The 288,358-nt window shown below is 42.5% G+C and overlaps 3 protein-coding genes across 6 annotated transcripts in view; 1 reads left to right on the plus strand and 2 right to left on the minus strand.

Annotated features, from left to right (window-relative positions):
- Window positions 1-243: 243 nt before the first annotated feature.
- PHF2 (PHD finger protein 2) lies at window positions 244-83,177 on the minus strand. Its single transcript, XM_045839783.1, has 22 exons — window positions 82,517-83,177; window positions 40,084-40,169; window positions 34,368-34,482; window positions 29,094-29,254; window positions 26,454-26,595; window positions 23,328-23,514; window positions 22,109-22,271; window positions 21,049-21,136; window positions 20,567-20,673; window positions 18,959-19,050; window positions 17,516-17,605; window positions 16,304-16,672; window positions 15,298-15,417; window positions 14,666-14,784; window positions 12,797-12,975; window positions 12,594-12,664; window positions 11,633-11,796; window positions 6,344-6,618; window positions 4,709-4,804; window positions 4,158-4,267; window positions 2,969-3,368; window positions 244-2,177 (listed from the first exon to the last, which is right to left on the minus strand). Exons 1-22 carry the CDS (start codon window positions 82,612-82,614, stop codon window positions 2,089-2,091), a joined length of 3,321 nt encoding a protein of 1,106 aa, XP_045695739.1. The 5' UTR covers window positions 82,615-83,177; the 3' UTR covers window positions 244-2,088.
- A 13,469-nt stretch (window positions 83,178-96,646) lies between these two features.
- FAM120A (family with sequence similarity 120A) lies at window positions 96,647-227,235 on the minus strand. 2 transcript variants are annotated; one of them, XM_045839781.1, is made up of 18 exons: window positions 226,551-227,233; window positions 208,558-208,804; window positions 204,693-204,775; window positions 167,416-167,544; window positions 166,578-166,674; window positions 149,825-149,922; window positions 149,302-149,582; window positions 140,075-140,162; window positions 138,200-138,427; window positions 134,566-134,740; window positions 123,335-123,584; window positions 117,006-117,120; window positions 111,493-111,702; window positions 109,567-109,750; window positions 108,893-109,030; window positions 106,647-106,788; window positions 105,909-106,005; window positions 96,647-98,525 (listed from the first exon to the last, which is right to left on the minus strand). In XM_045839781.1, the coding sequence occupies exons 1-18, from the start codon at window positions 227,022-227,024 to the stop codon at window positions 98,217-98,219; spliced, it is 3,345 nt and encodes a 1,114-aa protein (XP_045695737.1). In that variant the 5' UTR covers window positions 227,025-227,233; the 3' UTR covers window positions 96,647-98,216. The 2 variants fall into 2 exon arrangements, with proteins under 2 accessions (XP_045695737.1, XP_045695738.1); XM_045839782.1 differs by lacking the exon at window positions 108,893-109,030 and having other exon boundaries at window positions 226,551-227,235.
- Window positions 227,236-283,670: 56,435 nt separating this feature from the next.
- Window positions 283,671-288,358, plus strand: part of ZNF658 (zinc finger protein 658) — a 24,273-nt gene continuing 19,585 nt past the window's right edge. Inside the window, exons 1-2 of one of the 3 annotated variants that reach the window (XM_045839813.1) lie at window positions 283,671-283,790; window positions 287,828-287,854. In XM_045839813.1, the coding sequence (XP_045695769.1) occupies window positions 287,840-287,854 (15 nt within the window). In that variant the 5' untranslated portion in view covers window positions 283,671-283,790; window positions 287,828-287,839. The other 2 variants (XM_045839815.1, XM_045839814.1) reach the window with 2 other exon arrangements.

The raw sequence follows: 288,358 nt of genomic DNA on the forward strand, positions 1-288,358 counted from the left end.
CAGGCTGGCTTGGGGTGCAGGGCAGTGTATGTGCCCTATAGGCAACCCGAGGAATTTCAACACTGGCAGGCTGAGCATGCGCAGGGGGCCTGGCCTGACTGCCCACCCTCATATCCAGCCCTTGGGGTAAAGAAGACCCAACCTCCAGACCATAGTGCCCTCCAACCCCACTAAGGACAGCCACCACCCTCACTAGCAGGACAGACGGCAGTGAATGAGGCAGAAATGACACAGACATGGTTCTGTACAAAACCTGAAATATTTTTACTCTTTTAAAACTTTGATTTAAGTTGCCTTAGACCTCATGGACTCAATACAAGAGTAATATGAATTGGGAAATAAAACACTTTAATAGTCACGATAAACTTTGTTAGAAATGTACATGTTGCCAAAATAATAAAATTTAAAAGTAAGAGAGAGAACAGTTTGATGGCTGGGTTAGATTATATAAGTGTTCAACAATGACAGGCAAGGAAACCTTCAAAATGCCGGGTTGGACTAGTCGGGCCCATGAGCGACACCTTGCCCATCTCCAGGCCCGGCAGCTGTGTCCCCCGACAGGCTGGGCTGGGGCCGAGGCCTGCATGAAGCTGCCTCTCCGTGTGGACGGAACACCCAGGGATGGGCATATAAACAAAGCTCATAAGAAATGTACAAATATAAAAAGCTACAAACATTAATAAATTACAGCATCACAAAACACAGAACACTTCACAAGGTGCTAGTAAAATAACTGTACCCCACCCCCTTCATCAACAAGAAGGAAAGAAAGAGCTGGTATTCAAGTTGAAGATTCATCTTCAAACAAGTCTGAAATAGATCTTTTGTGTACTGTTTGCTTCTGTAAAGACAGATATAAGGCTGCACAGACATCACTTGTTTTTCAGGCAATACTTTAGTCCCTAAAAGAAAAAAAAATAACCATAACAATAAAAAAAAGAAGAAGAAAAAGGAAAAGCATCGGAAACCCAACTGTTCATCAGACTCTGCAAAAAACTCGTATAAATGTTAATGAAGGACTCTATAGAAAGAAATTCCTAAAGATACTTTTACTCTTATAAAAAAGAAGTTATTTAAAAAGCTATTTACACGCTACATTCTATGAAAAATATGCTTCAGGAAATACATCTAAAATTAAAATACAGGATTGCCTGAGAAACAAATCCAGCCCCTCCATGTCGATGGGTGGACACACAGTCCAGGAACCACCCATGCACTCGACACCAAGTGACAGGTGACAAGACAGAAGTGCCAGGCCCCCCTCATCCTCAGGCCTCCTGGCCACCATCCGCCCCGCCAGGCCCGGGACAGAGTGCCTTTGCAGACAAGTGCTTTTGGGAGTGTAGCTGGTAGGGCTCGACAGGGCCCACCCATGTGGCTTTGCCTGGGCCCCCTGGGCCCCACATCATAGCTGGGGAACTCACGGCAGCTCCCCTACCCACTAACACACTGACCCTGCTGCCAGACCCAGTCGCTCCTAAAATGCCCTGGGCATTCAAGGGTTGACACCCACCATCTGGCCTGCCACCCACTGGCCAGGGAGCCTGGAGGCCCCTCTCCTGGCCAGGCTGAACGCTCTCTGGACATGTCTGATAATCACTTGGGAAGAGCTGGGGATGTGGCACATAAACACCCTGCTTTCTCCTCCTCTTCCTCTCTAGTGTTCTTTGCCTTCTTTTAAGCCTCCGGAGGCTACCAGCCTGTGGCCAGCTCAGACACGGCCTGGTGAGTGGTTGGCTCACTCCTTCCTCAAAGGACTCATGCTCCCAGCAGAGCTGCAGAGGCCCTGTAATCGCAACCATGCTCAGGGTGCCCAGAGGCTGCCCTGAAACTGGAATGGTCCTTAAACTGTCAGGACCAAGTTTCAGGAACTGGTCACTCTAAGCAACTTGAGAAAGGACATCTGTTTGTATTGACGAGCTCCACCTGCTGAAGCAATAGACTCGTGCTCATGTGTTGGGAGTAGTGGCTGGGAGGAGGCCAGGCCCTCCCCAGGGTGAGGCAGCATGGCCACCCTCCTGGGGACTGATGTTGTAGCGGGGCTCCGGGGGTCCTGAGCGGAGCAGAAGGATCCTGGCTTTCCAAACTTTAAAGGAGCAGTTTTCCATTCCGATGAATTTTCAAAATTTTCCCAAGCCTCTGCTTGGCGGTGGCCATGCCCTTTTTTGTACGTTTTCCTGGGGGTAGAAGAGGGGACACAAAAAAGGCAGACAGATGTGTGAGAGGGCAAGAGGAGCAGCGTGGGGGGTGGGGAGTCTGCAAACCCTCCTTGACTCCCCCGTCCTATCTGTAAAACGGGCCTATGACACTAGAACCTAGGCACTCTGTACCCCTCTGAAACCACAAATTGTCAACAAAGCTCCCAGCTCAGTGGTTACATGGAGAAGGGGACAGTGATGAAGGGAAGGGGCTGAGGCAAGTATGGGGACAGGCCAGGACAATGGGATTATGGTGAAGTGAGGACACTTGCCCCACCTTCTGGCAGCAGGGCCACCTGTAGCCACACTAGCTGTGTCCACGACTGGCTGGGTCTCATAGCCAGGGTGAAGGACTCTGCTGGGGGCATAAGTCCTTTGAGGAAGGAGTGAGCCAACCACTCACTGGGCCATGGGGCCAGGGGGCTGACAGTAGAGATGCCAACTCACACAGAGGGTCCTGGGTCAGTCACCCTGGGCCCCTCCCAGAGAACCCTTGGCAAACCACTGACCACACCTTGACTCCAAGTTAGGCCCCAAAGCCGAAGCCCTCAGGATCTGAAGAGCTGGACATAACTCCGAGGCCACCAGATTCCCCTGGTGTGCGACCCTGGCTCTCAACCTTGAAAGATACAATTTCTTCCACACACTGAAAGGTGTGACTGAGAATGTGGCCATGGACACAAATGGCTACAGTGGGACAAAGAAAACCTGTGGTCACCTACGGGGACAGTCTGCAAGTCTAGGCTGCTTAGGGCTAACAGGTACAGTACCTTTGGCAGCAGTGTTGTTGGGGGACGATGCAGAGGGCCGCCTCTGTGTGAGGAAGACCCCAGGGGCCATGGGCTGTGAGGTGCGACCTGCCTGGGCCCCAGTGAAGGCACCTGCCACGGTGTACTCATGGTCAGCCAGGCTGCTGCTGTGTGCCTCGGGCGGAATCTCGGGCGAGCTGCCCTCCTGTGAGGCCTGGCTGCTGGCGGTGCTGGTGGAGGCCGTGCTGGTGGAGGCAGGGGTGGTGGAGGATGGGGTGGTGGAGGCCGAGGTGGTGCTGGCCGAGGTGGCGGAGGCCGAGGTGGTGCTGGCTGAGGTGGTGCTGGCAGAGGCAGAGGTGGAAGTGGTGTTGGGAGCCAGCTTCCTCTTGGAGTTCTTCTTCTTCCTGCTCTTCTGCTCCTCCTTTGAACAAACCATGTGGCAAGTTAGCCAGCAGGGCCAGTCTGGCCTCAGATGCTGGGCTGTCAGAGCAGAGAGCAGCCCTCACAAACTTGGATCGAGGGCAAGGAGGTCCCTATGCACAAGACCTCTCCAGTGGAGCTGAGCTGCAGTGCTATGGGAGCAGAAAGGGCTGGGCCAGTGCCTGAGGCCCTCAGAGCAGTGCTGGGGCCCAAGAAAGGACCACCATGCTTCCCTGTGTGCGGTGGAGTGTCTTGGACATAGGACCAAGTAGGATGTGGCAGTAGTGCTCATCCCCCCACCCCCATCACCCCACTCTGAGCTGCCTTGAGACTTAGTCCTAGACTATTCACTTTGGTCCTGTTAACTTCCTCAGGTGCCCAGAAGGGGTAGGGCCTGGTCTAGTTGGCACCTGAGAGTCTAAGACCCACACTTCTGAGGGAGCTGGGAACAGGGGGAGCTGAAGTGGCAAATGAGATGGACAGAGGATGGAACACCCATCTCCAGCTCTGTAAGGACAAGAGGAAAATGCCAGATCGCTAAAGACTGGGAAGGGCCCCCTGAGGAGCTGTTGGCCAGGGCTCCCCCTGCACCTAGGACAACTGGCCTCACCAAGAAAACACCAGTCTGTGTCAGGGGCCCACACCACCAGTTCCCCACTTCCCCACCCCCACTCTTAGGGACTTATGGGCCTGGAGAAACAGGAGCCAGCAATATTCCAATTTTCCTTAGCCTGTGCCAGCCCCTAGCCTGGGTGGTTTTTGCACAGGATTGGACTCCCCCACTCCTCACCTGCTGGGATAGCTTGGCTGCAGCAGCTGCCAGCCCAGTCTCGATGGAGGCCACTCTGGTCCCTTCTCGAACAGGCCTGTCCTGCCTCGGCACCGATGGGCCAACCCTCGCTTTGGGAAAGAAGGTTAGCCTGCCTCAATTGGCTGCTTGCCACTGTGGGCACCCCTGAGCTCCCCCGGACCCACCCCATTCTGTCCTTCAGTCCCCAGGATACGTCAAAACATTGGAGGGTCAGTGAGAGGCCCAACAGGGTAGGGAATCCCACCTAGCAAGACAGGAGAGGGCAGGAAGGGATCACATGAAAAGTGGACAAGGCCTCCCCCCACTGGCTGCCATAATAAGGGCCAGGTGAAAAGGTGGTCCTCCTAGGACTGCTCACCAAGGAGAAACTGGGAAGAGGGTACCACAGCAGCCCACTCACAGGAGCACCTGGGCTCTAGGTCCCAGGAGGGAAGCAGGCAGATGACATCCCCTCTGAGCCATGTATATAACCAACGTGCCCATGGTTGCCCTTTCAGGTATGAACGGAGCCTGTCCCATCCCAGAATTACCTGTTGGGCTGTAGGGAGCATCATCTGAGGCTTTCCTCTTCTTGGACCGGGACTTGAAAACTGGGCTGTCCTCATCAGACTCCAGAGAGGGGTACACTAGAGAGGCAAGGGGAGCAAGGACTGAGCTGCTGGAACAGCTGAGTGGGGTGGGCACTGCAGGCAGCTAGCAGACCTGGTAACCAATGTCCTTGAGGCCAGCCTCAGGTTGCAGAGTGCCAGGCATAGGGTGCTCCAGAAATTGTCTAGCCCAGGTCCTCTTTCTGTTCAGAGAGGGGCACCTGAACAGCCTCACCCACCCCAGCCTGACTACATTACCCACTGGATGCCCAGTTCTTCTCAGAACATCTCACTCTCTGCTGCTATCAGAAAACATTCATGGAGCTGGATGGCTCTGAACACCCCAGCCCTGCCTCAAGGAGTCTCTGGAGGATGGAGCCTCACATGGTCACTTCAAATGAATTGCAGGTGCCACCCCCACCTCCTACACTACAGGCTGGGAACTTCAACCACCAGAACTGTGGCACCTGAACCCCCAAGGACCTACTCTATGCCCAGAAAATGGAATTCACTCCACTATCCATGAAGTCAGAGCAGGCCCCACAGTGAGGCATGAATGTGTCCACCAGGTGAGACAGGACCAGCCTCACTGCCAGAGGGCTATCTGGGCACAGAGGTACGAACACATGGCCCTTAGACTAGCAGGATGGTGCTGAAAGCAGCCCCTACAGCATGGGGGCAGCACAACCCTGGGTTGTGGTGGGCCTGTGAGAGCAGGTTGTACCCCCATGGGGACTGATGTATCTCCAGGCAGCAACTCGCTTCCAACTCCCCTCCCATGAGGCTGACAGCAGCTCCTCCAGAGCCTGGAGCCTGGAGGGGCTGTGCTGGGGATTAAGGGGCCATAGACCCTGGGAGGAGACCTATGACCCAACCACCAACTCACTGCCCACCTCAGACACAGGCTAGAGCCATCCTGGACCTATTGCTCCATCTACACATAGACAGGGTAGATGCAGCCTCAGTGCATCTCCTAGTATAAAATGGGGGACAGTCGGCAGGTCCTCAAAAGACAAAATAAGCTATAACCTTCGACCCATCAATGTCCTTCCCATGTATCACCTGGGGACACTGCAGATACAAGCTACACAAACCCCTTGCACACCAACATTCAAAGCAGCACTGTTCACAATCACCAAAAGGTGGAAGCCCCCAAAGTGTCCATGGATGGATGAAGGGATAAGCAACATAGTGTGTCCATACTGTATAATATTATTCAGCCACAAAATGAAGTGCTGACACATGCTACAATGTGGAGGATCCCTGGGGAGTATGCTAATAAAAGAAGCCAGACATGAAGGCCCAAGCATTGTTAGATACTGTGAATAAGACATATCCAGGATATCTGGAAGACAGTAAACCAGTGGTTACCAGGGGTTGGGAGCTGGGGGCAATGGGCTTCTTCTAGGCATGGTAACCTGTCCTCAAATTGGCTGCAGTGATGGTGACACACTCTCTAAATATACTAAACACCACTGAGCAGCCCACTTTTAAAGGGCAATGTTTATGGTCTGTGGATTATCTCCGATAAGAAAGGGCCAGCTCCACTGTCAAAGCTCTCCCTTCAGTGGTGCTCACCATAGTCTGAGTCCTTGAAGCAGGCATCCAGGTGGTCCTGTTCCTCCTCATAATCATCCAGGTCCATGCTGTTCTTGGCCGCCCTCTTCAGCAGCCTCTTGCCTGCGCTCTTGCTGCCGGCCCCATTCTTCCGGGTGCTGTGGGCCGACACTGAGCTGCCCTTGGCCTGGCCAGCGGCCCACGTGGTCTGCAGGCAGGAGTCGGAGGCCTGCAGGTTGGCCATGGATAGCATTCCCTGAATGGCTTCCTGCGTGCTGGGGGAGGCTGGGGGCTGGCTGGAGGCACAGAGAGACAGGCACTCAGACCTGGCCCATGGCCCACAGCCCACACATCCTCTCGTCCAGTGATCAGCAGAGGATGTGGGAGGATGGATGGTGGTGGCTGATGACTTCCCCATGGAAATGGCCATCCTACCCTCTGCCCCTACCCTCAGAGAGAGGCCTAGAGAAGAAACACATGGAAGGGAAGTGAAAGGAAGGGAGGAGGGGCAGAGGGAGGTTGTTGGCAGACAGAGGCCCCAAGCCCTCCTCCACTCTAATTGGTTCTATAAACCTGCGTCCCCCCTACTGCTCCCCCACTATGGACCCCTGCCCAAAACCACAGGCCAGGTGCTCCTCCCCCAGCACCCTCAAGGGCATCCTTCAAACCAGCACACTGACATGGGGGTACCACAGCACTCTTGCTCCCATGGCCCATGTTTTTTCAGGGGACTCACGCTCTCTTCATGACTGGCTGGCACCTGCAGCTACTGTAGATCTACACCCAAATCTACACTTGATCCTATACATACATCCAACCTATACCCACATCCGTACCTGTAACTGTATGTACACCTGGACCTATGCCCACACCTGCATTTACACTGTCAGCCCACACCTACATCCCCATCAGTACCTCTATCTACATACACCCTGCACCTACATCTACCCCCTATCTGCACCTGCATCTGCACCGCCACCTGGCCTGTACCTACATCTCACCTCACAGCCAGAGTTTAGTCCCTTTAAGCCCCAAGATGCCCAGGCTGAAATGAGGTGACTTCTCAATGCCACCCTCCCCTCACTGACCTCACCCTGCTGCCCTCCAGCTCTTGGCAGTGCTGCTCCTCAGAACTGGCTTGAGTTTTCCTATGTCCTTGTCCCCTGCTCCATGCTTTACCCCCTGCTGTCTTCCCTGGCTGCACTGGCTCCCCTCCCTCCTGAAGGACCTCTGGCTTCTGAAACACCTAGTACAGCCAGCACCACTGCCTGACACCCCGTTATGTGCTGTCCTTATTCTGGAAGGGGCAGATGGGCAGCACCTTCCCACAGAGCCAGGTCCAGAGAAATCTGAACAGTGGGTCCCTCTAGTCTGAGTCCTGAATTTCTCCAGTAGCTTTCCTCCCCTCCTTGTTGCTATGAACCCTCCCATGGGGTTCTGCCCAGCCTCCTCAAATTGGGGATGGGGACCTTCTCTGCTCCATGCCCTCCTCTTGCCCCACAGCCTATCCATGCCCCAGCCCACATCTCTCACAGCCAGTACCCCTAGGGCACAGGTGGCAAACAGAAGGCCCGAGGACCAAATCTGGCCCTCCACCTTGTTTTATCCGGTCCAGTATCTTGTTTCTAACTGGCAGCAGCCCCGAGCTCCTTGCCCCTAGTTAAGGAGTAGTTATATTTATACAGTCCTAAAATTACATTTGGCCCTTTGAAGGCAACCACGAGGCTGATGGTGGCCCCCAGTGAAATGAATTTGACAATCCTGTCCTAAGGATTCTGTGTATCAGAATCCCTGGGTAGCTTATAAATGCCAATACCCAGGCCCTATTCGGAGATTCTGCACTGGCCTGGGCCCTGGGTACCCCTGCAGCCAGCACAAAGGGATCTTCCCTGCTCATCCCCCAAATTCCCACAAGGCATAGTGTGCCCAGCCAGGCAGCTCCCAAGGGGCCTGGCCCAGTGGGGCATCTCCCTTCAGGGCCATTTCTAGCCACCACCCAGGACAGGACAGCTTACCCAGCCATACCTCTCACTGCATCAGAGCCCAGTGGGGGCAGGTGACTCCCTCTGCTCCCTGGGGCTCTGGGAGGCAGGGCTAGGAGGTTGGCATGGGGTTGGGAGAACCACAGCCTGGCTTTTCCTTCCTCCTGTCACAGCCCTGGGAGTCCCAGGAAGAGGTAGCAGGACTCCCATTCTCTGTGTCTGATGTAGAGACCCCCTCTTGCCCATTCCATGTGCTCCCCAACCAGAGTACAAACCTGCCTCAAGGGTGCCATGACCTCAATGTAGCACTGGAAAGTGCTTGTCCACATGACTTCACTGAGGGCTCTGCATCATCCTCTCTTACACTGCCCCCTTCCCGCTTGCACCTCCACTTCCAAGAAGTATTTGAAGCACATTTAGTAAGAGCATTAAAACAAGAAGGGGTCAGGAGTTCCTGCTCAGAAATGCCCCACCCAAGCCACAGTAGATTAAAGTGTTTGGGGGTTCACTGGAACCAAATGGGACTGCATTCCTAAGCCACAAACAATGGGAAAATCAAGTATAGTCAGAAGACCCTGGTTCTTTCAGAACCCCCAGACAGACCCTCTATCTGCCCCAGTGCCCATGGCCCCAGCACGGCCCCACAGCCCCATGACCTGCCCCATCCACAAAGCATCAGCAAAGGGCTGACCAGATCCTGTCAGGGGCATCCAGCAATGGCAGTATCTCTGCTATACCATCATCACCGATGCTCTCTGAAGCAGGGACAGTTCTCCAGTCCAGCATGGGAGCTAGCAAGCCCAAAACTGGCCCTCTACTCCCTGCACCAGGCTCTTGTAGAGTGTGCAGTATGACTCAGCCCTACCCAGCCTCAGATCATACAGACACCAGGCTTCCATAGAGGACAGGAAGGTAGGGACTAGGACACCCATCTTGAGGGTCCCCTAGAAGCCAGCCACCTACCCATACCAACTGAATCTTGAGGTCCAGCTCAGCTGCAACCCAAGAGGGGGCCCATGGAGCCCAGGGCCACTGTCTGGGGCTGCTGTCTGTCCACACCAGGGTTAGATTAAGGAGCGAAGTCTAACCAGTGCACTTGGAAAGTAATACCTTAATCCTCCAATTATCATATCAAAATTCTCTCCATTCCCCCTAGCAGTAAACACTAAGCAAACCATCCACAAGAAATTAACATATTTTCCTCCATTTTCTTCAGCTGTTTTTTTCCAAATAGCAAATACTTAAAACAGAGCAAATGGACCATCAAAAACTGACCTATGCTCCAAATGGGAGACTCCAGAGAGGAATTGCTTGTGGCAGGCTGAGGGGGGTGTGGCCCAGCAGGCACTTGCCCAGTGTGTGGGTGTAGGAGGAAAATTTGTATGTGCCCGCCTACAGAGCAGTCAGCAGCATATCCACACACCAGTGGCCCTACTTGAGGTGGGCCTGTCCAGGTTAGTCAGGAGCCCAAGCTGGAGGTCCTGTGTTCCCAGCTCCATGCGAATCCTGGGCACCTGCTCATCTGCCCTCCTCCCAGGAGTCTCTTCCTGGACCTTGCAGGAGCCCAGGGTGTCTAGGGCTCCACTCCTGGGTCTGAGTGTCAACCAGTTACTGAGGTGTTGGTCAGTCACTGCTCCTCAGAAAAAGGTACCCCAAAGGGGCATGGAGCTCACCCTGGGCACTGGTGCCCTCCAGGATAGGGGCTCACAGCCAGGCTTTTCCTCCTGGCCAAGGCCCAGGGCCCTCTGCAGTGAGTGGCTTAGGTTTTACACCCACAGAAACCACTTAAAGCTGCCCAGGGAATCTGCATCCACTCCCATGAGAGGACGTAACACTGCACAAAAAATAGTAATTTGTGAATGAAAACAGCCATTTGATTAGCAAGAGCCCTTTTAATAAAGCCCTAACCTGCCTCCTGAGAGTCCCTCTGTCTAAGATGGGCCTCACATGTGGCCTCCATGGACTCATGCAGCCCTGGGACCTCAATTCTGGAAACACAAACTCGGAGGCAAAGGGGAATGTGTGGAGGGCACATCTGGTGGGGCAGAGAGGGCATCACTCAGGTCACATGGGCCCTACCTTCCTCAGGCCAAGTCATTCTGGACAGGAAGTCACCACCCTGCATGGTTGACCTGCCTAGCCCCCTCTGCTTAGGCTCTGTCATCAGGCAGACAGAGACTGGTCGCCCCACTAGCAGTGTGGCCTCCAGTAAGCTGTCTGGGCCTCAGCTTCCTCATGTATGCAGCAGGAGTCTGCTGCTGTCTTGAGTACTAGAAGGGGAGCCACCCCCATGGTGACTAAGGTCCCCGTGTGGGAGGCTGCAAGGGGCACAGGCCCTAACTCCTTAGTTCTCTGTTGGTGGTACCTGTAGCAATTCCATGTAAAAAAAATTTTGGCTGAATGCTTAAAAACAAAATTTAACTGGGATTGAGAGAGAAACAAGCCCCAGCCCTTCATCTAATGCAAAGCTTAGATTAATCCATTTTTCTTGAATTAGGGAACTGAGCTCATCAGGCCTGGGCAGGGAGGGCCACTTGGCCTGGGATGAGCCCACAGACCTTGACTATGTCCACCCAGAATCTTGGAGCCTCCAAGACAGAACAGCATCCACACCCGTGTGAGGGGGCTCCTGACCCAGCTGAACAGGCTGCACATCTGGTCTCGAGAACAGTCTGTCCTCCCTCCACCCCCATTAATGCCAATCCAGCCCCTCAGGGTGTGTAAAGTCCATGGGCTCTGAAGTCACTGTCTCCTGTGCTTTGGGGTGATGTTTCTGCAAAGAAAGAAGCTCTGGGTCCCAGAAAGACTCATCAACTGTCCTTGATTTGCATATGGGGCGCACACCATGGAAATTTTCTTACATTATTTTTATAGCATTTGGGAAGTGACAAAAAAGAGATAGCTGGATGTCCTGGCCTGGAGCAGCCCTGACACCTGCCATGTGCCTGGCCTGGCACTGTTTTCCCACAGGGCCCCCTCAAGTTCTCTTGCCACGGCCCCCACCCAAAGTCCCTCTTCAACTGCCTCCCTGCCCAGGTATCTAGAACTATGGAGGGCAGTAGCCTCTGTCCCTTAGAGCTCTGTGCCCTCAATTAGAACATCTGCAGACATGCAGGACCTTCATGGTCAGCAAACACCCACCTCTCTGACTGTCTGGAACCACCTCTGCCAGGCAGGGGCCCTACTCTGGCTACCTGGCCCCTGGGACATGGGCCCTCAGAGCACCCTGCATGCAAACTGCCATGGGCAACAGAGCCCCACTTCAAATACCTGCATAGCCCATGTGGAAGCACCCACACCCCCTGGTCACCCCTGGGTGCAGGCCTACCTGTTGGGGTTGTAGTCAAGTGCGCCCACCTCCTCGCTGGCCTGCAGCAGGTCCAGGATGCCTGCGGCTGAGCCCCCGCCATCCTTCTTCACTCTGGCATTACGGGCCGGCTTGGTGTCCGTGTCAATTTGAAGGGAGCCCTCATCTGAGGAGTCATCACTCGGCTGTGGGGATAGGGAGCGGATCAGAACAGAGCTGGGGAGAGGGACAGCACTACTATTCCCCTTGACAAGAAAAAGGTTTTAAAAAATTTCAAGAGCCTATCCTGTCATGAGCACATGAAGCTGGCTGTCCAGACACTCCCTGGTGTGGGTGCTAGAGCTTTCCACTGGGATCATGGAGCCCCGTCTGCAAATTATAGAGCACCATCATTCCTAGCACTGTTTCTCAGAGGCACTCTGGTCCCCAGGACCTTATATCAGAGGCCCAATATTGAATACAGGTACAAAGGAGCCAGTGTGGTCAGATGAGGAACAGGCAGGAAGACATCCACACCAAGGGCCCCATGTAATAGCCCCTGGCGGGTGACTCCAAGGGGACATCCCAGGGCTCCCCAGGCAGCATGTGACCCTCATGGAGGCCCCCAGTCTCACAGGAGACAGCAAACATGTCCTGGTTGGACGAAGCCTAATAGGTTTTCTAACTTAATCCCCCAGCAGGCCCAGCCCCACTTTCCCCCGCACCTTGTCCTCAGCATCAAGGAGATACATCATCATCATGGCAGATCTAGCTGGGCACTCCCGAGGTCCCACCACTTACATAGACCTACAGACTCTCCACACCCTGCACCAGTTTTTGTCTCTCCTGTTCCGGGCCTTGGGCTCATATCTACACTCTGGAGCCCAGCCTGGCCTCCCCATAAAAACTCCAAGAAAAGGGTGGGGCACAAAGATGCCCCTTTGCACTCCAAGCAGTAAGCATATAGGCCACAGTCTCAGGAACTCAGACAGACAGTGCTCACCTTGTAGAGTGCCGAGTCCAGCTTTGGCTTCATAACAGGTGTGGGCAGTGGCTCCTTCTTGTCTAGTAAGACTGAGACCAGAGCAGACAGGAGTTGGCGGTGGCTTTGGGAAGTCGGCCCCAGCCAGCCATGCCCGACACCTGCCCACTCCAGGATGGCCCTACAGGGCTGGGTCTGCCCCTCCTCACATGCCCCAAACTCACAGGACAAGTCCCTCTTCGGAGTGTTTTTCTTCCTCCTGATGGGGAACTCGTCAATCTTGAGCTCTCCATCATCTGACACGTACTCATACTCATCCCGAATGGGCTGGGGCTTGTCCTCCTTGAAGTTCTGCAAGGCCCCAAACACCCCTGGGCTCGGCTGCGGTTTGAGGGCCTTGGAGCTGGAACAGAAGTGGGCTCGTCAGTGGGGGTCCACATGGCCTGGCCAGTGCCCTCAGCACCCTGCCACAGGCCTCAGAGAATCAGAAGTCAGGGTGAACACATCCCAATCCCATGGCTTCCTCCCAGATGCCATGGACCCAGGTGAAGACAGTACACAGCCCATGAGGTGGGGGCCCAGCCTTCTTCCCCAGTGCAAGGCCCCTACCTGGGCTGTTTCAGGGTGTGCCCCTCATTGCCCCACCCTGGCCACTGGACCAGCATGGTTTTCCTTTGGGCTGCCCCAATGTTTTGGCTATGGCCTCCCCATTGGCTCAGGCCTGGGCACATGCTCAGCAGTGGGGCCGGGAGGCTGGGGCAGAAATGTCTGCAATTCCCAGGGTACAGGACCAATTCCCAACCACAGAAAACAGAGACTGACCATCAGCCTGCTGGGTGTGGGTATGAGCCAGATAACACGACATACAACACACACACACTCCATATATATACACACAGATGTATGTGGTTACAGAGTCATGACCACCTTTCACTCATCCATCTCTAAACTCTCTGCAGCACAGTGGGTCATAGAGTTTATGACATTTAAAAGCTCTCCAGGAGCCCAGGAGCATTAACAATGTGGTCAGAGCCATAAAGGCAGGGCAACAGGGCCCCGCAGTCCAGATCCATCCCACTTGCTCGATGAGAAGCCTCAGCACATTGCCAGGAGTTCCTCAGAATAATGGGCCTGGAAAACAGGCCTAGTCATCAGATGCTGGCCTGCCTCATTCCTCCACCACCTGGAAGTAGCCTTTTTCTCCCATTTCACAGATGGGGAAACAGGCCCACTAGAGAAAAGTTGCCCCATTCCCACTGGGATGTATCTGTTTCCTGGCTTTAGGGCACCCAACTTGGACTTCTTGGACACCCACAAGCAACTTGTGGGACCATTGCCAGTGAGAGGCTTCTCAGTGGGCGTGAGATCACAACCCTTACACCTCGCACTGGGCAGAGCCACCACACTGGTCAGCTGATACAGACCTGTTCCACAGTCCGGCACCCAGACACATTGGCAATCTCTTTCTCTCTCTCTCTCTCTCTCTCTCTCTCTCTCTCTCACACACACACACACACACACACATACACACCCCTCCCAGGCTGGGCATCCCAATGTCTCAGCTCAGTTCCATCACCTCTGGGAAGCCCTCCTGACTCCTTCGGACATACAAGGACCCACGATTCCTGTTACAGTCATATTTTAGGTGGATTTGAGAGTACTGCGTTCACACTGACCCTAGGTCCTCACCACTGGCTTCTGGGCTCTAAGGCCAGGGCTCTGACCCCTGTACATCCTCTGTGACAACCCAGGACAGTCACTTGGCTTACATCCACCCGATCATGCTCTCCCCATCCCTGCTACCACACACTGCTGCCTGCCCTCCCCCTGCCCTGCACGCACGCACGTGCATGCACACACACACACACACACAAACACACACAAGCAAGCTATTGACTTAGGAGGCAGAGAAGGGATCTGCCTAGTGTGGCTCCCACAAGGGACATTCCTAGAGATGTCAGCCTAGTGATGGGGGGGGCTTCACCCCGAGGAGATGGTGTGTATGTGATGTGTTTGGGGGGTGGTGAGCATGGTGTGTGTATGTGACTGTGATGCAAGTGGGACCAACCCCTCCTGTCATGAGCATCACATACCCCAGAAGTTTCTTGTTGGAGAAGGAAAATGAGAATTTGGTGTCCTTGTTCCCTGACGTAGGAGGCTTCTCCAACTTCTGCTCTTCCTCCATCTTCAACAGAGAGTCAGGTTTGCTGTTCTGAAAAGCAAATCCAGGACCATCCTTAAGTCCCACACAGAATGTAAGTGGGCAGAGGCAGCAGAACCAGCCAGCCTCCTCCCTCCGAACATGTCATCCAGGTCTCTGTGGGCCTATAGGGCCTGCCCTGGGACACTGCTCTGGGAGTGTGAGCTCAAGCCAGGGCTGGGTGGAGGAGGGCATTGCCATCAGTCAACTTAAAGGGCAACAAACAGCCTTTTAGGCCAGGGTGCTCCCACAACACCATAGGAGGTGGCCCCCTCCAAGGCCACACACATACCCAGACCTTCACAGCACCACCTACTGGGGACAGGTGGATACACACTTGCATGTGCCCTACAAGAACACACACACAGCTGCATAGGTGTGTACCTCTCCTCATAACACCAAGCCTACACATGCCCCACACACCACCTCTCTCATGAATGCAGCCTTCCCTGAAAGTAGACTCATCTACCGGCATGCACATGCAAACGCATAGGTGCAGAGTACACCCACAAGCACACATCTCACCTTGTACTTCCACTTGGCCTCCGACTTGCTCTTAGTTTGCTCTCGGATTTCCATTCTCTCCATATCGTTCTGTGAGCTGATTACCTCCTTGTTAGGCACACTCAGGACACTCTTTGTGGCCTGGAAAACAGCAGCCATGACCCAATGGGGGACATGGGAGGGCAGTGGGGCTACCTTAGGCTACAGGACAAAATAAGAGCCACAGAGACCCTCTCTCTTTCTGGCCCATGTTAGCCATCTACCCACCCACCCATCCACCATCCACTAACCCACTACCCATCTACACACCAATTCCTCTCTACCATACATTCACCATACACCCATCTATCCTCCCACCTACTCACCCATCCATCTACCCTCATTCCAGCCTCCTTTCCTCCCTCCCTCTTTCCTCCCTTCCATCCATCTATCTATTCATTCATCTATCTACCCTCTTCACCTTGAGGAAGGGAAAACCAGTATACCCCACTGCAGCCCTGCAACACTGGCCACGGTGGTCGCTGACCTCCTGGAAGCTTAACAGCCTCCCACTAGCAACAAATCACTCAACAAGCCCTAGTCTCAGAAACACATGGTCCCTGAAGCCCATATTTAAGACTGTCTGATTACACTGGTGGTTCCTCAGGGTCAGGTCCACCTCTCTCACTACCAATAGGGGCTCAGGTCCCCCAGGCAACCTGGCCCCATTGCTGGGCCCCTCCTGCCTCTCCACTGCCCTCCACTTGGTGCCTAACCCTCCTTCAGATCCCAGCCAATGCCTGGGCCACAGGGAAACTCAGCCATTTTATCCCCCAGGTGACCCTCTGTGTTGCCACCCTGTCCCAGCACAGACATGGCTGCCTTCCTCGTGAGGGCCTCTCTCAAACTGCCCACCATTCCAAGCTTGGGGCAGAACCCATCTGCCCTGGATCTCTAGTATAAGAACATGGCAACCCAGCTCCACCCCACAGTCCTGTCCCCTAGAGGTATTTGCAAGCACACAGGTGGGGAGATCAAGGCCACCCACCTTGCTCTTCTTGGGCGGCTCGATCTTGGTCAGTGCCTCCTTGGTGTGGGCCTCCAACAGGTCCAGGTTGGGGATGGTAGGTGAGGCTGATCCCCTACTTTTCTTCCCTTTCTTCTTGCCCCCATCCTTGAGCTTCAGTGATTTGGGGGACTTCAGGGACTTGGGGGGCTTTGGGGGTTTGGGGACTTTGGATGGCTTGGGCATCTTCATGGTTTTGGGAGTCTTTTTTTTGGACACTTTCTCCAGAAAGGACCGAGGAGGGCTGGCCTCAATAGGGGATGGGGGCTCTTCCTTTTCTCGGTCCCCAAAACAGACCTCATTTGAGGAGATGGCCGCAGTCACTTCTGGTCTGGTGGCCTTGGAGGCATTCTGGGGAAAGGAGAGAAAGAAGTAACCAACCGCTTCCTGCCAGAAGGGGCTCATGGCCTCAGGCCATGGCAGACACTCAAGCAGAAAAGGAGCATCCAAATACACCACTGTGTGACACAAACACATCCAATTATATAATCCTGTGACATGCTATCCCATCTGTGTCATATACTCCTATCCATCTATACCATTCAAGTGACATAGCACATCCATCTACATCATCCATATGGCATGGGAAATCCTTCTACACTATCTGTGTGGCACACTTTTATCTATCTACACCATTGTTGACATGTTCACATCTATACTACATCATACATGTGAGACAATCACATCTGTCTATACTATCCATGTGACATGGGCAGACCTATCCTACATCATTCACCTGTTAAACACCCATATCCTTCTATACTACCCATGTGACACAGACACACCCATCTACACCATTGTGTGGCATGCTCACATCTGTCACCATCTGTGTGACATGCCCATACCTGCCTATTCCATCTATGAGCCATGGCCACATTCATCTACATTATCAGCCGCTTGATCCCTCTACCTCTTTGGTGGGTACTGCTGAAGGGGCTGGAATCATCCTCCCCCATCCCCACGAGGAGCCCCCATTTGATCTCTCACTCCTTAAACTCCTACCAGGAGATGGCGGCCTGCCACAGGAACCTAAGAGTCTGAGCCCACATCCTGCAGGTGGTCCATATGGCCATCCCTGGCACCACATCATGCAGGTGGTCCATAGGGCCATCCCTGGCAGGCAGCTCTGGGAGGGCCAGAGAAGACAGAGGGCTCCCACAAACAGGGTCAGTGGGCCTCGGCAGTCAGCCCTACCTCACTGAGCCGGATCTCTTTGGCGAGGTCTTTGATGAGCTGTGAGGGTTTGAAGTGCTCTGGGAGCTCGTCTTCATGCTCTGCCAAAGCCTGTGGGACAGCCATGCACAGGGTGAACAAGTCAGCCACTGAGTCTGGGCGAGGATGTCTATACTCTGTGCCATGTCCACCACCACTTCTCTTCCTACCCACAAGGACCCATGCATGTTCAGCCTCTCTGATTCCTGACTAACCTTTTCTTTCCCTCCAGGCCCTGCCCTGTCTACTGACCTAGGACCCACTGCTACCCGGACAGACTTAGGGCAGAGGTTGCCACGGGCATGGACTAGCTACATGGGGCCCTGGAGAAATTAGCCCACTCCAGCCAGACACTGCTCTGACAAGAAAGCTCTACCATGACCCCACTCAATAAATGGAGAAACTGAGTCTTAGAGAGGACAAGGTACCCAAAGCTACCACCAGCTATGGAGTGAATGTGGGCTCTGTTCTTCCTGAGCACAAGGTTGCTCCTCCTGGACCCCTAGGTGAAATGAAGTGAAAGGGACACCTTGCACTGCTCACTCCAAGCCTTGAGGCCAGAAGATAGCACTGGGAGGGTACTGGTCAGCCCACTCCACCAGGCCCATTCATGAGAGAGGCAGGAAGCACGCATGTGTTCCCCTCCTGGCCCCAACCCTCAAAGCCTCCTACAGGGCCTGCTCAGACAGTGCTGGCTCCCCTGATTGGGACACTGCCCCAGAGAGTGACTGAGGCTGATCAGGCCCCTCCCCTCTCTCTGTACCAATAATCCAGGCAAAATGTCAAGGGAAGACTGAAGTTGCTCTCTGGGGCCTCCATGGGAAAAACATGGCTGCTTGGGTGGGTGCTAGTGAAGGTGTGAGCGCTCACCTGCAGGGGCTGTGGGGGAAAGGACAGTGTCACTGCAGGGGACACGAGAGGGGCATGGCACAGTGCTACTAGGGAGATGGGAGGAGCACAGGATAGTGCTACTGTGGGGGGAGGAAGGGGTCACAGGAGGATGGGCCTGCCCTTGTCACAGGGCAAAGCCAGGTCAAGCTGATGTCTAGGCCAGGAAAGGCTGAGAGGGCATCTAAGCTCTCCTGTCCAGAATCCAATAATTAGTCATCAAGCCAGCAAGCTGTTCAGTCTTCCTGCTCCCTGACCACTAGAGGTTCACTCAGTGAGTCTCTACCACCAGCCTGCCTCCCACTGAATCTCCAGGCCACCCAGGCCCTACCCTTTAGGCCTAGCTCCAGGATGAAGGGCTCTCCTGCTTCCACACGCGCCCCCCACCCCCTGCCCTGCTACCCTGACCCAGGTGTCTGGCCTGGGCTGGTGGCACCCACCTGCTCTTCAAATACTAATTCCCATGAAAAGAAGGACAAAGCCTGGAATGGCTTACCACCTGCCATCGCCCAGGTTACACCTGGCATGCTTCCCTACCTGCTTTTTTGTCCATGATCTGAAAGCACCGTTGAGAATTTTAGCTCCTTGAACTAAATGAGGGGGCAGCTGCTTGCCAGATTTGTGAGAACCTTGGGAGAGACAGAAAGGTTTTCTCAAGTGGGTGCCCACCCATCCTCACCCACCCCCGACAGGCAACTTCACACCTAGGGTGGGGTAGAAGGTCGGAATGGAGAGACTGCTCAGGGCTGGACTTTCCAGAGGCCTCCACCCACTGCCACCTGCCCAACTGCCAACGGTTCCTCTTGGAACCTGGTAGACACCCATCCAGACAGAACTGGCCCTGCTATCATCCATGCTCCAGGCCTCCCACACAAGTGGCCTGGCTCCCCCTCTGCCCAGTCCCTGGACCACCTCAGCGAGGGGTCAGGGTAGTGCTCCACACCAACCATCCCTAGGTGCTTTTTGATTCCCACCCTCACGTCACCCATGCACCGCTGAGGGACTCTGGGGAGAGGGGTCTGGTTCCTCTTGGGGCCCATCTCAAAGACGCCCTTGGGGGCCAAGGCCAGCCCTGTAGAAAAGGGACAGAGTACTTGCCACCTCTGCTGGAGAGCTCTGACACTACCAGGTAACCAAGTTTGCCTGGCAGGAGGTAGCTCCCTGGGTCTTATTAGCCCCAAAGAGCTATGCTGTCACCCTTCCCAGAGGAGGACTTGAAGCAGAGTGTGGCTGGGATGCCCCAGTATAGCTCAGCTGGCCAGAAGTCACCCTGGACTCTCAGTCAGTGCTCAGTGTGGCTGCACCCACACTTCCCCACCCCAGTGCCCACCAAGCCCCCAGTGCAAAGCACACCCTTTGCCAAGATACAGCTCAGAGTTTCAAATTTAAGGTTCAGTGGACAAATGTCACTGAAACCTGACCAGCCCAGGTTAAGAACCATTTTCAGCTTTCTCTTCTCAAACTAGACCACCTAAAGTCCAGAGGGTCCCAGTAGGTGGGCTCCACTCTGCTCAAAAGAGCAGCTTGAAGCTAGGCACCGCTGAAAAAGGAGAGCATCAAAGCAAAGCTTCTCCAGTTTCCTCACAAGGCTGCAGAAAATCTGTGGATCTTAGAGTGGGTGCCAGCACTGACGCCTAAGGCGTGACTAGTAGGGCCAGGGCTGAGGGTGCCTTGTTTTCAGAAGTCAGAGACCCTATGAAGCCTTCTGCTTCCCATGGGCCCTCCATGTGACCTTGATATGCACACCCAATCATACAGTGGGGATGTCTCAGGGGTCCCTCAGCTGGTGGCCCAGGGCTAGTCAGACCCCTAGGCCTCTGGATGTCCCGACTGAGCCCTGTCAGTACCCACATGAGGCCACAGACACAAAGCAGAACCCACACCAGGCCTGGAAAAGCATGGCCAACACTATTTCTGAAACCCTAGAGGACTCCTACAGGCAAGAGTCCACTCCAGCCCCACAGGAACAGACATGGACCAAGGCCTGGGAGCTGAGGGGACTTGAGCTCCCTAAAGGCAGTGGTCAGCCTTCCCCAGGGCCCAGCTGCCCTGTTGCATGAGGGTAGAACTGTTCCCTGTCCTGGTGTCCCTGAGCTCCACACACAAACATGACCCAAAGCTATAGGCAAAGATGCCAGGACGCACCTTTGAAGGCCTCCAGCAGGTGCTTTCCCATGTACCAGCAGGCGGTTTCAAAGTTGGGAAACTGAGTCAGGCTGCCTAGTTTCAACCTTCTTTCCACTTCATATGCTCTGGAAGCAACAGCAAAGAAATACTTAGTGCAATGATCCCTGAGCAGGGAGCACTAAAGGAGGGTGAGCCCACCCCAAGCACGGCCAGACAAGGCCACACCGAGGCCAAGCCAGCTCAGGCCTCCCTGCTAGACCCTGCATGGAGAGGTGAACAGGGGATCACTTTGGGTCAGTGTCTATGGGAAAGGCAGCTCAGCCTTTCAATTCACTCCAAACCCACCACGGGCCATGGAGGTTGTCCAGAGACTAGGCACCTTAAGGGTCCATCTCTTCCTCCTTCCCACAATCATGGAGGCCCAGCCACTCAGGGGAGGTGGCATCATAATGATGGTGGAGACCCTGCCTGGTGGAGCCCGGGGGGAGGTATGGCCCTACCTCATCTGCATCTCCACACTCAGGCTGTGGAGGAAATGTCCCGCGAAGGCCAGGCAGTCCACGGGCGTGAGTGTGGCATAAATCCAGCCTGGGGGAGACAGATGTGGCTAGCCCTTCATGGCGTTCTCACGCCAGGCTCTCGGAGGCTGCCTGGCCTGTCTCTGGCCAGCATGGGCTCAGTGCCCCTGTCCACCTGATACCCATGGCAGGAACTCTGGACTGGCCTCATGTACTGAGTGGGTGTGCCCTCCAGGAAGGAGACTGTGTCCGAGCTGGCCCAGTCTGGTCAATCCAGCCCTGAACAGTACAGACAGGGGAACTCAGGCCTGAAAGCTAAGAGGACTTGGTCAGACCAACCAGGGTCAGGCTGCCTATAATCACCCCTAATCTCCACATGCAGGGGCAAAAGATGATGACACAGGGCTGTCACATCTCCTTGGAGAGCTGGGTTCATCCCTACATCATGCTCAGAGATGGAGCCCAGCCCAGACCTGGGGAAACAACTGACTGCGGGAACCAGGTGTGGTGTGGGGGTGGACCTAGATCAAGAAAAACTCAGAGGCACATAAGTCAATAGAAACATGAGGCCTCCAGGAGTGATAGTAAGAAAATACGAGCATCAAACAGCTATTTAGTGAAACTAAGGGCTTGTTAACTATTCATTTTCAAGGTGTGATGACACCATTGTAATTATGTTGTTTTTGAAAGAAAGTCTTTCAGAGATGGTGAAATATTTATAGGTGAAGCAAAGTGACACATATAAAGGGCATTTATCTACTCATGTCCTGCTTCCTCCTTCTATGTCTGAAATGTTAAGATCAGCAAACAGACATCTCAGATGGCAAGGCTGGGCTCTTGGGGTGCCCACACAGCCTCAGGGCCCTGGCCCGGCTTCTGTGAGCACAGCCAGGCTAGAGGCTGTGAGGGCTCTTGGCCCGAGGTGATCCCAGCGATGACTGAACAACAGGCCTGCCCCAAGACAAGGCAGCAGCCAGCCAGGATGTGCCTTTTCAGGGCAGATCCCAGTGGTGGGGATGTGACATGGGGACAAGGTACTCACCTGAGGGGATGAAGAGTGTCTGGCCCTGCTTGAGGGTACACTTGTAGCATTTGTCCACCTGGTCAGCAAAGAACATCTCACTGTGGTTCGAGGCCGACTGCCAGCGCTCATACAGGGAGATGTTGGCGGAAGCTGGCTTGATGAGATAGAAAATCTTCTCCCCCTGCCAACGAGAGGCCATTGGCAGAGCTCGCCACATGCCATGAATAAAGTGATAGAGCCTGCCACAACCCAGAGGTGCTGGGGCATAGGCAGAGCCTGCCATGTCCTAGGGTTCCTAGGGAGGGGGGGCAGAGCCCGCCATGTCCTGGGGACGCTGGGGTCTTCATGCTGGGTCTTGGCTTGAGCACCATCCTCCTACCCTGGCCCACCAAATCTGCAACACTGGAGCCACATGTGCTTTACAATTCAGAAGTTGGTGTGTTCAGAAGGTTCTAGGCACAGAACCTAGGCATGGTCAGGGCACCCTCACCATCCCACATACCACAACTCTGCAGCAATAGGGATACCATGTGTGCCAAGGGGAAACAAAGCTGTGACCCCATTGGTTCCTGAATTACAGGAGAGGTTCGTGTCTCAGCTGGAGATGGCAGAAAGCCCCACTGCCAAACCCTGGCAGACCTTATGCTGAAACCAGGGCTGGGAGACATGGAGTTCCTCATTCTCAGGGCAGACAGGCTGAGGGCCAAGCTGGATGGACTTGCTCAGTTTGGAGAGACCTAGGCAGAGCAGCTGAACCCAAAGCTCAGGGTCTCCTTTATTATTTGTTTTCACATCTTCCTTTTCTCCTCACTTCTCTATCTTCCCCTGGCCAGAGGCCCGCAGACCACCCTGACACTTAGATGTACTTGAAGCCTGCCCCTACCTCTTGGCCCATCCCTCACACTTCTTTGCTGGGGGGCATTGGGGCAAGCTCCCCTTCAGGAATTCTTCCCTGCACTATTGTTCCTTCCCTAGATAAGAGTGGCACTGGGTACTCTGTCACCACTCCAGTGGGCCTCTTCTGGTTGTCTCATGAGTCTCTCAGTCTTTAGAAAAAGGCAACACATGCATGCTGGCTTGGTCTTAAGGTGTTCCTACCCCCCACACCTCCAGGGGGAAAAACATCTTATCTCTCATCCTTCCAAGTGTCAGCCACCATTAGGGCTTGTGAAGACTGCAGACATTTTTGAAGACCAACCGTGATCTGGCAAAGGTGGGGTGAGCCCCCAAGGCTCACCTTGAGCACGTGGTACCAGGCAGAAGCACCCCCGGAGTCAATGTGGAAGTCGGTATAGCTGTCCTTCACACAGATCAGGCAGTACTTAGTCACTTTGGGCTTGGCCAGCAACGCATCATCAGGCCAGTAGTTTTCTACCCAGGACAGTTTCTTCACAATGTCAGGCGGCTCCACAAAGCTAGACATTCTGGCAGGGACAGGAAGAGGGGTCAGCAGTGGTGGGAAAGTATCACATTTGTTATGCTCCAGGAAGGGCAAGAAAAGTGCTCTGAGACACATGTCCCACACACATTTCTCACTTCTAACTACACAGCATCGTTCTCATCTTACAGATGTGAAAACTGAGGCTCATAGAAAGCAGAACAAGCCCAGACACTAGTTTTGGCTGTGGCAAGTATCTAACACTGGTCTCCACACCCAAAGTTGTGTGTGGAGGTCTGAGGACCATCCACCCTGGATACAGACCCTTTCTAGGTACCCAGAAAGGGAATTTTCCTGGGTTGCTCCACACTGTGCTGGCATGATGGGCTGAGAGTATCATTTCTCACATATAGTCCAGGAGCCTCGTGGCATTGTCTAGAGAAAAGCCACTTATCTCTAGCACTGACAATAGGGTGCTGGGAACCCTCTGCCACATCAGTCTCTGCCACACCAGTCAGCTTACTTCCAGGGACTGTGCAAAAAGGTGAAGGCAGCCTTTGCTTCAATTAAATGTCCCTGTCCTGGGTAAAATGCACAATACTGCATTAAGAATGTCCAGCTCAGTAGCACCTGTGCAGTGATACCTCAGCTGCCTCAGACAGGATGGAATCTACAATATCTCTGCATTGAAGGTCTTGCCACCCTTACAATACTATCACAAATCAGAGGTCAGGCTGCCCTGAGCTCAACGGCCTTAGTCACTGGCCCTCCTCTTTAAATCTCTCTCTTTTTCCAAACTAGAATCTCCATCCCCCATGAGAACCCTCTTTGCCCATCTGTACCTGTGTCTACCTCCCAGACCTTTCACAGTCTAGAAGCAGCACTACCCCAGGAGAGGGGCTTCTGCCTCACCAGTCTAGGGTGCTCACGACCCTTCATGCACCATACATAGTAGCAGGGCCACTGCCACACACCCCACATGGCCCCAAATGTCCTTCTTTCCTTGCTTGTTGGCATCTCAGGTACACAGCCTGCTGCCAGTACCAGCTGCTCTCTGAAGTCCTTCAGAGATGCCCAGAGAAAAGGAAAAGTAACACAAAACCTCCATGCATGCCTTAAATGTAGCTCCAGACAGTCCATGGGGTTGGACCCAGCCATTGCAGCCCCAGACAACATCTTTGGGGACAAGACTGCACTAATGAAGCAGAAACTGACAGACCTAGGTAGGCCTAGGAGGAATGGAAAATCACCAGGCGGGAAACTGTAGCCTGGGAAACTGCCTGCCGACCCTGCCCAGGACAAACAGATGCCCGGCTAAGATTAGGGTCTGGGGTCGGCCGATCTGGCATAACAGGATGCAGCTTTAACTTGAGCTTGACAAGGTGTATCAAGAACAATGGTCAGCAGAAATGGCACCCAGCAACCAGCTCTAGCCAATCAGACTCTGACACCCTAACCAGTTACCCTTGGTGGGTTTTTGTGCTTAAAAACTCTGCCCTAAGAACAACCGAGCTAGTCTTAACTTCCCTTGGTTGGCTCCCCATCCTCCCTAGGTTGGCTCTACTTTCCCTCTTATTCCCCACTAATAAACCCTGCTCACTGTGTCCGTTAGGTTTCTTGAATGACTCCAACCTAACAGAGACCATACGTCCTCCCCCTTGAATGGTGTAGCACTTGACTCAGGGCATTCGATAACTCTGGCATCAAGACCATGAATGGCCTGGACTGAAATGTACATGCCTCCCACCCTAACCCAACTGTCCTTGGACAGAGCCGGAGGACACCAGAAGCACCATATATTTTTCTGCTAGCAAAGTGGTGGATGTGAGAGGCCCAAGGGGAAAGCCCAGGCCTTGCTCCATCATCCTGTTTTCACTCTCTGAAGATCCCTCTGGCTAGGGTGGCCAATCAAGTTGATGGCAACATGAGTGTGTTCTTTGGTACCAAAGTAACCCACTCTTCAGAACTCTGTCTTGGAGAAAAACCTTGTAAACACAAAGATAAGAGGCTGTTTTCTCCAGATACCATAATCATCCACCTTATTTCCCTTTTTGTCTTTGCTGTCAGGAAGCTCAGCAAATGAAACCCAGCATCCATTTCATTACGGCTCCTGGTAGTTCTGTATTCCATTTCTCAATGTGGTTTTTGATAACTCTTACTTTTTTTTCCCACCTGACCTTTTGCAGATGGGCTATTTTGTTATCTTGTGTGCTTTCTAGAATTAGTAAGGTGGAAATAATGCAAAAGTGAAATTGTTTTAAACTAAACCATCATCACATCACACCCTGTGATAGCATACCAGATCTTTCCCAAGGGCCAGCTGGAGAGAAGTGGGGATTTGAGAGGGTGCAAGAGGGGCATAGTTGCGGGTGAGCAGGGCTGAGCGGGTAGTCCTGAGAGAACAGGGTCATAAAGACATGGGGCAGAACCAGAATCTCACCAGCCTCTGACAACAGAAGCCTAGAAGTAGGTGGGCCCAGACAGCCCTGAGGCCTTGTGCAGGAACCTTGTCCCTGAGAACAGCAGCCAGAAGGGCAGGGCCCTAACATGGGGGTTGGGATAGGGGGATGACAGTGGGGTGGCTAATGCTGGGAAAGCAGAAGCAGAGCAGCTGCTACGGCATGATCCCACTGTGCTAAAGGTGCAAATTAAAGTATATGCAGGCACATGAGCAAGCATGCAAGTATGTGTGTACATGTCAGTGTGGCATAGGGGTGGGGTGTGTATACCTGTGTGTAGGTGTGTCTGCATAAGACAGTGTGTGTGTGTACCATGAGCATGTGCATTCTGGAGGAAGGTAGTCCAGGATGTTACCAATGATTCTCTGTGGGGAGTACGATGGGGCAGACCAGAGGAGGAGTTGGTGTCCTGTTCTTTATTTTCTGTTTGAATTGTTCACAATGCATAACCTTCATACTTTAGAGAAAAAACAGCCTAAGACCTACCATCTATGTGCCTCCCTAGAGCAAAGGACTCCCTGCTCACCTGGTATCAGAAAACTCAAGGCTGGTGAGGCTGAGGACCCGCCTTCGGCTGGTGCTGTAGTAGTAGTCCACAAACTCCTTCAGTTTCATCTTGCAGTCCTTCTGCTTGGTGACGTCTGTCACATCCACGCTCCGTTCTGGGCCTAGGGAGGTAGTGGAGGGGGGTGAGTGCCCCACGGGAAGATGACCTGGCCTCCAGTGAAGTTGGATAAGCAGAGGGGGCAGCCATGGAGGGGAGGGCTGCAAGCTGAGGCTCAGGTCTCTACTGCCCAACAACCTTTCCCCACCCTCACTCCCTCTGGGCTGTCAAGAGGACCCCGTGGGGCAGAGCAGAGTCACCAGCTTCAGCTAAAGTGGCCAGATCAGCAATTAAAAAATGGAGGACTCCAGGTAAATTTGAACTTGAGATAAGTAATGACAATGTTTTTAGTGTATGTCTCAAATAATGCGTGGCACACATTTATACTTTAAAAATTAAAAAGTCAAGAAACTTCTGCATGTCTAGAGTACCAACTCATTATTCTGAAAATTGAGAAATAAAAAGAAAACATTTATCCTACGTTTTCTATAGCTGATGAAGGAAAAAGTACAGGTAAATATTGGAGATGAAAAGAAAGGTCCGCACAACCAAGTCACCAATGAGGGTAATTCTTTGTGCAAGACCCACAGTTAACAGAGGGATTAGCCAACTTTTCCTAACAGTCCTCCACAGCTGATTGGACCTTGAGTTGAAAGGCTGATGGACAATGGGGCTGGACTGCCTAAAAGTGGGTGGTCAGACACCAAAGGCCTCCAGCTAAGTGAAAGTACCCACTACTGGGAAGGATCAGGCTGACAACCTGAATGCAGACCTGAGTAAGCTTCTCACGATGTGGTACAGGAACTACTAGGGACAGAGGAACATGCTACATGACACCACAGAGATGTTATTGGCCAAATTCCCAGTGTAAGATTTTCCTAAATTCCAATGTAGGAAATTCTCCAAGACCAACAACCCATTTCTCTAACAAACCAAGGGAATGGAAAGGAGAAGGAGCTGTTCCAGAAGAAAAGATACTTGAAGGAACATAAAAACTCAATGCAATGTGTGGCCTTGTTTGGGTTCTCCTTCAAATAGCCAAATGTAAAATGGTGTTTTTTATGCAACTGGGGAGAATCACAGTGGGTCTCAGGTGATATTAGGGAAATATCATTTGAGGTGTAGAATACAAGAACAGAATTGTGATTACGTTTCTTAAAAATACTGTCTGTTAGAGCTGTGTAGTGTAGTTGTCATGGGTGACATCATGGATGTCCCAGAGATTAGCTTTAAAATACTCTGCGGGGGCAGGGGGCAGGTAGTCAGGAAACAGTGGCAGAGACAGAAAAAGAACTGAAAGCTGGTGATTTTTGTGGTCAGTACTGGGCACATGGGAGCTCACTGTTGACTCCTCTCTTTTTTAATGTTCGAGCAGTTCCATAATAAAACAATTAAGAGAGGAAAAAAGACGTTTACTATAACATTCTCTGAGACTTCTAGATGTCTCCCCATGTGGAACAATTGTGGTGTAGGGGCAAGGCCTCGGTAGACCCAAGCCAGGGGCCTGTAGGACCACGCCCAGCTCCTGGGAGACATCCACTAGATGTTGGCTGTTCTTTCAGGCGCTCTTACCGACCTGGCATATATCCTGGACAGCAGTCATCATGAGGCTGAAAAGTGAATCCCTCTCCCTCCCTGCCACAAGTTGGCCAGCCCTTGAGGACTCCAGCTCCAGAGAGGGGTGTGGTCTCTGGTTTTCATACACCTGATCTCATTTAGTCCCCATGCCCACCCCCACAGTAGGCTGTACAGATGCCAAAAGTCAAGCTTTTGGCAATGGTGCAATTCCTCTGCAGTCCCGGCCCCTGCACCCTCACCTATCCAGCACATGGCCAGTGCTGGCTTGGGCATTTGCCATTTCAGGGTCTTTCCTTTTCCCCCACTGGCCACCCAGGCATCCCTGTGAACATACAAAGCCCTGGCAACCATGAGAGCTTCAAAGTCAAGGCTCTGTGGCTGCCAGCCCTGTTGGGATCACTGCCGAGTGTGTGCAGGTCTCTCCATGCCAGCTGCCTCATGGACAATCACTTGGCACACACAGGCACTTCTCTCCTCCTTAAAGTGTCCTGCCTGAAGGAGTCTACAGTGCTAGAAATTCCCAGGAGACATGAGACCAGGCTGCTGACAGCATCAGCTAGAACTGAGAAAGACCCAGGAGAGAGGCAGCCCTGGGTCATGGGAAGGTTCATCCTGGGGCTGGTGAGCAAGACCAGCCACCAGAACAGGCTGAAGAGGACAAAGTACAAGCCTTATGGGAAGTGTGCTCACCCAGCCAAGACCTCCTGGCATGACTGTTGTTAGAGCCCTAAAGTAATGAATGTGCAGCTAGCAGAATCAAGGGGTCTCCAAGACAGATCCCATTTTGCAGCTAGAGTAACTGAGAGGGGAAGGGACCAAGGTCACATGCCACTTAGGTGGGACATGGGGTCTAATGCTATCAAGAATATCCAGAACAGAGAGCAGAAACCCTGAGTCACCTACTGCATGGCACGGGAACACAACCAGGGCTTCAGGCCAGCAGGCCCTGGGTGTCCATGGCCATGTGAGGGGGGAGGCACTTACCAACGTAGTTCTCAACGTCGCTGACATAGAAGGTGGGGGCCGGGACCGCCAGGCCCAATCCATCTTTCTTGGGAACAAGAATGGGCTCTGTGAAGCCATGCTCCTCCATGTAGCCCAGTGTGAGCTGGCTGCCTGGCACACGGACCACTACATCTTCCGCACTGCAGGGAAGTGAAAGTTAGAGGTTACATCAGCCAAGGTCCCAGCCTCCCTACACCATAACAGGCCTGGACAGGGGCTCAGGGTTAGAGACGTGGAACCTAAGCTCCTGTCACACATCTCTCATGGCCCCAAATGGAGAACTCCCCATAATGTCATGCCCAGAGGTTATAGGGCTGTGATGGCAGGGTCCTAAATATTCCTCATAGATGGAAAGCTCAAGGTCCGAGAGGCCTAGCCAGGGGTGAGGTGAGTGGTAAGTTGGGGATGGGGACACACAGCACCCATCCCTCCTACCAAGGCTGAGATCCTCCCTTACCTACTTTGTTCTCCTGGTTCCAGTCCCACTCCCCAGCCCCTTAACAGGTGAGCAGACCCTGCACAGGGTGGGTCTGGGGTCTGAGGATGCAGCAAATGTAGACAAAGTTCTTCTCAATGATAAATTGATATACAGATTCATCATACTCCCTATCAAAATACCAGTTGACATCTTTGCAGAAACTGACAAGCTAAACTTGGAATACTGAATGGAAATGCAAGGTACCAAAATGACCAAAACAGTCTTAAAAATTAACAACAAAATTGAAGGACACTTCTCAATTTCAAAATTTACAACAAAGCTATATTAATCAAGACTGTGTGGTATGGGCATAAGAAGAGACATGGATCAATGGAACATAATGGAGTGTCCAGAAATAAACCCATACATCCATGATCAACTGCATTTTATTAAGGGTACCAAGAAAATTCAATGGAGAAAGAACAGTCATTTCAACAAATGATACATGGGAGAACTGGATATCCAGATGCAAAAGAATCAAGTTGGACCCTGACCCACACCATATACAAAAATTAACTCAAAATCAGTCAAAGGCCTACATTTAAAAGCTAAAACTATAAAACTTTTAGAAGAAAACATAGGCACAAATCTTCATGAACTTAAACTTAGCATTGATTTCTTAGACACCAAAAGCACAAACGGCAAAAGAAAAAATAAATAAATTAGACTGCATCAAAATTATAAATTTTGTGCTTCAGATGAGCACTATCAAGAGTAGAAAGACAACACATAGAATGAAAGTATCTGATAAGTGATGAGTATCCAGATTATGTAAAGTAGCAATCTCTAACCTTTTTGGCACCAGGTACCAGTTTTGTGGAAGACAATTCTTCCACAGATGCATTGGGGGGCGGACAGGAGACGGAGCTCTCATGGGGGACAGTAATGTGTTCACTCACCTGCTGCTTCCCTCTGCTGTGTGGCTTGGTTCCTCACAGGCCATGGACCAGTACTGGTCCATAGCCCAGGCAATGCGGCCCCATGATGTAAAGGACTTTTACAAGTCAACAATAAAAAGACAATCTAATTAATGGGAAGTGGTTAAAATAACATGGAAACAGACTTCTAGTGTCAAATCTCACATGTAAATCACCTGGAAGTTGTCACTCCTGTCCTCACAATAAGCAAATATGAACAAACTGAAAACCAAAGACTTCTCTTAGAGCCATGAGATAATTGGGGTTACACAGAAAAAAGCCACCCCAAAATCTGGAGAGACAGGCAAATACAAAAAATCACAGCCAAGATAACCTTACCTGAAGCAGAAGCTGCTGGAGGCGGTAACTGGTAGGAAAAAAGTACTTAAATGGGAATTTTTGGAAAAGTGTGGAATTTGAGTGTGGAGTAGCTTGATAGTTAAAAACTCATGGGGGGCTAGTTTTAGAGGAAACCCACACTTTCATGGCTTTTACCTCCAGGAACTCTAATGGGTTCTCATGATGAAGATCTGCTCCTATTTCAGGCAGGGGGAGGGGAAAAGTAACTATATTTAAATACACTCAGAATGTTCTCCATAATCAAATTTACCTCCAGGAGAATCTGCTTTACCAGAATCCTGTCTGACAGGAAGAAGAACAAGTAGCCAACTGCAGGCTCACAGCCTGTCTGTCCTCCGTAAGGAGAGAAAAACAAAACCCCATGAAATACTTCTGAAGGTAACAGCTATAAGCCTCAGGCCCAGTAAAACACTGAGTTTTAATCATTAAATTATAGAACACTTCCCTTCTCCAAAACCTTACCACAATATATTATTATAATAATAGTGAAGTATAGTTGAGAGAGCTGCAAGACCCAGACTATTTCAGAAGGAGTTCTTAGGGAAACTCAAAGAAAACAAAATAAGGGGGGAAAAACAAGGAAACTAGAAGAAAGTGATACTTCTGGCACCTACAGCTACAGCAAACATTAACAGCTCAGCTCCTAGTCAGGTCAACATAAAACCTCACATTGAATTCCTGATTACCTCAGTTCCTAGTACCCAGCTTTCAACAAAATATTATAGGGTATGGTAAAGGCAAGAAACCCCAGAGTCTGAAGAGACAAATTAAGCATCAGAACAAGACTCAGATAAAGCACAGAATTTGGAATTACCAGATAGGAAATTTAAAATAGTTATGATTAACATGTTAGAACTAATGGACAATATGCAAGAACAGATGGGTAATGTAAATAGAGAGATGGAAACTCTAAGAATCAAAAGGAAATGCTAGAATTTAAAAAAAAAAAACAACAGAAATGAAGGAAGCAATAGACTGGACATAGCTGAGGAAAGATGACATGATCTGGTGTATAAAAAAAATAAGGAGTCTACTAAAAATATTAGAATGAATAAACTAGTTCATCAAGTTTATAGGATATAAGCTCAATATATAAAAATCAGTTGCATTTCAGTACAGTATCAATTAACAATCTGAAAATAAAATTAATACATTTACAAGAGCATCAAAAAAATAAATCACTCAGGAATAAATTTAACAAAGGAAGTACAAAACTTATATTCTGAAAACTACAAAACATTGTTGAAAGAAATTTAAAAGATCTCATTAAGTGGAAAAATGCCTCATATTCATGAAGTTGGAAAACTTAACATTGTTAAGATGGCAATACTATGATTCTACAATCTATAGATTGAACACAATCTATATCAGAGTCTCAGATGATCTCCTTGTAGAAACTGACAAGCTGATCCTGATATTCATATGGAATTGCAAGAGGCCCAAGACAACCAAAATAATCTTGAAAAAGAAAAACAAAATTGGAGGACTCATACTTCTTGATTTCAAAACTTACTGCAAAGGTACAGTTACAGTAATCAAGACAGTGAAAGACTGGACTAAAGATAAACAGAGATCAATGGGATAGAATTAAGTCCAGAAATAAGTGCATATGACAGCTGAGAGATTTTTGACAATGGTGTTAAGAATGAAAGAATTGTCTTTTTCAAAAATGGTACAGGTGCCAACAGACAGCTGCAAGCAAAAAAAAAAAAAATGAAGTTAGAACCTTACCTCACACTACATGAAAAAATTAACTGAAAATGTATCAAAGACCAAACTGTAAGACTAAAACTAAAAAAAGAAAAAAACTCTTAAAAGAAAACATAGGAAAAATCCTCACGATCTTGGATTTGGCAAGGGATTTTTAGATATGACAATAAAGGCACAAACAACAAAAGAAAAAGTTAAATAAATTAGGCTTCATCAAAATTACAAAAGTTTATGCTTCAAAGGACACCATCGAGAAAAATGAAAAGTCAACCCAGGAAATGGGATACCGTATTCACAAATCGTATGTCTGATAATGGACTTGTATATAAAATATACAAAAACTCTTAGAACTCAATAATAAAAAGACAAAAATAACTTAAATGGGCAAAGGATCTGAACTGACATTCCTCCAAAAAGATATACAAATGACCAACAAGCACATGAAAAGGTGCTCAACATCACTAATGATTAGAGAAATGCAAATCAAAACCACAATGAGAGACCACTTCACACCTGCAAAGATAAATAGAATCAAAAAGTCAAATAATAATGAGTGCTGCTGAGGACATGGAGAGACTGGAGCCCTCATATGCTGCTGGTAGGAATGGAAAGTGGTGCAACCATTTTGGAAAACAGCCTGGCAGTTCCTCAGATAATTAAATATAGAATTATTCCTAAAAAATGAAAACATATGTCCACACAAAAACTTACACAAGAATGGTTATAACAGAATTGTTCACAAAAATCAGAAATAACCCAAATATCTGACAACTGATGAATGAATAAACAAAATATGCTATTTCCATACATTGGAATATTATTCTGCCACAATAAAAGGAATGAAGCACTGGTACATGCTATGATGTTGAAGCTTGAGAACATTATGCTCAGTGAAAGAAGCCAGACACATGGGGCCACATATTGTGTGATTCCATTTAATATGCAAATCTACAGAAGCAGAATGCAGATTAGTGGTTGCTTAGGGCTGAGGGGAGGAGGTCTGGGACTGATAAAGTTATGGGGGTGTTTTGGGTAATGAAATGTTCTAAAATTGAATAAATGGTGGTGCACATATCTGTGAATATACCAACAACAACTGAATCATGCCCTTTAAGTGGGTGATTTGTATGGCATATGAATTATATCTCAAGAAAGGTGGAAAAAAAACAGAAAAGAAAAAAAGAAGTCAGAGGGGAAAAACTACCTTGTTTATAAGAGAACCAAGGACAAGAGTGACACTGAAGACACTGGATTCCCATTAGAAGCCACGCAGGAAGGAGAGAACAGGGTGACGGAGTAGTAGAACTGACAAAAAACACTGTCATCCAGCATGAAGGGCTGAGAAATAGCTCAAAACAGCTCCCATGTCACCATGCCGCTTCTCACTGAAAGCCGTTCCTGCAGCCCTGATCCTGCTCTCTGCCCTTCACGCAGGACAAGGGTGTGGGGGATAGGGAGGGTTAGGAGACTACCTAGGGACAACAGCGTCACCTATTGACCCTGGGGGCCAGGACCAGCCATGTTTTAGGCTGGAGCACCATTCCTTATCTTAAAATTGAATTAAGGCCTTTCCCTTAAGAAGGTTCTATGGGAAGGTCATATTTGGTGGGGACATAGGTTTCTTGCCTCCCACCCTGTGCCTAGAGGTTCTGAGAAAAGAAAAGGTCAGAGCCCGGAGTTTCAGGGAACTACGTTCTGCCTGGAGGGAAGCCTATGGCTCCACAGTGCCTGTGGGGGTTGTGTATTGGGCCTGGAAGTGAGCAGACAAAAGGAAGATATGATGCCCACCTGGGAAAGGTCCGACTCCGCAACTCCTTGATGAAAAGCTGGCTGCCGTTCTGCACAGGTTTCACGTCAGGTGTCTGCCCAGGGCCGTGTTTGTGCCAGGTCCGCTTCTTCTTCACTATGGGGGAGATGGGGTGGGTCAGCACAGTGGTGCACAGGCGGTCCCCCTCCCCATGCCTCCAGAGACCAGCCAGAGGGTAGCCAAGGAGTTGTGAATACAGCCAGACTCAACCCTCCTCCAGCAAAGTTCTTGGGGTCCCCAAGGCCCAGTCCACCCAGCCGCCCACACCCTCCATTACTCTGTATCATCACATGATGAGGAGACCTCACCATCCTCAGGCTCTGGTTCCACCTCCACTTCATATCTCCCAAACCTGTGGCGCAGTGGATGGCACCCAGAAGCTAGGGTCTCCCAGGGCACACCCCACACTCAGTACCCAGTTTGCTAAGGACTTGTTAGAAGCACCTCCTGAGGAGATCCCACCAAGGTGAGCCTACAGGACACCTTCTCCCTTTGGACTTGTCCTCAAATAGTTTAGACCCTGTTACCACCATGCTGGGACCTTCTTATCTCAGCAGCTGTGCCCTCTGCCCTCCCAAGCCCTGGGCTGTACCCATCTCACACCCCTCTGCATAGCCACCTTGGCCCATGTCACTCTGTCCGCTCCCTCAGGCAACCCTATCCTCATGCATGCTTCCAGGGCACACCTCGGACATTTTACATGTGAGTGTGTACACACACCCCTGCTGGGCTGTGACACATGCATGCACATTCAAGTACGCAGATATATACCCCTCCTGTACTGTGACACACTTGTACACACATGTACACTCATACATGCATACATGCACAAATGTGCAAACACATACCTCTACTGGACTGTGAGGCCCCAAGAAGGTTAGTGATTTCCTGGTGGCCCCTGCCCCTGGCTCAGGGCAGCTGCTGGCAGGGGGCTGGGTACAGGTGTGAGAGAGATTGACCCTCAACAGAAATGAAACTGGATATGAGGAACTGATGGTGGGGCCCTCAGGCTGCCTGTCCTTCCCAGATGAGGATGGGGAGGGAGTTGCAGGGCTGAACCCTGGGACTCCAGTGTCTCAGAGGTTGTAGGAATAAGAGTAGCTGAAGACAGCCCAGTGACAATGACTGCACCTGAGAAGAGGCCTACCTACAGCAGAAAGGGGAAAGAGCTGAGTCACTAGTAGATGAGCTGGCCTCCATTCCAAATTGCTACCCCTTCCCTGTCTCCTGTCAGGTCAAGTTGGAGACTATCTCCAACATCAGTTGATACTATGTCATGCCTGTCTCTATGGCCAAGGTATGAGTGGGCATCATGGAAACCTGGCAAGATTCAAGCAGCAACTTCTACAGGCAGCACCAGGCACAGACAGGAGATCCAAAGAGCTTGGAGGCACCTGCCCAAATCTTTCTTGCTCCACCATCTTGTTGCTGTGTGACCTTGGGCAAGTTATGGAGCATCTCAGTTTGTTCTCTTTCATAGAGAGACACTAGTCTCAGCCTCCTGGGCTCTTTCTGAGATGTAATTAGGGAATGGTGCTTAGTACTATGCCTGCTTTAGGGAAGAGCAGGGAACAAGCTTAGGTCCCTTTCTCACAGCTGCTTGGTCCACAGGCAAATTCAGTGTCTGTTGCAGACCCACAGGCTCTTCCTCATGCACCTGATTGTGCCCCTCCATCCAAAGCCTCTGGGGTGGGGGAATGAACTTCAGACATGGAAGGCTTGTCCCACACCCCTGCCCCTCGATGCCCACCAGAGCAGGGCAATGTCGGCACCACGGATAACTCCCCACTGTCCTCCGGTTACCCCATCTCAGGTCTGTTTTCCCCAGAAGCTTGCAAGCACCTGTCAAGTAGCTTAGCTCTGTACAGTGGTCAACAAAGCGACAGATGACCTGAGGTCCCAGCTTCCCAAAAAGCCCAGGGGGCTGGGAGAGTGCCCATGACAAAAGTAAGGCCCTGGGGTGAAGACACCACCCCAACCACAGCCTGAGGTAACAAAGGAGGAGTACAGTGGAACTCACATATCTAGCTTCCTGGATCCAGGCTGTCCCATGAATGGAGGCCCTGCCTGCCCCCAGTGAAAGGCAAGCCTGGCTCTAAGGGGGTCCCCACCTATGAGGGGGCCAATGTGTTCAGGGATTTGAGGTGGGGTTAGAAGGAATTTGAGGTAAGATGAGAAGGGAACACTGCAGAGAGCAGAGGCTGACTGACAAGAGACAGGTGATCCTAGTGCTGTGTGGGGGGCAGCAGGAGGAGAAGAGAGATGCTGAGGAAGGAATTCCATGTGAGTCCCTCCAGGCTGGCAGGGTGAGGGTGTCCCCCATGCTTCCCAGCTGCTGTCCGCCCAAAAGGGCCTGAGGATGCCTGCAGTAGTGCCTGAATCTGCCCCTCCTTCTGCTAGGCAGTGTGGTCCCAGGGCATCCCCACTTCCAGGGAAAAGACAGAGACTGCAGCCATGCCAAGGTCTCTCCTAGGAGGGTTTGCAGAGTCACAAGGATGCAGACTGCCTGGCATTAAATGCCCTGTCCTGGGAGGCCACATGGGAAAACTGAGGCTCGGAGGGAGCATGGGGCCAAGCAACAGGGGACAAGCTGGGTGCAGTGGGTAGGAGAAAAAAGGCAGCATCTCCATGTGCCCCCAGAAAGTGGGCCTGAGAAGCAGGTGCTGACCAGCAGCTGGGGCAGTTCTGGACCACCTGGCCTTCTAGACCCTAACTCAGAACTGAGCAGCTCATGAAGAACCTGTCCTACCTAATGCTATGGCTAGAGCATGTGGGCTGGGACAACAGCCAGAGACAGAGCTGCGAGGCAGGGTCTGAGCTTTGCTAGGATCCCCCTGCAGCCCTGGCTAAAGGGCTCTTTCCTTCCCCAGGGCCCATGATGCCCCAAGCCCAGAGGCTGAGTCCTCCTGCCTGTGGCACCCTAACATCCCTCTCTGACAATGCACTCTGACAATGCACTGCCTAGTAGAACACCTGGAGTGATAGCTGACAGCAAAGCCAGGCTCAGGGAGAATCAAAGTGAGAAGTTAATGAGTCAAGTAACCTCTCAAGCAGTCACAGAGCTAAAGAGAGAGAACACTGGGATCAGAATCACTTTAAGGGTATGCGACCTGCTTTCCGTGAGCCTTCATGTCAACTGTCAATGGGGACTTCTTGCTGCGTTCCCATGGGGACCACTAGGCCCTGAATCAAGTCTATGTGAATAGGGAAAACCTGTGAGCTCCCGCTCCTTACCTTGCCATGTCTGCCACAAATCCCACTCAAAGGGAAGGAGGCAGGCCTGGACCTCAGAGGGCCCCCAGTGCAGCCCATGGGTTTGGGGCTATCCTGGAGATACAGTGACATGGAGGAGCCTCTTATCCCCAAGGGACCTTGCTGTGGACGGTATGACTAAGGTGATGTGGCAAAAACCAACTGGTGTGTCACAGGCTCCAGTCAAAAGACAGACTTATTTCAAAGAGTGATGGTCAATCTGGAACACACACTGGTGGAAGATGCTAGAATCTGTACCTTTGTCCCTGATGGCAGATTGCAACCAATAACATTAGACAGAGAAAGCAGGCATGCATGTATACACACATGTACACACATACAAATACTCATGCACACACACGCACTCACACATATGTCCATATGCACACACAGAGAGAGAATACACACATACACATATATACAACCAGGCTACCATTTCCACACTCTCTGGGGGTGGCTGTCTCTAAGTGCCACTTTAAGTGGTAATAATGGGCAGCTAGGAACCACAGGGACTCTGCCCAAGCCCATGAGCACAAGAACAAGGGCTGACAGAGGAAGGCACACATACCCCTGAAAGCAGGCAAACTGTCATCATCAGGGAAGGGTGTTTCTGGGAACACAGAGGGGCATTGGAGAAACTGCATTCTGTGTGCACACCAGGGCCCACCTTATACCCTGCTATAACCCAATCCTCACCCCAATTCATGCAACAGCCCTGAACCACACAGAGGTGGCCCCAACCTCCCTGAGCCCCCTAAGACTATGCCTCCCCTGGAACCTGGGCTCTGCTGGGGGGTCAGGAGGGGTCTCTAATCCAGCCCTGCTTTGTCACCAGCCCTGCCCTCAGGGTTACATGGCACAATCCACAAATCCCCACCCTGTTCATCTCTCTTAGGCTCTGAGCTTTCCAGTGGTTCAGAAGGTGCCAGAAATGCCACCAATTAACCCATGGGGTGGTAGCCACCTATGGTATCTGCTGAAAAGCAGTGACAAGACAAATGATCAGGTACTTAGAGTGACACCAGTGCTGCCAAGCCCTCGGAGAATGAGGGTAAGTTGGAAATTGCTGTCTTTCATGTTCCAACACAGCAGGGCTATGATCCACCACCAGCCAAAACCAGTGTCCAGCCTGCACCTTCTGTAAGCAGCCCAGGACCCAGGCTGGAAACCAGAGGCCACATTGACATCTCCCATCCCATCTCTCTTGTCCTGAGGCCAGCCCCTCTCGTCATCCCTGCAGACTATAGCACCACACGTCCCAGTGAGTTCAGCCTTGGAATTCACCTCCCATCCATGACATGGGCACGTCTTTGACATGGGAGCCACTTTGGATGAGCCAGCACCCTGGTGCACTCCTGAAGAAACTTCCATATGACCAAGAGACCAGACGAAGTGGGGGAATAAAAGTCCCTGGATGGGCAAAACAGCAGGAAGTTTGAGAAAGGAAATTGCCCAAGATGCCCTGCAGGGTTGGAGAAAGGAGGTATAGAGCAGACCTACATGATGCAAATTTCAAGACCCCAGCATGGCTGTGGTCAGCTGGGCAGGGCTGGACTGAGTGGCCCTTTGCCCTGCATCATGTCCCTGTCTTAGACCAGCCTGGCCCCTACAGGTACTAGAGTTTGCAGCCCCTGCTGAGGCCTTTCAGAGTTGATGGAGTCTTTGCACAGCAGTTGTGAGTGCAGGAGCTCATTCTGAGGGGCTGCAGAGTGCCCCTCCAAGGACATAAGGGGAGGAAAAGGAGGCAGCAATTGTCCCCAAGCACCAGGGTATGACTGTAGGGAACCGATCTGCCTGGCAATGGCAATTGTAGCTGAGCCCTATTGAAAAATCTGATAGGCGCATTGTGGCACACAGGAGCCAAACCCACAGATCAGTTCTCCTGTGGGAGATCAGGCCTGCATTATACCTAGGCTGCTTTGTGACTTGCTCTTCCTAAAACTCCCTCGCCCTGAGTTCAGGCAGCAAATGCTTACTGCATATCTTTAAAGCAACTTCCTGAAGTCTGTGCTAATTCTCCCAAGGACTGAAGTGTAACCAAACCTATTACTCTTATTGGTCCCTTCCATTTGCAACATTTTTTCCTTGTTAATCTGTAAGAAGTAATCAGTAGCATCCCTTCTGTTGCTATCTGTAAAAAGGAATTACCTAAAACAAACCTAACCATAATGAATGAAAACCTTCTTTAATGTATGCTATTAGAAAGCCAATAAAAGCCTGTCAAGGCAAGGGTCTGGGTGCTCTCTTCTTGAAAGAGTGGCTGTGCTGTCCCTTTTCCTCCACAGGACTGGGTAGTCTGTGTGAATTTGTCTCATATCTCATTCACAACGCCGCGGACACTGCAAGCAGGGTGCGCATCATGTGACCACCCAGGGTGTTTCACCCCAGCAAGCCAGGTCAGGAGTAAATCAGATCCCAGGGGTATATGCATGGTGCTGTACTTACAAGTAGACTTCCCATGGGTTTTCTCGCAGTTTGGGCAGTGGTATATGTCAATGTCTGGTGCCTCCTCCTCTTCTACTCCAACGCAGCTGAAATGCAGGAAACAGACATCACTGGCATGCAATAATTCCATGAGTGCTTCCCCTGCAAAGCTTCCAGGCAGCTCTTGCTCACTTCTTGAGAGGGGCTGGGGCAGTGTAAGTAGAGATGAGGCAGAGCATATGTGGGGACAGTGGCTCACAGAGACAACTTAGGGGACAAGGAGGAAGGCAGCAGGGGCAAGGAAGACTTTGCCCAATGCAGGAGGGACGAGGTGGTCCAGCAGGCCTGCCTCCATTAAAGCTGTCACTGCCCTATCTCCACAGAGCTCAGGGAGGCTGAGGGCATCATTTAATGGGGGACAGCTCGGAGCCATGGGCAGGGTCCCTCTGGACCCCATGAGGGATGGCCACAAATCTCCCAGGGGGCAGGACCATGGTGCAGGGACAACTGGATATCAAAAGAATGAAGCTAAACTCCTATCTTACACCATGTATAAAAATTAACTGAAGACAGATTAACCACCTAAATATAAGAGCTAAAGTTATAAAACTCTTAGAAGAAAACAGGTAAATCTTCATAGCCTTGGATGTGGGCATGGATCCCTGGATATGACATCAAAAGCACAAGCAACAACAACAAAAAATAAATTTAATGTCATCAAATTAAAAACTTTTTTGCATTAAAAAACACTAATCAATAAAGTGAAAAGACAACAGACAGACTGGGAGAAAATATTTTCAAATCATATACTTGATAAGGTTCTAACATCCAGAATACATAAAGAACTTACAACTTGACAACAAAAACAAACCAATAAAAAATGGGCAAAGGACTTGAATAGACAGTTCCCCCAAAATGAGATACAGATGGCCAATAAGGTCGTGAAAAAATGCTCAACATCCTTAGTCATCTTTATGCCACTGAAAGCAAATCAAAACCATGACATACCACCTCCTACCCACCAGCATGGCTATAATTTCAAGAAGAAGAAAAAATAGGAAAATACCAAGTGCTGGAAAGAATGTGGAGAAATTATAACCCTATCACATGGTTGGTACAAATGTAAAATGTATGGTTTCTATGGAAATAGTATGGTGGTTTCTCAAAAGGTTAAAGATAGGATTACCACATGCCCCAGCAATTCCATTTTTCTATAAATGCCCAAAACAACTAAGAGCAGGTCAAATAAATCCCTTTACATAAATATTCATAGCAGCATTAGTCACAATAACCAAAAGATGAAAATAACCTAAATGTCCATCAACAGAGAAATGGATGAACAAATTATGGTATATCCATAAATGGAGTATTATACAACCTTAAAGAGGAATGGAGGGCTGACACATGCTACAAGGATGAACCTCAAAAAAAATTATGCTGAGTGAAAGAAGCCAGACATAAAAGACCACATATTGTATGATTCCAACTATATGAAATGCCCATATTACACTGAAGGCTGACTGTTTGTTCTGGAGGCAGGAGGAAAAGGCAAAAGGGCAGTGGCTGTTTAGTGGGCATGATGTCTCCTTTAGGATGAAATGTTTTTGAACTAGATAGAGGAGATGGTTGCACAACACTCTCAAATGTTCTGAAATAGTCCCTTTAAATGGTTGATTTGATGTTATGTGGATTTTATTTCAATAAAAACTAAAAAGAACCTGGCCTCTGAGAGTGATGATATCCTATCATCACTCACAAACCTTGTCACTGTTAATGCTGGCTGACTGCTCACTCCCTAACAGGCAGCAGCAAGAGCCCTAGAGGCATTATTTTGGGACAACCCTGAAATAATGGGGATGATTATTACTAGCTCTGTTGTAAAATGAGGAAACTAAGACACAAGAGGTTAGATGTCTGCCTAGACCCAAAGGTCTCCTTACTGTTCAATGGGACAATCCTCTTCTCACACCAGGCACTGGCCCAGCACTCAACAGACAAGACCCATTACAGGCCACCAAGGCCCTGGGGTCCCAGACAGGACACTCCCTGTGTAGCTGCCACAATACCGCAGTTCTGGGAACAGACCCTGCAGCTTAGAAAGACTTTGATACGTATTTTTGAAAACATTAAGTTCACTCTCCATCTCAAAATATAACTGAAATAGCCCTGGCTAGCGTAGCTCAGTGGATTGAGTGCGGGCTGCGAACCAAAGTGTCGCAGGTTCAATTCCCAGTCAGGGCACATGCCTGGGTTACAGGCCATGGCCCCCAGCAACCGCACATTGATGTTTCTCTCTCTCTCTCGCTCTCTCTCGCTCTCTCTCTCCCCCCCTTCCCTCTCTAAAAATAAATAAATAAAATCTTAAAAAAAAAGAAAAAAGAAAAATACTAAAATATATATATAACTGAAATAAAGTTCCAGCAGCCTGAAGAGTTGATTGTGAAGCAGGACATAAGGACATGTTTGCTCTCATGATATAAGTAACTTTCTAAACAAACATACAAAAAATGAGAAAGGAAATCAGAACACTGATAGACTGAAAGTGCTCCAAATCATGAAAGCAAATTTTCAAGGACAAAATATGAAAAATATTCACAACAAATACAACCAAGTTGTATTTGTAATACAACTTGGAAGGGTAATACTACCCTTCCTCCAGGAACTAAGGGCCTCTCCCCACAGAGACCAGTGCAGAGCCAGAACAGAATGGGCACTGGGCTACTGTGGGAAACAGACACCCCTCACCAACCCATGAAAGGCACACTATAATCACACCACATCGTTTTTACCTAGAAAATTGATCACAACCAAAAAACGTCACACTGGTGACACCCCATGTTGGTGAAGGCACAGTGAAGAGAGCAACTGCTGATAGATTATTGCTGGTCTGTCTCCACAGCACCTACCTGGGCTACCAGCCTCAGTTTGCTCATCCATCAATTGGCCTCATGACACAAGTGATCACACTGGGATGGAGGTGGCTGAGGCTAAGCACCACACAGCTGTGCCTGCAGTCAGCTTCCACGGCACACACCCACCTGGAGTCACAGTTAGGATCAGCTGGGTCCAGAAATTGGACCCAGAATCCACATCCCACGTCCACAGCCCAAGTCCACACCCCCTGTACACAACCGAGGTCTGCACTCTATGCCCACATCTAGAGTTCACACCCCGCATCCACCCGTGTCCACATCCTGAGTCCACATTTCAGGCCCACGCCCTGAGTCCACACCCCCTCTCCACATCCTAGGTCCACAACCCAAGACCACACCCTAAGCCTATATCCCCCATCTACACCCCACATCCATACTCCTTGTCCATACCCCACCTCCACACCTCAGGTCTATACCCTGCATCTACACCCTGCATCTACACCCTTGACCCACATTTTGAGTTCACATCTGGTGGTGACTCCAGGCTGTCTTTTCCCTGGCAGTTCCTAAAGCAGACAGACACTCAGGATAGCCCATTTCCCTGATAGGTCTGCTTCCATGCCAACAGAGACCATGCATACCCATGGCTATGTATATACCCTTTGCCCCACCACAGCAGCCCTGGGGACTTACAAGGAGAACAGCAGGCTCTATCACCAGGCCTCTATGTGCCACTCCCTCCCAAAGGCTGTGTGGGGATTGAGTTACAAGTCAATCAAAAGGAAGGATATCAATACACCTTAAAAACCCCCAGTGAGCAGTCCTTAGACCTGATTACCAGAACAGGCTCCTTAAGCACTGCTGTTGGTCCCCCATGTTCCTGAAGTCCCACTGTGCTCTGGAAGGTAAAGGGGAGCAGCTCACGTGACAGGTGGGAAGCTGAGGCCCAGGGGTCATAACTGTATGCACACCAGCCCCCTCCTCCTGGGGCTCCCTCTCCATATCATCACCTACTGAGGGTGATGGGCACTCAGGACTGAGAGGGGAAGTAAGAGGCAGGGATGGTAGGTCCCTTTTTTTGCCCCAAACACCTTGGAACCACTGCCTCTCATGTGAAAGAGACACCCAAGGCCTGGACCATAATCAGAGGCTGAGGCTGCAGCCAGAGCAGGCCATTCAGTGAAATCACTCATTTATTTTATTATCCCAAAGTGAAGGTCTCTTGAGTGACCCTTAAGAAACTATTTATGAAATTACTTCAAAATCTGAGTGGACAACACTTACAGAAAAGTCAAAAGCATTTCCCCTGCACTAAAGCCAGGAGCAGATACTGCCCGTTCAGAGGAGGCTGTCCCCCTGGCCCATACCCACAGTGTATGTGACCAAAGCTGTCCACATTCACTAATACAGCAGTCAAGTGGTGAAAGAGCATCAGTTTGAAGTAAATCCCAAACATGAACATGCCTGCAGGTGGATGTCCACACCACACCCTTTGCAGGAACCCTGGTAAGGGCCACCTGAGCCCAAGCAGCTGGATCTCATTGATTTGAGGTCTCCTCCCCAGATGGATGTGAGAGCCCAGCATACCCAGCCCGGCCCGCTCATACTCCTATGTCTGCAGCAGGGTGGCCATGGTCTTGCCTGCCCATGCCCCAGGTGGTGTATGTGTCAGGACTGTGTGGACAAAGGCTCAGTGACAAGCTGGGTGTGCCAAGGATGGGGAAGGATAATCCTTGCAGCATCAGGCCCCAGACTTAGGGAATTCTGGAAGGAAGGTGGGCACGACCCTTGTGGGAAGCAGGCATTAGAGTCCACCCCATGCTTTAGGCTCAAGCAGGGGTTACAAGTTACCTGCATACAGAGGATAAGGGGCGTCAGGGGCCTGAGAGCCAGGCCCTGGACACAGCCAGGCCCTGCTACATTTGTGTCCCTAAAATCACTGCATCTGTACAATGCAGTCCAGACCCAAGATGGGCCCACACAAAGTGTGGCCTAGGTGGTTATGCAAGGCCGAGGGCTAGGGTCCAGGTGAGCACAACTGTGGTGACATGGAGGGGAGGAAGAGGATGTGGAGAAAAAAGGGGGAAATGGGACAAGAGAGGAGCAGGGGCATAGAGCCCAGAAAGTTAAGTTAGGGTAGAGAACAGAAGACCAGGAGCTGGAAGGTGTGTTGGGGGGACACAAGAGAGGACAGGAGTGGACAAAAGCCATCCAGACAAAACAGAACAACTACAACTTTAACGGTTCTGACACTTTGGCAAAGAGACAGCCAGATAACAGTGGTGGCCCCATTGGCTGCAGACCTTCCTGGATTATAGGAGTTTCATGACCAAATCCAGGCTGCCCAGCCCCAGTGTCCCTGATGGAAGGCTGTGGCCACTCTGGGTGGTGGGCAGCAAAAGTGGGCATAGGTCGTGGGGGCCACCTAAGACATGTGAAGGCAGACTTAAATGAACAAGAGATGTTTCCATCAACATGTAGGCCTCCCAGGGGCCCAAGGTTGGCACTGTTTCTGTGATAGCTGAGGAAGAGTCTGGGAAATGAACCAGGGACGGGCCCATCCTCATACAGTGAAGGGGAAGTGGAGATTACCAGCTGGCCCAATGACACATGTGGGGACAATACACCACAGCCCAAGTAGAGGCAAGACACCCAAAGTACATCACAGGCACAGGGGATAAGGCCCCACATACCATGCCTGAGGCAATGGCTGGGACCTGTGACTCTGAGTGTGTGGCCACTAAATGGCTGAGACACTAGGAGAAGCGATCAAGCAAGTGTCTGGTCAGCATGTACATGCCACAGGACACAATGCAGAGTGCTCTGTGTGCCAGGATCCTGCTAAACTAATGCTAGAATAATAAGAATGCAGTAGATCTTTACATACTGACCTGAAAAGAATTCAACAATGTATCGTGAGGTTAAATTGTATAGTACAATTCCTTTTCTTTTTTTTACTGAATTTATTTGGGTGAAACAGGTTAACAAAATTGAACAGGTTTCAGGTGCACAATTCTATAATACAACATCTGTATTATACATCTGCACACTGTACTGTGTGTTCACCAACCCAAGTCAAGTTTCAAGGAAAACCCAAAACAAAGATGTGGGTGTGTGTCATGTGTGCATAAGTGTGTACATGCATGTGTGCATGTGCCTGTGTGTTCCTGTAAGTGAGCTCACTCAGTGAACCCTGCTGAGGAGGCCAGGTGGTGAGAACTGGGAAGGGAGGAGACTGCATTTTCAGGAGCACAGAGTCTGTGAGGCCTGAGATGGATTTGATCTCAGCTAACCAATGACCCTGGAACCTGGCACTGATTCAACCACAAACAAGGTTAAAGCTAGCTTAGTGCCCAGAGGCCAGGAAGTACATAGAAAGGTAGCAGAATTTTCAGAGGTGCAGGTGGGTGACGTAGTGGAATGAGCTGCCCCCCCACCACAAAAAAAAAAAAAAGGCCAAGAAAAAAGAAACTGAAGGGGTGGGAGAGTGCAGAATTCAGATGCTTGCAAAGCCACAAAAGCGCATCAGAATTGTCCAAGCAGCCTGTCTGCCCTGGGGAAGGCCTATTCCTGGTGCACAGCCTGGGTCTGCCCCTCTGAGCCGCTGTGGTTGTGAGGCCCTCCTGGCACTGAAGAACTAGGGACAGGACTAGAAAGGAAATGACTACTCACAGGAATCCCTGCTCAGCCCTCCTGCAGGAAGACAAAGGAATGTCAAGTCAGGCACCCTGCCCAGGGCATAGGCTTCCACAGGTCTAGCCTGGTCACCCCATACCCACTGCTTAACATTTGCAAATCAAGGCTGGAATTATGTCCTGATTCCTCAATTAGATTACATCATAGCTTTTTTTTTCTAATGTTGTTGTTTGTCAAGGGTGTTGATTTAATGTAAATCACAACTTTCATAACAATGTTCTAAAATTTCTTTAACTTATAGGAGGAACCTCAAAAAGAGAAAGTGGCCCCTTTCAAATCCAGAGTAGACAGGCAGAGCCTCCCTGCATGGGGCTGGCCCTGCACCCACAGTGGGAGGCACCCAGGAGCTCAGTGGTAGCACACTGATTTGTCAGTGATGGTCGTGATGCAGATGGGGCTGCATGGACCAGGTGCTCATCCTGCCTACAGAGGGAATAATGTGGGCAGGAGCCTCCTAAAATAGTCAGGTGTGCCAAGGGCTTTATAAGGTTTTTATCCTACAGGTCAGTAATTCCACATCCATAAACCTGTTCTAAGACAAAAAGTAGAAATGCATATAAAGCGGGCCATCCCAAGATTACTTAAAATAGCAAAAATTAGGAGCAACAAACCCCTCTAGCCAGGGAGTCAGATACCTAGATCATGCTGTGCTCACATGGTGAAATATTATGCAGCCATTAAAGCTCAAGTTGCACACATTTTTGAGTTGAGACGTTTAAGATCTATAGACACTAAAATTACAGCCCTGGCTTAGAGAGACATGCAGAGGGCTTTGTGCTGGTGCCAGACAATGACATGTTCATTTTCTCTTTATGCTTTTCTGTCACTGAAAAGGGTGTGTATTCCCTTTGTACTGCGCAACAAAAATTGTGCTTTAGTTTGAAGGTTGGAACAGCCCCCAAGCGCCCCTTCCTAGTTCACTTCCTTCAGTCGTTCCTGGGTCCTGGCACCCTGTGAAGAAGCCTCCTGCGCTGGACCTCTGACTCAGCCAGGCCCTCAGAGGACAAGTCACAAAAATGAGCTGGAAAAGGAAAAAAGGAAACAGCCAGGAGAGCCTGGCGGACCTGGGATCACATGTGCAGGGATGTTGGGGTGCCTGCCACAGCCCAGGAACAGCAGGTGACACTGCCCACAGAGGAGGGGTCGCACTCTCTCCTGGAGGGTGGCTAGCCCGGGAACTCAGTGCAACAGGGTCACATACCATTGGCTTCCACCTCACCCTCATGGGGACCTGGCCACAGAGAGATGTCAGGGCTTTGGGGGCCCAGATGAAGTCTGTCTGCTGAGTCCAAGATGCAGACCCATGGGAAGAAACAGTGTGATTATCATCAGAAGCCACTAGGTTTTGTGGTAACTGTTACATAGCCATAGAAAACCAGGACTACGGGGAAAGACTTGATGCTCAGAAGAAGTGAAAACAGGCTCTGAAATGCAAAGGACAAATGTCCTCCTGTCCCCCTGCTGGTGGGACAGGTAAGCTCAAGATGGGTTGTATGTATAATTCCCAGCAACACATCTGGCACACAGCAGGGGCTTTTGAAGACAGTTTACTGCTTATCATATCTATCACCACCATCACTATCATATCTTCATCATCATCATCATTACCACCACCACTTCATCATCACCATCACCACCACATCATTATCACCACCACTATCATCACCATCGTCACCATCACTTTCATCAACACCCATCACCATCATCATCACCATCCTCCTTCTCCCCTTCATCATCATTATCATCATCATCACATTATCACCCCCATCACCTTCATCAACATCACCATCATCATCATCATCATCTTATCATCACAGTCACTATCAATCCCGTCATCATCATCATCCCTTTCTCGTACTGGGCTGATGAACCATGACACATGCTATCATTTCTGGCAGCAAGTGGCTGGAAAGAACAAAACTCCAGATGGAATCACAGAATCTGCATGGAAGAATGTCAATATCCATTCATTCCCTCTTCCCACATGTGCCACACTCATTTCTCTAGGCCTCCAAGGTAAGTGGACCCCAGCCCAGGAACTTCCCATCTCCCAGGAGATGATGGAGGAGCTCGGAGCCTCTGATCAGCTCAGTGCAGTCCCCACCTCACCCAAAGTTCATTCCTTGATGGCCATGATACCTCTTTTGTGTTTATCTATAATTCCCTTCAGCACGATAGAGCATCCAGAGGAAATGAAAGCCATAGTGGGGCAGAAGCCATGGGCAGGCTGTCTGGAAAGGAGCCCGCACCATCCTCCAGGTCATCCCTGAGAATGCTGTTCATGGACATATGGAAGAAGCCCAGTTGTAGGGTGAGGATAGCAGGGCTCAGAGAGTCTATGTTTCTTTAACTTCTTAATTTATCACAATTCATAAGAGAAACATACATCCACACCTACAATGGAAGCACACATTCATGGACTTACCCTTGTTGGGCACAAAGAGTTTGCTCCTTTGTTTTAGTTCAATGGTTTAAACAAGGTAGATCATGACTCTAAACTGATGTCACTTGTTCTAGTGCAAGGAGGTAGAGGGCTAGGTTCCTGATATCTATGTGCCTCTCCCCCCAACTGCCTTGGAACAGATGACTCACAACCCTAGTCTCAGTCCTTCAACTGGAAAGGGGCACCAAAATTAGTGTGAGGGGCAGCATGAGGAACTCGACAAGAGAGGGGTAGGTGGGGAAAGCCAGCACGGGTATAAGGGAAGAGCCCTGAGTCAGGCACAGTGCAGCCCTGAGGCATCTACAAGTGGGTGCCATTGGGCATAGACAGGACCCAGATCTCCCCTGGCATAGATGAGGGACTTAGGCAAAGGTAGGCTGATGACAGTTCTCTGCCTGCTCAATGTCACTGTCACCTGAGAGGGTGTCCTCACCCAATTCCTATCTTAAAAGTTTTAAATTAACAGAAATGTTGACAGATTAGTAAAATGGATACCTGTGTTCCCTTCACTCACATTCTCCAAAGGTTGGCAATTTGCTTCATTTGCTTTATATCTCTGCACCACCCCTAATTTATCAGACTGAAATCCCCCCAAAACAGAGCCATGTGCATGATAACCACAGCATCACAGTTAACCCCCAACATGTATCCTAATATAGGTGTCTACACATTCACATTTCCCCAGTTGTTCCCATATTCTTTACTGCTATTATGAACCCAAGGTCATGTGTGGCACTGCTGCCGGGTCTCTGGACAAGCTTTTTGTTTTTGGCAGTGTTGCCTTTTTCCAGGCTCCTGGCTCCTAGAGAGACACATTCTGGACTGTCTGGCAGTCATGCATAACCTCACTCGGGCTATGTTTCTGGTGTGGGTGCCCCGTCAGTGGTGCTAGTGTGGATCATAGACACAGGGCAGCCTGTCCCCCGCAGGCATGAAGACTGCAGTCTCTTGGCCAAGGCAAGCCCACTGTCAGGTGATGAAGAAGGGACTCTGTGAGGGGTCACTCTGCTGTCCCTGCAACCTTTGACATATGGCCTCAGCATCCAGAGATGTTCCAGCAAGAATCATTTACTGCCCTTGGACATTTCTATTCAGCAATATGTCCTGGCAATTATACTGCCTTCGAAATTGGTCAAGACTGGAGCAGAGAGCTTCTGGGAAAGTTTTGAGTCAGGCCTGTTTCTAAACACAAGCCGGGACTAGGAGCTGCTGAAGCAGGACTTGTTTTATGGCCCCTCAGAAGCTGGGTGGGGCTAGGGCTGTGTCCCTGTCAGCCCTTGAAATGTTAAATCCTTCTTAGGGGGACATAGAAGCCCTTCTAGAAAAGTAGCCCATACGTAGAGCTCAAGTCCAAGACTTGCTTCTCGTTAGCATCCTTGGCCCTTGGCCAAAATCTGTGCTGAGGTGCCAGCTTTGCCTCGTTATCTAGGAATTCACTACTCAGCTGCATTTCTGGACTACTATTTGCTAAAGGTAAACCTAAGCATGACTGGTAGAAACCACAGACTAAGCCGAGCCCCCTGTTGGTGGGACAGAAGTCACTCATCTTTGGAGCCCATTACTCAGCTCTAAAGGAACGGTTCTCCCTGACTTGCCTCCAAAGTCCTGGAGGTACTATAGCTCCTTGACCCAGAGACCTAAGGGCTGCCCCATCCCAGAAAAATCATGGAAGTCCTTGACTTCCTATTGGCACACTCACTGCAGTGGAGAACACAACAGAGCAGGTGCCTCACCTGTGAGCAAACAAGAAGAGGAGGGGCCAGCATGGAGACAGCATCCCAAGGGGTCTGAGTTGCTCATGTGGACTAAGTTGAAACACTACATTCCTAAGGGCTGCCTTCTTAAAATCTTACTCCTAAAGCATGTAAAAGTACAAAACCCTGTGTGCATGTTTAGCTTAGATAGGTGTTTGTTGTAGAGGAGTCAGAAAGTGCACAGGCTGGTGGTTCTAATTAACCAAGGCTGTGTCAGTGTTGACTGTGGGCCCTGAGAGAGACCTGGTCCTTCCTTCCTGCACCCTTGGAGACACAGCCCAGGGGGACAACACCCAGCACCCCTGCCAGAGTGCTCTGTTGCCAGTTTCACACACACACACAAGAATCCAAACAATGAACAGCAGCACCAGAAGAAAAAAAACCAAATGCCTAAATCAATGACTGTGTTTGTAGGGTCTTATATGCCTCTGGGAGACCTTGTCTCCCTGTGAAAGACATAATAAACAGTAGGGAGACTTTTTGTAGGAGAAAACATAATGAAACTGCCTGACCACAATTTAAATCATAACTTTCAGTAAACAGCTTACAGAAAAGGCAGAAAAGAGGTATGACACCACTTGTAAGATATTCTACCTACCATTTAGCACAGAACACTCAAGTGTCTGCAGACACTGCAGACACAAAAGCATTCCCACATGGCCCCTAGGGTGGGAGCTGCTGATTTTGAGAACACATGCTCCTTCATCTGCGGCCCTCTTCCCAGAATGCATAGGTAGGTACACTGGCAGAGATGTGCATAGGGCATTTACTGCAGCAGCAACCAGGAGTCCATCCATGGGAGACTTGGTAAATGTATGGAATCCCAAGAAAAAATGCAAGCCCCACACTTACTGATTTGGAATAATCTCCAGGATGTTCTATTTAGCAAAGAACATACATTGCCGAAGAGTGTAAAGCACACGCCCTTTGGGGGGGAGGGGGCGGGGTACTGATGGAAATGCATATATACATGCTCCTCTGTGAACAGAATATTCTGGAAAGACTCAGAAACCTGAACACATGGCCACCTTTGGAGAAGTCTGGTGGTCAGAGGAAAAGGAACAGACTTGTCACTGCAGACAAATTTTTGACTACTAAATTTTTTTCCTATGTGTATATATTATAATCCACCTTCAAAATTTTTAAGAACAAGTATAATCCTAATAAACTGATTCAAACCAGAGTTAGTTGCATTTTAAAAGTATACACAGAGTTTTAAGAAAATGCTCTTCTGACTCTCAAAAATAAATCTGTATAGAGTTCAGGTCAAAAGCAAGCATTTAAGGTAAGCACTCAGAACTTTCAGAGAGTGCCTTAACTGGGCAAGAATTTAAGGCTCTCGCAGCATCAAGAATGAAAGGACTCTGAGCAAAAACCCATCCTGCCCAGCCCTCTCATTTGTGAGATAAGGATACTAGGACCAAGAGCAGACAGTAAGGCCTGCCTACCATACTTTCACTCCTTCAATAAGTGATGTTCCAAGCAGGAAGTGAGGGGCCTGATACTCAGGGAGGGCTATCCCTAACGCCACTCTAAGGAAACATGGAGATAAAAATGAGAACAGCCCCAGAGGTCACAGGTCTCCATAAAGCCAGGCCCTCAGAGACCCACCATGTTTCCACACAGCGGAGACAAGGGGATCATCTAGAACAACCCACCAAATGTACCATCTGTGTGTGGGGGATGCAATGCTTGGCCAATAGGGAGGGAGTAGGCAGGTGTGAGGGGATGGAAGTGCAGCCCCTGCCCTGCTTAGCAAGGAATGGGAGACAGGAGATGGAAGCCAAGGTATGCACAGGCCCAAGGGGTGCGCACATACACTGAGCATTGTCAGATCTCATTTTTCAAGAAAACCTGGAAATGCATGTCTTTAGGTGAAATCTCCTGATTTTAATATATTGCAACTAGTGAAACTGTTTTTGAAAACCCTGTATGAACCGACATCATGGGCCCAGCATCTATGCCTGTGGCCCAGTATGGCCAGCCAGTGGGCAGTTTGCAACCTCTGCCCCTGCCCACAGTCAGCATGTCCCCCCTTGTCTGGGAAGCTGAACCCACCCAAGGCTCTCCTCCACAGCCTGGCACCAGGATGAAGGGATATCCCAGCAGCCTGTGAGGCCATCTGGGGCAGCAGCCCCTCCTCCCTTGCCAACACAGGGTCTGTATACACCCTGACTGAGAGGCAGTAAAGTGGCCCAGGGACCACACCTTTGCTAAGAGACTCCATGACTGGGGAAGCTCTGGGACATCCACCTGCAGAATCAATAGGACAGCTGGCATGCAGTCACAGGATAAGATGCCAGACTCTTTTGGACAGAGTCCTGGTCCTATCCAGGCCTGCAGCAGCATCAGGATAACTGGGAAGGAGGAAGCTAGCCTGGGCACTGCCCCTTTGGACCTCTCTCAGCCTCCTTGTCCGTAAACTATAGCAAGAAAACCTTTCCTGTAGCCTCTCTGAGCCGAGAGAGACTAAAACCTTCAAAAAAAATAAAGCATCCATCAATAGGAGAACTAGCAGGTCAGTATCCACCTAATAGACCATCATGCAGCCAAAAGTACTGATGGGGACACGTTCATACCATGATATGGGAAACAGCACACGGAGTTGTCCCAACATCCACACAGAAAAGAGAAGCAAACATGTACAGAGATTACAAGTGAGCATCTGTGAATGATGGCATATAATGGGGATAGTTGTCTTGCCTTTAAAATAGTTTTTGCAACAAAAACATAGGCATACTAAAAGACAAAATAATATAGTCTGAAGAGACAGAGAAAGTATGAGCTATGCTGTCTCAGACATGGCAAGGACAACAGAATTATCATACTAGGAATTGAAATAACTATGATCAGTGGATGGCAAAATGGCAGCCAAGTAGGTAGAAGTTACACTTGCTCCTCCCAGAACCATATCAGAGTAGCAGCTAAAGTATGGAACAATCAACCTAAATAACCATCTGAAGAATACCTGAACAGAAGTCTTATACTAATGATTTACAAAGGAACCCACACACTGAGAGAAGTAGGCAGGGCAGAGACTTGAAAGGGTCTGGCCCTACCCACACAAGCAATGGGTGAGAATCCATAGGGATATCTTGCTGCAAAGGCTTGCCCCATAGTAGTGAGGGGCCTCAGCCCCACACCAGGCTCCCTAGCCCAGAGTACTAGAGCCAGGAAGGGAAGCCCATACAAATATCTGGCTGTAAAAATCAGCAGAGATTTCACCAGCCCTGTTGAGAAGGGGGACAGCACTCTTGAAGGGCCAGAGTACAGAATCTCAGTTGCAGCACTCACCTTGGGCTCTAGCAGAGGGACAGCAGTTTGGAGTGCACCAGAGTCATAAGGGGAGGAATTGAGTGGTGTGGCTGTGGGGAGAGGGCTAGAGTAATAGCAGCAAGCATCCCTGTGTTGGGTTTCTCTCCCACACTGCCCACAGATTCCATCTTTCCTGAATCAAGCATTCTCCTCCATACTGAATCAGCCTGGGAAGTGGCACTAACTCCTCCCTGCTGACTCCTAGAGGCCACACCTTGCCCAAATCCATCTTTGTGGAGAGGTCTCTGGCAGGCTGCAGCCTGTACCCATAGTGCAAAGCTCATTTAGGAGCTCCCAAGGAGGTTCAGGCATACCTGAACATGGACAGAATTCCACAGGAAGAGATTGAGTTGTAGGTCAGGAAAGGGGGCCACATTCCCCACCCCACTCCTTGCACCTAATCACTGTCCCTGTTATGGTGTGGAGCGCTCCCTCCACATGGCCAAATCTTGGTCTGTTTTAGCCTGGTAAACTTTGCTAGCCTCATCCTGACTACTCCCTGAGACCCCACCCCACCACAAGGTCCATGCATCCCTGGTGGATGGCCACTAGCCTTGGTGTATCCTGAGACTTCTGCTGAGTGGCCTTAGACCCAGCACTGGCACAGTCTGAATTTGTATCAGCCAGGTGAACACCACTTGCCCCTACCTGGTAACTCACTGAGAAACTCTCTCATACAACTTGCTGTACTGCCAAAAGCTCCTCCACCACCCAAGCCTAACAGGCAGCTGGCAGGCAGAAGCGAATCTTTGGGTGCCTTGGGCCTTTTGCTAACCTGCCCCAGGCTCAGAGCTGATAGGCACCTTGGCCCCTCCCACCTGCACCAAGGCCCAGCGGGGGCAGCCACAAACTGCAGATCACTTGGTAGCTCCAGACAAGTAGCCTAAGGCCAGTTACAGGCAGGATCAGACAGTGATCTGCACTGGAGTGCCTTGCAAGAATTCCCAGAACCAACACACCCAGTTGGTGGGCTTCAAACCAATCAGAGCATGACCCAGTTAGCTCCATGAGTGGTCCATCTAAAGGGAGATCCTAAAAGCCATCAAACCCTGCTAGGGCAAATTCCACTTTGTAGGGTCAGCCCTCACACAACAGCCTGGACAATATGATAAGGATCAATCCCAATAATCAGCCAGCCAGAAAGTCAGCAAGTGAAAGACAGTTACCTACAAGGGAACTCCCATAAGACTGTCAGCTTACTTCTTAACACAAACATTTCAGGCTAGAAAGGATTGGCATGAAATATTCAAAGTGATAAAAACCAAGGAACTACAACCAAGGCACAGCTACCCAGCAAGGCTGTCATTTAAAGTTGAAGAAGAAATAAAGAGCTTTACAGATGAGAAAAAGTGAAAGGAGTTCATTACCAACAAACCAGTATTATAAGAAATGTTAAAGGGGCTTTTATAAGACAGAGGGAAAAAAGGAACATAATTATAAAGAATAAAATGAAAATAACTACATAGCTACCAATAATCGCTTTAAATGTAAGTGGATTAAATGTTCCAATCAAAAGACAAAGGTAGCTGAATGGATAAGAAAACAAGACCCACATGTTTTGAGGCGCTGTCCACAAGGGACCCACCTCAGAACAAAGGCACATACAGACTGAAAGTAAAAAGATGGGAAAGATATTTCATGCAAATGAAAATTTTTAAAAAACAGGGGTAAAAATACTTGTATTAGACAAAACAGACTTTAAAACAAAGGCTATAGTAAGATACAAAGAAGACAATTATATAATGACAAAGGGAGCAATCTGATAAGAGGAAGTAAACCTTGTAAACATTTATACACCTAACACAGGAGCACCTAAATATATAAAGCAAATATTGATGGACATAAAAGGAGAGATCGACAGAAATACAGTCATAGTTGGGCATTTTAACACACCCCACTGATATCAATGGATAGATCTTCCAGAAAAATATATCAACAAGGAACCAGTGGCCATAAATGACACATTAGACCAGATGGATTTAACTGATATTTTCAAAGCATTATACCCTAAAATACATTTTTTTCAAGTGCACATGGAACATTTTCCAGGATAGACCACTTTTAGGCTATAAAACAAGCCTCAATAAATTTAAGATTGAAATCACTTCAAGCCAGCTGATATCAAACTATGGTAACCAGACCAGGATGGTACTGGCATAAAAACAGACATATAGATCAATGAAACAGAAGAGAGAGCCCAGAAATAAACCCACACCTTTATGGTCAATTAATCAATGACAAAGGAAGAAAGAACATATAATGAGGTAAAAACAGTCTAGTCAATATATGGTGTTGGGGAAATTGGACAGCAATATTTTTTCTGACATATTTCCTTGGGCAAGGGAAAAGAAAAACAAATGAGACCACATTAAACTAAAGAGTTTTTGTGCAGCAAGAGAAACCATTAACAGCTCTGGCTGGTGTGGCTCAGCAGATTGAGCGCCAGCCTGTGAACCAAAGAGTTGCCAGTTCAATCTCCAGTCTAGGGCACATGCTTGGGTTGGGGGCAAGGTCCCCAGTAAGGGGTGTACCAGAGGCAACCACACATTAATGTTTCTCTCCCTCTGTTACTCCCTCCCTTCCCCTCTCTCTAAAGATAAATAAATAAAATCTTCAGAAAAATGATTAACAAAATGAAAAGATAAGAAGGGGAGAACATATATACTAATGGGTGTACACATCTCATAAGAATTAATATCCAAAATTGATAAAGAACACATACAACTCAAGACCCCCCCAAAAAAAGCCCAATCCAATTAAAAAATGGGCAGACAACCTAAACAGACACTTCTTCAAAGAGATCATACAAAAGGCCAATAGATACATAAAAGTTGCTCAACATCACTAATCATCAGAGAAATGCGAACCAAAACCATAGTGAGATTCCACACCACCTCATACCTGTCAAGAAAGCAATCACCAATTAATCAACAGACAATACATGTTGGCAAGGATATAGAGAAAAGGGAACCATAGTGTACTGTTGATGGCAATGGAGACTGATTAAGAAAATGGAAACTACTAAGAAAAACAGTGTGGAAGTGCCTGAAAAAAATTCAAAATGGAACTGCCTTTATGGCCCAACAATTCCACTTCTGGAAAGAAACTCAAAACATTAATTTGAAAGAATATATACAACCCATATTCATTGAAGCATTGTTTACAATAGCCAAGATATGGAAGCAACCCAAGTATCCATCCATCAACAGACAAGTATATAAAAAAGTGGTGGTATATACACATATAAAATGGAGTGATACTCAACCATAAAAATGAAATCTTACCAGTTGCAAGAGCATGGATGAATTCAGAGGGCATTATGTTAAATGCAATAAGTCAGAGAGAGAAAGACAAAGACCATATAATATCACTTATATGTGGTATCTAAACAACAAAATAAGCAAACAAACAAAACAGGAACAGACTTATAGATATAGACAACAATCAGATGAAGGCCAGAGGGAAGGGGTGTTAGGGAACGGACTAATAAATAGTTGATGGGATTAAAAAGTACTAAATGGTAGTTAACAAATAGGCATGGGAATGTAAGGTAAAACATAGGGAATATAATTAACAATATTGTAATAACTATCTATGGTGCCTGGTGGGCACCTGAATTATCAGAGGGTACACTTTATAACCTACCTGAATAGCTATCTACTGTGTTGTACACCTGAAACTCACATAAAAAAAGTGTTGAATAAAAACTTTAATAAAAAATAAACAACAAAATAAAATAACTGATTAATGTGGTAAGGGCTTTAATGAAAAAAGTGGAAAACATGTGAGAACAGATGGGCAATATAAACACAAAGATGCTCTTATTCTTAAGAACACAGGTCATAAATTTCAATCCACATGGAGAAAGAGAGAACACTAGAGAAGACATAAATTAAGAGGGGAATAAAAGAAATGCCAGAAATCAAAAACACTGTAACAGAAATAAGCCTTTGATGGTCTCATCATTAGATTGACCAAGGCCAAGGATAGGTCAATAGAAACTTCCAAAATTAAGAGCAAAGAGAAGAAATAAAAAACAGAACAGAATAATCTAGAACTGTGGGACTTACAAAAGGTGTAAGATATGTGTAATAGGAATACCAGAAGGAAAAGAGAAAAAGGAATAGAGAATATATTTTACATAATAAGTACATGAGAATTTTCCAAAATTAATGGTAGACACTAAATCATGAACCCAGAGACTCAGAGAACACCAAGCAGGATAAAAATAAACAATGACAATGACAAAAAAAACCTCTGCACCGAGGCATATCACATTCAAACAACAGAAAATCGAAGACAAAGAGAAAATCTTGAAAAAAAGCCAGAGTGGAAAATACCTTATCTATAGAAGAGCAAGGATAACAATTAATTAGACTTCTCTTTAGAAACCAAACAAAAATGAAACATTTAAATACTGTAAACCTTGAAATATTTATATCCTGCAAAATTATCCTCTAAAAATGAAAGAGAAATGAACACTTCATCAGGCAAATGGAAATTGAGAAAACTTTACACCAGTAGACCTGTCTTGCAGAAATGTTTAAAGAATGTCTTCAGAGAGAAGGAAAACAACACAGGTCATAAATTACAATCCACTAAGAGAAAGAAAGAACACTAGAGAAGGCATAAATTAAGGGAAGACAAAATCTTTTATTTTCTTATTCTTTTTTAAATTTTCTTATTCTTAAGTGATTTAACAGATAATAATTTGTTCAAACATAATAATAGCAACAATGTACTTGGTGATTATAGCTTATGGATAAGTGAAATGAATAATGTCAATGTCACAAGATATGGGAGGGAGAAATTGGGAATACTTTGTTAGAAGGAACTTGTACTACCCATAAGAGGTATTGTGTATTTGAAAGTGGACTTGGCTTAGCCATAAATATATATATTGCAAACTCAAGGGCAACCATTAAAACAAAAGTTAAAAAAGAAGTATAATAGATATATGAAAAGAAGAGACAAATGAATAATATAAAATGCTCAATTAAAACCAAAAAAGGCAGAAAGAGTGAAAGACAAAAACCAAAACAAGTAACAAGGGCAACAAATAGAAAACAGAAACAAATACTACAGATATTAATGCAACATCATCATTAATTCCTTTACAATTAATGGTCTAAATATACAAATTAAAAGACAGAGACTAAAAGAGTAAGGGGAAAAAATAATAAGCAACTACACAGTGTCTATAGAAACCCACCTTAAATATAAACACATGTAGCTTGGACTTCTGCTCAAGATGGAGGCCGTAGGTGAACACAGCTCACCTCCTTACACAATCACATCAAAATTACAACTAAATTACAGACCAATGGTCACTCAGAACCATCAGAAATCGAGTTGAATGGAAGTCTAACAACTACAGAATTAAAGAAACCACATCAATCCAGAAGGGTAGGAGATGAAGGCACACAGATGAAGAGATGTGGAACAGGCAAGTTCCCTCACCCATGTGTGCTGGATAAAAATTCAGGAGGAATATCTTGGGAGTGAAGGGGTCCCAGCCCCACATCAGGTCCCCCAGCCCAGGGTTCCAGTGTCAGGAAGATAAGCCCCCATAACTTCTGGCTGTAAAAACCAGCAGGATTTGAGTCAGTGAAAAAAACTACTGGACACCCTGGCAGTTCCACTTAAAGCACCTGCACAGAATTTACTCAGATGTACTCCTTCTGAGCTCCAGCACTATCAGAGTGGCAGCTTGAAAGGCACCAGTGGCATATGGGGAGAAACAGAAGTGTCTGGCATTAAGACAAAACACTGGGGACAGATCTCTCCCAGATAGAAAGGTGGGCAGAGGCTATTGTGCCTTTTCTGAGCCCTCTCCCCACAGAGCCACAGAACAGGCAGGCAGGAGTCATATGTGAGACTCCATTAACCCTGCCATCAACCCACTGTTTGCCCTGCCCTGGCATTTACCTGAGGCTTTGCCACACCCAGCTTACAACCTGCCACCAGCCCTCCTACCTGTGGCTAAGCAGCTCCAGGCCCAACACTAACAGCAGCCAACTTTGGATCACAGCTGGGCTCTCCCTGGGAACCTCCAAGCCCAGCACAAGTAGCAGCCGTCTGCAAATTGCTTTGTAGGTCACTCTGGGCAGCCCCAGGCAGAACACAGTTGGTGGCTGACCCTGACCTGCACCACCCGGGAAATCCTAGGACCTACACACCCAGTGGACAGCTACAGACCACGATGGAGCACCACCACCCTGCCCCTGCAAAGCTGATACTCCTCAAAGGACAAAGTTGGTGGTCAGTGGTCATAGCCAGTCCTTACAGCTGACTGGCCTGGATAAATCCTTCCCATAGACCTGCCAACATCAATCAAGACTCAACTACAAGAAGAAGGTGTACTCAGCCCACATGGAGGGCACACCTCAAGTACCCAGTTTGCTTGATATGGGAGGCCATGCCACTGGGCCCTCCAGGACAAACTACTAAGACAGGGAGTCATAGGGACTCTACCTAATACACAGAAACAAACACAGGGAGGTTGCCAAAATGAGGGGACAAAGAAACGAGGCCCAAATGAAAGAATAGATCAAAACTCCAGAAAAAGCCATGGCTGGTGTGGCTCAATGGAATGAGCTCCAGCCTGAAAACCAAAGGGTCTCAGATTCCATTCCTAGTCAGGGCACATGCCTGAGTTGTGGGCCAGGTCCCTAGCTGGGGGCATACAAGAGGCACCACACACTGATGTTTCTCTCCCTATCTCCCTCCCTCCACTCTCTCTAAAAATAAATAAATAAAATCTTAAAAAAAAACCTCTAGAAAAAGAACTAAACAAAATGGAGATGAGCAATCCATCAGTTGCAGAATTGAAAACACTGGTTATAAGGATGTTCAAGGAACACAGTGAGGATCTCAACAGCATAAAGAAGAGCCAGGCCAAAATGAAAGACATACTAATGGAAATTAACAATTTACAGGGAATGAACAGTAGAGGGGATGAAGCCAAGAATCAAATCCATGATGTGGAACATAAGGAGACAAAAAACAACCAAGCAGAACAAAAAGAAAAAAGGAATCCACAAAAATGAGGGTAGAGTAAGGAGCCGCTGGGACAACTACAAGCATTCCAATGTTCACATCATAGGGATACTCAAAGGAGAAGAGAAAGAGCAAGAAATTGGAAATTTATTTGAACAAACAATGAAAGATAACTTCCTTGATTTGGAGAAGGAAATAGACATTCAAGCCCATGAAGCACAGAGTCCCAAACAAGATGGACACAAATAGGTCCATACCAAGACACATCTAAATAAAATGCCAAAGGTTAAAGATAAAGAGAAAATCTTAAAAGCAGCAAGAGAAAAGCAGTTATTTCCTTACATGGGAGTTCCCATAAGTCTGTCAGCTGATTTCTCAAAAGAAACATGGCAGGCTAGAAGGGATTGGCATGAAATATTCAAAGTCATGAAGAGCAGGGACCTACAGTCAAGATTACTCTACCCAGCAAAGGTAACATTTATAGTCGAAGGGCAGATAAAGAGCTTCGCAGACATAAAAAACTAATGGAGTTCATCATCAATAAATCCACTATTATAATGGAGATTTCTACATTCTCTATCAATAATTTACATACCAACAAACAAAAAAATCAGTAAAGACAGAGTTTAACTCAACAATACCATCAATGAACCTGACCTAATTGACATAATAGAGTACTTCATCCAACAAAAGTAGAATAAATATTCTTCTCAAGCTCACAAAGAACATCCACCAAAAGAGATCACATTCTGAGCAATAAATCACACCTTAATAAATTTTAAAATGTAAAAATAATACAAAGGATATTCTCATATCACAATGGAATTACACTAGAAATCACAATAGGAAGATCTCAGGAAAGCCCCAAAATACTTAGAGATTAAACAACTCACTTCTAAATAACACACAGACAAAGTCTGAAGAGAAATTTTTAAGTATTCCTAACTAAATGAAAATGAAACACAATTCAAGCAAATTTGTGGTATGCAGCCAAAGCAATGCTTAAGGGGGAAATTTATAGCATTGAATATACACATTACAAAAGAAGATCTAAAATTAATAATTTCATCCTCTACCTGAGCAACCTAGAAAAAGACAGTGATTCTAAAGAATAGAAAGGAATGGTTTTGGGGATTTGTGATGCATCCTGTATCTCACGACAGGAGGCCTGAGTCAGGGATGCCACCAACCTAAGGACTCATGGCAGCCAAGCCCTGGGAAATCTGAGAAATGTGGGAAATGTTTAGCATACTGGGACAGGTCTCCAACTATGTGGACATGACATGTGCACATGAATGCTGTGGAAGAGAAGCAGGGCTGAAGCCCCTGGAGGACTGTGGGTGGACATGCCACTGGGCCTCATTTCCACTGACCATGATACAGGTGGCTTTGCTGATCAATACCTCCTTTGACAGTCTCACATACCTCATCATGGTACCAAATCCCTGAAGGCCTTTGGGAACCATCCCAGAGGCTCCAGTGCCCCCCAAGAGGCAATGTTGTAGAGCAGGTGTGTGCAAGCCATGCTTTGACAGACCTGGGTGAAAACTGTGGCCTCCTTCCCAGGGCTGCGAGAAGACAGGCTTTCCCCACCGAGTCTGAAATTTCCAAAGCACAAGACGATCTACTCTGACAAAAAGTAGGACTAAATCCCCAAGTACATCACATAATAGTGATCTCATAGAGGAAATAAAATCATTTTAAATAATTGTAGAAAAAGATTCAAAAGTGTGTAATATACACTAGAAAAAATGATCAGATAAATCTGGAAAACAAGATCTTCTAGAAATGAAAAATGCCATTAAAAACTAAAACTCCACTAATAGTTAAGCAGCACATTCATTACATTTGTGTAATGCTTCCCTGAAGTTCAAAGAATTGGTGAACTGGAGTCACCCAGACTGTAACAGAGAAAAAGATGAGAAGATGTGAAAGCAGAGTTAATGACCATGAAAGAGATGTAAAAGGTCTAACAGAAGTAAAAACAGCTCGAGGAGGTGAGGAGAGAGGTGGCGAAGGGCAGTGCAGAGTTGAGGAAAGACCTGGCCCAGCTCCTGAGGCATGGGCCAGGCAGGATGGATGTCGAGTAACTACAGGAGAACACCACCATCTTACTGCTACATGCTTGGACCAGGGCCCTGTTCCCATTCTCCACAATACTTCTGCCGTCAGTGCCCCCATGTTTCTCGGGTGGTGTGGGTCGGGGTTGCTTCACCGCATGGAGAATCCTGGAACAACCCCTTCATTCTCCAGGCACAATGTGTGAGCCTGGCACACACCCTCCTGAGAACCTTTCTGGAGGGTCCATGAGGTGCTGGGATGATCTGTCTCCGTCATCCCCATCCCCAGGGCCATGGAGTGTCCCCTAGCAACGGTGTGACTGACAGGGTGCCAGTCCTCCTGAAAGCTCTCCAGTCAGCACACAATTACCCTCCCCACAAAATCCTGAGTAATGCAAAACACTAACTCTTCAACTATACAATCAGCTAATTTCTCCTCTTTTCTTTACCAAGTAAAGATGGGGATGGAGGTGGAGGATTAAACTACCTTTGGTGTGTTTTCCACCAGTCAGAGCCTGTCTGTAAACTCAGCATTACTCTGTCGTGATATTCTTTTCTTCTCTCAAGCCTGAGCTATTTTACAATTAATTTTTTTAATTTTAAAATGAACTATTTTACAAGGTGATGCTACTTACAACTTCCCCTCTGACAACAGAGCATCTCTTTCTCTGGGCTCTGTGTATATGGACAACCAAACCCAGGTAGGCTCTGCTTGGGGCCTAGCACTGGCCAGTATGCATGGTTGGCAAAGTTCTAGGAACACTTGAATGCAACTACAGAGTTACTGCAAGAGAATTACTTTTCTGAGGTCACTCTTTATAGTCTCTCATAAATCCCGGACATACAAGTTACTGTCCCTCAAATGCAGCAGATGAATGCTCACATCAGAAGTTCTGGCTCCCTACAGAGCCCAAGTTCCCAGCTGGTCAGGAGCTGGCTACTGGCCCCCCTAAGTCTGTTGCCATCTCCTCTGAGGGCACACTCTGAGCTGTGGTGCAGAGGACTGAGATCCTGTGTACCCCAGTAAACGGCTTCCTGCCACAGTGCTGGGCATAATGGGCACAGAGTGGCCACTGGCCCGGGCCTCAATCCTCATGGCAACCTACAAGGTGGCCCTGTCATTTTCACTTTACAGGTGAGAAGACAGAGGCTGAGAAAGATGAAGGGTGTGCTTGGGCCTTGTGTGGGAGGTGGCCACAAGGTTGTAGGAAGGCTGGGCGGCCTGATATTAAGATAACAGTGGTCTGGGATGTCTGGGGCTCCTGGTTGGGACAGATTTCAGAGTTTCTAGAAACTCTCCTCACAGTGCATCTGCTTGCCTTTCAGAGTGGCACCAGTGGCCTTGGGGATTCATGGGGGCCTCCCCAAATTCTCCTTCAAATGCTGAACACAGGCTGCCAAATACACTACAAATATTACTCACACATATACCACACACCACATATGCCATACATAATACACACAAATACATGCATATGCATGCACATGTACCACACATTATACACAATATATATACACATGCACATGCATATCTACACATCACACTCACATACAACACACATACCACACATAATACAAACACACATGTATACACACACCACCAATACCATACACTAAACATAATATACAGATGTGCACACACCATATATACAACATACACAATGCATGGTTCTCCTCACAAAACGTAGCCTAAACAAAAAGTCGATGCCTGAAAAATTGCATCAACTATTTAATTGATGAGGATCTTTCATATTAAAATTTAACCTTAAGATTCAACTGCCATGTGCTTTTAAAGGAAACGGTTTTAGAGACATCTGAGCTCACTTTTACATGGTGGCACCTACTGCTGGTAACGTTTGTGATTTTAAATCTTGAACAGCCCTGAATTTTGAAATGTAGCCTACTTTGGGATGCTGCAACTACAACTATATGGGATGCCTCAAATCAAAGCTAAGATAAAGTTAACAAGTCTTAACTTCAGAACCTTCAAGCAATGACACTTAAAACTAACAGGTTTGTGGCTTTTTTTTTACTCAACTTCTTTTTTTATTACAAAAGGTACATTTCTGTGTATATTTAAACAACAAAGAAAAAAAGCATCTACACACCTAAAAAATTAATTCAATATTCCTAAATCTCTTTTAACTCATTTTAAAATACTACATACAGAAGCCAGAATGCAGAGTTAAGAATGGAGTAAGGTGGAGAGAAGGGGATCGTGAAGAAAAACCCTTAGACAATTATTTGTCTGTTGTGTGTAAAGCAACAGGAATCCTGGGAGATACAAGAAATCAATAACAACTTTGCTCATAACTGATCTTAGGGGCACAGGACTTCCCAAAAGCCAGATTCCCTGCTGAGAAGCACTGGGACCCTAGAAGTCCCACCTCTGTGTCATCTTGTTGACAAAGACACAGGGCCAGTCTGCACTCAGGGTGGTTAGAATAAGCAAACAAAAATACAGGACACCCAGTTAAATTTTAATTTGAGATCGACAGAAATTCAAACTATTTTTATCTGGTACCCCTACCTGCATCTCTAACTCCTCTTCCAGCTCTGACTCTCCCAGTGTGTGAAATGAGGGACTGAACCCTCTGTCCCAACTAAGACATTTCATGCTTTAGGACAGTCCAGGAAAAGGGAGATGCAGGAGTGGTCATTAAGTGTCTCTGGCAGGGGAGCCAAGTACCCCACAGCTGTTTACTGGCAGCGGCTCCCATTTTAAAACACTGACCTTCAAACAATGAACACAGCAGACCCTTCACTCGGTTTTTTAAAACCACTGCTTCCAACCTCCAGGCAGCCCATCTCCTTGGACCATCTTCGACATCGCCCATTTGGAATTTGTCTGTAACCCCTTTTTGGTCCACTGAGGTCCCACTTCTTGACTAGTCAGAGAGGAAAAGCTAACCTGGGATCATGGAGGGTCAGTAGCATCATGGTTGCCTGCTGCAGTAAGTGCACATCCACTCTCAGGCCAGGTGAACAATGCCTGAGCCCTGCCTGTCCTGCTACTGGTAAGTGAATGTTCTGGACATAAGAACTAACCCCGAGCACAGACCAGGCCCCTCAAGTGCTCCTAGAACCACCCTTGGGAGCCTCTGCAGGGTGTATGAGGAAGGTGTCTGACTGCCCCAACTTCTGCAGAGGGATGGCCAGCAGACCCAACCCCCCAGCCCCCACAACAATGAGGGTGTCCAAAGGGTGGGCTCACTGACACCTGTGTTAAAGGGAAGAAACAGCCTGCAGAACAACTTGTGTAAATGAAATCCCTTATGAAGAATATGCATGATAAAAACCACTTCCAAGGGCAAACATATTGGAAAGGTAGGGGCTTAGGTCAGACTCCCAGGCTGTGGCTACGGGGGCAAGGTGGGGCCAACAGAATGAAGTAGATCCAGCTTCTCAGGGAAATGCCCTCCAGAGTCCCATTGGAGGTGGTTTCAAGTGCCCTGTGTGAGGACTGTTGCGATGGACTCACTCCAGGGGTCCTGATGGTTAATCCACCCAAACAGTGCCCCAGGGCACACACCATCAGGGGAATCCTCTTGAGGACTGTACTTTCTGAGGCTTGGGGCCAACAGGATGCCTGCTGGCTCTGTCCTGGACCATACCTAGTCTAGGGGCAGAGAGACACAGCTACCTTGTCCAGCACTAGGGGTGCTGTTCTTGGGGGCACAGTGGACCTGAGCACTTAGAATAGCCACTTGGACACCAAGACCCATGCCCACTGTGGAGCCACCCCATCCTGCAGGGCCCCACAGAAGGCCATTCCCAAACCATTTCCCTACCAGTAAGAACCTTGCCCAGCCTCAGGGCCAGCATCCTGGACATTCCCATAGTTTGCAAGGCAGTGGGCCCCTCTGACTGTCATCTAGCGGGTGAGGTGATGGCCACAAGGGCTGGGACTGATGGGCACTGTCACTTCCAGCTTTCCAGCTCAGCACCACTCCTCACTTAAGTTCAGTCCAGCCCCTGTGCACTCTGCTGACTGCTCAGCCCTTGCAAATACTCAACAGGCTTTCCCAGTGGGATGGGAGGCAAGTCTCAAGGTTCTGAAGATAAGGGAATTGGCAGGCACCCACCAAACACAGGGCCACACTCAGGGGAGTGTCATCATGGACATGACAGATTTCACTTATGGAGATAAAGAGAAGCCCAGGTGAGTCAAGCTGTCCTGTCTCTTCTTAGTGGCATTTGGACGTCTTTTGGCCCTCAGGTTGCTGGTCACCACAGGCAGCAGGCCTCCCACCCAGGGGGATGAACAGCTGAGGGCTACAGTAGGCAGGAAGTTCAGCGGCCAGTGAGCTGAGCTACAGGAGGTGCCAAAATGGGGAGGGGGTGCCAGCAGGTGCTAAAGGCAACTGCCCCTCTTTGTTCTGGCCACAGAGTCCTGACAGAAACAAGGAAACTTCTATGACACAGTAGTCCCAAGTTGCCCACTGGGACAGCCATCCACTTTACCTTGGGCTTCAAGTACCCTATAACTATCTCAGCAAAGACCCCAGACCCAGAAAACAGGAGGAGGGTGCGGGCCTGCTAAACAGAAGGGTCAGCATCGCAGGGCCAGAAAACAGCTTGCCTAAGAGGTTGGATGATTGGTAAGTGAGCCACTGGGACAATGTGTACTCCTGCTGGCCACTATACACATGAAAATTCAGAGGTGAGTTATCAAATCTGAATATTACAGTATGGGCCAGTCCTGTGAGGTGGGAATAAAACTAAGTTACTATGAAGTAGAGAAACTGGGTCAACTTCAGGATGTTGACCTTCTGTTTGATGGAATCCCTGGGTGAACCCCAGGCCCACCAAGAGCAAGACATCTTTGTGGGGAGAGGAAAAGGGAAGAGGCACAACTTTCGGCTATAAGATAAGTAAGGTCTGAGGATCTGATGTACAGCATGGGGACTAGAGTTTGTAACAATATATTATATACTGAAAATCTGCCAAGACAGTAAAAGTTCAGTGTTCTCACCCAAAATGGGGGTAACCATATGAGGTGATAAAGGTAATGGTGGAAATCTCTCAACAATGTACAAAGACATCAAATCATTATGGTGTATATTTTATATGTATTACAATTTTGTCAACTATACTTCAAAACAGCTAGAAAATAAAACTAAATCTTATAAATTGTTTAAGGAGAAGAATAGGGCCTTTTTGGACACGCATTTATGTGGTGCAGACCAGTGTGTGGACACACACAGTGTAAAGCACGTGTGCCCGGTGGTGCATCTGCAGCCACGTGCCTCCTTGAGCAGCGCAAAGTGTGTCTGGCCCACTCAAGAGGACATGTGCACAAACAGACGCAGTGTTCTCAGGGCATTCCAGAATGGGTGTTGTGAAAATGAATGGTCACACTATGAATGTGATTAGAAAAAATTTTCTGTTGACGTGAAATCCTGAATTTCTCAAAGCGTGTGTTATATTTTCAGAATTCTTTATTATCATTCTAAAGTAGATCCAAGTGGAAGTGGCTCCCCATATTTTTGCCTGAGGTTGCCCTACTCTTTGCCTCCAGTTGGTATCTATAAGTAATGGTTTAAAGATCTGTACAGGAGGATGCTCCATTTGCAGAACAGTGTTTAACATCTCAAACTGGAGCTAACCCTCTCCGGTCCATGCCCTGAGCCTGGCTGGTAGGGCTGGTGTCTGCTGGGTTCTCCTCAAGGGCCCCCACTGGGGTCAGAACCTCCTCATTCTGGCAAACCACACATTCTGTACAAGAAGCCCCACAGGCTCTCCTCTTGTGTGGCAAGCAGTAACTAGTAGCTTAGCTGCTGGTCTGCAGCAGGGAAATATCAGGATACACTGGAGGAAGGCTGGCTCATGAGCCCACAGTGTCCTCCCAAGTCAGCTGTGCACTTGGGTCCCCACTTAGGGTGTGACACTTGGGCATGTGAGTAGCTGATGACAGGATGGCTCTGCTGCTCTGGGAAATGGCTAAGGGGCCTCAGTTGTTCCTCCTAGTCAGTGGTATAGTGGTGGCTCCATCTCCAACCCATGAGCCTAAGGTCTCACCCCTGGGATGGTCCCAAAGGAGGAAGAGGCTAGAGAGGGCCCTAGGGGCCTTAAAACTACACCTGCACAGGGACATTCAGAGCAGCTCTGGCCATAGATGCCAATGGGTACCCTTCTCAGCAGAAGGGCTGCAGGCCAGGTTAATGTACGTTACTGGAGGGTCACATTAGAAGAGGAGGTGCTGCAATGGCAAAGACACCCCCACCCTGGCCTTTAGATTAAAGGGGTCCTGAAGTGGACATCCCCTTCCTGCCCCTGGTGGCTGTGAGGTAGGAGGGACTCAAGCAATAGTGTCAATATAACCTACAGTCCACAAAAATCTGTGAAATGGGAGGCTGGGCAAGATGCCCTTTACACTCTTGACAATATTATTTTAATTATAAAAGTAATTTTATGCTCCTGAAAAGCAAGTTGGAAAATGAAGCATAAAAGTAGTAGGAAAAAAATACTCTTAGCACTTTTAACATGTTGGCACCCTTCCTTCCATTATGTTTTCTGTGGGAAAACATAACACCATCATACTACACAGATAATGTTAAATCTTGCATTTTTCCCCATTCGACATATAATAAACATTTTCACATATCATTAAAACCTAGTTATAAATATCACTGCTGACGACTACATAATTTTCTATTGTGAGTATATCATAATTTACTTAATCATCCCCTTAACTCTATCATCTAAGAGTACAAAATCCTTAATATAGTAAGTGTTTAAATGTCTTTTTCTATGTTTTTGAACCTGCTCCAGTGGATTTTTAACAGATACTCTGAATAGAGACATGGTTGCTTTAAAACTCAGAAGCAGATTTTGGAGCATTTATTCCAGTAGTTTCTAGGAAATCAGTTGTATACAGATGTAAAATAAATACCTCTGTCTGGAAGCTCTGGGAATTACAGCCTTCTACTTGGATTAAAAGCCGTGAGAGACTCACAAGGTTGCTTGGAAAGACAAATATGACCCAGAGTAAATGCAGTCCAAGGTCATATAAACAGAAATACTGACTCTAGACCAAGGGAGGTGAGGGCTCTCTCCCTAGGCTCCACCACACCCCGGAGAGCATCACCCTGGTGGGTGCTTGGGGGTGGGGCCTGGAGACCAGCTCTATGCTGCAACCCTCCTGGAGGCAGCCCGAGAAAAAAAGGTTGGCTGGTTCTTTATAGCTACTGCATCTCAAGAAAGGAGGGATTGGTGCTCTCCAAGGTCCTGTCCTACTGGAAAATTCTAATCTGTTCTTTGCCTCCCGCCATCACCAACCAAAGACAAGAAAAGCAAAGAATAGGATTTGGAAACCTGGATGGGCTCTGGCTAGCCCCTGCCCCAGACCCCAGGGGCCACAACTGCAGGATGTGAGACCTGAGGCAGGAGCTGCACTATGGCCCCCAGAGGTGAATGCCTTCTGTTGGGTCCCCAACCCCAAGGGCACCAAGGCCATGAGGCTAGGAGGACACAAGGTGGGCCTCTGTGGACACTTTAAGAGCAGCCAGCACTAGCCAAGGGGCAGTGAGCACGGTGAAAGGACACTGGCCATGCCAAACCACCTCCAACCTAGCAGCATGTTCTTGTGGTTACTGAGCTGCTCTGAGCATCAGTATTTCCATGCTTATGTTGGGATCCCACTGGCTCACAGAGCCATCTGAGAACAAGATGAGGTGCACACACAGAACTCACGCACAGGGTGTACCAGGGCCTTCCATTCATCCAAGGGGCACTCACTGACAGACACTGTAGAGCACAGAATTAATTATATCTCATCCGTAAGTTCCACCCTGAAGATGGGATGTGCCCAGAAGGACCAAAAAGGATTCTCTTGCCAAGCAGTGGGTAAGAAGGGCAGACTGCCAAGTTGCATTGGGTGACTTCACTGAGAGCCTTCTCCTTCTCTAACTAGCAGTGCATCGGGCCAGTGCTGTGATTGCACCTCTTCAGGAGTGGACACTCAGGTACATCCTTCTGCATCCACTAGGACAGACCAGAGGTCCCAGCACAGGGACTGTCTGCACAGGGATCTCTCAGGAGTGTAAGCACATACCTGAATCCTGGAATCCCAGAGTATCAGGAGGAACATGAGAGCCAGGAGACAAGCTGGACAGCTCTGAGGCCACCTAGGTCTCCAGCAACTGGCTCCAAGTGAGGCTGGTGATAGACTGGCTCCTGGCCCATAGTTTCAATGGGGGAGCAGGCCTTGAGACCTCTGAGAGCTGTCCAGGCCCCTAAATGACATGGAGGCCCTATGGAGAACGCAAGTCGGCAGAGAAGGGAGCGCCAGCAGGGTGACTGCAGCAGGCCTGTACTCGGACAGACATCAAGCTGCTTCCTCCTTTCCCTAAAACCTCATATCCAGCTAGCCATGGCCCCTGCTGGAAGAGGTGGCCAGACCACACATTGAGGGTCCGGGAGAGGGCGTCACTTGTCAAGTCATAGGAGGCAAAGGATCCCATACTCAATGTGTATTGCTTGGGACTTGGAGGCCCTTCCCCAAGTACAGAACCAATGAACGGGGTCCAGCCATTGTGTAGGGACACCTAAGGGTCTGCAAGGAGCACAAGGCTGAGAGAGGAGACTGGTGTGTAGCCTCCATTTCCATTTGTGAAAGAGGAACTGGACCAAGTGCTCCCTGGGACGTCCCACTCCCACATCCTGCTCCAACAGTGCGACTGGAGGACAGGGGCCAGAGTGGACAGCATAACACATGCTCATGGATTGGTGGGTGGAGGTCAGGGGGAGGCTGCACATCCTACCAGGAGACTTCCCAGCCTCAGTGTTCACAAAGCCGGGCTGAGAAACCCCAATCTAACCACACATTATTTCCCCTGATGTGCCTGATTCGGGGCCAGTTTCAATTATTAAAGTTATTTCTCAAACTGAACCCACATCTTCTGGCTGGTGTGGCTCAGTGGATTGAGTGCTGGCCTGCAAACCAAAGGGTCACCTGTTCAATTCCCAGTCAGGGCACGTGCCTGGGTTGTGGGCCAGGTCACCAGCAGGGGCTGCATGAGAGGCAACCACACATTGGTGTTTCTGTCCCTCTCTTTCTTCCCTCCTTCCCCTCTCTCTAAAAATAAATAAACAAAATCTTAAAAAAACAAACAAACAAAAAAAAACAACTTTGTCCACTGAGAGGAAAGGAAAATCACATTCCCTGGGGAGCTGGACACAGACACGAGAGGGTAGGACTGGTACCCAGCTGGGGCCCTGGGAGAGTGGCTTCATAGCTGCCTGTTCCAGAGTATCTCCTCACCCAGCCCACATGGCCAGAGGGACTTCTGAACTGAACCCCTTTGGTCACTGCCAGTACTGCCTTCAGGAGCCCACAGAGATTTTAGAGAGTTGGGGCCAGGGGGCTGTGGGAGAGAGGAAGGGACCACACAGCACACAATAGGCAGATCTGGGCTAAGGACAGAGGCCTTGCCTGGCTGCCAGAGATCAGACAGAAAGCATTTGTTCCTGTCCTTTGAGGTGGAAAGCCAGGTAAAAGGTTCTCAGACCCTAGTCCCATACCCAGTTGCAGCTCAGAGAAAGGGTGAAATGTGGCTCAACCTCTAGCTGCATAATCACACCACTGCCTCACATGTTCACCTCCACATCTGGGGCAGGAACCAAAACACAAATACCTGATGCCTGCACAGTAGGCAGGTATAGGGGTCCTGGCAGACAGGGGCCCAAGCAAGGCCCATGCCAGTGCCAGGACAAGACCAGGGCCGGCTACACAAGCCCCCAACTGGGATCAGAGGGTCACCATGATGACAAAGACCCTAGGAACCTCGAACCCAAACGGCAGTTAATACTTCCACCCTCTAGCAGTGGCAGGTAGAGCTCAGGGCAGAAGCTCCTTCCAAAGGGGCCGGCAAGGCAGAGTGCTAGACACTCCCCTATTGGCCCCCCCATTCCCCAGGCCCCCTCCAGACCCTCCCCTCAGGGACCCTAGCTGGTCTCTGGTTTCTCTCCTCCTTGCCCCTACACACAGGGCATACAGTACTTTGAGAGAATTTGGTAAACTAGAGAATGCCGTAGCCCTGTCTGGATGATGCCTTGAGGATAAAATGGGAACTCCCACTCCTGGTCTACAGTCCAGGTACATCCCCACCACATCTGCTCTCTGAAGTCACCTGTGGCCACCACCCTGCTCCCCATGAGGTTGCCCAGAACTGCCCATTGGGCCAGCCAGTGGTATATGCTGCCCAGTGGTGCAGGGACCCAGCACCTTTCTGGGTGCTTCATCCAGATGCTGGGACTGGAGACCAGCACCCCAAGGTGCTAGGCTGAACAGACTGATGGGCTCCCTTACTTGACAGGTGAAATGCCAACCCCCCAACTCCCAGAGGCCTATGTGCAACACCCTACCCTTCTCAAATCAGTGATTCCCAGCCATTAAGGCCTTGAATGTGAGCACAGTCTGCAATCACAAATAGGAACTGCACAAAACCATCAGGGCTGGTCACTATGGTTGGAGTGGAGAGTGGAGCAGGGAGGTTCCCCAGATCTGGGCAGAGCCCCATGGACCAATTATCAGTGGGTGACCCAGGCCAGCTGCTGGCCCTCTGCCAGACAGATTCTCCTAAGCAGACTCAGGTCCAGTGCCCTTGGGAGCTGCTAAGAGAAGAGGAGAAGATGACAGAAAGTGCCTGGTGCTGGGTGCAAACAAGTGGCAGGAAATGCCCCCCTTTTCCCCCATTTTTTATGAGCTGCAACTCTAAAACAGCTGGTGAGAGATTAGCCAGAGCTGTTAGGAAATTCCAGGAAAGAAACTCCACAGCACCAGTGGCAACTAATCTTCCAAGTTTCATAAATGTAGGCAGAAGGAAGTTAAGGGAGAACTCACCTCTTGTCCAACATGCACCCCTATGTTGCTTCATGTGGTGTTATAGGTTCCCTCTCCCCACAGGGTCTGGGATGCTCTGGGGCAGCCTCACCTCTCCCTCCCCAGCCTTGTTCATCTAGGAGACAGACTGGATCAGGCTGCAGTTTCTGGATTTTGTCAGGATGCCAAGTGTCATACTGCACCAGAACCCCAGGCCTCAGCCTCTCCTGCAGAAAAATGGGGCCTGAATCCCCACGTCTATGTCATCCCTCTAGCCAAAGGCAGGACAGCCCAGGAGATGAGGCCTGGGCAGAGAGGCCCATGCCCTGCTGGGACACACTCATGTTCCACTGTCTCACTGCCCTTCCTGCTCAGCCCAGTTTCCTGGAGATTTACACCTACACTCTGCCGTAATAGGGTTTCTAAGGGGAAAGTATAACAAGTGGCGAAAGCGTCAGAGTTCACATAGCCAGGCTATGGATTACTCGCATGTTGGTCTGGAATTGTTGCCCACAGGGGTGGGGGGGGACGGTCAGGGACCTAAGCCAAGTCTGGCTGCCCCAGGCGTTGGCATTGATGGGGCGTAGACCTCTCCAAGTCCCATCTAGATGCTCACACTGTCCCACTGTCTGGCACTGTAGGACCCATGCCCAGTCCACAGTGTTTCGGGTGTAAGAAGGAATAAGGTTCACTCTGCACCTCTGTGTGGAACAGAAAATAGCACCATACTTAGGGCACCCATCCTAGGGCGCACACAACCAGAGGCTACCCAAAGCTTTCCTGGGGACACGGCTCAGGCCAGGGAGCAGTGCTGACCTGTCCTACATGTTTGGGTCTCCCAAGACCAGCCTGTCTTGTGGGGTCCCTGGTTCCCCCACCATCACTCTCATCAATGAAGGGGTACTGGTGGGGGAGCTCTGGAACAGACATACCACTGCCATCCCTGCTGTCCTGCTGACCTCCACAAGCTGATCTCTCCAGACTCAGTCTGCTGGTCCTCCCAATTAAAACAACCCACCACCAAGACCTCAGGGGCAGGGGGAAGATCAGAGAGCCCACGTGCAGCAAACCTAGCAGTGCTCTCTACCTACCCCATCATGGCTTTATCAACAGTCAGGGTGAAAGAGGAGATCCGCACACAATATAAGCTGCCCCCCGCCAACATGTATAGAGACAATGCCTAGCTCAGGGTGTGACAGAGGCAAGGCTCAACAAACACTTATGGTTAAAAAAGAAAGCAGCACCCCTCCCCCAAGCACGTAGACACACACTCCAGTCACAGGACATCTTACAGGCATACAGCTGAGTGTGTGCCTACCGCATGCATGAACACCTGTACCCTGCTCATCTGGTTCTGGAAATTCAGTCCCCACATGTTAAAAGGTGATGTTTTTTAAAAAGAGTAAAAGTATTAGCAATAAACAATCCAAAAAGGAAATTACAAAAATGATCCCACTTACAACAGCATCCAAAGGAATAAAATACATAGGAATAAAATTAACCAAGGTATGAAATACTCATACATTCAAAACTCAAAAACATTACTGAAAAAAAAATCAAAGGCCTAAATCTAAGTAAATGGAAAGACATCGCACTTTCATGGATGTGAAGACATAATATTGTTAATATGTCAATAGCACCCAAGGCAATCTATAATACAATCTTTGGTGCAATCCCTGTTAAAATTCCAACAGTCCTTTTTGCAGAAATGGAGAAGCCAATCCTCAAATTCATAGGGAGTTGCAAGAAGCCCCAAAAAGCCAAAACAATATTTTAAAAAAAGAACAAAGTTGGAAGTCTCACACTTCTTGATTTCAAAACTTACTACAAAGCTACAGTAATTAAATCAGTGTGGTACTGGCATAAGAAAAGACGTATAGACCAATGGAATGGAACAGAGCCCAAAGCTCATGCATATGGGCTCACCTCACATAATTTTCAACGAAGCCACCAAGATTTCAATAGGGAAAAAAATATTCTTTTCAACAAATGGTGTAGGGGCAATTGGATATTCACATGCAAATAAAGGAAATTGGATTCCTACCTCAAATCACATACAAAAATTAAGTGAAAATAAATTAAAAATTACATATAAGGGCTAAAACTATAAAACTCTTAGAAGAAATCAAAGGGGTAAATCTTCATGACCTTGGGTTTGGCAATGAATTCTTAGCTATTAAACCACATGCATAAGCAACAGAAGAAAAATTGAAACTAAAACCTTCTATGCATCAGTGAACATTATCACAAAACTGGGAAGACAACACACAAATGGAAAAATATTTACAAATCATGTATTTGATAAGGGTCTACTGTCCAGAATATATAAAACACTTATAACTCAAAAATAAAAAGACAAATAACCCAATTTACAAATGGGCAAAATGTTTCAGTAGATATTCTCCAAAGAAGACATACAAATGGATAACAAGCACATAAAAACATGCTTACCATCTCTAGCCATTAAGAAAATGCAAACTGAAACCATAATAAGAGACCACCTTACACTCGCTAAGAGGGCTATAATTCTAAAAATGGAAAATAACAAGTATTGGTGAAGATGAGGAGAAATCAGATCACTCCTACATTGGCAGTGAAAATGTAAAATGGTGCAGCTGCTGTGGAAAACTGTTGGTTTCTCAAAAAGGTAAACAGAGAGCTACCATATGACCCAACAATTCCTAAAAGAATTGAAAACAGGTGTTCAAACAAATATTTGTAAATGAATGTTCATAGCGGCACTGCTGACAATAGCCACAGGTAGAAAAAACCCAATGCCCATTGACAGGCGAATGAATACACAAACTGTGGCCTATCCATACAATGGAGTGTCGTTCCACAACAGAAAAAAATCAGTGAAGTCTGGTTTATGCCACAACATGGATAAACCAAATTAAAACAAACAAACAAACAAATAAAAAAAAACATTGTGCTGAGTAAAAAAAAAAACAGACACAAAAGCACAAAAGGTCTCACATTGAATGATCTCATTTATATAAAATGTCCAGAACAGATAAATCCATAGGGACACAAAACAGATGGGCTTGTCCAGAGCTGCTGGAAGAGGATGGAAAGTTGTTGTTTAATGGGTTTGGGGTTTTCTTTGGGGGTGATAAAAATGTTTGGGAACTAAATAGAAGTGATGGTTGTACAACATCCTGAATGCACTAAATGCAATACTGTGTACAATTCACATGGTATGGCAATTTCATGGTATGTGAATTTCACCCCAATTTAAAAAAAAAAAAAAAACACATAAAAGGCTGGTTTCTCCATTTACCTGGACAAACACCACAAGAGCCTTCAGTTTTTATGTTCTGAGGTCAAAGCCAGCCATTGATTGGAATTCTGTTTTTCCATGGATGACCCATCAGTTTGAAGGGAAATGAACAAACACTAAAACCTTAAAGCACAGGGCCAAGTCCCATTCCAGAGTGCATGGTTAGGGTTACCTACCATGCCAAAAAGCTGAGAACCAAGGCAGGTTGCAGTAGGGGAATAAAAATGGAGCAAGAGGCGAAGAGGTGCTAAGATACAGACACAACTCTATGCAGGAAGCTGGCGGGACACTGGGCATACCACAGACACAGAGGGCACTACAGATTGCCCAGGTTCTTCGCCTAGCACTGGATGCCACTTCCTGCTGTAAAGATGTTTCCATCCACGTTGCATTTGTGAAACCATAGACATGAATGGTTGTCAGCACCTGGTATTTTTCAGGCCCCTGAGCCAGAATAACTTTAGCTGGATGCCATCCCTGTCCCTGCACCTTGGTGGAGCAGTGTCTCTCTCCAGAGGGTGAGGAAGCAGGGCATCCCTCTCTGCTACAAGTGGCAGGACAGGGTGTCCCACTTGGCCTATCATCCAGGTCACTATAGAAACCAATAAGAGGATGACTGTAAGCAAACCAGCCCCAGTGTGAGCCCTGGAGCAGTATTATCACATTGGTCATTTAGAAGCCAAGTGACCACTCTGCTTTCCCCACACCAGGAATTTAGAAGTTAAGAGTCTTCCAGCGCATTTGGTGCGGAACATTATTTCCTGGCCAATACTCCCAACAGCAGAACTCCACATTCTTTGAGAATAAGGCCCTGCCCTGTGGCCAGGTGCCATGAGCACAGAGGCAAAGGGATGGCCCAGAGGACAGGGTCCATACCAAGACCCCTAAACCTTTGCCCAAACTCAGGCCATCAGCAGCCACACCTGAGCCCAAGTGGCCCCAAACAAATGTGGGCTGCAGTGAAAAGGCTCACACCAAGCAAGCTTCCAGCCCCATATCTTTCATAAAAGCAAACAGTTTGGCAATGAAATGAGCCTAACTCCAAGTAATTCCCTTGGTGGTTCACATCACTTGGAAAGGCCCACGGACAGGGGACCTCTGCTCTGCCCTCTAGAAGTTGGCATTTCCCTACCTTCTCCAGAACTCCTTAAAACTACACAGTAAGCATTTCCCGTTTTAAAATGATTGTTATCTCTAAACACATCAAAAAGGCCACAACTCCATCTTGATGGAGATGGCCCTATCCCTGGTATTTAGGAATCTCAGGTTCTAGGATTTAACTGTCAGATCTGATCACCCAGATTGCAGCACTGAAGCTTGACCCCTGGCAGGCCCTTATTTCACTCCAAGTACACACATGCTCCACTGACCAACAGAGCTGGCCATGAGCCTCACTGTGTCACCAGGCACCCGAGAGAGACAAGCACCTCTAGACGTGGCTCTGCCCCAAGAATATTAAGACTGGGTGGGGTGGGGGACATGGTGAGAGCCCACAAATGCCAACAAGTCCTGCGGGCAAGCCCTGGGGGACAGAGACAGGGCCCTGGCAAGGAGGGCAGGCAAAGCCCAGACACATGGAAGAACACACAGGGACTGGAAGGGATCCATGCCGGAACCTGACACCTTTTCACCACCTGTTCCCCCTGCCCCCATCCCACCCAGCACCTCTTACCTGGGCAGTGGCTTCTGTCCTGCCCTTGTCACCAACTGTCCCCATGGCAGCCAAAGGGACCTTGCCAAATCCTTAGTCCCCTCCCATCACTCCTTTGCTCAGAGCCTCCAACATGGCTCCTGCCTCCTGGCCACAATGCAGGCTGTTCCTGATGTGGCTTGCTTGCCCCCACCCCTATTCCTGCCCCCACAATGCTTCCTTGAAACACTGACAGGGCTCCCCAGGCAGGTCTGTAGCACCCAGTCTACAAGCCTGACTTCCACAGAAGAAACCCCATAAGAAACAAGAGATCTACCTTGTTATCCCAGAAAGCCCATAGCCTGTATGGCACCCCACACAGAACCTGTGCCCCACAAATGTTTATCAAGGAATAAATGAAATTTCTTTCACTGAAGGACTTAACAGCAACTTCAGCTTTCAAACTTTTTAAAATCGATCTTACTGATTTTCCCCCGAAAACCCTCAAATTCAATAGAACAGGCAACTAAAAGAGGGCCAGAAAGCTTTAGGCTCTCTGTTGCTTTAACAGAATCGTGCCCGTTTTCCAGAGGCAGATACTTTTCACATCATGATGGTGACAAGATGAGCCACCTGGGTCATTTCTTAGGGCAGCTGGTCCACAGCCGCCAGACACCTTTCCACAGGCAAGGGTGGAGTAGCACATGGGGTCAAGTGGAAGACACAAGAAGCTGTCTAGCGCTTGGCTCAAGTGGCTCTGTTGCACCCTAACTGGGGAGGAAGGTCCCCAAGGCCATCATGGTGCCATCCTTTCCTTACAAACATACAGACAAGACAACTCACAAGGTGACTGGCAAAATCCATCCCTTCCCAGTCAAAGCCTACTCCTAGGTGAGGCCCAGTCAGTGCTAGTGATAGCTGAATGGACTGACAAGGTGTCACTCAAGAGTGGCCAGCCACAGTCGATGGCGGTAGAACATGGATTCCTGGCTTTCTGACTGACCACAAGTCTAGCCCAACCCAGCAGAGAGGCCTCCCCAGAGAATGTGGGAAGGGGTGCTCAGGGTGCTGGGGGGATCACACCCTGGGAGCAGACTTTGCCCCTATTAAAGAGCTGTCCCAATCATTCTTGGCTGGCATGCTTTACTAGTGTTAATGTGGGTAACCTCAGAACCCCCTGTCCAATCCCTCCAAAATGTGTGCTGTAGAGATGTGGTGGATCACAGTGGAACAAGACAGAGCCTGTTACCTTTACAGTTATGTTTATATTTATAGGTACTATCTATGGCAAGTGATAGTAAGGTCCCACTTCAGAGAATGATACAAAGCTTCCTTCTAAAAGAAATATTCTGGGGAGAAAGGAGATGGGAGAGTGAAAGGCACTGTGGGTGCTGGAACAGGAAATGGACATTAAGGGGGAAAACTGGGGAAATACATCCTCTGAGGCCTACAGTCTGGATTATGTACTGCCCAGCGTTTCTGCCTCAAGTTTCCAGACTCACAGTATGAGCTACTGAGAGACTAATTTCAGGGGAGGTTGGGGATGGAGAAACTGTTCCATTTTTGTAACTCTTCTGTAAGTCTAAAATTCTCTCAAAATAAAAAGTTACAAAGTATTCAAACTTTTAAAAAGTGAGTTGAGCTGTTGAATACTAACTAAACAACAGTACAAGTGGTAAATGGATCTGGAAAGAGCAGCGGGTCATCCAGGAATATCCAGAGACTGGGAAACACAGGATCATGTCACACACCTTCCTGTTACAGAGAAGAGCCTGGCCCAAGACTGTGAGGGCCAGGTGTGTGTGAGTGGAGGAAGAGGGAACTCCAGGAGGCAGTCCAGCCTCAGGGCTCACTTCTGCAAGTGACGCTTGATTAGACGTAGAGAAGATGTGCCCGTGCCCCCTCTACAGGGGGAAAGCCCCTTTCAGACCCCAAGGTCATTACATATAGGTGGACACAAATCTGTGCTGATCGAATGATCTCTGCCTGCACAGGGTCAAATCAAAGACTTCAGACAGAGAAATAAGACATAAGAAGATAAGTCTTCCCACAAATATCCCCTTTAAAGTGTCAAGATGCAATTCTCCCAGCCTCTCTCTGACCAGGCCAACCCAGTAAATGCCACCAGACCCTCAGGCAAGCCCCCATCCCCAATCCCCTGCCCACCCCATCTCAAAGTCTAGTGCAGACCTGGCCTTGCCCATCCAGTGCCTTGGAGAGGGTCCCTGGCAAGCCAGACAAAGGTCCTCCCAGGCCCTCACACCTCTCTTAACCTGGGCACCTTGGGAGCTCTGCAGGCCCAAGTGGAGGCAAAGAGGAGGGAGTGGCCCCCTCCACTTTCAGGACACTGAGGGCCACCTTCTCAGCATCTGTAGAACTGAGGAGATGAGGGATCAGATGGGAGCTTTCACCCTTAGTTCAGCTATGAACTTGAAGAGGATGCCAACTTGTGGGTGTGCATAGCCCAGTGCTCACATCTAAAGGCTCTGATGCTCTGGTGGGGGCAGGGGTCTCTGCAACCCTGGGAGGCCCAGGCGATTTCAGTAGGTGTTCCCACGCCACAGAGTCCCAACCCCCCCATCACTGGGGTCCCTGTCAGAGTGACTCGGGTCAGGCACCGACCAGTCTTCTGAGCCCTGTCACATTTGGCTGCCTGGCTTGCCACATGTGAACTGGCAGGACTAAACCCCACAGCCCACAGGGATCAGGGACCACACACTAGCACATGCCCCTTTCATGCTCCCAGCCCTGTTCCTGGAAGCCTTGGAGGGCATAACCCCCTGGCCAGCCCTTAGCCAGTCCTGCCGAGGCCCAAACACACGAAAACCTGTTGGAGCAGTTTGGGCAGCAGTGCCACCTCTTCTTCTTCCTCCTCCGTTTACTTCCAGGTGGGAAGGGACCTCGGCTTTTGAAACTAGGAGCAGGCCCAGGTCATGGCCATGGGCAAGGGATAAGCTTCACCTCCCCAAACCCATCTTCCTTAGAGAGCATAAGGTTCGAGTCAAAACCGGAGTGTCCCGGTCTGGGGAAAAGATAAACGTACTCGCCAGTGGGGAGGCAGCAAAGCCACAACACCCCTGCCCACACAGACACCATTCTGTCACCCACTCTCAAACGGGGACGAACAAGCCTCCGGGTCCAGGAGCCCGCGGGGCCAGGAAGGGGTCCCGCCCGCGAAGACAAGGCCGGGGAGCTCCCGCCGCTGCGCAGGGTGGGCGCGCCGGCCGCCCCCTCCCCGGGCCCGCGTCTGCCAAGCCCCGCCGGCGTCCGAGCCCACCGCTCTCTCCTCCCCCGGCCGCGCGGGGAAAGTTCCTGCAACTTCGCGGGGGAAGCGGAGGTCGGCCTGGGCCTCGGAGCCGGCCTGCGCCCTGCCGTCAGTCGCCAGGCCGCCGGCGCCCCAACTCCCAGCCCGGCCCCCGGGCCCGCTTTGTGCGCGGTGGAGAGGGGCGCCCGCAGGCCTGGCCCCCGCCCCGGGCACAAAAGGGCGCGCGGCCGGCGGCTGGCGGGGTCGGCCTGCGAGGCGCACCCGCTGGGCTGAGCTGGGGCCGGGGCCGGGACCGGGGGCCGGGCCACGCTCACCTGCCGTGGAACCAGTCCTTGCATGCGTCGCACTCGATCATGAAGCGGGTAACGTCGTAGGGCAGCCGGCAGACGCAGTACACCGGCACCGTCGCCATGTTCACGCCGCCCGCCCGCCCGCCGCCCGCGCTGCGCTCCGGGTCGAGCCGGGCGGGCCGGGCCCGGCGGGCCGGGCCGGGCGGGCCGGGGCCGGGGCCGGGGCCGGGGCCGGGGCCGGGGCCGGGGCCGGAGACGGGCCGGGGACGCACCACAGCCCGCGCGCACCCGCGGCGCGTCCACACAAAGCGGGGCGCGCGCAGGCCGCGGGAGCCGCCCGCCGGCCCGAGGGCTCTGGGCGTGAGTGTGCGCGGGGCGGACGCGCGGGACACAAAAGGGAATGGACGCGCGGGGGCGGCGGGCGGGGAGCCGTGGCCCCACCGAAGGGACCCCCGGCCGCCAAGCGGCCTCTACGTCAGCGCCCCGGGTGGCGCCGCCTCCGCCCGCGGTCTGGCCTACGCTCCCGCCCGGGGAAGGCGGGCCGGGGACCTGCCCAGGGAGAAGATGGGCCGGGAACCTGCAGGGCAGAAAGTGGGCCTCAGGACCCTTCAGAGGTCAGGTGGGCCAGGGATACCTCCGACGGAGAGGTGGGCCGAGAACCTGCAAGAGAGAAAATGAGCCAGGGAGAAGGTGGGTCCGGGACCCTTGACTGGGGGAAGGTGGGTCAAGGATTCCCTCCAGGGAAGAAGGTGAGCCTGGAAATCTCTCCAGGGAAGAAGGTGAGCTGGGAGACCCTCCAGGAGAGAAAGTGGGCACGGCGACCTGCTTCGGGAGGTGGGGATGGGGGAAGAAGAGAGACCTCCCCGCCTTCCCCGAAGACCCCTTACAGGAGAAGACGGACAGGGTACCCCGCCAGGAAGTGGGCCAAAATATGGTGGGGGAGAACATGGAGAGGCACCTGCAGGGATGGGGGGACGGGGACATAGGGTGGGGAGTGGGGGGGGTGAGAAGGTGGACTGAGCTCAGGGTGAGACCCCCATAGAATGTCCTTTCTCATGAAGAAGGTAGTGGAGACACTATTTGACTATAACTTTGTTCTGATCCAGCAGCGGGAAGGGGTTCCTATAGTCCCTTCCTTCCGGCTCCCTTTCTTCCTGCCTTACCCCTCATTCCTGGCTGGAGACACCCCACCCTCCTTTATACTACCCCTGGACTTCCCTAATGCTCAGCCCCAGAGGAGCACTGGCACAGGTCAGCTGTTTAAAAAAAAATGTGATTATCTAAAACTGAGCTGACCAGGAACACAGGTCAGAGGGCCCAAGCCTGGGTGACCTAAGGAGCCCCACTAATAGCTGCATGAGAGGGTCTTTGATGGGTATGGGCTGGCCCCTCAGCTAGCAGGAATCTTTTTTCAAGATGTCCGTTGCCAGACCCTTCCTGCCCCACCCAACTGTTGCATACTGTGTCCTCCATGCCCCTCTCAGGAGGCCAGAGCAGACTGAGGTTCTAAACTTAACTAAGGAACCTTAGTGCTCCCTTACTCTGTCCCATCTTGGCCATTCAAACTCAGAATTAGAATCCTGGGGCAGGAAGTCTGGTCCAGACCACAGCGGCATCCTTGATAGGCCCTCAGCCTTGCCCAGTGGCCTGGAAGAGTCAGTTGCTCTACTTGCAGGCTGCTCAGTTGAAATCCTCACTCCTAACTGAGTTTAAATCTGCCCTCACATAGTCTGCCATCCTCTCCCAACAGGTAACCCATCCACCACAGCCTCAGCAGTGCCTTAGCTGTGAGGTACAATCATGAGGAAGATGAGAGTGGAGAAAAGAAGCTGGGGAAAGAGGAAGGCAGGAGAGGGATAAGATTTCTACCCCACCCTTTTCACACCTTGGTGAGCAGCTCAGGATCTGGAGCTAAGACCTTCTTACCTGAATTCCAGCTGTCATCCTCCCCTCCTAAGTCTTCTCCTGGAGACAGCCTGTATGGCTCTGAAAAGGGACTAACTATTGGACCATTGATACCCTGGAGTAAATTAGGGCAGATAAACAGTGTTCAGCCTGCAGGTCAGAGTCCATAAGGAGGCCCAGAAGGCCTGCCTGGGCACTGCTGCTACCTTCCCCTCCCTCAGTACTGAAGCACTCACACCAGTAGGGTCCACATCCACTCATGTGTGGTCCACTGAAGCCAGGAACTTCTGGAGGCCGCTGTGGTACAGGAGAAGCACCCTGACTGTGGGCAGTCATCTCTAACACTTCCATTTCCTTGTTTACAAATGATAATAGTTACCTAGCATTTATCAAATGCTTATGAGGTAGGTACAGTGCACTGTGCTTAGCTCTTCCCAGACTAGGACCAGCATTCCCCCAACTGCTTCTAAAGCACTTAGTGTTTCCTGGGTGGTGATTACACATTCAACACTCACATTGACACCTTAGGTGTTAGTGCTGCCACTTTATAGATAAGTATATAGATAGGTGTCATAATTGGGCAGGATTGGTACCATTTCCAGAAGTGAAACTGAGGCTCAAAGGAGTTAAATGCCTCATGAGGAAGGCCAGCTGGCTGGTGAGATGGGGAGCAAGCCAGGAATCCAGACTCATAAGTGCAGAGCCTACACCACCACCAGGGCACCCTAAACACACAGAAAGAATAGACCGGAAGCCTGTAATCCCACTCCCAGTCTTTCACTGCTGACCTTGGAGAATCTACCTGCATCTGGAAGTGTCAACTGAGACTGCTGTTATTCAGAGCTCCTCCATGGCTGTCTGCTGACTATAAACTAAAATAAACCTTGATAGGCGCCCCAAACTCTTCCTGTACTGGGCTTCTCTCTATGACTTCCCTGTTTTCTCCCATCAGAAAGTCTTTTCTCCATGTCCACCCTCCATCTGATTCATTCACTTAAGGAGGTAATAGCACCTACTGTGTGCCCAGCAGTGCTGTAGCTGCTTTGTAGTCTCTGGGGAGTACTAAGCAGTCCATAGCCCTCAAGAGCTCATATTGCAATAAAGGGAAACAGTGACACATGTGCAAGTACTAGTGTATGGGGTGCCACAGTGTCCAGGGGAAACCAGCCCAGGGTGGGGGGCAGGCAGACAGAGGTGAACTGGGAGCAGAGGCCTGGACCAGGCAAGGCCACAGAAGGAAGGGAAGGACAGCAAAGGGAACTTCCTCAGAAAGGAGAGGGCTGGTGGCTTCAGAGATCCAGGCCACAAGCATACCTGGAACTCTGCTGCTCTGAGCTTGGTGACCTCTCCATGTGGTCTGCCTTTGCCTTATTACCCATTTATCAAGTTTGCCCCATTCTCCAGGGCACAGCATCCAGAAGTCTGTGAGCATCGAGACCTCCCCGCCCACCCCAAAGTGGCCTGGCCTGCTTCAAGGGTCAGGAGGTGGGCTCCTAATCAACATGGCCCCCATGCTGCCCATCACCCTGGTGTCCCAGTGAAGCACAACTGTAGTACTCTGCATCCAGCTACAAGCATTTGAGACCAAGACGTGTTATTTACCTTATTGTTTTAAGGAAAACAATATACTCCAGTACATGTTTATTGAGTCACAGAACAAAGTGCACTGAATGCTAGTGCAGGGATTTTTTAATGATGATAACACACCATAAAATTTGCCATTTTAACCATTTTAAGTGTACTGCTCTGTGGCATTAAGAACATTTACATTGTTGTGCAGTCATCATTATCACCCATCTTCAGGACATCTTTCCAAACTGAACTTTGTGTCCATTAAACACTAATGGAAGCACTCACCATTACCCTCTCTCCTCAGACCCTAGAGACTGCCGTTCTGCTCTGTCTATAAATTTGATGACCCTAGCTGCCTCATGGAAGTGGAACCATATAGTGTGTGTTCTTTTGTGATTGGTTTCTTTCACTTAGCCCAATGTCCTCAAGGTTCGTCCATGCCATAACATGTATCAGAACTTACTTTCTTAAGGCTGAATAATGCTATAGTGTGTGTGTGTGTGTGTGTGTGTGTGTGTTTAATGTTTGGTTTATCCTTTCATTGTTGGATTTTTTCCTGTGAATTTTTCTTCCAAGAACATGGGTGTACAAACATCTGTTCAAGGCCCTGCTTTCACTTCTTTTGTGTGTACATAGACCCAAAAGTGGAAGTGCTGAATCATATGGTAGTTGTATTTTTAACTGTCTGAGGAACCATGGACTGTTTCCCACAGCAGCTGTACCTTTTTGTATCTCACCAATGGTGCACAAGCGTTCTCATTTCTCCACATCTTCATCAACACCATTTTCTCATGTTTAGTTATGTGTGTATGTGTGTTTATTTTTTACTATAGCCAGCCTAATGTGTGCAAAGTGGTGCTCATTGTGGTGTTTGTGTTTTGTTTTGTTTTTTTGCTTTCACTGAAACTCCATAATCATTGTGGTTTTGATTTACATTTTTCTAATGATTAATGATATTGAGAATCTTTTCATGTGCTTACTAACCATCAGTATATCTTCTTTCTTTCTTTCCCCTCTCCCTATTTTCCTTCAAAGAGTTTTATAGTTTCAGTTTTTAAATTTAGGTCTTTAATCCATTTTGAATTAATATTTGTATATGTTGTGAGATAAGGGTCCAACTCCATTCTTTTGCATGTGGACATCCAATTTTCCCAGCACCACTTGAAAACTCTGTCCTTTCCCCACAGAATGGTCATGACATCCTTGTCAAAAGTCATTTGACCATATGGGCAATGTTTATTTCTGAGCTCTGTTGTATTTCATTGGTCTGTATGTCTATTTTTATGCCAGTACCACACTTTTGCTTATGGTAGCTTTGTAGTAAGTTTTGAAATCAAGAACTCTAATCCTCCAGCTTGGTTCTTCTTTTTCAGGATTGTTTTGGCTTACAATTCCATATGAATTTGAGGATTGGCTTCTCCATTTCTGCAAAAGGAGTTACTGGAATTTTGACAGGGATTACATTGGATCTGGTAGATGGCTTTGGGTAGTATTGACATCTTAAATATTAAGTTTCATGATTCATAAACATGGGATGTCTTTCCACTTGTTATGTCTGCTTTAATTGCTTTCAGCAATATTTTGTAGTTTTCAGTGTACAAGTCTTTTATCTTCTCAGTTAAGTTTATTCCTAGGTATTTTTTATAGTATTGTAAATGAAATTGTGTATCTAATTTCCTTTTTGGATTGTTCATTCATTTTTTAAAATTATATTTTACTGATTGTGCTATTACAGTTGTCCCATTTCCTCCCCTTCACTCCCCTCCACCCTGCACACCCCCTCCCACCCACATTCCCCCCTTTAGTTCATGTCCATGTATCATACTTACAAGTTCTTTGGCTCCTACTTTCCCCATACTATTCTTACCCTCCCCCTTTCTATTTTCTACCTACCATCTATGCTACTTATTCTCTATACCTTTCCCCCCTCTCCCCCTCCCACTCCCCTGTTGCTAACCCTCCATGTGATCTGCATTTCTGTGGGTCTGTTCCTGTTCTAATTGTTTGCTTAGTTTGTTTTTGATTTTGTTTTAGGTGTGGTTGTTAATAATTGTGACTTTGCTGTCATTTTATTGTTCATATTTTTTATCTTCTTTTTCTTAGATAAATCCCTTTAACATTTCATACAATAAGGGTTTGATGATAATGAACTCCTTTAACTTGACCTTATCTGAGAAGCACTCTATCTGCCCTTACATTCTAAATGAAAGCTTTGGTGGATAGAGCAATCTTGGATATAGGTCCTTGCCTTTCATGACTTGGAATACTTCTTTCCAGCCCCTTCTTGCTTGCAAGGTCTCCTTTGAAAAATCAGCTGACAGTCTTATGGGAACTCCTTTGTAGGTAACTCTCTCCTTTTCTCTTGCTGCTTTTAAGATTCTCGCCTTATTTTTAATCTTGAGTAATGCAATTATGATGTGCCTTGGTGTGTTCCACCTTGGGTCCAAATTCTTTGGGACTCTCTGAGCTTCCTGGACTTCCTGGAAGTCTATTCCCTTTGCCACATTGGGGAAGTTCTCCTTTATTATTTGTTCAAATAACTTTTCAATTTGTTGCTCTTCCTCTTCTCCTTCTGGCACCCCTATAGTTCGGATGTTGGAACGTTTAAAGATGTCCTGGAGGTTCTTAAGCCTCTCCTCATTTTTTAAAATTCTTATTTCTTCATTCTTTTCTGATTGGATGTTTTTTTTTTCTTCCTTCTGGTCCACTCCATTGATTTGAGTCCCAGTTTCCTTCCCTCACTATTGGTTCCCTGTACATTTTCCTTTATTTCCCTTAGCATAGCCTTCATTTTTTTTTCATCTAATTTGTGACCAAATTCAACCAATTCTGTGAGCATCCTGATCACCAGTGTTTTGAACTGTGCATCTGATAGGTTGGCTCTCTCTTTGTTGCTTAGTTGTATTTTTTCTGGAGCTTTGATCTGTTCTTTCATTTGTGCTATTTTTTTTTTGTCATGACATGCCTGTTACATAGTGACAGGTGGAGCCTTAGGTGTTCACCAGGGTAGGGTAACCTGGATCTCTGGGTTGTGACGCTATATGTGGGGGAGGGGTCTGAGAGGGAACAATGGCGCTTGTTCCACTGTCTACCGGTTTTCAGTCACTTCTCCAGCTTCCCACAAGCAAATTGGGCCCTTCTGGTGCAGATTCCCATGTGGGTGGGTTTGTGTATGTTCTAGGACCCTGTGGGTCTCTCCAATGAACTCTCCTGTGAGGCTGGGAATTACTGCTCCCCCTTTGTTTTGCCTGGTTTATCTGTGTGCGAATGTGGGTCCGGCCAGTCCACCACTGCTTTGCCAGCCAGCTGCAGCCTTGTGGGCCCTACTCCACAATCTGCCACCTCACTGGGTCCATGCTGCCACCTTGCATACCCTGGTCTGCTAGCTGCCAGCTTGCTGAGAGTCCTCTGCATTCCGGCTGCCCGACTCTGCCCCCGCCATCAGTCTGGATGAATGTGTCCACTTTAACTCCTTGGTTGTCAGACTTTCATACAGTTTGATTTTCTGTCAGTTCTGGTTGTTTTCTGTTTTTAAATTGTTGTTGTCCTTCTTTTGGTTGTGCAAGGAGGTAGAATGGGTCTACCTATGCCTCCATCTTGGCCAGAAGTCTGGATTGTTCATTCTTAGTGTGTGGAAACACAACTGATCTTTTAAAAAGGTTTTATTTATTTTTAGAGAGAGAGGAAGGGAGGGAGAAAGAGAGGGCAAGAAACATCAATGCATGGTTGCCTCTCACGTGGCCCCCACTGAGGACCTGGCTCGCAACCCAAGCACATTCCCTGACTGGGAATCAAACCTGTGACCCTTTGGTTTGCAGCCCACGTTCAATCCACTGAGCTACACCAGCTAGAACCAAAAACTGATTTTTGTGTGTTGATGTAGTATCCTGTAACTTTGCTGAATTTGTGTACTAGTTCTAGCAGGTTTTTTTTGTGGACTCTAACCTAAATCGTAATGATTTTCTGTGATGTAATATGTCATCTATGAATAGAGGTAAGTTTACTTCTTCTTTCCTAATTTGAATACCTTTTATTTCTTTTTCTTGCTCAGTTACCTGATTAGAACTTATAATACTATGTTGACAGAAGACATCTTTCTTTTGATTTTGCAGGAAAAGCTTTTTAAAAATTTGATTTGCCTTTCATCACTATGACATTTGCTTAGGGTTTTTCATATTTGGCTTCTACTATGTTGAAAAGTTATTGTTTTCTATGTTTGTTGTGCATTTTTATCATGAAAGGCCATTGAATTTTGTCAAATGCTTTTTCTTCATTTATTTAGATGATCATGTTTTTCCTCCCTTCATTCTGTTAATGTAGTGTATTGCATTGATAGACTTTTAATGATTTAAAGCACAGATGGCAAACACAAGGCCCATGGGTTGAATCCAGCCCTCCACCTTGTTTTATCCAGCCTGGCACCTTGTTTCTACCTGGCAGAAGCACCGAGCTCTCGCTTAACTGTTAAGAAGTAGTTACATTGATACAGTCCATAAATTACATTTGGCCCTTTGAAGACAACCACAAGGATGATGTGGCCCCCAGTGAAAATGAGTTTGACAACCCTGATTTAAAGGATGTTGAACTATCCTTGCATTCCAGGAACAAATTCCATTTGGTCATGGTGTATGATCCTTTTAATATGCTGGTGAATTTGGTTTCCTGGTATTTTGTTGAGAATTTGCATCCATATTAATAAGGGATATTGTTCTGCAGTTTTCTTATAAAATCTTTGGCTTTTGTGTCAGGGTAATGTGAGCTTCATAAAAAAGGTTGGAATCCCCTCTTTGATTTTTGGGACTAGTTTAAGAAGGATTGGTATTAACTTTTCTTTAAGTGTGTGGTATAATTCAGCAGTAAAGCTATCTGGTCTTGTGCTTTTCTTCATTGGGTGGTTTTTTATTATTGCTTCAATCTCCTTAATAGTTATAGGTCTATTGAGATGTTCTATTTCTTCATGGTCAGTTTTGGTAGGTTGTGTGTTTCTAGGAATTTTTCCATTTCATTAGGTCATCCAATGTGTTAGTGTGCAACTAGTGCAGGTTTTATAGCAGTAAACAAGGTAGACACATTTTCTACCTCCAAGGAGCTCATATGCCAAAGCAGAAGACAGCCAGCCAATAAATATCTCGGGGCAGGGGCGGGTGGGGTGAGGGGAGTTGTTTCAGAAAAGTAATACTAAGTCGATGCTGGATGTGTGCTTTTGTGACAGGTGAATCCATTTAGAGAATATAAAAAAAGTTCTAAGAGTAGGCCCTTGTTGGTGTACCAGGTCCAAACTGGTCTGATTCAGAACTGATTGAAATAAACAGTGATCCATGAGAACTTTGGAAGCCTTGTTTTTTTCCCAACAGGTATGAAAGTGTGCCCTTTCTTGTTGACCAGCTCTAGATGGCCCTGTGGTATTTGGAAGTACTGAGTTTGCAGGCAAAATCCCCTCAGCTGGGTGACCATATAATGTACTATCCAAAAGGGTGCTGTTAATAAAATACCAGCACAGGGCAACCAGGCTTTTTCAGAAAAACTAGGACCAGCATAACCCTCCCACAGCCTATACTGGAGTCAATCATGTCTGTAGGGGTGGACATGCACAAATCCCAGGAGTGGGCACAGCGTGACGTCTGGGTAGGTCTGCCAAGGGTGCCTCCAGCTATTTGCTTCATGAGCTGCTGGTGCCTACTGGGAAACAGCAGGCTCAGAGTTCTGTCTGGGTAATTCCTACCCAATCTTCAGGTCATTCCTCAAAGAGATTTCCTGACACGTTCCTCTATCCCCATCCCTAGGAAACTCCTCCTTTCTGATTCATTTTCCTTCATAGAACTTGTTACCATTGCTGTTGTATTTTCATGTAAATTTATTTTCTCTTTTGTGCATTTTCATGTGACTCTCCTTTTCCTGTGAGGATGAAAGGCTGAAGCACAGGGAGGGGTCTGTTCTGCTCATGGCTGTCTCTTCAGTAGCACCATGGTAAGCATGGTGCTTACCATGCTGACCTTAGTAGTCCCTCCATGAAGTGAGCAACAGGTGGGCAAAGGAACCAGTGGAGATCTGGGACTACCTTTATGCAGGGGAAACCTGGGACCATTCTTTCCAGATGCATGAGTTTAGGAGTGCTTGGTCAAATACCATGTAAGGATGAGACCCTCAGTCTGATGTCAGCCTCTACTGTTGTAGAAACAGGGCCAGATTCTTTCTTTCTGTCTAGGCAGGTTCATTCCAGATGCGTCTGTTCACATTCAACTCCGCTGAGGCCACTTCTGGTCACCCCTTTGGTATCCAGAAAAAAGAAACATGCAACCAGAGCTAAGTCACACCCAGTTAAGTTGTAGCAGTCTTCCCGTGGGTTCAGAGACAACTGGGCAGAGCACAATCTGCACTTAGCAGGATGGCGGCATGCAGGGTGTATCTATCTATGAGCTTCCTGGGGCTGTCATAACAAAGTACCACAGACCAGGTGGTTTAGAGCAGAAATGTGTTCTCTCAGGGTTCTGGAAGCCAGAAGTCTGGATCAAGATGCCAGCAGGGCCACACTCCCTCCAGGAGCGCTAAGAAGGGTCTGTTTCGGGCCCCTCTCTAGATTCCAGCAGTCTCTTGGCTTGTGGCAGCATCACTCAAATCTGCACAAGGCTGTTTTGTCTCTTTGAATGTACATGTCTGCGTCCAAATTTCCCCTTTTTATAGAGACACAAGTCCTGTTGGATTGGGGCCCACCCCATTCCAGCATGATTTCAGCCTAACTAATCACACCTGCAACACCCTAGTTAAAGTCCCATTCTGGGAGACTAGATTCAGGACTCCAACATGAATTTGAGGAGACACAGTCCAACCTCCAGCACAGGGTGAGTTGCCTAGTGCAAAACCTGCTTTTTGACCCTAGGTCTGTGACCCAGGCTTTGTTAGAGAAGCAAACAGGATGAGAAAGGAAGCCCTGATCACATACCCTGGGACCTGTGTGGGGAGAGCAAAGGCAGCTCCAGGCAAAGTAGCCTCTGCAAGGTTAACACTACTGAGTGGAAAGGAAGGAGTAAAGGGAGCCAATCTTAGTCTCAGAATTAAGGGTAGAATAAGATCACTGGATACCCATATCAGTAAAGGACTGGCACCCTCCCTTTGTCCTTGCAGGTGATATAGATGAGGGCGCAAATGGTAAATTATTTTAAATTCTTGCCTTGGCGTGGGTTTTCAGAATCATAAAAGAGCCAGGGCATTCTCTGTTGATTGAAAAATGGAGAAACTGAAGGCACAGTAAACATAAGAAAGGAAGTGCCACTCTCACCGGCAATGGAAGTACATGTAAACCAGAAATAATTTTCCCATCATGTTGGCAAAGAGGTGGGATGGGCATTGTCAGTACTGAGGACCTTGAGGACCTTCCCAAAGCCTTCCACCCTTCTGAATTCCTTCTGGTGAAAATGCTAATCACTTGCAGGGTGGGCATGCATTCCCTTCCATGACCACCTGAAGACCATCAACCTGACAGGGGCTACCAGCATGTTAAAAAAAAAAAACCCTTACCCTGCAATGGTAGTTTCATCCCTCACTTGTGGGTTCTCTCCATCCATTGCTTCTGGCCTGGGCCTGAGTCTAATCCCTCTCTGCACAGACCACTGTCCTTGCCACCCTTGGTCTCATAGGTCTTTCCTGCCAAATGCCCTATCACTTTGTTTGATTTCCTTCATCTTGTCTGATTTCCTTCATCTTGTCTGAAATAGTCTTATTTGTATACATGTATTTGCCCCCTGGCCAAGACCAGGAAGGAAGGGCCCTTGCCATTCTCTGTGCCTTGGGGCCTAGAACTGGGCCTGACATGGACAATGAATACTGGATGAGCAGGTACATTGTGGTGCAGCCACCCCTGGAGTTGTGGAGCTGTGGCACAATACGGAATGACAGGGAGAGACAACCAAAAAGGATAACTGGTGGGAGAAGAATGTTACAAAATATGGACAAAATTATTTTATGCAAAAACAAAACAACCTATATAGTGCGTGGAAAAAGGAAAGATAAAGAGCAAATATTAATGGGCATTTCAGGATGGAAGAATTACTGATTTTTCTTTTTTGTTTACTTATATTTTTATTATAATAAAGATTAATTTATTGATTTTTAAAAAACATGTTTACTGAAATTAGAGAGGAAGGGGGTGGGGAAAGAGAAACATCAATTGGTTGACCCCCATACATGCCTGACCAGTATGTGCCCTGTGAATCCAACGGCAAGCTTTTTGGTGTAGGGGACCATGCTCCAACCAACTGAGCCACTGGGTCAGGAGGGCAGAAACAGTTTTGTTATTCCACTCATTTATGCATTCATTGGTTGCATCTTATGTGTGCCCTGACAGGGGATAGAACAATTCCCTTGGCCTATCAGGCGGACGCTCTAACCAAATGAGCTGCCTGGCCAGGGCCAATAAACATTATTTTTGCAATGAGAAAAAGAATGGCAGCTATATATACATTTTTTAAAAGGAATTAAAAAAAGGGTCAATGCTAGGTCAGAATTCGTCCAAGCCCCAGCCAGGCCCCACAGGGCCTCTCGTCCCTTTCCACTCTCAGGATGTGGTCCTGGTGATGTGGGTGGCACAGCCAGTGTTTCCAGCCAGGCATGGTGCCCTCCATATCCCTCTGCTTCCCGCCAGGTCTACACATCCATCCCTACCCGGTCTGAACCATGGACTGTTCTCCAGGCGGTGTACCTGCCCAGAGACCAGGAGGGCCGTGCAGTGCCAGGAGCAGGACCAGGCCACCACGGTGGAGGTGGCCGTCCAGTCAGGCTACGGTTCTATGATCCTTATCTGCCAGCAGCGGTGGGACCAGGACCGCTAACCAGATGGGTCGTGGAGGAGCGGTGTGAGCAAGGCTTCCCCATCACCTCCCAAACGTAACCACCACCCTGGAGCTGCAACTGCAACCGGATGGCACGTCTGGTCCGCTCTCCGAGCGGGAGCTCCCGGAGTCTGGTCACTTCCGCGGGGCCATGGAGCTCTGGATTGAGGGCGTGCGCTGGTCACTTCCGCGGGGCCATGGAGCTCTGGATTGAGGGCATGCGCTGCCCAGGACAAGCGGTCTGCTCTCCGGCGGAGTCTTCTGTGGTCGGGTTCCCAGAACCACAACTTCAGAGTTGACGGTGCAGAAAAAGCCCTGGCTGCCCGCAACGTCCCGAAGACCCTGTTGGCTCTCCTCGCGCTGACCTAGTTTCCGGGTGCCTTTGAGATAGTACACTACCGCCTTAGCCGGCCTCGCCTAGGCAGCAGCCCGGGAGGCGCAGAAACGCTGACGCTCGAGAGGGTGCGCGCGCAACATCAGCTGGAGGCAAAGGAGCCCCTTTCTGCTCTGGTGCCTTGCACAAACCAGCCCTGCTCTAGGCAACGTCCTGCTGCCCACTGTGCAAGGCTCCGCCCTCTCTTACGCAGGATCCTACGCAGAACTGCGCTCCGGCGTACAGGCCGGCAGCAAGCAAGCCCGCCCACCCTGAATTCTCTTGGGACTGTGTAGTGGGTCCAGCCCGGTTTCTGCGAGGTGTGCGCTGAGCGCATGCTCGCAGTTTTTGTAGCAGTGGAACCCACAGCACTTAGCTCGTAGGGGCCAGGCTGACGAAACAGGCATCCGTGAGGCCTAGTTCGGCAGCACGGACTTAGGGCTGCCTCTACCACTTTCTAGCTGTGCCACCGCAGATGAGGTAAAGAAGCGTCTCTGATGGTGATGATAGTGTCGTTCTGGTAGTACCGTTGGAAGGATTAAATGAGCTAAAACATCCAAACTAGTGCTCTTAACGTAGCATTTCCTATTTTAGCACCATTATTGAGGTTGTACACGAGAGATGTACAGTGGATTCTCAGAACAGGAACCAGTAAAAACATGTTCAGTATCTACTGTTACCGTCTTGTGCTAAGCACTCAGAACTCCCTGATGTAAAACATGTACATTGAAATGGGGGAGAAGACAAATCTGCCATGTACAATAACTCCAAAGAATTCATGTAAATACTTAAGCATGGCTCCCCACTTCTAGTGTGGGTTGTGTAGAGTGACTCACTTCTAAAAAGCAGATAGAAAGGGATGGAGGCAATTTTACAGTGAAGAAACCTGATCAACACAACCAGATGACCAAGGTCAATCAACAGTTATAAGTCATGTTAACTATATGTACCCCAGATGACTCATGAGCAAATCATCAGACCAATTCCAGTTGAGGGACAGTCAACAAAATACTTTATCAGCACTCCTCAAAACTGTAAAGGTTGTCAAAAACAAGGGAAGTTGGAGAAGCTGCCACAGACAAGAGAAGTCTGAAGAGACATGACAACTAAATGTAGTGGATCCCAGAACAAAAAGGGATATTAGGTGAAAAATAGACAAATCCGAATATGGATTTGGCTAATTTTTAAAAAAGTGGTTTAATTAAGATCAAATTTATTTCTTCCTTGGGCTTTTTTTAATAAAAAATTTCTATACCTACTGTATCAGAGAGAATGTCTTTTTTGTAACTATGAAATTCAGACATCAAAATAATTTTCATATTAACCATGTATGTAAGTTCCTTTAGAGCTGGAAACCTGGAATTATTTGCAAGGGACAAAATATTTATAAATCTTGTTTATTCAACCAACTCTTAAGTAGCTGTTTAAATTTGAATTAAATCCCAGTAAAATACAAGGAATTTAAAAGCCACACCATACTTTATACTAAAAGAATAAAGATTTTTATTAAGCATTGTAAGTTGCATTCAATAGCCTTCAATACACCACACCACAACCCATCTACAATCAGTCAAACCCAACAGCAGTTCATTCTTGCACAATCCATGAGTTAGGGCAAAACTCCCTTCAACTTACAGTAAGATCCTACTCAGGTCTTGCGGGCAGGGATGGGGAATTACATCTCATTTCTGATCACTAATGTGTGATGAAGAGCATCAGGAGAATTATATGAAAACGAATAAGAAGTGATTCTGATTTCAAAGTACATTGTTTGGAAACATTAACAAAAACATCAAAATGATATAAGTATACCTGCTTCTACTAAATTCTTGATGGGAAAAGTTCTCAAGAACAAGCAATTTGATTCCTGCTACAGAAGGGTTTTTTTTTTTTTAAGATCAAAGGGATTTTTTTTGTTTTTCACAGAATTTCATATTTTGCTAATATGAAGGCATAAAAACAGCAACAAAGAACAATAATGCATACAGCAGTGAGTACACCAGGGTAATGTTGATATTCGAAACAGCTAGATAATTTTGGGGATTTTTTAGAATAAATGCAACAGAGGTCAATAATCACAAAATTTTAAGGTTAGAGCAAGATCAGTCAATGACTAAACAGAGTTAACATCTTTTATAGGACTATTACTGATTATTAGCATTTTTGTTTGCAAATGGGCACATACTGGTAAGAATGGAAGAAAGGACAATAACATGCATAATATTAACTACACACTTTAAAAATTATGAACCATGCAGAAGTTTAGCTCAAGTAGTAGCACTAATGGTCTACGTTCGATTCAAAACCACATAGTTCATTGATCACAGATGCATGGTATTTAAGTCACAAAAAGTTTCAGAACACATTGTGTTGATTTTGAAAGGTCATTTGCATCTTCTATGATTTCAACTTTATCTCCATTTAACTTGCTTGTAAAATATGTATGATGTACTGTATATTGAAAATCAGCAGAACGGCAATATTACTCTATAATTTTTTTGTTTTGATAGTTGCACTTTTTCTTTTAACACAAAAGAACCACATCAACAGTGATGAAATTTAAGTAAGAAAAAAAACTGTGGTTGTGCCTTATTTCTTTCATAATCATAAAATCAAAGCCTTAAACAAAGCTTTCTTGTGAACAGTAATGCAAAATCAAAGATAATGGCATACATATGGTGCCAAATGCTAAAAATGATATTTTAAGCTATATATAAAGACTGCCAAAATTTGTTTTCTTTATAGTTCAAGAAACACAACTATAGGCTTTTGTCGTAACCAGTTTAAACTGTGTGTACTTCATTTTAAGTGTGGGAGTCAAATGCTCTTCATTTTCTTTTTGTTTTATTGTAGCATTTTGACTACAACTGGTTAAAACTAAAAATGTGTTTTTTAAATCTCTGATATCAAAGAGGGATCCGAATTTCCAAAGTCCTCATTTTTCTCTTACGGAAAGGAAAAAATGTACATAACTGTAGGCTCTCTTTCTCTCCAGATATTCCTAAATCCTTACCCTTCCAGCATCCTTCACCCTCTATAAAAAATAAGTTTATTCTTCTTGCTTTAAGACAGCTGCCTCCAGAGCATCAGCTCCACGGCAAGCACTGTCTGTGCTTAGTGCATTTAAGTGAGGATTTGTATTGCACGTCTTAGAGTCATTGTTCAAGGCACTTTCCGAGTGGCTGGGGACCCTGGCATCGCCTGCACTCCCATTCATCTGGGAAGCCAGCTTCTCAGCCACTGCTCCATTTTCAGCCAGAGACCCATCTGAAGACACGGCGGAGGACTTGGATTCCCCGGATCTCGACTTCAGTTCTTTGGCCACTTCTTCTGCTGAAGCAGCATAAGGAGGCTTGCCCTGTTTAAAATGAATTACAAGTGATAGGGCAGCTTTTGATAAACAGTGGGAAAGAAGGGGCGCTAACTGAGGTTTGATGGTACCCGCTACACATTCAAGAATAGAATATAAAACAGTGCATGTACTCTCTATACATACTCCATACACATTATAAGTCTACATACACTCTACACATTCTATTATATACTCTCTATCCTATGCATAGAGAATCTATATACTCTATATACTCTATATATACATTCTCTATGCATGCAATAACACACTCTGTCTTTGCTTCTGATTGACCTTCATCGGGCAGAAGCTTTTTCTGTTTCAGTGGTTTCCTTCTGTGTCCACTTCTCTCAACTTCTCTGTAGTTAATGTCGTGATGATGAGTGATGAAGGAGATCCCCACTTGAAGAGTCCTAAGTAATCCTTTTGTATAGCATCAAGCCATTTAAAGTATTGTAACAAACACCCCTTAAATCTACTCTGAAGTTTCAGACTATGCCTGTCCCCCATACAACCAACAACTGGCACATCTGCCGGTAACAGGCAGCAGGATGCCCATTTCTACTAGGAAATGAAAAGATGAAGCAATTATTGCTGGGTAACTTCAGAAAGAAACAAGTCTGCACTGATAATTGCAACATATTTGTGGTTTATCTCTTCTGAATGGGTCTGTCCCTCCTCCTAACAGATTTAAAAACAATTCTCTGGAAAAAATGAACATTGAGACTGATTCAGCACATTTCCTGAAAAGACAAGGCCTCTCTGTAAGGATCTGTAGAGAATGACTAAGATATGTCAGTTGCTTACATCTTCTTAGACCATGGTTTCTCAACCTGATGCCAAGTTTTTAGACCTCATAATTCTGTCATGGACCATCTGGTACACTGTAGGGTGGTTATAAGCATCACTGGCCTCTGCTCATAGAAAGCAGGAGCAGTTGCAGTCTAAGCTGTGACAATCAACCATGTCTCCAAACAATCTAGTGTCCCCTATGAGTGACATTGCCAGGGCTGAGAACCACTGTCAGAGACTGACTTATTGCTGAAGAAAACATTAATGGTCTTTACTTTCAAATAGTCACTTGGAAGATGAGGAAACTGAGGCCTAGAACAGGTACGCTGCTTACAGATCTTCCAGTTCCACATCCCATCCCCTTCAACAAAAGATGGCGATGCACCTAGTGCCTTCTAGTTCTTGCTACTCGGGGAATCAGGGTGTTTGCTTGGTTGAAAATAAAGGCCATCTGCTCAGCCCAAAGTGGGGCTGAAAGTGTCCATCAACCTCGCCTTAGGGACGTCTTCTCCTATACCAGTGGCTACCATGTACCCCTCTGGGCTCCGTGTCCCACACTGTCTTCTCATTTTAGTTTTCAATCTTAGAGTTCAGAAACTTTAATGTAAACTTTTTCAGAAGTCTGTACTACTGTAATTTTCTTGGAACCTTTAAATAAATAATATAAAAATATAGGAAGAATAAAATATAGGACGGCCAAGAAGGGGCAAAAAATAATACTGAAGATATCAAGTACATGCTTTCAAACCTCAAAGCCCATGCTCTCTCAGGAAACAGTCCACTCACTGGACTAAACAAACACCTGCAGCATACAGTACTGGCAGTGGTGACATGGTGGCCTCCTCACAGGTGCCTACTGCAGGAACTAGGTCAAGGGCCCCATTTATTAGGGAACCTACCCACAGTCACACTCTGCAGGGGGGCGGGGGAGGTATGCATGGAGGATGTAAAAGTAATGAAAAGGAAAGTCAGCTTGTACCTCTCTCTCTAAAGCCAATTCTTCCAGTAAGCCTTGGCCACTGAGGTGTCCCCCCACCAAGTGACTGACCACAAGCACAGGGCAGCACTGCCTCTTCTGCACACATACTCTTAGAACTAGCCCCACCAGGATGGCAACAATGGAGACAGGAGACAAGACACTCTCAGGAGACAAGCTACCCTTCATTATCTGTCCTCAAGATTCAGAAAGACTACTGTCACCTAAAAATGAGCAAGAGAAAGTACCAAGGTAGAACTACATGTGATACCATTCTAGGAAAGTAAGGAATGAAAGAACAGCCTTACGGGCAATGAAATATTTCAAAGGCATGTCCATAAAATCCCAACACTGCTCCTCTGATTTCAAAATGGGCTGTGACAGGACAGGAAATACACAGATGAAACCAAGAAAAGCAAGGAAGTGAGGTGAAAATCTTAGAAAAGAATTCAAAATAAAAAGATTATTCCAAAACTGAAGACTAAGCTAGGAGAAACACACCAAATAAATATTGTAATACCTAAATAAAGTGAAAAGGAAGAAAATTTTTACAATCAGAAAGAATCAAAGATAGGCAAATGCAAATCAAAACTATATTTGATACTACTTCATACCTACTGGGATGGTTAAAATCAAAGACAAAATAACAAAAAATGTTAGTGAGAATGCAGAGGAATCAGAACCCTCAGCATTGTTGGCAGGAATGGAAAATGGTGCAGCCACTTTGGAAAAAGTTTGGTGGTTCCTTAATTAATTAAACTGAATTACCTCATGATAATTCACTCCCATCTATATACCCAAGAGACCTGAAAACATGTGTCTACACAAACACTTGCACATAATGATTATAGTTAACAATACTCTATTGTGCAGGGTGGGGCAAAAGTAGGTTTATAGTTGTATATGAAACAGTTTTTTCTTGGTATTTATTAATTTTTGTATTTCTTTCCATATGAGCTATAAATCTACTTTTGCACTACCCCGTGTACTTGAAGGTTGTGTATGACAGAGAAGATCTTAAAAGTCCTCGTCACAAAAAGAGAGACTTTTTTAAAATTATGTAAGGTGATGGATTCTAACTAGACTCAATGTGGTGATCATTTTGCAAATATACAAATATTGAATCATGTTATATATCTGAAACTAATTTAACATTATGTTTATTACATCTCAAAAAAACTGGTGAAAAAAAAACAAAATTGTACATATATGTTCATAGCAGCATTATTCATAATAGCTCCCAAATAAAAACAACCTAAATGTCTATCAACCAATGGATACAAATGTTCCACAGTAGAACATTACTCAACAATTAAAAGGAATAAAGTATTAGTACATGCCACACATGTATTTATTTAAATGAAAGGTAAAGACAGCCAAGTCCACCAAGACACAAAGCAAATACGTAGTTTTAGGGCTGGGGTAGGGTAGTACAGGGGTAGTGACTGCTCCTAAGTATGTGGTTTCTTCTCGGAGTGACGAATGTTTTGGAATTAGTGGTAACTACTGCATGACCTTGAGAATTGTATACTTTATTTATTTTTTAAGATTTTATTTATTTTTAGAGGGGATGGAGGAAGAAAGGGAGGAAAACATCAATGTGTGGTTGCCTCTCGTGTGCCCCTATTGGGGACTTGGCCTACAATCCAGGCATGTGCCCTAGATTGGGAATTGAACCAGCGACCCTTTAGTTTGCAGGCTAGCACTCAATCCACTGAGCCACACCAGCCAGGACAAGAAGTACATACCATAAACAAGTGAATTGTATGGTATGTGAGTTATATTTCAAAAAAAGAAAGGGAAAGATAAAAGAAATCAAGAGTATGACAAATACTGAAGAGAAACCCTGAAGGACAAGGACAACAGAGGCACCAGAGATTAAAACAAGCAAGGAAAAAGAACAGAAATGAAAAACTAGTAAATTCAAGAAAACTTTCTGATGTAAAACAAGATTTAAAATTGTGTTTGAAAGAGCACTGACCCAGAGCAACCAGTAGCAAGGTGTATCACTAAACTTTGACAGAAAAACAAAAAACAATTTGGACATTTAAGCCAAAACAGCAAATGACTTCAGAGGGAAAAACAATTAGATCATTTTTTTTCAAGTTCTCTACATGCAGACCAGCATAGCCCACTTAAAAAAATTATCTATCTATCTATCTATCTATCTATTTATTCTTAGAGAGAGAGGAAGGGAGGGAAAAAAGAGAGAAACAGCAAGTTGCCTCTCACTCGCCTCATAGTGGACACTTGGCCCACAACCCAAGCATATGCCCCGAGTGGGAATTGAACCAGTGACCCTTTCGTCCGCAGGCTGGCACTCAATCCACTGAGCCACACCAGCCAGGGAGACAATTAGACTATTATCAGCCTTTGACAGCAAAGCTTTATGAGAGAAAAAAATGATATCACAGATATAAGACACTTAGGGAAGAGATGTGAGTCAATGTTTTCAAGTACAGATATACCTTGCTTTATTACTCCCCGCTTTATTGTGCTTCACAGATGTTACAATTTCAGAAATCAAAGGCAAGACCCTCCATGAGCAAAAAAGATTACAACTCTCTTTATTGAGGTACTTACTTTATTGCAGTGGTCTGGAAATAAACACACAATATCTACAAGGTATGCCTTAGTTAGGAAGATAACCCCTTTCAAATTGAGTATTTTTTCCCTAAGTCCTCCCTGAAGAATATACTAAAGAAAAAGCCTCAGAGGAATAAAATGGGTCTGTAGACACAGGCTGGTGGAGCAGAGACGTACAGAACCTGGACAGAATAGGCTAAAGGAGTGTAAAGCGGGTCACTCCTATATGCTCAAATCATGCAGATGGTAACAGCACAGCTATTTTTTTTTTTTAAATTCAAGATGGCGGGAGTGGGGAAGCATATGCCAACATTTTACCTGTTCTTAGTGATGGTGCTGGTGACAGCAGTATTAACTGTTCTGAGCTGCCTGTGTGTGCAATATGGGATAAAGTAAATATGAATTATGGTACATTCCAAGTTAATCATCCCCTAAGTTCTTAGGAACCAAGATTCTCAGGATGGGAGGTTATACAGATTTAAACAGTAAAGGTTAAGTAAGATTTCTGAAGTTCTAAATTTGAATTGAAAGAGTCAACATAAACTCTTGAGGTTTTCCACTGAAAAGAAAAAGGCAGTAGCGTTAAGTGTATACATTTCTGCACCCAGCATATACAATGTGCATATGCATACCTTCTTCCCCTCTAGCTCTGTCCATAGGAAAAGCCCAGAAGGTGTGACTTGGTGTGGAAGAAAGGACAGGCATAACAATGAAGAAATCAAGTGAAAGCACCATAGTCCTCAGTATGAATTGAAAACACTGGTAGAATTCATGAGGATTCTATCTTAAAAATATATATGTAGTAAAAAGCATTTTCATGTATGAAATACGGAGCTGTGTGTACACAGAGAACTAGGAACAGTGACTAACCCCTAACCCCATAGTAGTTAAAGTGCATCGATGCCTAGTCTATGGTCTTGAAAAGCTGTTTCCCACTGAAGAAACCAAGAAACTAAGAGAAGTGGCTGTTGCAGGTCTGCTGGGCTGGGTGACACCCTAGAGAGAAAGCTATAGAGGACCTGAGGTCATAGTGAAAAGGCCCAGCAGCCTAGAATGAGCAAGGTGAGACTTCAGCACTGCATGCAGACCTTTCCTTTCCTGTAAGGGCTGTGATACTTGGACACCAAACAGGAGGCAATGGGAAGCATCTATTTATAAAAAATGCCCTAAGAAATAAAGAAAAAGGAAATGATGGGTTAAGAACATCTTCATTCTGCAATCCCTAATGAATGAATGGGTCTAGTCATCGAGGCACCAATGGGCCCAACACATAAAAATAGACAAGTAGACATGAAAGCACACAGGTAAGAAGTCTAGCCACAGGGACAAACCCAGTAAGAAGGGAGCACCCAGATCCAGCTACCAGCGTGCAAAAGACATAAGCAGAGCCACACGTGAGTGTGGGAACAGCACCGTGAGTGTGTACTCAGCAGAATCCAGAAGTCTGTCATGAAATGTGTGGGAGGTTCTTTAACAAATAAAGGACAAGAAAGGGAGCAAACTAATGACATAGCAAACTAAAAGAAAATGAACAAAACTCTACCACGTCTAGGGACAACACACCTGAATGATAAAACCACAGAGAGGACAAGACAACTGAAAACAGCATCAATTCTGGGTCATGGTTATTTTGGGCAGAGGGAAGAGGGAGGTGTTGGGATACGGAGGGAGTGGCTCTTGGTATGGCTGGTGATGTTACTCATCATGTGGTAGTGGCATATGGGTATTTGCCTTATAACTAATTAAGCTACACATCTGTTTTGTGTGGTTTTTGGTATATGTATTTTACATTGATGTTTTTAAGCAATATGGGGACACATATTCCCTACTACTACTAACTCAGGAAATGCCCCATTATTCACTACAGCACAGGTGGCAAACACAAGGCCCTTGGGCCAAATCCAGCCCTCCAGCCTGTTTTATCTGGCCCCACATCTTGTTTCTACCCTGCGGCAGCGCTGAGCTTCTTGCCCCTAGTTAAGGAGTAGTTGCATTTATATAGTCCTAAAATTATATTCCACCCTTTGAAGGCAACCACAAGTATGATGTGGCCCCCGGTGAAAACGAGTTTGATAGCCCTGCACAGTAATACACCATGAGGACCATTTTTATAGGAAGGGCTCTGGGCTGGAGCCACAGTAAGGTTGTGACTCCCTCTCCTAAATCTGTTGAGTGGCTAAGAGTGCCTTTGGCTCAAAATGTATCTCTGTGAAGGCAGAGGAAGGTCAGCGTGGGGCTGGGGGAATCCGGGGCACATTTAGCCATGTTCCTCCCTTTGTTGGATGCTGTGCTGCAAAGAAGGGTGGCCTGTGCCCTACTTTCAGGGAAGGGACTGCCTTTGTACTCAATGTTTGATGTAATTCATTAAAACAAGTTACCAAGATGCTAAAATCACCTGGTAAAGACGGTTTTATCTTCTCTTGGCCAATTAAGTTTTCGAAAAATGGGTTATTAATATGAGTTGTAAGAGTACACTTCTCTTAATATGTATGTGAATGGCACTGAAATAAACTGTACACTCTGGTTAAATATCGTAATTCAAAAAGTAAGACAATATATTACAGTGTTACAGCTGAGTGTACAGATGTTTTAAAAAGGTCATTCCAAAGTGGAAGAAAAGTTCTAGCTCTTTTCTGAAGACAGGCAAATGACTTCTTTCCTCTTTGGCTGATTGTTTCTGGGAGAAGTTAGTCAACATGGTCCAGGACAAAGAGAAACATACTGTCCCAGCACTAAAAGTCACGATTTTCCTTTTAAATCCTAAATGTTATTTACTAATAATGTTTTTAATATAAACGACATTAATGGCACTTGGTTATTCTCAGTAAATTCCTACAAGCAGCTGTGAACATGAGCACAAACCTCATGGACATGATATCAGTCAAGGGACTTTACAGCTGGTGAGCACCACATGCCACTATCAAGTTAGATGTTCCACAAACACATCCCAACAACATCCCTGTCTGGAATGAAAACACTAGCCTGGAAGATGAGACACTAGGGAGTGAACCAGCACCAGCATTATGTTGTGTTATTACCTGAATCGCACCCTGGTTTTTATAACCTCTGCCATAGTACCTCCCACCTCTTCCAAATGTTCTGATCACTGGGGTGGAAATAACTCCTCTTGGACGCCTGAGTGAATAAAAGAGGACAAAAGCAGAAAGATTTAAATCTGTTTTAAACAGCATTTAATGTATTTAAAATAACAACAAATGGGCCCAGGCTGGACAGCTCAGTTGGTTAGAGCATCATCCCGATACACCAAGGTTGTGGGTTCAATATCTGGTCAGGACACCAAAAATCAACCAATGAATACATCAACAAGTGGAACAACAAACTGATGTTGTTTCTCTCTCCCTGGCCCCCCAAGATTGATAAAAACAAAAAATAAAATAATATCAAATGGATCTAGTATTTAATCTTATGCTATAGGAAGCAATGAGTTTATTAAATCATGGACATGCCAAAGATGGATTCCAAGGGGTCAATCTTATTTTTTTTGGTCCATATCCAGCACATGTAATTTGAAAAATACACTTCAAAAATGCTGTTTAAAATATTAAAAATTGGTTAACTGAATAATGTGTGGATAATTATTTAATGATTTAAATAATTATATAACAGTACATATAATGCAATCCTATGCAACTAGTGAGAATATTATGAAGAGTGTATTTAATGATATACAAATGTTTCTAATAAACTCATAACTGAAAAAAAGCAAGAGGCCATTTTTAAACTTATATAAATATATTTTCATTGTCAGCACTTACCCTCTTGCTGGTCCTCCGACAGAAACGACTTGTAGGGGAAAAGGCCCACGGCCCCCACGGCCCCGTCTGCTCCCAGCCCAGTGGCCGACTACAGTGCCAGCTATTTCTAACTTCCCTCCCTGAGAAGGCATAGGTTGGATTCCTACATGAAAAATAGAGCAAAAAAACAAAAAAACAAAAAACCTTACTATCCCAATCCCAGATTTAAAAATGGCAAAGAGAAACAGGCAAGCATTTTCTTTTCAATTATGGTTTATATTTCCTATGAAGCCCTTTCTCTTGCTTTGTGATGACTTGTTAATTACGTGGAGTACCTATGTGCACATTATTTGATTTTAATGGTTTTAACTGTTGTTAAAAATACACCTGAAAGCAAGACAAATGTGGTGACTACTCAAATAACCCATGACAACTGAAATAGGTTACAACTACAAAGTATGCAAGAAATACATTCCATCATGTACTGTCCTTGGTACAGATGGCTTGTATATGTTATTTTCTGTTAGGATAATTACTTCCAAGTTTAATGCCTTCACCAAACATTATGGAAATTAATCAGTAAACAGAGCCTATTATTTCTCACTGTACTGTTAAATTAGAATCCCCTTATGCTGGGTCACATAAGGAGATTCTAACTGTATGCACCAACTTCTGTACGTACCAACTTCTATTAATTATCAGTAGCCTGCATATTCTAAGGTTTTCTGACATGTTTACCCAAGAAAATTCTCTGTTAACTCTCAGTAAAATTTCTGATAAAAATACAACAAAACAGAACTTCAAGCATCTTGTTTTCTGGAAGATGGAATGTACTGTAATAAACTCTCATCGTCCCGTTGTTAGCCATAATGATTTAGTAGCGAAATTTAGTGCTGTCCAATAAAATCTGGGATAAGCCTTATATTTCCTAGTAGCCACATTACAAAAATACAAAGAAACATATGAAGTAAGTATTAATAGCACCTACTTTATTTAACTCAATATATCCAAAATATTATTTCAACATGTAATCAATATAAAAAACTATTAATGAGATATTTTGCATTTCCCCCCCTCTATTATGTCTTTAAAATCAAAGTGTATTTTTCATTTAGGACATAGCTCAGGTTGGATGAGTTATAGTTAAAGTGCTTGAGGGCCACATGTGGCCACTGGCTAGTATGCTGGACAGCACAGATTTGAGTTCAACACAATTTAGGGGAAGTTAGGAAGCAGGTTCCTCTTGTCATTTCACCTTAAGATTCTCCCCCATCCCCATGTTTTATCCCAACTGCAGGCTACCATGAGTTCTTAGGTTGGGGCTGCAAGCATATAGCATACCTCACTGTGCACCAAATGACATAGGGACAGGAAGAAAAAAGCACCCAACAGCTGGGAGAGCCCTGGGGAGGCAAGAGAGGGGCATGCAAGTCAAGTGGGGAGGGGATAAACGCTCCTGTGGCCACAGAGGGGCTGCATTCATCTGTGAGAGTCTAACTGCTACATAAGATTTCTGTTGCAAGCCTCTGGAACTGAGCTGGAAAAGCATTCCTGGTTAAGAAAGGACTGCTATCCTCAAGGTTACTTAAAAATGTACTTGAATAACCCTGTAATGTAGACTTGATGGCCACATTTAAATCTGCGGCCCCAAAATGCAGGATTTGTGACAAAGCCACAAGTCAGAGGCTTCAAATTACAGCAAAATCATAAGACATTATTTCAAAACTAAACATTAGACTTTTTTCTCCCTTTTAAGCCTAATACAAATGAGAAGAGAAGCCATGGGAATTTAAAATAAACTAACTGATTTATATATCTAGTATCAGCTGTTTCTTTTAAAATTTTCAAATTGTGGTGAGTTTTTATGCCAGGAATTCTACTGCAGCCTTAGAATCTTTTATACAGGTAAAATCCTCTTTACCAAGAGAAGGATGTTTGGGGAATAAGGTAGGAAAGAGACATCACTGGATGTTAATAGGCAGCTGGTTCTATCATAGGAGGTGATAGTTAGGGAGCCGGGTACACAAGAAAGGCTGTGTATGAACATGGGATAGCCTAGAAGTAAGGCAGAGATGGCCCACAGCAAAGCTGCTGCAGAGACCTGAGGGCAGACGGGCTGGGAAGATAGGAGCAGAAACAAATGCCAGGGCAGGGGCCCCATGGAAAGAATGTGCTGCTGGAGTCAGGACAGAAAAGGAGAAAGGAGCCAGAGGAACAGGGAAGCTGCTGGCAGGCAGAAGCTCTAGGAGGAGGCATGGCATAATTACCGCCCTGCGACTTGCTAGTCCTGCTGCCGTCACTGCCTGAGAAGGCTCCACAGTGTCCTGCTGCCGTCGCCACACGGAAGGCACGGTAAGCGCCTGTCGCTACAGTTTCCCCATAGGGGCCTCCAAAGCCACAGACTCCTGTGGGACCCGGGAGGAAAGAGATGGGAGAAGCCATGAGGAACCAGGTTCAGGGAAGAGCCCCCCCAGGTGGGCTTTCAGGCAGAGTGATCCCCGTGTCCTCCAGTTTTTGTTCTTACACCACCAACTGCCAGGGAAGGGTTTTCCAGCCTCTCTTGTCAACACCAGAACACAGATCCAATGATACTGAAAGAGCCTCCTGCAACCTGGGACTATCATGTGGCCCAGTCAGTGTCTGGGAGGTGGCCTTAGTAGAGGAAGGCTCCCTGAACCTCACGTGAGAATCCTTAAATCATAAGCGTGAACAGAATTCCCAGTGATATTGACTGATTTTTAAAACCTCATCTCTGCCACAGCTTCTGCAGCTCCCTTTCCCCCTTTCCCAGAACCTCTTCTGGACTCAATTTGCCCCTTTCATAACTAAACCTGACAGTTAATTACAAAGTCTCAGTGTGGCAAGACATGGCCTACTAAGGCCTGCATGTATATCTATCGTCCCACACCAGCAAGGCCCTACTTGCGGTGGGCATACTCACCTGCAAAGCCCCGCCCTCGGCCCTGAGCTGGGGGTACAGGCCCGAAGTGCCTTGGGTACACAGAAGTTGGGTAGAAAGGCAGTGCTGAGGGCGGTGGGAAGGGGAGCGGGAGGCTCTGCCGGGAGAAGTTCAGCCCTTCCAGGATGCTCTGCCGCATCTTTTCTACCTTGGCAGCTTGCTCGGCCTGCAAATCAAGCACCAGCATGTGAAAACCTGATTCACAAGGTCTCTGTTGAATTAGAATGAAGAGGAAAGAAATGACACATGGGTTGCTGTGGTATGTCTAGTTACTTATTTGTAAACAGGAACAGTCTGCTCAGCAGTACCTGTTTACAGAATGCAAACATGACCCCATGAACAAAAATGCAAAAAAACTAAGGTACCTCTTAATCTCATAAACAAACATGAATTCCTACTGTCTGAGTGTATCTTCAGGTGAGAACCATTTATTCTAAAGTTATTACTGAAGTTGTGAATTTGGTTCTCAAAACCAATGGCTAAGTCAAGACAGATCCCACCCACAGTTTTCCTTCTTTCCATTCATGAAGCGTTGGTGTAGTGGTGAGCATAGCTGCCTTCTATTCATGCACCACAGTGTAGATGATGCCTAGTTTACATCTGTGAAGTTTACTTTCCTAATGATTTAGCATTAGGTCAGGTATTCACTGCATTTTGTAGAAAGCAAACTGAGGCACAGAGTAATAGATGCTTCCTAGAGCTCTCTCTTCAGGATGAGACCGGACCTCTCTGTGAGACTGCCCATGAGATGACTATTCTGTCATTTTATATTAATTACATTATGAAAAACAATATAACCTGTACAAATGTAGATTATACAACTTGTGTGTGTCAAACTCCACTGAACTTAGGAATAGCAGCACTATAACTCAGCCTGAACAAAGCTCATCTAATGTCCAAAATATTCAACTGGAAGTCTTTTAATAACAAGTCTTTAATCAGAGAATCTGAAAATCTGCTTACTCCATAATAAATCAGTCCTAGAGATTGCATGTTTTGTAGTTTACAGTTTAAAGGCTTCAAGCCAATTTGAGTCTCTTTCAGGCTATGAGACAAAATAACCTGATAACTGACTTCCCTTTATTTTTAAACCAGGATCTTAAATAAGTACAGCCAATCCTCAAAATTCACGAGCTCCCCATTCGTGAATTCATCTACTTGCTAAAATGTATTTGTAACCCTGAAATCAATACTGTGGCATTCTTGTGGTAATTGGTAGACATGTGTAGAGCAGAGGACACTTAAGAAGGCAAGGCTCTGACTTTTGCTTCAGCTTTTATACTTTAAACAAGTATCCTATTCACTGTCTACTTAGAGCCAGTTTTAAGTTTTGTGGGGGACTTTCCTGTTTGACATGGCTGCATGCGCAGTGCTGAGGGCTGTCTGTGTTCCTAATTGCCAGGCTGTGATGGAGAAAATATGTGCGTTAGATTGAACTTTGTTCAGGCTGAGTTACAGCACTGCTGGCCCTGAGTTCAATGTGAGCAAATTAACAATATATATTCTTTAAGACGTCTTCACTCAGAAACACACACAAACAAGGTTATATGTTGATCAGCTGACAAAGATATTGTGACTGGAGGAGTGTAGGTACCTAACCCTGTATTTCCGCTAAGACGCAAGGCTCATTATCTGCTGATTCCATGTTTGAAGCAAATTCATAGAACATATGGCAGTGATTAATGAGAATCAAGTGTACTGTGTATCCAGAGCTCAGCTCACGTGAGCACTGAACTGACACTGATTCAAACAATGACTGGGCCCAATCTAAAAACAGTATCCTGCCACATGAAGTCACTATAAATTTGGTATGAAAGATGATCAGTTAGCCAGTGAGTGATATTTCCCTCTGGTTAAAGGTAGCCAGCTGCTCCTCCCCACCTCTAAGCCCGCATTCTTGCAACTGACCTGACCATCACAGAGGTCGATGAGAGGGGTCTTTTCCCGGCTTGCTTTCAGGAGCTTGGACTGGAAGAGCTTCCCATCAAAATACATCCAAGGACAGCAGTGCTCCCAGGGCACGGGCTGGCCACACGCGTCGTTTGCAAACAGGGCCATGTCCACGCCACTCATGAAGAGAGCTGACAGTTGAATGCCTCGAGGGTCTAGGTTCTCAATCTTTAAATGGAAAAGAGTGATCTCTATGGAGTAAGAGTACTGCATTACGAAGTTCTCACAACATCTGACTACAACTCTCATGGTTAACAAGGACACCCCCCAACCAGACACCCTAAGCAGATCTGTTAACACCATACGGTGACCTGGCACTGGCCTGTTTCAACACAGAGGCTTTCTATGTTATTTAACAAATTTAAATTTAAGAGACTTTTATAGCATACTAAAATACAATAGTTCAGTTTCAAATTTGTGATGTGTAATACAAGCATAAAGTAATACTATACTTAAGGTTGACACATGATAAAGTAACAAATTATTTAACAGTCTTCTTAGCAGTTAAGAAGCCCACAATTCATTTATGAAATAAACTTTACACTTCAGATTCTATACACTGGTATAGAGTGAGTGTAAAACGAAACATTCTAATAAGACTATGCATTTTAAAAATAGTTATATTAAAAAATTACTTGGTACAATTTCATTCTAAAACTTGTACTTTGTTTACATTATTTTATATGTTAATGCTTTAGATAGCAACTTATTAATGAGACTGTCAAAATGTTTTAGGAGAAATGGATAGCTTATAAATGAAAGAACACAACAACAGAAACACTGTATCTGAACCATGCAGACTACCAGAATCTAGAGACTGTCTCCCTGGTCCTCTCACTGGGTCATTAGTGCTGGCAGCTCTCCTATGTGCACACAGCTCTCTCTCTCCTAGCATCTGATGCACAGGGTGAGAAACACTGACAAATACAGTCAACTCTTGATTATCTGCCTGTGAAGGACCTAGTTTGTGGATTATCCGGGACTGAGTTTTAGCTGCCCTGGTTTCTGTCTTCCCACCTGGCATGCTTATTCTTTAAGGTGATAGAGTCTCAGGAATGTTATCTTTATGGGTATCAACCTAAGCAATACATAATTGTGGCAGGTAAACTGACTTTTTTTCATTAAAGAGGAAAAAAAGATCACTCTAGTGCCAAATACTGATGAATTTATGAATATCTTCTGCTTTGTGCTGTCGGTCCCCATTAACACCTAACAGTGTTTTCCTTATTTTATTTTTTTTATTTTTTTATTTTTTTTATTATTTTATTTTATTATTTTTTTTTCATACATTTTAAGTCAATCCACTTCAGAACTTCCTGAACCTGAAGAAGTCTCTCCACCCCAAACGGCCCACCATGCTGGTTCCTGCTTCTCTCCCATGTGATGTTGGGAATGGGAACAAAGCATGTTCAGTTGAGGGCAGGTGGGGTTAAGGGTGATGGAATTAGATGTATTTCTATATTTATGAGCAGAAATGGAGGGCAATTAGGAAGTAGAAACTGCCTTCTCTGAGAGTCTCAAGAGGTACTAATAAGGGGGGGGGAGGGTCTCTGCTCCCTAAAGGCTGACATTGTGGGAACATGGCATAGCAGCAACCTGGCCTCCAGCCACTCTCTCACTGCTGCTATGGCCTCCTGGGCCAGGTCAAGGCTGAGGGAGAGGCAACGATGGTGCTGGTGCTCGCTAAAGATGTCTGCTCACAATCAAGGTGATAGGTGACACCAACTGCCTCTGTGGAAGCACAATGCTGCTCTCATTTCTTAGTCACTGGTAGTGTTGGTCATATCGACAACAAACCCTTATTTGACTAATAAAGCCCAAAACTACTCTGGGCAGGTAGCTATCTGAGTGCTGAAATTAAGAAAGACCAGCCAATGTGTGGAGCACAGAAGTACCCTAGTTGTAAAGAATGCCATATTTTTCTGACCAAGAGACGCACCTAGGTTTTAGGGGAAGAAAATAGGGGGAAAATTTTGAAGGAAAAAATGTAGTAAAATATTTAATAACATAAATATTTCACCAATGTAAATGTAAACAGAACCCAACAGCAGCATTAACAACCATTATTCCTCACAAATGGGGGGGGGGGGGTAGGGGGGAGGGGAGCTGCGTCTCGTAGTCTGAAAAACATGGTAATCTTGTGAGCTGAGAGGAATGGAGAAGCCTACTATCCACACACATCACTTATTTGAAAAAGCCTCACCATTAGTTGAGAAATTGTTTTTATGCGTTTAAAAAGTGATTGTCAAGTCACTTAGTTTCAGTAATGACAACTACCATCAATTTAATAAAGAAAAATTCTTAAAAGGGGTCTAAATAACGGGAATAAAATCTCAATTGCTGTATAGATTTGACTTCATGACAATTTAAAAAATTACTTTACATAGCAGTTTATATTTCTGTCCCTAAATATTAATTATACGAAGAACACTGTCTAATATTTATGGGTAACTTAAGTATTTATCAGACACTGCACTAAGTATTTTTACATATATTGTCTCATTTACATCTCAACAATTGTATGATATAGGTACTGCTCTCAGCACTCCGTTTAATAAATAAAGAAAGAGCTCAAGCTCACAATACTGGTAACTGGTAGCACCAGAATCTGAATCTCTGATCACAGAAATGGCCAAAATATTCACACTTCAACCTCATTTTCTCATACCAAGTAGCATAAAATATTCAACATTATCCAAAGTTCCTTAACTAGAGAAATGCTGACAAAATTTTCTGACTTTATAGGAAATACAAACATGGAATTTAATCTCTGCCCAATTAGCTCAAGAACTAAATTCCAGTAAAATGAGCTTGTCTGACTTATAATTACTTCTAAGACTCTTACTGCGATCTCTCCTATTTACCTACATGCACAATCACTGCTACAGGTACCAGAGACATGCTATAGCCCATAACACTGTCTTTAAAGCTCTTCACTTTCCATCTTTATATTTTCCACTTGGCACTGGAAAACATTAAAAGAATGTAAGATAATTACAGAGATGTCAAGAGCAAGGAGAAAGAAACTAGATAAAAATTAAATCTGTACAAAGGCCCTTCTCCTCATCCTTTACCCGCTCTCCTCCAAGCACAGTGTCAGTGCTGACTCTACCTTAGTAATTCCATTCACACTGGTAACCTAGGAGAAGCACCTAATATACCAGAGAAAAGTGAGGGTGTCAGTCACTGTCCCTGGTCTTCAATGAGCCACCCAGAATACTCAATTATTCATGGCTGCAGCAGGTAGACAGAGCACAGACCACGTGAAACTATTATAAAGTCATTTTAACTTATGGTTTCAACATATTTCCCCGCCAAACATCTCACCAGAAAAGCCAACCAGAGGCCAAACTGTCAAATTCGAGTCTTTTCTTTCTCTCTTCCCTTTATTCTCAAAGCACATAGACAGAAGTGGGAGAAGAAAAACAGAGTCTGGGCAATCCACAAACTGGATAATGGCCCCTAAAACAATACCAAATATCAAGAGTTGACTATATCCTACACAGTGAAATGGTTGTTTTATAGAAAAACACTGTCATTGATTTTGATATATCAAAACAACTTTTAATGGTTAAATGAAAAAGCAGTTTTAAAATTTACTTTTCTATCACTGAATTTTGGGACCCTCTCTTAGGTCTACATAGAAATTTTTGCAGCATTTAAATAATGATTATTCTTATCAGTTCTCAATCTGATAGATGAGAGGATCTTCAATCTTAAATAAAAAACCAACTATCTCTTCCCCAAGGAAAGCTGTTATTTTTTCTTTTGGTTGTTTCAGAATCTAAGCTACTCATGAACAGAGTGCTAACGTGCAGGCTGCCCTTGGTGACGGGAACACAGACCTCCAGACCACAAGAGTCAAAGGGACAGGGGTGGGCCTGAAGTACCTGCACTTTCTAACACAGCTCTAGAAATGCCTAGCTTTAGACGAAGAATCAGGAGAAAATCATGAAAGCACTGAGACTTCAAAAGAACCAAAATGAAAGCTTAGAGTGTGATTGTCTTTCAAAAGTTATATCCTATGTGTTGATCCAAAAATGAAAAGGATATGGGAGAAAAGATGAACTTTGAGTAAAAGCAACTTGATGGTGAATAAGGCTTGGTGGGCATACCTGATACCTGGCGGTCTGATTTTCAGAACTGGAATGTCAATACTGATGTAATAATCTAAATAAGAGAAACAGGAAGTAGAGGTAGAGGGATGGCACCACACTCTGGTAAAAGTATTTACAACACCCCTGAGCACAGTCTGGTGATGAAGATGGTGGTGATGGCACCACACTCTTGGACACAGGAGGGAAAGCCTGTGCTTTAATACAGCCTCTCAGGGACACCCGGCCAAACAGTCTAAATCAAAAACTTAAATTCAAAACCATTAAAATAATAATTCCTGTCTAACAAACAGAAAAGCTTAATCTACAAAGTAAAGAATACAATTTGAGGTAGATCTTCCTAAGTTTTGTTGTCTCATTTAGCTTGTTTCAAAGTCACCGGAAGCCTAAGGTGACCACAAATGACATGAGCTGTCCACACTCAAGGGACATTCAACATAAAATTACTGAATTTAACTCAATAATATAGGGCAAACTAGAAATGTATTGAGTCCCAAGTGTAGAATTCTAAAAATCTATTCAGTAAGCCTAAAACCCGGAAAGAACGCCTTCATAAAGAATAGCAAAAAGATCTAAAGGTGAAGGCGATTTCGTCAAAAGAGATTACTTGATTACAAATAAAACTTTGTAAAATAAATAAATAAATAACCAACAGCAAAGAAAAATCCAAAACCCTATGCATTAAAAAGAAAAGGCAGATTCACTAAATTAAGCTACCTCTGAAAAGTCTTGAACTTTCTAAAATTTAGTGTGGAAATTAGAAAGCAAGCACAGCCATGCGAACACAGCAATAAAAGTACACTGAAAAGACAAGCACTGAAAAACCAGGTGACAACGTGGAGAAAATTAACATTGTAAAAAAGAATAAAAGGAGTTACTGAAGGGAAAATTAAAAGGAATACGATGTTAAATGCTGGCTAAAAAGGGCACAGGAATGATGGTATAACGTTGTTCTTCAAGTGGTTTTTTAAAAGGGATTTACAATACTAGGAGGACAAAGACTATTTTTTTTTTTTTTTAGAGAAAATGAATGTTGCAAATAGGAACAACAGAACGAAATAAGAAAAAGATCCTGGCCAGATGTTAGAAAATTCTTTAGACCAAGCCCTCCCAGGGTTTGGGATCCCCACCTGAAATAAAAGGTAAGTTTATCTCCTGATGTGACAAACAAGAATAAACACCCAAAAGTAGACATGACCATTTCAATAACTGGGAAAGAAACTCCCTTAGCCCTGAAGGCTCAAGTTCTTGTCCTTAGCACTACTAGTTTGGTATACTGAGCAGCTGCCAGGTGAGGTGAGCTGTCCCTTGAGTGCCAGAGCAACACTCCAGGACCAGGAAGGAGGTGTCAGTTACCTTGAGCTCCTGCAGCTGATCAGGTTCATAGAGTTTGGGGGACAATGCCTGAGCTAGGAAGGCATCCAGCTCCTGACGACGCAATATCCGTGCTCCAGGCCACTGCACCATATACCTGCATGGGTAGACAGACAGAAAGGGCCTGGAATTAGGACGCAGCAGTCACCAGTCACATGCATAAGCTGGTGTTCAGGTTATAAGGAGACTCACATAACACAAGCTAAGGAGGCTTACACAGATTTCTTACACAGCTTTTCTATTTTCACTGGATGATGCCAATCATCACCTGGGCCAGTCAGCATTTTAGAGTAATTAAAAACAGCACTCTAAACTTACATATACTGCAAATCAGCTGGCTGGTGATTTTTGATGCAACTTTAATCTTGTGAAGTATTCAAGTCCTAAAAACACGTTATATGTACCAAATATATGATTTATCTATTTTAATTCCATATAGGATACCCGGGGGACAGACCCTAGTTCAAATAAGAAATCCCTTGATGAAGAGCGAGTATTGTGTGAATCATCTGCACCAAGGGGCTCCAGCTGGCAATGTATAGGGATGAAGTGGAAAGGGACCCCAGGAAGAGGATTAAAACTGCAGTCTTAGGAATGAGTTACTACAGTCTCCAGGACCACAGACTTACTGGGGGTCACTCTGGTGTGAGAGCTGATGGGAAATCAATTTCTAAATTGACAACTTCCAGTTTGTACTATCTGCCTGAGAACCACAAGGTATCCACATTACCTTTTTTCCCCCACCAACCTCCTCTCCCTTAATCACTTTGCCACACACACAGCATCAGTGACAACCCTGGGGCACTAAGCAAAGGCACAACTACAGACAGTGTTTGGGGTAAGAGTGTGAGGGACTAAACTACTAAGCATTTGGTCATAAGTCCTGTTTAAGTCCAACAGTTCCTAATGCTGGGCATCCAGCAAACTTGAGGGATGACCTAATCAAGTTGCCAGCTGATCACTAAAAATAACTTTTGGTGATAGATTCATGTCATCTCTGCATGACATGCCTCACATAGCTTTTTCCAGTCCCATTCACTAAGGAAGTTCTTAAAATCTAAGTCAACAAAAATAAGAATCAGAGTTGGCACAAAGCCCTATCTCTATCTCTTTTTTATAATAATTAGTATTCATCCACAGGAACACGAACTAGTGGGTAAAGGAAGAGGTTCCATCTAGCTGATTAAGTGAGGTATTTTAAGTAAAAATCTTAACATTGCTCACTAGGTACCAAGCACTGATCTAAATATTTATATACACTGGCTCCCCACATGATCACAGAAACTCTGAGGAGAAACCATCAGTGTCCCATTTGAGAGATGGGGAAATGGAAGCACAAAACTTATATACTTCATGGTAAACTTATGTAGCCTTAGGAAATGGTCTTCAAAGTAAATGAATAGTGCATGTCAACTCTCTATGGTATTTAGATACAATCAGATATATTTAAAATAATGATGTAAAAGTTTTATTTCATTAAATTGTCAATATCTGCAATGACAAAAATAACATCCTTTGTAACAGTTTGAGTGCCACAAATCTTAAATACAATGGTCTTACTAGGTTTTAATCAGGGCTTGATGCGAAAACTAGCAAATATGTAAAGTCCCCCCACTTTTGTCTGAAAAAAACTATTGTTGAAAAGACTGTGCTCAATACACAATGTTCTTTGCCTAAGTGTCCACGCCATGCATCCCTTTTATTTTTATCTTTTTAAAGTTGTAAGTGTCGCAGGTTCGATTCTCAGTCAGGGTACATGCCTAGGTTGCAGGCCATGACCCCCAGCAACCACACATTGATGTCTCTCTCTCTCTCTCTCTCTCTCTCTCTCCCCCTCCCTCCCTCCCTCCCTCTCTCTCCCCCTCCCTCACTCCCTTCCTTCCCTCTCTAAAAAGAAATAAAATCTTTAAAAAAAAGGTTGTGATAAAATTTACCATTTTAACCATTTTTAGGTGGGCAGTACAGTGATTCTAAGTACAGGTAGTGTTATGTAGCCATCCGCACCATCCATCCCCACAACTCTTCGCATCGCAAGCCTATGAAACACCAACTTCCTTAACTCCCCAATCCTTAGCGAGATATTACTTTAAAGATTATGAATCAGAATAAAATAACTGTCTTGAGGGCAGGCTGGTTTTCTCAAGAGCTTTCCTGGTTTTCCTGGCAGCAAAGACTTCCACCACTCAGTTTAGCTGCAGCAACAAATAGTCTTTTTGGTTAGAATACCTGTTATTTCCTCCATGTGGCTTCCTACTACATTTTAACAAAGTTAGCACTTACTGGGAAAGCCTTTCTAGATGCAGAAAGAGTACGAAATGCACATAAAGATACACAGGTACACAAACACACAGCTTAAATAGCATAAATAAAATGGTATCCCCAGCAGGAGCTAACACTTATTCCCTTGGTTATTTCCTATGTCCATACTACTAGCTGTGAACTGACAGTGCTCTCAGCCCCTTTGACCTCACTCAGTTTTCTCTGGACATTCTTTTCCATGGCTTCTAGGGCCTCAAGTTTCCTACTATGGTGGTGTGAGGATATCTGCAGTTCCCCTTTTCTCACTCTCTTCTCAATGTCTTTTAGAAGTGCAGGAGCCAAGAGCTGGAAGCTGGGGCAGAAGCAGGTCCCTGCATCTCTTGGAGAATAATGCTGTCTGCCTTTGCCACACAGAGGAGCTAGACCCTGGCTGTGCTCCTTGGGTGTTGGAACAGGCTCCACTAGTTCTCTTGAGTCCTGCTTGGAGCTCAAGCCCTCCATCCCCTTATTTCATTTATTGATTTAGGTTCTTCCAAGACATAACCTAGTCTGTGCCCTTAGACGAACATGAGTTCTCTTGGGAAAGGGCCTCATCTATTTTTCTGAGCTGCACCACAGAAAAGGCCCTCTGTTCTTTTCTGAACACCCACTTCAACCTCGTGCCGAACATCTGTTCAGACACTGGCCCCTCCTGGTCTCTGTTATGAGTATTCTAAGGAGTTGCCTGCCGTCCTTGTCCCATCCTCCTGATTGTGTCCCAGCATCACATTTGGACAGAAGTCTTCACTGATAACAGCCTGGCCTTGGGATAATTGACCTTTCTTCCACCTCAGCTATCAAGGCCACAGGTCATGATGAGACCCTACAGGTCAGGCTGTAGGGTCTCATCTTATCCAGGACACAGATTTTGCCCTTTGTTCACAACCCCCAGCCCCTCAGCCTGAGTCTGAGCTCGGCAGTCCCTCTCCTATTACACAGCCTCAATTTCTCCAGACGACGACCCCTGGGCTGTCAACCTCAGCCCACAGCATGTTGTCAGGAGGTTCTTGTTATTCATCTTCACCCAGACCCCTCCTGTGCCCCCACTCTCTTCACCCCAAGACTTTGGATCTCCTACTCAGCCCACCTGGCAAGTTCATAGTAGGTCACACCCATTGACCAGAGGCCATGCAGGGTGTCCTTCCTCTGCTACCCTGGGGCCCCAAATACAGAAGGTAGAACAGATTCTCTTAGTGGAAGTGGACCAACCCATTTATGAGGTCTTAGCCCCAAGTCCTGGGGACTTGACCCAAGAGACACTATCCTTCATCTCTCCCTAACCCTCCTCGTCTCAATGCACTGCTCCTACTTCAGGATCTGAAACAGTCTTTCCAAGTGAGAAACCCACTGGTCCCAAGCACCCACCCTACACATGACAGTCTCTTCACACCAAGCAAATTATCTGGCTTCTGCCAAAGTATGGGGGCCTGCACTGCATTCACTCCAGTTTCCCGAAGCCACCAAGGTAAACAGAGTAAGAAGTTTGTTCAGACCTAAGATTATTAGTTACCTTTATTAATCTTCTCCAGGTCTAAAATAAGTATTAAATAAACACACACACACACACACACACACACACACCCCAGTAATAAACACTGTCTTAAAACAGGGACCAGGACAGACATGAAATCAAGGGAGACTTTATGAAGGCCTTTCCTGGGGTAATGGCAGAGGAAAGTCCACAAGAACCAAGACATGTGAAAAGGAGAGTGGGCATCACGAACCAATGTGAACGTTACACTCCTGATAGTAGCAGCTCATCCTGCACTAATGCATGGCCACCTCTGTCCAAGGGGAAGGCCAATGAGCCTGGATCCAGCGGGCGCTTCCGGTAAGGTATATGGTGGACAGTCAGTTGCCCCACTAAAGACCACACAGATTTTTTAAATTTGAAAGAGAGAAATACAAAGTAGCCAAATTCATTATTGCTAATTAGATTTTATAGTACTCCAAGCCTTAATCTTAAATTTTCAGCTAATATAAGGTTTTTATTGATAAACAAAAGTCCACAAGCCTGTGGGTATCTGTACCTGTAAACACACTAGGGTGGCCTGATGTCTAACACCTTTCCAACCGCCAGGAGGACAGGGCTACAGGGAGAACGTGGCATCTAGGAGGGGCCAGAATACCCATACAAGCCAGGAAGTGCTTAAAGAATGACAAAGACAACCATGGAGGGCCAGCCTGACAAGAGCCCTACTGGTCCAAACACTGACAACAAAGCACCAAATTAAATGATGGTAGCAATGGACTAGACGCTATTGAAGAAGACAGAAGCTGTGAGTCCACACTGGATGGTTTACACAGTTGAAATATGTCCCCTGTGAAATAAGATTAGTTATAAAGGGGACAGAGGGACCTTGCTGGAGATGTCTTGCAGACACTCCCTTCACTAACTGGTCAGAGTGCACACGCACAGCCTGGACAGGACCACAAGGAGCAGAGGGATGGTTGCGCTGCTCCACCAGACTCTGTCCTCTGTAAACCTATGGGATCTCACAAAGAGAGGGTCTGAAACAGACTGTGAAGTGGGCTCTGAAATGAAGATAGAAATAAAGTATGGATGTTGATTGACTCCAATGTCTATCTTGATTATATAGGAAAGTGTCTTTGATGGAAAAATCACCCTCAAGTATCTAAATTAAAAAAAAAAAAAAGCCCTTTGTATTGTACTTAAAACTTTTGCTTAGTTTGAAACTGGTTACAAAAACAGAAACTAATAAACCTGATTCAGGTATGTATGTCAACTAAAATGAATGCCAAACAATGTCTACACAGGCATTCGTGGCCCGTCAAATGAGAGTGCCTAGAATCACATACTGCCCAAATCTGGGTTTTCAATCACTCTGTCCAAGGAGAGGCACTTGTCCCTTAGAGACAGGTTCCAGAGCAGGGAAGATACACACAAACCCAAGTATCATGTGATGCCAAAAATGCAAGAATATGCTGTGGGGGACAAAGGACATAGGAACTCACTGAATGGGCTCCTAGGCCTGAGATGGAACAATCTGAGCAACTGAACAAGCAAGGGTACAGCAGGCTATATAACTCTAGGAATAAATCAGGTAACCTCAAGTCTGTACTGCTCTACATATGGTTAAACAAATGAGAGAGAAGAAGAGACCCATTTCCCTTATAGAGCAATCCCAAATAATATATAATGTAATCTCCCCTGATATCCTTCAAAATCTTTAATATTAAAAAATATACTGTTTAAAATCGTATTTACATATTTTCCAAATATACCTATTTTGTAAACATACTATTAGCATCAATTCAAGTCCACATTGCATTTACATGGCCTATATTTCTATAATATAAGAGGAGACCCTAAAAATACCCAGAATTTATTCTGGAGGGCAGGACCCCTATAGTAAAGGCTACCCCATTAGGTCAGTGCTCTAGGAACCCATCTGTATCAGTGTACCAGCTGGCGTTGTTATGAGAGACTGCGTTCAGCTTCAGTGAATTTTTTCTGAAGATTCTTTCAATGCATTTGCCCATTTCATGATGGATGATTTACAAGCATACCTGCCCACACCTAGCTGAGTGCTCAGCAGTTTTTGACCAAAAAAGCGGCATGACCCCTGTGCCCACATTCCCTATTCATCCAATCTCAACTTGAGTGACTTTCTTCTGTTTCCCTGAATGGAAAAAGTCCTCACAGGGAAACATTTTGCCGACATGGTAGAAGTGAAATGAGAAATGGTAGAAGTACTAAAAGGTATCAAAATTGAGGAGTTAAAACTGTTTTGAGCAGTAGAGAAAATGTCTCAATGGGTGTATTACATCAAATGGTGAATACTTTGAAGGTGACTAAAGTTTAAACATGTAAGAACACACAATTTTTTATAAATAAATTCCAGGGTTTTTTTTTTTGGGGGGGGGGCGAGGGCGGGGGCGGGGGATATGGACAAATTTCAACAAACATGATTCACTTAGAATAACCCCTTACCGCTCCCATGTCCTTCATACACATATCTTTGAGAAGCATCTGTCCATGCTGCACCTACCGTAGGACACAGCACAGCACTGTGAGATGAGTGGGCACACTGGCTGGGTTGAGCATGGCTGGAGTGTCTGACCTCATGCAGGCCAGGAATGCCCTCATCCTGCGGTTCTTGTCCTCTACTGCCTTCCCCAGCCAGAGCCTCTTCAGATTGGGGCAGGTCCACTCCCTGAAGGCAAGAGCTTCCACCAGTTCTGGGGTTTGTGGAGATTTCCCTTTATAAGCTGCCCACTCCTTAATGATCACTGGTGAAACTATAGGAAGGAAAACAGAGAACCATTTATAGCTCATCTCAGCTCCTTTAAGCCTAACAAAAACAAACCTTGAGTAATTACAGCCTGAAGATTTTACCTCTCATGTAACAATGTATCCTCTAGTTAGTCTCATGTAACAATGTATCCTCTAGTTAGCAAGTTACTGGTCACCAGTCCACACATCTAAGACATTTGTTCTCTTACTCTATTCACTTTAAGTGCTCATTTATATTTTCAGTCAGGCCACCAATAAATTTCTCCTCAATGAAATCATGACTTGTTTACCCACATAACTAATATGTATACAGTATTTTGCCATGTATAATGCACATTAACATTTTTGGCCCAGACTTTCAGGAAAAAAGATCTTTCCATTTTTAATTCAATTATTTATTTATTTATATTTAGAAATAAAACCTATTATCATATTTCAGAGTATTATTCTGCTTGCAGATATCATTATTACTTTCTAGAGTTACACTTTTAACGCATAAGCATAGATAAAAGAATTAAAAAACACCTGGCTGTTGTAGCTCAGTGGATTGAGCGTGAGCCTGTGAACCAAAGGTTGCTGGTTTGATTCCCAGTCATGGCACATGCCAGGGTTGTGGGTCAGGTCCCCAGTAAGGGACGTGAGAGAGGCAACCACACATTGATGTTTCTCTCCCTCTCTTTCTCCTTCCCTTCCCCGCTCTCTAAAAATAAATAAATAAATAAAATCTTTAAAAAAAGAATTAAAAACATTTATATAGATATGGAATCAGTACTACCCATGTATAATGAGCATCCTCATTTTTCTCTCAAAAATTTGGGCAAAAAGTGTACATTATACATGGCAAAATATAGTGAATCAAAGATGTTAGACAAATTTTTTTTAATATAAAAACCCATTAATAGTTTTAGTAATAACAATTGGTATAATCCACAGATGTATGTGATTATCACAGAAATCCATGGAAAATCCAATTCACATGGCTAATCTTTGTCTACATAAATACTTGTACTAATTGGACCTGAAAAAGAATTTGCATCTGGTAGCCCCTTTACTTAAGGATCCCTTAGTTTAACAAATGTAACAAAATGTTAAATTCTCTTTTAAGGATTAGTAAGGGCAAACTACCACATAGTGAGACCCCAAAAGCCTAGTAAGGCTGAAAAGCAGAAGCAATAGTCCATGTTAAGAAATCCCAGGTGACGCCAGCATACAGTATCTATTTATCAAAGTTGATGTTACATAAAACAATGACTTTTATCCACAGTTGTTTTACCACTATTAGTACCATTAATTCTTAAAACACAGAAATATGCACATTCTTCCACATAATTTCCAAATAAATTTAAGGAAAGCTATGACCAATGGCGGAGTAATGCAATGAAAACAAGATATACTACAGTGCCGTGTATTACAATTTCATACCAACTTAACTGACTTAACAATCCAATGGTAAAACTTGGGTGTCCATTTCGTAAGGAACAATAGATATCAGAACTAAAGCAGACCCCAGTGAGCTGCCAGTAGCCAACAGAAAAGCCAGGAGGGCGTTGGTTTGATCTAGTGAGATCTTCCATACCTAAATTCTTTCCAAGGAACAGGAACCCACTGGGACTTATCTTCCCTAAAATAATGCTTGTGGCAGTTGAGAGACCAAAGAACACAAATCCTGATCGAGTTAAATGATTAACTGGGTCATCTCTAGCTCCATTCCATGTCTAAACAGAGTAAAGGTTAAACAATCTCTTCAGAGGTCAGGAACATCACTAGGAGTTAGGTACTTGGCTACCCAAAGTGTGTGACCAACAGGAAAGCAACCTGAGCACATGTGATCCCTGGTAGCCACCACCCAGGAGCTGCCTGAACAGGGGTGTTAAGTCAAGGTAGTTACAGAAAATCTTCCTCTTATAAAAGAATCACTGTTTTTTCATTGGGAAAATCCCTTTCATTCACATTTTAATACGTGTATAAATGTTAAAAGAAAACTTAAAACACTTAAAATGCTTATTTCAAAGTCTACTAAGTCAAAACAGAGATACACATGTATATGAAAGTACATGCATCTTTGTACTCATCAATATTATTAAGTGCCAGGCACAAACCCATCAAGCCCTCATCCAGCACACCCTGTCCTCGGACTCACAATCTAGCCAACTGCCCACCTCACCTCCCCATTCCTGAAGAACTCTCACATGCAGAGTGTGGATCTACAAAATGAACCATTAGGTTACTCCACAAGGTTCATTTTCATGCCAACCCCCCCCCCCACACACACACACAAAATGTGTGATTCTTTTTTTCTGAACAACGCTTTCATTTTGGTGGCAAAGACTTATTTAAAGGAATTGATTGGATTTTACGTTTAGTTGTAGGACAACTTAATCTAGGTTTTCTCAAAGCTCCCACAAAACACATACATGCACACAAAGCATGAGTTTCCTGAATCTTAAAGAACTCAGAGTATAATGTCAGGAGTCTCCTTTGAGTTTTCTCAAGAGGCATTCTTACTAAATCCACCTTGCCTCTCTTTACTAAATTTTTTTAGCAATCATTTTATTTTTTTGTCTTGTTTTTGTTCTAGAAATAAATTTTTGGTGGATGATTTTCATTCTCAAGTTCAGAATGCTTAGAACTCTTCATACTTTATTTTCCAAGGTCCTACCTACATCAAAGGTAAATGGAGGTCAGAGAAACCTTTCACAAGTTGGCTGTTCCACTTGAGGCTTCCCTGAAGCTGCCCTCAAACAGCTGTCCATGCTAGCTGGAGCTCTGAGGGCCCAAAGCGTGTCCGAATTTATCTGGCATGAAGCTGTGTACTCCAATCCTACATGACCCAGAGTAGTTACAGATGAGCCTCTGTATATACTAGCACCAAGGACAGCCAGCTGATGCTTATGAAAGAACTGTACAATCCTAGCAGGGACATGTAGTCAGTGTCCACCAGGAGCACTGAACAGGGCAAGGGGGACTGCAGCTATGAAGGTATCGATGTACTAACTTCCTCTCAATCGTAAATGTGTTTTTGTTGCCCAGCTACACTATTCATGACAAGAATGGCTCAAATCAAATTTAGGAAATAAGAGGAGGACCCCCACACACAAAAGAACCAGAATTATCTTCTAGAGGGTGGGCCCCTTGTAGTACAGGCTTCCCCTGCTAGGTGAGTGTCCTAAGAACCCATCGATGTACCAGCTGGTGGTATAATGAGAGGCTACATTTAGCTTCAGCGAATTTTTCCTGAAGACTCTTTCAGTGTTTGCCCAATTCATGATGGGTGATTTACGAGTGCACCTGACCAAACCATATTAAGTGGGATAGGTGAAACAAAAAAAGGCAGAAGCACTAAAAGGCATCAAGGATTTGAAAAACTGTTTAGAGCAGTGGAAAAAGTCTTAATAGGTGTATTGCATCAAATGGAGAGTAGTTTGAAGGTGACTGAAGTTTAAATATGTAAGAACAAATATATAATTTTTCATAAATAAATTCCAGGGTTTTCTTTATTTTGGTTCCTCCTTGTACACATCTTTATCAGACAAAATAAATGTGTAGTAACACAAAGTTCTGTTTCAAAAGCAAAGCTATTTCTGGCTTGCTTTATTTTTATTGAGTGTATCTGTTTGTAAAAAACTGAACTTTTGGAGATCTTTTGTGTATATCTCTACTTAATATCGGTGGAACCTTTGGCCAATTACCTAATGGATAATTACTGATTATCTACTATGTACCTGATAGGGCTGAAATGAGGGTAAGCCAGGTGAAGTACCCAGGGCTGAGATACAGCTCCCATGTGCCCATGTGACAATGAAGTTTCCTTAAATTCTGAGGCCTGGGCCCCTTGCCAGCCTCCCCGCCACACAACCCTCAGTAGTCCTGGAACCAGGTACTAATAAAAGGGCTAAAGACTCACTGCAACACAACCCTGATGAGGAAATACAAAAGTATGTTAACCTTACACCCTTGTTATATGGTTACAATGGATTCACTACACTAGATGAACTAATTGAAGGTTAGTGTTTCATAGATTAATGAATTCCAAGGGAAATCCCATTTTGGGGTTGACATGTGGTACCCTTTGCTTTACAAGCTTCCCAACGTGAGGTAGCTGGTACACACATAGCAATTCTTCTCCCTTTGACTCCTGGCCTCTTCCTGAGTCGCTGTTGTTTAGGAGGGAGGGCTTGATTTCTGTGGTGCAGCTCAAAGGAACAAGCAGATGCAAGGGAGCCAGCTAACAAGAAGGCATCCAGGCTCTTACCATTTCTGCAAAACCACTGGTTAGGCACAGGTTATCTGGATCAAATGAGACAACTGGATTTTAAGAACATCCCGAGCACTTTTCAAGAACATCAGGACCTCAGGCAAGAGCACTGTGGTATGAAACTATTTCTGTGATGACACCATTTTAGAAAGGCAGGTTCATGCTGCCTCGTTAAAGGAGAATAGTTGGCTGACTCAGCTGCTGGCCATGAAAAACCTTGTGCATCACCAACAAACATTCATCTTGTCTTTTCCACTGACAGGAAAACTGACAACTGCCAAGAAGCAGGCTGTTTCTAAAAAACAATGTTAGGTCGTCTTCCTTACCTTGGCAACAACTCCCGGGGAATAGCCTTCTTGCTACCAGAGGCTAAATTCATAACATACTTTTTTTACAGAAAGAACCTCTTCCAAATATAATTTCAGTACATTAAAACACTATTATACTTCAGCTCTCAGTAAAAACCCAATGTTTACCAGCAGACATTAATCATCTTCTACCTTGGAAATCTATTATGATACTGACTTTGGAATCGATCCCAGACCAGAAAAAATGAACATACTTCATTTTCTAAGCCAATTCCAGCTGACTGACAGTGTCTGCCTGTAGTGCCACATGATAAAGTATGTCTCTAAACTCAGTGCCAAGATAGCTCAAGCAACACCAGTGCCTGCTGGGGGCTAAGGAGTGGCAGCTATAGTATGCACGCAAAGTGATTACAAGTCAGAGGAAAAGGAAGGAGATATAAGACTTCAAATACTGTGTCCAGCTGGACCCTTGGTCTGTGACTGTCTATGTGTGCACATAGGTGTGAGTGTGTGCACACACTGGTGTGCCTTCATATGCATGTGTATATTTGGAGAGGAGTTAGTCTTGTACTTGCTGAGCTTTCCTGGGGTTGTACTAAAAACAGCCACATCACACAAAGAAAGAACAACAAAACTCCTTCCTTCATATCAGCGCAAAAACAGAGAAACAGGAACATTGCTACAATGATGGCTCGGCATCTTTTTCCTCGTAATGGGAAAACTCCCCAGGAGTCCGTGTACAGGCGGGGATCCAGCTGGCTCTACATCTCCTTATATTCACAACATATCTGTGCACACACCCTTCATGATTCTCAGAGGTAAAAGACTGAATTTTTCCCTTAAACCTTTTTATGCCTGAAGTTGGGGCAGCCCTCTGTCCACAAAAAGATACATGTTCAGCAGGCCACAGGGTATAGAGAAGAACATGGTGTTAGAGACACATCATAAATGCTATTCTATTTTTCACTTTCCCCATTAATAGCATTCCTAGTGTACTGTAAACTTAAGTTTAAGGATCTATGATGTAAATATTAATCCAAGAGTGCCCTCTGAGCCAGACTGCCTTCCTATGTCTCTGGAGCTCAGCTTCTCAAAGTTCTGAGAGGAAGAGGCAATTAGCTAATGCTCATCCTAGAAGGCTCTGTAGAATAAAGAAATTCAGGTTAATATATATAAGCAGTCTTCATAAATCATAGGGAAAATGTTTATAACAACCAATTTTCATATATATTAAAACAGCACACTAATATTAGTCATGTTAAAGCATTCTATTTTGAAATATAATACACAGTGAACAAATTTAATTATTTTTAAAATCAGTCCCAATTATTTGACACAAACAAAATTTTCAAAGCAAACTGGACCAGGAAAAGCCAATGTTCCTTTTGGCTTTTCTTAATAGCTTAATAAGTAGTGAATAAATACAGAAAAACCTTTTATAAAAATAGTACTCACAGTATATAAACTTGTTTATTTTTATAAATTTATCTCATATGTTTATAATTTATGTACACATACTGTCTACAAGCCTGTTTCTTTTACTTACCTAATTTGGAGGTACTGAGGTGACTTGTTATAGAAAAAAGAGGCCAGTTTTATTAAGAGGACAATAATTTTAAAATATGGACATCACTGAGCTGTACTCCTTGGGTTTTTAATTCTTCAACTATAGCTGAGGCAAATCATTGTCCTGTTGTCTTTTTAGAACCTGAGCCCTTTCTTTTTGTCCCTCCCATTCACCTTTGGGAAGCACATGAGACAACTCCAGTGCCCAGTGGCTACACGGTGCTCCCAGGGAGAACAGCTACTAAGGCAGCCAAATCCAGAACTTTCAGGGCAGGAACATGTCTTAGAAGCAGCTACCTCACCTGGATTTCACACACGAAGGCCTCCAGACCAGGGCTGGCTGAGACCAGATGCCTATCTCCAGATCCAGCCTTTATTTTAGCAGCTATAGAGACAGCACCCTGATCCCACCTCGTCCCAAAGCAGCTGCCACTGCCTCTCCCACCACCCAGCACATCTGGGCAAATCTGCCTGAGTGGGGTCAGTAGTCTTTGGGTGACCCCACCGGTAGGACATGGAATTCCACAACAGTGACTTCAGTACCACACTGCCACCACAAACAAGTATTCAGAAATATTTCTTAAAAGCAAACTCACAGAACCTAGGGATAGACAGAGAACAATATGAAAATAAACTGCCAGCATGTACTCTGATATAATTTTTAAAGGCTATAATTTTTTAAGGACCTGATTGTAGATATCCTACTTTAACCATATAATGATTTTAAAATGAAACATTGATAAATCACATAAAAATTCATTATAGATTATGATCAATATATCCTAATGGACAGATGTATTAAATCTAGTGAGAGTTAAGTATTTTAAAACAACCCTTTAGACTCAACACACCCTTTGACCAGTTCTTCCTGATAACGAAGTCCTCTTTGGGAACTTCTGAGTGTCACAGTGACCACACCAGGAGCATGCATCTGCATACGTAGTGTTCTGAAGCTGTGTTAGAGGAAAACCCTCACATTCAAAAGTGGCTGCATCACCCCCTTGAGTAGGCAAATTCACTGGAACCCACATGGGTGGTTTTGGTTACCAGACCACCAAAGTGGATGGCAAAGCAGTGGGTATTTGAAGAACAAATCTGTCCTAAGACCTACACAGTGTACTTTCATTTGGTTTATAAATCTGTGCTACTGACTTTATTTCATCTACATATGGTCTAAGAATGACCACAGGTAAAACAAAATTTCAACAGATTTATCTTTCAAATTTTGTCAACCAAGAACTTCCAAGAAACTATTCAAAGTCAACCTCTTTTCAGCATGACCAGACATTGTTATTCTCCCATTTTATCCAGAGCATCAAGAAGCTACAACACACCCCCTTAATGATATAAAATGTGCAGTCACTTAGGTATTCTAGGCATGGACACCTAAAGCCTCAGAATCTTCAGAATCAGTGTTTAGAGCCAGCTGGAATTTAGTGAAGGGTCCCGTGAAGTAATCTTAATGCACTACTGAGGACGTAAGGTCTTAGAGTACACAGATTTGGTATGAGCAAGTTGAGAGCATTGAAGATTCCAAGGCCAAAGTCAACCCTGTGGAGACTTGGTGTTCAAGTTAGTGAGATAATCAGTGGACATGTACTATTACATGCAAGCCTTTTCTGTAGACTGTTTCTACCTTATTAACAACCAGTGCATGAAAGAAGTAGATATCTACTATTTAATAGTAGATATTTGGGTTCACTTTTATCAGCTCCATCAAAAGGCCAAGATTCTAAAGCCCCTTATGACTATCTCACCCACCAAAATTATAAAGCTAACTAAGGTCTCTCAACTTGCAAATTCCGAGGTCAAATTTATACATCTTTCTGCCCAGAGGTAAATTTTTATTTGTAACAGCACTTTAATACCACATTTCTCCAGAAAACTTTAAGTTCCAGGGGCTAATTCAGCTTTGTCTAGGTAATGGGCATCTGAATCACTCTTACTTTCCCATTTCAAGGTGTTATCTCTACTTCAATTCAGTCACAGTCCCTACTCAACCCATGTTCTAAACAGAAATATCACTCTTATGTAACCTTCTTCAATGGCTCTTCCTTATCTGTAGGAAAGTCAAAACCTACATTCATAAGCCACCTGAGCAGAAAAGACTACAATGTATTCAGTGCCAACATTTCAAAGATCCTCAGCAACTATGTGCCCAGTCACACATGAGCGTCATTCTCTATACCCTACACTTTAGGTCTCCATTCCAACAAGCCTTGTACCTTCATCAGTTAATTCATTCACTTTTTTACTGTTGGCTGTACACTCCTCTAAGACAGGGATACACAGGAAGTAACAGACATATATCCTACTTGCTATTTAAGAAGTATTAAATGGTAAACTAACTAGACCAGTTGTAGCTTTGGCCCTCCTCCATGAGGAAGGAGCACCCCATTCCAATGTCACCCCTAAGTCCAGTCCCTTTTCCTTGTAACAGCTGGCTCTCTTTTCCAAACCAAACCAGGCATATCTTCACTAGAAGATACTAAAGTGACATATCTTCACTCTAGTTCTTGCCCGCATAAGAAACATAGCCTGAGTACAGACTCCACTCCCACCCTCCTTCCTACCTAACCCTAACATCACTCCCTCCTCCAGATTTCTATTCTGCCCAATAAATTCATTTTTACTTCCTCACTCAATACTTCCCACTGGCCAAAAGTAACATAACAATAACAACACCATATCCTTAGCTTAAAAACAAGGCAGAGGAGTGTGCTGAGACCTGGAAGCAGGAAGGAAAGGAAAGAGTGACACCTGCTGAGTAGTCTCTGAGTCTAAGACCTCTTCCACTCGCCTCTGTCAGGTCTGACAGGGAATACCCCTGTGCCTTCCTTTCCCTTTTCTTTGTATTCTCCTGTGCCTCTCCCACCTGAGCCAGAGCCTCACAGAGCCCATCTCAGTCATCCCAACCATACCATCCTTCTCCTTTCTTCCCACTCCCACGCTCTCAGCCCCAGCTAGAGCTGGCCTGCCACCAGCAAGCAGACCCGGTATTTCTCTGTGAGACAGTGCTGGGCCTGTTGTGTGGTTTGCATTCAGCCCTTCACCACGCTCTGCCTTCTCTCCTGCTTATGCTCAGAGGATGGCAGTCCATTCAATGAATGCCCACCCCTGCCCTGTGCTTCCCCTAATGTACGCTAACAGGACAGCTTCTCCCAGGCCAGTAACACGCCTGTACCACCAGGTACAAAATAACTGACAGGAAGGAAATGAGTATGTTCCATGTGGCTAGCTGTGCATACCACAGCATTTTGAAACTTCAGACTGCTGTGAACACTGCTAAGGGGAGTTGTCCTGGGATGCATCCAAGGGATCCCAGGTTGTGGTCACTGAAAACTCCTGAGGAGTCTGCTGCATAAAGAACTATGTTCTGGAACACATAAATAAGAAGGAAAAGAAAAAAAAGGAATAGCCTTTCACCATGAAAGCCAAAATGATGGCATGGTGCTGAGGACATGGGAGGAAGGGGGCTGCACTGGACCCTACAGCACATGTGGCCCCCAGCAGAGAACCAAGCGAGCCACAGGGCTCAGCCACTCAGGGCAGCAGAGAACCAAAGGGCGGGTGGTCAGAGCTTTGGGGCCAAGGTGGGCTGGTGGGGGAGGGGTGCCCAACACCAAAAACTGACCAACCTTCTGCTAAGTTAGAAAGGTCCATCTTTTCTGAGCAAATGAATCACACCATGTGAGTAAAAAGTGAGAGCATGTATTTCAGGAACACACTAGGTCCCTAAAGTGAGTGCCCGCTAGCAAAATTCAGTGTTTATGCTGAATCTCCGGCCCTGGTCTAGGCAGAGGCATGAGCTACAGGAGGCCCTTCAGGCATGGCACACTTTCTATAGCTATAGACACCCAAATAGCTCAGCACCACTCTCAGTACAGGTGTCCTCAAGCAAGGGTAGTGACAGACAGATGCTTCATTTTAAGGACTTGTAAAATCGTAATTTTGTTTTATAGCATCAGAAACAGAAAACTTAAGAATCTATAAAACTGAGTTTTTAACACCGCTAGAATCTCTGTGGTTTCCAATTCCAAAGGTAAGTCCCACTTGTACATTTGTCCCTGAGCTGGTCATCTTCACCTGCGTCCCAAGCCTGCACTGACTTACTGCATGTAGGTGACCTTTCCTTACATATCTTTAGTTAAGAGGATGAGATATTAATCTGCAACTTCCATGGTTTATAATATTCTTATTTCAGACCTGGTTTTGGGAAACTTTTCTATATGCCCTACTAAATATACAGTGACTTTTGTTTTCCCTACATCAGTAGATAAACTTACCTAAAATAGAAAGGCACAGTTTCCCCAAAATATTACAATGGCTTACTAGAAGACAAAACCTGCTTTGACCCCAGTATTTGCCAACATGTGAAACAGTACTTTTTCCCTTTTCACTTCCCCCTCCACCCCCAGACACAACTGGCTGGGATCTCTGAGGGAAACCATTACACACACACATGCCCTTTTGGCATCAAGCTATGTGCAGCAATGCACCAGCCACACAGAGGTGGTGAGCAGACAGCTGGTGGAACCTCCCAGGAACACTGACTTCTGGAGAGCAGACACTGCCTGGGACATGCTAACCACAGCAGAACAGTGATCATCAGGACCGTTTGCAGATCAGTTTAAAGCATAAACCTGCAGTTTTATCATTTTACTAAATAATCACCATTACTGGAGGTGGGGGGAAGCCAATTGCTGTCCTCCTTCCCTAAGGGCCCGGATGAAGCCCACCTTCTCTATGTCGGGGCACTCAGGGTGACCTCAGTCACGATCCTTCTAAGGCTTTAGAAAACGCACATGAGATTATGAGGAACCGAGGAAAACAAACAATGGATTTTACAGTACATACATTCTGGTGGAAGTCTGTTCTTTCTAAAAGCAAGTCTCTCAGTTTTCTTTCTGCTTTCTGCCAAGCTAAACAGGACTCCGTAAACATACTGACGAACTGGCCTATAGAGCAGGGCGGCAGGAGGCAGGTCTTTGCTGGCTTCATCTTCAATAGAAACAGCAATTTTGATTTCACCCTTTGCATGGAAGAAAGCAGAATAATATTGCACATTTTTCATGTTGAATTTACAATAAATTCAAAGAAATATACTGTATTATCTCCAGTTAATGACATTGCAATTCTATCCCAAATCAATTACTTAACAACTTGCCTACATCAAGATGTTTAGGGAGAGTTCACTTCGAAGGTTGTAGTCAAAACATATGCTCAAAGAGTCAAAATAAAATCTACAAGGTTTTACTTTCCATCTGAAACCAAGAACAAAAGGAAACCACATACATAATCCCAAAGTCTTTGAAATAACCCACACAGATAACATCAGGTAACAAATAAAGCAGAAAATGCTAAGAACTTGAAAATTTTATTTATGAGTCAAGATGGTCATATGTAGTGAAATTCATAATTTTTAATGACCTATATGAAATCCATGAGACTAGTATTCAATATAAAAGTCATTTTTTTCTTTACCAAGCTCTTCCATAAAAAATTACCATATACAAGATAATCTAGCCAGAAGTACTTTCTTGTGTGTTATTTAACTGTCAAGTTTTTGGTATGTATCAAGCCTCCACCCTAATGCAGCAGGTACTCAAAAGATGTATCTCACTGAATGAGAGGGCATGACAGCTGGCAAACAATGAAGGGAGCCCTGTTCTGTTCATCATCCAAGGTATCATGGCAGGGGCTTCCTTATGGTACAGGACCATGCTTCCAGGACAACTGCATACAGCGACCAACCAACTACAAAAATTCTGGTCTGTCTTGGATATTTTATGGCATCAAGGTACATCTCAAGAGATTTAGCAAGAAATTTTATTTACATATATTTATAACATAAAAATATATTTATGACCTTCAATGTCTATGAAGTTTATTCATATGAGGTCTGTCCGGAAAAAGTCCAGCCATTGTTAATATAAGAAGAGTTTGTGCAACATTCAGTAACCTGGCAACCAAGGAGAGTGGAATGTGCATGAGTGAACAATGACTTCATTATACTAGTCAGTGGGGATGGCAGACACCATTGAGTGAGCATGTGTACTGTGTGGTCATTGCATTCAAAATGACTGAGCGAGTAGAGCAACAAATCTACATCAAGTTACGCATTAAGCTTAAACGTTTCTCCATGGAAACTATTCGTATGACTCAGAAGGCTGCAGCTATGGACAACTGGTTATTGGCAGCTTCATCATGACAATGCACCCGAGCATGAGTCATGTCTTATGCAGAGTTTTTTTGTGAAACATCAAATCACCCAGGTGACTCAGCCCCCCTACAGCCTAGATTTGGCACCCTGTGACTTCTGACTTTTCCCAAAACTAAAGTCACCTTTGAAAGGGAAGAGATTTCAGACCGTGGATGAGATTCAGGAAAATACGATGGGGCAGCTGATGGTGACTGGGAGAACTGTATGAGGTCACAAGGTGCCTACTTTGAAGGAGACTGAGGCGTCACTGTCCTATGTACAATGTTTCTTGTATCTTCTTCAAAAAATGTTTCTATTTTTCATAGTTCACAGCTGGATACCTTCTGGACAGACCTCGTATATACTCTTTTTAATAATAATTTCATAACATTTGCTGTTTCTTTCACACAAATTTAATTTCAAAATTGGTCTTTCCCCTTATCCTCGGTACCTTCATACTGTAGTAGCTCTGTACGGTTAACACTCTCATCTAGGGAGTATTTACTTCCTTAATACAATGAGGATTTGATAACTCAACATTCCTATGAAGCTTCACTCCAGTGCAAAAGTCTCAGTATGGACAACCTGATACCAGAAGTGCTTAGCTCACAGGAAGCAGCAGGTATTACAAGTCTAATCTTTTCCCTAATACACTGAAAAAATTTTGGTGACATTTTAAAAATCTGGAAAGACAGTCAAGTTTACTTTTCTTAACCACAGTGATTTTATCAAAATTTGCCCTTGAAATCAGTGAGTAATGAAGAGGACAAGCAATTTGCACACTCATACTGATCAAACAGACTGCCCCAGTCATACCCACCGGTGTGGCAGGACAAAAATAACTGGGACCTAGGGACTTTACATCCCAAACACACCATGGGAAAAGGGCACAATCTTCTAAAAACCTTGCCCTTTTAATCTTAGCAAAATCCTTTTCCAGCAATAGTAACTTTTCACTTACCCTTACAATTTATGTTGAACCTGAAACATAAAATGTTTACCTTACAATCATAATTTCAAAAATAATACCATATATGCATATCCATATTAAATAATAGATGAAACCTGGAGGAGATTACAATTTTAAAATGAAGGAGCTGAGTAATTAGCCCTGGTCTAAATATTTTTCATGTCTTTTAATTTATAAAAGTAAGCAATGCTTAAATCAGTTAGCAGTCGCAGTCCAGCTGGGGTAGGAGTGCTATGGAACAGGAGTAACTTTTGCATTCATTGCTTCCCTTCTACAAACCACAGATGGATTGCAGAAAATAGAAAGGAAAAAGTCTGATTATATATGGTGGTATAGATGCTAATGAAAACATATTAAAAATACACACAGCAATAAACCAATTCCGCATGAGAAATCTGGTCACCAAGGTAACTTGTTAAACATTGAGTCTGTGATAAAAGACTACAAATTACTGAAGAAATTTAAATACATATAGATCCATTCAAGACACCAAGATTCAAAACCAACTCATGCCACACTGTATAACTATTAGGCATATATTTAATAAGACTAGTAATGTGAAATTATTAAACTATATAAAAAGATAAATTGCATTTTCTAACTACATGTTACAACTTGTGTATTCCACTTTTTGCTGTAAATGCTATAAAAGTTGTACTCAATGAGGCAGAGGAACAAGTCAAAATACACAAAGCACTCTCAGCCACCCACAAGGAGGCATTTCTGGGACGGATAACCATATGCGACATTGGAATTAAACTTGACATTATGGCACAAATGCAGTGTAGGAAACTTTGAATTAAAAATAAAGAGAATAGCCCTGGCTGCTGTAGCTCAGTGGATTGAGCACAGGCTGCAAACCAAAGGGTTGCCGGTTCAATTCCCAATCAGGGCACGTGCCTGGATTGCAGGCCAGGTCCTCAGTAGGGGACTTGCAAGAGGCAACCACACACTGATATTTCTCTCCCTCTCTTTCTCCTTCCCTTCTCTCTCTAAAAATAAATAAATAAAACCTTTAAAAAAATAAACCTGACATCCCATCTTTAAAAAAATAAAATAAAAACAAAGAGAATAAAATTACAAATCAGAAAATAATGTGCTGTCATTAACTAGAAGTTTAAAACATATTTTATACTACATTGAAGGAGAAAATGAAACTTTTCCCAAGTTTTTTTTTATTGGATTTACAAGTATAAATTTTCATCATTTTTCTCAAAGTTTAGAAAGGGGAAAATAAACTTTGTTTCAAATAATTTAGAAGATAGAAAAACAGTTCCTAAAGCAAGGAGCCATACCCCAGGAGTGACCACTGCACATACCTTCGTTAGGACATGGAAGATGTATGGGTACATCAGCCCCTTCTTGTGACGGTGCTCAGCTACTCTCAGCACCTCAGGTGCGACAGGGGGCAGAGGTGGGGTGGTGATGTCCATGTGGTTCCTCGTAGGCATGGACAGGAGGCACGGAATTGGCTGGACAGTGCCGATCTGGCTTCCCTTTACTTCAGCAAGCTGGCTGCCTGAAGAGGCAGTGGACGAACCTTCTGCCTACAGAGCAATGGGTAAGAGGGGAAAATGGGTTCATGTCATGCTGCCCATTCACCCGTGACACAGTCCCGTCCAGAAAGACACAATGAACACCTTCACCACTGAGTCCAAGGGAGCACCACCCATGCTTGAGCACAGGCAGAGATACCCATCTGCCTGTGTTGGGGAATGGGAGACTGGAAGACTTGCAGATCCTGTTGGGTGTTCCCACCCATGGCTCCTCCCTTGGAGCCCCTGTGGGTTGACAGTGGCTTTCTGTACTTGCTAACCCCTGGTGGCCAATCCTTGTGTTTACACTTTCCTTGGAGACCCTGCCCAACACCAAGCAGGCATGGCCCTCTCTACAGATGAGGATAATAATTCTCAAAGAGGACATGTCACTTGTCGATGGTATATGGTCAATAACTTGTGGAACTAGGACTCAAACTCAGCCTGACTCAGGTCTGTTCTTCACCACCATACCTGGTATCTAAAGGATAAACAAAAGCCCAAACTCAGGCATTCTCTCTGGTCATTATAAAGTCCCAAATTAATCACATACATGAAAGCATTTATGAAAAATTAAAGCAAAAAAGCAAGCTAATTTCATTAAAAATGATGAGTCATATCTATATATACTGACAGAAATCTGTGCTTGGTATATCATTAGGTAAAAAATATCCATTCTGTAACAGTCAACTGCCAAAATAAGGAATGTATGTCCATAAATAGGAACAAGAGTGGGGAACATCAAGGTAGTAGGACGAAGGGAAACATAGGCACAGGGGACCCTTAGTTTTTTCTTTATGAACTTTAACAAAGTCTGATTTTTTTTACCAAGAGCTATTATTATTTGCATAATAAACTATTTTTATCGTTCTCACAATAAATGTTGGAAATAATATTGCTTATTGTTTGATTTTGTGCTACTCTAGATATACATTTTTCCGCTATGAGAAAAAAAAATGTATTCTTTACAATGGTATGTATCTAAGTGCTTAATTTACTCCTTAAATCACCAGGTGCCAAAAATAGTCTTAAGAGTAACTCATGGATAATTCACGAGTATTTTCTATATTCCCTATTTTGCATGTGTACATAAACCAGTGGAAGGTGCCTGCAAAACAGTAGGTATCCATGAAGGTTACTTATAGGATAATCATTCAACAGTGACAGTATTTCAGAGTTTTAAATGGATTTCTGATATTCTGTCACCTTGTATATAAATGAGCTTCTTCCAGCCAGAAATCCTGTTATCTAAGTAATTAGCTGTAGGGATAGATAGGGCCTTTCCGTTAAAAAGATATTTCTATAAATCACTATTAATAGGTAAAAGCAGAAATGTAATATAGTTTATTTCATTTTTATTTCACATCCTACCAAGACTCTACAAGACATAAGGCTCTGGAAGGCTCTGGAAGGCTCTAAGTGCATGACCAGACTACGTAGACAACAGATAGGGTTGTATTTCCACCAGGCCCCCACCCGCCCCTGGGATCCCTTCCTTGCCCTGACTCCCCATGACTATGATTCCCCCACTCCCTGCCAATGTCTGTATTATTCACAACATGCTTAAACAGAGAGAGAGCGTTTTACTTTCAAGCAATCCCTAAAACCTCACGGCAAAATAGTCAGGACTTGAGAGAATAAAAGGTATAGATCTACTACCTTTGTTTGGTCTCCTGGGTCTCCCCGTGCTTGAGGCTCTGAATGGCTTCCTGTCTTCTCCCAGGCAACTTTGTTCCCACTGATATGGCTGAACATAAAATACACATGATTAGTGTTTGTGTCAACCGCTTCCCGCACAAACATACATGATGATAAGAAGGGTGTGTGCTGTAGACTCAAGGATACCTTTGTGCTTTACTGATCTTGCCCCCCTCCCCGCCCCCTCAACAAACCATCTCCAGAGAGAACCCTACACAGGAGCTCTTTCTGCCTACTTCCAATGGATGGGTGATAACTACTCACTGTGGAAGAGAAAACATGAACCACCTAGCCCATGCTGACTACTCAGCTTAACGATGGTATTGGATAAGCTATCAGCACGAGGTACAGAAGACACAAATGTAGCCTTCCCTTTAGGGAACTCAGTTGTCTTGGAGAAACAAGATTAAAAAAAAAAAAACCATTTAATTGACAATTATCAGGCAGTAGAATGTTAAATATTGTCTGAATCACATGTTACTCATAATTTATAAATGTAAGGTATTCTGTTCCAAGTGGCAACACAGGGGGTTCCAGCCTACTCATGGGGAGGCTCAAGGAGACAGCATGGGTTTGTGAGCTCAGAGAACAGGGAGTTAACTGAATCTTATTTAGGGAATAACTTTATTTAGCAAAGTAATAAAAAAAGCAGGGTAAGGAAAAGAGATGGGGAAGATTACAGGTTATCTAAAATGCCAGAATAAGGTATTTCAATCAGCATTTTTTAAAAAACTGTGGATTGTGACCCATTAGGAAAACAATTTAGTGGGTTTAACCAGCATTTTTAAACACTAAAATGGAACAGAATGCAGTGAGTGTGGTATAAATGATATTGTTTCATAAAGTATTTGTTTGTTTGTTATAGGCCACAATGTAAGAGAAAGTTCATTCATGTGGACAAGCTTTGTGAAGAGCATCATCAATCTGGAGGGAGCAGAGACCCTAGAGCCTGAGCTGCAGCCCTCAGCACAGAGAAGTAGAATGCCAGCGTGGGGACAACCAGGACAGCTCCAGGAACCCACTCATTTGTTATTCCTCCCTTGCAAGGCTCTAAGTCAAAAGTGTCTTCTAAAACTAGTGCTAGATACAGGTATGCCAGCATAGAGAGCTTTTCACTGGCTCATCTTTCTAACTGACCCATGTGACAGGTGGAGAGATATAAGACCCACTAATCCTCCTATCTTCTCACTAACTTCATTTTAGTTCTATTATGAAAAAATGCTAAAAGGAGAGGTAAGAAGCCTGTCTCATCATAAACCAAGAATTGTGCCCCGTGTTGTAATATCTTAGAGCCTTGTTCTAGCTCCTTGATCCCAATCATGGAATGGGGACACCAAGATGAGACACAGGAGGTGCTTCCACACAAAATGGGAGCAGCCCAGCTGCCCAGTTACCCCACATCCAGTCTCCAATGAAGACTCAGAGAAACCACTGCTCTGTCCAAGATTGCTATTCATGTGTGCAATCTCAAGCTACAATTTTACAAAATTAGAGGAAACACTAGAGATGAAAAGGAAGCATCAAAATAAATGCAAGTATTCTAAGAGTAAAGTGATCAGTTCGGTTTGATTCCCAGTCAGGGTTCACGCCCAGGTTGCAGGTTCGGCCCTGGGTTGAGATTTGTACAGGGGGAAATTGGTCAATGTTTCTCTCCTCTCTCCTTCCCTTCCCTGCTTTCTAAAATCAATTAGCATGTCCTCGGGTGAGGATAAATACATATGTAAATAAAACCAAAGAGAAGAGTGGCTACTATTGGCCAGCGGGTAAGTAATAGAGGTTCAGGAAATGAATCTTAATCAATTATTCACTAATCATTTCCCAGTCAGGACATGAATCAGTAAACCCGTTATGTGAGTTCAGTGTGCCATGGCCTGTAAAATAGGGAAACAGAGGGTGGACAACCTTGTCACACACACACGACCAGAGTGAGTATTCCAAGAAATGAAGAGGAAAGGCTAGTAGCTCTGAAATGATCTAGAATGTGGTATCAATAGAGCTGCTCACGTACTTTTTCATAAAAAGGTCAATAACATTTATTCAGTGAAATTAGAGAACAAATTACTTGGATACTTAAAGACTTTATACAGAAATAGATATAACAATCTATTACTTATAATTTTAATGACTTAAATATAATAAAACTACGAAAAAATACACCAGTTACAAGTGAACAACTTATTAAGTGCCCAGGAACTGAATATGCCACATAAGCAACCAGGGATGCAGCCCCTCCTGGATCTACTCTAGTGACTTCCTTCCTCAATTACAATAGTTATTCTGATTTCTGACAGCAATGATACTTTATCTGGTTTTGAACACCATATAAATGGAATGATGCAATCGTGTACTTTTCATGCCCAGTGGTTTTGGCTCACACACTGGGTTCAGATTCATCACTATTTATATCCCATCATGCACATGGGAGAACCCCACAGTGGGGTCTATAGCCCTGGAGGAGACCCCAGGCCCCTCCTTGACACACTTAGTACTTTCACTCTCGTGATAACGTTTGAGAGGGAAGGCACTAAACTTCAGCAGGTCCGACATGCACTTCTCTGTTAACAATAAAGATAAGCACCTCTCCATAGGTGACATTTTTGTTGGCATGCCTGTTCAAATATTCTGCACATTTTCTACCTGATACTACCTGATATATTTTCTACTGATTCTTACAAACTTATAGGATGTCATTATATGTTCTGGATACAAATTCTTGGTCAGGTATAAGGATTACAAGTATCTTTCATACTCTGTTGAATTGTCCCTCCCTCTTCATGGCAGAAGTTTTTATACATGACACCTCATCTTGAAGGTCCTTGGCTACAATGTCATCTTAGTGCAGGCTTTCCTGACCATCCCCCCTCCCCATCCCCGCTATTCTCATTACTGTTTCCTTCATGGTATGTATCACTTCATCATTATTTGTAATTATTATCTGTTTTTATAACTAGTTATAAACTCTGTGAAGATAAGACTTCATAGCCATCATGAAAGAAGTACCCAACTACTATATGAATAAATCATATAACCATAGCCTAAAGATACAAGACAAAGAAGGCATCTCTTTTATGTGATATAAAGCACAAAGGAATACTCATTAAACTTGCAGCCTGCAAATGTGACAACCTTAGTTATCAGCCCCGCTGTCGATCAGCAAACACACAGAGCAGTGCGTGTTGGGCGGTGGGGTGGGGTGGAGGGGCCTGCTACTAAAGCAGAAAGCTTGTCCCACCTAAGATCACACAGAACTTACATTTATAAACCTTAGTTTGGTTCTATATAGATTACCACAAGCTAAAAATAAAATATTACCATAATTAAGATGCTCATATGACCTTCTAATAATTGTACTATAAAATCTAAGATTCTGCATGAAAAGCATCTTGACACCAGCCAATTTTTTAAAACTCAGAATATTTCAGTAAGATAGTTATATTACTTCATAACTTAAGAAAATTTTGAATATGAAAACAAATGCCTTGCCTTGAAGAACAAATGAATTCAAGATTTCAGAATATTTCTACATAACAATTCATTCTACATGACTACTCACACCTCACAATCATCCTGAAACCACTTATACATAGACACGAAGTTTCATTGGTCACGCCCTGGGGAGCCTCCTGAGACCTGGGCCCAGTTGGGTGGCCCAGGCAGGAAGCCACCATGACCTCTCTGTTGAATTCTCCTATTCACCCCAAGGCATAAAATTCAGGATCAGAGAGAAGAAACCCCTTCACAGCTACAGCAACACTGACTGGACTGAGACCCTGACCCATCATCCCAGACATTATCACATGCTGTTACAAGGAAAGCCAGACTCGGGGTGGGTTTTACATAGACACACTTGATGCAGCAGGCAATCAACAGAAAACAATTCTCACCATCCAGGAACAGTGGCAGCAAAAAGACCAGCACCACACCACTGGAATCTGTGGGCTTTCAGAGACGAACTGCAAGGCCTCATCTCACTCCAGGACACTTGGGGCTTTTTCTACACTAAAGCTGGTTAGAGATAGCAACTGCCCTAACCACTGGATTCTCTCTCCTGCACATTTTTCTAGTCAGCAGGTCAGTGATGCCAGGATGGAAATGGACTGGTGTGCATTTACACCAAGTGTAAAAGTGTCTTACCCATCACAATGATTCCTCACTCCTGTCTCTACAGCAATGGGTGCAGTATGCCTTAATGGTGCAGAAAAGAAAGATAGCACTGACCAAAACTGACTTACCTGTCAATAGGAAAGAAAGAGCAAAGGCAAATAAAACCACAAGAGAACAAAAACACAGGAAAGACTGGTAAAAGATCAAATCCACAGCAGGATTATCTAATGTGTGTGCATAAGGTCACAGATATGGTCAAACTGGGTGAAAATGACTTTCAACAAGTATGCATACATTTTCCTGTCTGCTCCTCAACAGCTGTTCTCACTCAATGGGTCCCCAGCCCTACCAGAGTTCTGATGGATGGACCCAGTGGCTCCTACTAAAGAGCATAAATATCTGAGTTTCCATGTAGCTATAGGTTCCTTAGGCTCTGCATTAAGCTAATGCCACACACTGAGATTCTTGCATAAAAAGTCGGTACAGAGAAAGGCCTGGTTCTGAATGATTTCCTACACAGCAATCAGACAGAGCTTTTCTCCAGAGCTTGTTAGGACTCCCTGCACCATGCAGGCCATGGAGCCATCCCTTTCCTGCCCATCAGAGAGGGTTCTCCTCCAACAGAGTCAGAGGAAGTGAACATAAAGTGCCTGCATGGGTCACTGGACAGCTAGAACACATACAGGCACAGATGATTACCAATTTTTACTAACACATATAAGTACTTCAGATTAATTTTTATGAGATGTTAGAAATCTTGCTTTGTGTTAAAAAGTCAAAATATAAATGTAAAGTCAGTATTTGTCTGGCACAACAGTGTAACAATCTGAAAGAAAAAAAACCTGCAGTCTGTCTGGAACCAGGTATCATAGGAAAGATAAAATTCTTTGTGAATCATGTGGTTTCTCTGGAATGGAAGCCTGAGAAGACTCAAAGTAGAATAAAAACACCAATGCCACTTGAAGGAAAAAAGATGCATTAGAAGCCTATTTCCTGGGACACCAGGTCAAAGGCAATGAATGAAATTCTTCAGATGTAATATAACTATGTATGGTGTCAGATGGGTACTAGACTTATCAGGGTGATCACTTCACAAATTATATAAAAGTCTAATCACTATGTTGTACACCTGAAACTAATATCATGTCAATTGTAATTGAAAAATTTTTAAAAATTAAAATAAGAAGTGCTACTTAAAAAATGTTTTGTTTTATTTCTCCCAGTTATTTTTTAAGTAATAATAGTAACTATCACTTAGTGTGGTTACTCATCAGCTGATTTAACTCATAAACAACCCAGTGACCTCCCATCCATGCTGGGTGCACTGGATCCAGTGAGTTCCAGGTCACATAGCACAAGTGACAACAGGACCCAGCAGGACCAGCCAGGAGACATTAGGAGGACTGGGCCCTGACAGAATGGGTCTACAGTCCTTTGGGGACTGGGAGTGACTGTTAAACAGCCCAGACCTAGTCCCACAGAAGTCATGGGGGGGGCCTGTAAAGCTGATACCACAGACACCACCTTGACACAACACCTTAATATCAATGTGTATGTAACTGTACAAGAAAATGGAACAACTCTATACAAATTAAGTCAACAAAGTGGAGAAAATTTAAGTCTATCTTGTTTCCTAACAGGACTTTCTTTTTTAAGATTTTATTTATTTATTTTTAGAGAGGGAAGGGAGGGGAAAGAGAGAGAGAAACATCAATGTGCGGTTGCTGGGGGTCATGGCCTGCAACCCAGGCATGTACCCTGACTGGGAATCGAACCTGCGACACTTTGGTTCGCAGCCCGCGTTCAATCCACTGAGCTACGCCAGCCAGGGCCTGACCTTATCTTTAAAAACAAATGTTTGACAATGTCATAGGTTAAAAAAGGTATGTTTTAAGTTGCATTCCTTTGACTTTCTTTGTGAACAAGAACATCATTTCACATGTTATTGACCACCTGTGTTACCTCTGTGAACTGCATGTTTATATTCTTTGTCATCAAAACACTTAGCTTTTTAATTTGTAGGAAGCTTTTTTTTGGTGGAGACAGAGATAGTTCTCTTTTATTCTGTAACAGTTCCATCACCCATTTAACACCATGCTTCAAGAAAAAATTACAGATTTCTGTTGGGGAAACATTGTCAGTTATTTTGTGGACTCTCCACATTCTGGTATTTTTCACCCACCATGTAAAATACAGTGGAATAAGTGCAAATGCCTGAGGGAATGGAACAAGGAAGAATGATGAGAGGTGATAAAGTGACAGAGAGGGGCATACCCAGCTTGGGTGATGATGGACTTCCCTTCTCTGCTATTGCACAAATCAAGATTGTAAGTACAGCAATTACAAACATTTCTATATTCAGCATGCAGAAGCTATTACGAGAGGTACTAGAGTCCAACTACGGAGAAACTGCCCAGCTAAATCTGGAGGACAATGACACCAAAATCAGCCATTCTAAGTAAACACTGTGAATGTTTCATGTCACACTGAGAATAGAGATCAGACTTCTCACCACCTAGCCTCTACCTTGCTAGACCTCCTACTGATCAGGCTACTCACTCTTTGACCCTGTATCTGTCCAGCTCTGACCCTGCTGCCACAGCTCAAATCTCACCTCTCAGAGAAGTGCTCCCACCTCCATTCCCTCTTATCTGGTGTTTTCTTCATACACTCATCAGTGTTCACCTCTTTGCAGACTATCTGCACCACACCTCATCTGTACTGCCTGCCAGCATACTCACTGGTACACACAAGTGCTCAAATGTTGCTTGGCTGAATGGATGGATGATTTCTTTCCCTCAAGACTACCCTTAAGAGTACATTGTAGGTCCAGAGGTCCTAATTCACATCTGAATTTGACTTACGTCTCACTGGGTTTTGAACTAGGAGAGTGACCCTCAATTGAACACACACAACTTCATCAACAGATTAGAACCCTCGCCCTGAAATCAAGAATACCACCCTTCTCTTGGCATCCTGCCACAAGCAAAGGATGCTTATGACCAGAGCTGATACCAAATCCTACTCTGCCTGGCTTATGACCCTGAAGCTTCAGGCACATGCACCCTATTTCTTCTTTCCTCCCTCTTTTCTCTGTTTTAACTGTTCTGTTTCTCAATTGTTTAAATAAATGGAAAAGCAGATTCAAAGAAATTAAGGCATTGCTAAGCCATACAACTTGATCCAATCTTTCAATTCCTAGTAGTGGATGTGCTCCACCTGCTTCACCACATTTCATATCACCAGGAGGGTGAGGAATCCTCTCAGACCCTATACCAAGTCCACCTCCCAGAAGCTCTTCCAGAAAATGCAGTGAGTGTGAACGAGTGGCAGAGCTCAGAAGTGGGAAAGGAGAACAGTTCTAGGAAAGGCAATGTTGATCAGAACCTTCCAGAACAGAGTGGAGCTGTATCTGCACCAGAGAATGGAGGAGCTCTCAAACAATCTTCCACCAAGTTCAACTAATATCCTAACAGGGCAGTTTGCGAAATTAGTTTGACAACTTCCATGATCTCTAATTCTCTACCCGAAGGAAGAAGGTTGCAACCCAAACTCCCTATGCCAGGCCTCTCTGCTGGCTTCCACACTCCTTACCACACAGACTCTGAGCCACAGAGCACATACTTCAGCTTCGTGTCTACCTGTGTTTCAGAGTTTGGAATGAATGTGAACTCCAGAAATTCTTACTCAGTAGGTCATAAATATATTTTCTTTCCAAAAGGCTAATTTAAAATTTTGAATGTGATATTATGACTTGACTTCATTTTAGGATTTTAGGATTGTACATAGGGTGATTAAGAATTTATGAATTTTATGTTTCTCTACCCCAGACATCTCACAATCTCTGGATGTTAGCAGACTCCTTGATAACTGCCACTGGAGGTCAGCAGACATTAGTGCCCACTTTATAGGAGTAAAAGAAGACAAGAGAAGAAAAATATCCAGCTTCAGGTGACACACCCAGTAAGAATTTGCAGGAAGAATGGAAACTCTCTCAGATTTCTTACAACAGAAATTCAATGTAGTACTAACTAGCCATGGGCATCTACCCCATTAACTAGAGTTAGAACCTAGGAAAAGGAGTTGCACATATAAAGACTCTTTCTTTTCCTTTTTTCTTTTATTTAAATCAGGTTTCTAAGACACAGAAGGTATTTTAAAGGGAGGAGGAAGATTGTGCATTTATTTAAGACTTCTTCAATCAGATTATAACAAATTAAGTACTTGAAAATTCATTTACTTTAGGGGCACACATTTAAAATACTCCTCTCTGCCCTGGTTGGTATGGCTCAGTGGACTGAGTGCCAGCCTGCAAACCTAAAGGTCTCAGGTTCAATTCCCAGTCAGGGCCAGGTTCCCAGGTCGGGGCATGTGGGAGGGAACTTATCAATGTGTCTCCCACACACCTATGTTTCTCTCCCCCTCTTTTTCCCTCCCTTCCCCTCTCTCTTTCCCTCCCTTCCCCTCTCTCTAAAAGTAAATAAATAAAATCTTAAAAAAAATTTTTTTTTAATATTCCTTTCTGGGAGAACTCCAGCCTGGATCTGGCAGCTTTCTAGGGTTTTGGTTGGGTGAACAGTGTAATTTCAAGAACAGTCCTATGAGTTGTTAAACTCAGGAGAAAAAAAAAAGGCAAAGGAAATTCAGAGTTCTCACTGGTCCAAGAGCTGAGAGACTGAAAGCCACAGGCACCTTAAAATGCTTTCTGGCATGGAGGTTAGGGAAAAACAGCAAGAGATATCAGAGAGAGTCAAGGTTAGCAGAACTTGACCAGACAACTTCAACACATTTGGTGATCACAAAGACCAATTTTCCTAAAACTCCACTCCAGCAGAGGAATGGGCCAAGGCCACAGAGACTGGCAGAGCAGACTTTCATCCTAGGAAACCCTGTGGAAATATCTAATGGCCTCTCTCTTCCTTCCATGCCTAAGGAGCCCCAGAACTGGCACAAAGTGACCCTCACCTACCTGCAACAAACTGCATCTCTGAGCACAACACTCAGTGCCACAGGCCAGCCAGCCAGCTAGGCAGTTAGCAGGTGGCTTCCTGAAGAACGAGCTACATAAGAAACCCACCACTCACTTTGCAGCTCCTCCACTGCCTTCATCATTGTCTGAGGATGATGACGTAGAAGAACCAGGAAAGTATGCTGAGTCCACGTGATTGGGGCTGCTGCTCGGAGCTGGGTTGATTGGGGAGGACCTTTCATACAGTGGAGTATGTTTTCCTTCATGAGGAATGTTACTGTAGTTGTTCTGCTCAGTCAGATTCTTTCCACTTGTTTCCAAAGAGAGGGCCGGCTCAGCGAGGCTGTATGGGTGTGGACCCTGACCCGGAGCACCTGGGCTGGGCCCCTGTGGAGCCTGAAACAGAGGGCAGAGGGCACAGGTCACTCGTTCACAAGCTGTCTACAGGACCTGGTTCCCATTAGCATTCTTGGTCTTGGCTAAGTTTTAATTCAACAAACAATGGCACTTGCTTTACATATCAATTCAAAAGATTAAGACATTAGTGTTCATTAAGATTTGATGCATATGCAGCTGTTAAGTCCAGCTGTCCCTCAAGCCAAGGCAGACTAGCTGCAGAAGGAAAGGAAAGGCCTTACCACGGGCTTGGCTTGCAGAGAGGTCTGTGGAATGTTGAGCATCTGGGGGGGGACATACGGTGGCACTATCCCAGGCATTCCAAATGGATTTGGTCTGGCTGTTTCATCAACACGGAGAGAAAACAATAAAACAACTGTGAGCAAAGAACACTTCCCCAAGGCACTATGGTGGTTAGCTAGTGTTTCATCTGTCCTGCACCTCTCAAGTGAGAATACACCACTGGCCTGAATTCTCAGAAACCTTTGGAAAATCAGGTTTAACATTAAAAAATACATGATAATGATCAATTTTATACTCTGGGGCTAGAATTTTAACTTCTAAGAATTTTCAGTTAACTTCTGAGAGCGTTTTGCTTTTGTTTGTTTCTTTGAATGCCTAGATTCTTTGTCTTTAACTGAACAGGCGTTCTTGGCCATCTGGTCTCCGCTCACTGATGACAAACCTCGATCTCCAATATAAGGAACAAAATAAGGACAGAACACTTCTCCTTCCATTTGTAAAGCAACAGAATTTCTCTGTTTAAATTCAAAGTAGGTTCTTAGCTACTAGTAAGCTTTTAAGTATAAAAAGTGAAATGTGGTTACCGCTGCCTATACTTTTGGTTTCTTTTTCATTGTTAGCAAAACCAGGATCAAGTGACACATTTTAACACACATTAGAGGATTAGTAATGTAGGGTTCTGTGTTCTTTCAGAGCACGACTTTATAAACCTGTTCTGATGCACTCTAGCATTTGCTCATCATCCTCATGCTGTCACAGTAAAGCACAGAAGTGAAGCCACAGGGACTCAGGACTGGGTCCATGCCAACTTTAACATATAACAACAGAGCAGTCAACCTGGCCAGCAGCCCGGATACCTCCACGTTCACAACCCTCAGGCTCCCTGTGGGTCTGAGGTGAGAGGTCTGTGTGGCCATATAAGTAAAGTGAGCAGAGTGATCTGCACCCAGACATTTGATGACAAGGAATAAGCATGGCCTGATGTCAAAACCATTTCAAAATATCAGGAATTAATTATTTACTGATACAATAAAACAGGAAGAAGACTCCTCAGGTCTTTGTTCACTCACTAAACAATGAGGTAAGGGATGCCTACAAAGGTACCATAAGCACAGGCCTGGGGGTGCCAGGAGTCGGAGTTATAGAAAAAAACACACACTTGAAGGAGAACACACAACAGACCGAACTGGAGCCCTCAGAGCTACACAATCTTCCTTAGGTTTGGGTTTTTTGATTTTTAAAGCAGAACAAAACCAAACCTAAAGACACCTGAATGCCAATGTCCTCTACTTAGGAAGAGTGTTTCTCCAACCTTGGAATGTGAGTGGCAACAGGCAAGAAACACACAACCCATCCTACCAACTTGCCAAAATAAATAAACAAATTAAATTTAACTAAATATAACAATAAAGCACCCAAAATACTCCCTTTCATTCTCTGAAAGAAAACTTCCACTGATGCCTAACCCAGCTCTCTAAGCAAATCTAGTCCTAGTGGAGCCCAGGAAGACACACCCTGTTGAGGAGAACTGGGGCTCAGGCCAGTGCTCACTTCTTCCCACACGAGGACTCACGAGCCTTGGAAATCACATTCTTTTGGAAGATCTCATTTCCAAGTGCCCTGCACGCAAGCTCAGGCCCTAGTCCTGTGAGCCCAGCTCACAGGAAGACAAAGCTCAACACAGCTTTCATTTCCCACCAGAGATGCCTGTGGGAAAGTAGCTGGGGATGATTACGCTGGCATGCCAACACATGGGGCTGGTCGCACATGTACACAAGAGCCAAACATTCACCAAACATAAACACTTGCATCACACACACATACATGAGACATTCCTGTTTTTGAAGTATTTTTTAGTGATTATGCTATTTTTCCCAACTTCCTCCCCTTTATCCCCCCTCTACCCTGCCCCCCCAACCCTCCAGTATTGCCCCCACAGTTCATGTCCATGGGTTGTACATAAGTTCTTTGCATCCTGTTTCCTATACCATTTTTATCTCTCCCCATCTATTTTATGCCTGCTAATTATACTTTTTCTTCCCTGTACCTTTCCCCATTCCTCTCCTCCCCCTCCACACTGAAAACCCCCCATGTGATATCCATTTCTCTGATTCTGTTCCTATTCGAGTTGTCTGCTTAGTTTTTGTTTTTGTTGTTTTTCTTTTCTTTTTAGGTTCATTTGTTGATAGTTCTGAGTTTGTTGTCATTTTATTGTTCATAGTTTTGATCTTCTTCAATTTCTTGGATAAGTCCCTTTAACGTTTCATATAAGGGATTGGTGATGATGAACTCCTTTAACTTGATCTTATCTGGGAAGCACTTTATCTACCCCTTCATTCCAAATGATAACTTCCTGGATCAAGTAATCTTGGATGTAGGTCCTTGCCTTTCATGACTTCAAATACTTCTTTCCAGCCTTTTCTTGCCTGTAAGGTCTCTTTTGAGAAATCAGCTGACAGTCCAATGGGCACTCCTCCTTGGTAACTCTTTCCCTTTCTCTTACAGCTTTTAAGATTCTCTCCTTGTCTTTAATCTTGGGTAACTTAATAATGATTTGCCTTGGTGTGTTCCTCTCTGGGTTCAACTTCCCTGGGACTCTCTGGACTTCCTAGAAGTCTATTTCCTTTGCCAGATTGGGGAAGTTTTCCTTAATTATTTGTTCAAATAAGTTTTCAATTTCTTGCTGCTGTTCTTCTCCTTCTGGTACCCCTGTAATTTGGATATTGGAACGTTTCAGGTTGTCCCAGTCTCTTCACTTTTTCGAATTCTTATTTCCTCATTTTGAGCTAGATGAATATTTATTTTTTTCCTTTTCTTCCAAATCGTTGCTTTAAGTCCTGGTTTCCTTCCCGTCACTATTGGTTCCCTGAATATTTTGCTGTGTTTCACTTTGGGTACCCTTCATTTTTTTTTCTTTCATTTTTCGACCAAGCTCAATCAGATCTGCGAGCATTTTGATTACCAGGGCTTTAAATTCTCCATCAGATAGGTTGGCTATCTCATCTTCACTTAGTTCTCTTTCTGAAGCTTTGCTCTGTTCTTTCATCTGGGCTGTGTTTCTTTGTCTCAGCATACCAGTCTGGTTGTTCTGGTTGATTTTTTCTTTAATTCCCTGGTTGTTGGTGTTCCATGCAGTTTGATTTTCTGGTGCTTCTGGTGTTTATTGATTTTAGATTGACTGTTATCCTCCTTTTGGTTGTGTGAGAAAGCAAAGGGTTTATACCCATGCCTCCATCATGGCTGGAACTCTGAGGCATTCCTGATTAAACACATCTGTAAAGATCCAAATCCCCAAGTGTAAGATACAAGACCCTAAAACTGTTAAAGTCCCTTCCCAGGTAATTCTGAATCATGGCCAGTTTTGGGGCCAAAGAACATTATGAAATCCATTCAAGTTTTAATACTGCTATTTAAATCACTGTAAAAACATCTAGTTTGCAATCTCTTGTAGCTGACCTACCACACTTAACTTCTGAGTAACAAAAGTGAAATGCTGAATTCAGTATCAGCATTCAAATGAAGATGAGCATTTTTGTTTTACATTTTTTACCATATGGTACAAACTGCATAAAAAGCACAAACTTTCCTTAAAACAAAACAAAAATAACCCCTCAAACTATATTAACACTTAAAAGCAATGATTTCCAACAAAAGAACATTTTCTAAAATCATACTATAATCGATGACCTCACATAAACCTTTGATAATCCAGAGAGCTAGTTCCTATTCTATCATAATCTAGTCTAACTAGTGGATTAAATTTGTCTACATTTCTCTGAAAGATGCAGAAATGTTGAATACACCACGGCCTCTCTTTGCATACTTCATATTTTCTTGTATCAGTTCTTGTTCTCAAAGCCCTCGTGTGGCTAAGAATTGTGGTCTGTCTTCTATATGACAAGGGTATCTTTGTCAGAATTGATACCGATTCACGGAGTGGAGATTAATGCCGCCAGTTTCTTGTTCTCCTTTCACAAACACTAGAGAGGCAGGCTTTTGTTAGAAAAGAACATGGACTAAAGACAGAAGTGTTCAATGAAAAATATTTTCATAATTCAAAAATTATCTTTTAAATATTAAAGACCACTTTGAAAATGAAGAGAAAAGAAGTATCTATTGCAACCCTTACAGCTGTGCTTAGTAGGCTATACACCATTCCGTACCCACTACCGCAAATTAATTTCTATGCTTGCATGAAGTTGTCCAGTTTTTTCTCCAAATTAAAATAAAATAGATTTTTTAAAAGAAGGATGTTAACCAAGAACAAGCTCCACTGCCAGTCCTACCCCAACCTAACCAATATCCATCTATTACTGGGCATACTGCTACAGAGATGTTACATTAAACAAATAGTAACAGAATAATATTTTTAAAAAATTCTATAATGCAGGTGGGTGCTGATATATGATTTTCAAATGTTAATCAAAAAATATAGCTTTGAAAATTCAAAGATTAAATAAATCAGCATATTCCCTACCAACCAACCCTAGTTCTCCATGCTTCCAAAAACAATGCGGAACTTTCCAACTACATTAACCATGCTGAAATGGATTTACAGTTGATCCTTAAACATAGGCTTGGACTGTGTGCGTCCACTTACATGCAGGGGTCAAATATATTTACTCAACCTCAATATTCTATAGAAGGCACACATAAAATGATATTGTTACTGGCATTGGTGTTTCTTGGGTTCCCCAAGATAGATAGCAAAAGAAAACCCCAAATTTCCACACAAATTTTATTAAGCTTACGCCTGAATACAAGGGAGGCAGCAAAGAGGAAAGGTCCTCTTAATTGGCTTGGGGTCTGACTCTGCTTGATTTTTAAAAAATCGTATTAATCCTCACAAAGATATGTTTATTGACTTGAGAGAGGTAAAGAGAGAGAAACACCAATGTGAGAGGGAAACATCAACTGGTTGCCTCCCATCTGCACCCTGGACTTGGGACGATGCTCCAACAGAACCACCTAGCCAAGGGCTGCTTGTCTCCTTTTATGAGCTCGGAGCAAAGTGGGCTTGCAGGTAAAGGTGCTTTTGAAAAGCTGGGCTTGTGGATTTTTCCATTTCAACATTTGGGTGAGTAACTCTTCCATCTGCTTTGCCTGGTAACTACTTCGCACCTGGGCTGTGTGGGCAGGCTGAAAGACTGCTCACAACTGCCACCCCAAGAAGGGTGAATAGTGGTTGAACCTTAATCCAATGCACATTCGGGTCAGCAGCTTAAGCAGGCAGTGAAATGAGAGATAAAATCAGCTACTTGTGTGTTTATCAGTAGAAAGTAAAAGGGTGGTGACATTTTTATGGTCCAGCATTCCTTCTGGCCATCTGGTGTCCTTGGGGTCCTGGGCCCAAATCCCTATGCTGTCTCAAGATAAAGGAGAATTTCACATAATTGTTTCTATCCTCTCGTAGATAAACAGGTTCTGAAGGCTGGCTGGGAATAAGGGCACAATGAGAACCAATAGGAGGCTACTGTGGCCTACAGAGTTTGGTCTGGCAGGCTGAGCTAGACGCAAGGCCAAGCGGGAAGGCAGAGGCAGGGAGTAAGAGGCTTTCGGGCAGGAGGACTCAGAAATCATCCCCAGCTTTTAAAGGACTGAACCTTGTTGATTTCCAGTGAACAACAATTCTCAGAAGGCCAGAGCTGAGGCAACTGATGGCTATTCAAAATTGCAGTGCCAGCCAGGCCCCACCAGAAGAGCCCTAGGCTGCTGTCCAGGAGAGAAGCTCTCAACATGGAAGCCTCAGTACAGGGCTGAGAAAAGAAAGATCATGAGAAAGCAAGCAGGCATATTCTGGGTGACACCTGAAAGAACTACAAGCAGCGGGGGGGAATTAATCCAAGGAAGCACATTCTAGATCAATGTAAATAAAAACTTTCTGAGAACTACGGTGGGTCGACAATGACAATGGCTGCTTTGGCTGTTCGACTGGATAAAGGGATATTCCACGGCCATATAAGCACCCCTTTCACCTTCTGACCCTCAGTCTGGATAGTGCACATGTGGACCTCAAAGGACCCCTTGGTGCCTGAATCTTGACTAGCATTGTCTGGGTAGTGATAGATTAATCCCAAATTCTATCCAAATCCTTTCTATTCCAGGGTTCACTGAATCAGAGTTTGAATCATAGGTGTTTAATGGCAAAGGATTCTTGCACTTACTCTGACTAGATCCAAAAAGTAGTAAAGGACACAACTCTCTTTTAGCCACCTACATGGTTTCCTAAGCCTATGATAATATAGGATAAATCTGTTTCTGTCAATCTCTGCATTTTAGAAAGGCACAACCCAAAACAACAGTCTATGTGGAAGTCACTGGTAAGTTGAATTGACATTCCTCCTCTCAGGAAGACACTCTGCAGTCTTTTAAAAACACAGAGCAACTGAAAGGAGGATATACCTCCTATTTTCACTTCTTCCAAAATGACTAATTTTTAGGTTAAAAAAAAATCTTTCAAAAAGCCACAAGACCAGAGTCTATATTATTTCATACCACATCAACTAAAATAAACTCACTAAAAACTGAATGAAAGGTCATAGGAACAGACTGAGATAATCCAATGATCCCCAAATGATCTGCCTGGGGATCTAGGAGAAAGAAAAGGACCTTCTACTTATGACATGAACACAACACTTCATAAAAAGTTACAAAAAAATCAAAGCACTCTTTATTCTATATTGTGAGGTCAGAAAATATAAAAACCTGTTTGAGGGAAGACACATGACTTAGAAAAGCCTAATGTATTTCTTTAAAGAAAGATGTGAAGCAAACATTTGTTAAACCTTTTCAGTGGACACACTACTGCTTGTGATACTATCTTTTGTAGTCTTCTGTTACAAAGCTTTTCTTTTTTGCTGGTTTTCCTTAGAGTAGCCCTTTTATTTGTTTGTTTATTTATTTCCCCCCCAAAGATTTTATTTATTTATTTTTAGAGAAGGGGGAAGGGAGGAAGGGAGAGAAACACCAATGTGTGACTGCCTCTTGCACACCCCCTACTGAGGACCCGGCCTGCAACCCAGACATGTGTCCTGATTGAGAATCGAACCAGGACCCTTTGGTTCACAGGCCCGGGCTCAATTCACTGAGCTACACCAACCAGGGCTGTATTTTAGGTTTTTTATTGTTGTTCAAGTACAGTAGTGTGCATTTTCACCCCACCACGCCCCACCTACCCACCCATCCCTGCCTCCCACCCTCGAACCTACCCTCTTTAGCTTTGTCCATGTGTCCTTTATACAGTTCCTTGATGGCCCTTACCCTATTTTCCCCCATTATCCCTCCCCTCTCCTCTCTGGTTACTATCAGTTACAAAGCTTTTCTTAATTAAAATATTAAGTAAAAATCTTGGAATGGGTGAGTTTAATTAGCAAAGCTATGACTGAATATACATAAATTTTAAAAGAACTAAACTTCAAAAACTTATTAGTAAAGTGTATCAGCAGTACAATATTGAATGCCTGGTGAAAAAAAATTTTAAGTGCTATAGAAAAATCAAAAGGAAAATATTCTAGATAATGACCACAGGACATGGGTAAGTAGATTACAGTACAACTGCAGGGTGGAATATCAGGCAAGTTTTGAAAATAGGAAAGCAAATCTATGTTATGTTATGGGGAGTCTCAAAGGTACACTGCTGTGAGAATAGGGCAAGTTATCATGCAGACTCATACTGTGCTGCCCCTGTATGGTGAGTCTGGCTATGTCGGCAAGGGGCAAGTGGATGAGATCCTGAGGGTCAGTTGGCTCATAGTCTGTTTGAGCTGTAGGAGCAGCATGGGTAGTTACATTCTCTCTTCCTCCAGCTCATCTGTACTTCCTTCCCCTGAAACATGTGTGCAAGCCATTGCCTTCTGTTCCCAGCAGGTTCCACTATGGATTCTGCACATGTCCCATCATGGTCCCAACTAGGCAAACTGGTTTCCCAAAGAGGAAGCCCTGCAGGTACCACACCATTCTTCACAGACTGTCTTCTCGTTCAGGGGTAATGTCTCCTGGCCATTGCCTCACATTATGATAGGGGATGTGTTGGCAGGTTAGCCTTACTTTCAAGAAGGCTATTAACAATGAGAGTTGATGGATAGTCTAATGAGTACCAGTTGTGCAGACTGTGCAGCTACAGGAATCCACCTTCTCAGTCACCAGAAAGCCACACCCTTCAGGAAGCAAGGGCCCAGACCAGAGCCCACTGTTCAGCCCTAGTCTCTCACTCTTGTTTGCACAGGACCCTTTTTGAGCCTTGACCCTGAGAGTCAGGGTCCCATCACTGCAGTTAGGACGGCAGTCATTTCTGTTCTTTGTACATCAAACACCAATGTTTGGCATTTTGTGTACTGGCATCCTCTAACTTGGTCTGGTAAAGTATGGCCAGCCATGGGGGCCTGTCAGGATGCAGGGCACCCCTGCCAGCATCTTAGCACTTGTGAAAGCCAGAGGGCCTTTCTTTATGGTCACTATGTAGTCTGTTCTTTGCCCAGTGGCAATAGCTCCTATTTCAATACAGTCCTCTTGACAATTTCTGTGAAGAATTGTGCCAAAAAGAATTGGCACAATTCTTTCTCTCTTTACCATGCAGTCCTGCTGCCTAGCAGCCTCCCTTGGTTCCCACTAGAACCCCCACTTCTGTATTCGAAGGGACCAGGGCACTGTGCCGCCCTTGGATTTTATCATAACTGGTTAAGTCTGTTCAATCCTCCCTATCATGTCAAGCCCTACCCGTTATAGAAAGGATCACAGGTGGATTTGGTGGACTAGTGTGGACCACTCATCCTGCCCTTTTCCATGTCCTTCAGTACAGAAGTTGCAAAGCTGAAACCTCTTTTGGGAGCTTTGAGTACTCAGAAGACGCCTCCTCACCTCTACTAACAACTGTTCTTGCGAGGATTCCTCTTCTGGCCACACTGCTCTCTGGCTTCTAGCTCTACCTCCTCTCCCTAGTGTAAGGTATCTGTTTCAGGACCTCTCTACAGAATGTGCCCTCCATAAAAAACCTCCCCAGGGAAGCCCACCTACTTGCACAGCTTCAATTAGTACTTGGGGAGGAAACACAATAGAAAAAAGCAAGGAGACAATTACTATAAAATTCACAGTACTGGAGGAGGAATGTGAAAGAGAGGTGGGGACAGAGCCGTGGTATTGGTTAATGTTCCTCTGATTTTTATGTCCTGTATAAAGATATTGTGTGTATGGTAGTTTCAAAATGACTTATGTTTTTATAATGAAAAGTCCCTCAATGAGCTTCTGTGGTCCTAAGAGTAAATCTAAAACCTAAGGCTGTGCATGGTCACTGAACCCAGACTAACAAGAATCTCCTGACCAGTTTTCCCTGCTTCCAGGGCTCCAATCACATTTTTGTTTCTTCCATACCCTGTCCCCTCACTTCAACACCTTTGCACATACTATCTCCTTTGCATATACTTCCTCCTTATTGTCACCTTGCAAAATTCCTACCCTACCTCCAAACCTCACCCCAAACTATAATCAGAGACAAACTCTAATTAGGTAATGGGGTTGGTCTTCCTTGACCTTCCTTTTCCCATTCCTATCTCCTCTCATGACTCTACAAGGGCAAGGACGACATCTGTCTGGTGTATCACACTGTCCAGCACAGTGCCTGCCATGAACTAACTGAACACATTAAGGAGCTTATGTACTCTTTCTTTGTTTAATTAACAGACTTTATTTTTTTTATCAGTTTTAGTTTACAGAAAATTTAGCAGGAAGCACACAACTTGCATTATTATAGTACATTTGTTGTAATTGATGAACCAGTATCAATACATTATTATTAACTAAAGTCCATAGTTTATATTAGGGTTCACTCTTGGTGTTGTGCATTCTATGGGTTTGGACAAATTTACATAGATGTGTATCTATTTTATAGTACTATATTATGAAACAGTTTCACTACCCTAAAAAATATTCTGTGTTCCTCCTATTCATCCCTCCCTCCCCTTTAATCCCCAGCAACTGCTGATGTTTTTACTTTCTTCATAGTTTTCCATTTCCAGAATGTCCTATGACTGAGGAGCCTTTCCAGACTGGCTTCTTTCACTTAGTAGTTGTATTGATGGTTACTCCATGTCTTTTCATGGCTTGACAGCTAATTTCTTTTTCATGTTGAATAATATTCCACTATCTGGACATACCACAGTTTATGAATCCATTCACCTACAGAAGGACATCTAACTTGCTTCCAAGTTTTGGGAACTATGAATAAAGCTGCTCTAAGTATCTGTGTGCAGGTTTTTATGTGGTCTTAAGTTTTCAACTCCTTTGGGTAAATACCAAGAACATAATTACTAGATCCTACAGTAAAAGTATGTTTGGTTTTGAAAGAAATTGTCAAATTGTGTTCCAGTTCGGCTATACTACTTTACATTCCCACCAGCACTAACGAGAGTTCCTTGTGCTCTGTATCCTTGTCAGCATTTGGTGGTGTCAATGTTCCCGATTTTGGCCATTCAATTAGGTAAATAGTGGGAGTTCATCTCCTTTCCACTGAGGAAGGCCAGGGAGACACTGTACATGCTTTGTCAGATTCACTGGACCTTGTTTTCACTTAGACAGCTTTTTGCAAATATAGTAAGATTAGCTTGTGCCTACATTCTGCAGACCTGAGGTAGCCTCTAGCATCTGTTATTTTTAAAATTCTTCCAATGATTTTGAAGTACAGCTAGGGTTTGAGAACTACTGACTCAACCAGGAAACCAAACACAGCTAACAACTCAATTTTGAAATATTGTATTTGTGCTTTCATTTAGACTGCAAATTCTCTGGTGAGATGAGATGGATGTTAAGTGCTGTGATGGAACAGACAAAATTATAATCACCTCTAGATCTCCAGTTAGCATTTTTGACATAGCATGGACTGGAACATTTTTTTTTTTCACCCTGAAAAGGACCACACACTGTGCAGATTAAATCTCACAGCAGTGGGACAGGGGACCTTTGTGTTTCCCTCTGTAAATTCCACACCACCAGATAACTATGAAGAGATCTCCTATTTTTTTTTTTAATTGTAATGCATCTCCCTCCCTTCCTTCCTTTCTTCCTCCCTCCCTCCCTTCCCTTCCCTTCCCCCCTTCCCTTCCTCCCTCCCTCCCTTCTTTCGTTATTCAAGTCCACTCTTCTCCATTTTCACCCCACCATGCACCCCTGCCCCAATTTGAGGTTTTCTCAGTGCCGCAGAGGACCACGGGCTCAGAAGGAAATCATGAAGACAAAGTAGTCATTCCCCAAAAGCAATCCACATGGACCCAGCCACGAAGGCTTTTCTTTTGAACATATAGAATTCTGAGGTCAATTAAGATTCTGATATAGCAGTTCTAGGGTAGAACCTAAAATTCCAGGCAGGTTTAGAAAACTCTGGTTACAGTCAGCTCTCTCAACTTTTATTCCTGTTTAGTCATCCTTTAAGGCTTCTAGTATGATTCCTTAAAATTTCTTTAAAACACTATAATATTCCAATTTCTAAAGTGATTAATACAGATTGCAATGAACAAGAAAGTTATGTTCCAATACTGGTTGTTCAAAATTCTGAATGTTTTCTTCTATAAAATAGTATCATGGACTATAGCCCTAGCTAGTGTGGTTCATTGGACTGACTGAGTACTGGCTTACGAACCAAAGGGTTGCCAGTTTGATTCCCAGTCAGGGCACATGCCTTGGTTGCGCACCAAGTCCCCAGTAGGGGGCACATGACAGGCAACCACACACTGATGTTTCTCTCCTTCTCTTTCTCCCTCCCTTCCCCTTTCTCCAAAAATAAGTAAATAAAATTTTTAAGAAATATATAATGGACTACAGTGGGCAAAGACTACTGATGGCCTCTACTACTTATAAGAATATTTTTATAAACAATATATCTTGGGTTGTAACTTGGAATACCAAGAAAGCATTTCCCCCATTCCAATGTTGTTTCTAGACTCTCAATTCCCATTTCAGTCCCCACTGTCCACTGAGTTCCACAGTGGGACCTCATTAGAACATCAAGGCAAAAATCAATGAGTGCTATATCTCCAGACGAGTTTTGTTTCTATCTATACTTACCAAAAGAAACACAAAAAAGGTGATTTTTACATGAATCCCTTTCTGCTGGCTCCAAATTGTGTGTATGTAACTTCATGTAAACCTACCCTCCAAATCCTGCACCAACGTCTCTCCAACCTCATTCTGACATTCCAGACCACACACAAGCCACCCTGAACTCTGCCCCACACTTCCTACTTTTGTGCTTCTGTGCTGGTGCTTTGTGAGTGCCTTCTGGTACAATTCAGATTTCTGCAATAGTCAGAAGCATCAGAAAATGCTTTATAGGATTCCAGCCAAGATGGAGACATAGGTAGACACAGTTTGTCTCCTCACACAAACAAAATAAGGACAAGTTTAAAAACAAAAAATACAGAAAATTGTACTTGAAAAATTAAAAAAATAAAAAAATAAAATTTAAAAAACAAAACAAACATACAAAAAAAAAAAAACCCCCAAAATAACCAGATCTGCCAGAATACTGAACAGTATGGAAGTCCAACAACCAAGAAACATTCATTCAGACTGGTATGAGTGGAGGAGACAGGCAGCCGGAGTGGAGAGGACACATGGCAAGGCAGCGGCTATTGGACCAGGCAGGAGAGGAGGAGGCTTGCAGACCAGGAGGTCCCACATTTGCATGTGCTTAAACAGGGAGGAACAACTGGGGAACGAAGACAGACCACAGAACCCAGGGTTCTATTGCAAGAAAAGAAAGCTTCAAAACCTCTGGCTGTAAAACCTGTAAGAGTTACAGTAGCAGGAGAAACTCCCAGCCTCACAGAAGAGTTCACTGGAAAGAACCACAGGGTCCTAGAATGTACACAAACCCGCCCAACCAGGAATCAGCAACAGAATGGCCCAATTTGCTTGTGGGTAGCAAGGGAAGTGAATTAAAAGCAGGGTGAGGGCCGAGCAAGAGGCATTATTCCCTCTCTGAACCCTCCCCAACATGTAGCGCCACAAAGCAGTAATGTGGGTTGTCCCACCCTGGCAGGTATCTAAGGCTCCACCCCTTACCACGTAACAGGCGAGACAAGACAAAGAAGTATCACCCAAATGAAAGAACAGATCAAAACTTCAAAAAAAAAGAATAAAGCTACAAAGAGATAGCCAACCTATCAGATGCAGAGTTCAAAACACTGGTAATCAGGATGCTCACAGAAATGGTTGAGTATGTTCGCAAAATAGAGGAAGGGGTGAAGTCTATGCAAAGTGAAATAAAGGAAAATGTATAGGGAACAAATAGTGACCATACATGAACAAATAGTGACCAGGAAGGAAACTGGGACTCAAATCAATGATTTGGAGGAGAAGGAAGAAATAAACTTTTAACCAGAGAATGAAGAAACAAGAATTCAAAAAAATGAGAGGTTTAGGAACCTCTGGGACAACTTTAAACGTTCCAACATAGGGGTGGAATCATAGGGGTGCCGGAAGAAGAGGAAGAGTAAGAATTTGAAAACTTATTGCAAAAACTAATAGAGAACCTCCCCAATCTGGCAAAGGGAATAGACTTCCAGAAAGTCCAGAGAGCATTAGAGTCCCAAATAAGTTGGACCCAAGGAAGCACACACCAAGGCACATCACAATTACATTACCCAAGATTAAAGATAAGGAGAGAATCTTAAAAGCAGCAAGAGAAAAAAAGGAGACAGTTACCTACAAAGGAGTTCTCATAAGACTATCAGCTGATTTCTCTAAAGAGACCTTACAGGCAAGAAAGTGGTGGAAAGAAGTATTCCAAGTCATGGAAGGCAAGGACCTACATCCAAGATTACTTGATCCAGCAAAGCTATCATTTGGAATGGAAGGGCAGATAAAGTGCTTCCCAGATAAGGTCAAGTTAAAGGAGTTCATCATCACCAAGCCCTTATTATATGAAATATTAAAGAGACTTATCTAAGAAAAAGAAGATGATCAAAAATATGAACAGTGAAATGACAACAAACTCACAACTATCAGCAACTGAACCTAAAAAAAAAATAAAAACAAAAACAAACTAAGCAAACATCTAGAACAGGAACAGAATCAAAGAAATGGAGGTTACATGGAGGATTATGAGTGGGGAGAGTGTGGAGGGAGAATGGGGAAAAAGGTACAGGGAATAAGCATAAATGGTAGGTACAAAATAGACAGGGGAAGTTAACACATTGTATGAGGGAAACGTATTTATACGTTTTACGTTGACTGATAGTAGAGCGCATGACAAAAACTACCCGCAAACAATGTGTTAAGAAAGAATGGGAAATGGAGAAGCCAAAGAACTTATATGTATGACCCATGGACACGAACTAAGGTGGGCTGGGAATGCTGGTGGGAGACAGGATGCAGGGCAAGGCAGGATAAAGGGTAGAAAAAAACGGTACAACCGTAATAGTATAATCAATAAAATATACTTTGGGAAAAAAAAAGAAAAAGAAAATGTCTTATAGAAAGATTTACAGGTCTTATTGCCTACATTAACCTCCCTCAAAATGTCACTCTAAACATCCCAAATTATTTACCAATTAGACTGTTGTTTTCCATAAAACACTGAAAAGTGAAAGTGAAAATTCAGGAGTATCCACTTCATTAATAAAATACATTGTTTCATGATCTAATAAAATATGAATGCACTTTATAAAACATCACATAGTCTTAAGCTCAAACTTATACCTAATTTAAAACTCATTAGCTTAGATCAAAGCCAAACATTAAATCAAGTGTCTTTATCCTTTTACTCCTAATGCCCTCCTCTTGAATAAACGTTCAAGTCTCAAGTACACTACAATGATTGCTTAAACCACAATTGTCATAGGAGGACCAGATATCACTTAAATACAGGAAGTGCGAAGTATGTCCTATGAGCTGCTCCTTTCAGGGTTTCTTATCATTCATTCAACATTAATCATTCACTGCCTTTTCCAGCTGTTCTTCCTAAAACAGTGACAGTACCTGCTATGTAATAAGCATTCATTAAAGCACTATACATATAGTTTCTCTTTTCATAGTCACAGAAGTACAACGCTTTAATAAAACAGGATACCTGTGGCTGAGAGGTAGGAATCAGGATGCCCACAGCCTGAGAACCCAGTCTCTTGCCTGTCTCACCTGCATTTACTGGACATCCCCTGTGCCAGGAGTAAAACCTAAACACCATCATGTTATCTGTCCTCATCATGTCTTGCCTTAACCAAAGTAAAGTAATACATGGTATCAAGTCTCCTTCCTTCCAATGCCTCCTGTCCCCTTTTCCAAGGGTATTCCTAAACCACATCAAATCATTTCACTCTCCTCACTCAACAAATTTTCATGAATCAAGTCATTCAGTCAAATACTTGCCCACTGTAGGTATAAGAGTGAAGGTGGCTGGTGAGGTCCTGGCTCCCCAAGGCTTGACATTCTTGTGGTTAGAAGGTTGGTGTGAGAAAGTGTAAAGAGAATTAAAGTGTCATGATGATGGCCTGGTGGACTGGTATAGATAAAAGACCCCAGAGAAGTGACAGTGAAGCCTAGAAATTGGAATGTCCAAAGCACAAGTCAGGGAGAGAGAGCTCTAGGCCCACAGCTGGTGCAGAAGGCCCTTGGCCTGAGACAGTGTGACACACTCCAAGCAGGAATGAAGCCAGGGCCTGGGGAGTGAGAGGCAGAATGCAACAGGAGTCAGACTATAAGGAAGCAGGTCGGCAGCTAGGAGTTGGTTCCAAATGAGACAGGAGAGGCAGGGACCCACACATTTTTAAACACTACTCTGGCTGCTAGAAAGAAAATGGTGGTAATGGGGGAAGGCAACAGAACAGCAAAACCTGTATCATAAGGAGGCCTCTGTGACAACCACAGTCTCAAGAAGGCGCTGAGCCAGCAGATGATATGACTTGCACCCACTGCCCTCAACCTCCCTCGTCCCATGGCATCAGGACCATTGATACTCTCTTGTCCATCACCCACCCATAGAGATAGCCATCAACAGCCAGCACTTGCCTTTTATCTCTGTGCCCACCACGTACGCAGCACACATTAGCAATGTGTCTGAACAAGTGAATGAATGTAAAGGACAAGTATTAAGGACGTTTTTCAACCCTAGGATTAATCTTCTGAAACCAGTAAAAAAGTCAAATTCCTCTGAGTTTCAGGAACATGCTGTCTCTCATGTATGAAATAGGCAACACTGGAACAACTGGCAGCATGATTTCTCATAGCTTTCCTGCTTTGTACCCCAAAAAAAGGCAATCTGACTCTGGAAGGAGGCTAGTATTTTACAACCTTTCAGGAGATAGTCACTACCAAGCAAGCTTCAGGCAAACAGTTTATTCTGCAATAACTCAAATCTCTGAGTTAAATTTGGTCTTTTGCAAAAAAAAGAAAAAGGCAACAAAAGAGGAAACACACATCCATACACTCATGAAAGCATTTATAGATCTGGGGGTCTTCTATGTCCTCAGCATATTCTGCAAGAGGATACCTCAGGGACACACAGACTTCAGCATCACCACCATTTACAACTTTTGTCCTCATGGCCTTACTTTTCTCCTCTACTTTCATTAAGTGTGTTAAGTTTTCTTTTGCTCCTCAGTACTTTCAGGGAATACTAATGAGTCTGCCCAGGAGGTTCTGCTATACTTATTTGTATAACTGAAGAAATCTCCTCTGGAAGAAGAATCCTACAAGGTTATCAGGTTTATTTAATCTCCTTGGTTACAGCATGGTCAGCAGGCATCACTGAAGCCTTCACTTACTTACCTACGTAGTGTTGTGGGTGAAATGCCACAGGCTTACTAGTCGCTGAATAATATCCAATTGCTCTCTTAAATCGAATAACTTTGTCATCTGTTCTAGACTGAAATAAACATAGGAAAACCTTTGTAAATTAGTATGTCACTGGTCATGTGTTTCAACATATTTTTATAATTCAGTATGTATATAAATAATCTGTAGACTTCCAAGCTTGATAAGAGTTTAGAATAATATTAAATCTTCAAGCATAATCAAGACAGCACGGCAGTTAACACAGAATCTGAAGCGGCAACCAAGAGACCTCGGTTTTAGGATGTAGCTCTCAACTTCTCTAACTTCTTCTTGGCCAGGTCCCTGGTACTGCCAGAAGAGGTTTTACTTTCCATGTCTAGCAAGCAGAGCAGCTATTTCAATTCTTCAGAGAACAGAGAGAAGTCACATAAACTTCACCTCTTTTACTAATCCTGACCCCTCAAATCCCTTACTTTCCACAAAAGGAAAAAGAAACCCTTGACCATCACCTGAAGGAAGGACAAGTCAGAGATTCACAATTCTACCTGACCCACTTGACATGTCTGTCTTCTTTGTGGAAATCCTATCAAGTCATGAGGAAGACTCCAGGAACAACAAAGACCTTACCACTCACCTCCCTCAATTACTCCTCTGTTCAGGCCAGAGGGGAGGCTAGAGGAGCTGGTGAGGTGCTAGCCCTCCTGGCCAGCATGTAGGCCTGTCAGCTGAGCAAGTGCTCCTGGTTGTGGCCAGCCAGCATGTGCGTCTCAAGCCCCTTCCAAACCTGGCACACACCACTGTCCAAGTGCTACCCAGGCACCTGCATTTCTACCTGAGAATGCTGGAAAACATCTTTAGCTATGGCATCCAAGTCCGAGGTGTCCTGGATGTTGCGGACGTAGTCAGCCACAGCCTTGATCACCACATCACATGGCGGCAAGACCAGCTGGTGGGCCCGGACCTGAGAAAACAAGCACATACGTCAACATGCTAATTCCAAACTCCAGGTAGTGCTTCTTTCTGAGGGCCCAATTATTACCCATCTGTGAGTTTTTAGGCCCAAGAATCTGGTGCTCTGAGGTTCAAGCCCTGGATCTCCCTTTCAGTTGTTAAAATACAGCCTGGTTAGGTTAAGAAGCATCCAACAGGCTTTCATTACTTCTGTGCCCAGGTCTGTGACTGGCTTGTGATCAGTTCCAAGCCTGAGACCCTGAGCCCTGTAACAGCCAGCACGCAGCTATGGAGAAGCCATGAGGCCACAGATGCGTCCTTTCTTCAAGCACCCAAGTCCACTTCAGAAAGACAAGGGAGGAAACTTATCTCTCTTACTGCTGAGGGACAGACATGCCTGATGAAAGACATATGGAATAAAGTACAGGAGTATTTTATTGTTCCAGAATAGTTGATACCAGGAAAATATAAGTAAACAGAGATATAATTATAGCTATGCCCCTGTATTCTTAGAAACAAAACTGAATCAGGTACTAACGTTTCCAGCAATCAAAAGTTTGAATGATAGCACAAAATGATGTCTTTATTTTCTAGTTAGTCATGAAAAGCATAAAGTTAAAAAAGTGGGAAAAAGATATAACGGCTTTGTGCCCCCAGAGCTCTGCACTCCTGCCCATCACTCATATGAATGTGGTCTGTTCCACAGCATTTAGCTGACCTCAGGCCAAGCCTGTTAACCTGAATTATTCAGATGGGCCCAATGTCATTACAGGGTCCTCTAATGTGGAAAGGGAAGCAGAAAAGCTGGTTTCAGAGATGAAATGTGAGGACTCACTAGCCATTACTCGCTTTGACAGTGGAAAAAGAGCCACAGTGTGTGGTGGCCTCTACAAGACAGAAAAGGTAGGAAATATTCTCCCTGAGCCTCCAGAAGCAATGTGGCCCTGCTGACACCTTGAATTTAGTTCAGTGAGACCCATTTTGGATTTGTGACTTCTAGAACTGTAAGATAATAAATTTGCGTTGTTTTGAGACACCACCAACAAAATAAAATTAGAAAAACTCAGCCTAATCAAATGGAATGGAAGAAACTTCTGGTACAATAGATACCTACATTTTTAAGTTATTACGCAAATTTTCACATGCACAAGAGAACAATTTTCTTTAGGAAAAAGCATAGTTTCTTCTTGAAACAATGTTTCACATGTCTGAGCAGCTTTTCTACTATCCTAGGAAGGTAAACTCCACATAATGGACTGCAGAGAACCACTGAAATGTCTACAGATATGGATCAGAAACCCATTCCCAGAAACCTAGCTCTCCCCATGTAAAAATGAAAAATCTCTGACACACACCTGCTCCTCCGTGAGGAAATCCTTGGAACAGTACATTCCAGCTAGTCTGGAAGGCATGAAAGTTCTAATCACTCTCCACCTTCAGGGTATTTAACAGTCCCATAGTAGGGCAGGTAGAAGGGTCAGCTGCTGGCAGTCCCAGGAATGTGGAACCAGGATCAAAACTCTGAGTGTCCTACACTCAGCAGAACACAGCCTTTACCCCTCAACAAGTGCACAGCACAGGGACAGGGACAGGTATGCCTGAGGCTCTCTAACTGCAGTTGAGGGCTAGTTGGCCTCACATGTTTGGTGGCACTCTAAAAGCCTAGGATTCTGTAATTATTCTATATACAATACTGGAAAGGCTGCTCATTTTAGAAGAATTTTATACAGAGAAAAAAATGACAATTAACATGTTAAGAAGAGAATTTGCTAGACATAAAAAGGCCAAAACATGAAAAGGCTTCCTTAGGGTTGGGGAAGCTACCAGAGTGATGCAAGCTGCCTCTCCTAGGGGTGCACACATTGACACCAGGACACCACCGACAAATGGGCAGACACTCACTAACCCACCCACCTTCAAGTAAAAGTGATAGTGTGTTGCTTTTGCTCTTGCAGATATCCTGTCTTCATTATCGCCCCCCAAACACTGTAGCTAAAAGGTCCTTGAAGTACACAGATCCTTAAATTAAAGAGCCCCCAAATCCTTCTAAGTAATTAAGACGACCATAAACCTACATCCTTTAAAATTTCCCCATGGCCTGGACTCCTTCCTCATACCCACCTACCTCTCACCCTTCCCACTTCACTGCTAATATAGCCTTCCAAATCTAACTCAGGGTGAACTCCAATATTCCTTGTACTCAGGGCAGAACTTGGTGGTGATTACATAGTGGTCCCACCCCAAATTGCCCCAGGAATGCCGAGTGACAGCATGCAATGGCTTCACTGCACATAAGAGGCTTTCACTTAGGAAGGAAGAGGTTATGAAATAACTTCTAAAATTCAGATAGTACTAAGTTTTACCAAAACGACTGACCATAGAATTCCATTTAGTAGCAAGATACCTGGTACATTTTAGTACGGATACGTTTACAAACACCCAATTTACTAAAGTTTTAAAACTCCTAATAACTTTTCATTTGTATTTTCTTTAAAAACCTTGCCATTGCGTGTATAAGGGAAACCACACATTCCTGTTAGAAACTGTGTGTCATCAGAACCAATTAAATGGAGGAAGAAAAAACCCCCCAAAATCCTGACTACCTTAACTAACAACTCTCTGTATCTATCTGTCTATACATAATACACACACCCATATCCATAAAGGTATTTATCTACCTATGGTACTTTCAACTGGAAAAAAACACATTGAGACCTGTTGATCCATACAAAGAACCATCACCTGATGTTGTTAAATCTTCCCAAAGACACTAGAGAATAGCATCTGGCTCATCCTGTTGCAGCAGTAACTACACATGAGAGTTACAGTAATCTGTCTTTGTCTATTCACAAAAACAAAATTAACACTTACACCAAATAAGTGTTTCCTGCTTCAAGATAGGCTTCAAAATATTTTAATGGAAGTCCCATTTCTTCTCCATTTTTCTTCTCTTTGAGCACTTTTGAATTTTGTTTTTATTTTAGCTCAAAAGTTTAAGGTTAGAAAAAAACAAGTCAAATTGTAACATCCCTAAATTAAAGTTGAAAACATGTACTTTCTATCTCCAAAGACAGGCAATAAATTCTGTTTAATTAAAAAGAAAATGTTTATGATCAAATCGTCTTTTTATAGTACATGGTGGCAATTTTGATATTTCTTAGTCACTTGCTTTATAAAAAAATAAAAATCTGGAGATGGAAAAGATCTCCAAGATGCCATATACACTCACCCCTTTGCTTTCAGGCAAAATAATTAAATAACAGATACTGTTTGAGTGGAAACTTCTAACTGCCTCCACACAAAATATCCTCTCAAGTGACAGATTTTCACTTTTAGCATCATCTTTCCTCTAACTTCCCATTTCCTACTGAAAAATGTGTACTGCTGTCTCTCATGAGACAGATGGGAATGGTGTGGAATGCACTTAATGAAGACAGGTCCACCTGGGGCTTGTACTCTATAGACCTTGCTTCTCTGTCAGGATCCCTAAGCCAGCAGGCACCCTCCTCTGCCATCCATGAAAATCCCCTGTCCCTTTTGCCAGCCTCTACACTTTGTATTTAGTTCTGAACCCCTCCAAAGCCCTAGGACTGGATTGGAGCAGGGGCCCAGAGCACACATGCCTGCAAGTCACTTCGTCAGCCATCCTACCAGGCCTGCCCAGATACCTGCCACACTTTTGCCCTAGTCAAGCAGTGTGGCCCTCACATGTCTCCAAGCACTGGGACAACAGGGCTAACCTCCTGAACAAGAGGTTGATATAGCCACGTATCCTCAGCACCAGGACTCAGTGGAAATGCCCCCAAGCTAATATGAGCACAGGGCAGACCCACACTACAGGAACACCAAGAGAGTCCTCAGAAGCCCTGTCACACAACCCTCAAAGAGAACTGCCATGAGCAGTCTTCACTGTAGCCAGTGCCAGCTACCACAAATGGACAATCTGATTCTTTACAGCAGTGGTCTCCAACCTTTTTGGCACCAGGGACCAGTTTTGTGGAAGACAATTTTTCCACGGACCAGAGTGGGGAATGGTTTCGCGATGATTCTAGCACATTACATTTATTATGCACTTTATTTCTGTTATTATTACAAAAGTTAATACATAATGAAATAATTATACAACCCACCATAATGCAGAATCAGTGGGAGCCCTGAGCTTGTTTTCCTGCAACTAGATGGTCCCCATCAGGGGGTGATAGGAAACAGTGACACTCAAAGTATGTTGCTTATGTTCAGTCTACTCTGTAATCTCATTTTGGTTGCTGTCACTGCAGAAAACCATGCTTCACACTGAGAGGACATTGGAAATGGAAGCAGATTTTTCAGTGTTTTTGTGGCAATTATGGGATATTCCGCCTTGACTTTAATCCAGAACATACGGAGATTTGAAGTCTCTAACATACTTTTGCAGTCACCATCATTTGTGATCTCAAGCAGTTGATCCTCTTCTAGCACAGACAAAGTTGATTCACCTGGCTTATTCACAAATGGGTAAGCAGACCCATTCCTTCCCTGTTTGGGGTCCTTTGTAGTTGGGCACTAATGCTCCAACTCTTCTGAAAGTTGAGATAGGTGACCATACACCAGCTGGGAGAAAGAAGGCCCTGCCTCAGTCTTTCAAAATCTCTTCTAATGTTTGAAACATATCAAAAATCCCCATGTTCACCCGTCACCCCCATAATTCCAGTTTGGCTTTGAATACAGACACTTTATCTGCCAATTTGAACACAGTTGTTTTCTACCCAAAGTGAAGACTGAGATTGTTGGGCATGTTGATTATGGCACACAAATAAGCAAGTTTTGCAACCCATTCTGTGTCACTGACATGCTGCCAGTGGTGACTGTTTTTCTAAAAAAGTAATCTCTGGAACAGCTCTCATCACTCAGAAACTGGCCAGTGAGCTACCTTTAGAAAACCATCTAACTTCTGTGTATAAGACAGGACATGTGTGCTCTGTGTCCATCTCCACACAGAGCTGCATGAGCAGATGTGAGTTAAGGGTATGTACTTTAATGTGTTTGATAATTTTAATCACATCCTGCAAAACACTGTTAAATTCAGGTGACATTTTTCGGTTAGCCAGCATTTCTCTATGAATGACACAGTGTGTTGATTCACATTCATAAGGGACCTCTTTGACCCAAGTGGTAAAACCAGAGAGCTGTCCGGTCATGGCAGCCACTCTGTCCATGACTATACAGACACAATTCAGTTTTCCTGAAATGTAATCATTCAGACTTGAATAGTTCTGTAGATGTGGTGTTATTTAGCAACGGAAGTGCACAAAACATATTCTCATGCACATCCTCCTGAAAAATATATTGCACAAAAACAAGCATCGTTGCCTTGTTGTCAGCATCAGTAGACTTGATCTGGATTGCATACCACAGTGACTCATTAATCCTTTCTAACAAATCGTACCTCAATGTCCTCTGCTATTTCATCAATTCGTCTAGTTATGGTGCCAGCTGAAAAAGGAGCACATGCTACCTTCTGAACTTCAGACTTTCCAGAAGTTCACAACAAATGTCCTTAGCAGCAGGCAGGATCAACTCTTCACCAACAGTAAAGGGCTTCTCAGTTCTAGCAATGCAGTTAGCCACTAAGAATGCTACTCTCCATGCAGACACATTTGATGAAGCGCTGGCCTTCAACAATTGCTTCTGTTCTTCATGTTCACATTTTTCTTTTGAAAAACTTCAAAGGCTTGTCTTTTCACGCAGGGTACTTGGTCTCCATGTGGCAAAGCAGTTTTGAAGTCTTCATGGCTTCACTGAATAGCTAGTTGCCACATATTATACAAAGTGGGCTTGGAAAATGTGAATCACCTGTTACATTGAACCTGCAATTTAAGTAAGGCTCCTGGTATTTTCTCTTAAATGCAGCTTTTTTTTTTTTTTTTTTTGATGGTGGCCTTCGAGTCTTCTGCTGTCTCATCATTGGGTCTTTCCCCCTTCTCAAAGCTCTCCAGTGACATTTGTTTTTTACTTATTTTGGCTAGGGTCAGCTTGTGGGCTTACCAAAAGTGCGTAGTGCAGGAAAGAGGCACAGATGGAAGTAGTAAATAAAATGGGTGAGCTACGCACAGACTAAAGTGTTGGATTCTGACTTAAAGCCTGCCACCAGATGCAGCTGTACAATTGAAGTATATCAACTCACTTGCCACTATAAAGCTTGCTACCGGATACACCTTAATTGTCACCTGCACTCATTGTTAGGGTTTTGATACGAATCTGCTAGCAAAAGATTTATTATGGTCTCTGTGCAGTAAAACGTCTTTGCTAATGATAACCTGTTTGCAGCCACTCCCCAGTGCTAGCATCACCACCTCAGATCATCAGGCATTAGAGTCTCATAGGCAGTGCATAACTTAAACCCCTTATATGCACAGTTCACAGTAGGGTTCACACTCCTATGAGAATCTAATGCCACTGCTGATCTGACAGGAGGTGGAGCTCAGGTGGTAATGCAAGCAATGCGGAGCATCTGTAAATAAAGATGAAGCTTTGCTTGCTCACTTGCTGCTCACCTCCTGCTGTGCAGCCCAGTTCCTAACTGGCCATAGACTGGTTACCAGTCAGTGGCCCAGGGGTTGGTGACCATTGCTTTAGAGTCTTTCCGCGATTTCTACCCATTAATTCGGCAATTCAAGGGACGAAACACAGGAGCTAAGGAACATCTGCATTAAAGAATGCCTGTGCCCTGGCTGGTGTAGTTTAGTGGACTGAGTGCAGGCCTATGAACAAAAGGGTCGCCAGTTTGATTCCCTTTCAGGGAACATGCCTGGGTGGCAGTCAGGTCCCCAGTTGGGGATGTGCAAGAGGCAACCACACATTTATGTTTGTCTCCCTCTCTTTCTTTCTCTCTCCCTTCCCCTCCATCTAAAAAGAAATAAAATCTAAAAAAAAGAAAAGAAAAAGACTGTCTGAAACTAAAAACAAAACAAAAACTCTTCCAAATTCCAAAGCAAAATAATGAACGGTCCCTACTAAAAATCAAATTTTACTATTTTCTAGTATTTCACTACTTATAGTTCTGTAGTCTCATCTACAGCTGTGAATCATTTAAATAGTACAAAGTAGTTATCATATTATATTTCAATCAAATTACATCCACCATGCCACAATGGCAAAGGATTCAATTAAAATCCAAGATTCTCTTGCACGTGATATGTTGATTCAAAACCTTAAAAAATGTACCACAAGAAAGAGTAATTTGACAGATTCTTAACTGTTGCATGATGGAAATGAAATGTCTCTAATAAAATGGCAGGTCCCCATCTGAAGTGAGAAGCTCACTTCCCCAGTAAACACCCAGGTCTGCACATCTAAAGCATGTGCTGGCTGTCCCTGGCTGGGTTGCTCAGTTGGATGGAGCATTGTCCTGTACACCAAAGTCTGCGAGTTTGATTTCCAGGCAGGGTGCATACAGGAGGCAGCCAATCAATGTTTCTCTCTCACACTGATGTCTCTCTCTCTCCCTTACCTTCTTTCTAAAATAAACATATCCTTGGGTGGAGATTAAAAAAAGATGTTTACAGCATATGTTGGCTCAGAGGAGGAAATACATTCAACAGACTTGCTGATTTATTATAGACTTAGAGAAAAACCCAGCTATTGTATTTCTGTTATATCATGCATTAATATATTGGACTACAGACATGAAGACCTGTGAAATTTTGTTTCAAAGTAATTAGTCATTTATTTTGATGAGGTCAAACCACTGTATTATGGTCTAGTATTTCATAGACTCTATTCCAATTCTAAGCAGTCTCAGAACCCAATTCAGAACACTTTTTGTTTTTTAATCCAAAGAAAAGGAACATTTTCCAAATCTATAGGTATTATATTTTTGTGTCGCAAAATACTTTTCCTCTCTTTTAAGAAGAAACTTGCTCAAATCTATTTTTTTACTTCAGTTCTCTTCTCCTTTAAACGTTATACATGTGCACTGACAGGAGTCTGAACCTATCTGTACTGTTCTATGTGTGTCATTCTGGAAACAGGGGCCAGCAGTACATCTATCTATGTTGCATCTTTAGGAAAAGAACGTCAGCATCAGGTTTGCCACATGTTTTAAATGAACACTGGTTTCCTAATACAACAGTTAGCTACCAGCCCCACACCCAGGAAACAAAAATATTTAAGAGCCAATTAAACTATGTTGTAGAAGTGTGTGCACACATATAATTTAATATCAGGCTAAACAGGGCTTGTAGCTGGGAAAAGATATAAATAATCAAGTTCTGCTTATTTCTCAAATAATCCTCATCCTATACATTTTTCCTCTATAAAGTATGTAATTTTGGCCACTAAAATCTTTTTTTCTTTATGTTGGTGGAAATTTGAAATCCTTGAATAATCAGGAAACTAAAGGCACAAATTAAGCTCCTGAAAGAACAAACTGCATCACTGCTCACCAAATTGGATGTAAGAGCTGAGGTATGTAGGAGATAACTTCAGAGGTGATGACAATTCATTATGGATCATTTTCCCCAATCTGCATAAATGAGTTAGAGATCTGATTCAATAAAAATAATTATAAAGTACATTTTAAAAGTTGTCTAGAACTCATGTTATATAGTAGAGAAGATGGGTGCATTTAGTTGGACTATGTTCTACTTGATGGCACTTTAATATATACTAGATAATATAGTTTGTGACCTAAAATATTTTCTTTTTTTTTTAAGATTTAATTTATTTTTTTTTAGAGAGGGAAGGGAGGGGGCGAGAGAGAGAGAGAGAAATATCAATGTGCGGTTGCTGGGGGTCATGGCCTGCAACCCAGGCATGTACCCTGGCTGGGAATCGAACCTGCGACACTTTGGTTCCCAGCCCGTGCTCAATCCACTGAGCTACGCCAGCCAGGGCCTAAAATATTTTCTTTATAAAAAATTTTAAACTTTTAAAAAATTAGTTCTCACCCAAGGATATGTTTTTTATTGATTTTAGACAGAAAGGAAAAGGGCAAGAGAGAAAGAGAGGGAGAGACACACACACTCAGACTAATGTAAGAGTTTCTTTGATCACTTGCCTCCTGTACATACCCTGACCAATGACTTAACCCACAACCCAAGTATGTGCCCTGACCAGGATCAAACCCTCAACGTTTTGGATGATGGGATGACATTCCAACCAACTGAGCCATCTCGCCAGGGCTTTATAAAAAATCTTAGGGGGGGTTAAAGATGGCGGCTTTGCTCCAGGCAGCATGATTCTCGGCTTCTGTGAAGAGGAGGGAAATTCTCGGATTGGAGGAGGAACAGAGCGAGTGGCCTAGGTTACCAAAACATATTTGAAAACAGGACATCAAAAATTATAGTGGTCACTGAAAAACCAGACGGTAAGAAGACTGCTTCAGGACAACAAGGACCCAGGAATCAGCAAGGGGACCAGGGGGGTCCCTGGTCCCCAGGCCTGGTACCCCCGGGGTCTGCCACAGGGCACCCGGGAGAGCAGAGTCGCTGCTCCCTCCCCGGACAACAGGGGTTGAGCAACACCAGGGGAGACCTTGTGGCTTGAAGGCACAGAGAAGGGAGTTGGACTGGGAGATAATCGCCCAGGGGCTGCGAGCACCCACCCATAGCCCTGGGAGAAGTGAGGGCCTCCAGCCAGCACGACCAGGGGCAGCCTGGAAGTCCGCCCACACCCCCAGCCTGGTGGGAGTGTGGATCCGTGGGAGTGTGGACGGGTGGAAAACCCAGACCTCGCAGCCTCCATCAAGGAAAGGGCGCGGGTGTCCTCAGGTTTCTGGAGCCTGCAGTGGTGAACTGTGGAGGCACGAGCCCCCTTGGGAATCCTGACTCTCGAGCTGTGAACCCGGAAGGGACGCGTTCCTAGAGCCTGAAACTCAAAAATTTGGTGGATGGGTGCGCCCTTTCACGATCCCCAGAGATTGCACCGAGAATCCAGAAAAGTCGCGGTGCTTCCTGAGAACATAGCGCCCCCTGCGGTGAAATTTGAGGGAAGGATGCGTTTCCTTGCAATCCCCGGAGCTTGCATCGTGATACCTAAGAGACGAAGGAGCCCTGTGGGGCCCCAGAGCCCAGGAGACCTCAGCAGTGATCTCCAGAGAGCGTGTTCAGGAGTGCCCAGGGTCCTGTAGGGGAAAGTCAGATTGGCTCTGGGGAGAGCGCCCTGCTGGCCCTGGGAGCAGTACCCGAGAGACTTACTGAGATTTGACTGGGAGGAGTGATAAGCATTTCAAAGGACCCTCAGCCTGCTGAAGGCAACAAAACCAGAAAAACTGGTCTGGCCAGTTAGAAACCAACAAGAGGTTTTTCTGTTTTGTTTTGTTTTGTTTTGTTGGCTTCTGTTGGTTGATTGATTTTATCTTGTGTTTTAAGTGACTTTTTATTTTTCAATTCTTATTATTTTATCTCTCAATCCCTTATGTTTCTCTTCCATTCATCCTAGTATTATTCCTTCCACTCCAAATTTATCTCTCCTGCACTCCCATCTTCTACTTTTTTTCCCCTTTTTTCTGAGCGTGCAAGTTGTGGTAATTTGTATTACCTTTTTCTCACTTTTCCAACATTTTTTATTTTAATAATATTTTGGTATTCTTTTTCTTTCTGTATAATCTTCTTAGCTGGTTATACTGTCATTTGATAGGTTCCCCCTGTTATCTCAGTCACAGTGTGTTGATAATTTACTATCCTTCATCTGTGTTCCATTAGTACACCTCTCAAGGTTGTATACTCCTTATTCTTGTTACCTAGATCTCACAGATTCTGCCACAAGATTGTTGCTTTAATATTACTGTAAATAAGAACTAGTTCATACAATTATAAATACTACACAACACCCCTACCTGATCTCAGCCCACTTCGCAATTTCCTGAACTATATTATTGTGGGGGTTGTCTCTCTTCTTTTACACACTACTCCTATTTACTAATCTTTATTCCCACCCTACCTCAGAATATGACCTCCCACAGCCTCACTGTTTTCTAGATCCAAATCACAATCATTTCATCCCCAATAAGAGTCTTACCTTCTTTCCATCCTTTCTAAAACATGCTACTAGGGTGGAGGATCAGGGTTAACACTATAAGTAGCCAAAGGATATCCCATCTCTTCTCTACTGGCTGCTAATGTAAATATCATAAAATACTGCCTTGCTGTACCATTTTGCCTTACTCCTCCAACTGATCACAGAAAAGAGTAGGGGGAAGTTGTGAACACCAGGATACACGAAGGAGACTGCACCACTGAATGTCACAGGTATTCTACCACAGAAGTTCACACCATAAACACAGGGAACCAGAACAGATCAATTTAAGAAACAGAGGCTAACAAGAAGAATCCCACAAACAATGAGAAAACAAAGAAACAATCCCCAACTGAAGGGAAAAGAGGAAGCCTCAGAAAAAATGCTAAATAAAATAGAGGCAACTCAACTATCAGATATTGAGTTCAAAACAATGATTATCAGGAAGCTCAATGAACTCACAATGAGCTACCAGAAACTAGGGGGAAGCTACAACAATCTCACTGCAAACTATTTAAAAATGAAAAAGGAAATAGAAACTCTCAACAAGGGCCAAGAGGAAATGAAGAATGCCATTTCTGAACTGAAGAACACAATAGAAGGAATGAAAAGCAGGATCGATGAAGCAGAAGATAGGATTAGGGAGCTAGAGGACAAAGTAGAAAAAAACACCCAGATAGAGCGAGAAAAGGAAAAGAGGCTCAGAAAAGATGAAGAGGGATTAAGAGAAATGCAAGACAATATGAAACATAATAATATCAGTACAACAGGGTTACCAGAAGGAGAAGAATAAGAGCAAGGGAGAGAAAACCTATTTGAAAAAGTAATGAAGGAAAACTTCCCTAATTTGATGACAGAAAGTCACACAACTCCAGGAAACACAGAGTCCCAATCAAGAGGAACACAAACATGCCCACCTCAAGACACATCATAATTAACATGGCAAAATTTCAAGACAAAGAGAGAATCTTAAAGGCAGCAAAGGAGAAGCAGGAAGTAACATACAAGGGAGCCCCAATAAGGCTAACAGCTGAGTTCTCAATGGAAATACTCCAAGCCAGAAGAGAATGGCAAGAAATATTCCAAGTAATGAGAACCAGAGGTCAGCAACCAAGGCTACTTTACCCAGCAAGGCTCTCAATCAAGATACAAGGCCAAATAAGAAGCTTCCCAGACAAAAGAAGTCTAAAAGAATACACCTCCACCAAACCAGCTCTGCAAGAGAAGCTGAAGGGACTGCTTTAAGGAAGGGAAGGAAAAGAGAGAGAGAGGAACACACATACATAAAAGACAAAGAATAAGTACCTATCAATAATAACCCTAAACGTAAATGAATTAAATGCTCCAATCAAAAGACAAAGAATAGCTGAATGGATAAGAAACAATGACCGACATGTATGCTGCCTACAAGAGACTCACCTCAGAACAAAAGACATACACAGGCTGAAAGTGAAGGGCTGGTAACAAATCTCCCAAGCAAATGGACAGGAAAAAAAAGCCGGGGAAGCAATACTCATATCAGACAAAATAGACTTCCAAAAACGGTCCATAAAGAGAGACCCAGAAGGTCACTTCATAATACTCAAGGGAAGAATCCACCAAGACATAAATATTGTAAATATATATGCACCCTACATAGGAGCACCCAAATACATAAAGAACATCTTAGAGGACTTCAAGAAAAGATATGGACAGCAACACAATTATGGTGAGGGATTTTAACACCCCACTATCAAAAATGGACAGATCTTCTAAACAAAATATCAACAAAGATATTGTGGCATTGAACAATACCCTTGATGAAATGGACTTTCTTTTCAAATGTACACGGAACATTTTCAACATTTTCAAAGACATACCACATGATAGGACACAAAACAAGCCTCAACAATTTCAAGAAAATTGAAACCATACCAAGCATTTTCTCAGACCACAAGGGACTGAAGCTAGAAACCAACCCCAAGGAAAAAAACCCAAAACACTCAAAATCCTGGAGATTAAATAGCATGGTATTAAACAATGAATGGGTCAAGAATGAAATTAGGAAAGAAATCAAAAGGTTTCTGGAAACAAATGAGAATGAACTCACAACAATACAAAACTTATGGGACACAGCCAAGGCAGTCCTGAGAGGGAAGTTCATAGCGATACAGGCCCATCTAAAAAAGTTAGAAACATTTCAAACAAACAACCTAACCCTACATCTACCAGACCTTGACGAACAACAAGACAGCCCACAGCAAGCAGAAGGAAGGAAATAACCAAGATCAGAGCAGAATTAAATGACATAGAGACTAAAAGCACAATTCTAAGGATCAATGAATCCAAAAGTTGGTTCTCTGAAAAGATAAACAAAATCGACAAGCCTTAAAGCAGACTCATCAAGAAAAAAAGAGAGAAGACCCAAATAAACACAATCAGAATGAAAGAGGAGAGATTACAACTGATACCACAGAAATACAAAGCATTGTAAGAAATTACTACAAAGAACTATATGCTAAGAAATTTCAAAACCTAGGTGAAATGGAGAAATTTCTAGAGAAATATAATCTTCCAAAACTCAATGAAAAAGAAGCAGAAAGCCTGAACAGACCAGTAACAGCAAAAGAAATTGCGGCAGTAATCAAAAAACTCCTGACACACAAGAGCCCTGGACCAGATGGTTTCACAGAAGAATTCTACAAAACATTTAAGGAAGACCTAACCCCTATTCTTCACAGACCACTCCAAAAAATCCAAAAATATAGGAGACTCCCAAACTCCTTTTATGAGGCCAACATCATCCTAATTCCAAAACCAGATAAAGACACAACAAAGAAAGAAAACTTCAGGCCAATATCACTGATGAACATTGACGCTAAAATCCTCAACAAAATACTGGCAAACCGCATCCAACAATACATTAAAAAGATCATATACCATGACCAAGTGGGATTCATTCCAGGGATGCAAAGAAAATACAATATTCGAAAATCAGTAAATATAATACATCACATAAAAGCAAAGACAAAAACCACATGATCATATCAATAGATACAGAAAAAGCATTTGATAAGGTACAGCACCCATTTATGATAAAAACACTCAGTAAAGAGGGAATAGAGGGAGCATTTCTCAACATGATAAAGGCTATATAAGAGAGACCTACAGCCAACACCATACTCAATGGGCAAAAATTAAAATCTTTTCCACTAAGATCAGGAACAAGACAAAGCTGTCCACTTTCACCACTTTGATTTAATATAGTACTGGAAGTTTTACCACAGCAATCAGACAAGAAAAAGAAATAAAAGTCATCCAAATTGGGAAGGAGGAAACAAAACTGTCCCTGTTTGCAGATGACATGATAGTGTACATAGAAAATCCTATAGACTCCACCAAAAAACTGCTTGACCTAATAAATGAATTTGGCAAAACAGTGGCATACAAAGTCAATATCCAGAAATCAGAGGCATTTCTGTACACCAACAATGAAATAGCAAAAGCAGAAATCAAGGAAAAAATCCCATTTGAAATTAAAAAAAGTCTAGGAATAAACCTAACCAAAGAGGTAAAAGACCTGTATTCAGAAAACTACATAATACTGAGGAAAGAAATCAAGGAAGACACAAACAAATGGAAACATATACCGTGTTCATGGATTGGGAGAATTAATATAATCAAAATGTCCATACTACTCAAAGCAATTTACACATTCAAGGCAATTCCTATTAAATTACCAATGGCATATTTCACAGACATAGAACAAACACTTCAAAAATTTATATGGTACCATAAACGACCCCGAATAGCTGCTGCAATATTGAGAAAGAAGAGTAAAGTAGGAGGGATCACAATACCTGACACTAAACTATACTACAAGGCCACTGTAATCAAAACAGCCTGGTACTGGCATAAAAACAGGCACATGGACCAATGGAACAGAACAGAGAGCCCAGAAATAAACCCAAGTCTCTATGGTCAATTAATATTTGACAAAGGAAGCAGCAACATAAAATGGAATAAAAATCACCTCTTCAACAAATGGTGTTGGGAGAACTGGACAGCTACATGCAAAAAAATGAAACTGGAGGACCAACTTACAGCATACACAAAAATAAATTCAAGGTGGATAAAAGACTTAAATATAAACTGTGACACCATTAAAGTCCTAGAAGACAACATAGGTAGGAAAATCTCAGATATTCCACGCAGAAACTTTTTTACTGACATGTCTCTTAGAGCAAGGGACATAAAGGAAAGAATAAACAAATGGGACCTCATCAAAATAAAAAGCTTTTGCACAGCTAAAGAAAACAGTATCAAAATTAAAAGAGAACCAACTGTATGGGAAAACATATTTGCCAATGATACCTCAGACAAGGGTTTAATCTCCAAAATATATAAAGAACTTACACGACTCCACTCTAAGAAGACAAGTAACCCAATTGAAAAATGGGCAAAGGACTTGAACAGACACTTCTCCAAGGAGGACATACAGAAAATCCAAAGACACATGAAACGATGTTCAATATCACTAGCTATCAGAGAGATGCAGATTAAAACCACAATGAGATACCACTTCACACCAGTCAGAATGGCCATCATAAAGAAGGCAACAAGCAAGTGTTGGAGAGGTTGTGGAGAAAAGGGGACCCTAGTGCACTGTTGGTGGGACTGCAGACTGGTACAACCACTATGGAAAGCAGTATGGAACTTCCTCAGAAAACTCAAAATGGATATGCCTTTTGACCCAGCAATTCCACTGCTGGGACTATATCCTAAGAACACGAAAACACCAATACAAAAGAACCTATGCACCCAGATGTTCATAGCAGCACAATTTACAGTAGCTAGGTGCTGGAAGCAACCTAGGTGCCCATCAGTAAATGAATGGATCAAAAAACTATGGTACATTTACACAATGGAATTCTATGCAGCAGAAAGAAAGAAGGAGCTCCTACCCTTTGCAACAGCTTGGATGGAGCTGGAAACCATCATGCTAAGCGAAAACGAGCCAGGCAGTGAAAGACAAATACCATATGATCTCACCTTTGACAGGAACCTACACAACCAAACAAAGAAACAAGAAAAATATCCAAAGATACTGAAATAGAGCACAGGGTGACAGTGACCAGAGGGGAGAGAAGAGGGAATTTCAGGGCGGAATGGGAAGGGTTTACAGGAACAAATTTAAAGGACACATGGACAAAAACTAGGGAGAGGGTGGTAATGGGATGGAAGAGGGGAGGGTTGGGTGGGTGGGCTGGATTGGGAGTAAAAGGGAGAAAACTGTACTTGAACAATGATTAAAATTAAAAAAAAAAGAATTTTAGAAAATATAACAATGTTAGAAATTCAAGGACCTTGAAGAATGAAGCAAAGTTAAAATTAAACATGCAAAGTGTAAAAAAAGATTTGTGTCTGTCTGAATAGTATTGTAGTTATATAGCAATTTTCTTACTGCTAATTATGTCAGAGTTCATTGGTATTTTATTTTTGCCTTTGAAAATCATGTAGGTAATAGTTTCTACATTTTCAAAAGTTTTATATGAAATTTAGACATTATAAGAAATTGCAGTACTACCATTTTGATTAGCCTGAAATAAATTTTGCCAAAGTGAAAAAACAAGAACAAAAAAGCTCCTTGATCTCTCCCAATTATATCTAAATTTCACATATATGTTAAGTGTACACCATGTACATTTTTGCAAGTACCATGGTAACTTAATTTATCATCTTAAAACTACTTGATATAAAGTTATACTACAACAATAAGGAAAGCACAGAATCCCAAAGCATGAATAACACAGTCACTCACAGTCTTTCCCCATGCTGATTCTGTGCAGTACATCTGCCTTGATCTCTAAAATCCACTTGGTCACACAGTTTGTATGGGAGTTGATGTGTTCACTGAAAACACCATGCAAAATCAAGATTCTGAGACTACTGGAGCAGCTGCTCCCAAACTATCTTTTGGTTGCTCATTTAAACACATGTGAATACAAACACACTACTAAAGGAAAAGAGCATGATCCACTTCACTTTCACTCAGATAACAGCAAAATGTGATAATTATAAATACTCTAAATCTTGGCAATTTCAGAGAAGGAAAGGAGCCCTGATTTTGTCAACATTTGCACAGGAATGCATGCAGCACTTCCTAGCATCCTGACTTCAGGAGGCTCAGATACTTGTTGGAGAGTAAGTGCTGAAAGACTCCAACAGGGCTCCTCAAAGGACCCTGTGGGAGAAGATCTCAGCCCAGCCAAGGAGGGAAAAAGGTTTTCATGTCATCCTCAGTGGCAGTGATTCTCAGGTCAGCCCTGCCTGCCAAACCAATCCAAGGAACTGTGCAAAGCGCTCTTCCACCTGAGAATCACTGAATGCTCCCCAAGGCCCAGTGTTTTCTACTAGAGTCAACAGTGAGGAAAACATTTAATAGATACCAGAGCTGTTAGGTAACCACAAACTGCCACACCTTTGAGATTCTTGGAAAGTTACCAGTGGTATCAATATTTGACATACATTTGTCTAAATGAAGCTATGAAAAAGCTACTAAAATGCAATTAATCACAAATAATGCTGAATATAATAGCTCTACAGATGGAAACAGCTATGCAAATATACTGAAGTACTTCACAGAAATTTAAAGTATTTGATGCATTAAAACTAACCCAAAAGAGGTTCTCATCACAATTTCCAGGCCAAGAGCCCCAGCAGGTCTAATGGAAAGGCAGGAGGGCCTGGGCTCCCTCCTGCAGGTATGTCCACATCCAGATAGAGCTGCCGAGTCCTGTGGCTGCATTCCTCTCCCGGAAGAACATTTTAATATTTTTCAGCACTGTGTGCCAGGTACTGCTCTCAGCAATGCATCACTTCATTTAATCCTTACAAAGCCACCATGGGGTACCTTCTGAATGTCCCCATTTGACAGAGGAGCTTACTAAGGCACTCACAAGAGACAACCAGGTAAATGGCTGGGCCACCACCCAGATCTGCACAGACTGCACACTTGGCAAGGACACCCTAATGTTATTTCCTAAAGTATGCTTCTTTTAGTGTTGAAATGTCCTTTTCTATGAAATGATGATTTTTTTCTAATATTATTATTTAGAACAATAAGGCAACACTACAGTAGTCCTCCCAATTTATTAAAAAAACAAGAACAAATCCATGAAACCCAAATCCCTGTTGTCTATGAAGGGAACTCCAAAAAGACTGTCAACAAGGGAAATGTGAAGTCAAGCCTGAGTGTCAGACATGGGGAAGATGGGCATGAGGCCAGAGAACCAAAAGAGCAGTGTATGGACACTGCTCCTGGAACAATACAGATGGTTGGGACTGGAGAAAATGGGTGACTCAGAAAAGGTCAGACTAGCTACAGAGACACGAAGATTCCCAGACCACTCTCAAGTTCTACCCTGAGTGACTGAAAGGACAACAGTACCACTTGCGAAGGTACAAAATACAGGAGAATAAACCCATTTAGAAAAGATGACCTTTCTAAGTTAATGATGTCAAATTTGGTGTACAGGTCAAGTGCCCAACTGGAGATGCCTGGTGGACAGTGCGATACACCCTGCAGTTCAAGGAAGGGGTCTCACTGGGAGAAGTACACTAAATAGTCATCAACACAGAGGTGGTAGTCAAAACCTTAAGGGCCAGAAAGAAAGCATGAGGACTGCAGCAAGGTATGGATGATGTACCAAGGTACTGGTGATGCACACATAACCAGAAGAAGCCAGTTGACATCTAAGTCAAGGAAAGGATGACACACATGACAAACAGAATGCTTTGGTCTGAGAAGCAAGGCAGAGTGAGGAGAACAGGACAAGTGACAGTACTGAGTGGACCAGGTAGGGTGAAAGCCATTTGCCAAACCTGTTAACTGAGTTATCAGCAGCCTTGGACACAGGCCCACTGTTGTCAGCCCAAATTCAGTGCAAAGGTCAAGCTATTGGGAACATTAGGGAAGGCCAGCTGCCCCTGGTAGATTTCTAAGTGAAAAGGAACCTAGGAAATCTGGGAAGGACAGGATTGCATTTATAAAGTGAGGGCCAAAAGATGAGAGAGGGAGCACCACACAGGAAGAGCAAAGGGGCCAATAGGATGAGGTACGCAGAGTACAGTCAATGACAATAGCTCCAGAATATCAAGATGGGCAAGTGTCAGGCTGGAAAAATGAGCATGGATGAGGAAGAATGCAAATAGGGCAGGGTGCAGGAATAAGATGAGGAAGGTTTCCCCATCCTGGGACAAAGGGTCTGTTATCAGAAAGCAATGTGCAACTGAGGAGTGGTCTAAAGAGACTGATGACTTTTTCAGACAGACATTAAGGAGAAAAAAGGATTCTGCTGACACTGATAGCCTGGTTCAAGTCAGAGAACATAATTTTGTAAATCAGTGTTACTGAGATTATTTTACATGCAAGAAAGTCCATCAATTTTAAGCATATAATTCACTAAGTTCTGACACATGCATACACTTGTGCAACCACCACCACAAACATAAAGTGTAACATTTCTGTCACCCCCAACAGTTCTCCTGTACCCCTTCCCATCCCAACCCCAGGCAACTATCACTACCGTTGCAATCTATCACTCACTGTAGTTCTGCCTTTTCCAGGGTTTTACATAAAGGTAATTAATCCTAGATATTTCCTTTGTGTTTTATACTTTTCACTTAAGATAATGCTTTTGAGAGTCATACATATTTCAAGATGAGTAGTTTGTTCCTTTCACTGCCATCATGACTTCACTATATGATTGCTTCAGTTTGTTCACCTACTCACCAGCTTAGAGACATATGGATGGCTTGGTTTTTTTGAGGCTACAATAAATAAAGCTGCTAGGACACGAAGGTTCGTGTTTGAACATATGATTTCATTTCTCATGAGTAAATGCCCAAGAGGGGGCTTCCTGGGTGATTTGGTGGGTATATGTTGATATTTTTAAGAACTGCCAGATTGTTTTCCAAGTGGCCATATTCCTTGCCACCAGCCCTGTCTGAGAGATGCAGGTGCCAACACCTCCCAACACTGTGCATTGTTAGTCTCCTCATTTGGCCCATTCTAGCGCTCACAGTACATTTCATTGTGGTTTTAACTTGCATTCCCTAAAGATGTGGAACATCTCTTTACGTGCTTACTGAATATTCTGCAAAGTGTTTATTCAAAATTTTCCTCCATCTGTTTTGTTGGGCCGTATCTTCTTATTGTGCTGTCCTTTACATATTCCAGATATAAATCCCCAACTACTGATATATCCTGCAAACAGGGTATCTTCTCACTCTATTGCTTGCTTTCCATTCTCTTAACTAAGAAATCTTTCTCTAATTCAAGGTCAGAAAGATTTTCTCTTACATTTTCTGCTAGAGTTAATTTTTATACTCTTAGTTTTGCAACAGATAGAGTTGTAAAAACTATCCTTTCCCTATTTAGTTACCTTGGGTTCTGTGGCAAAAATAACTGACACACATGTGTAGGTCTATTTCTGGACTCTCTTCTGCTCCACTGATCTACATGACTACCTTCACACTGAGTTGATTATTATAGTTTAAAATGAGTCTTGAAATTAGGTAACATTAAGTCCTACAAATCTGTTCTTCCTTTTCAACATTTCTGTGGCTACTCTAGGTCCTTTGCAATTCCTTGTGAATTTTAAAATCAGTTTTTAAATTCATACAAAAGAAAAAGAAAATAAAAACTTGCTGGGATTTTAAGATATAGAAATCTATATGGGGGGACCCCAAAAATCCAGATTTTGTTTATAAAAAATTGTGTATTTATTCTTACATGTTTAAACTTCAGTCACCTCAAAGTACTCTCTATTTGATACAATACACCTATCAAGACTTTCTTCCACTGCTCAGAACAGTTTTTGAACTATTTGATTTTGATGCTTTTTAGTGCTCCTGCTGTTGTTTTGTTTCACCTCTTTCACACTGGCAAAACATTTCCCTTCGAGGACTTTGTTCATCCAGGGAAACAAAAAAATGTTTAGGGTGAGATTCGGTGAATAGGGAGTGTGGAACACAGGGGTCATGCTGTTTTTGGTCAAAAACTGCTGAACATTCAGCTAGGTGTGGGCAGGTGCACTCATAACTCACCTATCATGAGATGGGCAAATGCACTTAAAGTCTCCAAGAAGAAGGAATGCAGCATCTCACAACAATGCCAGCTGGTACAATGATACAGATGGGTTTCTAGAACACTCACCTAGATGGGGAAGCCTGTACTATAAGGGATCCACCCTCCACAAGATAATTCTAGGGTTGTGATGGTCCTCCCTTATATCAACAGTCTTTGATCCATGAACACAGTACCTCCCTCCATTTATTTAGGTCCTTCTTTAACTTAAACTATAAATCTGTAGTGGTATCCATCAGTTCAGCCATGTGCTTCTCAAGATGAGATGATGTCCACTATAGAACCTATCTAGGCTAGAGGGGTTTGCTGAGCAGGTGAAATGGAAGAAAAAGCAAGAGAAGAGTGATGCTGGTACAACGAGTTCAAGATGACCTATCACGGCATCCCAGGCTGGTTAGGGAAAGGGAAACTATGAGAAAATGGGCAAAGGGTCCCCATGAGGGCCAAAGAGCAGAGTGTGAGCTTAAGAGTATTAAAGGTAGAAGGCAGTGGTGACAGAGGGCAGAAGTGACACTAAAATTTAAGATAGGAGAAGAGCCAGTGTATGACTTTGGGCCTAGAAAGCCATAAAGTACAGTAAAGGGTAGACCACTAAAGTTAAGGGAAACAAAGAATAAGTTGTCTCTGGACAATCTCCAGTACACTGAGGTCACAGAAGATTCTGGAAGGAAACAGGGGAAGACTAAGATTCCCAAAGCTATAATAAATGACAAAAGTGACATGAATGGAGTGACTAGCAGCAGTAAAAAGTACATTTAGATGGCCTGAATCTCAAAAGTTGACAAAAGGACCCCATTAAGAAAGTAGAGACAGAGATCTAAGATGGTGGAGGAGTAAGTAAAAGCTACACTAACTTTCTGCCAGGATCAATCTGGAATTACAACTAAATTGTAGAGAAATCACCCTGAATAACCAACTAAACAACAGCTGGTGAGAGGACTTATGACCACAGACAGGCAGAAGAAACCACTTCATGACAACATGACTGGTAGGGAATGTGGAGGAGACACAAGAGGGCTCCCATGGGTAGCAGCTGAAGTACTGGAGGGAAATTTCAGCAGCCGAGGGTTCCACCTAAGAAGTATGAGGATAGAAACCCTAACCTAGGATCCCCAATCTACAGCAACAGAGCTGCAAAGGAACCCAGATACCAGACAGTTGTGAAAAATGGTGGGGTTTCTGTCTGCCAGGGAGATACAGCTAGAGACACAAAGCCCCTCTAAAAGAACTAACGCATAAAATTGTTTGCAGCCACTTACCCTGGGATCCAGCAAAAGCGGGGCAGAGTGGACTACAGACACTTGAGGAGAGTCTGTGGCAGGTGGCTCCAGGGAGAGAACTGCGGGAGCAGCTGCCAGGACCCCCGTGCTGAATCATTCCCTATACTGCAGAAGCCATCTCTCTCAGGCAGAACACTCCCCTCCAAGTGGCATCAGCCTAAGGGGAGGCAATAGCCACACCCACAGGAATTACTTGCTGCACCCTGTGGTGTTTAAGTCTGACTGCTGATTACAGAGTGACTAGATTAACAATGGAAGGAGACACAGCCCCAGTCCGTGGATTACTAATAGGCTACCTAGGGTCAGACTGAGACACTATCTGACATCACCAAGGACAGATCCATAAAGAAAATACAGTGGTAAACACTAGATTCTACTGAGACAAAATTCACCACTGTCTTCCTCATGATTTATTTTCTTCCTCATGTGTTATTTTCTTTCCTGTTAACATTCATTTCTTGTCCTTCAAGTCTGTGGCTATTAGGTCACTAGTTTTTATATTACAGTTTATTTCAAATCTCATATTTTGGTCCTTCCTTCTCTTACCTTTTTCTTTCCTTATTTTCATTTTAAATCTTATTTAGTTTCTTGCTACAACTTGTTAACACTCCACACTCTTACTATTTCTCCCCCATCCAGCCTCTCAAAACTATTTTTCATCACATTCTCTCTTCTTTTCCCTGTTCTTAAAATGCCCTTATTTTCTTTCCACCTCTATCAATCTTTACTCATTGGTTGTGAATATGGCAGTTGTTGTTTCATTTCTTCAATCTTATTTCTAGATTTTCCCTATTTTTGTATTTCAAATTTTACCATTCCCCTCTCCTACTCCATTTTGCCTTCCTCCTGTCCTTTATTTATTTCATTTCAAATTTTAATTTTTCCCTGTCTTAGCCTGCTTTGCTTTTCATTCCTTACTCTTAGTGTTCCTTCTCACTCTATCCTCTCAAAAATCACTTCTCTTCCCTCTAGACATCTCTTAAGCATTTCTTTTTTCCCTCTTATTCCCATCCCACCTCTATTAATCTTAGATAATTTGTTGTTGATAGTGCTATGGTGGATCTTTTTCTATAATTTCGTTCCTTGTTTTTCCTTCCCATCCCCCCTCTCACTATACATACTTTCAAAATTTCTGTTAAAACCTAATACTATACATTTCTCTTCTTTTACTCCACTCTGCCTTCTTCCCTGCCTTTTTATTTATTATGTAAATTTTACATTATTTCTCTCTTCGCCTTGCTCTTATTATTGCTCCTCCAACTACCCTCTCAAAATAATTTTTCTTTCAGTTAGTCAACTCATATTCATTTTTCCTCTCTTGTAACAATCTCAATCTCTTTTCACCTTTATTAATATTAGCTCATGTAATTGTGGGTGGGAGTTATTTTTGCGGGTGTGCATTTGTTCCCTGGGCTGTTTGGTTTCCTTCTGGAAGCACCTGTACAGCAGCATACAATATGTGGTCTGTGGAGTGACTCTCAGTCAACCAGCCAGAGAACCCACCAAAGGATGACCCAACAATAGCCAAAACAAAATTACAACCAGAGAGCCAACATAAACTACATAAAAGGTCATCCCAAGGGCAGTAAGTTCAGGAGATCAAGGAGAATGCACCACTGAATCCCACAGGTCTCCTACCACAGAAGGTCACACCACGAAAACAGTAAGTGAAAGCAGATCAATCTAAGGATCAGAAACAAACAAGAGTCAGCTAAATTGGGGAGAAAAAGAAACAACACCCAATTGAAAGGAAAGGAGGAATCCCCGGAAACAGTGCTAATTAAAACCAAGGCAAGCAAACTATCAGACACTGAGTTCAAAATAATGGTTATGAGGATGCTCAATGAGCTCAATGAGAACTACAAGGAACTCTACGGAAGCTATAAGGAAATTACTGCAAACTACACCACCATGAAAAAGGACATAGAAACTACCAGTAAGAGCCAGGAAGAAATGAAGAGTATAATACCTGAAATGAAGAACACAGCAGAAGGAATTAAAAGCAGGCCAGATGAAGGAAAGAACTGAATCAGCAAGCTGGAGGACAAGGTAGAAAAGAATTTCCAGACAAAGCAACAAAATGGAAAAAGTCTCAGAAAAAAAGAAGAGGGTTTAAAGGAGCTGCATGGCAACATGAAAACGAATAAATTCTATATCACAGGGATATCAGAAGTAGAGAAACAGGTGCAAGGGATAGAAAACCTGTTTGAAAAAGTAATGACAGAAAACTTCCCTAACTTGATGAGAGAAAGTCATAAAAGTCCAGGAACCACAGAGGATCCCAATCAAGATGAACCCAAAGAGGCCCACTCCAAGACACAGCATAATAAAAATGGCAAAATTCAAAGACACAGAATATTAAAGGCAGCAAGGGAGAAACAGCTAGTAACATAAAAGGGAGCCCCGATAAGGCTACCAGCTGATTACTCAATGGAAACACTACACACCAGAAGGGCATACCAGGAAATATTCTCAGTAATGAAAAGCACAGGCCTGCAACCAAGACTACTCTAGCAAGACTACCATTTAAAATGGAAGGAGAAATAAGGAGTATCCCAGACAAAAAAAAAAAAGGCTATAAGAATACATCTCCACCAAACAAGATTTGCAAGAAATGCTAAAGGTACTGGTTTAAGAAGCTGGGGCGGGGGGGCGCAAAGAGAGAAAGAGAGAGGAACACAGGTACAAAGGGGAAAAAAGCAATAAGTACCTATCAATAATAATCTTAAATGTAAATGGATTAAAGCCTCCAATCAAAAGACATAGGGTAGATGAATGGATAAGAACACTTGAGCCACATATATGCTGTCTACAAGAGACCCAGCTCAGAACAAAAAGTCTACACAAACTGAAAGTGAAGGAATGGGAAAAAATATTCCAAGCAAATGGACATGAAAAAAGCTAGGGTAGCAATACTTATACCAGACAAAATAGATTTGAAAACAAAGGCCTTAAAAAGAGACAAACAGGGACACTATATAATACTTAAGGGAATAATCCACCAAGAAGATATAACCTTTGTAAAATGTATCCAACATAAAAGCACCCAAATATATAAGGAAAATCTTGAAGGACTTCAAGAAAAATATTGACAACAACACATTGACAGTAGGGGATTTTAACAATGGTTAGATCTTCCAAGCAAAGAGTCAACCATAATATTTTGGCATTGAACAACACTCTAGATCAAATAGACTTATCTGATATCTACAGAACCTTCCATGCCAAAGAAGCAAAATACTTTTTTTTTAAAAGGTATAAATTCTGTATCATAGGGATACAACACTCTTTTCAAATGCACATGGAACATTTTCAAAGATAGACCACATGGCAGGACACAAAACAAGCCTCAACAAATTCAAGGAAATTGAAATCATACCAAGCACTTTCTCCGACCACAAGAGACTGAAACTAGAAAGCAACCCCAAGGGAAAAAACTCAAAACCAGGCAAATTAATGCAGATTGAATAACATACAATTAAACAATGAATGGGTTAACAATGAGATCAAGAAAGAAATCAAAAAGTTTCTGGAAACAAATGGAAATGAACACCCAACACTCCAAAACCTATGGGACATATGAAGGTAGTCCTGAGAGGGAAGTTCATAGCAATATAAGTCTACCTAAAGAAGATAGAAACACATCAAATAAACAACCTAATCCTACATCTACAAGAACTGGAGGAATCAAAACAAACAAAGCCCAAAGAGAGTAGAAGGAAGGAAATAATCAAGACCAGAGCAGAATTAAATGGCATAGACACTAAAAGAACAATTCAAAGGATCACTAAATCTAGAAGCTGATTCTTTGAAAAGATAAAGGGAATCAACAAGCCTTTAACTAGACTCATTGAGAAAAGAGGACCCAAATAATTAAAATCAGAAATGAAAGCGGAAAAATTACATCCTATACCACAGAAATACAAAGAATTTTAGAAATTACTACAAACAACTCTATGTGAAAAATGTTGAAAACCTGGGCCAAATACACAAATTTGTAGAAACATAGTCTTCTAACCCTGAATCAAGAAGCAAAAAGCCTGAATGGACCAATAACAACTAGTGAAACTGAAGGAGTAACCAAAAAACTCCCAACACACAAAACCCCTGGATGGGATGGCATCACAAGCTAATTTTACCAAACACTTAGGGAAGAACTAACTCCTATCCTTCTTAAATTATTCCAAAAAATTCAAGAACAGGGAAGACTCCCATACCTTTTTTTATGAGGCCAGTATTATCCTAATTCCAAAACCAGGTAAAGACACAACACAGAAAGAAAACTACAGAGCAATATCACTGATGAACATAGATGTTAAAATCCTCAACAAAATATTGGCAAACAGGAGTGAAAAAAATCACACAGCAACATTGTCATTGATATGTCCTCTACGGCAAGGGAATAAAGGAAGAATAAACAAAAGGGACTAATCAAATTAAAAAGCTTCTGCATGGCTAAAGAAAACATCATCAAAATGAAAAGGGAACCAACCATATGGTAAAACATATCTGCCAATGACACCTTGGACAAGGTTTGATCTCAAAAATATATGAAGAACTTATGAGACTCAATGCCAAGGAGACAAAGAATCCAATTAAAAAATGGGCAAAGCAAACTCACAATTATTAACAACCACACCTAAAACAAAACCAAAAGAAACTAAGCAAACAACTAGAACAGGAACAGAACCACAGAAATGGAGATCACATGGAGGGTTAGCAACAGGGGAGTGCAAGGAGGAAAGAGGGGGAAAAGGTACAGAGAATAAGTAGAACAGACTGTAGGTAGAAAATAGACAGGGGGAGGGTAAGAATAGTATGAGAAATGTAGAAGCTAAAGAACTTATAAGTATGACACATGGACATGAACTAAAGGGGGGGAATGTGAGTGGGAGAGGGTGTACAGGGTGGCGGGGAGTGAAGGAGGGAAATGGGACAACTGTAATAGCATAATCAATAAAATATATTTTAAAAAAATGGGCAAAGGACCCGAACAGACACTTCTCCAAGGAGGACAAAGAGGGCCCAGAGACATGAAAGGATGCTCAGCATCACTAGCCATCAGAGAGATGCAAATTAAAACCACAGTGAGATTCCACCTCACAGGGATCAGAATGGCCATCATCAACAAGTGCACAAACAAGTGGTAGCAAGGATGCGGAGTAAAGTGGAACCCTTAAGTGCACTGTTGGTGGGAATGCAGACTGGTGCAGCCACTATGGGAAACAGTATGGCATTTCCTCAAACACTAAAAGCGGAACTACCTTTTGACCCAGGAATCTACTGCTGGGATTGTATCATAAGAATCCTAAAATATCAATTCAAAAGAACTTATGCATCCCTATTTCACAGCAGTGCTATTTACAATAGCCAAGTGCTAGAAACAGCCCATGTGCCCATTAGTAAATGGATCAAAAGACTGTGGTACATTTACACAACGGAATACTACTCAGCAGAAAGAAGGAAATCCTGCCTTTTGCAACAGGATGGATGGAACTGGAGAGTATTATGCTAAGTGAAATAAGTCAGGCAGCAAAAGACAAATACCATATGATCTCATTATAAGAGGAATCAAATGAATAAAACAAACAAGCAAGCAAAATGTAACCAGAGGCACAGAAAAAAGGAACAGAATGACAGGGACCAGAGGGACAGGAGGGAAGAGGATAATCCTCCAACAACACAGTGGGGTGGACCATGGGACCAGGGTCAGAGTGAGTGGAGCAGGTGAGAGCAATGGGTGAAAATTGGAGCAACTGTAATGGCACAAGAATAGAGAAAGAAAGAAAAAGAACAAAGAAAGTAGAGACAAACAGAACAAGACAGTACCTGTAAATCCTATATCTGATAAGAGATGTAGATCTAGAATCTATTTAAAAATACAAAACAAAACACTTTTACAGCTCAATAATAAAAAGACAAATAACTCAACTTAAAAATAGATAAAGGATCTGAATAGATACTTATCCAAAGAAGACATACAAATGGCCAGTGGGCACGGGAAAGACACTTAGCATCACTAGTCATCCAAGACAAGTAAACCAAACCACATCATACCCCAAGATGGCTAAAGACAAAACAACAGATACCATGTTCATGAGGATATGGACAAATCAGAGCTCCCACACAACGCTAGGAATTGCTGCTTTCCTCAAAATGTTAAGCATAGAGTTACCACCCGACCAGCAATTCCAATTCCAGGTATAAAGGGGGGAGGGACCCCAAACCCCCTGGAATTATCTTCTGGAGGGCAGGCTCCTCACAGTACAGGCTTTACTCTCTAAGTGAGTGTTGTAGGAACCCATCTATTTCAGTGTACCAAATGGCATTGTTGTAAGAAGCTATGTTTGGCTTCATAGATTTTTCTGAAGACTCTTTCAGTGCAGTTGCTCATTTCATGATGGGTGGTTTATGAATGCAATTGCCCACACCTAGCTGAGTGTTCAGTAGTTTCTGACCAAAAACAGCATGACCTCCGTGCTCCACCCTCCCTATTTACCCGATCTCTCCCTGAGCAACATTTTTTTTGTTTCCCCCAGTGAAAAAGTCCTCAAAGGGAAATGTTTTACTGGTGTGGAAGAGGTGAAACAAAACAATACTAGAGGCACTAAAAGGCATCAAAATCAAGCAGTTCAAAAACTGTTTTGAGCAGTGAAGAAAATGTCTCAATAGGTGTATTGCATCAAATGGAAAGTACTTTGAAGGTGACTGAAGTATAAACATGTAAGAATACATAATTTTTTATAAATAAATTCCATTTTTGTGTACCCCCTCACATTCCTGAGAAAAATGAAAACATAGCTCCACAGACAGATTGTACACAACTATTTACAACAGCCAAAAGGTAGAATAACTTGAATGTCAACTACTTGATGAACAGATGAAGTGTGGCAGGTATAACTACCCAGTGGAATATTATTTGGCCATAAAAAGAAATGAAGTGCTGACATATGCTACAACACGGAGGAACCTTGGAACAGCATGCTCCTTAATAATGCTAGACACAAGAATTCACATAATTCCACTTATATAGAATGTCTAGAGGAGGCACATCCACAGATTAGTGGCTGCCACTGGTGGTGCTGGTGGAGAGATGGGCAGTGACTGCCAAGAGGCACAGCATTTCTTTTTGGGGTGATAAAACACTCTAAAATTAGATAGTGATGATGGTTGTGTAACTCTATGAATACAGAAAAACAAAGAACTGTATACTCTTAAAGAGGCAGATTTTGTGATATGCAAATTATATCTCAATAAAGCTGTCATAAAAAAAAGAAAAGTGGACTTCCAGCCAAGATGGAGGCGTAGATAGACACACTGTGCCTCCTCGCACAACCAAAATAAGGACAACAAAAATCTAGAAACAAAAAACCCAACTAGCACTGGCAGAAAATTGAACTGTAAGGAAGTCCGACAACCAAGAAGTTGAAGTAGACACATTCATCCAGACCAGCAGGAGGGGTGGAGTAGGGCTGTGGGGCAGAGAGGGATCACAGCAAAAATAGCAGTGGCTGGTGGGCCCACCTAGCTGGCAGATTGTGGAGGGGCAGGGCGTACAAGGCGGCTGGCAAGCTGTGTGGTCACACATTCGCATGCAGATAAACCAGGCAAAACTGGGAAGCAAGACAGACCACGCAACCCAGGGTTCCAGCGCGGGGAAATATAGCCTCAAAACACCAACTGAAAACACCAGTCAGGGTTGAGGTGCTGGGAGAGACTCCCAGCCTCACAGGAGAGTTTCTTGGAGAGACCCACAGGGTCCTAGAACATACACAAGCCAACCCACATGGGAATCAGCACCAGAAGGGCCCAATTTGCTTGGGGGAAGTGGGGGAAGAGACTGAAATCTGGCAGAGAGCTGAGCAAGCGCCATTGTTCCCTCTCAGACCTCTACCCCACAAACAGCGTCACAACCCAGCTACTTGGGTTACCCCATCCTGGTAACAGCCTGGTGAACACCTAAGGCTCCACCCCTCACTATGTAACAGGCACGTCGAGACATGGGCCAAACGAAAGAACAGATCAAAGCTCCAGAAAAAAATACAACTAAGCAACGAAGAGAGAGTCAACATATCAGATGCACAGTTCAAAGCACTGGTGGTCAGGATGCTCACAGAATTAGTTGAATTTGGTTGCAAATTAGATTTAAAAATGAAGGCTATGCTAAATGAAATGAAGGAAAATGCACAGGGAACCAGTAGTGATGGAAAGGAAACTGGAACTCAAATCAATGGGGTGGACCAGAAAGAAGAAAGAAACATCCAATCAGACAAGAATGAAGAAAGAAGAATTTAAAAAATGAGGAGAGGTTCCAGTCACCTCCTGGACATCTTTAAATGTTCCAACATTCGAATTATAGGGGAAGGGGAAGCAGAAGGAGAAGAGGAAGAGCAACAAGTGGAAAAGTGATTTGAACAAATAATTAAGGAGAACCTCCCCAATCTGGTAAAGGAAATAGACTTTCAGAAAGTCCAGGAAGCTCAGAGAGTCCCAAAGCAGTTGGACCCAAGGAGGAACACACCAAGGCACATAATTACATTAGCCAAGGTAAAAATGAAAGAGAGAATCCTAGAAGCAGCAAGAGGTAAGGAGACAGTTACCTACAAAGGAGGTCCCATCAGACTGTCAGCTGATTTCTCAAAAGAGATCTTGCAGGCAAAGAGGGGCTGGAAAGAAGTACTCCAAGTCATGAAAGGCAAGGACCTACATCCAAGATTGCTCTATCCAGCAAAGCTTTCATATAGAATGGAAGGGTAGATAAAGTCCTTCCCGGATAATGTCAAGTTAAAGGAGTTCATCATCACCAAGCCCTTATTATATGAAATGTTAAAGGGACTTATCTAGGAAAAAGAAGATAAAAAACATGTACAGTAAAATGACAGCAAACTCACAATTATTAACAACCACACCTAAAACAAAACCAAAAACAAAGTAAGCAAACTACTAGAACAGGAACAGAACCAAAAGAAATGGAGATCATATGGAGGGTTATCAACAGAGGAGTGGGAAGAGCAGAGAGAGGGGAAAAGGAACAGAGAATAAGTATCATAGATGGTAGACAGAAAATAGGGGAGGGTAAGAATAGCATGGGAAATGTAGAATCCAAGAACTTATAAGTATGACACATGGACATGAACTAAAGGGGGGGAAGGTGGGCAGGAGTGGGTGTGCAGGGTGGAGCGGAGTGAAGGGCAGAAAATGGGACAACTGTAATAGCATAATCAATAAAATAAATATATTTTAAAAATAATAAAATAAAACTTCTTAACTAAAAATAGGTTTATACAACATAAAAGCTGAGAGCCCAGTGTAGTGAATCTGTGCACTTAAGTTTCCACAGGGACTGTTAATGTGCAGCTCATGTGTGTAATGATAGAGACATTATAATGACAAATTAATAGGATGTACATTTTTTAAAAATTCTGGAGGATCAAATATCAGTCTGTCAATAGTGGTTATATTCCAGAAGTGAGATTCTAAGTAGCATTCACCTCCACGTTGCATAATGGTTTGATTTTTCTTAACTTTCCAGGCCCCTAACATTATATCCTCTAGAGGCCCAAATGTCCTTAGATTTTGGAAGTGCTGCTTAGCTCTTACAGAACTATAGGATGATTTCTTGAGAAGGGAATATATTGAGTTAACTTCAATTAATACTAATATGCAAGCAGGAATTTCTTCTTTGGAAGGTCTGTGGTACCCAAATTGCTACTTCCTACAATGCCTTAAAAGGTAGAACTCAGAATAAATGAAGCCCATCTTTCTATTTATGTACTTATTTTAAAAAAGGAGTCCAGAAAAGATGGCCTACCTCACTCCAATAAGGTTGTACAGTATGTTAGAAACTCCACATAACCTCAAAGTATCTGGAATTATGCTGTTTTCCCTCTAAAAGCTAGTTCCACATATGACAAGCAGATAGGGCCTGGGCCCACTGGGTGTGTGGACTGTGAGCTAGTTAGACACTGGGCAACAGGTGCAGCCACAGCTCACAACACCTCATCAGGAAAGCTGAGAGGGAGGAGAACGGCTGTGCTGGCACTTCATCTTGAGGTCTACTGAGAGCCTTGCCATGTGCCCCAACCTCACCCTTGTGTCCACTCCATGTTCCTGGGACCCTAACATGCTACTTTCTCAGAACCAGCCTCGGTTCCTCTTCCCTGGGGTTGAATGCCACAGTATTCCTAAACACACTTGTAAAAAAGACTACTCAGTGACTTTTGATGGCAAACAATAAGACATAAAAAAGTATAAAGTTAGGGATAACTTTGGGTAAAATCCAGGTAAATTTAAACCAAAGTATTCCGGATGTAACCTGATAGACTGCCCTGGTATCCAGCTGCGTAAGGAAAAAGCAATGCTATTAAAGGAAAATGAGTGACTGAAAATCAGTTCATTGGAAGGTAGGCTTATAAACACTATAGAATATTTAAATCAGAAAGGAAGATGTGCAAAGTCTGGGTCTTGGATGGAGCTCTGAGAAGAGGCAGAAGCAAGGGGCTCTGGAAGGGGCATGTCAACTGGCCACACAGAGGTATAGGCCTGGCCCTAGCTGATGGACAGAGATGGGCTGGGGAGAGTTTCCTCTGCCTGCTCATCACAATTGAGCTGTGATGTAGGGAGAGCAATACAGAGACTGAGTAACTGTATAGAACAATGCTTACAGGATGTCTGGAAGAGGAAAGGCCAGAATAAAACTTGCAAGGAGGTTTGTCCAATACAAAGAAGATGGTGGAAGGGACTCCATGGCAGGAAATATTTGGGGGTAATGAACAACTCATGGAAATAAAAACTAGAAATGCATGAGCTTTGAGAACACAAAAACCATTAAACTGAATACAAAGAACTGTAAGTAATGGTCCAGTTAGAAACGTTTTTAAATTAAAACAGCTAAATACCTACCCCAAACAAAAAACTCCACAACTTAGGACTCAAAATAATAAAACAATAAGATCCTCAGAAAATCCATTTTAAAAAAGGTGCTCATTTAGCTTGTGCTTATAGCCAAGTGATCCTGTCAGAGTTGGCTGCTCCACACCCCCAAAGGCCTCCCACTGTCCTGAATACAAATGAAATATGTATTCTTACTCCCAAATGTAAGAAACTTAATATCATCTTACTAGCAGCTTTTAACATCAACTGAAGTACTGAAAATCTTAAAACCTAACTGGCCACCCTACTTCCCCTTTTCTACAGCCCTCAAGCAATTTTAGGTTCTAAGTATGTCTAACACTGAGCTAACATCCCATGAGCTAATCATCTCATGCTCCTCCTGACCCTGCAGGTTCTTCTCGTATCCCCTAACCTTCAGGCCCACCCTAGACATGCTCCCCTCTTAACTCAACCAGCACTGTGCACAGTGAGGATGAAATGTTGAGAGCATGCAGGTGATGGTAATACATGTTAAGGAGTGCTTTGAATTTACTAGGTAGAGTTCACATAACACCAACCCCTTATGAACAATAATCAAGTATATCTGACTTTGGCAAAATGCTACAAATACAGTAGGATAAATAGAATAGACCAAAGAAGATTTGAACTTGGGGATGCAAAATCAGATATTGTTTTTTTTTAAAAGACTTCATTTATTTACAACTAGAGAAGGGAGGGAGAAAGAGAGAGAGAAACAGACCAAAGTACACGAGACACATAAATTGGTTGCCTCTTGCATGCCCCCAACTGGGGAACTGATGCGCTACCCAGGCATGTGCCTTGACTGGGAACTGAACTGACAACCTTTAGGTTTGCAGGCCCGCAATCAGTTCACTGAGCTACACCGGCTAGGACCAAAATCACATATTTTTAAAAGCTGTGTATACAACATACAGTGTTAAAAAGAACTCATGAGAAAGTTTCATAAGCAACAACTAACCAAATTTTCAAAAGATGTAGGTTAGTTTAATAACTGGGAAAAAGAAGAAACTAAAAAGCAGATGGGATGCAGACAATGCTATCCCATGAACAGCAATGTTCATGGGGGAAAAAATGATCACATCCAATTTCCCAGCATCTATTTTAAGATGACTGAAATAATGGTACACATAGAAAATATGTATATAAGGTCAAAACATAAAAGTACTGGAATTAAAAAAGAAGCCCTGGCTGGTGTGGCTAAGTGGATTGAGTGCCAGCCCGGGGAATCAGGGGGTTGCTGGTTCAATTCCCAGCCTAGGGCACATGCCTGGCTGGATTGTCGGCCAGGTCACCAGTGGGGGATGTGTGGGAGGCAACCAAACATTAATGTTTCTCTCTCTCCCTCCCTTTCCCATACCTAAAAATAAATAGATAAAATCTTTTTTTAAAAAAGTACTGGAATTTTTTTCTTTTTTAACTCAAAACCAGATGTGCTTGCAATTTCAAAATGTGACTTTAAAAATCCTACAACTTATCAAGTCACTGAAAAAATATTTTGGATTGCTTCTCTATTATGCCATAAAAACACATACATAATATTTAAAATACGCACGATAATAATGCATAAAACTTGACTGGATCCTAATTTTAAAGAGCAATGAGGTTATAAATGATTTTCAGAGAACAAGTGGAAATATTTAAATACAGACTTAATATTAAATGACATTAGGAAAGTATTCCTAATTTAGTTGATGTGATACTAGTATGAGTAAGTTAGAGATCACCATTATTTTTAGGTGAAGATTGTATAAATGGAAGTTTTCACAGGTGAAGTGTTATGAAATCTACAACTTCTAAATAGTTGAATTAAAAGACAAACATAAATATAAATACTTCAAGGCAAAATGTTAATTGTTGAACCAAGATGATGGTTATATTGATAGACATTTTCTATTTCAACTTTTCACATATATAATTATTTTTCTTAACAAAAATATTAGGAAAAACACATGATAATGATGTTAGTAACCAGTCAAACAGATGAGTTAGTTTTTTAATAATTCTTCAAACAGCTCCTCACTTTTAACCTCTGACACATGAAGTAAGGCTAGCTCAACTTAGATATGTGCATCTGGTCTAGGATCCTGGGAACCTCTCAGCCCATTACTCAAAAACATGTAAACCTTGTAAGAAACAAGGCTTCATTTTGTCTCAGCTTATGAAAGTATACTACTTAACAAATGTAATGAGCACAGTACCTTTAAGTTTACCCAATTTAACACTGTCCTTTTCCAAATCTGCATTTAAATAAAGGAATCACCAGGAATTTAGAATGAAGACTACAAATTTGTAGCACTTCATAAATGTAAACAGCAAATAAAAAGCTGTTCTCCTTCAAGGACAAAAAAAGAGAAAGAAAACAAGTTATTTCTAACAAGAAGAGAAAGGCTGACTGACTTTGGGACAGAGTTGAAAAACTCCACACCAAGAACTATTAGGAATGAAAACACCGTGTCATGTTAGTAAGAGGGGACAAAAAGTGGGTTCTGGGTGGCAAAGAACAAAACAAGAGACAGGAAAGGAATTCCACTTGGACTTTCTGACAGAACTCAGACTTTTACAGGAAAAAGAACCTTCACAAACTATTCCATGCAACTTCCCCTTCACTACAAGGAAGTGAGAACCAAACTGTCAGTTAGTCTATGTCCCGATTTCTCAATTCCCCACTTAACAAATTGCAACTGTGATTATAACACTAATAGTACAGAACACCAGAGCCAATTTATCCAGCACAGGGAGCTGGAAAAACCACAGGAAGCCACTCACATGTACAACCCCAAGCTTCCCAGTGGCTCACATCGATTCCACTACTGTGCTCGCATCAAACCATAAACCTTCCCACTTTAGAAAATCAAAGTTAGTGCATCTTCCCAGATGTTTGTAACTTTCACAAACAGGAAGGGGAGAAAGATAATAAATATTACATTAATAAAGTACTTTCTATGAACAAAAATAAGTACAAATGGACCATTTCTCAAATGAACTTTGATCTCTTCCATCATTTAAAAAGCATTCAAGCCTTAAATAGACTTTTACAGTTTTAGAAAATGTGTAAGAAAGTTATGAAATGTATCAAACTATGCTAAGACACTGATATATAAGTAACAGATGACTGTATTACATATTAAAAATATTTGTAAGAAAATTAACATGTACAAATTTTAGCTGAAAGAATTCCATCTTCTAGGTACAAGGCATGAAGAATTTCTCTAAGGATTTTTTAAAAATTTATTCTTTATTGTATTTTTTCCATTAAAATGTATCCCCTTATACCCTGCCCCCTGCAATCACCACACTGTTTTCCATGTCCATGAATCCTTTTTCTGTTTTGCTCCATCGCTGCATCCCTTAACCACCTCCTCAGAGCTGTCAGCCTGCTCCCCATCTATGAGTCTGTCTCTCTTTTCCTTGTTAGTTCAGTTTGTTCATAGGATTCCATGTATAGGTGAAGTCATCTGGTATTTGTCTTTCTCTGACTGGTTTTCCTTAGCATGATGTTGCCCAGATCCAACCATGCTGTCACAAAGGGTAAAAAGTTTTCTTCTTTTTTTACAGCTGAGTAATATTCCATTGTGTAAATGTCCCATAGTTGTTTTATCCACTCAACTACTGACAGACACTTGGGCTTAAGGAATTTTTTAAGAACATTTATAATTTCTCTAAAATACAGGTTTTGGAAATAAGACAAGGCAGATTGTTTTTTAAGGCAATACCGATCCTGCATAACATTGTTAACTTTGTGGTACAGTTCCTTCTACACTAAGGGTCATTATTTATATTAAAGTATAACAAAATCAACAGTTGATGATTACCAATGTTAGAAATGAAATTAATTTGTACCTTAAGTGAGGCTAGTGGGTGTTCTGGACCAAGTAAACTCCAATGAAAGGAAGCCAGGTCTTCATCAGGTAGAATGTGATTTCCTGGAATGCAAACATGGATACTATAAAAGCTATCACCATGAGTGACACGGGGAAACTCATCACTGCATGTTATAATCTGAAAATTACTTTTATTTCTTTGTTTTAGACTTTACAATATGACTTTTTAGGACCACCTAAACCACATAAAACTTCCACACAGAAATGGGGAATATTTATCTTTTTTTTTTTTAAAGATTTTATTTATTTATTTTTAGGGAGGGAAGGGAGGGGGAGAGAGAGAGAGAAACATCAATGTGCGGTTGCTGGGGGTTATGGCCCGCAACCCAGGAATGTACCCTGGCTGGGAATTGAACCTGGGACACTTTGGTTCCCAGCCCACGCTCAGGGAATATTTATCTTTTAATATAAAGCAGCATACAGCAGGCACACTTCTTGCAGCTGCCTCAAATACAACATGAACTTGTAGTATACTTCCAGTAGCATCTACACTGGGTACATTGTGTAACAATGTAAACAACTTCCCAGCACAGGACTAAGGTCAGCCTGATAATGCTACCTCAATACAAGTTTTCATTGGTTCATGAGACCACTGCACACTGTGAACTAGTTCAATAGCAATGGTGGAATCTGCAGCAAGATTTAAGTGACAACTATTTCTTGTGGCATGGATCAACAACCTACCCTCCTCCTGCAATTTCCACTACCACCTACAAATAGATGTGACAAAGAACAGACCAGAAAACCATCAAGCAGTGTCATTCAGCTGTGCACCCTACCACCGGGGTATGTCACAAATAAGAACTGTATTCAGTGGAGAATCTACATTTTGGGGAAACATTCTCCCTTCACTGTAGTGTTCAATGCCTGATATACTGACATCTTCAATATGTAGTTATCTTGATGCAATTTAAAAGCAGTAATTTCCTAAATAATTTTGTGACTTTTATATCATAATTCAGTCACCACCACATGGAGATAATAGGTTCATTAATTAGCTGCCAATAGAAAGCAAAATAAGGTGAGATCATTGCAATATTCCTAATCATAATATTCTAGCACACAAAATCACAATATAAAAGTACTGAACTGCCATTATGTCCAGAGGAACAGAGCTATGTCATAACTGCATAGTCACAACTTTGCACTGCTTTCCTGTTTATGGATTGCACAGAGCTTCACTGTGAAGTATGAAGTGTCTGAGATTTGTTTAAGCTTCTACATGAAAAACTATTTCTTTTTTTTTTAAAGGTTTTATTTATTTATTTTTAGAGAGAGAAGGGAGGGAGATAGAGAGAGACAGAAACATCAATGTGTGGTTGCTGGGGATTATGGTCTGCAACCCAGGAATGTACGCTGGCTGGGAATCAAACCTGCAACACTTTGGTTCGCAGCCTGCGCTCAATTCACTGAGCTACGCCAGCCAGGGTGAAAAACTATTTCCAATTCCAACCTCAGTAACAGTCTATTAAAACATGGGTCAAATACATTTTAGATAAATACTCCACTCAACTTTTCTTCTTTTTTTTTTTTTTAAAGATTTCATTCACCTATTTTCAGTGAGAGAGAGAGGGAGGCAGAAAGAGAGGGAGAGAAACATCAATGTGTGGTTGCCTGTCAAGCACCCCCAACTGGGGACCTGGCCTGCAACGCAGGCATGTGCCCTGACTGGGAATCAAACCAGTGACCCTTTGATTTGCAAGGCAGCACTCAATCCACTGAGCTACACCAGCCAGGGCTCCACTCAACTTTTCTAAAACACAACCTATGTAGCTATACTTCCTACTACAAAAAGGAAAAGAAAAATAATTTTTCTCACTTGAAGACACCGAAACTTTTAAACAAAATCTAAAATATGCTCATCCAATTAAGAGTTTGCCCCTAACTTGTCTAAACTTTCCGAAGAAATTCCAAGCCCTAAATCACTGTATTTTTAGGACTATAAGATGACCAGCCATAAGATGCACCTAGGTTTTAGAAGAGGAAAATAGGGAAAAAAATCTTGAAACAAAAAATGTGGTAAAATATTTAATAATCTGTGACCCCGCTCCACCCCCCTCACACTGAGCCAGGCACTCTACATTTGGACTATAAGATGCACCACCCCTTTCCCCAAATTTGGGGCAGTGGGGGAAAGAGAAAGTGCGTCTTATAATCCAAAAACATGGTAATTCATTACTAACTTTTCAAAATGTTACTGATTATTTTCAGTTTATTTTAAAACTTCACAGAATAATTTAGCTAAGAATATGAGTTGGCATTAAGTCCCAAGAAATATATTCAATGTTTCTTAAATAAAATAAATATCTTCTGTATCTCAAACTAACTAAGGCATTCATATTGTAAAAGCATATAATTTTCTAGACCATGAAAAGTTAATTAGCTGTGCTGACCTGTGTGGCTGAGTTGGTCTGGCATTGTTCCACAAAGCCAAAGGTTGCCAGTTCGGTCCCAGTCAGGTGTGTACGAGAGGCAACCAATCGATGTTTCTCTCCCTTTTTTTCTCCCTCCCTTCCCCTCTCTCTAAAAATAAATAAATAAAATCTTAAGAAAAATAAAGTCAATTAATATCCCCAAGTTGTTTTGCATAGCATTTAAGTAAGTATAAAACTTTTGCTTAAGAAGATGGATAGAAAACAGTCAACTTAAAGACACATATTTGAGATTAGATTCAAATAAACAAAGACAAATTATGAAATTTTGTTAACTGGTAGTTATACAATTTGAAATGCTATCACCAAATAAACTGAAAAACTGTGGCTTGCTTACAATAATTTCTAATTGTGTAGAACTTTTTTTTTGGAATATTTATAAAAATCTGTTAACTAGAAATTTCTAAAAGTAATCCACAATATATCTCCCTCCTTAATACAACCAGATTGGGCTGCTAACCTCCAGACACTAAAAACTGAGAAAGTACAATGTGATCTCACTATCTTTAGCCCACATGTTTTTCAGTAAGGATTTGTGTATTACAAACAGCTTTCAATCCCATCACCATAGTTCATGGGTTTTAATCACAGGAGCGCCTTGTTCAAAACATGTTTACTTCTACTGTGGACACAATTCTTATAAACTCACAGCAACCTAGAGCTGGATATTCAAATAGCTATAGACATGCAGAGAGAGGAGCTGACAGAAGAGAAAAGAAAGAAATTAACCATAAAATGCAGACATAAAGTGACAAATGACTATATTAACTATTGTAAAGTCATTTTTAAGCAAAAAAAAAAAATTAAATACAGTATATAAAACCTTAGTTAAAACAAGGTTTCGTTCTTTCTAGGTATTCAACATAAGAAATTCCTCAAAGGGAAATTTAAAGACATTTATATACTTACTTAAAATGTAGGCATTGCAAACAAGATAAGATAGTTTATTTTTGTCGTTTTTCTTTTAAAGTACTGAGTGTCCTAAAATGAGGGGAGAAACCCAACAGTACAGTACTAACTCCACAGCATATTTTCTTCTATAACAAATATAATTTACGCCAAAGGTTTAAATGTCTAATTTTCATAGTGGGACTATGTTAACATATGTGGTTTTTAAAAATGTTACTTTCCCCAAATTTTAAATAAATTTATTAACAAAATTAGTTCTTTGGCCCAGATAGCAAAATACACAAACACATCAGAACAAAAGAGGCATATTATCAGCGACACCAAAATAATACTAAGAAGTGCTTTTGTGGAGGAGCCCTTCCTTGGTTCTTTCAAATGTAAGATAGAATTCAAAACATTCCAGACCTAAAATTTAAAATATCACTAAGTTCTTTGTATAGGACTTCTTTATGACTTGAGACAGTTTTCACATTGCCCACCTACCTAACAGAGCGGCAAAGATAGGGAAGCGGTTTGGGTTCAGGTCCAGCTGCTTGGCCACCTCATGCATCAGGTATTGGCTTGTGGTGAGACTTTTCCCATTCCGGCTCAGTTTTAGGGCATGGGCACTGAAATAGTAGGGGATGTTGCAGAGCGCATAATCAGAGTCGTATGCAACCAAACCATGAAAGCCGTTTTCTCTGCAGAAACCAATCACTTCTTGATGATGGTCCTCGATGCTCTGTGCAACCTGTGTAAGTGAGAAGGACACTTGGTCAGAGGCTGAGCACCACAGCAGCACACATGCTCAACGTACAGACATGTCTGTACAGGCTCCACACACCTCATATATGGGAAAGACCCAAGAAAACCAAACGGTCCACAGTGCCATCCATAAGAGTGTGCAGCACACTGCTCAAATTAAAAATCATGTCTTGGTCAGTAACATATGATCTCCTAAACACTGAAAATTAACTTCTGGTTTCTTGTCAAGTTCAAAGATCACCTTGCTTAAAAATACATGATGCCAAGCCCCAACAAAATCTAGTATTTTGAAGGAAAAAGGGGTGTTGGAACAAAAGAGACAGAACAGGAAAATAAAGAAGTGTGAAGGAGGGTGACAAAGAGAAGCCAGCCACCCTCAGTGAAACCAGAATAAGTTCTTCAAGGTAGATCAAATGTGTCAAATAGGCAAAATAATCAGAGGATTTAAAAAAAAAAGCCAAGTATATTCATATACTAGTTGTACATACTGAAGCATTCAGCATATGGTGATATTAATAAGAATAAAAACATTTACCCCCAAATAACTGTCACATGCTTATTGTTCTGTGCAAACACCAAGCCTGGTGGTACAGCATCAGGTTCAGGACCACCATGGGGACTAAATCTAAGTTTATGCCTTTTTAGTGATGAAAACTATAGCCAAAGCCTCTTTACTCTACTGGCTCTCCCACTGCAAACAGTCACCCCACCTACCTCAAGTAAAAGGTGCCAAAAATCTCTCTAATTTTAAACTTATACCAAAAGGCATTGAAAAACATTTTCCTAAAATATATAAAGTTAAAGACAATCAATTCCTCTCCTGCTGTTTCCCAAACTCATTCACCAAACTCATTAAAATCTGCAGAGTTTTTTTTGTTTGTTTCTACAATAAATAAGGTATTTTAGAAAACATAATTTTAAACTAAATCATGTCACTCAGCTCCTGTGGAAAATTTACTCTCCATAGAACACTACCCTAAAAGTGAAAATCATGTGCCCTTAAATGTAAATTTCTACAACTATGATGTCCAATATATGGCTATATGAATTAAAATTAAATTACATTAGAAATTAAGTTTTAGTGTTCTCTAGTCATCTGCTATGTATCACTGTGGAATTACTCTAATTCCTCACTGATTCTCCTAACAGAATCAGCCACCAAATTTTGTTGGAAAGTTAGTTAAAATTAAATCTCATCTAGAGGCAAAACAAACCTTTTAAAGATACATATTTAAAGGAAACATAATTTCCTGCATTCTTGAGGTAAAGTTTTTGATAAAAAGATTTTGTAAGAAAAAAATAAAACATGCAATTAGTCATCTAATGGTCTACTTCTCAGGAGAATCTTGTTTCATCATCTCTTAAATCCAAAAACACTATACATCCACTAAAATAGAAAAGAATAGTTTTAAAAAAATTCTAAAATTAGACCAGCTTCATCTTTTCACTCTAAAAAGAATAACCTTCAAGTTCAAGCTCTCTACCTCAAATCACTTATTACAAAGAACTTCATATTTTCAACATCTTAAAGCATTTAAAAATAACCAGTAATTCCTGGCTGTTTTGACATCTTTAATAATAGGTCTGCATAGTCTCTAAAGAGAGTCCATGAAATGAAAGGATGTGAGCTACCACACCCTTGCTCCCCACCCCTCCAAGGAGTTCTAGAAAAGACAACTGGCTGCTTGCTCCATAGATCAGACAGCTTGTAGAGATGAGGCGGAACTGAATGCATGAGTTCAGTATTGCATACTCAATATTTATATTTTGTGAGAGTTGACTAACCCATTCTTCCAGAAAACTGAGGCTGTAAGTAGTTCAGAGACTGGCCCTGCCTACCTCCAGGAAAGAAGCCCAGAGATGACGTGGCTTATATTCCCTGACAGCCTACTCGCTGCCCATCACTGGGCAGTGTCTCGTGGCATTACTACCACATCATCCTCACAACCACCTGGAGGTAAGAGAAGGGATCAGTCCTTCCAGGACTGTCCACATGGATGTTCGATAAGGAGAAGAGCCAGGTGCAAGGCCCAGAGGTGAGTGTGGTGTGTATGCAGCCCCACCCCACTGACCCTGGAGAAAGCAGCAGGTGATAGGGGCAGAGTAGGCAGTTTATTAGTCTACTCTGGAATGGTTTCAAAAAGGCTGCTGGGTTGTAAAACAATAGGTGATTTAGTTCCAGAGTTGTAAAATGGTTGTGCTCTCTGACCCAGTAATCTTAGTCCAGGAAATAGAGCCTAAGAAACCAACACACCCAATAAAAAAAGATTGGAAACCTAAAAAGGGTCAGGGTAGACTCCTAGGAAAAAAAAGTAAGTTAACATTAAGGAGCTAGGTAAATACAGAAGCTACATGGTGTTGTGGAGAAACTTGGGAAAAGCTTACGACAAAATACTAAATACATTTCAGAATATGATAACCTATACATTCAACCATGCAAAACTATGGCAAAAGATTGGAAGGGAAAAAGCAAAACCCACTATAGTTGTATTAGGGTGGTACAATTATGCTTATAAAAGACCTTTAAAAATTGAATAAAAAGCTGAAGCAGCACGAGTATAAGCCATGCCAATACTGGCCACCCCTGTGCCACCAAAGTGGACATAAATGCTCCCCCTCTCACATGTCCCTCTCATGCCAGATGACAACGAAGAGTACTTATCTATATATCAAAGCCTGGGTACCTAGAACCCAGTAAGCACCAAAAGAATGAAAAACACTGGTGGTTCTGTTTTGAGGTCCCTCTAAGAGTCTTTAAACTACCTATAAAGATTAGTGAGATATACTCTGTTCAGTAGAAGCCAACATCCAGTGAATTCTAGAAAGTTTTCATCTGCCTCTAGACAGTGAAAGTGGAGCACTCCAAAATCACCTCTTCCCCAAATACAATTCCGTGTTCTTTCAAAACATTTTATTTCAGACTGGCATTAAAAACAAAGTGAATGAACTGTTAATAATTTACTACAATACTAATTTACAAATGATTAACAATACCCTAAATCCTCCCCCAAAGCTCACTCAACATTAAACAAATACTTGCCTGCTAGAATTAACCTCCTAAAACAAAAAATAAAGAAACCATGCCCATAAGCACAGACTTCAAACCTGAACTAAAGCAAAGTGAGGCAAGGTGTGCCCTGGTCTTCCTCATCTTTTCTATCTCATGCATCCAGAGTAACAGTTATGGGGATGTCGGGGAGAACCAAAATTTCTAGTTTCCAATTCTGGCTTGATGCCCAACCTGCCCAGCTAGGAATATAAAATTAGTGAATCCTTTAGGTTCCTTCAACTTCTAAAATTCTAATATTCTTCCCCAACTTTAAACCCCTTATGCCTTTATGTAAAGAAAGGCAACATGGCATTAAAAACCACGAGGTAACAGAGACATGATCCTTCCCAATAAGCAAGCAATGGAAGTGGGGTGTGGCAGTACTCACTTAGGAAAGAGAAAACCACAAAAACCCTGAAAAAGTTAAGAGCTGTCTGGGTGGTGGACACAACATGACTCTTATGTACCTGTCCAAACTCAAATGATTATACATCTCATAGAGAGAATGAACTTCAATGTACACAAATTTTTAAAATATTTGCTAGGATGTTGGGGATACCAGGACAGAATGCAGACTGATAAATATATCGAACTGTATTATAAAATTTCTGAAATAACCTCACTGAGTAGGGTGGAGGGAACTCCCCAAGCTAACTTTAGAAAACAAGTTTTGAGTTGAAGTTGTGAGGCCTGAGAACAAGAGGCTAGCACACAGACACTAAATACTTCTTGGTAATGCCTCCCAGAGTTGCAGGTCAGCAATGCTAAAACCACTTACGTGAGTAAGGTTGGAGTGAATGGATGGTGGCTAAGCGGGTGCCTCCCTGTCAGAGAAGGGGATTAGAAATGTACAAAGGAAAGAGGCCAACATGACCCTATGGTGTTACATTAACCATGGAGATATCTCTAAGGACTGGTAGGTAAGAGACAACACAGGCAGGCAGGCACAGAAATCAGTAGAGTTAAGTGTGTACATATAGGTTAGCCTACACATATACATCTTTCAGGTGTCAGCCAAGGCCTGAGAAGCAGCAACACTCAGAAGTGAGGACACCTGAACCCAGATCTCGTGCATTAAAAGGGACCACCTTTGAGAAAAATGGGTGGTTCTGAAACAGGGAAATTCAAGGTGAGCCCGGAGCATCTACCTTTTAGCGCCGAAAAGAAAGGCAGTGCTCATAATCAAAGGATGGGTTGTGTCAGAGGGACACAGGAGCCCAACTGAAAGATACCCAATGACCAACTATGGAACAATTTGTGCAACAAAATGACATAATATGCATTGGGTTATAACCCGAAGTACAAAATGAATACACAAGTCCAAACTGCTATACACAAATGATGAGATAAAGGGGGCAGGTACAAATCTTCCCTAAAGAATTCAAATAATAATGTAAAATCCTTCCCCTACCTCTGAATGCGAGCTGCACTGAGTAACAACTTACATGAACCAAACCAACAAATAAGACAACAGTCATATCACAGAGCAGAGGCCTGACAGACACCCCCTTCACCAAGTGACCAGGGTCAAAATCAACTAAGTCCTGCTGACATCATGCACCCTGTGGTACAGTGTGATGAGATGGGCACTGTGCCTCTGCATATTTCCCCCAAATCATAAGAAAACATCAGAGAGCCAAAATCTGAGGCCAGCCTACAAAATACCTGATCAGTCCTCCAAAGTGTCAAGAGAAACAGAGGCTGACCTGTTTTAGACCAGAGTGGACCAATGAGACGAGTCAGCTTTAAGCAACAGGGTACCCAGGATTGGGTCCCGGAATCGAAAAGGAATAAGTGAGAAAAAGATAAAATCTGAATGAAGTATATAATGCAGTTAATTCAGTGTTCATCAATGCTAATTTCTCAGTTTTGATAATTATACCAGCTCCTAGGATATTAACATGCATGGAAACTGAGTGAAGGATACTTGAGAACTCTGAACCATCTTTGCAACTTTTCTATACACCAAAAACTATTCCAAAAAGTTTATTTTAAAAGAAAAAATTTGCCCTGATTGGTGTGGCTCAGTGGGTTGGGCATCACCCTGCAAACCGAAAGGTTCCCTCCCGATTCAATTCACAGTCAGGGCATTGCCTGTGTTGTAGGACTGAGTTGGGGGTGTGTGAGAGGCAAGCAATCGATGCTTCTCTCTTCTGTCAATGTTTCTCTTCCTCCCTTCCCCTCGCTCTAAAAATAAATAAATAAAATCTTTTAAAAAATAAAGAGAGAAAAGAAAAATTTCAATAGTCTACAGGACATCAACTAAAAGACTTTTCAGCTACTTCATCAGGTGAGTGGGCAATGTCTCTAAGTGCCTACAAAAGAACACACAGCTCTCCCGGGACAATTGGACTAAGAGAAGTAGAAGACCTCCCACAGATGGGACTGGGTTAACAACAGACCTGTGAGTGAGCGAACAAATGAACAAGGTCCAACAACCAAGTCAAAGAGCCTGATAAAGAATTGGATTCAGAGGACTAGGTAGGGTAAAAAGAAGGATAGCTGCAGTTTGGGTAGGTATAGGAAAAGGTCTGGGTTATGTCAAAACAGAACCTGAGAGGCAATTATTCAATTAAAAATAAAAATTAAATGTAGAAGTTAGTTAATACCTTTGGTTAACAGGGTCTGACAGGGCAGCAGCTGTTTTTTCCTTCAAGTATGTCTTCTGGTCTGAATGCCTTTACTCCCATTTCCCATCTTGTCTAATCTATAATCTCACCTGTGTTTTGTTTCTCTAGTTCCCTAGCCTTCCAGATCCTGGCCTAAACTGGGCACAGAATAATAAAATTGGTTAGTCTACTTCTTAATTCTAATTTTAGACGTGAGCAAAACTATTAGATATAATATTGGAAAAGTTATTTCAATTTGAACTCTCAAAAAGTATAAAGCAACCTAGAACATTAAGCCTGACTTACCTACCTACAGCTAACAGAAGGGAAAAACTCCTCCCTACAGAGTAAACCAGACTTAAAATCACGACTGGCCTCCTTACAGAAAATGCCATGCTGGTAATCAGAGACCCCCTACCACCTTAAAGGTAAAAGACCATGAATTATTTTTGCTGTGGCTGCCATCATACCATATCAGAATGCAGCTTCAGATCAAAGAGGTAAAATCCTAGCATCCTGCATGCAGAGCACGGGAGCTATGACCAAACACCTTGGAACCACTATAACACCTTGCCTCCCCTCTCCACCCATCTATCCCCAAGAAATATAGTGGATGCAGTCGGTCAGCATTGCAGAGCTTCAATAGCAGGTAAAATGCCCTATTTCTGGTCTCAATGAAGGATTTTGTACTTAGAAGGGGAAAATTTTATTCTACTATGTATTTACCAAAAACCCTAGGTAAATTTTTCTCTCAATAGTTTTAAGTTTCATCATTAAAAAGGCAGATACATCAAAACTTTTATTTTTACAAGGAATATTCCCAAGCTTACTTTGCAAGTGTAATTATTTATCAGTGCTGAAAGCAGCTATGGGACAGTCCTATAGAATGGAAAGGTAACAAAGTCAGTTACTCCTAATCTCCAGTGAAGAAGCACTTGCACAGTGAGGTTTTGTCTCTGGCATCAGGTGAGTGAACTCCACTGCCTACTTTAATACTTTCTGTACTTCCATTTCTTCATCTGCAAAGATAATAGTACTCCCCTACTTCACAGGGTAGCTGTGACGATTAAATGAGTTACTATGTAAACAGCTCAGAATCACTGATAAAGAAGCACTTGATAAATGTCAGCTTTTATTTATTTTTAAGGAAGCTATGTGAAAAGGGATCTGCTTCTTCATACCTTTGATACCAGACCTGAAACATCATGAGTTGTCATATAGATTTTTCTGACACAAAGAAAAAAAAATACTATATGTGGGTTTTCTTTAGAATAATTTTGTATCAGCTCAAGGAATAATGGGACACATCCCCCAGCCAGCTACCAGATTTAAAAGATGTAAGTCATTCTGAACAAAAGAGAATGAGTTGACCTAAATATCTGTTTGCTTGTTTGTTTTTTTTTTAATCAGGCATTCACTTTTATCCAGCAGAACTGTGGTCACTACGTATAAGTGGGTAAAACAGAGGCTACTTACTCACTACTCAAGTCCAGCAGAAGAATGAGAACATAAAAGTCAACTCTAACTTGGTGGAAGATGTTTATTGTTGATATGTACTTTCAAAAGGCAATTTAAATGTTATAATCCATATTAGCTATGTCTCTAAAAGAGAATCTCTCTGCAGGAAATCTGAAATCAAGCTGAATAGGCTTCCTACCTTATATATCTCTCTTTGCTGATAAGAACTGGGTACAGTGGTCATAAAAGCAAGGAAAAAAATTCTTTTAAAATAAAGGTGTGACACAGGAAAAGACCCTCGGCTTCATTAATCATAAGGGAAATGTAAATCAAAACCACAAGGAGCTAGCTACTATCCAAAAAAAAAAAAAAAAAAAAAGCCAAAAAACAGAAACAAGTGTTAATAAGAATGTGAAATGGGAACTACCACACATTGCTGATGAGAATATAAAATGGTGCAGCTACTGGTGCATACTATGGAAAATAGTATGGTGCTTTCTCAAAGAATTAAACATAAAATTACTATATGACCAAGCAATTCCATTGCTGGGTATATATCCAAAAGAATTGAAAGCAGGAACTCAAACAGATATATGCGCACCCATCTTCATAGCATTATTCATAGCAGCCAAAAAGTGAAAGCAATGAATATGCAAAAGGTACTATATGAGGTCTGTCCAGAAAAAAATCAAGCCAGTGTTAATATAATGAGAAAGGTTTTGCGCAACATCCAGGTAACCTGGCAGCCAAGGAGAGTGGACTGGAATGCACATGTGTGAACAATGACGACTTCACTATACTAGTCAGTGGGGGCAGTAGACCCCATTGAGCAAGCATGTGTGTTGTGTGGCTATCACATTCAAAATGACTGAGCAAACAGTAATGAATCTGTATCAAATTTAGCATTCACTTTGAACAGTCCTCCACAGAAAGTATTCAGATGATTCAGAAGGCTGCAGCTATGGGCAACTGATGATTGGCAGCTTCATCACAACAGTGTGCCCGCTCATACATCACATCTTGTACAGGTTTTTGCCGAAACCTCAAGTCATCCAGGTGACTCAGCCCCACTACAGTCCAAATTTGGCACCCTCAACTTCTGGCTTTCCCAAAAACTAAAATCACCTTTGAAAGGGAAGAGATTTCACACTGTAGATGAGATTCAGGAAAATATGAAGGTACAGCTAATGGTGACTGGGAGAACTGTGTGAGGTCCCAAGGTGCTACTATAAAGGGGATGGAGGTGTCATTGTCCTATGTATATCTTGTATTTTCTTCAATAAATGTCTCTATTTTGCATATTACAAGGCTGGATACCTTCTTGACAGACCTCTTATGTTTAATATAATATTATCCAGTCTTGAAAAGGGAGAAAATTCTGACACATGTAACCACATGGATGAACCTTGAATACATTATGCTACGGAAAATAAGCCAATCACAAAAGGACAAATACTATGTGATTCCACTCATATGAGAGATCTAGAGCCATCAGATTCTCAGAGACAGAAAGTAGAATGGTGGATGAAAGCATCTGGGAGAGGAGGAATGGAGAACTAGAGTTTAATGGGCACAGAGTTTCAGGTTGGGAAGGTAAGTTCTGGAGAAGGATGGTGGTGATAGTTGCACAACAGTATGCATGTACTTAATTTCCACTCAACCATACACTTAACAACTGTAAAATTTTTGTTATGTATAGTTTACCACAACTTTAAAAATAAAAATTTATAAAAATGAAGAATGACAACCCCCCCCCCCCCATCTTCTCAGGAATCTCAGTCACTTGGCTCCATGATGTAATGTTCAACTTGCCAAAAGATAGAAATTTTATTTCTCCTTTGGGTAATGACACTGGCATGTATGTAATGGACTATATCTGCCACGCTATATAAAAGAGTGAGACTTCTTTTTTTTCTTTGCAATCTCTTTATAGCAGACTGTCTGTGATGTGATAGAAGGTGTCAATACTTATTCAATAATAAAACTTTTCTTTCTCTGCTAAAAAATTAATAAGACAGATATCATAAAAATGCAAATTAAAACTTTAAACCAGAAATATAAAAATGACAAAAAGGGAGTAGAAAAGACCAACATTATTTGTTTTAGTGTCTATTTATCCTACTATATTAATTTTATAATAACTCCACAAACTCCTAGCAGTAACATCATTGTTGAAAATCTAATTACAAAATACAATATATTAAAATTTAAGTTCCAAAAGGCACAAAACTGTACTTGAAAAGCAACTTTTAAAAATTATAAAAATTAATTAACGATTAATCAATGTAAAAAAAATTAAGTTCCATAATTCAGAGAATCTCAGATTGATACAATTTATTTCAAGTTGGTGACACTGGCAAACTCTTTATTGAAATGTTTTATGACTCACATAGGTACAGGTAAGTGAAACACCATAGTGCTCATGTTCACCTAAGCAGTGCAGTGAGGCAGCCCTCCCCAGTCTGGGCTGGCTGGCATTCCTGCTCCTGATATGAACAAGGTATGCACTACAAAAAGTCAACCCTCCAGCAATACACCCTCCAGTCTACTTTTCTCCACTAACTGGCAAAATAACAAAAGCATGGTAGATTTAGTCTTTGTAAAGAAGCCAATTTACTCCAGAGACAAATAGGAAATGCCAAATGACTGGGGCACAAAAAGATCATGTTTCCAGATCACAGATCCTTAACTACTGCAGACTTACCGTCACCTTTACAGATAATTTAGTGTGTCAAGTTCAACTCTATACTGGCCCTGAGATGCCTAAAAACAATGTTTGACAGAACCAGGCAAAACAAGGAAAACGGCTAAATTCAACCAACTTCCCTAAGCATTCACCTCTTTTATGTCTTCAGCACAGCTCCTTTGTGACAGGTGGCCACTGGTTTGAACACAAACTTTCTACCATCTTCCTGCCATAATACTGCTTTGCACAGAGGGACTGAGTAGCTGGTGAGTCTGGAATTGGTTTACATATCCATTTATCACATGCATTTTAAAAGACCCACTAGACAACCAGGTAATGTTCTAAGAGTTAGATAACAGGTAAGGTCATCATAGGACTTTCTACAGAAAACATAATTAAAAATTTTTTAAATGATACCAACTATATACAGACATTTGGAGAATTTTAGCATACTTTTATCTAAACTGATTCATTTATGCCTAATTGGCCTATTTTTAAATTTTTGTCTATAAAGACATTGGAAAATAATCTAATTTTTCAAATTCTAAAGTCCAGGGGTGTCTAACCTTCTGGCATCTCTGGATCACACTGGAACTAGAAGAGTTATCTTGGGCCACACATTAAATACACAAAAACTAACAAAAACTAATGAGCAAAAAAGAAAAAAAGGTTTTAAGTAAATTTACACTTTGGTGTTGGGCTGCATTCATAGCCATCCTGGGCCACATGTGGTCTGAAGCCACGGGTTAAACACCCCTGCTAACTATCTCCTCTTCAGGGTGAGGAATGGGCAAAATGGGTTGAAGGTGTTAAAAAGATACAAATTTCCAGTTATGAAATAAGAAAATCTTGAAGATGTAATGTACAGCATGGCAACTATAGTTAAACATAAGGTACTATATATTTGAAAGGTGTTAATAGATTTTCAAGGTTCTCATAAGAAAAAAAATGTATAACTATGTGAGGTGTTAATGAGACTTATTGTGGTGATCATTTCACAATATATACAAACAGCAAATCATTATGTTGCACACCTGAAAGTAATATAATGTTGTATGTCAATCATATCTCAAAAAAAATTTTTTAAGTAAAGTACTTCCTCTTATTACATGGTATTTGGCATTTATTCTATGGTTGATTGCTTACTAAGGCTGGAATGTATACTATGTGCTAATTTGTTTCTCTCCATTGTATAAATTCCCACTGTATAAAACAAAATGAAGAATGTAGGTCTAGAAACATTTAAGAAATGGGATGCGTATATGTGCATATTTTAATTCAGAAAGCTAAGTTGTATTTTTTATTACTTCTCTTCATATACTTAGAAATCTCTATTTTGAACACTTATATAGCTTTACTAAAGACCAAACTTAGAATTCTTTTGTTCACACCACAATTTCCTAGCCTCCACACTGCTGATATTTGGGGGTGGTACTTTTTTGCTGTGGGGCTGTCCTATGCATTGTAGGATGTTCAGCAACATCCTAGGCATCTGTACACTAGACGCTCTCAAGTTCTGAACACTAAAAATGTTCCTAGACATTGTCAAAACACCTTCCAGTGAGAATCACACACTGGTCTTCAATGACTAGATTGTCCTATGGCATCAAGGTAAGTTCCAAATGTTGACACAAGAGAACAACAGCTAGTTCCCTGCCCTCACTAAACTCCTTGAAGTCCTCTTTCCTGTTACAGTCACTCCTCATGCCTTGCCAGTATTAGGCCTTTAACGTTTGCTAAAGAAAGAAGAAATCATTACTGGGAACCAGTCAGAAAACACTGTGTAAGAAATTTAAGATAAGAAACACTCTGCCCTGGCTGGTGTGGTTCAATGGACTGAGCCACCAAAGGGTCACTGGTTTCATTCCCAGACTGGGTTGCAGGGCAGGTTCTCAGCAGGGGGCACTCAAGAGGCAACCCCACGTTGGTGTTCTCTCCCTCTCTTTCTCCCTCCCTTCCCCTCTCTCTAAATATAAATAAAATCTTAAAAAAAAAAAACACTCTTACATAATGACCATTGGTTAAGGTGTTGAAAGGAAATAATTTGCCTGGGTATGTAGATAAAACAAAGCAAATATCCGATTGAGAAGTTGAGTGCCTACACTAAACATACAGCAGATACAAGGAGCAAAATTAGTCCCTAGCTTCAGATAGCTTATACTTTAGTGGGGGAGATACATAAGCAGACTGCAGAAACTACCACCACAAATACAGATGACACTGCTTGTGTTTCCCTGGTTCACCTCTCTGAACATCAGAAGAGACTCTGTGAAGTCTGGAATTTGAGATGGGCTTTGAAGTGTAAGCAAAATTCTGACAAGCAAAAACGGAGTAGACAAGAGGGAGCAACATAAGCAGAAGTTGGGAAGTTGGACATTTTGTGGGGAAACAGTGAGGAGTTTGGGAGCATTTAAAAGTACAGTAGAAAAAAATTGAAGGTGGAATGGGTTCAGATTGCAGGAGGTGTCTAAAAGTCTCAATATGGCATTTAGATTAATGGTTTGTTTAAGTCACTGGCAGGAGAGTGACCCACCTGAGATGAAATTCACTGGTGAGACAGCACATGTGGGAGGCCAGTCAGATCAGAGGCAATTCTGACTATTCCCCATAGTAAGATATGGTTTAATGAAATGGTATTTACCCTTAGCATATGTCTTGCATTCTGTGTTTTATTCTATTTTATTCTTTATCATTTTTTGTAGGTGCCAGTAAACATCCAGTAATTTTATGTCACAATGCACCAATTGGTTTTCAAAGCATTTGTTAGACCCTATGGGTATACTTGGTGAGCACACAGGCTGGGTACTGGAAATGAGGAAGAGGGTAAGGAGAGACTGCTGGGCTAGAACTAACATAGCACATTGCAGGGACTGGCAGGATGGGAAAATTAAATGGCAAGGATGACTCTAGGGTGGCAGTGATCTAGTATGTACATATTTCTATATACTTTGTAGGGGTTGGATAAATTATGGAATATTATGCAGCCATTAAAATGTATTAGGACTATAAGTATAAATATGGAAAGATTTTTTTCCACATACTTAAAAAACCAAAATTCCTATATAATATATTAAATAATCACATTAACCTTAAAAAAATTAAAAACTTGCCCTGGCTGGTGTGGCTCAGTGGATTGAATGAGTGCCAGCCTGCAAACCAAAGGCTCCCAATTCAATTCCCAGTCTGGGGCACATGCCTGGGTTGCTGGCCAGGTCCCCAGTAGGGGACGCATGACAGCAACCACAGATTGATGCTTCTCTCCCTCTCTCTTTCTTCCCCCCTTCCCCTTTCTCAGAATAAAAAGTCTTTTTAAAAATTTTTTTAAAATTTAAAACTATATTGTGATAACATATTGCATAATGTATAATATAAAATATACACAGGCAGCTGCTGTGGAAACCAGTATGGTGATTCCTAGAGAAATTAAACATAAAATTACCAAATGACCCAGCAATTCCACTTCTGGGTATACACCCAAAGAACTGAAAGCAGACACTTGAAAAGATTTTGTATACCCATGTTCATAGCAACATTATTCATTATTCACAATAGCCAAAAGGAAAAGCAACTCAAGCATCTGTGGAGGGCTGGATGGATAAACCTAATGTGGTCCATCCATACAACAGTGTTTTATCAAACCTAGAAAAGGAAGGAAATTATAACACAATTTTACAATATGGATGAACCTGGAAGACGTTAGGGTAACTGAAATAAGCCAGGCACAACACTGGCACACTGAAAGAAAGTAAGTATTTTAAATGGATGACTGGTATGAGTTATAACATGGTCAATTTTGAATCCTAAGTTTTGCCTGGTCAGTTGGAGGTGTTTAAGAGTAAAGTACACTGCCAGTTTTCAGTGTCTCCTGGATAGGAACTATGCTGCTCCCATTCTAAGTGAAAAAAGCAGTAGAGGCTTTTTGCTATCAAATCTTACCTGAAAGTGAACTGAGGGTAGCCACCCCTGTCCAAGCATTCTTACACAATGAATCTGAACTTTGACTTCAGCAAGGCATTTCCCTCTTTAAAAAGGTTACTGGTTATCTGTCCCCAGGTATCAATCCACAAGCCCATTTCTTCCCATACAAATGCTGGGGTAATAAAATGCTGGGAGATTAAATGAGAGACAGTTCTGTGACAGAGGACCTACCAAGGGCCTGACACCCTACAAATTAGTCCTCCTGCCCCCATCAACTATGCAAGAAAAGAGATCATCACAAAATCTCAGGCCACAGTCAAGTTTCATATTCTTTGCTGACGTGAAACAGCAGTGCTTTATGTAAGATATAAATAAATACACCAGAGCACTGATTCAGGATAAGATCTGAGGAACCTCATCATAAATACACATAGAAACAGTTAGAAACGCTCCAGGGATTTAATGCCACTGAGATTTTTAAATAACATGAATCCCCCACTAAGTGGCAAAGGTTATGATGACTCAAGGCACACAAGAGGAAATGCTCCTAGTAACCAGCAGAAACCAAATTCAGGCCAGGCAGTTTAGTTACCTGAACAAAATTAACTGATATGCAGGCCAACTTCTAATAAAGAAATAATTATTACATACTCTTCTAAGTCAAAAAAAGATTTCTTTAAGCAGAGCTGATGGGAAATTAAAACCTTTCTGCCAATTTACAGAAGCCTAAAGAAAAATATGATGGTAGATTTTAATAGGAGAAATGCCTCATATACTCAACATTACACATAGGTGTTCATGTCAATTGTCATGTTTTATTTGGGCTTTAAAAAAAAAAGGACTGATTATCATGCAGTAAAACTTCCTTTTGATGTGTAGTTCTACGATTTTAAAATATGTTAGCACCACTAGCAGAAGGGTACAAAGCAGCTCCATCACTGCAGAAAACTACCTTCTGCTGTCCCTTTATATCCACACCCCCCTTTGCCCTTCCCCTTCTGGCAACCACTGATCTATCCACATCACTATAGTCTTATCCTTACAAGAATATCATACCAATACAATCCTATCTTTTGAGCCTGGCTTCTTTCACTCAACATAAAATCTTAAAGATTCACCCAAGTTGTTGTAAGTATCAAAAGTTCCTCCCTTTTTACTGCTAAGTAGTATACTTCAGAGTACAGATGTACCACAGTTTAACTATTCACCTATTAAAGGAAATTTTGGTTGTTTCAAATTTGGGCTATTATGAGTAATACCACTGTGAGCATTCTTGTACGGTTTTTGTGTGAACAAAAATTTCATTAGGTAAATACCCAGAAATAGGATTGCTGGATCATATCATAAGTGTGTATGTTCCACTCTATAAGAAACCACTGAGCCTTTCTCCAGGGGTGTGGTGCACTCTTGAATTCCCACGAGCCACATCTACATAGTGGGGGAGGAGGGGGATTCCAGGTGGTAAGCATTCTTGTCAGCACTTGGTATTGTTGGTGTTGTTTATTTTAGCTTTTCTAATAGGTATGTGGTGATATGTCATCATCGTTTTCATTTACTTAACCATTTTAATGGACAGCTTTGAAAAATGGTACACATTACCTCACTCCCTTAGAGTAAAAATTCTTCTGACTCAAAATCATCCCTTTATAAAGGGGCTACTGAAGTACACAGGGTTGTTTTTCTAAAGTAACCCCCAGATTATACCTTTGTAAATAGTTTTTTTAATCTCCCTTGTGAGGTGTCACTTCTTGTTATTAATGGTGCTCCTGCTGGCAGACTTTCCTCTGCACCCTTTCTCAAGCTGAATTTAGATAACAGCTTATCAGAATTACATCTGAAAAGGAGAGGGGAGCATATAAGGAAGAGAACTTGATTCTTCATCAAGGAAAGAGAAAGCTTTTTTTTTCCTTTTTCTTTTTGGGTCACTGTACCCAAACTTCCTGATCTCTCCTTTGGTTGCTGGCAAATTTCTAGCATAGCAGTTAATTTTCTTTGGTATTTCCAAAAAGGTGAGGCTGCCAGATAGGTAGCCATCAGATTAGAGTCATTACCATATTAATCTATGCAATTAACACTATACTGTGATTCTATATTAGGAGTTAAAAGTTTATCTAAAGCAAAGTAATTATAGACAATATTATCTTGTGTCCAGAAACCTAAGTGGAAAAAATAATCTTACATATAAAGTTTAAAGTTTCCAAGCACTTATTTACACATTGGCCAAATTCTGAGTGCCTAGAAGGTAAGTGAGACATTCACAGGGCACCATTATAAATATAAAGAAATATTACAATTAAAAAATAATTAAAGTTCTTTCAAAAGATACAGTGACTGTACAAATACTAATTTTAATCCTAATGTTTACAGTACTCCTCTGAAAGTCACTTGATTAGAAAGCTCATCTGTCTTTCCAGTAGTAGTTTCCATCTCTGAACAAGATAAAAGTGTTCACACTTAAGACATCTAGAGTTGATTACCTCTGGTAACCTGCCTTACTTCTCCAGGAGCTCAGGCTCCAGAGTAGAAAATGCCAGCAGGAGACCCTGGCTCTCACCCGAACTTCCTCAGAGAGGAACGCTGTGTCTGTGCCATGCTTACAGACCAATAGCTGTTCTGCCAGCAGCCTCGACCCGCAGACTTAGAAACCTTGTCACCAATTGCAACAGGATGGGGTGGGACTTCCGCTATCACTTTCGGCTTAGCCACCACCATCTCAGTGCAGGCGGTAAGGGACAGTAAAGGAGAGTCATTTCACAAACTTTGGACTTCAAGCAGTTCCAGGTAGAAATGAAAGAAGGGAAAACAAATTGGAAAGAGTAGCAAGATGCGGAAAACTAACATAGCCCACAAAAGAAAAAACTTTTAAGGAAAACAGTGAAAAAGGAAGAAACTCAGGTCGAGGGTCAGTGATTTGCATGTTATCTCTGCCCTCAAGGCTGGTCCTGAAGCTATTAGTGGCCCAGGTTCAGCTAGGCGCCCTCTGCCAAAGGGACAGCAGAGAAGCCACGGCCAGAGCTCTAATTACCTGAGTGCCCGGCCCAAAGTGGCGGAGTCCCCATTGTGCAGAGAAAAGTAAATCCTGGAAACTGATTACTACATGCTCTTCTCCCAGACTCAGAACTACTCCTTTCACAGCAGACACACACAACCCAAGACTTAGTTCACATAGACTCTAAATCACAGAACTGATAAAACTTCATTGTGTCAAATGTTCCTATTCTTAGAAATCTAACATACAAAAATCAGGCAATTTCTCTAAAACTGTCATCTTACAGGAGACCTGGGCACTACCCTAAATTCTCAAGGGAGGCCAACTCCTCAGGTCTTATCCAGGTCACTGCCTGGCTGAAACACGGTAACAAAAAGCTGGCGGTTTCCACCCACCCCCACTGGCTGGGGACCCCTTCCTGTCGCCATCTAGCCCACCTGCCCCCACGAAAAACCTGTTGCTGTCCAAGCAGCGCTAGTCTGAAACGGGTACCTCATCAAAGTTCAGGCTAGTCAACAGCCAGCCTCAAAGTGTGGGGAAGCGAGATCTCGAGGATATCAAAGAGGGGGGCGCTGCACCCTGCGAGCCTGATCTGCACCTACCCTGAGCGGAGGTCCTGAGGGTCTCGAACCTCCCGGCACTCACAGCCGCCAGTCGGGTTCCAGGTAGCGCGTCCATCTTGAGGCCCGGCGGACAGGGTCTGCGGCCCAGACCTCGGCAATCCCGGCGTCGGGCGACCCTGGCCTACCCGGACTCCTGCTCCCTTGACCCTGAGTCCCCAAACCCCGGTCGACACCTGCCCCAGCACACTACGATCCTGGTCGCCCCAGACCTGGGAACCCCGGCGACCCCGGCCCCCGCGCAGACCCCACCCCCATACCCCGGCCTGCCCCGCCCCCGGACTCCCAGAACCCAGTACGACGCTGTCCCCGGCCCAAACTCCGGCCCAACCGACCCCAGCACGCCGGGACTCCCGCCCAGCCCGACCCGGGCCCCAGCTGCGCGCCTGCCGGCCGGCCGCACCTTGACGTGGAAGCGGATGAGCGCCAGGCGGATGCAGTGCGCCATGCAGACGGGCGGCAGGAACCAGACCTTGGGCGGCGGGGTGCCCTTGTTTTGGACATGGCTGACGATCTGCTGCGCCGTCTGGCGCTCGTTGCCCTGCCGCTTGACCCACTCATGCAGCCGCGCCTTCTCGAGCGCGCCGTTGAAGAAGACGAAGAGCTCGATGTTGCCGCCGAAGCAGGCCTTAGCCAGAGCGGCCAGGTAGCCAAGCATGTGGTTCCACTGGCCGCCGCTCACCCAGTCGGTGTAGAAGCCGCCGTAGAGGCGGTGCAGGCAGTTGTCGGCGTCCACCAGCAGGCGCAGCGGAGTGTGCGGGGGCCGCTGCCGCCCGCCGCCCACCAGGCTACCCCGGGCCAGCTTCTGCAGCTCCACCGGCACCACGGCGCTCGGGCAGTGCTTCTCGATGTAGTCCTGGAAGCCCTGCACGCCCATGGCGGCGGCGGCAGGCGCGGGGCGGCGGGGTGGCGGGGCCGGGGGCGGCGGGGCCGTGGCGCGGCCGGGCGGCGGCGGGTTCTAGGGGGGGCCGGGGCGGGCCGCGGGCGTGCTCATGGCCGCTGCGACCGCCATGTGCTGCTGCCTCCCAGGGCCATGGCGGGGAGGGACTGCGCGGTGCGCCGCTCCAGGCCCAGGCCAGGCAGAGGTGGCCTCTCGCTGGCGGGCGGGCGGGCGGGCGGACGGGCAGGGGCGGGGCGAGCTGACGTAAGCGGCCGGCGGAAGGGGCGGTGCCGAGGCCTGCAGAGCGCGACTGGAGAGATCTAGGGCCCTTTCCCGCCGCCAGCCGGGCGGAAGACGACCGCCCTGGAGGAGCGACCGCTTGGCTGCGCGGGCTCCGCACCGTGCCTGCGATCTCTGAAAGAGGTGGCTGAGTCCCCATCCCAGTTCCCCAGAGCAGCCAGGCTGCCCTGTCCCCATCCCCAGCCGAGAGCCGGTCACCCCAAGGAAGCCCTTTCTCGTCCTCGGTCCCAGTCACTCCGGCAGTCCCTTTCCGTCCCCAGATCCGGTCACCCCGGGGAAACCCTTTCCTGCCCCGGATCCAGTCACTCCGAAGAGGGTCTCTGGGTCCGGTCACCCTGAGGGGGCCCGTCCCCGGGAGCTGGTCACCCTGAGGAAGCCGTTTCCCTTTTTGGGGTCCGGTCGTCCCAAGGAGGCCGTGTCTCGTCCCTAGTCACCCTGAGGAGGCCCAGCCCTGTCCCCGTAGTCTGGTTCCTCTCTAGGCGGGACTAGTGCCCTGGCCGGAGTGACTGCGGAGGGAAAGGTGGGCAGACTGGTCAGGAGCTTGGAAGTCGGTGCCCTTCGAAAGGAGGAGCAAGCAGATGCCACTGGCCAGGTGGAGAAAGATCGTGTCGCTGCGCTTTGCCCCCGGGTGTAGGTACCGAGATTTGGAAATGATCACCTGCTTCCTCAACCTTTATCGTGATGGTATTTTAACTTAGAAAATACTCTCCAAACTTCCAGTTGTTCACAGGGAGGAGAAGTCCTTAATGAGGGGAAATTGAAAAGGTGTCGGATTGACCCTAGCTTGCTGGATTTACGACTCTCCTGGGTGAAATAGGGGGCTTTGGGGAGCGGCAAGTGGCCCACTGGAGCATCCTGTTGGGGAGCAAGATTCCCTACATGTGGTTCTGACTGAAGCCTCTCTGGTTTTACTGCCTGAAGGAGCCAGAGTCTTCCCTTTATTGTTTTCACACTGCTGACAGGTTTCCTGGCCCAGACCCTGCAGTGACAAATATTCTATAATGTCTGAGTAAACAAGAAATCTTAGTGTCAGATAATCGCAAGAGATTTTAAAGCAGGTCTGTTACAACATGTGAAATGCCTCCTATTTTATTGCCACTGTGAAAAACCATCTTCCCTAACTCCCTGTCCTGAGGCTGTTTAGCCCCAGCTAAGGAGAGGGAATGAAACCTTTCTTGCTCTAGCCACATCTTTTGGACGGAGATCCATTCATGAATTATGTCCCAGAGCGCTGCCAGAATGGCTTTTAAAGTGAGGTTAATACTGTAAATATATTATGCTTCAATAAAAAGTTGTAAGAACAAATCTTAGCAGAATGAAGCATTTAGAAACTCAGAACTCTTCATTTTTTAGTTTGGAAGTGGCATTTTTACTTACCTCCAGCCCTCTCCCATGTGTTCTTTTTCTGGAGAAAACTCTTTATTTAGAGGAGTGGGCCCAGACAGCAGATGCAGGGCAGATGGAGCCTGAGCAGGTGTAGGCTACAAAAAGTCCCCATATTCTTTGTCTATGAAAAGGCAAGTTTAATTTTTTTAGTTTCTTATAATATCACCTCAAATACAGGCCAGCTTGATATATGCATAAATAAAATGCTTTTAGTGTTTTGATAAGTATGTTTACTTTTTAAAAAAATGGACATGTTAATAAGCCACTTACCCATGCACAAAATTAATAATGAAGCGGGATTATATATTATATAGAAATTCAATTAGTCATTTAAAGCCACATTAAACATTGACACCCCAGAAGTATCCAGAGATCAGTGTATAACCCACTGATTCACAAAGTTCACAAGATTGGGTAGGAGTTTTAATCATTGTATTTCAATTTATTGCATTCATTCCATATATTTACCTTCACTATACTGTTTTTATTTCTTTTAAAATGCACTTGCTTTAATTTTGTTAAATGCTTTAGTGTCAGTATCTGGGATTTTGGAAATAAATTTATTTTTACCTTAAGACAGTATAGAATACAAAGCTACTGGTGTCAGACTACCAAATTTGTGTTCTAACTCTGTGCTCTTGAGAAAGATACTTAACATTTTCAAAGCTTGTTTTTTTTTATCATCTGTACAATGAGGGTAGTAATAATAGTACTTACCTCTCAAATTTTTAAAGGCTTAAATGAGATAATTATGTACTTGCAACACAACAAATGATCCATAAATACCAGGTTTTGTAATTATTACTTCCACATACTATAATTGTATAGACTTGAGAACATGGACCAGTTACTTTATTTTTTGAAATTTTAAAATTAATTTTTGTTAGTATGAAACAATTCATTTATCCATGTGTTCACCTTTAAAAATAACTAATTCTCTTATTTTTTGAGCAACATTATTAATGGCTGGCATATGTGTGGCTGAGAAATACTTTATATAAGCTGCATCCTTAGCTCAAATTTAGGGGTTGGTTGAAGTTAAGTTTTTTAAATATCATGGTAAAAGTAAACATCTATATTTAAAAATTAGTTAAAAATTGTAGTATCTTCTTGGGCTCTCAACATCTGACAACTAATAGCTGGGACCTTTCATTTCCAACCACTTAGTTTTTGGATAATTCACTTCAAGCATATGAGAAAAAATTTTTTTTATTTTAATTATTGTTCAAATACAGTTTTCTGCCTATTACTCCTACTTCAGCCCACCCACCCATCCCTCCCCACCTCCCTCCCATTTCCACCCCCCCACCCCAGTTTTTGTTTACGTGTCCTTTATGTTTGTTCCTGTAAACCCTTCCCACTCTCCCCTGAAATTCCCTCTTCTCTCCCCTCTGGTCACTGTCAGACTGTCCTCTATTGCATATGAGAAAATTTTTAATTTCACCAGGGGATTGTCATACAAATGAGAAAAAATCTGAAAAATAAAAATGCTAGAAAGGACATGTCCCCATGCTTCACAAAAATTACAAAAAGAAATCTCAGAAAAAAAAGTTGATTAATAGACAAAGAGAGCCAACCCATTGTGTGCAGACAGCAATGTGTAGAAAATCAAGAACAGAAATACTTATTTTCTGCTCTTTCACATTTTAACCGATTAGTTTTTTTTATCAATTTACCTTTAACACAAAGTAGGAAAATAATTGTCCACCTTATGTGATTTTTTTCAAACTAAAGTGTTTCATGGTAGAATGATACCTTTAATTAATATTCTACTTAGTTGAGACTTCTATCCATCAGCAATAAAAGGTCATTTTCATCGTTTCAAGTAAGGTGATAAAGATCCTTGCTCTGTCCCACATAGTCATTGGCACGTATTGGGGAGAACACCAGGCTGGGGCTAAGCTTGGAATCTGTGACCCTGGAAGAGAGCAAATTAATTCTTGCTTGGGATTTGAACGTGTAATGTTTACTTAGAAGTAGACTCTAATCTGTTAATTGATTGTCAACTTAAATTACCAGGATGACCACACATATACCTACAGTCTTGAAGATTTTCTTCCTTTTTGTTTTGGTATTCTGGAATTAGTGCTTTCTGTCTTTATGTGAATTAAAGTCCTGTTCACAGGTATGAATTCATTTTCTTTTTCAAACAGCTACAGTTGTAAAGTGTAGAGTTAAATGGGAAAGTATAAGCTAATTTTTATAAATTCACATTTCTGGGACTTTTCAAGAATAAAGGAAACTCTCAAATGCGTGACTGACAAACACTCTATAATCAATTGCTTATCATTTCGGCTGAAGGGACAGTGCACTCCTTGATCATTATATTTTTTCCTTCCCTATATACATGAGTTGGGGGTTCTTTGGTGCCCATTCTTTCTGAAGAAAGACCTTCTCTACCACTTGTGGGAATTTCTAGAGTCCCTCCCAACATCTCTTGAACATCCAAGAATTCTTCCTCATTTATCCTTACTGTCACAAGAGACTCAGGCGTCAGACTCTTTCTTGACTCTTACCCTCACCACTGAGAGCTGCTGAGGACCCAACTAACAAACACCCACAGGGGTGCTTTAGAAGACAATAGTATATTGGGGTATGTATTCTTATTTGGGTAGAAAAACTTTATAGTCATCCCTGAGGCACTGCCTGATGGAGTCTTCAAACTTATTTTTTAGTAAACTAAATCTTATTTTTAAATGTGATATAAATCTAATGAGAAATTTATTTTTTTTAACCAGGAATTCCCATTCATAAGTACAAAATTATTTTAAGAGTAATCATTTAGAGATTGCTATTAAATGGCCTATTATACTTGTGCAAACCATAAAAAATGTTTCTGGAAGAAGCAATTCTCTCACACCAGAAAATGAAAGGCACCCAGGCCTGACCATGCTGAAACACATGAACCTGACTTCCGGGGAGTCTGCAGTCTCAGACACAGGTGGGAGCACATAGTCATCCTCTGGAAATGGAACTGAGTCTCCCTGCACAGACTGTTGCCAAAGGAACAGGTCAGGGTTGTTGAAAAAAAGTTGAAAGAACAAAAATTAAGTTAAAGGTATCCAACCAGATAGTGAAAAGAATATGGTTGCTTTTGTTTTAGTGCAGGGAAGCAAACACCTGACTTGGCAACTCACCAAACTATATACAACAAAGATGTGGGTACCTTAAGGGAAGGGAAAAGGAATGCTTAATGTCCAAACAGACATATGGTCATGACATACATGGTAAAACCATGTCTGTACCCTGTCCTTCAGAGGTATAAACACTTGAGCCATGCCTTCTAAATCTTGAGCCATTGATTGTATACTGACTCACAGCTGAGCCACATGCCTAAAGAACTGTCCTGTTTTAACTCGATCCATCTGTCTCTTGCATTTACTTAACTCTCCACATACTCACTTAACTACTCTAAGAAACCAAAATCTTTATGTTACCACAAAGATTCTCATAAGAAACATGGAACTCCTCAGAGCTATCAACATACTTATACTATGACAGTTTCATGACCTATAAATCTAGATATCCTATGCCAAATAAGGTTAATTTTCAATAGTTTAATCCATTAAGTAGATAATTACTAAGTGTTCATGTTTTTCATATTTGTAATGTACATATCAAGACCCAGACTTAGGTCTTCCTCTCCAGAAGCTCACAGTCTACTAAGAAAACAAAATGTGTGGATATATAATATATTACCAAGAAAGATTGATTAATGTCAGTTGTCAGATCAGAGAATATATTATGAGAGATCATATGAGAAAAAAACTAATTTTAAATTGGAGCTTTACCTGTTCACTTTCAGTCAAGGTGTAGTAATAGACTGATTACCCTCCCACCTGAAATAACAACAAAAGACAGACAAAGTATGTCAAACAATGGTTCTTATGACAATGACTATCAGTCAGGGACAGACAGAGATCCCTGAGAGATGGGAAATAGGATATGAGCCCTACAATGGAGACAGCTCACTGCCTGGTGCAAGTTTCTAGGCTATGATGTGAGGAAGGGAACCTACAGATCTTGGCAGCCTCCCCAAGTTAAAGAAATGAAACTGGGAGTCTGGGCTGAGTAAAGTGGATAGCATCACAAAGCAGAGTACTAGAGAGAGAAATTATGTACAGAGAGGACTCCAGGAATCTGCAGAGGCTGCTCCTCAAATCTCTAGCTGAGGATTAATGCACGAATGTGAACAAGCTACTCAAGGCAGAGGGAAGGATGAGAAAGTGCAGTGCCTAAAGCTCATACAGCCAGAAGTAATGACTATTCCTAACATAATTTAAAAGTCAGCTCAAGTACTAGAAAGGACTTTTCCTCAGTAGTGAGATAAAATTTACAAAGATTCTGCAACAATGATGAGTAGGAAGCACCAGGAATCTCTCTCAACTAGACAAAAAAATGGTACTGGCAGAATCCGAGGTAACTATTTTAGAACTGGAGTCTGTGGATGGCTTGCAACTTCTAGGGAAGGGCTTTGGTGGTAAGTTTTGGTCAATTTCAGCTCAAGGCAGTAGCAGCTACCTATCCCAACATGAGACATGTGTCAAGCACTTGTGCGTGTGTTCCTGGAACACCTTGCAAACAGCTTACAGGAGCCAATGTGCAAAGAGAACCCTGTCCTCCAAGTATTGGGAATCTGTCTTCCAATCACTGCTTCTTTCTGATCACAGAGATGCAGACAAAATAGGTGGGTAGCCATTGCTGTTGCACTTCCCTCCTGCCCCCCGCCCACCACTGCACCCATTATTGCAAAAGACTCCAACTGACTTCCAGAAGACTTAAAAGGCCAGTGACCTTTTCTCCTTCTTTCACTTTTTCTCTTTTCCCCTTTAGAAAGTCAGACATTAAAGACTGGGACATTAAAAAACAACTGAATGTTTGGGGAAAATTAAAAAGTGACTGCACATGCCCAAGGATAGGCTCAGAAAAGTCCTAAGGAATTACATTTGTACCTCATGCTGATCTTTGGCACAGAGACAGACTACAACAATAAAAAAAATAAAAAAAAAATAAAAACAGCAAACCCTGGTGAGTGAAGAGAATCTGATTTCCAAAGTTATTAAATTTATTAACATTAAAGTTAAACGTCCAGTGTTAAACAAAAAAAAAAAATCACATAAGGCATACAAAGAATCAGGAACGTATGGCCTGTTCAAAGGAAAGGGTAATTCAACAGAATCTATTCCTGAAATACAGTTAATGGAAGACGTATTACTGAAGACCATAAAATGACTGTCCTTAGGTATTCAAATAACCACAGGAAGATGTGGAGAAAGTCAAGAAAATGAAGTGTGAACAAAATGAAAATATCAATACAGACATAATAAAAAGTAAACCAAAAAAATTCTGGAGTGGAAATGTTCAATAATTAAAATGAAAAATCCACTATAGAGATTGAAAGGCAGATTTGAGCAGCAAATGAAACAAACTTGAAGATAGGACAATGGAAATTACCCAGACTGAGGGTAAAAAGAAAAAAGATTGAAGACAAGAAATGGAGCTTATGGGAACTGTGGGACGCCAAAAAGCATATTTATTATAGGAGTCCCAGAAGGAGAAGAGAGAGAGAGAGAGAAGCAGTTAGAACATCTGAAGAATGGCTGAAAACACCCAAAATTTGGTGAAAGATGAATATAAATATCCAAGAAGCTCAATAAACTTTAAGATGAAAAAGAGACACACTGAGACACATTATACTCAAACTTAAATGACAAAGATGAAAAGCAAACCTTGAAAGCAGCAAAAGAGAAGCAAATTATCACATGCAAGGGATTTTCCATATGATTATCTGCAAATCTCTCATTAAGAACTTTAGAGGCCAGCCCTGACTGGTATGACTCAGTGGATTGAGCACTAGCCTGCAAACCAAAGGGTCACTGGTTCTGTTCCCACTCAGGGCTCATACCTGGTGCAAGCCAGGTCCCCAGTTGGGGATGTGTGAGAGGCAATCACACATTGATGTTTTTATCCCTCTCTTTCTCCCTCCCTTCCACTCTCTAAAAATAAATAAAGAAAATATTTTTTTAAAAAAAACGTAGAGGCCAGAAGAAAGCCTATGTACTAGAAGTACCAAAAGAAAACAACTGTCAACCAAGAATCCTGAATCTGGCAAAACTCTCCAAAAGTGAGATAGAAATCAAGGAATTCCAAAATTAACAAAAGTTGAGAGAGTTTGTGACCACTGAATCTTCCTTGCAAGAAATCCTCGGGGGAATCCTGCAAGGTGAAATGGAAGGGCGCTCAACAGAAACTCAAAGTCATGGAGAAATGAAGATCTCAATAAAGGTAGATGCATGGGCACTTTAAAAAGCTACTATTATTGAGTAATGCTTTGTAACTGTTTTTTATTTCCTACATGATTTAAGAGACTAATACATTTAAAGGAAAAATTATTAGTGTAAAAACCAGTATTACTGTAACATGGACTTGTAACTCCAAATCTTGTTTTCTACATAACTTAGGAGACTAATGCACTTAAAAAGAATTATTAGTCTATGTTTGGGGTACATAATATATAAAGATATAATTTTGTGACAACAACTAAAAGGGGAGGAATGAAGCTATAAAGGAGTAGAATTTTGTATGTTATTGAGATTAAGTGGTTATCTCTCTTTTTTTAAGATTTTATTTCTTTGTTTTTAGAGAGGGGAAGGGGAGAAGAAAGAGAGGGAGACAAATATCAATGTGTGGTTTCCTCTCACATGGCCCCCACTGGGGACCTGGCCCACAACCCAGGCATGTGCCCTGACTGGGAATAGAACTGTAAGTGGTTATAAATTTAAATGAGAATGTTACAGCTTCAAAATGTTAAGTATAATCTTCATAGTGACACAAAAAAGTAGCTGTAAAATATATACACAAAAAATTAAGAATAATTTAAACATTTGACCAGCTAAACACAAAAGACAGCAGGCATGCAGGAAATACAGACCAAAAAAAAAAGCTATACTGCAAATAGAAAACAACACAATGACAGAACTAAGTCCCTTCTTATTGATAGTTGCTTAAACTGTAAATGGATTAAAACTTCCAGTCAAACAGATATACAAGATGGATTAAAACATAGGATCCAACTAGATTCTGGAGATCTAAAGATACAAACAGGTTAAAAGTGAAAGGGTGGAGCCCTGACTGGTGTGGCTCAGTTGATTGGGCATCACTCTGCAAAGCAATAGGTCACCAGTTCAGTTCCCAGTCAGAGCACATGCTTGGGTTGTGGACCACATCCCCAGTTGGGGGCATGGGAGAGGCAACAGGTCTGTTTCTCTCCCTCTTGTTCTACCTCCTCTCTACAAATAAATAAAATCTTTTAAGTGAGCTGATGGAAAAAGTATTTTATGCAACAGTAACCAAAAGAGCCCGAGTGACTATGCAAATATCAGACAAAATAGACTTTAAGTCAAAGTTTAGAAGAGACAAAGGGCATTATGTACTAATAAAAGGTTCAATGTAGCAAGAAGATATAACAATTATAAACATTTATGTAACTGGTGACAGAACATCAAAATATATAGAGCAGAAACTGACAGAATAGAAGGGAGAAATACAGAGTTTCTACAATACTAGTTGGAAACTTCAATTTCCCACTCAGCAATAATGGACAAAACAACCAGACAGAAGATAAGAAAGGAAATCAAGATGTAACACAATAAACTCATTGTATCTAACAGACATACATACATACACAGCATACACATTTTCCTCAAATGAACATGGGACATTTTTCAGAACAGAACATGTAAGTAATAAATTAAGTCTCAGTAGATTTTAAAAGATAGATATCATGCAAAGTATCTTCTCTGACCAGAACTGGATGAAATTAAAAATCAATAACATAAGAAAAACAGGAAGATTTACAAAATTGTGGAAATTAAACAACATACTTTTAAGCAACAAATGGACCAAAGAAGAAATTATAAGGAAAAGTAGAAAATACTTAAAGATGAATGAAAATGAAAATACAGTACATTAAAACTTATGGGGCACAGTGAAAGATGTACTAAGGGGGAAATTATAGCTATGAATGTTCACATTAAAAATGAGAAAAGAGGGTGGGGGGGTTGTAAAGTTTAAAGGGAACCAAATACATAGTAATGGAAGATGATTTGACTTTGTGTGGTGGGCACAAAATGAAATCTACACTTGAAACGTATATAATTTTTTAAAGATTTTATTTATTTTCAGAGAAAGGGGAAGGGAGGGAGAGAGAGGGAGAGAAACATCAATGTGTTGATTGCTTCTCATGTACCCCCTACTGGGGACCTAACCCACAATCCAGGCATGTGTCTTGACTGGAAATTGAACCAGTTACTTTTTGGTTCCTAGGCTGGCACTCAATCCACTGAGCCACACCAGCTAGGGCTGAAACCCATATAATCTTTTTAACCAATGTCACTGCAACACACTTAATAGAAAAGAAAGATCCCAGGTCAATAACTAACTTGACAATTTAAGGGACTATATAAAGAACACACTAAATCCAAAGCTAGCAGAAGAAAATAATGAAGATTAGAGCAGAGACAAATGAAATAGAAATCACAAAACCAATAGAGAAAATCAATGAAACCAAAAGTTGCAACTTTGAAAGAGATAAACATAGTTGACAAATCTTTAGCCAGATGGATTAAGAAAAAAAGAAGACTCAAATTACTAAAATCATAAATGAAAGGACATTATACTGATTCTGCAAAAATAAAAAATATAGGAGCATACTATGAATAACTGTACAATAAAAACTGGATAATTCAGATGTGATGGACAAATTTTAGAAACACAAAACTTACCCAAACTAAACCATGAAGTGCTAAAAAATCTAAACAGACCTACTAGTAAGGAGACTGAATCAGTTATGAAAAATGTCCCAACAAAAAAAGCCATGGACCTGACAGCTTTACTGATTAATTCTCCCAAACATTTAAAAAACTAAAACCAATACTTCCTAAACTTTCCCCAGAAATAAAGGGAAGAGAACACTTTATAACTCATTCTTTGAAGCCAGCATAATACTGATACCAAAGCCAGATAAAGACAAGAAAAGGAAACTAAAGGCCAATACCCCTTATAAACATTGATGAAAAAATCCTCAACAAAATACAGCAGGCAGAACTCAGCAGCATAGTAAAAGCGTTGTAGATCATGACAAAGTGAGATTTATTCCTAGAATACAAAGGATTTATTCACCATACATTGAAAATAGATCAATATTATAAGCCATGTCAACAAAATGAAAAAACATTATCAAATGCAGAAAAGCATTTGACAAAATCCAATACCCTTTCAGGTTAAAAAACACTTGACAAAAATAAGACTAGAAGGAAACTACCTCTACACAATAAAAGCCATATGTAAAATAACTGCGGCAAACATAATGCTCAGTGGTGAAATACTAAAAGCTTTTTCTTTAAGATCAAAAATAAGGCAAAGATGTCCCTTTCATCACATATATTGGGAGTTCTAGCCAGAGAAAATAAGCAACAAAAGGAAATTAAAAGCACACAAACTGGAAAGGAATAATTAAAATTATCTCTATTCGTAGATATTATCTCATATATAGAAAAACCTAAAGATTTCACCAAAAAAGTTGATAGCGCTAATAAGTGAATTCAGCAAAGCAGCAGGATACAAAGTCAACACACAAAAGTCAGTTGTATTTTATATGAAAACAATGAACAGTATGAAAAGGAAATTACAAATATGACTCCATTTACAATAGTGTCAAAAAGAATAAAGTACTTAGGAATTAAATTAACCAAGGATGTAGAAACTTGTGCAATGAGAACTACAAAATATTGCTGAAGAAAATTAGACATAGATAAATGGAAACACAGCTGATGTTCATGAATTAAGACTTCATATTGTTAAAATATCGATGTTATTCAAGTGGCTTACGGATTCAGTGCAATCTCTATCACAATCCCAAGAAATTTTCTTTTTTTTTTTTTTTGCAGAAATAGAAACCCATCATAAAATTCATATGGAATCTCAAGGACTCTGAATAGCAAAAAGCAATCCTCAACAAGAATAAAACTGGATGACTCTACTTCCTGATTTCAAAACTTACTACAAGGAGATACCACTTTTTGTCCATTAGGATGTCTACTGTCAAAACAACAGAAATCAGCAAGTGCTGGTGCAGGAGTGGGGAAGTTAGAACCCTCGTGTATTGTTAGTGGGAATGTGAAATGGTGCAGCTACTGTAGATAATAGTATGAAGGTTTCTTTAAAATTAAAAATAGAATTATCAAATGACCAAGAAGTTGCACATGCTTATACCCAAAAAATTGAAAGCAGAGTCTTGAAAAGATGATTATCCACCCATGTTCATAGCAGTATTGTTCACATAGTTAAAATGTGGAAGCAATCAAAGTGTCCATCAATGGATGAATGGATAACCAAAATGTAGTATATAAGTACAACGGAATAGTATTCAACCTTAAAAAGAAATTCTGCAATATGCTACAACATAGATGAGACTTGAGAACATTATACTAAGAAAAATAGTCACAAAACCACAAGTGCTATATGATTCCACTTATATGAGGTACTTAGAATAGTCAAAATCACAAAGATAGAAAGTATAATGGTGATTTCTTGGGCTGGGGAAAGGAGAGAATTGGGGAGTTATTGCTTAATAAGTAAGGAGTTTCAATTTTGCAAGATGAAAAAAGGTTATGGGGTGGATGGTGTTGATGGTTGCACAGTGTGAATGTATTTAATATTACTAAACTGCATTTAAAATTATTAAATGGTAAGTCTTATGTTATATGTTAACACAATAAAAAAATTAACTCTAGACAAAACACAGCTCCAGACCTGCCTAACAAAGCCTAACAACAAACTCCAAAATATTTGTAAGAATACAAAACTCTATGGTACCTGACAAGGTAAAACATGCAATGTCTGGGATCCAATAAAAAATTACAGCTATGAGAAGCTTGAAAACACAGCCTGAATAAGGAATGTACTAGTTTTATGTTGCTTTTATAACAAATAATGACACACTCAGTGGCTTAAAATAACACAAGTTTATTATTTTACAGTCCTGAAGATCAGAAGCCTACCTTGGGTCATCGGGGCTGCATTCTTTCTAGAGGCTCTAAGGGGGGATGTGTTTCCTTGTCTTTTCCAGGTTCTAGAGGCTTCCCACATTTCTTGGTTCATAGCTCCACATTATACTTATACCTCTGTTTCCATCATAACATTTCTGTCACTTTTACTTTGATCTTCCTGACTCCCTCTTATAAAAATCCTTATGATTACATATGGCCCACTCAGATAGCACAGGTTCAGAATGCAGGCATGGACATGTTTGGTGATGGGCATTAGTCTTCCTGCCACAAGGAGAAAAATTAAGCAATGGCACTGACTCAGAAATGGAACATGATAACATTTATAAATAGGAAAAATGATGACAGTTATGACTGTATTTCATATGTTTGAGAAAGTAAAGGAAATGTGTAAAATGAAAAATTCACAGTGAAATTAATGAATTTGGCATTACCAAACTTGGAGACTTTGCAATAAAAATTCTCCATAGTGAAACAGAGAGCAGGAAATGATTAGGAAACATTAAAATAATATAGCATCAATGTGTGAAGCAATTTATCAAGTTGATAAATATACATGCAAGTGTATTGGGAGAGAGAGACAGAGACGAGAGAGAGAGGGAGAGCACGAGCACACTGTCTGGTTTCTCTTCTTATAAGGACACTAATCTTTTATCAAGGCCCTACACTTTTGACCTCACTTAACCTTAATTATGTCCTTATAGGTCCTATATCCAAATAGAGTCATATTGGGGGTTGATGATTCAATATATGAGTTTTATAGGGGAGGGACACAATTCTGTCCATTGCACCATGTATTGTACAATTTATAATGTGCATAGAAGTAAACTTTCTACATGTGCACAGCAGCAAAAAAAAAAAAATCTTAGGGAAGAGAAATAAAAGTACATTGTCATATGGTTCTTTTACTATTATGAGAGTAGTATAATATCACTTGAAGTTAGATTGAGATGTGTTAAAGATGTACTAAAGCATCCACTAAAATAAACAACAAAGAATAACAGCTACTAAGACAACAAAGGAGATTAAAGAGAGTCATACAAAATATTTATTTGATCCAAGCAAAAGTAGGAAAAGAGGTAAAAAGGAAGAAAGACTGAATGGAACAAATTGGAAAAACTAGCAAGATGGTATATTTAAATCAAACTGTGTCAATAATCACATTGAATGTAAGTGGTCATGGCATTTACTGCAAGAAAAATGGAATAGAAGTAATTTTCACTATTTCTCCTGTTAAATAGAACTAAACCTTCAAATATTACCGTATTTTACTGTATGTAAGGCACACTCACATTTTTGTGCACATACTCAGGATTATTATACCCATTATTATACCCATGGTAAATAACCATTATACTCATGTATAATATGCATCCTTATTTTTTCCCTCAAAAATTTGGGCAAAAAAAAAGTGCATTATACACAGCAAAATACAATATATACACAAGATCTGTCCAGAAAAAGTCCAGCCATTGTTCATATAATAAGAATGGTTTGTGTGACATCCGTGTAACCTGGCAGCCAAGGAAAGTGTACTGGAATGCCCATATGTGAACAGGGATGACTTCACCATACTAGTCAGTGGTGGAGGTAGATGCCATTGAGTGAGCATGTGTACTGTGTGGCTGTCACATTCAAAATAACTGAGTGAGTAGAACAACGAGTCTGCATCAAATTTGTGTTAAGTTTGAACATTTCTCTGTGAAAACTATTGGGATAATTCAGAATGCCACAGCTATGGGCCACTGTTGATTTGGCAGCTTCTGCTCATATAACACACCTGCTCATACATCATATCTCATGCAAGTTTTGGCAAAACATCAAATCACCCAGGTGACTCAGACTCCCTACAGCTCAGATTTGATGCCCTGCACCTTCTGGCTTTTCTGAAAACTAAAATCACCTTTGAAAGGGAAGAGATTTCTGATCACCAATGAGATTCAGAAAAATATGACAGGGCAGCTTGTGGCGATGGGGAGAACTGTGTGAGGTCCCAAGGTGCCTACTTTGAAGGGGACTGAGGCATCATTGTTCTAGGTACAATGTTTCTTATGTCTTATATCTTCTTAAATAAATGTCTTCATTTTCATATTACAAGGCTGGATACCTTCTGGACAGAACTTCATTTATTAAAACACTTTAAATAAATCAAAATAGCCTGCTAAAAATTGTCAAGTATCCCATGGGAAGGCAGGGAAAATAAAACAAAAAAATGAAAATCAAAACAAACAGAAAATAACAAAATGAATAACTTAAGCCTTAACATATCAATAATTACATTATATTTAAAGGGTTCAAATACACCAAATAAAAAACAGAAATTGGCCAAACAGTTCTAAAAACATGACAACTATCTGCTATCTAGGAGCAACTCATTTCAAATGGAATGATATAAGTAGAGTGAAAATTAAAGGATGTAAAATATACCATGCCAACAGTCATCAGATAAAGCAAGAGTTGCTATTTTAATATCAAAGTAGATTTAAGAAATAAAATTTCCAGAGGAAGAAAGAAACATTAGACAATGCTGTAAGGGTTAATCCACCAAGAAGACATAGCAATCCTAAATGTGATGCACAAGTAAACAACAAAGTTGCAAAATATGTCAACTCAACTGATAGAATTAAAAGGAGAAATAGACAATTATGCAATTATAATCAGAGACTACAACACCTCTCAACAATTTGACAAACTAGACCAAAAATCAGCAAGGATATAGAACAACTCAGCAACATTATCAACCAACAGGATCTAATCAACATTTATTGAACGTCCACCCTATAACAACTGAATAAACATTTTTTTCAAGTACTCAAGAGAACATATATCTAAACTGGCCATATCCTGAGCCATAAAGCAAACTTCAACAAATTTTAAAAGGAAAATACATAGAATGTGTTCCTCAATGCCAATGAAATAAACCTAGAAATTAATAACATAAAGATAACAGGAAAATCTCCATACACTTGAAAACTAAACAGCAACAGGGGAGTGGGAGGAAGAGAGAGGGGGAAAAGGTACAGAGAATAAGTAGCATAGAGGGTAGGAAGAAAATAGGGGGAGGGTAAGAATAGTATGGGAAATGTAGAAGCTAAAGAACTTATGACACATGGACATGAACTAAAGGGGGAAATGTGGGTGGGAGAGGGTGTGCAGGGTGGAGGGGAATGAAGGGGAGAAATGAGACAACTGTAAAAGCATAATCAATAAAATATCTTAAAAAACTAAATAGCAAATTCTCAATAATACATGGGTCAAAGAAAAAGTGTCAAAGAAAATTTAAAAATACATAGAACTAGACTCCACCAAAAAACTGCTTGACCTAATAAATGAATTTGGCAAAACAGTGGCATACAAAGTCAATATCCAGAAATCAAAGGCATTTCTGTACACCAACAATGAAACAGCAGAAGCAGAAATCAAGGAAAAAATCCCATTTGAAATAGCAAAAAGAAAAATAAAATACCTAGGAATAAACCTAACCAAAGAGGTAAAAGACCTGTATTCAGAAAACTACATAACACTGAGGAGAGAAATCAAGGAAGACACAAACAAATGGAAACATATACCATGTTCATGGATTGGGAGAATTAATATCATCAAAATGTCCATACTACCCAAAGCAATTTACACATTCAATGCAATTCCTATTAAAGTACCAATGGCATATTTCACAGACATAGAACAAACACTTCAAAAATTTATATGGTACCATAAACGACCCCGAATAGCTGCTGCAATATTGAGAAAGAAGAGTAAAGTAGGAGGGATCACAATACCTGACACTAAACTATACTACAAGGCCACTGTAATCAAAACAGCCTGGTACTGGCATAAAAACAGGCACATGGACCAATGGAACAGAACAGAGAGCCCAGAAATAAACCCAAGTCTCTATGGTCAATTAATATTTGACAAAGGAAGCAGCAACATAAAATGGAATAAAAATCACCTCTTCAACAAATGGTGTTGGGAGAACTGGACAGCTACATGCAAAAAAATGAAACTGGAGGACCAACTTACAGCATACACAAAAATAAATTCAAGGTGGATAAAAGACTTAAATATAAACTGTGACACCATTAAAGTCCTAGAAGACAACATAGGTAGGAAAATCTCAGATATTCCACGCAGAAACTTTTTACTGACATGTCTCTTAGAGCAAGGGACATAAAGGAAAGAATAAACAAATGGGACCTCATCAAAATAAAAAGCTTTTGCACAGCTAAAGAAAACAGTATCAAAATTAAAAGAGAACCAACTGTATGGGAAAACATATTTGCCAATGATACCTCAGACAAGGGTTTAATCTCCAAAATATATAAAGAACTTACACGACTCCACTCTAAGAAGACAAGTAACCCAATTAAAAAATGGGCAAAGGACTTGAACAGACACTTCTCCAAGGAGGACATACAGAAAATCCAAAGACACATGAAACGATGTTCAATATCACTAGCTATCAGAGAGATGCAGATTAAAACCACAATGAGATACCACTTCACACCAGTCAGAATGGCCATCATAAACAAAGCAACAAACAACAAGTGTTGGAGAGGTTGTGGAGAAAAGGGGACCCTAGTGCACTGTTGGTGGGACTGCAGACTGGTACAACCACTATGGAAAGCAGTATGGAACTTCCTCAGAAAACTGAAAAGGGATCTGCCTTTTGACCCAGCAATTCCACTGCTGGGACTATATCCTAAGAACACGAAAACACCAATACAAAAGAACCTTTGCACCCCGATGTTCATAGCAGCACAATTTACAATAGCTAGGTGCTGGAAGCAACCTAGATGCCCATGAATAAATGAATGGATCAAAAAACTATGGTACATTTACACAATGGAATTCTATGCAGCAGAAAGAAAGAAGGAGCTCCTACCCTTTGCAACAGCATGGTTGGAGTTGGAAAGCTTTATGCTAAGCGAAACAAGCCAGGCAGTGAAAGATAAATACCATATGATCTCACCTTTGACAGGAACCTAAACAACAAAACAAAGAAACAAGCAAAATATAACCAAAGACACTGAAATAGGGGACAGGGTGACAGTGACCAGAGGGGAGAGAAGAGGGAAATTCAGGGGGGAATGGGAAGGGTTTACAGGAACAAATTTAAAGGACACATGGACAAAAACTAGGGGTGGGTGGTAATGGGAGGGAAGTGGGGAGGGTTGGGTGGGTGGGCTGGAATGGGAGTAAAAGGGAGAAAACGTACTTGAACAATGATTAAAATAAAATTTAAAAATTACATAGAACTAAATGAAAAATAAAACACAACATGTATGGGAGTCCTCCAAGGCAGTCCTGAAGAGGAAAATCTACAAATTTTTGCATTAGGCAAAAGGAGAATTCTCAAATTTTTGCATTAGGCAAAAGGAGAATTCTCAAATCTAAGCTCACATCCCCAGAAACAAAAAAAAAAAACAAACCAAACAAACTAGAGTTAAATAAATCCAGAGTGGTAGAAGTAGAGAAATAATAAAAAAGAACAAGAGACAATGATATTTACAACAGAAAAAAAAACAGAGATAATCAATAAAACAAAAACTGTTTTTATAAAAAATATCGATAAAACTGACAAATTTCTATTAAGGTTACTAAGATGGAGGACAAAAATTATCGATATCATAAATGAAATGAGATGTCACTATGGCCCCTACACACATCAAAAAATTACAAAGGAGTGCTGTAAAAACTCTATGCACATAAATTGGAAAATTTAGATGCAGTCTTAAAAAGCATGAACTATCACATCTTACCCACTGTGAAATAGATAACTTGAATATCCTGATAATTATTGGGAATAACTTTAAAAGTGCTTAAAGTAAAATCCATGGGCCCAGATGATTTAACTATAGAATTCCACTACATATTTTTTTAAAGTAACACCAATTTACACAATCTTTTCCAGAGTATAGAAGAGAAGGAACAACTTCCCAATTAGCTTTACAATCAGCATTATTATGATAAGAAAAATCAAAGGCTGTACAAAAATAAGAAACCACAGACCAGTATACCTCATAAATAGAGATACAAAAATACTTAATAAAATGTTAGTAAATAGAAGCCAATAACATAAAAAAGATATACATTATGACCAAGTGTGTTTTTCCCAGAAAAAGATTAATTCAATATTGTGAAATCAAAAGAAGCTAAAAGGGAAAAATGATATAACCATATCAATTGATGCAAAAAAGTATTTGACAAATTAAGCACTAATTCATGAGAAAAAACTCTCAAAAAATAGGAATATAGATGAATTTTTTATCTGGTAAAGATCATCTACAAACAAACAAATAAACCATAAAATTACCATTGTACTTAAAGATGAAAGACTGAATGTTTTTCCCTTAAGATTGAGAACAAGGCAAGTATATTCATTCTCAGCTCTATTCTACATAACACTGGATGTCTGGCCAGGAAGGTAAGGCAATAAAAGGAATAAAAGGCATACAGATGGGAAAGGAGAAATAAAATTGTTGCTATTTGCAGATAACATGATTATTTACATAGAAAATACTTAGGCTCTACTAAAATTTCCTGAAACTAAAAAATGATTGCAGCAAGGTCACAGAATACAAAATGAACATATAAAAATTAATGATATTTTCATTAATATCATTACCAATAAACACACAGACACCAAAATTTTTAAAATACCACTTAAAATTACAAAAATAAAATAGGTGTAAATTTAACATAACAAATACACAATTTGTATTCTCAAACCTTCAAAATGCTAATGAAAGACATCATGAAAAAATAAATAAGCAGAAATATACCATACTCATATACAAGTGCAAAGAATCACCCTGACAGGTGTGGTTCAGTTGGTTGGGTGTCGTCCCACAAATCCAGGGGTCACTGATTGGAGTCCTAGTTGGGGAATGTGTGTGGGCTGTAGGTTTTGTGCTAGTCCAGGCACATTTGAGAGACAACCCATTATTGTTTCCCTGTCACATCAATGTTTCTCGCCCTCTCTTTCTCCCTCCCATCCCCTTACTCTAAAATGAATAAATAAAAATTAAAAATTAAAATGCAAATAACCTATAGTAGCCAAAATAACCTTGAAAAATTAAAGTAGAACACTCATATCAAATCTGCTGTTGAATACCTCTAGTGAGCTTTTAATTTCAGTTATTGTACTTTCCAGCTCCAGAATTTCTGTTCATTTTTAAAATAATTTGTATCTCTTTATTGTTTATTCTAATTTGTATTCTCACTTTGTACAGACATTGTTTTTCTGATTTCATTTATTTGCTCATGATTTCCTTTAACTCAGTTAACATACTTAAGAAATTTGATTTAGTGTCTTTGACTAACAGTTTAAAAGTCTCAGCTTCCTCTGGGATGGTTTCTGTCAAATTCTTTTGTTTCTATGAAGAAGCCATACTTTACTGTTTATTTGTATATTTTGTAATTTTTGTTGAAAACTGAAGTTTTTGAGTGTGATAACTCAAATTATAATGCTTTTGAAATTTTGAAAATTTAATTCTCATCAATGATTGCTGGGTTTTGCTTGTTGAAGGTTGAAGGCATGCAAATGTAACTTTTCCTAACTATTTTTGGGAAGCACACGCCCCTTGTTTTGCCTGGTCACTGAAGTTTCTGTTCTATTGTCCTTGCAGTGAACCAGCAATCTGACAAAACTGACAAAAATTTCTTTTCCTTCCTTCCTTCCTTCCTTCCTTCCTTCCTTCCTTCCTTCCTTCCTCCCTCCCTCCCTCCCTCCCACCCTCCCTTTCTCTCTTTCTTTCTCTCTCTCTCTCTTTCTTTCTCCCCCCGCCTCTCAGTTTTTCTGTCAGCAATTTGAGTTTCAACACAATGACAAAAATTTCTTTAAATAGCTGGCTCCCAAAAGGAAAACAAAAAAGTACTCTCTTTTTTTAACTGAATTTATTGGGATGACATTGGTTAATAAAATTATATAGGTTTTAAGTGTATCATTCTATGATACATCACCTGTATATTGTGTTGTGTGTTCACCACCCAAAGTCAAGCTTCATTCTATCACCTCTTCCTCTGCTCCTTTCACTCTGGTAATCATCATACTGTTGTCAGTGCCTAAGAGTTTGTTTTTCTTAATCCTTCCACCTTTTCACCCAGCCTCCCAACCCTCATCCACTCTGACAGCTGTCAGCCTGTTCTTTGTATCTATATGTTTTCTATTTTGTTTTTTGTTTATTTTGTTCATTAGATTCTGCATAACCAGTGAACTCATATGGTATTTGTCTTTCTCTGACTGACTTATTTCACTTAGCATAAAAATCCCTAAGTCTATCCATGCTGTTGCAAAAGGTACGGTTTCCTTCTTTTTTACCACCAGTAGCATTCCATTGTGTAAATGTACCATGGTTTTCTTATCTACTTATCTACTAATGGGTGAATATATGCACCCCTATGTTCATTGCAGGTACTCTTTTTACATATTCTTCCAACAAGGAAGATACTTCACTCCCTTGAGATTAAAACAATAGTTAACTTCTATACTAATACCTCAGTGATCAAAAACTGTGATCCCAGTTTTTGGAGAACAAGAACTTTATTTCCCACCCTAGCTCTAGCAAGCTGCACTAGGAAGTGGGGTGCTGAGATATGCAGTAGTTGAAATTCACCAAAAAATTTTTTAAAAGATTTTATTTACTTTTAGAGAGAGAGGAAGGGAGGGAGGAAGAGGGTGAGTAAAACATCAATGTGTGCTTCCCTCTAGTTCACTCCTTACTGGAGAGCTGGCCTGAAATCCAGGCATGTGCCCTAACTGGGAATCAAAGAAGTGACACTGTGGTTCCCAAGCCTGCACACAATTCACTGAGCTATACTGGCCAGAGCTGAAATTCACCAAAATTTAAGGAAATTTATCTGCCTCTTCATAAAGCACTCCCCTGGATGGTCCAAGAGCTCTATTATACCAAAGTTGCAAAATAGTTGCTCAGTTCCTGAGAGCCAAGATATTTTTATCTGTAGATAAATGAATTCCTAGAGCTTTCTGTTCTGCTATCTTTCCTGATATCACATCAGTGTGTTTTTGTTTTTATTTTATTTTTTATTATATTTTATTGATTATGCTGTTACAATTACCCCAATTTTCCCCTTTTGCCCCCACCACCCAGTACCCCCCATTCTTCAGGCAATCCTCTTTGTTCATGTCCGTGGGTCATGTGTACAAGTTCTTTGGCAATTTCATTTCCTATGCCATATTTTACACCTCCATGGCTATTTTGTAACTACCTGTTTGTTCTTCTTAATCCCCTCACCTCTTCACCCATTCTCCCAAGCCCCCCTCACATCTGGCAACCATTAAAATGCTCTCTGTATCCATGATTCTTTCTCTGTACTTCTGGGGGTTTTTAGTTTGTTGTTTTGATTCAGTTGTAGATAGATATGTGTTTATTGCCATTTTATTGTTCATAGTTTTGATCATTTTCTTAAATAAGTCCCTTTCATATTATAATGGTTTGGTGATGATGAACTCTTTCAGTTTTTTCTTATCTGTGAAGCTCTTTATCTTCCCTTCAATTCTTTTTTAAGTATATTTTATTGATTATGCTATTGCAGTTGTCCCATTTTTGCTCCCCTTGATCCCCTCTGCCCTGCATCCCTCTCCCCACCAGCATTCCCCATCCCCTTAGTTCATGTACATGGGTCATATATATAAGTTCTATGGTCTCTCCATTTCCTGTACTATTTTTAACCTCCCCCTATCTATTTGGTGCCTACCAACTACGCTTCTTATTCCCTGTACCTTTTCCTCCCATTCTCCCCCAACCCCTTCCCCTGATAACCCTTCATGTGATCTCCATTTCTGTGATTCTGTTCCTTTTCTAGTTGTTTGCTTAGTTTGTTTATGTTTACGTTTTTTAAGGTTCAGTTGTTGATAGTTGCGAGTTTATTGTCATTTAACTGTTCATAGTTTTGATCATCTTTTCCCATGAAATTAATATATAATTATATGAAATTAACATTTCATATAATAAGGGCTTGGTAATGATGAACTCCTTTAACTTGACCTTACCTGGGAAGCACTTTATCTGCCCTTCTATTCTAAATGATAGCTTTGCTGGATAGAGTAATGTAGGTTGTAGGTCCTTGCTTTTCATGACTTTGAATACTTCTTTCCAGCCCCTTCAACCCTACAAGGTTTCTTTTTTAAAAATTTTTTTATTTACTTTTAGAATGAGGGGAAGGGAGGGAGAAAGAGAGTAAGAGAAACATTAATGTGTGGTTGCCTCTCAAGCGCCCCTTACCGGGGACCTGGATCACAACCCAGGCAAGCGCCCTGACTGAGAATCAAACCAGCAACCCTTTGGTTTCCAGGCCTATGCTCAATCCAGTGAGCTACACTAGCCAGGGCTTCCTGTTAGGTTTCTTTTGAGAAATCAGCTGACAGTCTTATGGCAGTTCCCTTGTATATAACTAGCTGCTTTTATTTTGCTGCTTTTAAGATTTTCTCTTTATCTTTAAACTTTGGCTTTTAATTATGATGTGTCTTGGTTTAGGCTTCTTTAGGTTCCTCTTGTTTGGTGTTCTCTGTGCTTCCTGGTCATGATGTCTATTTCCTTTACCAAGTTAGGGAACTTTTCAGCCATTATTTCTACTAACAGGTTTTCACTTCCTCACTTGCTCTCTCTCTTCCTTCTGGTATTCCTATGTTGTGACTCTTCTTATGCTTGATTTAACAGAAGTCCTTTAAACTGGCTTCATTTTTTTTTCCTTTTTGCTGTTCCTATTAGAAGTTTTGTGGTACCTCAATTCCCTCCATTTGTTTCTTTGCTTTATCTAATCAGCTGTTGATTTTATCTAATGTATACTCCATTTCAATTTTTGTATTCATTTCTGACTGGTTCTTTTTTATGATTTCTATCTTTTTGTGTAAGTTCTCATTGAGTTCTTCTATATTTCCCATAAGTTCACTGACCATCTTTCTAAGTAGTGTTTTGCACTCTGCATCTGGTAGATTGATTGCCCTCATTTTGTTTAGTTCTTTTTCTGGAGTTTTGTCCTGTTCTTTCATTTGGGATATATTTCTTAGTCTCCTAATTTTTGCTGCCTCCCTGTGTTTGTTTCTATGTGTTAGGTAAGTCTACTACATCTTCCAATCTTTGCAGGGTGGCCTTGTATAGTAGGTGCCCTATGAGGCCCGGTGGCACAGTCTTTCTGGTCTTCTGAGCCAGGTGCCCCAGGGGTATCCCTTGTGCAACTTGTGTGTGCCCTCCTATTGTAGTTGACACTTGATTGGTATTGACACATCAGTGAGTGGGATTAACTGGCTGCGAGGACTGGCTGTATCTGCAGTAGACATGTGCCATTGTGTGGGAGCTGGCTCATGAAGAAATATTTGTTTTAGTGGGGCTCTGGTGCCTGCTGAGTAAACCCTTTGGATATGTCATTGTGGAGGTGGTTGGTTATTGGCCAATGTGTGTGTTGGTTGTAGGGCCTCTTGGAAGAAGCTGTGGTGCAGACCATGGTCAGCTGCTTCCTGTGTCTAGCCCAGGGCTGCCTGGTAGGAGCTATGAAGTAATCTGTATTTAGTACCTATCAGTGCTGTGTTTGAGGATGTCTCAGAAAACTGTGCTTCAGATTAGTGCCAGTTATCACTAGTGCTTGATTTGGGGCACTTAGCAAGAGAAATATGCTTCACTTAGATCAGCTGTTCCTTGTTTAGGGTTTGTGGATCTTAGGAAAATTTGAAGTTTATGGGCTGATGCCAGGAGGTGGAGAGGAACAATCACTAAAAGAGGTTCAGGGCAATGCACATGTTGAGTGGAGCACAGGTATCAAGGAATCACCAGCCTGAACGACTGGCATTAGCCAGTTTGATGGACCAATTTGGCATGTGTCTCTGCCTGCTGGATTAGGGAAGAGCTCAACAAAGGAACTGTCTTCTTATTGGCTGTGTGGTGGGAAGGCTTAGTTGGGGAAAAACTGAAAGTTTTTGAATGTCTATCCTTTTGTTGGGCCCTAGAGAGAGTGTTTAATGAATGAGTATTTTGCTTGGACCCTTTAAAAGGACACCTGGGGATATAGCACCCATGTCTCACCCAGACAGAATCCCTGCTAATTTTCACTACCATGTGTTGTGAGGACTACTCTTCCTGCCACTGGTGCTCTGGGTTGAGGAGCTTAACATCTCTCTGGGACCCTCTCAACCCTCACTGAAGACCTCTGCAGCAAGACTCCTGAATCTTTTTAAAAATATTTTATGTATTTATTTATTTTTAGAGAGAAGGATAGGGAAGGAGAAAGAGAGGGAGAGAAACATCAATGTGTGGTTGCCTCTCATACGCCCCTTACTGGGAACCTGTCCCACAACCCAGGCATGTGCACTGACTGGGAATTGAACCGATGACCCTTTGGTTCATAGGATGGCATTCAGCACACTGAGCCATACCAGCAAGGGCTCCTCCTGGTTATTAACTGCACACTTAGGTTGGAACCAGCACAATTCACATCTCCACTCCTCCTACTAGTCTGGATGTGGATTCCTCTTTATACCTTTAGCTATAGAAGTTTTTTTGTTTTGTTTTGTTTTTAAATGATTTCTTTTTTTTTTTAAGATTTTATTTATTTATTTTTAGAGAGGGAAGGGAGGGGGAGAGAGAGAGAGAGAGAGCGAGAGAGAGAGAGAGAGAGAGAGGAACATCAATGTGCGGTTGCTGGGGGTTCTGGCCTGCAACTCAGGAATGTACCCTGGCTGGGAATCGAACCTGGGACACTTTGGTTCCTAGCCCGCATTCATCCCACTGAGCTACGCCAGCCAGGGCGCTATAGAAGTTCTTCTGTTGAACTCATCTTCATGTGGTTCTCATGGGTGGTTGTTTTATAACTTAGTAATTTTGATGTGATTATGGGAGGAGGCAAACACAGCATTTATCTACTCCACCATCTTGACCAGAAGTCCCAGTACCAATTGTTAAAGACTGTGTTTTCCCCATTGAATGGTTTTGGCACTCTTGTAAAACAATCGGTTGCTACTTACAGGAAATTTAATTTCAGCATTCTCCATTATATTTCATTGTCCCATGTGTTTATGGTTATGCCACTACCACACTGTTTAATTACTGTGGCTCTGTAGTAAGTTGTGAAATTGAGAAGTAAGACTTTTTTCTTTTTCAAGATTGATATGACAATTTAGAGTTCCTTGATATTCTATTTAAATTTTAGCATAAGTGCTTTATTTCTGGAACTTTTCATGTGCACATGGAACATTTTTCAGGATAGACTATATGTGAGGCCACAAAGAAAGTCTCAATAAATTTAAGAAGATTGTGATCATAATGAGCATCTTTCTTAATCACAATGGTATGAAACTGAAAAATCAAGTACAAGAAGAAAACTGAAAAACACATAAATGCATGTAGATTATATAAGATGTTACTAAACAATGAATGGGTTAACAATGTTATCAAGGAAGAAATCGAAAGATTCCTAGATACAAATGAAAATAAAAACACAATGACCACAAATCTATGCAACACAGCCAAAGCAATTTAAGAGAAAAATTCATAGCAATAAGGCCTATGTCAAGAAACAAGAAAAATCTGAAGCAAACAATCTAAACTTACACCTAAAAAACAAACAAAACAAAGAAAGTCCAAAGTGAGTGGAAAGAAGGAAATAATAAAATCAAAGTGGAAACAAGCAAAATAGAGTCTTAAAAGCAAAGGCAAAGATCAAGGCAACTAAGAACTGGTTTTTTAAAAAAGGTAAAGGTAAATAAAATTGATAAACCTTTACCCAGTCTTACCAAGAAAAAAGCAAGAGGACCCAAGTAAATAAAATCAGAAATGAAATACAAGAAGTGACAGACAACTGACACCACTGAAATATAAAACATTACAAGAAAATACTATGAATAATTATATGCTAACAAAGTGGACAAATTTGGGGGAAAAAATAGACAAAATCCTAGAAACATACTTTCCAGGACTGAATTAAGAAGAAACAGAAAATCTGAACAGAGTGATAACTGCTAACAAAATCAAATCAGTAATCAAATAACTCCCAACAAAGAAAAGCCCCAGACCAGATAGCTTCACAGATAAATTTTACAAATCAAAGAGGAATTAACATCTATGTTTCTCAAACAATTAAAAAAATTTGAAGAGTTGGGAAGACTTTTTCACTCATTTTATATGGACAGCATTATCCTGATTCTAAAACCAGGCAAAGGCATTACAAAAATGAAAATTATAGGGCAAAATTCTTATAGAGAATACAAATCATATAATTGTATTAGTAGACAAAGAAAAATCATATGACAAAATCCAATATCCTTTCTTATTTGAAAAGTCCAAAAAAAAAAAGGTAGGAATAGAGGGAACATATCTTGTTGGGGACCACTCTGTGTGGTTTCAGAGACTGTAGCCCTGCAAGAGCAAGCCCTGAAAGGGGTTAGTAAGTCTCCCTGGAAAATCAAGTAATGCAGGTGGCAGGCGTGACCCAACTCTAACACCAAGCGTTCCCATGGGAATCAGGCTTGAAATGTACATTTTGTCCTTTGAAGCCTGCTCTGCCTAGTGATAGCCCTGTTAGTGATAGCCCTTAACATCATTAACCAGATGTTTAAGTTCAAGGGATAAGGAGTGAACTCCTTATCTCATGAAACATGTCTTAAAGACCATCTGGCATCAGCATGTCTCACATGCTGTGACAAATCTCTGTGTTCCTTCCATTTTTATCTATAGATAATACCTGTTTTTGTATGATTATAGTCTTTTGACATTGTTTGTTGAGCTATGCATGCATACTGTACCCCTGCACATTCTGATCTTAACAAAAGCTGTTTCAGAGAATGGCTCAGGGCATTCCACACTAGAGGGAATCGTCAACCCCCTTTCCCACTGGAACAACAAGACTGTGTCCTGGATGACTTATTCTCATTCTCCATGACCAAGAGGAGCTCTGTGGGATGGAGTTTTCCCACAGTACCTCACTATAATAAGGCCATATGGGACAACTCATAGCTAACATCATACTCAGCAATGAAAAGCTGAAAGGTTTTCCTTAAGATTAGGAACATGACAGAGATGCTTACTTTCACTACTTCTATTCAACATAGTAATGAAAGTCCTAAACACAACAATCAGACAAGAAAAACAATAAAACACATCCATGAATTCAATAAAGTAGCAGGATATAAAATTCAGAAATCTGTTGCATTTTTACACCAATAATAAACTAACAGAAAGAAATGTTAAGAAAACAATCCAATTTACAATTTCACACTGATGACATTTTTCACAGAACTAGAACAAATAATCCTAAAATTTGCATGGAACCACAAAGGCAACCTCGAGAAAGAACAAAGTTGGAGGTTCTCCACTATCTAACATCAAACAAAGAATACTACAAGGCTACTGTAATCAAAACAGCATGGTATGGCATAAAAACAGATACATAGATTAATGAACAGAACAGAAAACCCAGAAAGAAACTCTCACCTATATGGTCAATTAACATAATGCAGAGGAGACAACTTACAATGGGGTAAAAGCAGTCTCTTCAATAAACAGTATTGAGAAAATTTGTCAGATACATGCAAAAAATTAAAATTAAAAAAACTTCCTGTACCATATACAAAAATAAACTCAAAATATTTTAATGACTTAAATGTATGACTGAAAACTTTAAAACTTCCAGAAGAAAACACAGCAGTAAACTTTCTGGCATTTCTCTTGGTAATAATTTTTCTGATATGTCACATCAAACAAGGGAAACAAAACAAAAAATAGATAAATGGAACTACATCAACTAAAAATTTTTATACAGCAAAAGAAACTATCAACAAAATCAAAAGGCAGATTATTGAATGGAAGAAAATATTTCACAATGATATATCCAATAAGAGGTTAATATCTGAAATATATAAAACACTTAACACCAAAATCCCACCCCACAATTTAATTAAATATGGGCAGAAGACCTGAATAGACATTCCTTCAAAGAGGGCATGCGATGTCCAGTAGACATATAAAAATGTTCAGTGTCACCACCCATCATATAAATGTAGATGAAAACCACAATGAAATATTACATCTGTCAGGATGGCTATCATCAATAAATCAACAAACAAGTGTTGGTGAAGACATGTAAAAAAGGCAACCCTCATACACTGTTGGAGGCATTATAAATTGGGCAGCCACTATGGAAAATTCTTCAAAAAAAACACTAAAAAGAAACTGCCATACAACCTAGCAATCTTACTTCTGGGTGTTTAGCAAAGAAATTCACTAATAACACTAATTTGAAAAGATATATGCATTTATATGTTCATAGCAGCAGTATTTACAATAGCCAAAATATTGAAGCAACCCAAGTGTTCATCATATACTATTGTAAAGGGGTAAGCAAAAGCAGGTTTACAGTTGCTTGTGTGGGAAAATATGCAGGCTTGATTATTACAACAGCTTAACTCTGTTTTGCATACTCACAGCTGTAAACCTACATTTGCACTCCCAACTCCATATAAAGAAGTGGTTCACATATATATAACAGAATATTATTTGGCCATAAAAGAATAAAAAATTACCACTTGCAACAGCATTGATAAACCTAGAGCATATTATGCTAAGTGAAATAAACCAGACAGAAAAAGACAAATACCATGTGATTTCACTTATATGTGGAATTTAAAAAACAAAATAAATGAACAAACAAAACAGAAACAAGCTCATAGATACAAGGAACAAACTGATAGTTGCCAGATGGGAGGGTGGTTGGGGGACTGGGTGAAAAAGTTAAAAGGATTAAGACATACAAGTTGATGATTATAAGATAGTCACAGGGGTGTAAAGTACAGCATAAAATCAATAATATTGTAATAACCATGTATGGTGTCAGGTGTGTACTGGACTTATAGAGGAGATCATTTTGTAACCACTATGCTGTTGTAACCTGAAACTAATATAATATTTAATGTTATCTGTAATTGAAAACAGAAAAAAACAAACAAACCAACAAAATGTTGCTGAGAAAACTGTATGTCCACATGCAAAATATTAAGTTGGACCCTTACCTCATACAATGTGAAAAAATTAATTCAAAATGGATCAAAGACCTAAACTAGGGAGTGAAACTATAAAACTCTTAAAAGAAAACAGTTAAAAATCTATAACGTTGAATAGGCATTAATTTCTTAAATATGAAAGCAAAAACAGAAACAATGAAATTGAACTTCATTAATATTTTAAAATTTCTTAAAAAAAAACCACCCTGGCTGGTGTGGCTCAGTGGATTGAACACCAGCATGTAAACCAAAGGGTCACCAGTTCAATTCCCAGATCAGTGTGTAAGCCTGGGTTGTAGGCCAGGTCCCCAGTGAAGGGTGCATGAGAGGCAACCACACATTCATGTTTCCCTCTCTCTTCCTCCCTCCCTTCCCTTCTGTCTAAAAATAAATAAAATCTTTAAAAATATAAAGTTACATTAAATTAAAAAATGTTGTACAATATGGACAAAGCCAAAGGGGTGGGTTCAAGGGTGGGAGGCGTGGTGAGGTGAAAATGGAGACAAATGTACTTGAACAACAATAAAAAAACTTGGACAACAAAGGACAGTATCAGGAGAGTACAGACAACCCGTGGAATGTTATAGCATTTGCAAATCAAACATCTGATAAGGGATTAATATTCAGGATATATATAAAATTCCTACACTCAACAAAATATACAAACACAACTCAAAGGTGTATAAAGGGTTTGAATAGACATTTCTCCAAAGAAGATATATGTGTATACTAATAGTCAATAACTGTGAAAAGATTACTCAATATCTTAGTCATCATGGAAATGCAATTTGAAACCAAGTGAAATACACTCACTAGAATGGCTACAACAAAAAAATTGGAAAATAGCAAGTGTTGATGAGGATGTGGAGAAATTTAAACTTTCATATAATGCTGCTGGGAATGTAAAATACTGGAAGCCACTATGGAAACAGTTTTTCAATTCCTCAGAAGACTAAAGATAGACTTGTGATATGACTCAGCACTCCATTCCAATGCGCTTATTGAAAGGAATGCAAAGTATGAACTTAAACAGGTATTCCAAAGTTCGTAGCAGCATTATTCACAATAGATAAAAGTTAGAAACCACCCAAGTGTCCATCAACAGATGAACAGACTTATAAAATGTGGTATATAAATACAATGGAATATTATTTAGTCATAAAAAGGAGTGAAGTGCTACATGCTAGGATATGGTTGAACCTAGCTTATTTCATTATTCTAAGTGAAATAAGCTAGATACAAAAGAATAAATATTAGAAAACTTTTCTTAAATGAAATTTGAAGAGTAGACAAATTTATAGGGAGAAGTTATATCAGAGTTTATCAGGAGCATGGGGAGGGAGAAATTAGGAGTTTTTGCTTAATGGTACAGAGTTTCTGCTTGAGGCTGTAAAAATTTTTGGAACTACATAGTTGTGATGGTTGCACAACACAATTTGATAGTAATAAAAATTACTTAACTGTACACTTAAAAATGTTTAATTGGCCCTGGCTGGCATAGCTCAGTGGATTGAGCTCGGGCTGTGAACCAAGCTTCGCAGGTTCGATTCCCAGTCAGGGCACATGCCTGGGTTGCAGGCCACGGCCCCCAGCAACTGTACATTGATGTCTCTCTCTCTCTCTTTCTCCCTCCCTTCCCTCTCTAAATAAATAAATAAATAAATAAATAAATAAATAAAATCTTTAAAAAATGTTTAATTGAGAAATTTTGTGTAATATATGTTTAATACATTTGAAAAATTAATACTGTAATATACCCAAAATCATTGATTTGTACACTTTAAATAAATGAACTATATATGAATTATGTCTCTATAAAGCTTTTAAATAAGCATGAGATCCTACTATATACCTATTAGAATAGCTAAAAGTGAGAGTGCCTATTACCAAGTGCTGACAAGGATGTTGAGGAAGTGGAACTCTCACTCTTCTTATGAGAAAACAGCCTGGTACTTTCTTTAAAATGTCTGGCAAATAGGGACCCTGCAAGCCAGAGGGTGTGGCAGTAATTCTTGTTGTTTTTTTTTTTTACCCCTAATCTTTTTCCTCTCTCAGTCTTGACCTGAAGTTGACCCTAGTCACAGAGAATCACTGCAGAAGCCAACACCATAACACAGTCAACTTAATCCTGAGAGAAAACCTGACTTTCCAGCCTGGAGAGTCAGAAAGAAGTGACCCTGTGGTTTGAGGAGTGTAGAAGAAATTCATGTTAATTTTTTCCTTGTTTTCTCTCCTCTCTTTGCCTGATAACAACAGTTCCTTTTGGCAAAATCATTGGGCATGCTAGTATGTAAGAGAAAGAAGCCCCATCTTCTTAGCCAGAGCAACAGGAAAAGGGGCTTCTGGGTGCCAGAGAGTTTGAGGGACATTATGGAGAGGGGAGAACTGGAAAGGGAGCTCCCCAATTTTGTGTATAAGCTGATACATGTTTGTGCTTATCCCAGTGCTGCTTAATAGCACTTTGAAAATGAACCAACATTGGCACAGATGTATGGAACAGACTGACAGCTGTCAGAGGGGAGGAGGAGAGGAACCGGCTGGAAGAAAGAAGGTAAAGGGATTAGCCAAAAATATGCACAAGGTTGGTCCAGAAGGCATCAAGCCATGTAATATGAAAAATAGAGACATTTATTGAAGAAGATAGAAGATACAAGAAACATTGTATGTAGGACAATGACTCCTCAGTCCCCTTCACAGTAGGCACCTTGGGACTTCACACAGTTCTCCCCATCACCATGAGCTGCCCTGTTGTATTTTCCTGAATCTCATCTATGTTCTGAAATTTTTTCCCTTTCAAAGGTGATTTTAGTTTCGAGAAAAACCAGAAGTCGCAGGGTGCCAATCTGGGCTTGTAGAGGGGCTAAATCACCTGGATGATTTGATGTTTTACCAAAAAATTCTGCACAAGCAGTGATGCATGAGAGAGTGCATTGTGGTAACTCAGCTGCAGCCTCCTGAATCATCCAGATAGTTTCCACAGAGGAATGTTCAAGCTTAACACAAAATTTGATGCGGATTCATTGCTCTACTTGCTCAGTCATTTTGAATGCAATGGCTACACAGTACACATGCTCACTCAATGGCATCTACCACCCCCACTGACTAGTACAGTGAAGTCATCATTATTCACGCATGGGGATTCCTCTTCACTCTCCTGGGCTTCCAGGTTACATTAACATCATACAAACCTTTCTCATCACATTAACAATGGTTGGACTTTAACTGGACAGACCTCACTATATACATGACCCATGGACACAGACAGTGGTGATGTGATGGCCTGAGGGAGGTGGGGAGCAGGGGCTGGGTGGAGGTGGGAAAGAGGAAAAAAAGTGGGGACAACTGGAGTAGCATAAGCAATAAAAATTAGTGAATTGAGATGAAAGGTTAGAAGAAAAAAAAAAGAAAATGAACTAACATTGGAAGAACCACCAACAGAGGGCAAGAGAGGATTTACGGTATGAGACTAACTGGGGTGATTGCCTGCTAAAACAAGAAAATCAACATCTATCGGAGTGCTTTTTTTAGAAGTTTAGTACACAGAGTCTCCCAACATACACTAAATAGTTTTTGCTTTGCACAGCAGCATGAAACCATAAAAAGTGATCATGCAAGCTAAAACTGTGCCATGCTATCTGAATAATCAATGGGTAAAAATATGATTTTCTGTGACCTTTAGAAATTTTCATCAAAACATTAAAAATTCATGCTGGCAGTTATAAATGTATAAGAAAATGAGCAAAATAGTAAAATTAAAATTTCTTTTGAACACTGTAAATTTAAAACATTAGCAACACATTAGCAAACAATTAGAGAATTAAAATGTTTTTCATCTTTGTGAAAAACATCAAAAGTCATTTAACAGTGTTTACGTTCTTCATGCTTTATCATTTATTTGACTATATGTGTCATATTCCTTTTTTATGTTTGGGTCAGCTTCTAACATTTTCTCCTTTGGAGGCAGGATAGTAGAATCAGATAGTTGGATTCACCGAGTGATAGAATTCAAAAAATGCCATTTTTCAACCCCCAAATGAAATAACTGATTTAGATAACAGTCGTGCTTGGACAAAACTTCTAGATAAAAGGTACTAGATAAAGCTGCTAACTGCCCAAGTGTCAGGTTGCAGAAAGTCTGTGAGGGAAGGTGGTCTGAAGGTTGGAGACAAGCTGGCACACAAGCAGCCTGAGGCAACTGTTAGGGTGCAATGAGGCCCAAAGGAGTAGGGGCTTCAGGAGTAGGTGGTTATCTGAGTCTCCTAGATCAAAGCGTTGATAGCAGGAACCACAGCAGAGGAGAAGCCACTGTTAAATACAGACTTCAGTTACTCTTTCTGTTGCTGACAGTCACCTTACTGTCAAACTCTGGTATTGATGGAAGGGAGGAATTTGGAGGGGCTGAGAATGAGGACATGCTTGCTTCTGTTTCAAATTGCATTGGATATGGATTCTCTTTCTCCTGTGAAATGTGAAGAGTCCCTAGTGATTTCCTTTCTAATGCCTTTGCTGTCTCAGCTGCCTCAGTAATCTCCTCACACCTATAGGATTGCTTGTCCTGGCAAACACAGATTCAGATTCTGTATTCAGTTCTTAGGCTTACAATTTCACCTTAAGCTCATGGAGTAGATGTGAGAATTAAACATGGTTAAGCATATAAATGTTGAGCACATATCTGGAGCTTGTGAGGGAAAGATCCACTTCCAAGCTCTCTCAGTTTCTGCTGGCAGAATTTACGGTTTATTCTCGAAGCCGAAAGACTGACATCCTGGCGTTCTTGCTTGCTACTGGTTCAAGATTGGTTTCAGTTCCTTGAGGATGTTCTCAGGTCTTTGCATCAGGCCCCTTCCATAGTCGGCTTACACAGTCTAGGACATTTGATATTGTCTTACAGATCCCTGACTCTGTTCACTTTGTTTTATCCTTTTTGTCAGTATTCCTCAGATTGGTTAATTTTTATTGATCTGCCTTCAATTTACTGACTCTTCTTTATTTCCATTCTGCTGAGAGAGAGAGAGAGAGAGAGAATATGAGAATACGAGAATATACAGGGATTTTCCTCTTCAATCTCTCAAGCTCAAAAAACCCCGATTTCTTGGTCTCCTCTGGCCAGAAAGACAAGTTTTTGTTGCATGTGCCAACTGGGGAGTTCTGTGACAGGGGCCACTTTCATGTCAAAGCTAGAAGAGTTAAGAGAACAAAAATCTGGAAAACTCATTCTTGTGTATATCACTTCAGATTTTGACTTCTCCACTAATATGCTTGCCATTATTTACTTTTCAAAGTCCTCGGGGAGTTGATATATCATTTTGTCCAGAAATTTTAGATGTAATGAGTAGAATAACCTGTATTGTGCTAACTCTATCTTGGTCAGTACAAGAAGTCCTAATACTTTAAAAATCTTATAAAATATAAGCTTGAGTTTATTTTACATTTTAAGGTAATCAGTTGTTTGGTATTTTTTTTTTGAGTGGGTTTAGCATTCTTTTTTATTTCCTTCCCTAGAAACAGGGAGTTTTAGAACAGTTTGTTTGGCAAATGAAGACCATACATTATGGTCTTTTATTATCAAATGAGAAACTCCCAAATTGTACCTTTGCTTCACTTGCTCCCTGATTTAACAGAACTTAACTTTAGTATTTCTTAGATGTTTTTGAAAATGTTTTTGGTTTCTCCAAGTATTACACTGAGGTATTTTTGAACCCCAAATTGACTTCTGCTGTATATTTAAATTTGGCATGAGGTTATCAACATAAACTTGTCACCACTCAATTCAAAACACTATTTATATGAAGCAAACCTTATTAAGAAAAAATATTTTGGGGGAGTTTTTATAATAAGCTTAAAATCATGTCTATTTTCTTTGGTTTAAATGTTGGGGAAAAGATTTAGCTTATTTCAATTAAAAGGAATCTTCATAAGCAAAAAGATAGTTTTAAAGTCAAATCAAACAAGTATGCAAATTTTAATAAATGTTTGATTTGAAAACATATATTTTCTATCTTGCTACAGTTCAAATACAGACAAAATTAAACATTTGGCCAGTAATACAGCATAAGAAATGGTATCTTTAGTCATTTGAAGAGTAAGAGTGTGTGGAAGTTCTGATCAGCTCTTTTTTTAGTACACTATAGAAAGGAAGAGCTAGTTAACCTGTTGCTAAGCAACAATGCCTCATGGACCAGAACTTCTGGAAACCAAAGAGAGGGTTACGGGTATGAACTGTCCAAATTCACAAAGAGAAAAAAAGGGTGCAGTATACAAATGAATAGAGATCTGGGAAACTACCTTTTGAAAAGTAAGCAAAGGCAATTCAAGTAAGTATTTGAGAAATAAACCAAAGGCCCAGTTCTGAAGTTGCTCCATGCACACAGCACACTGAACTTGAAGGAGTTCTGCATGTATAAAGGCCAAAAGATAAGGGCCACCAAATAGCTTGATAAAATTAAAGCAAAAAATAATAATAAAGTGAATTTTTATTAACACACTTAAGGCACTCTTCTAAAAATGATGCCTCTCATAAGAAGTAAAAGAAAATCAACACTAAAATTTCACTGAGGTTGTTGACTTTCAAATCTGAAGTGCAAAGAATTCAGAAAAATCAAATGAAAAGATTAGTGTTTTTATAGATTTTTAGAATTGGATTTCCTCTGCAATTAAATTGCTAATACTATAGAAAGTATTTAAAGAAAAAAAATGAACACTCCTGTTTTACCTCAGTTGTGAAGAAATTACATTTTTATTTCTCTTTAGAAAATCTTAACTATGTAAATAGAGATGGTTTTCAAGCAGAATCACCAAGTAGTCTTCAGCCCATTGTCTTTCTAAACCTAGAGAAAATATTGAATTGAAAACCAGAATAGTTGGAATGGGAGACACCACTATCACAAATCCTATGGTTACCAAATAATTTTCTTTTCTTTTTTTGTGGTTTTATTTAAAGTTTTTGCAGCTTTATTTAGGTAAAATTGACAGATAAAGTTGAAATATGTTTAGTGTTCAACATGATGATTTGATAATATGATACACTACATATATACTGTGGAAAGATTCCCATAATCACATCCATCACCTCACATAGTTACCGTTTGTGGGGTTGGAGGGTGGTTGGTGTGATAATACTAAAGGTTACTGTCTTGGAAATTCCAGTTATACAATACAGTATTATTGGTTGCAGTCATATGGTATATATTAGATTCTCAGAACTTATTTATCTTATAACTGAGTTTGCAGTCTTTTACCAATTTATCTGCATTTACCCCACCCCTCCAGCACCTGGTAATCACCAATCTACTCTCTGCTTCTATGAATTCAACTTCTTTTTTTAAGATTCCATATGTAAGTGATACTATACACTGTTGGTCTTTCTCTGCCTGGCTTTTTTTACTTAGTATAATGCTCTCCAGTTTCATCCATGTTGTAAAAACGGAAGACTTTTTTTTGTAAGGCTGAATAATCTAGAAAGTAAACTATTTTCCTGAGGTTTATGAGCTGCTCTAGAAAGTTAATTGGAGCCCAGGAGAGGTTTGTAAGAACCTTTCATTTAAAGTCCATCAGTCAGAAGCACAGGTAAAAACTTGGAATTGTGATTAGCATCTTAGGTGGGTGAGGGGACAGTCTTGTGTCAGAATTGAGTTTGAAATGCAGGACACCAAGTTTGTGTCACAGAATCACTTAGTGTGTGGAAAATCCACATGTTTGGTTTCTGAAGTGAGTGATGGTGTAGTGAAATATTGAGAGTAGAGGTGACAAATACAAAAAGTGAGTTCTACCTCTAGACTTTGGGCATGTTGTGGCCTTTAAATGTCTGGAGTTCATAAGAGTCTTATCTCTACTTTTGCAGGGGTCTCAGCTGTTCTATTGCTTTCCTCAATAAGTTGCCTCTTTTCCCAGATCTGTAGATTCTGGAGGGTATTGCAAACCAAACCCTCTGCTACCTGCAGATTGCCCTGACTTGAGACACAGGCAGCGTTGCTTTTGGCCATTTGTGTTCTTGAGTTTACAAGCCATCCCCAACAAGTTAGATTATTTCAAATTCATTTTGCTATGTTCCCTCTGAGGGGAGTTCTGTGTGACTGGTATATATATTTCATTAGTTAATCTACTTTTAGTTTGTTTTCTACTATTTACTATTAATACTTTCTAAATGTGCAGATATGTTCAGGAAACTTTCTTAGAAAATTACTTTTACATTAGAAAGTTAAATAAGCAACTGAAAATGCCTGACGTGTAGGTAGGTTCACATGCAGATTTGGATAAAATCACAGATTTATTACAGTAAAATATAACAGATTTTCTTTGTTCTCATATAATTTGGTCATTCTTCAACATGCAGTATTTATTGTGTGCCTATTGTATAATGAGTATTGGAGATAAAGCATTGACAAAGTGGTAAACCATCCCTGCTCTCATGAAGCTTACAGTGAGAAAGGACAAACAATACACAAATAAGGACAAAACTTGGCATGTCAAATGATAATGAGATCTGTGAAGAGAAATGATGTGGAAAGGTAGTAGGGGGACGTGACTTGTGGGGAAGACATCACAGTTCCTACTGCATGATCATTGCAAGGGATCTGGGAAGACCTCATTGGCAGGGAGACATTTGAACTGAGACCTGAAGGGAAGGAGGGAGACTACCATGTGTCTGTCATGGGCAGGGATTCAAGGTGAAGAAACAAAAAATGTAAAGTCCTGGTGTTACCAGACAGCCACCAGCCCGGAGTGGGTCTGCCTGAGGCCAGCCTATTGTGTGTGAGTTCTTGACTTCTTGAAGGAAAGGTTTTACAACGTGAGTCCAGGCAGACCCACTCCTGGGTCTTAATTAATAAGAATAATTCTTATTAATAAATAAGAATTTATGTATTAAGGCTGGAAGCAGTGAAACAAAGGAAAGGCTTAGGGTACAAGAAGTAACAGGACAGAGAGAGCCTAAGTGGTATTCTGCTTTGGCTCCCTTGGAAAGTTGTAGGAAAGAAAGTGAGCCAAGGCAGTATTCTGCTGTTAGCTCACCTGGGAAGTCAGAGAAAAAGGAGGCCCTAGAGACAGAATAAGGGGGTAACCCCAGGTCAAGCTCCCATAGCCCACTGCTTCACTAGCTGCAAGTCTCCTTGGGACCCTTAGAATTTAGGTGGAAAGAAAAAGTTCATGTCCAGGAAGGAGCACAGACATTCTCTATGAGCCCATGCTGGGTCTTCATTCTGAGGGCTTTCTTTCTTTTTTTTTCTGCAGGTGAGAATCTTAGAGGAGGGTTTTAGCAGAATATTCATCAGCTTTTCAGTTGCATTTTTAAAATATGCTGATTCATTACAACAAGCACATAGGAGGTTTGGGGAATATTCTTTGGTCTGTTACACTGTTTTACTTTTATCTTGGGTCTGTTTGGATTTTAATGGGGTTTTTGTTATTTGCTCTCTAGACCTAATTTGTCCTTGGGTTTAGCTGGCACAAAAGACATTACTTAGGCCTTTGTTCTTCATTTTCTCAGGCCAGAAAGATTTAAGCTATGTAATCCTTAGTTAGGTAGGAAAGATACAAGCTGTTCACTCTCAAGTGTCCTTGTTTAGGGGAGGTAAGTTCTTGCTGTTTGTAAGTTGCTCAAACTGTTTCACCCTGTTTGCTTTTCTTGTCTCAGTTTACTTACTCCACTTGCCTAGGAATTTTCCTAGCTTCTTAGTATCTTGCCTCACGGAGGCAGGAAAACCTTGGCACATTCGAGAACAAGCATGGAGCCCTGTGATTTGGAACAGATGGGATGAAGGCCCAGCTATGGAGTTAGATCAGAGGAGTGACAATGGATCAGATCATTTAAGACTCACAGGAGATGCACACATTTTGGTTTGAACTCTGATGAGTGAAATGCTATTGGGAGTTTAAGCTGAAGAATGAGTTGAATGGATCATCTGGTGCTGGGTGGAGAACACAGTGCAGGGGTGAGGACAGAAAGAGGACATGGCTAGGAGAAGCCACAGTGGTGATGGCAACTCTGTGCAGATAGAGTGAGAGGAGGCAAACAAAGGGTCAGATGAGGGCAGATTCAGAAGCTGGATATAGAGATTTTGCTGATGGGGAGAAGTCACAAAAGACCACAAAGCTAGGCCCTGAACACTTTATCAGGATGGAGTTTCTGTCATGGAAAAGGAGAAGGCCAAAGGAGAGCAGATCAAGAGGAAGTCTGGTTGGTTTTGGCACATTAGGCATCCACATGGAGATGTCACATTGGCAGGTGGGTGTGAATCTAGACTGAATAGAGAGGTTTGGAGTAGAAAAATAAATGTAGAAGTCATGACAGAATAAATACCATTAAAGCTATGACATTGCATGAGGTAAATAAGGGGATGAGTTTTTGAGAAAGAAAATTGTTCGAAGAAAAATAAAAATCAGAGTGTAGGCAGAAACGCTTTGTTTCCTTGCATAACCAAAAGGAAGGATAACAACCAATTTGAAAAAAAAAGAACGACCAGAACTGCTAGAAAATCATTTGCATGGAAGTCCAACAACCAAGGAGTTAAAGAAACATTCATACAGACTGGTAGGAGGGACAAGATGGGTAGCCAGGGCGGAGAGGACGTGAGGCAAGGCAAGGCGGCAGACAGCCCAGGCCATCCCACATTCCTGTGCAGATAAGCTGGGAGGAACAATGGGGGAGCAAGACAGACCTCACAATCCAAGATTCCAGTGTGGGAAACTAAAGACTCAAAACCCTTGGCTGTAAAAAATCTGTGGGGGTTTTGGTAGTGGCAGGAGAAATTCCTAGCCTCACAGGAGAGTTTGTTGGAGAGGTCCACAGAGTCCTAAAACATACACAAACACACCTACCTGTGAACCAGCTCCAGAAAGGACAGAATTTGCTTGTGGGAAACAGTGGAAGTGGAGGAAAGTGGGGTGAGAGCCAAGCAAGCAGCATCATTCCCTCTCTGACCCCTCCCCCACAGATAGTGCCACAACCCAGCAAACAGGGTTGCCCTTCCATGGCAGATAACTAAGGACCATTCCCTCACAACATAACAGGTGGGCTGAGACAAGGAAATATGGCCCAAATAAAAGAACAGATCAAAACTACAGAAAAAGAACTAAGTAACAAAGAGATAGACAACCTAGCTGATGCACAGTTTCAGGATGCTCACAGAATTGACTGGGCTTGGTCACAAAATGAAGGAAGAAATGAAAGCTACACAAAGTGAAATAAAGGAACATATACAGGGAACCAACAGTGAAGGGAGGGAAAACTGGAACTCAAATCAATCATTTGGAACAAAAGGAAGAAATAAACATTCAACCAGAACAAAATAAATAAACAGGAATGCAAAAAAAAAAATGAGGAGAGGCTTAGGAACCCATGGGACGACTTTAAGCGTTCCAACAACATCAAAATCATGGGGGTGCCAGGAGGAGAAGAACAGCAGAAAGAAATTGAAAACTTATTTGAAAAATAATGAAGGAAAACTTCCCCAATCTGGTGAAGGAAATAGACTTCCAGGAAGTCCAGGAAACTCTGAGAGTCCCGAAGAAATTGGACTCAAGGAGGAGCACACCAAAACACATTATAATTACATTACCCAAGATTAAAGGTAATGAGAGAATCTTAAAAGTAGCAAGAGAAAAGGAGACAGTTACCTACAAAGGAACTACAAAGGAGTTTCCATAAGACTATCATCTGATTTCTCAAAAGAAATCTTATAGACAAGAAGGGGCTGGAAAGAAGTATTCAACGTCATGAAAGGTGAGGACACACATCCAAGAATACTCTATCCAGCAAAGCTATCAGTTAGAATGGAAGGGGCAGATAAAGTGCTCTTAGATAAGGTCAAGGTAAAGGAGTTCATCATCACCAAGTCCTTATTGTATGAAGTGTTAAAGGGACTTATCTAAGAAAAAGAAGATGAAAACCATGAACAGTAAAATGACAGCAAACTCACAACCATCAACAATCGAACCTAAAAACAAACTAACAAACTGAGCAGACAACTAGAATAGGAACAGAATCACAGAAATGGAGATCACATGGAGGGTTATCAGCAGGGAGGGGGTGGGGTGAGAATGGGGAAAAGGTACAGGGAATAAGAAGCACAAATGGTAGGTACAAAATAGACAGGGGGAGGTTAAGAATAGCATGGGAAATGGAGAAGCCAAAGATCTTATATGTACAACCCATGGACATGAACTAAGGGGCAGAATGTGGGTGGAAGGGGTGGCACAAGGCAGAGGGGAATAAGAGGGGGAAATAAAGAGGATGCAAGTATAAAGTCTCAACTAGGAAATATATTTACAAATCACATATTTGACAAAGGGAAACTCAAAACTCAACAATAAAAAAACAAATAATCCAATTAGAAAATGAACAATGGACATGAACATTTCTCTGTGGAAGATATATGGGAGGCAAATAAATGAACACATAGAAAGAGGATTTATATCAGTAGCTATTAGGAAAATGCAAATTAAGACCACAGTGCAACATCACTACATACCTAGAAGAGCAGCTAAAATCAGTAATAATGACAACACAAATAATGGTGGTGATGCAAAAAATCTGGGTCTCTCATACATTGCTGATGGAAGTGTAAAATGGTATAACCACTCTAAAAATTTGTTTTCACAGTTTCTTGCAAAATGAAACATACATTTATCATATGACTCAGTTCTTGCACTCGCAGACATTTATCCTAGAGAAATGAAGTTATATACATACAAAAACTTATATATAATAGGTTTATTTGCATTTTCCTGAAACTGGAAAGGACCAAAATGTCTTTCAGTCAGTGAGTGGTTAAACAAACTGTGGTATATGCATACAATGGGATACTACTCAGCCACAAACAAGCAAACTTTTGATACACACAATAACTTGGATGGATCTTTAAAGTGTACTGGTGAGTGTAAAGAGCCAGTCTCTGGAGACCACATATTGTATGAATCCATTTATATGAATTTGTTGATATGACAAAATTACAGTGATGGAGAACAAGTTAGTGGTTTTCAGGAGTTAGGGACGGTGGGGAAAAGGGAGGGGTAGCATGAAGGAGATCTTTGTGGTGATGGAATGGTTCTGTATTTAAATCATGGTGGTAGTTACACAAACCTGTGATAAAATACCAGCGAGGATTACATACAAGTACTGAACCCAATTTCCTATCATTGGTATTGTACTAAAGTTATATAATATATAACCATTGAGGAAAAAAAGTTGCAAAGAATTTAAACTAATTTTGAAATCTTAAATGTAAATATAAATATTTCATTGTAAACAACAGAAAAAGGAGACAGAAAGAGAAGATATGCTATGTTTTTTCTTTGTTCTACTATCAAGAGTTTGACAATAGGCATGCCATAATAAAGGATTTATATAGCCCTTGCCTGTCTGTGATGCTCAGAGTCTATCTAGAGGTCATTGATACTACCCAGCACCCTCTGTTGTACTAAAGTGAGAACCACTGCTTTGTTGTCGATGGAGATCAGCCTACATTGAAATCACCCCAGAGGACAATATTAAGAGTCAGAGCTGTTGTCATGACAGCATGATATGACTGAAAGCTGCTTCTCTGTGTTTCTAGTGAAGGGAACCAAAGTTTTGCCACTGTATAGCTTCCTTTTGAGGATACTGATTTCAAGCTGTTTATTAAGAAATAAGACTTAGAGGGAGCCTTTGATCCTTACCCCTTTCCTGTCTGAGAGATTCAGACAGAGAAAACTGCTACAGGAAAAAGATTTTAGGATGTCCACCTTAACCTAATTTGAATGAGATATGGTAAATAAGAGGGCTTTCAGGCATGTGCCTGTTAGCTAGATACTGCCGTGTGTCCCATTGTTTCCGAGTTGTCTAGCAAGAATTTTCCTGCTATGTATGTTCCACTCTTCCTCAAGTAGCTGTAAATCGCCCATTGTCTGAAATTTAATACCCTGTTGCCTCTCTTTTCTCCCTTGCCCAAAAATGTCTTATATACCCAATTTTGCATCGCTGTCTTTGGAATTTTCAGCCTACCTGAATTCCTCATGTGCATGTATTAAAATTTGATTTTCCCTTGTTAATCTGTCTGTGTTAATTTGATTATTTTTAAGTATTTTATTGATTATGCCATTACAGTTGTCCCATTTTTTTCTCCCTTTTATTCCCCTTGCCCCTGTATCCCCTCTCCTATCAGCATTCCCCCTCCCTTTAGTTTGTGTCCATGGGTCTTACTTACAAGTTCTTTGGCTTCTCCATTTTCCATGCTATTCTTAACCTCCCCCTGTCTATTTTGTACCTACCATTTGTGCTTCTTATTCCCTGTACCTTTTCCCCATTCTCACCCCACCCCCTCCCTGCTGATAACCCTCCATGTGATCTCCATTTCTGTGATTCTGTTCCTATTCTAGTTGTCTGCTCAGTTTGTTAGTTTGTTTTTTAGGTTCGATTGTTGATGGTTGTGAGTTTGCTGTCATTTTACTGTTCATGGTTTTCATCTTCTTTTTCTTAGATAAGTCCCTTTAACACTTCATACAATAAGGACTTGGTGATGATGAACTCCTTTACCTTGACCTTATCTAAGAGCACTTTATCTGCCCCTTCCATTCTAAATGATAGCTTTGCTGGATAGAGTATTCTTGGATGTGTGTCCTCACCTTTCATGACGTTGAATACTTCTTTCCAGCCCCTTCTTGTCTATAAGATTTCTTTTGAGAAATCAGATGATAGTCTTATGGAAACTCCTTTGTAGTTCCTTTGTAGGTAACTGTCTCCTTTTCTCTTGCTACTTTTAAGATTCTCTCATTACCTTTAATCTTGGGTAATGTAATTATAATGTGTTTTGGTGTGCTCCTCCTTGAGTCCAATTTCTTCGGGACTCTCAGAGTTTCCTGGACTTCCTGGAAGTCTATTTCCTTCACCAGATTGGGGCTTTGCAGTTTTTGCTATTCCTCTTCTCCTTCTGGCGCACCCATGAATCAGATGTTGGAAGGTTTAAAGTTGTCCCAGAGGTTTCTAATCCTCTCCTCGTTTTTTTGAATTTGTGTTTCTTCATTCTGTTCTGGTTGAGTGTTCATTTCTTTATTTTGCTCCCAATGATTGATTTGAGTTCCAGTTTTCCTTCCCTTCACTGTTGGTTCCCTGTATATGTTCCTTTATTTCACCTTGTATAGCTTTCTCTTTTTCCTGGATTTTGTGACCAAGTTCAGTCAGTTCTGTGAGCATCCTGATTACCAGTGTTTTGAACTCTGCATCTCATAGGTTGGCTGTCTCTTTATTGCTTCATTCTAGTTTTGGAGCTTTGATCTGTTCTTCCATTTGAGCCATATTTCTTTGTCTTGGAGTACCTGTTAAGTGGCTGAGCCTTAGGTATTCACTAGGGTGAGGTGACCCATGTTGCTGCCTTGTAGTGCTATATGTTGGGGAGGGGTCAGAGAGGGAATAAGGCTCCTTGCTTGGCTTTCAGCTAGCTTTCAGTCACTTTCCCTGCTACCCACAAGCAAATTGGGCCCTGCTGGTGCTGATTCCCAAGTAGATGGGTTTGTGTGCATTTTAGTACCCCATTGGTCTCTCTAATGAATTCTCCTGTGTGGTTGTGAGGCTGTGACTTTCTCCTGCTGCTGCAACCCCCACAGGTTTTTACGTTGAGAGGTTTTGAGGCTTTATTACCCTGCACTGGATCCCTGGGTTGCGCCATCTGTCTTTATTTCCAGCTGTCCCTTCTGGTTTATCCACATGCAAGTGTGGTACCACCAGCTGCTGCCTCGCCCTCCCTGTCCTCCAACCACTGACTTGCCACAGGTCGTCTCTGTACTAGCTGCCCATCTCTGCCCCTCCTACTAGTCTGGATGAATGTTTCTTCTTTAACTCCTTGGTTGTCAAACTTCTATACTGTAGCATATATTGAGGCAATCTGGCTTCCTTACCCATGTGTCTGGGCAACTCAGGGAAGCAGTTTCTCATAACCTTGAAAATGAGCCTGAGAAGTACTGTTCTCATAGGCTTGAGACTGGGTCTGGTAAACTGTTCCTACAGCCTTGAGTGGGCTGGCATGAGTAGTATGAAGCTCTGTTGCATAATATCTGTTGGCTTTCTTCTGACTTTTTTTGTCTTTGGTATTTAAGTGTGTAAGAGTTCCCTGCTGGGTGAAACACAGATGACATGCAAAGATATACAGAGACATGCAGGGGGACATGCAGTTTGCAGTGTGCATGGATTGTCCACCCTTGAATAAAGGCATGTTAGACATCTCCATGGCTCTGTGATACTTCTGTCTGCCCAAAGCTCAGGAAACCATCAGGTTTTGGATGATTGCAACACACATACAGTTAAGTTTTCTGGCAGTTCTGGTTGTTTTTTGTTTTTAAATTTGTTATCCTTTTTTGGTTATGTGAAGAGGCAGAGTATGTCTACCTATGCCTCCATCTTGGTCAGAAGTTGTGTTAATTTGATTATTAACCCAGCTAGAAGACTTAGAAGGTGGGAAGAAAAGCATTAATTAATTAATTAATTAATTAATTTTTAAAAAACAATTTTATTTATTTATTTTCAGAGAGAGGAGAAGGGAAGGAGAAAGAGAGGGAGAGAAACATAGATTGGTTGCCTCTTGTTTGCCCCTAAATAGGGAGGGACCAGGCCGGCAACCTAGGCATGTGTCCTAATAGGGGATTGAACCAGTGACCTTTCAGTTCACAGGCCAGCACTCAATATGCTGGGCCATACCATCCTGGGCTAGTATTAATTCTTTTGGACCCTACACTAGAAAACTGAGAAAAGGACTTCTAAAACAAAGCAGAACATTGCAAGAAGATAATGTCTGTACATAAGGTAGTATTCCCAACCTGTTTTGCAAGTATGTTATTGAACAGCACACAGATTTCACAAACATGAATGTTAAATGTTTCAGCTAGACTTAATAGTAGGTATCAGTAACAAAACTGTCAGAAATCTGAGAATAGGATGCTGTAGCCAAGCTGTTGTTAATGGATAATTCCCAAGAAAGTTTAGACTAAGAAGTGAAAAAGTAAAAATGAATACTTAAGAGTATGTAATAAACAATCTTATATGTTATTTTGTAAGTAGACCTCTCTTACAATAACCAAACCATATTCTAGAAACTATCCTAAACCAGAATATAATCATCACTCTTATAATAGTGCATTCTAATTAGGGTGCTTACACATCTGAATTTTGATGAGGCAATCCTGGTTCATGTGTTATATCCTGTTATATTTATTAACAATGGCCCATTTCACTCTCTTAAGTGTGCATCTCTAAATTTTTTAAAATTTATTGATGAGAGAGAGAGAGAGAGGGAGAGGGAGAGAGAGGTTTGTTGTTCCACTTATTTTTGCATTCATTGATTGATTCTTGTGTGTGCCCTGACTGGGAATCAAACTTGCAACCTTGGCATATCAGGATGACACTCTAACCACCTGAACTACCTGCCAGGGGTAAAGGGTGCTGTTTTTATCACAATTTTATCATTACTGCACTAGTTATCAACTTATTACCACTCAGCTCCAAATCTACCTATACATTATCTACTTTCAGTTAATGGACTGGATTCTTTAAGCAAGTATGATGCTGAGCTTGTCAGTAGAGGAACATTGCTGTAGGGAGACTACAAATAGAAGAAACTTCTCCTCTTGGTGTTGGTAGTTTCATTTTGTTTTCTTCTTGATTCTATTACATAACTTCTAGAGGTGTTCTTCCCCAGTTGTGTCAGAGTACAGAGTCCCTCAGCAAGCTTTCAGATCCTGTTGCAGCCCAGTGACCACATCACTGTGACCCACTTAGACTTTACCTGATGAGTGGGCTACTGATGCAACAACTTTCTCCATGTGCCTACCCACCATTCTCAGAATGCCAAATGAGCATTTTCTGCTTGCCTGGCAATTAGAGATGAGCTCTGGCCTAAGACATCTTACGACATGTATCTTATAGCATTATCTAACCATTAATATAGTTGGAAAGGTTTTTTCTATATTTTATGCAGAACTGTATCTTCTTAACATTAGCAAAGAAAATTCAATATAATTTCATCTAACAGGAATTTAATGCCTACTGTTTTCCAGACTCTGAGCTAGTCATGATGATACAACAGTGAACAAGAACATTCCCTACTTTCATGCTAGCCAGATCTCCTTTTTTCCACCTAGCAACATGTGTCTCAAGTTCACCTATACCCAAAACTTTTTTTTTACTTATCTTGATTATGCAAACTTGATTCCAAGTGTGTTTCTTAAAATACAGGTATAACTTAATCTATGTAAAACATACATTTTTGCTTGCCTGGAAGAAAAGTCAGGTAGCTAGTTTGGGTGATCTGGCCTTTATTCCTAAATCTTCAGAAAAGTTATTTCTCAACACATTATGACAGATTTCATCTTTCAGGAGTTAACTCATATTGACAAAGCTCATGAGACTGACACATTTACCAGAATGCCATCCTAGGTGCTATATAAAATAAGAGTGAATGCTCCAAGTGTTGGGACACCTACTCCTGTGACTGTGCGGACACAAGTTATGTGGGCATTACCTTTTCATAAGACTCATGCATTTGCTTGCTCTTGTGCTCAAGCTCTGTTTTCCCTTCTGGTAGACTATATGTGTTGTGCATGTGTGAAAGACACTGTGTTGTAAAACAATAATAGCAGAGCTCTTTTGTTTCTTCATTAGAGTTTTCTATCAATTCAAAATGTCACCCTGTCCCTTTTCCATTTAAAATTATTCTGAAGATTAAGGAAGGCCATCATCTGTAGATGTTAAGTGGTTTGTATACAAGTAGAAACCACTTCATTGTACAAATGAAAGCAGTGGTTATTGTCAAGTGATGGTCATTGGCACCAATTCAACACCAACAAGAATTCCCAATTTTTGGTGTGGTGAAGATGAAAACTTTATTCAGTACAAAACAGCTCAATTATGGCACAGCACAGCTGTGGAAACAGCACAGCTATAGAACAGTTCTGGGGCCAGGCCCCTTTCCAGCTAGACAGTTCTGCTCTGCTTTAGTGAGACATCTTTCAGCTAGGGAGTCCAAGTCTCCATTCTTCTGTGGAAAGGAAAAGTGTGTGCTCCAGTCAGAGGAGAGCTGGCAGGTGTGGACAGACGTCCCCAACCTTCGGTCGCTGAGGCAGATAAGCAGATAAGCAGATAAGCGCTCTGAATTTTCTTACTTTGATTGGCCCAAAGGCACTGTCTAATTAGTCAGAGCTGCACAGCTCTGAGTGGGTGGGGAAAGCCTCCATCCTACTGGTTGAAATAAAGTTCAGGAAACCTTTACAATGCCTGGCTCAAGTGGCAGAAAAACAGCAGTCAGGCAGTTTAGTGCAGAGGTAGGCAGTTTGGCACAGTTTTCCCCATGAAGTGCAGTTTGTGTGAGAGGACCCTGTGCAGAAATGGCTACTAGACTCTGTTTTTTAAAAAATTTGAGCCCAGTTAGCCACCAGAAACCCCTCTTGGTGGTGTCTTTTTAATCTTTTTCCTCCCAGTTCACAGTATGAATCAGAACAAATTAAAATGATGTAAGAACATAATTTTTATAAATATTTATTTTCTTGCTTTGAATTTATTTTTATTCTTGTTTGCAGAGAATTTAAGGGTTCAAAAAGTCAACTTTAAAATTTTCTTATTTAAGAATAGTTGTTGGTTTACAAAATCACTCATTCTTTTGAATGTGCTTTTATGTTAATTATTTTAAGTCAGCAAAGGGTTAATTTCTGTAAAATTTACAAATGCTTTACAGCATAATTATTAGATAATAACATCATTTAGGGAGGTTAAATTAGTATATTTGAAATGGTTAGTTTTTTGGAGCTAATACTGATAAAAGAGTTTCTAATTTAATTTTTTAAATATATTTTTAAAAATTTTATTTATTTATTTTTAGAGAGAGGGGAGGGGTAGGAGAAAGAGAGGGAGAGAAACATCAGTGTGTGGTTGCCTCTCATGTGGCCCCCACTGGGGACCTGGCCGGCAACCCAGGCATGTGCCCTGCCTGGGAATCGAACCAGAGACCTTTTGGTTCGCAGCCCACGCTCAATCCACTGAGCTACACCAGCCAGGGCCTAATTTAATTTTATATTTTAATTCTGAAGCTCAGTTGTTTTGGCTTTAAAGAAAATTATATATTTCTGTAACAAGTAGGATTCAGATCTCATTTCCTTGTTTTACTCCTTTAGATCATTTACTCTGTACTTCAGAATGCTTTTGCCTCTGATATAAATATTTACCTAAAGAAAATATAATACAAAGTACTGCAAAATTAATGTCATTGGGTAAAGGAATCACATTATTCTTGTAACAATGCCTTCACATTTAAACACTGCAACACGGCTTTTTTCCTCATAATTAAAGTGAGCCACATTTGATTTGACTAGGTAATTTCATTTTCCTTTAGTGATAAAAATAAAGTTTCATAAAAATATGTTATTTCTTCTTCTAGACAATTAAATCTAATTTCATGTACATTAATAAAAATTGAGTTTCATGTTTTAAGTTATGTTCAGGAATTCTCTTAGTAGGTAATATGTATTATTAGTTACTAGTAATTCACAATTTAGATATTTTACCACTAATTGAAAATATTGATGAATTTATTTTATTTTCCCCCTTTCTGATGGATGATGTTTTTTTACAGGTCACTATTAGCAATATTGAGACCACATGCACAAAGGGAACTTTTCAGTGCTTTACTTACATCCATGTAGGTAGGTGGAAGTGACCATGAAACCATTTTCTGTATATTACAGTATGACGGCTATGTTAATAACTTTTTAAAAAGATTTTGTTTACTTATTTTTAGAGATGGGAAGGGAAGGAGAAAGAGAGGGAGAGAAACACTGATGTGAGAGAGAAACATCAATTGGTTGCCTCTTCTACATTCCTGGATTGGGGACTGAACCCTCAACTCAGGCATGTGCCCTGAATGGGAATTAAACTGCCGACATTTTGCCCTGTGGGATGACACCAAACCAACTGAGCCATACTGGTCAGGGCAAGTTTTTGTGTCTATATATCTGCTCTTAATACACATGATCATAATAAAGCAAGAGTAATCTATATAATTGAAGATGTGTATTATGATTTTAAAATTTATAATTCAAAATTATGCCATTATTTACTGTTGTACTGTATTTGTGGAGTGGCTAATAGAAGCTTTGCCTAATCTTCTGAAACAAAAAGGAAACTTAATTTTCTCTGATCAGTTCAATAAATGTGACAGTCTTAGACTAATATTTAAGTGTATGAAAGCATCCATTTTTGGAAACTTTTAATTATATACACTTACATGGAGAATAAAAATATGTTTAATGAATATGTACCCTTATTTGTGTAATAAATATGCTGTTGCACAGTTGTGAATTTTTGGTAAGTCAAATCATTTTTTTTGAAAATTGGTATTTAACATTTAAAATAATTGTAGAGGGATTGAGCCAAAAGGAAAAAGGACTTGGGAACATGGACAACAATGTGGTGATTGAGGGGGAGAGGAGGGTATATTGGGAATAAATGGTAATGGAAACAATACAATAAAAAATTAAAAATAAAATAAAAATATTTGTGTTGGCACACATATATTTGGAAACAAAATGTAGGTACTATATTGCTGAGAAATTACTTTAACATTCCTGCTTTTTCAAAATAGAAGGCTTAATAAGATTGGTGTATCTTATTTATGTCTCTGTTAGTCTACATATCTGTATTTATAGTTTTGATGAAAACTCATGATTGTATGTATGTCTACAGATCGCTACAATATCTTGTGTGCATCTCTTCCATGCTGAGATAATATCTAACAACCACAAAGAGAGTAAATTTTCTTTTATGAAGCTGCTTCCGTATTGTACAAGTAGAGTAAAAATCATGCATTATTTCAGTGTTTCTTTTATTGTTCATGCTGTCACTTATCACAAACTTCTTACTCATAATACTCTTGTTGTGTAAATTGTTACACAAGTGACTGTTTTTCAAATCTTCTCATGGTAATCAATTTTAGTTTCTTAGTAAATTATGTCCCCAAGCCACATATTCAATTTACATTGTTTTAGAAAATGTTCTACAGAATCCATGTCAGTAGACCATGGTACTATGATTTTTACCTCATACTTTATAGATTTATTTCTATTTTAACTCTATTTTTCTAGTTTTCCTGTGCCTGCTTATTCAGGAAGTTACATTTTCATTCATTCATTCAATCCATGCAAATGTTACTTTATTCCATTTCAGTTATCCACTTACTCATTTTTATTCACATAAATATTTTATTTTTTACAAAGTGCCAAGTTATATTGATAAACACATACTTTACTTTTACACACAAACCTTACAATTTACTTTAACAAGGTTAAATTGTTAGGTTTGACAGAATTACAAGATTGTGACAGAAAAAAATAACACATTATTATGTGGTCACAACGAGTTTCAAATTTGTTCTTTTAGACAAATAAGTAACCTGGTTCAAAATGTATGTACAATAAAGAAAAGCAAAAAGACTCCAGGATTAAGCAGAGGAAAACACTCCTATAAGCACATTACACTTAAATGGGTGGTTTGTGATGTATACTTTCATTGCTCAAATATACAGTAGTTCAAAATTAAATTATTCTCTCCTCCTTTTGGAAACATGAGATTTTCAAATATGTGTGGCACCTATGTATTTATGTTTTGTGGCCATTTCCATTAGGAAACACTTGTTTACAGAAAAATAACATAATTTTGAAAGTTAGAATGTCCTAGGAAAGGCATATATGACCTACACCTACTATTTGGTCATTGTCAAACACAATTCCCTCTGTTTGGAAAAACTTTCTCCTCCTTCTTATGGACATTGCTCTGGCTTAGGTTTTTATAGATTTTAGGAGAAAATAAGGCCTATAGCTTGTATGATTTTGGGTAGGGGATGTATAGTGATGCAAAATTCTTATTGATTTTTCCAAAAAGGAAAATGTATAAATGTTTGAAGCAGGTTTATTGCACTGGTCTTCCACAGAATGTCTTAAGCTCTTTCCCAGATGACATCTTTTTGCTACTAATCAAAGTAAATAGTCTTGCTGAAAATAAAAACAGGATTTCAGTAAGAGGTTAGGATAATAGCTGTTCCTGGATATTGGCTGTAAAAATATAAAAGCCAAGATTAAACTGACTGGAATAACAGACTGTCAGTCTTTAAGTATCGCCTAGACCAGTTTCTTCATTAACCAAATATGGAAAATGTAATTCAGAAAATTTAAATAACTTTGCTGCATTTACTGAGACAGGCTAGAAGTACAATCATTATTTCTGAGAAAATTATTTTATTGTGCTATGTAGCAAGATGAAATGCAAGGGGAAATAAGTTTTTGTATGTTTATATTTGTAATATTTAGTAAGAGGGACAATGCTCAGCACCTTGAATATATTATCTCAAGAGAATATAATTGATATGCAGTAAGATTACATCTGTGTTCAATTATAAACTACCAAATGTTTGAATAAACAGATATACAAAAATATTATAATATGACATGTTAAGTGAAGAGTGTGTGGCTATTTTGGATATTTTCTTACAATTCCAATAGAAATAGAAATATATAGCAAAGGAAAATCATGAAATAATTGCAAAATAGTCACTGTATTTATATTCTGCTGAGAAGTGGGAATATTTGATGATAGTTTAAGGCATTTTCTTGAGTTAAAAATATTAAAGCAAATACATAAACATAGACACAGACCTTACATATCTTACAAATATTAACTCAAAATGTATCACAATAAACTTAGAAATAGAATGCAAAAGTATAAAACTTCTTGAAGATAACATAGAAGAAAATCTAGGTGCCCTTGAATTTGTCACTGAATTTTTAGATAACATTAAAAAAGCGTAATTCATGAATGAACAAATTGATCAATTTGATTTTAGTAAAAATAAAAAGTTTTGCTCTGTGCAAGAGAGAGGAGGGGGAGAGGGCTAATCAAGGATAATAGAGGGAGGGGTCATCAAGGAACATGTATAAAGGACACATGGACAAAACCAAAGGGGGTAGGTTCGAGGGTGGGAGGTGGGGATGGGTGGGGCGGGGGGGCACAATGAGGTAAAAATGGGGACAACTGTACTTGAAGAACAATAAAAATGCTAAAAAATGCTGAAACAAAGAATGTGAAGAGAACCAAAAGACAATCACCTACTGAGAGAAACTATTTGCAGATGACATCTCTGGTAAAGGAATTTCATCCAAAATATGGAAAAAATTCTTAAAACTCAACAATAAGAAATTGAAGAACCCAATACAAATGGGTGAAAGAATTGAACAGAAAGATACCTCACAAAAGTAGGTATACAACTACTTATGGCAAATAGGCATATGAAAAGAAGCCCAGCATAAGATGTTACTACAGAACTGCAAACTATGAGATACCAGTACACACCTTTTAGAATGGCCAAAATCCAAAACAGTGGCAACACTTTATGTGGTGAGGATGTGGAGCAAGAGAACCCCATTTCCCTGTGGTGAGACGGTAAAACACTACATCCACTTTTGGAAGACAGAGTTTCTTATAAAGGGAAACCTAATCTCCACTATATGATCCAGCAATTGCACTTTTTGGTATTGACTCTACTGATTTGAAAACTTATGTTCACACAAAAAGCCTGCATGAAATATAGCCATTTTATTCTTAGTTTCAAACACTTGGAAGCAACCAAGATGTCCTTTAATAGGTGACTGAATAAACAAACTGTGTACATCCATACAACAGAATATTATTCATCAATAAAAAATGAGCTATCAAGCCAAGAAAATACATGGAAAAAATTTAAATGCATATTCAAGTGAAAGCAGCCAGTCTAAAAACGTAACTTACTATATTATTCTAACTCTATGACATTCTGGAAAGGGTAAAATTATTGAGACAGTAAGATGAGTGCCTACTAAGAGCATAGGAAAATTTTAGGGCAGTGAAACTGTTCTGTATGATAACGTAATGCTAAATATTACAGCAGATGACATTATGCGTTTTGTAAAACCCATAAAACTGGACAACACAAAAAGTGATTGCTAATGTAAACTATTGTATTTAGTTAGTAATAATTCATTAATTATACAAAAATATACCATACTAATGTAAGATGTTAGTGATAGGAGAAACTGTTTTGGGGATGATGAGAGGGGATATATGGAAACTCTTTGTGCTCCCTGCTGAATTACTCTGTAAACCTAAAACTGCTCTAAAAAATCTACTGGAAATAAAAAATTATGTTATTGTGTCCATAGTAGGCACACATTAAGTTTTAATTTAGGTTTACTTATGGAAATGAAAAATTGATACAATAATCATTTTCTTAGTTGGGGTTGTATGAGGTTTGTCCAGAAGGTATCCAGCCATGTAATAAGAAAAGCAGAGACATTTATTGAAGACGATATAAGATACAATATTGTACAATGTTTTATAAAATGAAGCCTCCTAAGATAATGTAGCCTCAGTCCTCTTCAAAGTAGGCACCTTGGGACCTCACACAGTTCTCCCAATTGGCATCAGCTGCCCTGTCTTATTTTGCTGAATCTCATCCATGGTCTGAATTCTCTTCCCCTTCAAAGGTGACTTTAGTTTTGGGAAAAGCCAGAAGTTGCAAGGCACCAAATCTGGGCTGTAGGGGGGGTCTGAGTCACCTGGGCGATTTGATGTTTTGCCAAAAAACTCTGCACGAGACGTGATCCATGTGCGGGCCTGTTGTGATGAAGGGGTCAATCACCAGTTGCTCACAGTTGTAGCCTCCTGAATCATTCCAATAATTTCTGAAGAGGAATGCTTAAACTTAATGCAAAATGTGATGCAAATTTGTTGCTCTGCTTGCTCATTTTGAATGCGGTAGGCACTCAGTACACATGCTCACTCAATGGCATCTACCACCCCCAGTGACTAGTACAGTGAAATCGTCATTGTTCAGGCACGTACATTCCAGTCCACTACTTTGGCCACCAGGTTCCATCGATGCTGTGCAAACCTTTAACAATGGTAGGACTTTGCCGGGGCAGACTTTGTATGATTTTCATGTATTTGAACAGCTAGATTATTGCCTCCTCCTTCACCCCAATCCTGCTGGTCACAGACGTTACTCTTTTATGTTAATGCTGGCTCAATTTTCTGGTTTTGAGCTATTTCACAACTGTGAAAGAGATTCTTATGTGTACCTTTACTTCTCTTGGCAGCTTGATTAGTATCTCTTGGCAGTAAACACCCTAATCTGCCTCCATCCCACCCCACCCCAGTTCTGTTACTGTGTATTAAAATAAATTCAAACACTTTGAATAGCACAAATAGTAAAATGAGTATCATATACACATACTATATAGTTTAATGATTCTTAACCTTTTGCCATATTTGCTTTCTCTAATTGTTTTTCTTAATTTTTGAAAAGTAAATTATAAATACATTACTTTATAATTGTAAATATATTATATTAGCATGTATCTTAAAAAAACTAACACTTTCTTAAATCATCCAAATACAAGGGTGAGCAAAAATAGGTTTATAGTTGTGAGTATGGGAAACACAGAGTTTATTCTTGTATTTTTACTTATTTATTATTGTATTTGCTATTATTAACCTGCTTTTGCCCACTCCGTATAATCACACTAATCAAGGTAAGGGTAATTTTTCTTAGCACTTCTAGTATCTAGTTCATATTCGTGTTTCTCCAATTGTCTCTTGCACCTGTTTTCTTTCTGACCCGGATCAGATCAAAGAACCACGCTTCACAATGTCCTGTCAAGACATAACTCTAACCCCAAAACTCTGAATTCCGGAAGTTTCCAGGGGGCAGGTCCAATTGGGTAATGGAGGGGAAACGCTTCAAAAATTACATTCTTTGGTCTCAAGGTTTCATGGGAACTGTAGTCTTGAATGTGTAGACGTACCTCTCTGCCTCTCAGAACGGGTTGCTCTGCGCATGTGCACATTAATCTGGCCCGACCGTAGGTCCTCTGGGGCCTGAGAAGGACTTGCTGTCCGAGTCTCAGGGTCTGTGTGGGAGCAGAGACTGCGCACCCGGGCGAGAGCACGGGGTCCTTGCAGGTCAGGTAGGCGTGTGTCTGGGGAGCGGGAGCGGGCAGTCCTCTCCCCCGGCCGCTGGACTGCTGGTGCGTGAGTAGTTCCCCGGAGTCCGCTCCCCCGGCTCATGTAGGGCTGAGTCCTCTTTAGGAGAACGTTCTCTTTGAGGCCCGGTGTGGGGACTGCAGGCGGCTAGAGGGGAATGCACCTTCGCGATGCTGACGGTGAACATGAGGCTACTGATAGTACGTGCAGTTATTCTCAGGATTAAATAAGATGTCATCGGCAAAAGATTTTGTCAAATGTTTGTGTTAATCACTGTGTAAGCTACTATCAAAAGACACTTTGTTCCCTTTGTTTATTTCATTTAACCAACAAGCCTACTTGTCGGTATAAACAGGCTATTTTAAAACGTGAAAAAGGACTTTCATGGGGGCGGACTGATACATCCCAGCTCACAAGCTGGTCTTCGATGAGAGGGGTAGGACTCAAATACAGATTTTACTCCCTATCTCTCACTCTTCCTAACAATTCTCCCTGCCCCAAATCCAGGGTTGCAGCCTTTGGAGCACTTAGCAAAGTGGGCTGTCCCCAAATTCTCTGCGTTATGATAGTAAAGTGAATGAGGACAGAATCACACCATTTGGCAAGTATATCTGGGACTTGCAGGTTTTCTCCAGAACCCGTTGGTCAGACTGAGGCTCTTGTGCCTTCCTGCACTATCCAGGCTGTCTCCATGCTCAAAGGCCTAGTCTGACAATCTAATGCAGTGCTGGCGGATAGAAAGATAATGCAAATAGAATATAACAATAAAATTTTAAAAAATTTCAGTAGTAACAGTGAAAAGAAAAGGAGGTAAAGTTAATTAATTATTTATTAATTAATTTTTTAAATTGTTGTTCAAGTACAGTTTTCTGCCTTTTACCCCCATCCCAGCCCACACCCCCAGCCCTCCCCACCTCCCTCTTGTTTCCACCCCCCTGCCCTTGTTTTTGTCCATGTGTCCTTTATACTTGTACCTGTAAACCCTTTCCCTTTTTCCCTGAAATTCACCCTGCCCCCCCATCACTGTCGGCCTATTCTCAATTTCAGTGTCTTTGTTTATATTTTGCTTGTTTGTTTATTTTGTTGATTAGGTTCCTGTTAAAGGTGAGATCATATGGTATTTGTCTTTCACCACCTGGCTTATTTTGCTTAGCATAATGTTTTTCCAGTTCCATCCATGCTGTTGCAAAGGGTAGGAGACTCTTCTTTCTTTCTGCTGGATAGAATTCCATTGTGTAAATGTACCATAGTTTTTTGATCCATTTATTTACTTATGGGCACCTAGGTTGCTTCCAGCACTTGGCTATTGTAAATTGTGCTGCTATGAACATTGGGTGCATAGGTTCGTTTGGATTGGTGTTTCAGGGTTCTTAGGATATAATCCTAGCAGTGGAATTGCCTGGTCAAAAGGCAGATCCATTTTGAGTTTTCTGAGGAAATTCCATACTGTTTTCCATAGTGGTTGTACCAGTCTGCAATCCCACCAACAGTGCACTAGTGTTCTCTTTTCTCCACAACCTCTCCAACATTTGTTTGTTGCTTTGTTTATGATAGGCAGGCTGACCAGTGTGAAGTGGTATCTCATTATGGTTTTAATTTGCATCTCTCTGATAGCTAGCGATGCTGAGCATCTTTTCATGTGTCTCTGGATCCTCTGTATGTCCTCCTTGGACAAGTGTCTGATCAAGTCCTTTGCCCATTTTTTAATTGGGTTGCTTGTCTTCTTAGAGTGGAGTTGTGTGAGTTTTTTTTTCCATATATTTTGGAGATTAAACCCTTGTCTGAGGTATCATTGGGAAATATGTTTTCCCATATTGTTAGTTCTCTTTTTATTTTAACAATGTTTTCTTTAGCTGTGCAGAAGCTTTTTATTTTGATGAGATCCCATTTGTTTATTCTTTCCTTTATGTCCCTTGCTCTAGGGGACATATCAGTGAAAATATTGTTGTATGGAATATCTGAGATTTTCCTGCCTATGTTCCCCTCTAGGACTTTAATGGTATCACAATTTGTATTTAAGTCTTTTATCCACCTTGAATTTATTTTTGTGTATGCTGTAAGTTGGTGCTTGAGTTTCATTTTTTTGCATGTAGCTGTCCAGCTCTCCCAACACCATTTGTTGAAGAGGCTGCTTTTACTCCATTTTATGTTGCTGCTTTCTTTGTCAAATATTAATTGATGATAGAGACTTGGGTTTATTTCTGGGCTTTCTGTTCTGTTCCATTGGTCCATGTGCCTGTTTTTATGCCAGTACCAGGCTGTTTTGATTACAGTGGCCTTGTAATACAGTTTGGTATCAGGTATTGTGATCCTTCCTTCTTTGCTCTTCTTTCTCAAAATTGCAGCAGCTATTTGGGGCCGTTTATGGTTCCATATAGATTTTAGAAGTGTTTGTTCTATATCTGTGAAATATGCCATTGGTACTTTAATAGGAATTGCATTGAATCTATGAATCACTTTGGGTAGTATGGATATTTTGATAATGTTAATTCTTCTGATCCATGAACAAGGTATATGTTTCCATTTGTGTCTTCCTTGATTTGTTTCTTCAGTGTTGTGTAGTTTTCTGAGTACAGGCCTTTGGAGGTAAAGTTAATATTCATGATGCATTTAATTTAATACAGCAGCCACACTTCAGGTGCAGTAGTTGCATGCAAAAGGGTCAGGTTTAGAATGTTAGATGAAGGTTTCAAACAAAATGACCTTGTTTCTCAGGCTCAGGTCCCAGTCCCTCTGGAGGTAACTCTTTGAAGTCTGGAAAGAGGGAGCCCCAGGAATAATTGCCACTGGAAGAACCACCTTTCTGACAGACCCCTCATCAGAGCTTCAGTGCAGAGGCAGAAGTTTCTAGAAAGGAACAGATTCTGATTTGCTCCGCTAAAAGAAGTTCTTGATCCCTGTATGGCATGAGTCAGACTTGGTGATGTTGCCACATTCAGAAGCCATCACAGATTGTGTGACAGTAGAAACCTGCAGAAGGGAACTTGAAGCTGAGAGGGGTGGGTTATTGTCAGGCTGCACAGGAAAAGGCAATTCAGTGGATGGCTGGTGAGTACAGATGTCCAGGGAAGATGTAACCAGCCAGAGCTGACAAAAATCCTAAACAATGTGTTGGTTTTTTTATTCTGCTCTCCAGATTCTGAGCTGCTCTAACACCTTGTTCATCACCACATGTGGCATCTAGAATTATGCCAATGCCCTCTCTTTCCTGAACATAGGGTTACCAAAATGGTAGTAGAAGGGTTTTCTACACTGGACATCTTTGGAAGCCTAAAAATGTTGGGCCCAAAATGAATGATTTTTGTAGTCACCCAGGATAGAACCAAACAGCAGCAGTGCAGTACTGTTTACTCACACAGATAAGTTCTATAAACATCAAAAGATCTTTGGAGAGATGGGAAGAGAGGGAGAAAAACATCAAAAGATCTTTGATGTTTATATAAAAGATCTTATCAAAAGATCTTTTTTTTAGAAACTGAAGCCAATTAAGAACAAAAATTCAAACAAATATATTTCTTACATAAAGTGTTCCATCTTTATTGCAGAGTTTTCTGTGGAAACTAACTCAAGTTATAATACAACAACTTGATTCAGCCCGAGTAGTTTTTTGACATTAATGAAGGTAGAGGGTTTCACCTCTGGTGTACCTGAATTTATTTAACAAATCCTCTGTTTTATTTACTTATTAAAAATTTATTTTGTTTTAATTTGTCAGAAGGGAGCATAAATCGTTAATTCATTGACAGAAAGCCATTTACCTTAGTGAAATTGCAGGGTTAAACCCACATGATCATATAAAAGATGCACATGTTCAGGTGGTGCTACCTCTGTGTGGGTTCTTCCTGTCCCTTCTCAAAAATGTCAAAGGGCCATTCTTCCATAGGGAAGCCTTTTCTCCACCTGGTGTTTTGAAGTTTTTAGGCAGATGAATATAGGATGTGTAAGGCAGACCAGGTTTCTCATGACCCAATTTCTCCCCCCTCCAACCCAGCTGGACCTTCACATTTTTTTTTTTTTGCAGGAGTAGCAGAAAATGAACATAGCTCAGGTGAGTTTAGTTTTTAATAAACTGTTTATTTTACAATGGATTTTATAAAATGGATTTTATAAGGGCTTAAGTGTGTCTCTGTTAACATGGAAAAATAGAAATAGAAGTGGATCAGATACACTCAGAGAATATACAGAAATACAAATGAATAGCAGAGTTGACATGTGGATATATGCAGATTTTCTGGTATTACAAATTTACCAAATTTATTGCTGAGGTTTCCAATATCTATTTCACAGTGTCAGGCAATGCTTCTTTAAAGGCTGACATTGGTGAGAAGATAAAGCAAACTAGTTCATTAGAGAATTTAAAGACAATTGAAGATAAAAAATAACCTTTGTTGTTTCCAAGCAGGTGATTTAGTTAACAATTTTCCAGTAATAACCCTAAAGTAATATAGAGTGTCACCTCTACCCATTCTTTAATAAAAGTAGAACTTAATTCTATATGTAAATTCAGTGCATACTCAGTTTTTCAGAAACTCAAACACAGAGGTTGAGTTAA

Source organism: Phyllostomus hastatus, unplaced genomic scaffold, assembly GCF_019186645.2.
Source record: "Phyllostomus hastatus isolate PE091 unplaced genomic scaffold, TTU_PhHast_1.1 phas_contig_312, whole genome shotgun sequence".
In the NCBI taxonomy this organism is placed as follows: domain Eukaryota; kingdom Metazoa; phylum Chordata; class Mammalia; order Chiroptera; family Phyllostomidae; genus Phyllostomus; species Phyllostomus hastatus.

What these genes read in the sequence shown, in the direction of transcription:
- PHF2 (XM_045839783.1), bottom strand. Translation starts at nt 82,614, where the DNA reads ATGGCGACGGTGCCGGTGTACTGCGTCTGCCGGCTGCCCTACGACGTT. An exon ending in CCTGCTGGAGGCCTTCAAAG is followed by an intron (nt 19,051 to 20,566) that starts GTGCGTCCTGGC and finishes GTCTCTCCCAAG; the next exon opens with GTTCTCACAAATCTGGCAAG. An exon ending in CTTCAAGGACTCAGACTATG is followed by an intron (nt 4,805 to 6,343) that starts GTGAGCACCACT and finishes TTGCCTCTCTAG; the next exon opens with TGTACCCCTCTCTGGAGTCT.
- FAM120A (XM_045839781.1), bottom strand. Translation starts at nt 227,024, where the DNA reads ATGGGCGTGCAGGGCTTCCAGGACTACATCGAGAAGCACTGCCCGAGC. An exon ending in TCGACCTCTGTGATGGTCAG is followed by an intron (nt 109,751 to 111,492) that starts GTCAGTTGCAAG and finishes CTTGATTTGCAG; the next exon opens with GCCGAGCAAGCTGCCAAGGT. An exon ending in AAAACCAGGGTGCGATTCAG is followed by an intron (nt 98,526 to 105,908) that starts GTAATAACACAA and finishes CATTTTAAACAG; the next exon opens with GGCAAGCCTCCTTATGCTGC.